Below are 288,358 nucleotides of genomic sequence, written 5' to 3' on the forward strand. Positions count from 1 at the left end.
TATATATATATATATCTATATCTATATCTATATAGATATATAGATATATAGATATATATAGATAGATATGTATATAGATATATACATACAGTATATCTATCTATCTATCTATCATATGGAAAATATGGCATGCATAGTTTTTGTATGTATCATTTATGTACCTGCCTCTTTGTGTTACGAATGCTTAAAGTATATATCTTGAGAAAAACAAATGTATTCATGGTGTGCACTCACAGTGGACCAGTGCAGAAACACCACAGCTCACCTCAGGGAGCCAGAGATCAGCCAAATGGTATCCTGTTGTACATGAAAATGAGCTCAAAGGTCAGTGGTAGTGAAGCAAATTATCTCTGAATGAGTTCAAAGTTGAACTGGAATCGTTTGGGAGGTAATGTACTACTCCTTTAACACGGTTGTGGCAGCCCTTATATGGGTGTATCATGAATACACCTGTGAAAGTGATCATGTTTGATTAATGCATCACTGGAGACTGATGTTTGTCAGGCACAGTTTGACATGTCCCGGGCCAAAAATCAATCAATAAAAGCTGAATTTAAAAGTAATGTGTACATATGTATGTAATATACATATGTATTGAATACTCATAGACACATGTTTCTATTTATTTTTTGTTCTATTGACATTAGGTGTAATTCTTCAGATCTGAACAGTCAAGATACTGCTCAAATGTCTTTGAATGACTTTTGACAAGTCTTTAATTAGTTGTGAACATGGTTGCAAGTTGACAGCCACCAAGAAAGGTACTCTACATGAAGTATAAAGGTGATCCAGACACTATTTATTTTCTTAATGAGGTTATCACATAGGCTAATGCCTGATCACTACAAGCATGTACACGAATCACAGTCATCACTTTCATGGCACTCAAAGTCGCCTTACATCGAGTAAAAAAACAATCAGTAAACAATAAGCATTAATAAAACAGCAACATAGTCAAAAATAAGAAACATTTGATAGAGCAGAGCTAAGTAAAGAGTTTAAGATCAACATTTACAAACAAACATAAGGTGCAGTTAATGCAGTTAGAGTGAGTAGGCTATTTTAAAAAGATGTGTTTTAAGAGCAGTTTTGAATTTGGTAATGGAGTCCAGTAAGCGGATGTGAGACAGGAGGGAGTTCCAGAGTTTGGGTGCAGCATGGGAGAAAGCCCTGGCACCCATTGTGCTGAGTTTGATGACTGGTGGTGCCAGTAAACCTGCTGATGAAGATCGCAGGGAGCGAGAGGGGGACATTGAGGGATATTTGAGGGATATTTTAGATAAGGTTAAAGGATACAAGGTAATTCAGTCATTTTTAAAATCACAGTTGAATTGAATTGAGGAGTCTCACAGCTTGGGGATTGAAGCTACTCCTTAGTCTGGTGGTATGTTAGCAGATACTTCTGTATCTTTTGCCAGATGGCAGGGGATTGAACGGATTATGGCTGAGGTGGGTGCTGTCTTTTAGTATCCTTTTGCTCTGTGCAGACATCTCATTTCACCAATATCACTGATGATCTGTAGATCACTGTAACATCAGTGATGTTCTGGACAGTTTTGATCACTTGCTGTACTGGGCCGTGTTGAACCATGCCAGTCCGGATGCTTTCTATTGCTCTTCTGTCAAAGTTGACCAGAATCTGGTTCTGGAATTAAAGACGGCTGCACTTGAACAGTTTTTAAAGGAATTGTTATTTATTCCTAGATTTCTTTATATGTTCTTTTTCATTCATGACTGACTGTCAAAATAGACGATAAAAGAATATTGTATGAGCCAGGCCAAACAACACTCATAGCAATCATATCACATCCATACAGGGTTAGTAGTATATACAGCTGAAAGAAAGAAAATCTTCTTCTTCTTCTTCTTAACACGCACTGGTATCAGATCGGTACTCTGTATTGGCTGATAACCAAAGCCAAGGTATCGTTATTAGTTTCAGGAAGGAAAAAATTATATTGGAACATCTTAGCAAAATTATTCCTGCCTTCTTGTAAATTTGACATTAAATGCAACATGTTACACAGGGAACAGACCAAGGATGGTCTTAAAATGTTACCACTGAATGAGTATTTGCAAGGCCACTAAAGAACACTAGATACTATCTTTGGCTTCAAATGAACCTGTGTGGAACATTCTGACACAAACTGTTCACATACGTAGTAAACAAAAGTGAACCCAAAACAGAACTTTGGAGGAACCCTGGTGCAGCATGTGAAACCCTGTTTCCCAACAGCACATTTCTAAGTGTTTCAGAGACCTAGTAGTTATATCGTTTATACAGTCATACGTTTCACAATGTTTCAAAAACAAACAATCCGTATCTTGTCCTCCGAAGAGAGGTACGTTTATCCACAATAAGAATGTTCAGGTGACTGACAGGGCTGTGAACACATCGTCACGCCCAGGTTAGTCTGCATCTGCTGCTCTGATACTCTGATTTCAAACGCTTCAGAATTTGAATGTCACTGTTTTTAACTATGTGCTGCCATTTCTCTTTTATGCACCTCAGTTTTTTCTGTGTTTTGTCATGTTCGTTTGCTGCAGTGTCTTATCATTTTCAAGCTCTTTTTAGCCCCTTTATTTTTATTCTGTCATATTGCTTCTTATCTGTTATCATTTTGATGTATACATTCTATCTATTTGCTCTGTGATTATGTTGTTTCCCTTTGTTGTGACATGTTTTCTCCTATTCTGTTTTCACTGAATATGAGGGTTTGCCCTCAATCATTTTTCGAGATTTGAATAAAGGTTGAATGTATGATACAACACAATTCAAGGGCCTGTGATCGATATGAGACAAGATCATATGCACATTTAACCTGATAAGTTACAAAAGAAACTGCCACCTGTTTTCTGCTTTTGGCCATAAAGAAAATGCATAAAAACAATGCATAAATAATTGTAACTGTTAAGTGCAGCAAAATTAACTTTAAACTGCCTCCACTAAGGCACATAAAACATGACAACATTTGACAAAAGTATGAACACATTATACATTGCATAAATTAGCCAATCAGCTAGCAGACTTTTCCTCTACTCATAGCTTAATTATTCACACATATAATTTAGTATACTTTTCTTACTCACTGGAGGTTTAAGTCACCGCAGCTTCGAACAGAATGTCATAGTTGAAATTCAGTCTGCAATTGTTGAGACATAGCAGCCGGTTTTGCCATAGCAAGAGCAAGAAGTTAGCGGACTTCTGAGTCATTTTCATCTCTTGACCCGTCTTTCATCGAAATCGAGAATATTTCCATTGTTTATTGTTTCTGTCGTGTATCTGCTTTCAGTCTTCTGCTCCAGTAAATTGTTTGCCAAACCATTCACTGGTATCCTTAGTACACTGAAATAGAATATGAAACATTACTGGCAGATGAAATATCCGCAGCATTTTTATTTCATTAAATTAACTGTATATTGTAATACATTATATTGAAGGTAAATGTAACAATCTAACAGTCTATTTTCTGCAAAATGACAGGCAGGTGGAGTGCTGTGCTGTGTTGTTAACATTAGCTTCAGGTAAAGTGTGACAGGTGTCAGGCAAGAGTTTTGGACTTCAACCTACCAAGTTCGCCTTATTTGCATCCAGGTCCAGGATTGTTCACACTGAATGAGGGCCTTTGCTCTATGTCCTGTATGTGCACTCAGGCACTATGATAGTTTAACAATTGTTTTCTTTTGGATAATCTTCGGGCCATGAACAAATTTGCACGGGTTTCATGGGCTAATGAGAGAGATCAGTGCAAGTGTGGAGGTAAAGCAGACTGGGAAAGAACTCACTGCACAGGGCTGGGCTAATCAACCAAGAACAAAACAGGTATGGAGGGAAAATCAGGCTGGTGAGGAGCACAAGGAAACAGGAGGGAAGACAGAATACTGGAAAAGAGCAAAAAAAACACCAAAAAAACCCCAACAGAAAATAGATACAAAACACACACATGGCACAGTTATCATGTGTACACCACCTGTGTATGTCAGAATCGGAAAAATAAAAAGGTAAGAAATAGAAATAGACACATTGTATATACATAATGTTTTACACTGAGAACAGTGTAATTGTTAGCAGTGTTACAGTGTGTTGTTGTTAATGAATAATAAATATGGCTATGAAAAATGTCCAGTTAGTGCAAAAAATGGAGAAATGGGTTACCTGTAGAGTTTTTTATGACATAGTGAACATGTGAGGTCTACTGGGAGCAGTGCTGGTTGTACAGTCTGACAGCAGCAGGAAGGAAGGACCTGTGATACCTCTCCTTCACACTTAGGGTGTATCAGACTATCACTGAAGGAGCTGCCCAGTGCTGTGATAGTGACCTGCAGTGGGTGGGACTCCTGCATCAGCAGCGATGACAGCTTGTCCATCATCCTGCTCTCTCCCACCAACTGCACTGGGTAAAGAGGGACTCCCAGGATGGAGCCGGCCTTCATGATAAGTTTATCTCTTGAGGAAGCTCAGGTCCTCAGGAGTGCCTCACCTGAGCTTCCTCAGCAGATGGAGTCTGCTCTGACCTTTCTTGTATGTTGCTGCAGTGTCAGTCCAGTCCAGTTTATTGTTCAGACGAACTCCCAGGACCTTGTAAGATGTCACCATCACAAAGTCCGTTCCCTGGATGTTATCCTGTGTGCAGGGTTGTCTGTGCATGTTTTTGCAGCTGGAGCATGTTACTATGTCCAACCTAGTGACATCACCATTGTGACTTTTATGCAAATGTTACCAGGGTGCTTATCCTCTTCTTCTTACTTGTAAATTGCAACTAGGCTGAGCATTAGTATTTTTAATGGTTCTTTCTACCTTAAAAATCATCCCATTAATAAATCCAATTATCCTCTCTCAACATTTCCTCTCAAATAATTCCCACACTATCCAAAAGCAGCATCAATAATCCTATCTAATCTCTCAGATTCCTTACAAAAAAAATTCTGTTCATGTTTCCTACCTGAATTTTTCTGATGGTGCTTGGGGTCTGCGCTGCACAACTCTTGCAGGTCTTCACCACAATGTTCAACCTCTCCCTGATACAGTCCAAAATCAGACTATCACTGAAGCCTGCTGTGCTGTGGCACTGGGCAGCTGCATCCCAGCTTGTCTGAAGCCTGCCACCATCATCCCAGTACCGAAGAAATCAACCACCATCAGCCACAAGGACTACCGCCCAGTTGCAGTCACACCCATCATCACCAAGTGCCTGGAACGGCTGGTTCTAAACCACATCAGGATCTGCCTCCCTCCCTCCTTCGGTGGTCGGTAAATCTTAAAAGTGCCTCTTTGCTCGTAATTTGATTTTACACAAAGGTTTAACTCATATTCAGTCACAAATAAAGCCTCGCTTACTTTTTAGTGAGAGTTTCACTTTAATTCAACTCTTGGCTTCATGTTTCTCTGACTGAATTTCAAACCTGTCCTTTGGACCTAATCAATTTAATTAAGGCCATGTGGATTTCTATTTCGTTCTCACAATCATCTCTTTCAATGTTTATTCTCTCTCTGGTTGCTTCCTGCTGCTTCTTTCTTATCTATATTCATCTTCCCCCCACTTCCAACAGGGGGCCCAACACGTAAGCCTCTCATCTGTTTAACATACAAGGGTGCATGTCTGAAACAGGTGCATTTACTGCATTCTCAGTTGCCGCGAGACTACGGGCGGCTTGGACGTCTGGTTATCGCGAGAATTGACCAGCTGTTTAGTCTGTGTTTTTTTAGGCTGGTGCTAGTCGGTCAACACGTGGGGAAGAGAGGCTGACTTTCCACAGGGACACATTATATAAACCCACATTGTAGTATTGCTTTCATCGTGGCGGCGCCGAGGACCATAAAATACTGTAAGTAAACTAAAAACTCAGGAGAGAGGGGAGCGCATTTTGCCTCCAAGGGGAAAGACAGTGCAAGCCGCTAGCCATCTACATCATAATCACACAGCGTGACTTAGTTCAAATCAAGGCACAAGGGCGCAGTACGCTCACGATGTACAAAAACCCATTCATTGACATTTCCACGCGCCTCTGCTAACTGTCTACAGTTGACTGTGTCACCATCTACATGTAGTAATCTCGTGTCATTGGACAACTAGCCTACTCATCTTTCTCTAACTTAACTAGCGTCTTTCCCCGTTGTGTAACTTAGATTACCCTAATTCCTCCTCTCATGTGGTCCATGCACTTTCTAACAACGGGCTCATGTGTCTTGAACTGAGAGAAATGCTTGTAGATTTTCAGCATTAAGAATGCAGTTGGCTATCATTTTCGCCAGGCCGGCTAGCAAGCTAACGTGAAGGTCCGGGGCCCATGAGAGGCACTCGTTGGCTTAAAATGTCCTTTAACCCTGCGTCAGTCTTGCACAAGCCCTCTTGGTGCACTTGGTTGCGTTTAAGGCTGTCTAATAAACTGCCTTTATGTTGTGGCCTAACGCGCAGCTTACTCGGTGAAATGAAACTCTGATGTGGCCTTATACACGAGGCTTTAATGATGTAACCATCCCACCTTCATGGTCTTTAGGTAAAAGAAATGAAGGGGAGCTAAGATGTGATTAGCTGCCTCGCCATTGTAGTTACTGTTTAAGTTGTCGATGTTTTAGCATTGTAACCAATGTGCTGGACAAGCCTGCTAAGTCGACTTCATACTGGGTGTCCTGCACTGCGGCCTCCTAACCGGCCATGCTTACTTCCAGCAGTAAGCGATAGGTCACAGCCACCTATGGTACCGGATTTCATTACAGACACTATTACGCCAACCTTCCTGACATCTGTCAGTTCACACGTGCCATTATACTACTGGCAAGACGTTTTGCATTTTTAGTTCAGAACAAGAGTTCTGAGGATGTTTCTGATAGATTCGGCATTCAAAACAGGCACCTAGTGGGACAAAATAACTAAGTTTCAGTTTCTACAACTTGTTCTCGTTGCTTGCTAGCTAACTGAGCTACCGCCCACTAATTTTGTGTTTTTATTTTAACGAATGGTTGTACGGTGTTGGCTAGGGCGTACAGTTTTACAACAGTGAATTTGGGGGAAAACGATTTTAGTCTTGTCGATAAGCATAGCGAACCTTTAGCTAAGTAGCTAACAGAAAGAATGCATAGTGTTGTGTACTTGCTAGCTAACTAACGTTATGATTCGAGTAGTCAGTCCTAAGTCTGTGCTTTGGTGGAATGGTCTAATTTGATTTTCAAGCCGGGACTGAGCTACTCAGGGCACGTCACAACGCCAATGGGACTATTTATTATGGGCTACACTTAGTCACGTTGCATGTGTTATTAGCACGTAGCTAGCTGAAGAGTCCGACATTAGCTAATGTTAAGTCGTCGCTAAAACTTGGCATTATGACCCTCATGGTAACGTTAACGTCAGACCCGGCAAGTCGAGTTGCAACCTCTCATCGTGTCATGGATTTGGAAACGGAAATGGTAAGATTTTCGTTGGGCTTTGAACTACATCGAAGGATTAGCCTGACGTTGTTGTAGCTAATACCAACGCTAGTTTACGCTTGAGTAGTAGCACTGAATCATCGGTGCCTTCCGTCCTTGCTATATTTTGCACTAAACTGCGGGCAAAATTAGACAGCGCTGTGCGTTATTGTCAGACATAGATTTTGTAAGTCTCGGCGGAAATATTACGATAGTTATGCCGGGACGAGGGCTGCTCTGTATCCATTGTGAAAGCTGCTAAGGTTGTCTGTTCTTTGCACGTTGCACGGGTTGTAACATGTAAATACAGCCTGGCCACTCCCCTATCTGAACACCAAGGTCACAGTCTGAATCTTGACTGCAAGGTAAAAAAAGAGAAAAGAAATGCACACCAGTCTGACCTATAACGAGGGCTCTAGATGTGTTTCACTGCTTGTAACTTCTGTTGTAACCTTGTCCAAGGTGATTGTGGTGTGGGCCACCATTTCTAGACACATGGCTTATCTGTTTTAGTTTAGGTGCCCACATGGAAAGCTTTCGTTTTTGATTGAATTAGATAGTTGGCAACTTAGATATTGCAGGTGAAAGCTTAAATCACAAGAGTTCCACAGCACCAAGCGAAACCTCACTTAATTATAGTTGATGGTCAGACTCGAATTTCGATTCTTCATGTAACGCAAATAAGTTGAAAGATAAGCCCAGCTGTACTCTACATGAAAGCAAGTTTAGAATAAAAAAGCCTTGTTTTGGTAACAAGTGTTCATGGCAAAGGTAATTGCATCCAGTAGTTTAGTTAGCCTTAGTTCAACCATAAATCCAACAATGTGCAAAGGTGGCAATAATGTTGTTAAACATGCTGTGATCAGCTTTGAGTTTAGCAGTGTATGCGGCATCTGCACACTCTATGCAGTGCTTATCAAATGTAGGATCAAGATCCTTACACTGTAGAGCCTTTTTCTCACCACATATGTTTTCAGGAACAGCTGTAATATTGGAAAGTTTGCGACCCGACTGCCATGATTAAAATGTACAGGGAAGGAAAAGGAGGGACTCCGATGCAACATACATACTCGCATGCACTTGCATGTATGTGCGTTGTGGACTGCCTTTATACTCAGGCAACATAGAGGCTTGGATTAAAGCAAATGCTGGGGGATTATGATACCATCCCTCCACTCTATCTTTACATGGTAAATGGTTGTAATGTTCAATACTGACCTTTTTTTAAATGAATTATTGTGCAGCCTCAGGTAGGAGCAGCAGCAGCTAAACCATTAATATGATATTAAACAGCATATAATGGAAATTTTAATTATCATAGAATGTGATAAATTTGGCATGCCCTTCTTTTCTACATTGCTGGTGATATTGGGATTGACCTGTGGCTATTCAGTGAGTTTTCAGAATTCCCCTTGTTGATGCCTTCAAGGATGCGCTGACATCAACCGATGACCTTTGTAATAAAACAAATCCATGTTATTCTTGTCACTCAGCCTATGCTTCATTTGATTTAGCTCATGTCCCATGTCCCGTACACATGGAAATTTCTTCATCACAGCAGCTAAAGGACAGTAGTATTGTAATAAAAAATAATAGTAAAAGAATAAACAATACACTAAAAAAGTAAGAAATAGAAATAGACTCATACTCATTACTTTCAGTATTTGCATGTACCACAAAGAGATACTTTGAAGCTTTGACAGAAGAAGGTAATGTAAATTGTGATTGAAGACCTAAAGCTGGAATACATTATGTATTCCAGCTTTGTTATTATATTAATAATATTATTAATGTTTATTTGTTATCTAACAACCGCTAATTTTCATGCCTCTACTCTGTGACTAGTTTTTACTAGTTGAAAAAACAGTTGGGGGTGCACAGGTGGTCGAGTGGTAAGAGCTCACCATAAACGCAGCCGACCCCGGTTCAATTCCAGCCGGAGGTCCTCTGCTGCATGTCACATCCCCCTCTCTCTCCCATGTTTCCTCTCTGTCTACTGCTAATAAAGGTGTCAATGCCAGAAAAAAATCTTTAAAAGAAAAGACAGTTGTAAATCATTGTTTTGTTGGTACTTGTCTTGATGTATTACTAAAGAGATTCCAAGTCCTAACAATCGATATCATAAGCACAAATGACGGAATCTTCACTCCAAAAAAAATGTAATTTTATATTTTTGGTAAAACCTTTCTGACGTGCTGTTGTTGCTGGGTCGAACAATGACGATTGCCCATTCAGTTGCTAACATTTGGCCAGTAATTTCAGTCAGCCTGTTGCCTGTTGGGCAGTGCTTGGAAAAAAGTAAAAACAAACATTTAATTTCAGTTAATGTATACACATTGCTCTAAGAGCAATTGTGGTACATGTGCTGTCCTCCCTTTGACCATGCTTGGCTCTGCCTGTGTCTACCCTCATGTGAATGTGAATAGAGCGCCCATTCACATCACTACATGAAATGGTGGTCAATCTTTAAAAAAAAAAAAAAAAAACTCAAGTGGAAACATAAAAGTATAATGATTTTGTCACTGAGAATAATCATTGGTTGAGAATGATGACTGCTACATACAGTTTCCCATTGTTTATTTCATAGCTCCCCAACAAAGTCAGATAAGTCAGGAGAGTTTCTAAAATGACATAATTATTGTTATTATTAACACTCACACTTGAAAGCCATATAAAATGTGTTGGGTTTTTTGTGATCAAATGTTGGCATTGGCAAGTAAGGAAAACACTGGGGATGAGCAATACCAAACTCTCAATTAATTATGACATCAGTAGTTTTTGTTACAATTTTATAATGATACAGACAATGATGACTTCATGTTAATGTGATTTGTGACTTTTGCCTTGTAATTAGAGTAATTGGATGTAATTTGTCTACAAAATAAAACAGGGATTTTGAACCTGGCTTTATCCAATGTTCAGATTTCTGTTCTGGAAATGTACAGAAGTTATTGCATAGTTAGATAATTAATCTTTTTTGCATATTTAAACATAGCATTTCAGAAAAGTTATTGATGTAATCACCTAGAGAAGATTCATGGTGATTTGTGAAACATTACCCTGTTCATCTATAATAGATGTTGTGAGGAGTTTAGGGAAGATGGAAAGACATAGGAAATACATTGCTTCACCCATTCCATTGCTGGAGATTTGGATGATTGGGTGATTAGGCGTCTTGTTGTTTTTTCCAGCCTCCTAGCTGTCAGGGTGTGTTAAATGTCTGAAGTTAATTATGTTGCTGCTGTTTCTTGTCACTAAAAATGCATCTTGCAGTCATTTTATTGACTGCTGAAAAGTAGCACCACACAAGCAATTATTACGCGTATATTATCTGTCTCTATATAGTTTATTTATTTAAATGAGTCAATGCCGATTGAGTAGTATTTAAGCATTAAATAATGTGTGAGTGAGTGTGTGTGAGAATGAGTGAGTGAGAATGAGTGAGTGAGAATGAGTGAGTGAGAATGAGTGAGTGAGAATGAGTGAGTGAGAATGAGTGAGTGAGTGAAGGAGCAAGGCAGGTTGTGATTGAGTCATACCCAGCCCATGTGATGCATTCCTCCTAGTGCAGGCAGACATGGCCAGGTCTGTTAAGGAAAGGCATGTGCACATGGCCTTTTTTTAACATGGACTCAGAGTCACCTCCTCTTGGAAGGCTCATCAGGAATTGTGTTTCCACAGGGCTATTCTACTGTCTTTGATTTTGGCTAATTTCCAAAAGTAAAAGCTTAACATTTTGTTACTGAAAGACCTTCATGCCAGTCTTTGTTCAGTGTTCTATTTGTGTTACATTCTTTTAGGTCTTTTTTTTTCTTTTCATTTATTTATTCAGCTTTTTTTTGGGGGTTTTTTTTTTTTGATTGTGTATGGTCTTATATGTTATCATTTAGTCACAGCAGAAATCTGTGGTCGTATGTTGCTCTCCTCATGAGTATTTGTTTTGCTGTCTCAAAATAGAAAATAAAGAAAAGGCCCACCCAGCTGTAATTGCCTTAAAGGTCCAATTTGTGAGAAAAGTAGATTTTGAAGTCTCACTTACAACTCGTCAAATGACTTGAACCTTAAGTGTTATCAGTTACAGCTGCCAATAGCAACAGTTACTATCAAGACTCAGAGGAAGGATGTAACAACTCTGAAAAGTTATCATGGAGCAATTATTTTATCTTGTTTGCCCAAAGTAAGCAGTAGAATTCATGTTCAAAAGTTATCCAGCAGAAACGTGTGCATGGCCACAAATGATGAGATTATTATGTTTTCTCATGTAGAGCTGAAGTCAATCTGAACATGGTCTTAGACTGATTCGTAGAAAGTTACTAGCTGTCTTGAATTGATATGTCCCTCATTCTCCCATTACATGTGTTACTTGGAGAGACAAGTCACACCTTTTTGTATATTTCATATTAGTGATGTCCCAAACCAATTGAGTATCAGGATTAGAGTCTAATCTTGGAGTTTAGTTTTGGATTGGGTATCAACTATATAAGACTCAATCTCCTCTCTCATCCTATGTTTTGCCACATATACAGCGTGGTCTATTGTTGTGTGCAAAATAAATAACACATTTGAGAAGTGCATTTGTATGTGTTTTTATCAGAGACAACTGTCGAGAGATGAAAGGAGAGAGAAGAGAAATTACATGAAGGTTCCCAGTTGGACCTGACCCGGGGAATCCTTGCCAATTTTCCCAAAGTGTGTATATATAAATTGTATTTACTATGAAATGTCCTTCAGCTAATACAAATCTGGTTTGTCTTTTGTAACTTTCAGGTGTAGCTGTTAGCGTCCTGAGGAAATGCCTCTGAGGTTTCGCTCTGTTGTCCCCTACACACTGCCTGGAGTCCTGGCCCTTATTGGCTGGTGGTGGTACATTTCGCGGAAGAAAGAGCGGCTCATTAGCCATGATAGCCAAGAGGGGGCTCCAACCACTATGGGCCTTAGAACATCTCCAGCAGATGGGAGCAATGGTTTGCTTGAGAAAGGCACTGTATCCCCCACAAATGACACAGAATGCCCCACCCACATACCTTCAAAGGGCAGTAATCGGCAAAAAGAACATGAAAATATTTCCCAGGTCCATATCCAGGACACTGAAGCAGCACCATCACTGAAACAAAGCTCTGAAGAAGCTGCCCCTCATCTTGCGAGACTAAAACCAGACAAAGTTCCTGAACCCTCAGTCTCTAGCCGACCGTTACCTAGCAAAGAAGACAGCCTGCAGGTGTCACTGGAGGACAATAAAGACAGAGCAAAAAGCTCATCTCCTACCTTGGAGCTGGTGGAACACCAAGTTAACGATCCAGCCACAGTAGAAGAGGCCATCTTGCCCTGCCACTCTACCAAAGTCACAAGCTCCTCCCCCACAACAGCACACCTTTCTGATGCAAAGAGACCTGAGCCAGAGGGAGAAGTTTCAAAGCACCACAGCTCTGTTAATACGGAAGATGAGATGGTTTGTGCAGTCACTCCAGGCAAAGTGCAGAGAGCAATCGCATCAGAAGTCGATTCCTTAGAGACACCCCCTTCAGCGCAAGATTTACACCAACACATTCTAACCAGCACACCCACCTTCCACGCCCAAGCCTCCACAGCCCTGACCTCGGTCCAAGATTCCACCACCACATCAATGACCTCACTGGACATACAGGTACAAAGTGGCGGTGAGGAGCAGGACCTGGAGCTTCTAGCATCTGGAATCATAAATGAGGTCATCTCGGCAGCCACCCAGGAAGTCCTTGGGGTCACCAGCTGCCATGTCACAGACAACAGCCAGCCCAGCTGCAGTAGCAGCACACCGCTGGGTGGTGGCAGACTATGCTCCAATCAGGAACCAATCATAGCATCACAGCAGCATCACCATCCACTGACCACCCTCCCTCAGATAGGCTGTGAGTCTAGAGCGGTAGTAGAGAAAGAAGAGCAAGGGATGCCTAATGGATGCTCCCTGTTCAGTCACAGGGATCACCAGGAAAACAGTGCACAGAGAGGCCATTGGCCAACACCATCACACCAAGCAGCACAAAGTGCCCCATCGCTAATAATGCAGCTGAAAGTTGATGAAGCAGCTGTGGTAGCTGAGGACTCAGCGTGCAGTACATGCCACTCTGAGGATGGCATCAGCAGTGAGGACCTCCAGAACAGCATGTTTGACAACCAAATGAATGTTATCCAGGTTACAGACTTGTCAGCAAGAGAGGCCACACAGTCTCAGTCACTGGTTGAGACAGCGACAGAAGCAATGGTTTTGGCTGAAACTGAAGAAATCTCAGTGGATGCTGTGTGTGACATAAAGAGGCTCAATGGACTGAGCCTGAGGAATGGAGCTCATGGGACATGTGAAGTGGAAACGGACCAGTCTGGAGGTGAGACATCAATCTGTTTAATCTCATTTTAAGTCTAAGTAATTGTGTGATTAAGAAGTGTGCTCAGTGTAGTCAGACGCTTGATTATTTTTTTGTTGGCCAGTATTGATATTTGAGAGTAGGGATGTCCCCGATCCGAGTCCTTTTAATATTTAGTAAATGCTGACACTGAGTCCCGATCTGATACTGAGCCTTACTCATATTTCCCTGGATAATACAGCTGCATTATGAAAAAAAGTACCTGCATCCAAGCTGTGAAAGTATATGCTTTCATATGGCTCTTTCTTATTCTCAGCGCAGCCAACGCTTGGTACCTCCATATCATCCATTGCTTCATTTCATATTCCTTACGTTGTCACGTAAGTGACGTGGACACGTTTGCTTGTCTATTTCCCACACGTTCAGCATCTCTTCGATTGCCTGTTTTACATGCTCTCAGCAGAGCATGTAAAACAGGCAGACACATGAAACCAGTGCACATACCGGCACGTTGTAAAATGTTCAAAATGTCTGATCCCCGATGAGTGAAAAAATACCCATATCGGCCTCGATCCCGATCCTGCAGATCGGATCGGGACATCCCTATTTGAGAGTTAAAAAATCTGGTTATATAGTGGTTCATGATGTTTTTTTTTTTTAAACAACAACACATAACATTTAAACTTTTACAAATACTCAAGTCTAAAAGGCATGACACCAGGTGTCGTTATTCCAGAATAATTTTATTGGTTAGCTCAGATTAAACTTTGATGTTTGCATTTATTTCCTGTTCAAGATCCAGGGGGTTGGACTCCAGATTAGGAAATCACTCTTGATCATTTTGAACCAAATTACAAGTTTTGAAATACTGGCACAAGAGATTTATACTATGAAGTAGGATTTGTGGTTAGGGAAGTAACTGCAAGTTTAACCTTGGGTTTTAAATGGCCACAACTGTGGTTCAGTTCCTTCTGGGGTATATTGCCATAGTAAGTTATGCTATCCAAAGCAGGTCATTTTCAAGAGAACAGATCAAAACATGTAAAAGCACTTCCTTGGGACCAAGAAGATCTCTGCAAAATGACATCATCATTCACAGACGATCCTGTGGAGCTTGGTGTACAGATCGTGATATTTGTACTCCTGTGTTGAAAGGTCCCCCTGTCTTCATTTCATTTTTACCAGTTGGCTGTAAGCAATGTCAAGCATTATTACTGTGCTTTTTTATACTGATATTATTTTACGACAGATAAGGAACCTTGTACTTGTTATAGAAGATGGAAGTACTGCTTTGAATATTTTCCTATTTTATTAAATGGGATGCACAAATATAATTATAGTCAGATCTAGTCTACTCCATTTTTGTCAGCTGTCTTCCCTGCATTTGGTCACTGTAACTGTGTTGCCGTTAGCCTGGTATATGTGTTATAACTTACTGTATTTGTCCAATAGTTTGCTCTTGATTTATAAAATATTCTGCTCAGCTGTCATTAGACAGCTCCTGTTAGACAGCTCTTTTTTATGTGAATGCGCTCGTGTCTACATGTGGGGAAACCCGGTTTCGCTTTTTGAGTTAACAACCACCTTTGTGTGACTGTTAAGTGTGATTTGTATTGGCTAAGCCAGATAACAGACACATATCCAAGGGAAACTGAACTTACTTCGGAGAAGTGGCTTTGGTGCTCAGTTTGCAAAGTCAGCTGAACTACTTTTGGGTCAGGTGCTGTTAAAAGCCCCTCTTTGACCTAATTCTTAATTTATTCCTGTTTCACTATATCTTAATAGTCCAATAGGTTTTTATGGTGGTTACCATATGTCTTGTGTAAGGAACTTTGTGGTTCTTTTCTTGAAAGGTGCTACATCAATATGTTCAAAGTTATGTACAGACTTGGCATCGATGAGTAGAACATTAAAACAACATGGTCAATGTTGGAAATGTTCATCATGCCAAAGTGTGTTTCAGTGTTGAGTTTGTGTTAACAGAAAATTTAGAAAAGCAGTAGCGCAGATCAGAAGACATCAAGACTTCTTACCAAAATCTGAGGAAATATTTGGGTTTTCTTTCCTGACTGTAATAGCAGTAATGCAACTGAGGGTCACATACTCTTTTTCGTTTGGGTTTTTTTGTTTGTTTTTTCCATCAGTTAGCTTAGTTGTCATGTCATCAAAATATGGAAACTACAGTCACTAAAAAACAGATGGTCCTATATGGATTAGTTCCTAGTAAAGTGTTTAAAAGTCAGTGAGGGGCCTGAGAAAGCTCCAGGACATTCTCATCCAAGATCAGAGATTATCTTTGAGAGCAGTTAGTTTACAAGCTTTTTGAAAGAAGTGAGGCAGTGACAAGAATTATTATGTTAACAGCATTTAACTCCAAGTGTCGATGATTTGGAAAACTCAGTTTGCCATAGTCTACATGATTGGAGACCTTGTATTTTGTGATGTACAATACAAGGTAGATGCTGTTCATTCCAGTGTCATGCTAATATCTCACACAACTAAAATTGTGAATTCTGGCACAGAGTTAGTGATGGCTGCACATGAACAAATTGCTGTACATCTCTATTGCTGGTTAAGGTGATGATGATTTTCTGTGTGTTTACCCCTACCTGTCCATCCAGGCTCTGATGTGAACAGTATGGACTCCGTGGACAGCGGCTGCACTATGGGTGCTGGGGAAAGCCAGAGCAACCAAGCTGCCTCCTCGAGCTCTGAGCTCATCATCTGGGAAATTGAGGTGCCAAAGGTGAGTCAGGGTGACTGACACAAGAAATTAAACCATAAATCATTTCAGCTTTAAATGTAACAGAAAAGCTTCCTATGTATGAGTGACAGTGGAATGTTTTAATGTCCTGTGTTTAGAAGTAACATGATGGATTTCTACACTTTCACAAAATGCTAATTTAAAAGCTACTGTAAACATTGTCATCAATTAAGCTAACCAGCTGTCCGTTTTGCAGTTGGCAATCCCCTCCCCTCTCTCTATGTCACCATATGAACATGCAGCAGTAATCATCAGACATGGCCTACATGTTCATGAGCAGACAGGACTTTCTCTTTGACTGCATGAGCAGGGGAAGGACAGACATCGGTTACTGACCGAACACTTTATAACAGTGATTACTGTTGCAGTTTGGAGCCATTGAGCAGCCTCCGGTTAGCAACTACTTTCATAACAATTATATCACTTACAGCAGCTTGACCAAGGTCACGTTTGAGGTAAATGGCTATTGATTGCATTAAAAGGGGCTCTATGGGGAAAGTTGTAGAGTGCAAATTGTAGTCCAAATTGTGGGTAATATCAATTTAGATCCAAAAATTGGTCTCAGTCTTCAGGTAGGAATGGTAGGAATTTACTTTACTTTTGATCTGTTATTGTCTCTTCTGCCTGTCTTTCTTAACAGCATCTTGTAGGGCGATTAATTGGGAAGCAAGGGAGATACGTGAGTTTTCTGAAGCAGAACTCTGGCGCGAAGATCTACATCTCCACCCTGCCTTATACACAGGAGTTTCAGATCTGTCACATAGAGGGTGAGTCGTAGGACCAGGTGCCCATATTCATTCTTTTGAAGGGGTTGGGGGGTAGGGAAGGGTTCTTACTAGATGATACAAATCTGAGCATTTCAAAGAAACTATTGAGCTCTTTGGACCACACCTAAAACATTGACTTGTGTCTGATCTTTCTTCAGGTACACAGCAGCAGGTTGACAAAGCCCTGTCGTTGATTGGGAAGAAGTTTAAAGATCTGGACCTTACCAACCTATATGCACCTCCACCGCCCCCACTCACATTACCATCACTACCCATGACTTCTTGGGTAAGGACAGGCTCTCTAGCTACTCTTTGCCACTGTTTATGTTGAGACTTTTAGCTGCTACAATGTAGCTAGCAATGCCGGCATTTTAATGCTTTTCAGCGTATGTCAACCCAAAAGCAAAAGCTGGGCTTCATGGCTAGGAGATTATAATTCTATACAAATCAGATTGTGCCTTCTGTAGCAGTGCTACCTTCCTTAACAATACCTACAACTGTGTCAGGACAAGATTATTAAATGACACAACAGTGACAAAATATATGATGAAAGCCCCTTCATCCTATACCCTTGTTTTTCTTCATTATTTGACTTACTTCCCCACCAGACAAACTCTGAAATGCTGTTAAACCAAAGAAATTGCAGATAGGTTTATATTTATTTTAGGCAGGACTGCCACAATAATTTCATCTAGATCCATACGTGTAAGGCTAACAGTAACGCTTCCACATCATGTGCTACAACCTTTGAAAGGTATTGTAATTCCTATGTTTGTTTTTTTGACGAGTGCATTATGTTATAGGATATCATTGAATTTCTCTGTGGCAAAAGTTGAGCAGCTATTTTATGTTTGGTTATCTCTGGGGAAAAAAACCAAACAGAAACAAAAGAAACTGTGCATATGGCACTGCACTAGTATAATTGAAATTTATGCAGCTTTTTTAAATTATTTTATTATGCTTTTGAGTTGCCTGTCTGGCTGTACATCTTTATGTATGTCCATCCCATTTTTGTAAATGTAATTTCTTCAGAACGCATTCAGGGAATTTCTTCAAATCTGACACATTGGTCCAATTTGACCAATTTGAACTGGTTAGTTTTCGGTGCTCAGGCACCATAACTTGGAAGCAGAAGGGGAGACCATAACCAGATTTGACATTTGGTCTGATACGAAATAGGTGACACTAACCTTGACTGCTCACCTTGAAACCATGTTTTTTAGAATTTGTAGATTCTCTATGTTCTAAAAGAATCAGCTTTATTTGCCAAACATGTGAACACATACAAGAGATTGACTGCATTTTGTTTCTCTCAGTGAACTTGCACACTTGTAACGTACAGCAGTAGCCGACCGCAAGCTCGTTATTTTTGCTGATGATTTTCATTCCACCATGTAATGAAGCTTTCTATCAAAAACATTTTTACAGAGTGGCAAAGAGGACTAAGTGAAGATAACGAGAACTTCCATTTTAATAAGACCTACACAAATTATTTTATTTATTTTTTTTAAGTATTTTTTTGGCCTTTTAGGCTTTATTGATGGGACAGTTGAAGACTTTGACAGGAAACAGGGTGAGAGAGGGGGAGTGACACACAGCAAAAGGACCCAGACCGGGAGTCGAACCCGGGTCCGCTGCAGCAAGGACAGAGCCTCTGTACATGAGACGCCTCCTCTACCAACTGAGCTAAATGGCGCCCTGACCTACACAATTTATAAAAAATCAGATTTCTCTTTAATACATATTGGGTGTGTGTGTATGTAGATATATTTTTTTTTTAAAGATTTTTTTCTGGCATAGACACCTTAGATAGATAGATAGAGTCTCGACATAAATGCATATAAACTGCAACTGATGCATGGAGATATGTGACCATGACGTGTGTTTTAGATGACGTGTGCTTTAAATGTAGGGTAGTCAGTATGATGGAAGCCATTTACTGTATAAGATAACACTTTTTCTTCTGTAATTTTTCCCCTCAGCTTCTGCTTCCCAGTGGAGTAACGGTTGAAGTGATAGTGGTAAACATTGTGTCAGCTGGTCACGTTTTTGTCCAGCAGCACACCCATCCCACCTACCATGCTCTGAGAAGCCTTGACCAGCAGATGTTCCTCTGCTACTCCCAGCCGGGCACTCCTGCTTTGCCCTCACCTGCTGAAGGTAAATTTGGTCACACTGTGGGTTTAAAGTCAATGTATACCATCAAAATATCTGCAGTTTTAGACATTGTTTGCCCAGTAAATCTTTGACCCTATAGGCAGCCAGAACAGCATCTTAAACAACCATAAAAAATCCCCTAGTTGCATTAATGGACATATGACAACTGGTTGGGGAGCGGAATTTAAAAATTACATTGGCAGATATTTAATTTTTAAATATGAGAAAATGAGTTAATCACAAACCACAGTTTAGAATGTGCTGGAATAATGTTGTTGGCAATGTTATAAAAGATGCTGCACATCTCCAACCAAATGCAATAATGCCATAATAGCTGAAAAATTAAAGTGATAACAATATTATGATAATAGTGTGGCCATAAAAATGGCAAAACTAAAATCTGTAAAAAATGCAACAGTGATATCTGTTGCAACTCAAAAGAGTGATCGCACTATTACAATCTTCTCTTGCTTTCATCTGCTACATATCATACTCCTCACTGATGTCCTCCTTTTACAATGGTTTTACGCACGCTAATATGACAACATTCACCTTGATGTCTTTAAAGTGAAACTCTCACCAAAATTCAACCAAGGCTTTATTTGTGATTGAATATCTGTCAAACCTTCATGTAAAAGCATAATTACGACGAAAGAGGCACTTTTAAGATTTGCTAAAGTTTCGTTTTCAGGCAAGCTAATTTTCAATGGAGTGTGGGGGCACTTGTACACTAGCATCAAAATGGCTATTTTTAAAACACTAAGAAGGCTCGACACAACATGAAACTTTGCTTGCAGTATCACCAGGGTCTCTACACATGAACGCGAGCATTGAGAACATTGTTTGTGTACACAGAGTTTACTAAAAAGAAGGTTTTTGAACAACTCATGTTAGTAGCTGTATCTCTGGCGCGCTGCCGTCATGACAGAAAAAAAGTGTCGATGCCCGAGTGCGACCAAACAGGAAGGCTTGAGGAGCGGTCCACCATTACTCTGCCTGTTAGGTCGCACTCGGGGATCAACACTTTTTGGCCAGCGTTTCACTTTAAACCATGTCTGTGTAGCTTTCACTGTATTCTTACAGCTCATTGTCTCACTGGAAAATAAATCTTCTACCAAGTCGTAGTTATCTTGCACATTGAATCAGGTTGTCTTCCAGGATTTACATATAACATTGCTGGGTTTGGTGTCTGCAAAACAGTGTCTGGTCTGATGAGGCCAAAAATAAGCTTTTTGGCGGTTTAATGAGCTTTCTTCAACAGTGGCTTTCTCTTTGCCCACTCTCCCAAAAAGCTTTGACTGGTTGTATGCAGAGTCTCTTACCTATGACTGCTCTGTGGGAGCTGTTTTTGGTAGCCCTTCCTCACCACTCTCTTTCTTGCAATGTCCTTCAGTTTGTGAGGACGACCTGCTCTAGGGAGATTTTCACATGTGCCATTTACCTTAGTTATTTCTTAATGATGGATTTAACTCATGCTCAGTCACTTGGAAATGTTTTTGTATCCATCCCCTGAATTAAACCTTTCACGGAGTTGCCTCGTCCCATATGACGAAGCAGCTATTACAAATGCGGTCACGTTGCACATCACTAAAGATATGTGTCCATATATATAGTGGAAAAGCTGGGGTTTATCCACATGCTGAAACTTTGGACCCCCGGTATGTGCTACCAAGCCACAAGTAATTTGCTGAAGTTGCCTTGCCTCACCTTTACAAATGTACACATGAAAAGATCGCTAGAGAGCTGGAGGGGGTGTCATTTTACTCCACTGTCGTTTTATAACAGACCTATGGTCCAGCCAAACCATGCAGTCCTACATGAGTTTGACGGTGGGGAAATTATTATTTTTTTTTTTGTAATTTATGTTTACAAAAGCGTTTCATCAAAAAAGGTTAGGGACACATTATTTGTCAAGAGGAGGCACTTTTATTTATTATTTCAAGTGAGTTTGAAGGTGAACGGTTTATAATGGCAGGACCATTTTGTTTACAATAAAAGCATTCAAATAAAAGCAAAGCTTCGAGTAATGTCTTTTGTCATTTGTAGTTTTGTTTTTAAGAGGGGGAAAAAACAATTAAAACTGTAACTTGAGTTTGATGTGAAAAAAACGGAGATTAATTTTTTAGGCCATGTCGCCCATCCCTATATTGAGTGGGTTTTTTTATGTAATTTTTTTATGTTCCTTTAATTTCAATTTGCTTTGGACAAACAAATTGTGGACTGTGTAAACGGGATGTTTTTCTCTGTTCTTGGTAAGAGTGCTCTCAACCATTCTTACAATTTCTCTTACCAGTGTTTTCTTATTTTTACTCTTCTTTGGTGAGTCCCAGAAATCAGTGGGTACTAAGAAAAAAAGAGAATCGTGGATACAGCAAAATATAAGGGAATTTGTACCTATATCGCTTCTTGCATTAGGCCCATTCTTTTCAATTACATTGAAAGCCATAGGCCAATTTTAAAATCAACCTAATAAATGTTGGAAAAGGTTAACACAGGCCTTTACACAGTAACCTATTCACATGCAGATATTTTTCTTGATATAAACAGATTTTTTTCTTGTTTCTGCCCATATTTATTTACCATGCTCGTAATTTCAGTACGCCTACCATATTTACATTTTACATTTTTTTAATTTTCAGGGCATTTATCAGACACTTTTGTCCAAACCGAATTACTGTAAGTGTATGCCGCCCTCCCTAATCTGTTTGATATTTATGAGTGTAAAACCATTTAAAAGTAGAAATATCAGGAGGCAGCCATTGGAGAATGAAGCACAATAGGTATTCATTAGGGTAGAAAAATGTGAGACCACTAGTGAAAATACTCCTTTTTTCATTAGTTTTGGATTTAATAAAAAAAAAGTTAAATATTGTTTATTCATTTTAGAATATCTTATCTGTTATTCTAAAATACCGGCCCAGCAATTTAAAGTGTTTTTAGTGTCTTTCCGCTATTATCCATTTTAGGCAGGGATCATTGACAGTCTGCTCAGACTGACAAAAGAAATCCCACACAATGCTTAATGGGGACAAGAAGGAAACATTACGAACAGTCTTCCAGTATATTGTGGTGTAGTGTGTGTATGTGTGTGTGTGTGTGTGTGTATATATATATGTGTGTGTGTGTGTATATATATATATATGTGTGTGTGTGTGTGTGTGTGTGTGTGTATGTATGTATGTATATATGTGTATATACGTACATACATATACTGAAAAAGCTAAGGAAGGCAAAAGCATCAAAAGTGGGAATGAGCTGCTGATGGCATTGGCCAGTGTTGCTTCAGCACAACACCCTCCAGGATGGCACCACCAACATGAAACAGACCATCCAACAAGCAGTCAGTAGTGGCACTCTCAACTCAAAAGATACAAAAAAAGACTCCTTTAACATAAACGGAACAAACTGTAGACTGAACAGAAGGTGACTATATATGCACATGAGTCATAGAAACTAATGTGCTGCCAAACAATACAAAATCAACTAGTATGCAGTTTGACCTTATGCATGTTGTACATACACATAGCTTATTGATTCAGACTACACTAAATGAAGACAAAATGAATAGACTATAGAGAAAACAACGGTGTGATTGAGTGCAGGAGGCAACACCCACTGTTGCCACCATGACTTGTAAATAATAATGTATGTTTTAATGCTAATGTAATTTTGAAAATGTCTACTTTGTCTACTGGTCACCATCTGCTGTACTGCTATTTTTGGTTTGAATAGTTCTTCTATCCTTGTCTGTGTCCAGTTGGTGTGATCTGTGCAGCTCCAGCAGTGGAAGGAGCTTGGTGGAGAGCTCAGGTCATCACCTTCTATAAAGAAACCAGTGAAGTGGAGATTAGATACGTTGATTATGGGGGCTATGACAGAGTTAAGATCGACTCACTGCGGCAAATAAGGTGAGTGTCAGACGTCGCACATAAAAGGGTGTAGTCCAAAAGAGCACCATATAGAATACATTAGGTCAGGTGGTTCCCTGAGTGTGGTTTCCCTCCTATCCTGATCAACAGCTTTAGAGCATGTGCTGTAGGAAAGCATGTCAAATTCTGCCACCTGGGACAGTTTCCTTGAACTGGATCCGGGAGTAGTCCTGGACTGAAGATGGTTGAAAATACATATGCCTGCTGAATTTTGTTTGAGTGTTGAGCCAAGTGCAATCCCTATAACCATCTATACTCTATGCATATGATCATAGAAATGAATTTCTGAATTTGACTGAGAGGGTTGTTTTCCACTAAAACCAATGTGAGGAGGTTTTGTTCCCTGATTTAAAAAAAAAAAACATTTTTATCTGACTTAATTGTTATTGCGTTATTGTACTGGCAGTCGTTCAGAGACTAAGAGCCCATTAAAAACTAGACAGCATCATCTTTTCCCTGGTGCTGCCCCCTGATCCAGTAAAGAGTGGGGACATGCTGGAGATATGCTGTTAGACGACTGTCTTCCTGTTCCCTCTGGTAGCTGGCTGTAGAGATGGAAGGCTATAGACATGCCCTCCCCCTTACTGTCACTTTCTCAAGCTCCTGCTTCTCTTTTGAATTCTGAACTGTACCGTCCTTCAAGAGGCAGTGAATGAGAAAGAGAATCAGCATTGCACCTTGTCAGACTTGGATTTTAGTGCAATTAAGTTTATTTCCAGAAATTCAATAAAGAGCAGTGACATACTGACAGTTTACTGAAGCACTTGAATGCATACATGTAAAATGTATAAACTGGTTTGTAACTTTCATTTTGGAGTAAATTTATACATTACACATTTACAAACATGGGCAAAGGGTTTAAATTCTAAGTCTAAACAAATGTGTTCTGTTATCTTACCCCATGTATCCATAACATACCTTAACTGTTCTCTGAGGAAGAATCAATTTCTTTCTTCAGTGACACCCTAACCTTTTCTCTCCTACCACAGTAAGGTTAAATGTTACAATTCTGATTCTAAGCTTTACCATGACCTTATCTTACTGACTAAAACACAAAACTGTTGAAAAGGCATTGTTCAGAGAGAGATGTGGCTGGTGGTTGTGATATGTTATGACAAAGCTGGTAAAGGCAGACCCTGTAGGGGTCATAACAGTAACTACTGTTCTGATGGTTCAAGAACATGCTGAAAAAAGGGTTGGCATAAAAAGTATGACTTTCAATTTGTAAAAGCTTTTTAAGTTTGTAATTATGGATTACCATATGTGTAATTGTCATACTGTGTGTGTGTATAAGTGTATCCACAAATTTTCTTTAACAGATTGCTCATTTTTATTTTCCAGGTCTGATTTTGTAACACTACCGTTTCAAGGTGCTGAAGTATTGCTTGATAACATCGCCCCACTTCCAGGTACGACATTGTGTTGACACATAATTTTAAAACCTGGAGCTAAGCAGCCAATACCATTTTGACAATGGCCGTACTAGTTGTTCACTTTGTTGTCCACTTTCAGAATGCATACAAATTTAATTCCAGTTCTTTCAGTGGAACTTCATTTTAAATGGGCTTGTTTTATTTTTCCTATAAAAATTGTGCAGATATTGTATGGAATTATTGTCCATATTAGATTTTTCTTATATGTATGTAAAATGTCCTTAATCAGGAGAGGATCGTTTTTCACCGGAGGCCACATCAGCATTGGAGGAAATGACCAGAGGAGTGGCATTGCTTGCACAGGTAAATCCATCTTCCTAGCCGAACATTCCAGAGTGTCTAAGTCCACTTGAACTAACTGGGCATTTGTCTTTCTCTCTGTAAAGGTCTCAAACTATGATAACAACACAGGCCTCCCACTTGTCCACTTGTGGAACATGGTTGGAGATGAGGTACAGTGCTTGGATACACCTGGTTTGCAAATTACCTTCATAGTTCAACAATCCTTACTGCATGTGGCACATACTTGCAGCCTTAGGGTTGCTTTACAGATCTGACCAAGGAGGACAATTGCACATGATGATTCCACCCACTGTTTTAACTTTATTATTTTTGTAAGAAAATAAGTTGACGTGAATCATCTGCGGGAAATGTTGGATTTTACTTACGTTGGTAAAAAAAAAAAAAGAAAACGCAATTGGGCAAAAAGCGTAGTTGAAACTCACAGCAGTAGATGGGTGAGTAAGACATGATTCTGTAGCTGGAAAGGCCTGAATTTGCCATGTTAGTTGTTGAGTACATCAATATAAGCATCATAACAAAAAAAAATATTGCCTCATTATTTGTTGAATCGTCTGAATCTTTCTCTTCCTCTTTTAGATAATATCAGTGAACCGCACTGTGGCAGAGAGGGGCCTGGGTGTTTGGGTGGATGGATTTTGAACTTCTTTCATGCTCTGACCTCATCTCCCCATTTTGTTGTGATCAGCAAGGAAACCGGTCCTCCTGGGGTCCTAGCCCAAACAGACACACCATCGGATCAAAAGAGATTGTTTTTCCTTTCTTTTTTTTTTTTTGTTGCGCTCCCTGATTCCTTTGAAAATAAATTAAAAATTGTTTGCAGGCATAATCTACAAGAACACAGCACTGCTTCAAAAATAAGACAACTATCTTCTCTGGTTCTTGTACACACAATGAACTTAAAGGAGGAAAGGAAGAGGTACTTGTAAAAACATTTTTAAAAAAAAAATCTATATTGTAACTGAATAAAGGTTCAACCAATATTTTCCCTCCTTCATCCTACCATAACTTTTGCTGTGGGCCTTTTCTCACTGACTGGATCATCATGCCGTGTGAAAGGACACACCTCCATCAGTCTTTGTAGACACTTGGAGGCACATAGTTTTGAGTTTCATTGACACCAACTGGCTATAGTTGTCTCTAGGTCTATACATTTCAAGTTGGTTTTAGGGGATGCTTGACTGGATATAATGTGGGAGACAATTCCTATAGAGAGAGATGGGTGATGGCACAACAAGGAGGAGAGGTCAGAGGATGGCCCCTTATGGAGCACAGAACACCCAGTTGGTCTGCCCCAGCCCTGTGGCCTAAACAGACACCAAGAGCTGCTGCTGCTGCAACTCCTGAATAGGAAAGAGGAGGGATCGGGTTGCCTTGGCGCAACTTTTTCCACCAAGTAGCACTGTTACAGAGGTGCCAGGACTTCCATCCTACCAGAATATATCCAGTTGAAAAGCTTTTCAAATTGAAACTCCAAGTTGGGCAAGATTTTCTTTCACTTTTTTTGACAGCAAGGCAACATGGCTGATGATACAGTTTGTAATCGTCATATACATACATGCATTCTGTTTTAAAAGACTGACATAAATGTAAAGATTCATGCTGAATTTTTTTTCATGGCACTTCCAAATCCCAAAGTTTAGAGTCCCTGAAGTCCTGAAAGATTATTATTTTTGTAAATTGCACAAAAGATTCTGCTTTTAACATTTAGAAGTAATACAAATTCTGGACTTTGGGAACTTAATATGAAATGCATTTTAACGGCATAACTGTCAGTTTGTCTAAATCTATTAAAATACTTGGTAACATTGACATCTGAAAGGAAACAAAGTTGCTAGAGTTCTAGGTTAACTGATTTACCATTACACTGTTTCTGTAACTGAATTATGCGAGCAGAGTCTCACTATTATGGTGGAGAGCTCAACTCTTAATGCAATGAGGGAACCACTAAAAACTCAGACTTCCATGGGGAAAAGAACACTACACGAGATTAAGTTTGCAGTGCTGCTTTTTAGTGTGTATTAACTGTCTAAGATCCAGTTAACTACATCAGTTTGTGTTATTGATGTGCATTGTCAACTGCCAGGAACACCTCTGTTGTACGCTCTTCACTGTGTGGACATTTGTGCTAAACTGAGTGTTGGAAGTGTCTGTGGTCTGTCTCCTATCAGCCTGTGTCTGAACATGCATTGTGATGCTGCACAGAATATGGCCTTTTTCTTCACATGTGAGTTAACTTTGGTTGTTAATGATTTGACACAAGCCTGGACTTCTTCAAAGGCCTAGTAACAACTCAAGTGCAAACCTGAGAAATGTCAATCATATTCTAATTTTAAGGGCCTGTATCATGAAAGTTTTACATAGTCAGGCTCTCTTTTGAATCACAGGCTTCACTGAGCTAAAGAGGGGATCCTGGATAACTGGTTTAGGAAAACTTGTTATCAACTGGCTCCGTTTACTTTGGGTTTCTAGTCTGGCTATTAGCATGTTCATTAGAAAGAGGTAGAGTTTAATTACAAGGTCTGTCTCTTTCTGGTGAACATGCCAATAACCAGACTTGAAACTCAGAGTGGAGTCCTTAATATGGTGTGAGATGAAATGTTTATTCCTTAAAAGAAATTGCTAATTATGGAATCCGCCAAAAAGTATATTCTTTAAGGGAAAACATATGTGATATATGTGCAACTTGAACAGAATATGAAACAGTAGAAAATAATATTACAAGTAAGGCTAAGGACATAAAGAGTAGACATTGTGATGTGTTAGGAATTTTACCTGACATATAGTATAGAGTATTTTCTCCCCATTCTAAAAAAAATCCTAGATCTGTGATATACATAAAGTTTTGTTATGTATTGCTGCTTAAGCAAAGAGGAAAAGAAAAAACTTGACCTTTTTTTGGGGGGGGGGGGGGTCAAATTTTGTCAATTTTCATCACAAAGTTGCCTCACGTTTGGGTGTAAAAGCATCAAAGCTGTCAGGAATTTAAGGATCTTTGTGCAATCAAAATGCCGATAGAATGATCATTCAGTGTATGGGCTATTTATTGTGAAAAATTATCACTTACTTGGTAGAAGCTCTGTCTTCAACCCAGAGTGGAAACCTCGACAACCTAGAACAATAAAATAATTCTACTGATCTATAAACACATTAGTTGTTATCATGGTATTCTCCCATGGTTTAAATTGAGTGAGTTTGTGATGTGGGAAAACTTAAATTGGGCCAAAAGGAAGGCAGCCTACCCTCTAATTTCAGTTTATGGTACACTGCATTAATGTTTTTCCTTAATTCCAAAATAAGAGCGTAATGTCACTCAAGAAAATCCAATCCAAGTATAGCAAATAAAACTGAGTGCTGGATGACAGTTGACAAGATAATTTTAGCTGGCTGCCTGGCATCAGGTCATCCTTAATGGTGTTTCATGAACAAGTAACAGAAGAACAGAATTTATTAATTTGACAAGCTCAGACTCCCATAACCCCATGGTTTAGGAACATGGAAATAAAGCACAGGTGATATCAGTTCTCAGTGAAGTTTACAGATATGTAAAGACAACACAGATGGAGGACCTTTAGGGAAAGCTCAGCCTGACAGTGAACCAGACAAAGATGATGCTCACATGGAGGGCTAAATTTCAAATTGAAATTCAAATTGAAAGTCAGCCTGATTTAATGAAGTAAATCTGTTTTATTTGACAATGTTGCTTTTATGAAACACCCCTCTGGATTAGTTAAACCACATCTGAAGAAAAGGATCCTGCTGAGCAGGAAGAATCACTGTCCTACAACATACTAAATTCTTTTTTGAATGTGTCTTGTCACTGTAGTATAGATTTATTTTTTCAGACGTTGAGTCATGTTTGTCCAACGTCATGAAGTCAGACCTATTAGACCTATGTGTTTGCAATTCTTATATGGCAGTGTAAGATCCAGCCTGAAGGGGCTGAATGAACTGTGTAAGGGTTTGATTTCCATTATGACTGTGCTTCTGAATAACATTAACTTGATGCATTTCTGAGGTCTTCTTTTCTCTCCTTTTTTATTGAGTCTCTTTTCAGTGGAAATGAAATCACTGTTACTCTAGCAATAAGGCAGCTTTATTTTGACAAATTGAAGGAAATAATGGGAAATGGATGGGCTCTAGGTGTTCCATTTTGACAAAGGAAAGTTAACTGCATACTGGTTGTCAATAGGTTAACACTTTTAATGCTCCTTAATAATACAGAACTTTAATAATGTATCTCAGGAATGGGTAATTTGGTGTTTGATTAGTGATTAATAATGCTGGGGGGTAGCTGGTGGAGGAAAAAGGTCATGATTGTGCTTGGGGAAAAAAAATACTGATATTTAAGAAATTAGGCATTTTGTATTACATGACATGTATGAGTTCTTGAAGGTGTCCACTTGTTGGTGCTGGAATTGGAGCAGTAGCCATATTGTCTGTTGTTGGCTTGTGTGCATCCTTCCTCTGTTTTAAATCAACATCTTTTTTAAAATCCAGATTAAAAATGCCATGCAAGTATATGTTCCCCCTCTTTAAGACAACAACCCAGAGATCCTTGCAACACCTGTTTGATCAAACTAGAGTTTTGTTCATTTCTCTGTAAATAAGATATTTGACTGTACTTTTCTATTACACTGGAGAGAGATATAAAGGGAACATGATTATTGTTATTATTTCTTTTGTTTCTGTTTGGTTTGTTCTGGTTCATCCTGCCTCCCCTCTTCCAGCCACTAAACGTTCTCAAGCTATGGGACTGATTTTTAAATGTTTTAAATCATCATTTGATTATTTAAATGGGTGTTAAGCTCTTGTGCCCAAAAGCTTATAACATGTACAGGTCAGTTTTTGCTAGGCTCATCTGAAAAGTGTGATTTGTTGATTGTACAGATCTATTAGGGGGAAAAATAAAAGTTATTGAAAGTGTTTATAGTACTTTCTTTTTCCAAGTCTTCGTTCATGTAGACTTTATGGAAAGTCTTTGTCAATTTGCTTTGTTCATCTATAGACATTTGAACATCAATGATAATTAGCAGATTATAACATTAACACTGGGAGCTGACGGCTTCTGATTCTTTGTACAGACAGAATAGACATCTGAAACATGTTGCATCATTAAAGGAACAATTCACCCGAAAATTCTGTCATTATCCAAATTGATATGGAAAGACAATATTTACAACCTCTGTCTGCAGTCAAGCTCTTGAATCCAATTGAGACAGGATGTGCAATACATTCTTTAGTGTAGCAGCCTCAATGAACAATTTAATCTTTATTACCACTCCTACAATGTGCATCAGAATAATTTACAGTAGTAGCTTTCAAAGTCACAAATTCTGTGAATTCTCTGTGCAAGGTGACATTTACATATCCATCATTGAAATAGTTCTTCCAGCATGGTTACCGTATTAAATTAATAACTCTTAACCATTTTAAAAAGATGCTCTTGGCTTTTAGCCTTTACTTAAATGGAAAAGTCTATAGAGTGTGATAAGAAATGGGGGAGGGAGAGAAGAGATGACATGCAGTGAAGGGGCCATGGGCTGAAATCTCATGCCACTGCAGAGGACCCAAATCTTTCATTTTAAAAATGTAGACTCTCCACTTGTTTTCCCTTTCTTTCAACCAAAATGTTATTCTGTGTAGTATTATTGTAGTTTCTATCACGTCAACAAGTTATATGGTCCTGCCTAAAATAATGAGTGTCACAGATTTTTAAACATATTTTGACGATAGATTTTCCATAGAAACACTATTTTAATTTCCTTTAAATGTTTTTAATTCATAAGATTCACAAAAATGAGAAATTTTTAAAAGATGAAATTTAAATCAGAGGGCCAAACTTTAAAAATGCATAACCTTCAACGAATCTGATGGAAGTTTTTACATGATTTCTTTCATGAAAAATACATGACATGAACTGGGAGGTCCTAAGTAATCGGTATGAAATCACACATATTTTAAAAAACCTTAATTTAAAATCTCAGTTGAACGGCTGATCTGAGTTCAGTAGGGTCTGGCTGGTTTTTGCATCACTCAAATCCTGCTATGAACCGGCGGCAAGTAAAAATCTGTAATCAACAACCACACTGTCCACACTGACAGGATCATCATACAAGATTAATATCTTGCACACGGTCTTAATACGACCATAACTGACACTGAATACTTTCACACATTTTCTCACATTTCAATCACCTTAAATTACCTTCCATCCATCTGACACAGTCTCAATTACAACTGAAAATCAGAAGCTTCGAGTTTATCACAGAGTGGTTGCCTGAGTACACAACGTGGGAGAAATCTAATCTCCCAACAGGAGCAGCTCATCGCTGAAATCCACGTCACTTTTTCCAAGTTGCCCATTTATTTGAAACCTGTGTTGATGCCTATCAAGTGTTCATTCATCTACTGTGCTGTTTCAAGAACCCAAGGGTGAAGCTGCATGAAATAAGACAGGAAGTAAGATAATTTGGCTTTCAAAATAAACTTGTAACACGTGTTTCAAAAGAATATCGAAGTACTGCACACAATCATGTGTGTATTTCCTACTTATTTCAGTGTAAATTCACAATAATATTCAGTGGGGTTGGAAAATGGTTAGTTGGACCACACGAGTTTTTGAACATACCAGAATAAGATTTATATATTTATTTACATTTCATAGTGCTCTGTACATAGGAGCACGTTTTTGTTCTTGTCCTGGATCCATCCAAATAATGAAAATCCGATTTAAAAATGCAAAGCAGTCCTTGTCAAACAACATTATGTAAGAGATGAGTGTTCAGTTTATTCAAGCATTCACTGCTGTATGGCTGATTAAACCAAAACTTAATAATATGACGCAACTTTTTATCAGTGGATGGCTGCGGGTACCTTAATGTTACTTTGATGGTCGTTTGAAAAGCTAGATAGCAGTTTTGTTTTTACAACATACAGTACATTCCCCTCATATATAAACACTTATTATCACTGGACTACTCTAAATACAAAAAACCCTTTCACGCTTAGATTTAGAAAACTGCATATTTTAGCATTTGAGTGTTTGTATTACCACAATGTATCTACAACTTTGATGGGTGTTGATTATTTTGAATACATGATTTAATTGTTGTATCATGTAACCTGTAACATAACATTAACCACTGTGTACACAAAAACACGTATTTTATTTCGAAGCGTTGAATATGTTCCGGCTAATCTGACACATCCGGTTGCCAGCTGAATTTTATGGCATATCTGCTGGTGTGTGAAAGGACAGTATCCATCTGGTTTCCATTACAATGCTAAAATCCGCCGTCCCGCTGCTCAGCTGTACTTCCTCTCGACACTTTGGCACACCGTGTGTATGATCTGTTCAGCTGGACCCTCTGCGCCTCTGACAGTGAGTAACGTTGCAGTTAGCGTTGGTCCGTTGTTTTTTCCAGCCCGAAGGACGTGTTTGACAATGCACAGCTTTATAGACAGGGTCTGGTGTAAATATTGGGTCTGCTTTGCCAGTCTAATTTGTAAACACCAACATCGCGATGGAAAAGGCGGTCATGTCTTCAGTAGTATGCGCTTCTTGCCCAGGAAATGACTAGAATTCGTAACATCCACGTCTTGAATTCGATGACATATTTAGACCAAGATTATTTAGGTTGGATGCTGCGAGTGCGAGTCACTGACCGAGGCCTTGTAGATGACAATCCCCTGTCCGGAAGACCTTAGATAGCTGGTTGGATTAGTTAGCTGGAAAAGCTAACATACCGTCGCTAAAGCTTGTCTAACTAAAGGTCGCTGCTGACATCAGCGATTGTAGTGTCGCCGTTGTAGTATTGTTGAAAAAAAATGCTCGAATAGGCAGGATACTTGGATAAACATTTGTCTGTTCCGAGTTGGCTAGTAGCTGAAAAGTACGGTTAGCTAGTTAGCAGCAATTTATCGGAGAAATTAAACGAGCACACTTGAAGAGAAACACTTTGTGTAACGTCAGTGTATGGAGACGTTAACGTAAAAAAAGAAGAATATATTACACCTTGCTTATCGACAAATACAGGTAACATTAAGGGATAAAACAGGTTAGCTTCTACAGCCACTCATGGTCTAGCCTACTTTTTTATTTTGGAGTACATGTAAACACGAGGCAAAAAACATTTAAGTAAAATCGAATTACTTCCTTTTAATAACTTACCTCTTAAAATGTCTCCTTTTTGCACAGTTTAATTGATTTTAAATAACATACATACAAACTATTGTAGTGAAACTGGCTGTTAGGCGGTTTGCTACAGCTGCTTCTAATGTGAACTAGATCAGAGGCTCCCAAATGTTCCATGCCAATGCCCCCCAAATAGCATCAGCTCACAATGACCAGGGCCCACCATTTACAAGATGACTACAGAAAAAATATATTTCCTTACAATTATTAATGCAATAGTAATTACATTTGCATTTTAAATCTTAAATCATTCAATGAGAGTCCATAGTCGTGAGTGACAGCAAGCTCAAATTGTGGCAGCAGCAGATGGTTCCTACCTGTGGCAGGCTCTGCTGCCACTGACCTGCCACACATGCTGACACTATTTGTAGCGTCTTACTTGTTGTAGCAGTCACAGACCTGCCACTGCCACCTACAGTTGTGTAGGGCAGATGCCACATACCTGCCACGGCAACTTCCATTACCACTGACCTGCTGTTTTGCTGGGTACTGTCTGAAGTTTAGAGCTACAGAAATCACTTTTTAGGGAAGGCTTTAGGGTGTGAAGAAGTGCAGTAGGAGCAGATACATTTAGCTGTAAATAAATGCATAAGGTCTGGAGATGGGTTTAAGATATATTGTTGCTTTGTTATTTTTTCAAACTGGCCGTACTTGTTTTTTCACTAAACCCACTTCCTGGTTGAAACAGAGACTTGTCCCCCTGATTAGCCTCTATCATTGTAAACATATACTTTTAAATGATATAAAATATGCATTTAAAACTTGTAAAATGACTTGAACCTATCAAGTTTTTAAAGATTGGTTCTCCCCTTCAGATGCGTCACAGTGATTTGGTCCACTGCCTACTAACATGCCCCTCTCCACACATTAGTGCTCAGTATAAGTGTCTGTGGAGCTGTCTCTGGGAGTCTGGTGGTGGCTGACCTCTAGTAAGAAGTTCCTGTAAGATAACTCAAAACAAAACAAACACCACAAACACAGTTGCAGATGGCCCAACTTCCCTGCAAAGATATCAGTTTTTATCACCACAAACACAGCTGGAAATTGTCCCATGTACTCCTTAAGAGCGGTGACAAGTTTACAAATGTTGAAATGCTGTGTCCCCCTCTTTAAATATATCCAGTGGTTCACACCTAAAAATGTTGAAATGCAGATGCAAACTGCAACTCCAACTGCAGCTACATCACTGGTCCCTCCGCCTCAAGGCATAAAAGTTGGTTAATACACATGTGAACATGTTTTAAGTAGGGATGTCCCGATCAGGTTTTTTTTTACCCCAATCCGAGTCCTTTAATGTTTAGTAAATGCTGATACCGAGTCCTGATTCGATACGTAGCCTTAACTAATATTTCCCTGGATAATACAGCTGCATGTACGCTTGGTACCTCCATATCATCTATTGTTATTTTCATATTCCTTACGTTGTTACGTAAAATGACGTGGACGTCACGTTAAACTCTGGTGAAGGAAATAACAGTCTGTTTTACCTTCTGCGCAGCGTCTCGTACAATGATAGACTCCCCGGAGCTAACAGTACAGAAGAGAGTCTGCTCTCACTGCTGGACTTTTAACATTAATAACACAGAAAATCGGAAATCAATCCTGTATGGATTCAGACACTCAAGAATCAAAATCGAAATGAATCACAGGATTGCCAAAGACTCACAAACTTGTTATAAACTAGTTGCAGTTTTATTTACTCTAATAAGGTGTAGACTTAGACCAAAGTGTAAGTTTAATCCTTGTGGTAAGATTTCTAAGGCATTTTAGAAGGCATCTCAGTTAAACAGCCTTCTAACATGAAATATAAAAAAAAATAAAAAATAGGGTTTAGGGTTGTAATTGAAGATCTTAATATGCAGGATGCTTATATGACGTTATATGCACAGTAAATGTGTTTATATGTTTCTTGTAGAGACCTCAAATCCAGACACTCGTAATGACAACACATCAGACCAACTGGGAACCCGCATTTTGGACACATTGAAAGGGGTCCCTTACCCAGCTTAGATGGGTGTTTTAAGGTCAGGGAAATAGTCTCTTAAATTAGGTGCTTCATGAGGGATTGGATCATTTTGTGAGTTAGCACTAGCTAGCTAAAACCTTAAATTTCAGCAGAGCTGAACTGTTACCATCAATGACAGTTTGTGTAATGAATGATCACAAAAAAATGTCCGGCAATTTGAAAGAACAGGCACATTATCATTTGGATGTGTTTATATATTATTAGAAAACATGTGCATGTCATTTAGAAATGGATCAAATACTACAATCTGTTCAACTTTGTTCTTTGATTAAGGGGGTTTATGTGCTTTAGAGCCAGACCAATGCTGGGCTTTTGAGATGATGGATAAGGTTTAAAACGACAAACATTTCATTAGAATCTTTTCATATAGACACTATTTTAAATCGCTCCTAGCATCATTGAAAGTTAAGTTTACATATCGCATTTCTGAAAAAATACATATGCTGATACCTATATGTCTGGCCCATTTTAAAATAACTTCCTGTCAACACTGTCCATAGTAATAATGAATCAATTCTTTTCTCTTCTCACTGTGTATGCCATACTGTCTGACTTAACACTGTAGAAATGTGGAGAAACCTACATTCATACACAACATTGATTTACTTGTGCCTGATTTTATATTTTGTATATTAGTGTAATTATAACAACATGACATAGCCTAGCAGTAACTGCAGGAAAACAACAAAACTTAAGGGAACTTGACTGTTGTGTGTGTATATATTGTGTATAATAAATCACCAAAATAACGGAAATTTCATTTTTTGGCTGCCAGGCCACTGAAAATATAGGAGGAGCCAATAAACATCTGATCTACTGGCCAAGTGAGCCAGTGGGGAAAAAGTTTTATGTTCAACCTTGCTGTATGAAATATCACCCTTTTACAGTTAGGGATTCACTCATGTAAAACATTAGTGGTTACAGATAATGGATGGATGAATGACTGTGTTGGCTGTAACGTTACTGTGCGACACTCAGGTGAAGTTGCAGGAAAGTTTTTTTTCCCTTATGTGAGAATGATGATCCTGACTGTGCATTAAGCATTGCTTGCTTCACTGTCGTCTACCCAATGCTTGTCGTTAAAATCGTCGATCTGACACATTCGGGTTCCTTATTTATATGCTTTATGCTTTACTCTCTCTCTGTGTGTGTGTGTGTGTGTGTGTGTGTGTGTGTGTGTGTGTGTGTGTGTGTGAAATGACCTGAATATGAAGCATCAGCAGTGAGATAGGAAATCAACATGAGTTTCTAACGTTGGGGTCCTCTTTTTTGCATCCTCTCTTTTCCGCTTATTGGCTTATACGCAGGTGTGTTAATTGACCTGTATCTGTATGAAGTATCTGTATGAAGCATCTGTAGTGCAAAATACTATAGACTGACAATAGGATAAATGCAGCCCTCTCCACACCTCCTTGCCCCTCCTCTCGTGAAAAAGAAATACAAATTCTGCAGAGCTGTTCAAATTTCATCAGTTGAGGTGCACCGCTGTTGGCTGCATATAGGGGAAACACTGTCCAATCATTCATTACCAAAGACAATTCAAAGACACATTTTGCACATGCTTAGGTCATGGCAGGCTACTTTTATTGTATTATTATTATTATTACTGTTGTATTGTTCAAGGCATCTTTCTCTTTGTTTTTGTTTTTTTTTTATGTATAATTTAGTGTGAAATATCTTTCAATGTGCTTACAATGCGTACAAAACTGGTGCTGCTGATAAAGCTATTAGAGCAGAGAAAGGTTTACAGCAGCGGTTTGGAACATGAAACAGCAACATTTGGTGACACAGTGAGTTTTGAAGGTGAATAAGCCTTCTGATCTCTCGTCAGGGCCCCCACACCTATGCCTTTTGGAATTGGGTCTAATTCAGTTTCGAGTCATTTTATAAATAACCAAAATGTCATCATACCCTTACTGTCTGCCTGGCCCTTATTGTGTGTCTATGCACACAGCTACAGTTGAGGCCAGAATTATTACCCCCCCCCCCCCCCCCCCCCATATATGAAATTAGACAAAACTCTTGATTTCTCCATGGAAATGACCATTAACAACAATTTATAGTGTATTTGTTTCCAAAATAACAAAGACAAAATTTCCACTAAGGTTGATAAACAAGAAAGGGCAAAAAATGATTAGCCCCCTGGCCATTAATAGTCAATAGTGTACCCTTTCTGAGCCACAACTGACAACCACTTCTTAGAGTAGTTCTTTACTAGGTTGGCACAGGTCTCCTCAGGGATTTTGGCCATTGTCCCATTGCAAATTGTTCCAGCTGGTTCAAATTGCATGGTTTCTGAGCATGGACATTCACTTTGAACACCCACCACAGATTCTCAATCGGATTGAGGTCTGGGCTCTGTGCAGGCCATTCCAGGACCTTGGTTTTGGTATCCTTCAGGAACTGTTGAACCAATTTCGATGTATGCTTTGGTCATTGTCTTGTTGGAAGACCCAGGGACGACCTAAGGCTAGACTACGAACAGATTTCTGCATGTTATCCCTCAAAATTCTAACATAATTTTCTTTTTTCATGATGCCATGCACCCGAATAAGGCTCCCTGTGCCTGGGCTGCAAAACAGCCCCACAGCATGATGCTCCCAGCACCATGGTTAACAGTGGGAGCTGTGTTCTTAGGGTTGAAGGCCTCTCCCTTTCTTCGCCAAACATAAGCAGAATCCATGTGCCCAAACAGTTCCAGTTTAGTCTCATCAGACAAAAGCACAGACTTCCAAAACTCATCTTTACCTTTCAAATGTTCAAGGGAAACCTCAGTCTGGCTGTGATGTACCGCTCTTTGAGTAAAAGGGTTCTTCTGGGACGAGGGCCCTGAAGCCCACCACGATGAAGAGCCCTCACAACTGTGTTCTTTGAAACACCAACTCCAGAAGAGTCCAGGTCAGCAACAATCATCTTGGCAGATGTCCGGGGCTTCTTGCTGACATCTCTGACTATTTTCCTCTCCAGAGTTTTTAAAAATCTTGGGCTTACAACCACGCCCAGGTTTGTTTCTTAACAGAATTTGTATTGTTGTACTTGGCAATGATGCACTATGCAGCAGTTCTAGACACTGTGAAATGTTTGGAAATGGCAGTATAGCCTTCCCCCTTATCATGAGCCTCCATTCTCTTCTTTCTGAGCTCAAGACTGATTTCCTTTGTCTTTGGCATGATGAGTAAAAGTAGTCCCTTTTTCAATAATGTGCCCTGTTCTTGGAGCCCTTTTATGTTGATTGAATGATCAGGTGTTGTTAGGAAGCCAGTTGACTGCGCAGGTGTGGTTTGAAAGCTGATTGGTTAATTAGGTGTGTTTTGAAAGTAAACATTCAATATTATTGACCACCCCATCATGGAGGCTGATATTTTTGACCACCCCATTTTTCACATATTTAATATAAAGCAATCCTAAAAATGTATTTTATATTCCAAAATGTACCAAAAGCTACTAAATAGCACTGGTGAATGTTTGATTATATCAAGTTTTATCAATGCTGCAAACTTTGGGAAGAATTTTAGGAAAATGTTCTATAATTCCTGGGGGGCTAATAATTTTGGCCTCAACTGTATGTATCTGATTGTACATCAATGATTGAAGGGATGGTCGATGATTTCTGTCCTCCGTAACTAACTTAATATCAGAACTTGGATGTTTGAAAATACTCTCTACAATCCTTGCCCTGCTATGCATTTTGAGATGTTCTGGTGGAGTAGCAGGTCTTCCCACTTAGTTGTGTTTCTCAGCAAGAGTGACAAGCGCTCTGCGCTTCAAAAGAGTTGTTAACGTTATGGATTCAGAGCTGCTTTGTGCAGGCTCACTTTTTGTTTTAAGTTGAGCTGTTTATAGTTCTAACCATTAATGAGAAGGGTTGACATTGCTGAGACCATGCTGGCCTTTCACTAGTATGCTGTGTGTACCTCCTCCCACTTCCACTGCCCCATGGCCATCAGATCGCCTATTGGCGATCTTCTTTAACCTTGTTTGAAGAATACCAATATGGAAAGATTGCCCAACCCTATGGTATTGGACTGTTTTAACACACTCATTAATTGTCTTTTGTTCTTTGTGCACACACACAGCTTCAGTATTACATAAAGGCAATTGCTATTACGGCAGGAAACTTGTTTACTCCTCGTCTGACTGGGAGGCTAAGAGAGGGGCTCTGTTTATCAGCCGTGGATGGGGCCTGGTACTGCCAAGTGGCACTCAGCAGCCACCAGTTACAATGAACACCCAGTGCAGCGGGAAGGGAAGGTAGGAATTGCTAGATCAGATTAGAAAAGATTCAAAGAAAGCCTCAGTTAGCTTCTATCACCAGAACTCTCCAGAATACCATATTTTAATATGGTTTATTAATACAACAATGTTACAGCTGTTTTCCAATGCATGTATATATATATGTGTGTGTGTGTGTGTGTGTGTGTATGTATGTATGTATGTATGTATGTATGTATGTAGGGTTGTCACAAGAACCGATACTTCGATACCAATTTGATGCTGACACGAAAAAAATTATTCGATACTTGCTTTTTTCTGGTACCGTCGGAACCGAATATACAACTTTTAACTCGGCGTGCCGTATCGATTCTTGGCGGAACTGACGGGGCAGTCTACGCATGTGAGCAGCACAAAGCAGTCAGCGGCGCTGAAGAAGAAAACCTGCTGTCTCAGAAAAAAATGGCTTCAGCAAGTGAGAGTGAAAGCACAACACGTCGGCTCGTCGACAAGACAGGTAATGAGAGTCGCGTGTGGAAATATTTTGCATTCAAAGCAGATAAATACGGAGCAATTCCAGACTCAAACAAGCCGACATTCAAACAGTGCCTCAGAAGTTTTCAAACGAAAGGAGGAAGCAGGTCAAACATGGCCAAACACCTCAAAGAAGGGCACCCTGACTTGTTTAGAGAATTAAATTCGTGGTATCAAATTAGTATCGAGAATCGTGGAAATATGTATGTACAGGTATTGGTATCGACTACTGAAATTCTGGTATTGTGACAACCCTATATGTATGTATGTATGTATGTATGTATGTGTGTATATATATGTATATATAAATACAAATGTATTATATATTATTTATTATATATTATTTATTATATATAATAAATGATGTATGTATATATAAATATATATAATAAATAATTTGTGTGGCATTATTCCGAATTCTTTTTGTCAGTGGTTCACAAACAAGGATGGGACGATTGTTTAAAGAATATTAGTACATGTACTCGGAAACACTGTAAAACTCTTGTCTATACACATGGATTGCCATCTGTTTGTTTTTTTTTACATTTTATACATCGCCTTCACGTTTCAAATCTGGGTTTCAGAACGATATAACGTTTGTATGAGTAGGTCTTACTAACACACTGCCTCTTTTCTTTCTCTCTAGGTGCTGATGACTGTAATGTAGCTATATATGTTGCCTGCTGGATTTTGTCTCTAATCTCTGCCTGGTGACATGACCTTGGCAATTTAATTTCGGTCACCACCTGACTACTCCAGTCCTTGGACACCATACAATACAGTGAGCCATGCTGGATGGATGTTGTTCTGAACTCCCATCAATAGACTGCCATGTCTGTGTAAGAATGAGAAATTGAGCAGGGATAAAGTGAAAAGCAAGTGAGACTGAAGGGGCCAAAGTGATTGTGTTGGTGAGAAATAAAAGGAGCCATCCTGTTGCTAGGTTGGCAGCACCTAAGGTGGCCAGGCCCTGAGGATGACTAGTCTGTTCAGGCGCAGCAGCAGCAATGGAGGCTCTAGAAGCAGTGGAAGTGGTGGTGGGAGTGGGCAGCTTAACAACAGCAGGCCCAACCGGCAGGTCCGACGGCTCGAGTTTAACCAGGCCATGGAGGACTTCAAGACCATGTTTCCCTCTATGGACTATGAGGTGATAGAGTGCGTGCTGCGCTCCAACAATGGAGCTGTGGATGCTACCATTGACCAGCTGCTCCAGATGAGCATTGATGGACAGGGCTCAGATGACAGCTCGGACTCAGATGACAGCATTCCACCAGAGGTCAGTGGAAAGGGTCCATGGGCACAACTGGTGATTTTATTCAGGGATGCACGATACCGATTTTTTTTGTCACCTGACACTGATTACCAATAATTAGCTGTCATGGCCAAGACTGGTAAGATAAACGTTAATTTAGCATTTTTGTATTTTAAAGGTTCCTAACCTGTAGCACAATAGGTACAGGATTAATGCTAAAATTAGGTGAGCCAATATGGATGATTTAATGTTCCATACCTCTTAAAAGATTTGTTTTGTTAAAATGTTTTACCTCCCCTCAAAACCCTTGTAAAGCAAGTCTTACAAATTGCAATAATGTTGTCTTCCTCTGTGTTGAAAGTACACACCGGCAACTACACGTTGTGCTCTCTAGTCTACAGTGTGTAGCAGTTGGACTACATTAACAGGACAACGGCATGCTGCACCTTTCTTCTTGTCTGTGTGTACTGATGGATTGCAAACTAACGTTAGAGGAGCATGCTACCACCTACTTTGTGGGAGTATGTAAATGCTGCACTTGTTGAGTCAATAAAATCAATTTGGCTCCACATCATTAGCTCCATTTATCAGCCATAATTGTTCTGATATAATATTCTGTATAGCCAGTAATATACATTTCCCAGTATTAGGCTGATCATTTATTGGCTGATATTTATCATGCATCACTAATTGTATTGCAGACCTACATCACGAGTAATAGTCCCAAATCCTTAAGGACAGGGATCCTGTATGCCCCGGAAGACTAGACTAGTTTTAATTAGTTATATCCAATGAAACATATAATACTGATCATTGTAAAACTTTTTCAGGGCTTCCTATACATTATTTTATTTGTGGTAATGCCACAATATATTAACTGCAAAATATTGAAAAACAATTTTTGTTTTGTTTTACTATTTTGGAATGGGTAGTGTCTGATGTAATAGCCACAAAGACCGCCTCGACAGGTTAGCAAAACACAGTGTAATTAATTAATTTGTCCCACTCCTCAACTCCACTGTCCCTGAATTTCACCCATTCTCATACTGGTCACCTATTCTTATCTAGTGACAGATAAAAATGTCAAAATAATGTCACCCTTGTATGAGTCACATTCATAATGGCATCATACATTACCCAGACGGGGATAACTAGATGGTCTGCTGGCTCAGGTCAGCCACAGGGCTTTGACCCAGGGCTTAATGACCCTTTAGAGATGCTGCTTACCTCGACACTTATTGATTTTGAATTTGATTGAATTTAATGTACATGGTTTTTGTGCTTGTGTGTGTCGTATTGGTGACAGTGAAATTAAAGGACAGTCTCCTTAGTTTGAGCACAGCTACTCTTCATAGGCCTGGATTTATAAACAGTCAAATGTTCTGAAGTTGAAACCCACTTATATAGACATATAGATTCAGTTAGTACTCAACTGTCGACCAGACATCTAAATTCAGTCACTAGAAGGATTCCACCCCCATATGGAGTGCTGCAGAACATTAACGTTCTGGCTTTCTACCTCAATAACTAAAAGATGATGGCAAGGTCTAAATTCATCTTGTTATATTTGACTGTGGCATAAGCTGCAGATAACTGATTCTTATTGGAGTCAAAGTGGAATGTTCACAAAATTGCAAGCACATTAGGGTCGGTGTGTTTAAAACACTGCTGTCTGTTTCTATCTAGATCCTGGAAAGAACACTGGAACCTGACAGTTCAGATGAGGAACCGCCTCCAGTCTACTCTCCACCAGCATACGATATGCACATTTATGACAGGAAATACCCAGAAGCCCCACCAACACCCCCACCAAGGTAAGGATAGGAACTGGACCACAGTTTTGGTTTGTAATTCACTTATACATAATTTATACAGTTCATATGGAGAGCTGTTCAGGTGCATTGATTTAATGACAATAATTATGATCAAAAACAGAGCACTTTTATTTTATCCAGCTGATTTTGCATTAGCTGCAATGTGCACCAACAACCATCAGATGGCACATTTGAGCAGTCCAGACTACAGTGAACAGACCAGGGAGTTTCTCTCTCTTCCCTCTGGAAATAGACACGCTGTTTTATTTCCAAATTGACTCTATCCGTAACTGTGGAGCCCCTCAAGGGTCACATGGTAGAAAAAAAAAATGGATGTGGAAATCCATGCTTTCGGATTCACAATCAGTGTGCGTGGATTTAGGCCAGAGTTGGCCCTTGTCATAGGCTGTATAGGCGAATGCTAAGGGTGCCGTCGTCCACAAGGGGCGCTGCAAACAGGCGGAGAAATTATTCTTTGAAAAAAAATTAAATGAATAATTACTATTTTTTACTAGTGTTATTACTACTGTTATTTCAAAATATTATACGTATAAGCACCCCAACAACATAACTTTATAGCAAAGCCTATTAGATAGTGGAGAGGCCCTTTTTCTTGGTTCCTGGCTGGCTCGTTGTACTGTACCTTTGTACGTCAGCAGAAAGCGTTTGCAGAAATAAATGTTGCCCTAAAGTCAATGTCGCAGTGTTTTACCTGTTACATAGAGGGCTCAGTATTCATATAGTAAGAAGCACCTTCATAGGCAGGTGCACAACGCATGTACACTGTGCTTTAATGATTAGAGAGGCTGCTTTCAGCCATTTAAAGGTTTCCTTTCCATGCACATAAAAATGTCACTGTAGCAAACATCATGGTTCATTAAGCAGCAAAGATAAAATCTGTAGTTATTAACAGGACAGTACACAGGATGCTATCCAGAGGAAACGGCAATGAGCTACCTTAGCATTGGTGACGGTTGCGTCCGCAAGTATTAAGTTACTTATAGTTCCCTCAAACAATGTAACCAAGATGCGCATCAGAGGGGATTTAGAAGTAGGTAAACGCAATGCCTACTGAAAAATATGTAGTTATATGCCGTATACCTGCGCCACTGGTTAAAGTTATATTTCAAATGAATCTGGGTGTACAGCACTCTGCCACAGCTAACTTACCCGCCTGCTCCACACTGGCTTTGAGCTTGGCATAAACATATACCTCAGATTGTATGTGTCATTTATAGGCTTGTGCAAGTACAAACAGTAACTTAAGGTTACATATCTTTATTTAACTTTGTTCACAGAGGAGCTGTTAGAGTTAAATATCAGCCGATGCAGTCATATCCATTTTCTTTACACTACATACGTACAGACAATTCCACTCTACAATTGCTAATCACATTATAGTCAAATGCAGTATAGAATTAACCTATAAACAGGATTTTACTGTACTCATCAGAACTCAAGCACTCTGCTGCCACCTAGAGTCTACAGTTATCAAGGGCAGCCACCCCTTTTACCACCGCAGCTTCTCCACGGTAATGCAGCACCAAACATATGAAAGGACCTTACTAGCCTCAGCCTCAATGCCCAGCAGGCCACTAGCATTACAGCTCTGTTACAGTATCAGTCTTTTTATTGTGTTAGCAAGCTAACTGCTGGGTGTTAATCAAAGTTACACATAGATACCGAGCAAATGAAATATTTTTCATTCATAGCTACATTACCTTCGTGCACATCTATCAAGTAAATTGACACACAGAAACAACACACACACATACCGGCAAGGGTCCCGAAGCAAAAGGGCTTCGTATAACAACCAAGCTAACAATTGCTGAGCTGGTGCTGCAGTATATGCAGTGTAAACAAACAAAAAGCTGTAGGGCTACACAATGTAGTTAAAACATTATTGTGACATATAATGTAATTGTGAGCTGATTCACAATTGCATTATGTCAAAATAATGTTTCGAGCATATTTTGCATTAAGATTTTAATTTTCATGAAAGATCTATAAAAATCATATGTAACATTTGTTAGGGTCTGTACCAAACAAACACCTGGACCTTTATCAAAAATTGCAGCTTCTGCAAATTGGATATTACTCGGCCATATTGTGATCTCAATAATATTTTGATTATTATTAGCTCTCAAAGCAACATGAAAAAACTGTTAATTAGTCACTACTTAGTACTTAGTAACTCACTTAATCTCGATACTTAGTTGACTTCAAATGAGGCATAACATTGCAAAAGTTTATCTTGAGTCGCCCTCAGTATTATATTATTTGTCCAAATTTACCTTACAAACAAACCTATAAATCAAAATAGTGAAGCAACATAAAACATAGCAAAACTTAAAGCTGTAATGTTTGATGTCAGGTCACAGACAGTTGGTATCAGTCTGTTCTTGAACTTCTAAAGTTACTGAAGCAGTTGAAGAGTAAAATACAGACCAATTCTATTTTTGTTAAGTCGTCAAAATTTGATCAAAAATATTGGCTGTTTGCTTGTATCTTCCACATCCTTGTACAACACTGGCACAGTGCGGTCGCCAGGGTTGTCACCTAGGCGGCGGATGGATCCCCTTGCTAGAAGTGGTGCTGTGTTACATAGTGATGTAGATACGTAGAAGAAGAAAAGGCTGGACTAATGACAAGGTGTTTTAGACAGTTCAGGGAGCAGTCTTATCTGTCTGAGACCATAACTCCCTTTGGTGTGGACTTGGGGCTTTGTTACTTTGCAAAAATATGTATTTGCAAAAAGCAAATCAACAAACTAAAGAAAAGGGAGTACTCTAAAAACCCTCAGTCTGCCTACTTGATTTGTATGACAATGTTACAATCTTTTTTATGTTTGTTTTGTTTATCTGCAAGAAATCATCAGGCATTTCCTCACTCATGATATCTGTTTTCTCTGTTAATGAAGTACGGGAAACAAATAAATATTTCCTTGCCCTGGACATCCTATGCGATTTTAAGTGGGTAATTTAAATGATTTAAATAATTAATAGCTGTTTGAGATTGCTAGAAATGACTTGATTATGAACCTAATGCAGTTGATAGAATTATTGATGTGTCTTGTTACTCCATGGGCTCTCATAGATTTGAAGCAGAGCCACCTCCAGGTCACCAGCAGGTCAGAAGCTACCGGAATTGGAACCCTCCTTTGCTTGGAAATCTCCCAGATGATTTCTTGCGGATCCTGCCACAGCAGTTAGACAGTATAAAGGTAAAAGAAAATGTCAGCATACACATGTGGGTGCATTTGGTTTTAAAGCATTGACGCCTTAAAAAGTTAAACATTGTGGTGTGTTGATAAAGTGGTTACAGGGGTTGTAGTGTAATTACTAGTCAAAATTAGGGTGTCATTTGGTGAGTGCTAAGGAACTACTGGTCCTTGTGTGATGTGCCACTTGTTGCCAAGAGGTTCAAGGTGGCTTCTTTCCTTTGATGTGTATAAACAGGGGGGTCTAGAACTAGAGACCCAATTGAAATTTGCTAATATTGTAACAGACACAAGGAAGTAAAATACCCCTTTCACACACAAAAAAACACTTACGCCCGCTAACATTGAACTTCTGTGTCCAATGTGCAAATTATCGGGATTTACTCCCGGGCCAGTGGACCCTGATGTAGTCATGGATATATATTGCCCCCAGGGAATGCACGTTGGTCAAGATCGTTGGTTCATTAATCTTTCTATCCATCTCTGTCAAGAGTTTGAAAAAGAAACTGAAGTCAAAGATGTTCAAAAAGAAACTGTTGTCTGTGGCTTCTGTGTGGTCTGAGCCTAGTCAGCTGCCTGAAAGGTACTGCACATGAGCAACTCATCAGAGATCAGAAAGAAGCAAGATGTCTTACTCATCAGTAACTTTCGTTATCAGCTCTGGGAAAAACGGTGTGTCCAATTCAGAATAGTATTAAGACATTTTAAAACAAGTTTATCGTCTTCTGGATAAGTGTTCTATAGTCAAACAGCATTGATTGATGTTATAATCAGTAACTTTACTTGTCTTTCCCTCAACAGAGCTCTCAGAGCAGTCTATCCCAGCCCTCATCATCATCCTCCTCTTCAGTTTCTTCAATAAGCCAATGGACAGCCCAATCTGGTTCTCGTTCTGGAGCTGAAGGGACTATTGGAGGTCCAGGTTTGACAACAGGAGCGACAGAGCAAGACACGAAACTGAAGCAGTATCTGGAAGACGAGCGCATTGCCCTCTTCCTGCAGAATGAGGAGTTTATGAGAGAGCTACAGCGCAACCGCGAGTTTCTCATTGCCTTAGAGAGAGGTATGAGTGTGTACATTTGACTCAGTATACACAATGAAATTCTGCTCGTTATGTCAGAATTGTAGGTCACTGTCAACTGTACTGTTTAAAGTGGTTTAGTTTTGTACACAGGATTGAAGTTACTGAAAGTAATGCAGAGAAATTAAAAGCATTCAGATTTGAGGTTGTGAGAAACTTTACAGTTAATACTGAGCTACTGAAAAGACCATTTTAAAGTTTTCGTCATCAAAGGTTCCCTGTGGACTTTTTGACCTTTAGGTAGTGTTTTTCTATGAACAGGTCCCCATTTCGTTTGTCTTGTGCATGTGCATAAGGACACACGTATACATACAAAGCGGTTGACGCAGTACACAGTCCTGCCAACATTCAACAGAAGTACACCCAGAATGCATTTTGGTGTTTAACACTGAATGTAAACATGAGGTTTGTCTGTTTAAAGGAAACACTCCACAGAGCACCTTTTAAAACCTTTGTTTTTGTCCTGTTATTTCCACTATTTGCCTTGATGCTCAGGTCCAATGCTTGTCTATTTGTAATTTTTTTGTCTAAGTAATGAAACTTAAATGTATGTTTACAAACCATTCAGTTATATCAGCAACCCAAAGGTACTAACACTAGAGAATGTTAGAGCTTAATGTGAAAAGCAAAGGCAATAGTTTTCAGAAATTTGGCCTTTGGCAATTTGGCCTTTGTGTTGTGGTGCATGGCCTATGAGTGAACAGTCCCCTTAGTCCAATTTGGTATAAACCATTAATATCAGCAATATCTCTACATTTCCATTTCATATTGCCCTGCTCTGCTAGAACGACTGCTCCACAATGTGGCATGGTGTGCAGTGAATTATGAGACAGGATTGCATGGTGCAACCCTTATTCCCTGTCTCTGTGTAAAACATCGATAAAAACAGAACGCAATCATTTGCCACAGAATTGTGTTCACCAATAACAGTTTACAGAGTGTACCTGAGCCCATGTAGTTATGTCCTTTATACAGTCATGTGTTTGGCAAAGTGGTAAACCTCCCCCATCCTTGCTTGTGATGCCTGAGCCTTTCAAGATGCCCATTTTATAGCCAGTTATGATACCATCACCTGTTACTAATGAACCTGTTTACCCGAGGAATGATCAAATCATTTCCTTTTCGGGCATTCCACAACTTTCCCAGTCTTTTGTTGCCCCTATATCAGCCTCTTTGAAATGTGTTCCTGCTTTCAAATGCAGAAAAAGGATATTTACAAAAGGCAATGCAGTTGTTGAGGTCAAACATTAATACATTGTTATCCAAAAGAGAGAGTGCACAGAAGTGCTTCCCTTCAGGTTGCAGCCAGCAAATTTGACAAAGTTGCGTGCAAAATGCGTAGTTCACCCTTTTTTGTTTTAATGTAACTGATAATAAAATAGTGTCAATCTGTTCTGGAGTACAGCCTACAGTGCTGATGTATATTGTACTCTTAAAACATAAAAGTTCAAATTCAGCCAGTTTAGCTCTGTTTGATGTCCAATCTACTGACAAGAGATTGACATTGTTTCTTTGTTTTTTGTTTTAATCTCCGAATGACATTTTAATCTAATTCAGGAATTTTGTATAAATAATATAAATAATACATTTTTGCAAAATAAGGAAATCAAAGCGTTTTCTTGCCTTTCACATTTTAGCTTTGTCACATTTCACAGTGTTAATAGTTTTGTAATGTTTTTGCTGTTGTATTATTATCATACATTTCTTTGCATTTCTTTACTTGGACAAATTGAATTCCATGTGTCTCCATTTCTCATAGTTTTACATCTCTCAGCTTATGAGCAAGGCACTGTTTTATAGATGATGGACTTCTTTGAGCTCTAAGTTCTTTAATCACATTAATCACTTAATCTCAGCAATATGAATATAATCACTACAAAGAAATTGATATATTTTGGGATTAGGATCCCCGTTCTGAGACAAAGCTGATTTTTACTATCAGAAATGAAATATCTAACTTTCAGCTCAGAACTCAGAACTTAAGATCGAGGTTATTCTTTTTATTTGCACCAAGTTTCCATCTTTAGAATCTTTGACAAGTTGAACAATATATACATGATGATCAATGAAATATTTGGCAAGTAACAGATTTCATATCGCAGCTGATTTTAGATACAGCAAGGCACATCATTTCAGTTAAAAGGACGTAGGGGCAATACTTTCCACCTTTTAAGGGGTTCTGAAACTAAGGCTTTGGTGGGACAGACTACACAAACAAAAGGCTTGCCTCAGCTGTTCTGGTGCAACAATGCAAAGATTAGAAGTGTTCTCCCCTCTCATCAACACTGGTCAAGATTAATTGATGTAGAGGTTTAGAAGTTTGGGCATAATACCATTTTACCAGAGCTCATCACATCTTGGTTCCCCACATCAGTGGTCATAACATCTGCTCTCTGTTTTTAGATCGCTTGAAGTATGAGTCAAAGAAATCAAAGTCCAATCATTCATCTAGCATGGAGAATTCCACAGGTAGATATCACTCATCAAGCTTCCTCTGCCAAGCTATTTGAGACTGTCTTTGCACACTGAATTCTACTAAATACTGTTTTTTGTCTGTAAATGCATTCACTGTGATATTTGTTGGTTTTGTCAAGGATTTGTGCTACTGACATCATACTAAAGCTAATTGTGATGTACAATATAAGTACTCGATGTGCAAGTAAAGAAGTGTCAGTGTGGCAGTGTTTTCTTGTCTGTGTGCAGGAGAGCAGTACTCTGCAGCTTCAATGGAGGCCGTCTCGGACGATGCCCTATTCAGAGACAAACTCAAACACATGGGCAAATGTAAGTCTCCTTATTTATAATTCTGCTGATATTTCACAAAGAATTGCATAAGCCTTAAAGGGCATTGTCTAAAGTAAGTGAATGACCTCTGCTGCTTTCTCACCTGCTTTCTCACCTGCAGCAACGAGAAAGAAACTATTTGAAATTGCCAGAACATTTTCAGAAAAGACAAAGAGGAGAAAGTCAAAGCGGAGGACACTCCTGAAGCACCACTCGTATCTTTTGCTCAACGTTTGTTACATTATCTGGCTAATACTCCTTTATTGCAAGGTAAGGTAGTAAAGTAAATTGCAAATGGACTGTATTTTTATAGCACTTTTCTAGTTTTGACTACTCAGAGCACTTTACAACACAAGTCAGCGTTCACCCATTCGCACACACATCCATACACTTGTGGCAGAGGCTACTATCCAAGGCGCCATGTGCTCATCGGGAGCAACAACCAGTCATACACTTTCACACACAGATGGAAAGCTCTGTCATACTCAGTAAACACAGTTTCTGCTTCTCTCATACATCATCTGCCATGGATCAGCCTCCATAGCTGTGATCTGGTCATGCAAGGCCAGAGTTTTTGTGTTCTTAACTAAGCTCCTTTCCAGATTGGGCACGGCAAACTCTACAGCCAATCTTCTCGACAATGTCGAGGGAAACCCCTGTGGTAAGATATGTATTTCACCCACACAATGTTAAACATTTTGGTTTTGTCACTATGTGACAGAGGAGTGCTTCTTAATTGGTCTAGCTCCACATGTTCCCTCAGGCATCAGGTCCACTCATAACTTAAACACCTTAACACCCTTCCTTTAGTATACTGCCATCCAACCATTCTGCCTATGAATTCTAAAGAAGAAACTTCTTATTGCTGATAAACCTACAATTGAGACAATCTGGATGGATGGCAGACAGTGTGTATGGCATCATGTCGGCAAGCTGTTTGCTCATGTCAGCCTTGTGAAAATTGTTTTCCTGTAAGGATGAGATTTGCTTGTACTGTATGTCCTGGTTAAAAAAAAAAAATCAGGCACTCATACTTGAAACAAGAACAAAAAAACTTCAATTAGCCTAAAAGCCATTATTCAAAACATGGCTACTTAAAGGTAAGTATGTCCCTGGGGTCCAACACACCTGTGTTTTTTTTTTCTTGAGTTTGACAGTATAAAGGCAGTCCTTGAGCACACCACTACGTCTTTTTCATAAACAGGACTTACTAATTAAAGCTGCACAAATAACTGTGTCCATCTTTTTTGTTCCTATGTCCAGAGGAAGCTGGTCAGCCAAGTAGAGCAAACACTCAGGAAAAGGATGAACAACGCAATGAGCCAATATCATGGTAAGATACTCGTCAGACATTCAATCATATTCAGGTCCTGTGTTCTAATCATCCGAGTCAGACTATGAACATGAAGGGTTAATGGCTAATGCAGCATCACTTTTCATGATGGAGATGTAAAATGTAAACAAATGGTCATGCTCAGAGTCTACTTAAAGTTCAACTGTATAACTTTTACCTCATGATCAGATATGGACATTGTGGGTGACTTGACAGAACACAAATTATTTTTGATTATTAAATGGACCTCCTGCATCCATGCATTGCGTGCAACCTTGTTTTTTTTAATAGTGCAATTGGGCCCCACAAGCTATTATTATTATTTTTTACTGTTTTTGTGTCATTCAATGAACTTCCACAGCAATTGGAATTATTAGCTCATTTGCTTTGCTGATGTTGATCTTCAGGTGGTTGTTGTTACAACATATGATGAGGCTCTCTTTCAGTCCTCTGTACTCCTGGAAAAAGAGTCAAATTTCCTGGATTTAGAGGGAACATACGCCAATCAACCACTACATTAACACCACTGACAGCTGAAGTAAATAACATTGATAATCTTGTTAAAATGCATTGTTCTACTGGGAAAAGGGTTCCCTGCATCCATGCAGAAACCACTTGACACATGCTACTCACCCAACACTGCAACAGGTGCAGTCCCTCCTCCTGTCACTGGACTTTTCTGGGAAGTCCCATGGATGCTTGATCAGGTTGTGAACTGGTGAATTTGGAGGCCAGGTTGACATCTTTAGCTCTGTGACACACTCCTTGGGCCATTCAGGTTTCATTGCAGTTTTTGCGGTGGAAGGGCCCATTGTCCTGTTAGAGAGGGGGGCACTGCCATCTGTGAGTGCTGTTGCCATGGGGGGGGTACACTTTTTCTGTGATAATGTTTGGGTAGGTGGTGTGTGTCAAGTGGCATCCATAAGGAATGCCAGAACCCAGGGTTTCCTAGCAGTACATTGCATTGCAACCAGATGATGATCAATGTTTTCCACTTGAACTGTCAGTGGTTTTATGTTGAGGCTGATCAGTGTAATGAGGAGCACTATGGCTATTTAACATATACTGCTACAGTGCCACCTATGGGTCAGATGGCCCAGATTTTTTTAAGGTCCCGCAGATGTCACATCACAATTTGGTGACAGTAGCAGGGGAAAGAACATTCTGTAATGTATATTTTTTTGTGTGAGATAAAGGCAGTATTGAATTGTGAATGAATCCTGATGGCTTGAGGTGACTAACAGACAACAACAGAGGAACAGAGAAGGAGCAAGGTCTTATTAAGTGGGCGGCAGCCTTAAAGCAGCAGACTGAGAGACTCTGCATAGTGTGTCTGCATTTTCTTTTCACCTTGAACTTAACTAAGTGCTGACTACATCCCATTGGAGACATGGCCTTCCATCTACTTAGAATGTGAGGCAATGACATCACATGTTCCAGACTGATATTTTTGTGTGTTAACAGCGCTTACACAAGTCCAAATGTTGGTGAGAAAACTTAAGAAGAACATCAGAAAAGATCACTCTGTTAGTGTCAGGTATATCATCAAATGTTGAGGTGAACACTGAGCAATAAAAAAAATGTTTTGCATACAGTACAAATTACAGCAAGATATTGTATATCATTGTGGACTTGCCACTTGACCAATCTGAACACCAACTTGTAAGAGAATTCAAGTAAGTGACTACAATAAAGTGATCTGTAAGACATTTCAGGGAACACAGAGCAGAAGTGAAACTCTTATGTGCTTTGAAATTTCCATATCAATATTTACAATTGAACTAGCGAATATGTGCCCTGTATGTGATTTTGCCTGTGGCTGAATTAAGTATACATACTAGCATCTTCTTCTGTGCTTCCTTCCTCTCAACAAAGCTAAGAATAAAAATGTCTTTTTCCAGTGTATCAGATACTTGATCACTGTTATTTCTGTGGTACTGCCAGCCTGTCACTTTCAAAAGCTGCTAAGTAAGGCAGAGACAATAAAGGATACAAAACAACTTTATTGTGAGTTTACACAGAATTTCAGTTTGCAGCCTTTGGCAGCTCCCCTCAAGAAGTTCACACACAAATTAGACATACAGTTACACATATGGCACATATTCATAAAAGCACATTGAAGAGTCATGACCATAAACATATCGCATAATATCTTCAGTATGATATAATTAACCAGACTCTCATTCATTTCAGATCTTCCCATGCTGCACCACATCAGGTTTACCATGGCAACGGCAGTATGACCCATGGGTGGTGGCCTTGCAGCTCTCTCTGTCCCCACCTGCTCACCCCATCCTAATCCAAACCAGCCAATGTAAGGCCCAGCATGAGTTGAGACCCACCTCCTTTCCAGGGAGTGGAACTGGACTCTACCCAGCAATGGGCCAACTGTCTGTAAATGCATTCTCTGTATTATAACACTTTGATGATATATAATTTTAAATGTAAAGGAAAATGTATTATTCCTTACCAGTATTTCTTAACTGCTTCCTTTAATCCACCGAGAAGAACACTAGTGCAGTGATGATTCCTTTGTTACTTTTCCAGTCCTGTACAGTAGCAGACTGTATGTTTCTGATTGGGGTCCCTCAGGCTGGGCATTTCAGAGAAGTGTGCACATGCCCCTTTATATACACTAAACCATGTAGAGCTTTTTTACCTTGTTTTCATAATCAAATTGTAATATTTAGCTGTTTTTCGATGTCAGAGGATATGTAACTAAAATTCTTGTGTCACAATATTGTGGCCATTAAAGTTGTGGCTGCCCAATTGGACTGTGTTCTGAGAAACAGTGTTTGGAGCAGTTGAGTTAAATGCTGCAGCATGGAGTGGTTTACTAGTTTGGTTTGTTTGGTTAGGTGAAAACAGTGTCATTCAATCAACTGTAGTAGCACTACCAGCACAGTTGCACAGGTAACGGTTGGGGTGAGCTATGTTATCAGATCATGAGCAAACAAAGGTATCAAGTAAAGGACATCATGAATGGGCTTACCAAGGTTTAGAAGGCAACATAATGAAACTAGATATCTTAAAAGCTAGTTTCTACAAAGTGTTTTTTCTGCCAAGTGATTATGCCTGTCGTGAATGAACACATTCGAATGCATGGGGAAAGGGCTGCTATCATAGAGAGAGGCATGATTCAATAATTGTTCAAAAAATGGCATAACTGCACATTTTCAGACAGCTCTCCCCGAAGGCATTCAATGTTGGACTCAGGCGAGGGTTTTAAACTGTGTTGCTGCATGAGTGACTCCTGTCGGTTGGTTACGGTGCTTGCACCATGGGGAGTGAAACTGGGAGGAAGCTCACAGGTTACACCCCAATCATTTGCCCGCCTGCCAGTTCAGGTTTTGAGAAACGGCAGGAGACACCATCTCTCACACAGGTAGCACATACTTGTCTGCAGCTCTCCCCAGGACAACATGACCTTCTGCAGTAACAAAGAACATATGTACCTGTTCGCACCAAATCCACAATAACATTTTGAAAATAATGCAGTATGCAGGGTGAAAGAAAGAAACACTAAGATGCTGTTTGTGTAGCATCAAATTCAGTACACTCTAGAGTAAAAGCGGACAGATGGCTGGCTGCTAGATGTCGACATCTACCTCCTCTTACCCATAAGCCCTTGCATTATATTAAGGTCATTTCCTGTTGGTTGGGATTATGTCTTCAGTCCTGTCACGTCCGGAGATGACTCAGACCTGCATTTTTGGGCATTACTGGGTTTTTTTTTTTCTTTCTTTTTTTAGAATGGTATTGTTCTCAACTTGCCTACTGAACCAAACTAGGAGTCTGAATCCACTGATGTAGTTGTGCTTGACGTGAGCATACTCTTCATTACAGCATACAGCTTCATTCACTGCTTCACTAAATGCTTGGCTAGTATTTTGGCAGGTTTCCAGAACTCTTGCTTTCAACCTTAAATGGTTACTGTTATGGAACTAAGAAATGTCACTCAGACTTCTTTGCCATGTCACAGATTGTCCCTGTTGTCTTTCACAAAATCATGCCTTTGTCTGTTTTGTCTGCTTGAGAAATAGAGAATACATTTCTAAATGCCAGTGAAAATCCTGTACACAGTAAATTGTTGTGATTTTTTCATGATTGATGGATATTTCTGTTTGGTAGGATAAAGAATCTAAAATGTGAAGACTCACTATAACGGGATGCCATTGAAAGTGAAGTCTCAAGTGGGCGAAACTAAAATAGAAAAAATGCTTTTGAGGTTTTCATCCATCCCTTTGCATTGCTCTTTTCTTTTTTATGTGTTGATGTGAAACTAGCATAGAGTAAAGATGTAGTTAAGGTCTGATGTAGCCTGTGTGAACAGAAGTTGTTAGAAGAGGAACATAAAAAATGTGCGCTGTGGACGTGAGTTTACAATGCAAGGGTTCCAAGAAAACTGCCTGATTTTAAGTTCTAGACAAAATGGATGAATTAACTTTCAATCTGTGAAATCAACTTTTCCTCTCTCTTTGTGAATAAAGTGTTTTTTTTAATCACATCAGCAAATCTTCAGTTAGTCTTTCTTAATTTCTTTGGTCAGTTTTGTAAATGTCATGTATGTCCATTGAATAGAATACTTGAAGGAGAAATTTGCCAGTTTTAATTTGGATATCCTAATCAGTGTTGATAGTAAATGTAGTTAATTGAGCCAATAAAATCCCCAGTGCATGGTGTATTAAAAAGAAAAGGTTGGCTTACTAGCTTTCCTGCTTGCACAGCCTACCTACATATACTAGGATGCATTGCATGCAACCCCCTGATGCTCAACCCCCTAATACTTGGGGGTGGCATTTCAAACAAGGCTGTGTACCAAAAGGCATTTGATATATACCAGTTAGGCATAACATAATGACCACCTGCCTAACTTACGTAGGTCTCCCTTTGCTGCCAAAACAGCGCTGACTCGCCGAGGCATGGACTCCACTAGACACTAGACCCCTGAAGGTGTGCTGCGGTATCAGGCACCAGGATGTTGGCAGCAGATCCTTTAAGTCCTGTAAATTGTGAAGTGGGGCCTCCATGGATCGGACTTCCCATGTCCCAGAGACGCTCTATTGGATTGAGATCTGGGGAATCTGGAGGCCAAGTCAACACCTCAAACTCGTTGTTGGGCTCCTCAAACCATTCCTGAACTGTTTTTTGCTTTGTGGCACGGTGCATTATCCTGCTGAATGAGGCCATAGCCATCAGGGAATACAGTTTTCATGAAAGGGTATACATGGTCTGCAACCATAGATGGTACGTGTCAAAGTAACATCCACACAGACAGATCGTCAGTTTCGAAGGCCCGGGCGGTAGAAGTTGTGACGTAAGGGTAAGGGTGGGAACATCTGGTGAAGAAACCAGGATATGCTCCGAAGGCTAGACTGTCCCATTGGTCCCATTTAACAACGGTTGATGCGGCCCTCGAAGGTCTCTCTGAAGGACTCGTCTTCGAGGACGGCAAAAGCCAGATCCATCAAAGGATGCAGACCCTGAATTGAGACAGAGCAAACATGTTAACTTGCTGGCTAATATATCCCACCCACTAACAGGTGCCATGATGAAGAGATAATCAGTGTTATTCACTTCACCAATCAGTGGTCATAATGTTATGCCTGATCGGTGTAAGAGTTACCTATGTCTTTGCCAGTAAAGAGGAAGAAGAAAAAGAATGTGACGAGATCATAGTAGTTTTCATTGTTATGATACTACATAGACTATATATAAGTTTATATTTGGTCTGTGAAGCAATGTTGTAAAAATTTCAATGAATACAATAGAAACAATAACATGGAGTACCACTCAGCAGTCTAATATGTTATTGTTTCTGTTGTATTCATTGCCATTGTTTCTGCTTAATAACTCATGGCCACGCGTAATATTTTTTTCACCAATGTCACCAGAGAGGCTTTGTATCAAGCAGCCAAAATATCTAGATATTTTTTCTCAGGCATTTGTGGAGACCAAAACACTCCCATTCATCAGTTGGGCACACACGTGACTTCATATGACTGCTAAAGTGGTCTGTGTCTCCTGCATGTTTTAATTGTTAACAGGTTTACCATATCTAACTTAAAAGGTTATTAAACTACAATGTTCTATTGCCAACAGGTGGCCAAAAAAAGTTTTTAAGAATAAGCTGAAACACACGAAAACCAACTCAGCTGGTCCTTAAGGACTGGTAGTCATGTAGCTGGGTTGAAAGGTTATCAAGTTTAGGTTTTGATGTAGGGCAGAGGCACAAATCCCAAGAATGATCCCATCATTGAAATTCTATGAAATGCTGGCTCAATTTGACTGCCAGATGTTGACTTTGAAATCCAGTTCGCACCAGCTTGTTTCAATACAGGAAATTGTGCAAGTTTGACCCTTATGTCATAGTGAAATAATTATTTAAATGATTGACATTCATTGGGCTTTTGGAAAATTGATTTGCAATACAAGCCTTGAAAACATGCACATAATGAAAATCAGATTCTCCCAATAAAAATCAACATTTAATTATTGTTTTAATTATCTTAAATGGAAGGGTAAAAAGTAATATGCTTATAAACAACAATCTCAGACTGTGAAGGAAGCTGGCCATTTGTCGCAAGAGGCATGAACGGATGGCTGGCATTTGTTTGTCTATGACCTTTCACCCACTCACCTATCACTTTTGATTTACAGTCCCCACAAAATCACCATGTTCTCTCTTTGGTAAGTAATACTCTTGGGGGGGGAAATACTATGATATCAGTGTCACATGGTCTTTGATACTTGTATTTTTTTCCACTGTAATGTTCATATTGAGCTGACTTACAGAATGGTTGAGCAGTCTTGTCTGTACATTTTTCGTTTGCATGTCTCCGCCAGCGATAGCCAGGGCCAGAGGCATTATGTTTTCGGGTTACGTCCATTCGTCCGGGCCATTCTTGTGAAGATGATATCTCAAGAATGCTTTGAGGAATTTTCTTCAAATTTTGCACAAATGTCAACTTTGACTCAAGGATAAGCTAATTAGTGGTACACTTTCTGAAGATGATATATATCTAAAAAATGCTGTGAGGGAATTTTGTCACATTTGGCAAAAATGTCTATAAACACCGTGTTGTGAAGACAGTATCTCAAGAACGCCTTAAGGGAGTTTCTTCAAATTTGGCACAAATGCCAATTTCGACTCAAGGATAAACTGATTACATTTTGGTGATCAAAAGTCAAAGTCACTGTGACCTCAAAACTTGTGAGGACAATATTTCAAGAATACACTGAGGGATGTTTTTTTTTTTTAATTAGCACAAACCTACACTTAGACTCCAGGTTAAACTGATTAGATTTTGGAGGTCAAGGCTCACTGCAACCTTATTGTGAGGTGGCAGTACCATATTACCTTATCTATATACCAGTACCATAATGTAGCTTCTTAGGAGCTTTACTTTCTTTAAAGCGGAGGCATATAACCGCCACACTGTAGTTCTAGTTTGATCAGTAAGTAGGTTGATGTTTGATTTAACTTTTATGAGACTTCTTAATGTGTTCTCAAATCCACCCCCGTTATTCTCCTCCATTCAGATTTTTTAGTAAGACCCTTAATGATACAGTGCAGGTCATTTCCCTAAAGTTAAAGCAGCATTGGGACTTTAGCACCATTATTGTTTTTATTGTTCTTTTTACAGTTACACAATTTATTTTTTTTCTAATCATAAAATAATTTGAAGCAACAATCCAGTAAGTTCAGGACTAAGTTAATATTGATCCTGTCATCTCTCTTTGGTCAACAAGCATACTTTCTAAAATGGTGGACTATTCATCATCACTTCACTCCACATTTTGATTTTCTTTGATCTTTGTACTTCCAAACTCACTGAAGGATTAGTCCACAGAACATGCCTGGTAATGAATTGTTTTGGTCTTAACATTTGACACTGCACTGAAGGCCAAGTCTGTTCAAGACTGTAGTAGCTTCTAAACAAACTGATATTGCCAATTATTAGAGGCAATCCTGCAGATCAAACTTGCCCTGCTTTGTAGGTCCATGTATGACATGCTCCCAGTTGCCATCGAAAGAAAGGAGAAGCAGATGTTCACTGATGTGTTTGAAAATTTGATAATATTTTCTCAAAGCAAATTAGGCTCTGTACAGCAGCCCCAAATGTCTTGTTATAATTTGAATTTGTCTGTCCTGTCTGACCTGACGAGTATGACCTGCACCAGGATCCATTAGTCGGGGGGCGTGGTATCATCAGTGATGAGAACAATATACCCGACAACAAAACGTATCTTCTTCTGTACTTACTTGACAGGTTCGCCTTTGCTGATCTCTTCCAAAAAAAAGATCAGCCATATATTGAACCTGCTGCCACCTGCATCTAGGTTAATAGTCCTCCTTTTGGAATACCCCAGACTGTATGCAAGGTTTAGAGATGAGCAGAAGGAATTGGGCTTCCAGAACACCTTAGCAGTGCCACAGGTTGATTGCCTTCATGCATTTGTGCAAAAGGAGCCCCGACCAAGTATTGAGTGCATGAATGAATATACTTTTCAGAAGGTCAGTATTTCTGTTTTATGAATCCTTTTTTTTTTTTTGATGGGCCTCATGTAAAATCCCCAAATTTGCAGATAGGCCTACTGGATTTTGGTTTTCATAAACTATAAGCCATAATGATGCCAATTAAAAATAAGAAAAGCCTTGATATATTTCCCTTTATGTGTAATAAATCTAGAATATATGAAAGTTTGACTTTCTGAATTAAATTACAGAAAAAATGTATGTTCCCATGATATTCTAATTTTTTTAGATGCACCTACACATCTTCTTTATAAGTTTATTTAAACTTTTGGCCATGACTGTATGCGTCTGCCTATATTGGCCTATCGCAGGTAATCAGTATAATTGTTTGTTGTCTGATATGTGCTGATATGAAAAGTTTCTCTAGTAGCTCAGTGGCAGTGGCGTGCGCAGACTTTTTGAAGGGCAGGGGCGAAAAGAAGGGCACTTTAGCGCGCGTTTTGGCTCCCAAGAGGATGCTTTAGTGCGCGTTTTGGCTCCCAAGAGGGCGCTTTAGCGCGCGTTTTGGCTCCCAAGAGGGCAGTTTATCATGTTTTAACCAGCCAAGGGGGCAGTTTAGTGTGTTTTGCCAACCAAGAGGGCACTTTGGCACGCTTTTTTGGCTCTCAGGAGGACACTTTAACATGCGTTTTGGCTCTCAGGAGGGCCCTTTAGCGCACGTTTTGGCTCTCAGGAGGGCACTTTAGCGCACGTTTTTCAACAATTGGGGCCCCCCCTTGTGCACATCACTGCTCAGTGGCATAATGATTAGCAAAAGTAGAGGTAATTTGTAGGAATACACTTTCAAGTTAAAGTTTGTTTATTAAATATGTTTGGTATGCTATTATTAGCAACAGATACATAAGACATAAAGGAGAGAAAAAGAAAATCCACGGTCTGTAACAGTTGTTGGTGGTACTACACCATTTTAGTTTGAGGAAGAGCTGCATTTAGACAAATTGACAGCAGGGGGCGATCTTGGGGGTATTACCATGGCAACTGTGCTGACGTGTTTAATGAAAACCCTCCCCCGGTGTTATGGTCAACCCTCCTTTCGCTGAAATAGCTCGATAACGTTAACACCCAGCTAGAAGCCATTATACACCAAGAGATCGTGCCTAGCGAAATCTACTCAATCAAATACTTTTATTACGTGTTACACTGTTTTTAATCCGAGAGAGTGGTAACATCCGAGCAGCCCAATTAAAGAATCAAACCGTAAAACTAACTCTATTGTCGAGAAAGTAAAGGAGAAGAAGAGATAGAGGCCTAGGGACGACTGTATTTTCACCCGGGCCGTGAAGCTTGGCGGAGGGATTTAACCGACTTCAGCAGACATCGGAAGAGGAAAAGCCGCCCTCTAATTCCGCACCAATTGTTTGGTTGCTCTAGTTGGATATCTTTTACAGTGTGTACTTGGCTTTTCTCTTAGTTCTGTGTCCTTATTTAGATGGCAAGCTTCCCAGACTCTGTAAACGAAAATGATATAGGTAAGTAAAAATCCTACATTTATGTGTCCTGTTTCCAGGTCTTTGGAGCAGCGTGGCATTAAGACGCTAAATACTTCCCATGTCGTTCAAAGTTATTCTCTTAGTAATGTAAGCTAAAAACTGCTTTGTTTCTGTTAGTAGCAGTAACTTAACGTTACTGACTAGCTCCAATGGCCTTTGGCTTGCCACAGTACCGTTGTGGACTGTAGTGAGCGTTGTTTACCTGTTGTAACTGCTCGGTAGCTGGGATGCTATTCGAGTCAATGTAAGCTAACATATTCTGGATCATTATCTTTTACAAACATTGATTACTGTGTATTCTGCGTGTGTACGTTAATAGTACTGAACCTAGAGACTTACAGCCAGCAGTTTAATGCTACTCTTTGTTTCTTCGGAATGTCGGTTAAATTACAACATACTGCACAGCCCCAAGCTAACCGATGGCGCAGCGCTTTTGATTTTTTAAAGTCAAACCTAACATTATACCGTTAAACTCCTGCTGGTAACGTTATTTTACAGTTGAGAATGGCTCGCTGTTTCCACACCCCGTGCGTTAATGGTTGGAAATGGATTTCCTTCTCGTTTGGTTGGTTATTCAAAACTTGGCGAAGACCCTTCCCTCCCCCACACATCAGCAGTGAGGCGGTTCTTAACCTGGATTCTCACAAAACTTTAGGCTACGTGCTTAACCACACGTTCAAGGATGCAGGGCTGTATTTTACTTTTATGCATGTAGCTTATTACTTGCTTATGTGTCTGTAATGTCAAATTGTCGCTTACATTGTATTATATTCTTCCTCTTTTTTCAAATACCAGGCATCACAAATCACAGTTACCACGCCGTAAATGTCAGTATAGGGGATTTCTAGTTGAGATTTTGAGCTAATTCTGTTTATGCTGATGCAAGAATCAATATATTTCTTCTGCAGTAGTATGATTAGCGTTAAACTCTTAACAAGTTCACAGTATAATCTGTACCAAAAAATCTGTTTTTTTCATCACAGATAAAACATTTATGTTACTGAATGATCCAGATTATTTCTTTTATGTAAAAAGCATTGCCTCTAAATTTGTCCACTAATACTCTATTGTATTTTTTACCAAACTTGGTTCATATGTATTTACGTTTGGTTATAGAGAACTGTAAGAATAACCCTGAACCCCCCCTCATGATTTTGTTCAAAGATGAGCAAAATGTTATGATGCTGTTTCTTTGTACTTCATGTTGACAGTAGGTAAAGATGTAAAATTGCCTTCACCTCTATGTAAATTGTCTTTCCAGAACCAATCAAAGTTGTAGGCGAAATGTAAAGTCACTTTCCAAAGTAAATCTGACTATTCTATAAAAATTGTCATGTAGCACATATATGTCAGTACGTCTAGATGTAGAGTATGGGTCAAGAATGTGGACATATAATGTCTTACCTTTGTGGAATATTACCTGCAAATTGCCAGTTTCTTAACCTTTATGATAAATTAACAAGATTTCTGAAATGCACACATACATTTCAGTAATTGTTATAATTCATGTATTGACACAGTATCAAACCAGTTTAGCTCATAAATGTCCCCTCCCACTGTTAATATTGTGCTTAGCACAATTCGCCAATCAGATGCTTGCATCTTTGACAAGCCCACAATTATCTTTGGGTCAGTAAAGAGGTTAGTTCGATATTCCTGTGGGAAGGTCTGGATAAGCAGAGAGGTTGTAACTTGTTAGTTAATGATTATTTTGCCGTGTGTAGCTACAATAACGGTGTTGTTGTTTATACAGGTAAGGCTAAGTTCATTGGTGAACTCTTGGTGCCTGTTGCTCCCTTCGACCAGAAGTCTGGACGCGAGGCTTGGACGGTAGCCTTTGCACCCAATGGTTCCTACTTTGCTTGGTCTCAGGGACATCGCATTGTCAGGCTAATTCCCTGGACAAAATGCCTAAAGAAATTGTAAGTGTCATTTTTCTCAGTAACAGAACATGCATATTTATGGTTTTCTAAGAATCTAAAAACCCTTAACCCTTAATTGACCTCATAGTTGTTTTATAACTTTTTCCTTGTTGCCAAAATTATCTAAATCACACAAGCTAGAGACAAAATGCATTCTGTGGGTGATTTTACATCTTTTGCATAGCATAACAACCAGGTTTTTCTTTTATTAATAATAATAATGATAATAATAATAATGCATTTTATTTGAAGGCGCCTTTCAAAGCACTCAAGGACACCACACATAACAAAGTACAACAAAAGACAGCACAAGTACAGGAAAATTTAGTGCAAATAATAGATAAGTATGAGGATGCAATTACATGGTGCCGTCTCGGCACAGAATTCAGACTCTGCAGTCCTCACTAAACAGGAAGTCAACCGGGCCGGGTTAGGCAGGACTGAGCTTCCTTTTGTCAAAACCTTAAGAAGGTCTCATAGCGTTTTAGTCACCAAGCGAAAAGTATGGTTGCTGATGGGTGCAAACTAGGGGTGGGACGAAACGGGTAACTCACGATTTGATACTGTGACGATAATTTGGCCCATGATAATGATAATATCACGATACACGATATCTGCAATATTCGATATATTGCAAGAAATTTCATCAACAATATATCACAATATGTGACTGAAAAAGAAAAAATACCCATAAAAAGGAAAACGTCTTATGCATTTATTCAATTTATTTTCTTTTCTTTCCTATGAATTTAATAAGCCTTGATGTGTCCAGGTTGACCCAAAGCACTTTAATGTTCCCACTTCCCAGGTACTGGATGGGTGAACATAACTCTGCACATAATTGGTGGCATACTGAAATGTGCCCAATTTTTTATTTAATTTTTATGTTATTCTTATCCTGTTTAGCTATTGTTAAACTAAAACAAGCCCAAGTTTACATAAAACAAGTTGCTACTGACTTTTAAGTATCAGAAAGCACTGTCCTGGTTTACATAAGACATGGCAGGGTTCTCCCTAGACGGTGGAACAGTGGCGCTGCGCCGCTATACTGCTAGCTCAGCGCCACTATACTCATTTTCAATGTTAGCTGCTTTACAGTGGGTGTTTGTGGGCTGCCGCGTTCTTCTCATTAAAGAAGCGCCCACCGGCTGATGGTGACGAGCGTCCGTCCGTCCATCCCCCGGCTGACGGTGATGAGCGTCTGTCCGCCCCCCCCTTCGCAAAACAGTTCTTGCATATTGCATATTCTTTATCTAGTGTTCTCCCGTCATCTGTCTCGTAAAAGCCAAAGTGGGTCCACACATTAGAGTGGAAACTTGCGGGTGGGTCTTTGATTTGTTTTTCGTTGTTCGTATTTTCCACCATTCTTGCATCTGTTCTTCTTCTGTTGTTAACTCGTCTTCTTCACCGGCCGCTGCTTACGCCTACTTTACCCTCATTTACGGGATTAGCGCCCCCACAAACAGGACAGGAGCGATTAAGTACTGACGGTGACAGCGGGGTAAATCCATAATGTGTGTTGTAATAAAATATCGATATTTGCCGCCAGTGTATTGATTATTTATTGCGACAGAGAGCACAACAATATATTGCAATATCGATTTTTTTCCACCTCTAGTGCAAACCCCAATAGCAAATCCGAAATCACAACGTCAAGTTAAAAAAAAACAGCAAGTCGGGAAACACAGTAGCAGGTTTGTAACCACGATTACAAATTCCAAAAACACAACAGGATTAACCAGAAATCACATCAGAATTTTGTCAACTGGAAAGGGTGGGACTTTTACTTGTTGAATCTGATTGGGCAGATCAGTGTCAATAACCATGGGAAATAAGGGTCTGACCACTGACTGGAAATGATACAGAAGGAGAAGCATACCATAAGAAGCCTTGCCACCATGCATCCTCACTGGTAAGTGTGTGTTTGTTGTTGATTTGTGTAAATGTACTTAGTGGACAGGCACTTGAAGTATCGATATAGCTTTGTATGAAAGAAGAACTGTCGAACTGCAGGATTTATTAACTTGATAATGTTGTCTAACTATGATTGACACCCACTGGCTTGAAGCTAGGGCTGATACAACTACTCCATAGATAGCAGTACATTCAAAGTTAATTTGATACTAATACTGAATACTTTTGCAGTTCCAGTGTAATATCTGCTGGTCATATATTGTAGTCACGCATTGTATTCAGTGTGCACAAATTGTGGTTTTTGCACAGTAATATACTGTATTTACATGCTATTGGTATGTCACAAGTTAAAATACAGTCAAACGTCGGGGCGCCGTTTAGCTCAGTTGGTAGAGCGCGCGTCCCATGTGCCGAGGCTCTGCAGCGGACCTGGGTTTGACTCCCGGCCCGGGTCCCTTTGCTGGGTGTCACTCCCCCTCTCTCTCCCCCTGTTTCCTGTCATATGTTCAGCTGTACTATCAATAAAGCCATAAAAGGCCAAAATAAAATAATACAGTCAAACGTCAGGTGTTCTTTGAAGTTGATATTAGTACGCTGTGTGTAGATTCTGCCATTACTACACATTTCAGATGATATTGGTGTAATTTCGGTTTCTGCACATCACTACAGTTACCAGCAGCAAGGCATATTGTCTGACAGTGACCCACCGCAGACACTCACTGCTTGACTCTTCAGCCTCACAGCAAAAGTGCAGGTATTTTGTCTGATAGGATTACATTGAGCTACAGTGAACTATTGCAGCCTTTAGTCGATATACTAATGGTAATGTTGTTTATTTATTTGTCTTCAAGTTATCCCTAAACCTGTCCTGTTTTACAGATTATCTGAGTGATCACACGTAGCTCAGGTGTTCCTGCTGGACCCAAGAAAGAAGGAAGTTATTATTTGGCAGGTTCGGGCCTCAGTCAAATGAAAACCATATCTACAGAAAGATGCATCAGGACAAGCACTTTGACCTGAGAGCTGCCGCTTCATTGTACAAAAACCCTTCACCTCAATGGAGGACATGATCTGGACAGTTGACATTAAAGTTGTGGCTTTGATACATTGTGCGTTTTATATACATTATTTCCATTTCATTGGCTATTAATAAAGTGTTTATTTTCAAGAATCACTATGATCTGGCTTCTGAATATCCCCTTGCTTACACTAAACTAGAAGAACAAGCACATTTGCAATTGAACCAGGAAACGGGGCCCTCTTGCTTCTTCTTTGTTATAATTTCCGGTCAGCGTGGACATCTGCACATTTCCCACTGTTATTGACACTGATCTGCCCAATCAGATTCAACAAGTAAAAATTCCACCCATTCCAGTTGACAAAATTCTGATGTGATTCCTGCTTAATGTTGTTGTGTTTTTTGTATTTGCAGTTGTGCTTTCCAACTTGCTATTGTGTTTTCTCTCTTGCAATTGTGTTTTTGTCACTTACTGTTGGGGTTTTCTGTACTTGGCATAAATATATTAATACAAAATAATTGCAGTTTTTTTTCGATATCTTCCATGTCATGTCCCAGTGACTCCAATCCAGCAGCAAATTGTATTAGTAAACTGGACGAATGAGACACATTGTTATTGTATTTTATTTTGTCATGTGGCCCAAAAGACACAGCTCCTTTTATTGTATTTTAGTGCTTCCTCTATTTTATATGAATATTAATATGCAGAAATTATTATTTTTTTCTCAATAGCTTCCATGTCATGTGGCCCACTGACTTCTGAAACAGATTCTGTTTCCATAAAAAATATATAATGATAAAGAAAATAATGGTAAAAAAGTTCTCTAATGCTCAAGAGGTTAACATATTTTCAAGCGGTAATGTCATCTTCTACACTATTTTGTCTCATGTCTTAGATTCTGAAAATGATTTTTTTTTTTTCTCCAAAAATCTCACCAGTAGTCACCATTTAAAGGTTTTGTTTTTTTTTTTTTCAAAATTGCCTCCCCGGACCAGCCCTGGAGAAGTGGTGTGTGCTCTTCCTACACATAACAATGAAATAATTTTTTGTCGTGGGTTAGGATTAAATAACAAATAATTGTATTTTATTTAGGCAAAAAAGTAACAAAGTATCCAGTAATAATAGGTACTTGATTTGAATTGTAAGCATTACTAAACTTATTCACTCAGAAAGTTAAGTAACAAAATGACAGTAATTTGTTACCTTATAATTAGTTACCCCCAACACTGAAGTTCGAAAGGTTAGCACTACAGCTGCAGCTCGAAGTCATGTTGGTATTAAAAAATATTATGAAGGTATTAAAAAAGGTATTAAAAGGTATTACATTCAGCAACTAATATAATTATTATTATGATTTTATTTTTATTATTGTGATTATCATTATTTGCAATGATGACATTCGTTTGTTATCTACATAGATCTACATGGTGTTGGTGCTTGGCAGATCTAGGTGCTGGTAGAATCTTCCAGCTGTTTTTTGACCCTTCTTATACCTCCCCGCCTAATGCACAAAGCAGAATGAGCAGAAATAGGTTGCTCAAGGACACATGCCTTGTATTATCAGCTCCCTTTCTGCTTAATAGGCTCTTTTTCCACTCAATAGGGCCTTGTGACTCTCAAAGCCACACTTTGATATTGACTGTGAAGCAAGTGCTTGTTGTTCCCAAACAGCAGGCAGCTTCTACATGGATTTCCATGGTTATGGAGTTCAGTGTCACTCCTGTGTTCTTGTTTATACTTTCACACACTTTACCACAGCTGTATTGGATCTGTGTTAAGTTACTGCTGTAATTAACCAAAGCTTTCTTGCTGATGCAGCCTTCGTTAAAAGCTTGCCATTGGCAAACCAGCAGTGTTGCTTTTATTTTGAGGAAGATTTATGAAATACACACTCTGCTATATTTGCTCAGCAGTTCAGTTCAAAATAGGGCTGGGACGACGCGTTGACTTGAATTCGCTGACATGAATAATTTGCGTCGAGTCGTCGTCCTACACAACCAAGGGGGCAGGCGAATATCCAAAAGTGGTAGGACCCGTGGAGGCTTAGACTATCAACCCTTCTCTAGCCATATTGAATGCCCAATCATTTGGGACTTTTTTGAAATCCCATAACTTAACTTAACATGTAACCTGTGCCAACATGTAGCTTCTATATTTTCTACATAAACAATACTAGGAAAAACCAGGCTCAGCTACCTCGTACTTAAAGGCATAGTTTGTGTTTTTTGAAGTGGGGACATTTAAGTAAATATCTATAGTCGATCTGTTCCCTACCATAATCACCGATCAGCGCAGCCTCGGTTTGGAGAAGTAGAGAGCTGCTCCAGCCCAGACGCTCAGCTTTGTACTGCAGTGAACGGAGTCCAGAGAAAAAGCAAATTTAACCACCTAAAACAAGGCTCACCTAAGAAAAAATCTATAACAGTTCAAGTGTACGTTGTATAGAGAAAATTCACACCGCTCTACATTGCAGTCAGACCGCCCTTTCTTTTGGCGCTACATTTTCTCAACCGTAGAACCTCCGTATCCCTACGCAGTTGCTCTAATGCGTAGGGATACGGAGGTTCTATGGACTGTTAAGTTTAGTTTTTATCGAAAGTAAACCTCTCGTCCAGCAACTGAGCCTCGCATTGTATTTCGCCGCTCGCAGATCATCTGTTGCCCAGTTGCGCTAATGTGTAGCTCTCTACTCCTCCAAACTGAGGCTGCGCTGATCAGTGATTACGGTAGGGAACAGATCGACTACAGATATGTACTTTATATGACTCTACTTCAAAAAACACGAACTATCCCTTTAACGTTCGGCTCCTGTAAGAACAATTTCTAGCATGTCCGGTTGTAGGGAAGCTAACACTGACATAATTATGCCTACGTCTTTCGGTCGCACAGTAGGGAAATAACTTCTGTTCTGAATTCTGAAGAGAAAGCTGACGTACGTACATAGCCGAAGGTATGTTGAGCAAACTTGCCAGAAATGCTTCTGTGAGGTTACTGATCATTTATGTTGGAATGCAGATCTGTCTGCATTTATTTCATTTTGAATAATCTGCAGGGCAACGTTTAAGTAGCCGTTTTTAGACAGCGCACCAAGCCACCAATTTGCCCGTCCTTTTGGCAGCTCGGTCCGCGGTTTTAGACAGAGGGCAGCAAATTGGGTGTCTGTTATGGTCTGCCGATTTTCCGCCTCGAAGGGTACACTTATTTCCGCCTCGACTGCTATCTAAAAACGAGGTGGAAATGTGCCAGCCTCTGCGTGAGGTGGGCGGAGGTGTCAATGACCTGCACTGTTGTGCGACCCACAGCCGGGGAGTTTTAAAACCAGGAAACAGCTGATCACAGCAGTCGGTCCTTCATTTCACCTGCGGACATTAAGATGAACAACTGGACAGCCGCTGAGATCCAGGAGATGCTAGCATCTCCTCGGTCTCTGTAGCTGTTTTGTTTTGTTAGCTTGTTGTTGTGTCGGAAAGCTAAGGATGGTCACTACTTTCAAATTAAAAGCCCCCCACTAAGAACCCAGTTCTAAACTCCAATGGGGTGCAATGTAAAGCTCTTCTTTTGAAGACAAATTCGTTGTCATTTGTTTATAGCACAACTTCGAGCTTCACGTCACGTCACATGCTTACGCCTACCTCAGAGGCGGCTTTTGGAAAAGGAGGAATATTACGCCTCCATTTTAGAAAGACAGGCCGGCACATTGCTGCCCTTACCTTGGAGCAAATGTGCCGCCTTTTTTCTAAAAAGGGCTAGTGTTTAAATATAGAAATGGTTAGGCAATACTCTAAGTGGCATGTTAAAGAAATGTTTAATAAATATTGAAATGTTAACAAGAAATGTTTTGATATCCATATTGTGCGAATAGTTACATTGATCAAGTAATGTGAAATAATCGGTAACTGAAAAATGTATCGTTAGATTAATAGAAAAATTAATCATTAGATTAGTCGACTAATCGAAAAAATAATCGCTAGAATAATCGTTTGAAAAATAATAGTTTGGGACAGTTCTAGTTCAAAATATTACAGACAGGAATAGTGATAGACCGATACATCTGCCGGCCGATATTATCAGCCGATTTTTGCGTTTTTTACGTGTATCGGCATAGGCCGATGCGGGCTGCTGCGTTCGCCGATCCGGCATTATTTACATACAGCTGTCCACAGGCAGCTCCTTGTTGCTGGAGATGCTGCAAGAAATGGCAGAGCAGAAAACCAATCCAGTGTGGCAGCATTTCACAGAGCACTGTTCTACCTCACCTGTTTTTAATATTTGTTAAATATTGTTTACTAATACTTGTTCTACCTTACCTTTTTTAATTTCAATAAATGTTCCTTTTTTTAAAATTGAGACTCATAACATTTGTTATCATCATTGTGTAATTTTTATGATGTAAATTGAGGGAGCAAAAGTAGTATCGGCTCAAGAAAATCGGCAGTCCGTATCGGTCATCGGCTAAGGCTGATGAAAAAAAATTCGGTATCGGCATCGGCCCTAAAAAATCCATATCGGTCGATCCCTAGACAGGAATAGTACAAACAGCCCCAGTGTTTGTCTGAAAAGGGGTTTAAGCAACAGGCTCTTACTGTGGCCTGTGACAAACACACCTCCGTCATGTGTCTCTGGTTGACCTCTTCTAACTTTCTCCTCCTCTGTTGCTTTAGTTCAATGGGTGGAGAGGTCACCGATGCCAGTCAGAACAGCTATGGAGGCCAAGTAATCCCAGCTGCAGGTGACCCCTGTGAACACACCATTGACTGCGGTGACATCGTCTGGGGTTTGGCCTTTGGCTCCTCAGTGCCAGAAAAGCAGAGCCGCTGTGTTAACATTGAGTGGCACCGCTTCAGATTTGGCCAGGACCAACTGCTACTGGCAACAGGCCTCAACAATGGTCGCATCAAGATCTGGGATGTTTACACTGGTGAGAAACATTGTCCTTGATTATAATTAGTTTTTCCCTCTTAAACTTAATTAGTTAGTAAAAGGATAAGGCAATAAATAGTTAGGAAATTTATTTAGATAGCATGCTCTGAAGTAACAATGGTATTGCAATGATTTGTAGGAACAAAATCTGACATAACTCCTCTCTTGAAACAAATAATGAAAATAGTATTTCTGTACAATAGTAGAAGAATCTTCATTCCAAGCCCATGTAGGGGAGTTCATGATGGCTGTGTGAAAGCATTATAACCAGAGAAAAAAAATGAAATACCTGAAGTAGCCTATGACACAAGTATAAATATTCCAGTATGATGACCCAAACTGCACCCTCCCCCCCCAGCGCCATAGTCTCAGAAAATACTGTGGGAACCGGTGTTTTTATCTCTTGCATTTCCCTGTTAGGTAAGCTGACCAAGGTTACCCTGGGCATGCTTAATCGCCCAGGGTAATTTTTCAGTTTTTTTTGTTCTTTAGCCAATTCTTGCCCCAGTATAAGCCACAACCACAAAACATCTACAACCATAACCACAAAATATGTTGCCTAAGGAAAAATCTCACGTACTACTAACGGTGAAACTTTGCCTGGTAATATGTAAACATGGGTTCTTCAGTCCTGTGTGCTGTAAATTGTTTAGTGTAGAATTCATGGGACATTGGCCAAGCAATAAGAAACTATATAACAATAGACAATCTTGCTGACGATCTCGTATCCCTTTGTAAGGCATATAGAGGCTGGTGTTAAATTGTGACCATCATACCCAATTTAAAAACTCCTTGTTGCTGCTTTAATCCTCTGTTCCATTTGATGACTTGTTGCAGGAAAACTGTTGCTGAATCTGATGGACCATACCGATGTAGTGCGAGACCTGACCTTTGCTCCTGATGGCAGCCTCATGCTGGTCTCTGCATCCAGAGATAAGACCCTCCGGGTATGGGACCTCAAAGATGATGGTATGTAGAATACCTTAATGGTCTTGTCTTAATAGACATAAAAATGCAGCCTTTGGGAAAACCAAAAACTCCCCAGCAAGCTTTCAGAGATCATGTGAGCCCTAGCATTTACGTCATAGCTAGTGAAATGTCATCATGGTATTTTATTGGCTGTGAGGTGACCCCACTAAATTGATCTTGCTAGGTATGCGTCCTGTGTCTCTGACAAATGGAACAGACACAGTGAAGTCACTATCCATGCATCCATGAGACACCATATTTTATCCCTGATAGTGCTTCATTGTGAACAACAAATCCGTATTGATATAATTATAATAAGAAAGAATCTACTGGTTGCTGTTTCCATCAATCTACATACTGTGTGCATATATTATCCTGATACTTTGTAGCTTTGATTTTTAAAATCTGTGTGTCAAGGATTGGTCTTTGTTGCAGCACAAACCTGGTATTGGTTAATAAACTCACTGGGTCACTGTCAAGAATAAGCTAAATTCTGTTCGCTCTCATGACAGTAATGACGAATGATGCTTTGCCACTGCCACTGAAAATGGTCCTCCTGTTAGTAATATCTCAGAACCGTCATGTAGTGTTCAGTAAACATTACTCTGAGGCCTGTTTAAACCATTTAAAGGGCCACTTTGTAGTTTTGAGTTAGGAATTAAAACTTGATATTTTAATAATGACAATATTCATGAAGTAATGATACAGTCTGAGAAACATTACGGTAATTTTTTTCCATAACTGAATAAACAAGTTGTTCTCATAGTAAAATAAGGTCATCAGATCACTGTCTAAGCTAGACAGGTGGCAGGGTCCAGCAAGTATAAAGACAATAAAACGTATGATATTGTGTTGCCCTTCAAAGTCAGTTTGTTTAGTCAGCTTGTTCAGTCATGAAAAAAAATTGTCTGTTTATTTAGTTTGTTTAGGCATAGAAAAAATCTATCCCTTCTGAGAAAAGTTTCTTCCACAAAACTACATAATGCTACTTTAACAGGGTGTCTGCGGGGTTGTAAAAGGTATTAAAAGGTAGTAAATGAAATTAGCAAAAATTAAGGCCATTAAAAAGTATTAAAAAGTAATAAACGTCATCTGACGAGGTATTACATTTTCGAACCACTATCCAACTATGAGTTGCAGGCCTGTGTCCTAAAAATCGTTTGAATTTAGTTATATAAATTATATGTGCGAGTAGGACCTGAGAGGTATCGATGATGTGACGTCAGACAGTGTGCGACACGGTAAAATTATTAGCTCCTCAGTCCATGCTCCAACTGGATAGGACACAGCTGGCTTGCTGCCAAAAGTTTGCAAAAGTTCGCTACTATTGACAAAGTCATGGGGAAATGTAATTTTTCGGACCTCTGGTTAGAGGACTCTAGATTCTAAGACTTACTTAGGCCAGTAGCTGGTGACAGGCGAGAGGCTTATTGCCACGTCTGTAAAAAGACAATGAATATCACCTGGATGGGAGTGCGCAAGGCACGGGTCGGGTATTGGTAAACATGATGACCGGCCACCGCTGTCAACGTTTTTTGTGCCTGTCTTCATGTCACTCCGCAAGTCGTCCATTCATTTGTCACGATGGAACTTCATTCAAAGAAGAGCTTCTACAAGTCACCGTTTAAGTTGAGTGACTGAAATCCTCGTCATCCTATTCAAAGTCTGCAGCAGGTGACTCATCGAACTGGGGTGAAGTTAGTTTCAGGTTGGATATTCGGCGGATATTCACTCAGGTCCAGCCGCGACTTTACTGAGGTTCACCCAGTGTCAGCAGCAGGAGGACGGTTAGCTCACCTCCCAGAGCCTTGCACTGAATCACTGGAAACTGATTTAGGGACCGTCATTAAATTACTTGTCATGAATATATTAATACAAAATAATTGCAGTTTTTTTAACATCTTCCATGTCATGTGACACAGTGACTCCAATCCAGCAGCAAATTGTATTAGTAAACTGGACGAATGAGACACACGTATTGTTGTTGTATTTTATTTTGTCATGTGGCCCACTGACTTCTGAAATAGATTCTGTTTCCATAAAGAATAATAAAGAAAATAATGGTAAAAAAGTTCTCTAATGCTCAAGAGGTTAACATATTTTCAAGCAATAATGTCAGCTTCTACACTATTTTGTCTCATGTCTTAGATTCTGATTCTGAAATTCTGAAAATGAATCTATTATTATTATTATTTTTTTTTTTTCAAAAATCTCACCAGTAGTCACCATTTAAAGGGTTATTTTTCAAAATTGCCTCCCCGGACCGTCCCCAGAGAAGTGGTGTGTGCTCTTCCTACACGTAACAATGTGTATTTTTTGTTGTGGGTTAGGATTAAATAACAAATATTTGTGTATAGGTCAGTATCGAGTAATAATAGGTACTTGATTTTAATTGTAAGCATTACTACACTTATTCACTCAGAAAGGTAAGTTAAGTCAAGTTAAAGTTAAAGTTATTGTCATAACAATATGACAGTAATCTGTTACCTTATAATTAGTTACCCCCAACACTGAAGTTCGAAAGGTTGCCACTACAGTTGCAGCTCAAAGTTGTGTTGGTATTAAAAAATATTATGAAGGTATTAAAAAAGGTATTAAAAGGTATTTAATTCAACTTGAGAATTGCTGTATATACACTGTTTAAGGTATTTAGCGGTACATCAACACATTGTTAGTTTGGGTAATTTTGTTAAAATTGTTTACAGAAAAAGAAAAATAATCTCCAGCCTAGTCATTTGTGATACCGACCAAAAACATGTAATGGTGGTCAAATATTTAAGTGGGAAATGTAATAAATCAAAATAAGTGACTCATTATGTGGGCATCCATGTGGCTTATTGATTTAGGTGTATATCACATTGCCTTGACATTACTTGTTTGATTGCGACTGGGGACTTTCATTGCATGTCCTATCCAGGGTGGGAATTTCACGGCCGCCATGGCCTCAGTGGCCGCCATTGCCCCGCACTTTGGCCTCAGTGCCCTGTGAAAAAAAATCATTGTACGGCTACAGTGGCCTTTGTGCCTCTGGCCCAGTCAGGGTAGTGAGCTTGCCTTGAATTACAGCCACCTGAGAGCACAGTAGTCACTCACAGTAACTTCAGTGAGTTTGCGGTTAGCACAGGTGGAGTCTCATCATCATCACGATGAACTAACGTGAAAGCCTCTCAAAACAGCAGCAGCATCTCAAAACGGTAGAACGAAACTTACAGCACAGCAAGCGAGCTCAGCCGGTTTTGATATGATATGTAACTGACTTATGTGGTTGGAATTATTTCGGTAAAGTTGGAAATATATTCACAGATTCAAACCTCCCAGATCAATAACTAAGCGAAACATTGTTTAAACACAACAACAACTCTTAACTACCATAGTGGTAAGGTAGACAACGAGCTACAACCGTATTTTCATCAAAATGAGCGGCTGGACATTAACACTGGTCTCTATGGTCTGCCGTCTGTGAGACAAGGGCGAACACTGAAAATAGATACTGCAAAGAATATTCAATAACTTCACTATTATTCAGTGTAGTGTCACCAAAATCATTCCACACATCAGTGGTCTCCTGCTGTTATTCTACAATTTTTTGTTTGGAAAAAATGTGCTTTGCCATAACTTTGGGGAAGGTCTATTGGGAGAAATATTCAATAACACTAATATTGATATTGGTATTAAAAAGTGTTTTAATACATAATCCATGTCTTATTATAAATTAGGATGTTATGATATCAGTCTGAAAGGTAAATCATCGATTTTTACTTACTGACCTTTGTGCCCTGTCATGTGGCCTTGGTGCCCCTAAAAAAAAAAAAAAAAAGTGAAGGCCAAATGGCCTTGCCCCTAAAATGACAAAATTCCCACCCTGGTGCTATCCCCCCTTTTGTCCCTCTATTGTCATCAAAGACAAAGAGACAAAGGAGTGTTGTTTGTGACAGCAGTATGGCTTTAACATTAAAGAACATAGTGTACTGTTTTTTGTTATCTTGTAGGTAATATGGTGAAAGTTTTGCGGGGGCATCAAAACTGGGTGTACTGCAGCGCCTTCTCCCCTGACTCCTCCATCCTGTGCTCGGTCGGCGCTGGCAAAGCAGTATGTATACGAGTTCCTCTTTTGTTATTTCCTTGGGTTTGCTAGCCAATCTGTGTGCAATTGTTTGTGACCAGTTATGCTCAATCAGCCTACAAATGGACAAAAACTCCCCATCTGCCTTGCCCTCCCATTTTCACCTTATAACAAATTGTGCTCTGTGTCATAAGTTGAGCTTCCTGCACACACTTTGTTTGGTTTTTGTTTGCAGTGAGAAAAAGGGCTTTTGGTGTTATAAAGTTTGCATGCAGAGTAGACTGTTTTTACTAATTTTATATTAGTAAATTTGTTTTACCATATAATTCATTACCGCTGAAAAGTCTTAATGTTGATGTGGGGTTGACCAAACAACAACTTTAAAACATTACAGCAGGGTAGTCCTGGAAGAAAACAAGTAACTTCCAATAAATGCAGTTTTGTTAAATTCTGACCCCATGAAAGCCTTGCATATTATCAAAGTTCACAAGAAACTATTTCCACATTTTATTACATGTTGAATATACTTCCCATATTTCTGCAAGTTTCTGGATATCTTTCCATAAACTGGACACCATTAATTGACGATTAAATTAACAATGTTGCAGCTGTAGATCAATCTGAACATGGTGGTAGTGGTAGACATGGTTGTAGCTTTATTCGGCTGTGTGTGTCCCTACAGTGTGTGTCTTGCTCTCCCTGTCACAGGTGGTGGCAGAGCTCAATGTGTGATTGGTTTTGAACGGAGCGCCGCGCTGACATTTTGAGCAGCCGGTGTAAACCGGGGACGCACAGTGCACAATGCCCAAGGGCCGGGCCAGGGGCAGTCTGGCACCTGACCCGCAAGGTCAATCTGTACGTAGGTGCTGCTCCGTGTCTGTCTACCTCTGCTGTTGCAGTTCCTCTATTTATTTTAATTTCAGTTTAAAACTATCATTAAACTGGTTATTAAACACCCCCCCCCACCACCTCTCTTTCAAACACACTTCTACACGTCTGCCCTTGTCTTTAAATAGCTCTATCGACTGTCTGTATATGTAAGCTTTTTTTATGTTACTAGAATATCTGTCCCTATTAGGTTAAATGTATCTCATGTAGCATTATGTAACAGTGTAATGCTGTCAGATTTAAGATTTGGAAAACTATTCAGCTAGCTATAACAGTTTAACAGCCAACCTGCCCCCTCCCATCACTGTCACTGTTAACAGCAGATGCCAATGAATTTGCAAATGTTAAACCCACCCCCTTAATCATGGAATTATTATGAAGGTTGCAGATTATTGTGATATATATATATATATATATATATATATATATATATTTATATTTATATTTATATTTATATTTATTTATTTGTGCCTTTGCAGGGCACAGTTCTTTTGCCTGAAACTGTTGAGAAAACAGTCAACAGATTGGCCAGTTATGTGGTAATCTTTCAATCTGCAGTTTTGTGGCTTTGCATTTATAAAGACTATTATAGGTGTTTCTGCTGTTGGCAGCAACTGCAACAATGAATTAGACTGGCTTCATCCACATTTTTCCACCAGCATACTTTACATGAAAACCTCAGCTAAGAAATCCCAAAATGAAAATGATGCCGATGTTTTCAACATAGATGGTGGAAACTACAAAATCCAGAAGCTAGCTAGTGCAGAGGAAGAAACTGCTCAAGAAACATAACCATTAGCCTGCATGTTTTATGTAATGTTTCTTTAATGTAGTTTATTAACTGAAGTTGTTCACAAGCAGAGTTTGTACCACTTTTAAGCCTTTTCGCATTCTCCCAAAGAGTGAGAAGAAGCAGAAGTTATATAACTGCATAGTTCTCAGATGATGCATTAGTACTCAAAATTCAGGCCATGTCTGAATGTTCAAAGCAAAAGGCTTTCACAGATGATCACTTTTCTACCAGTATGTATGTGAGTGTACAGTATGTGCGTATGTGTGTATGTAAGCAATGTATACTTTGCCAGAGGTATCAACCCTTTGGCCATAAAATATTCTTTTCTCTTGCAGTATCTGTCTCTCTTCGTAGGCTTCTGCCGGAGGTGCGAGCCTATTGTAAACACAGTGAACTAAAACTCTGAAAGGGGAAACCAGTGGAGTAACATTATGTTACCTTAAGTTACTACTTGTTTTATTTTCTCTTTTTTTGTGTAGACTTTTTATGTTAAAACAATGGAAGTATTAATATAGTAATAATGTATTTAAAATTATTAATGTTTCATATAAATTATTCATATAAATTAGTGTCGAATTTTAACCTTTCTAGTATTAAAATGAAATTGAATGTTAATTGTAATTGTCAATGTAGGTGAAGTGTTGCAATTTCACATAGCCTTGCTGTTTGTGTAGCATGTGCTCTTTTGTTTGTTTGGCCTGTTTAAAGGTTACAAAGATTTACAATGACCTAACTTGAGCATAACTCTGTTTAATTCTGTTTTAATTCATGCTTCCTAATTTAATTTCTAAATGTGTTTTGTGCATATATTAATGATTAGTGTAAGATAGCACATGTATACTACAACATATCATTCCATGGGCTATAATTATACTCTCTTTACATTGCAGGTGTTCCTATGGAACATGGATAAGTACAAGTTGATCCAGAAGCTGGAGGGGCACCACAATGATGTGGTGTCTTGTGAGTTTTCACCAGATGGTGCACTGTTGGCCACTGCCTCTTATGACACCCGGGTCATTGTGTGGGACCACCACAAGTCCACCATCCTACTGGAACTGGGGTAAGAAATTCACACAACATGGGGGCCATTGGTTTGCTACCCTGGAACGCGCTCAATGAATACTAAGGCTATAATTGCTAAACCCTCGAGTATCCTAAGTGCAACACCGTTTTGTTGCCTATGATGTTAAAGTTTTATTTTCAAAAGACTAGATGGAGTATTTTTTACTGTAAAAAGATATTCAAATTAATTTACTTTATCAGGGTTCTGCCTGAATGTTAATTTTTAACCTGAAATAATTTCCTGTGACACTTTTACCAGTATTGAAGTCGTTTCTCATCTTTTTACAGACATCTCTTCCCTCCTCCATCACCCATTTTTGCTGGAGGGGCAAATGACCGCTGGGTTCGCTCTGTGAGCTTCTGCCCTGACGGCCGACACATTGCTAGCATTACTGATGACAGGTAAGACACTGGATGAAATGAGCATTTAAGTTATATTCCCCTACTTTATATGTGTTTTCTTATAGCAACATTATGTGAAAAGTGGCATTTTGTGTGATTCTGTACCCCCAGACAGTTTCTGAGTGCAATACCACTGTTATAAATCCAAATCTGTAACAATATGTCAGACCTATTGTGGGTGCCAACTACAAGTAAAACACAGTACGTCACAACAGTGTTATGTCAAGGAAACTTTTATCTAACTCTGTGATCTAACCCTCTCACTGAAGTTGCATAGTGCACAAACAAGTTATAGGGGCTGGAATGGCTGTGATAGAGACACCAATCATCTCCTTACAAGACACTGATAACATCAAAATGATTTTAAAGTGGATATTTTGAGGTAAAATTGTTACATAATATGGCTTTGACTTGTCTCTTTTTATTAACATGTATGCCAGTGTCCAGGTATTTTTTTTATTTTGAACATGCTGACCGTCAGTATAAATTCTTGTGGTGTTTGTTCTTGGTGGTCAACCATATCAGTCAGTACGTTTACATGCACAGCTTAGTTGGATTACAGCCATAGTTCGACTATGCTACTCAATCAGACAACTGCAATTGTGGGAGTATACATGCCGGTGAGAAAATCGGCATGTTTTTCTGATGCCTATTTGTGCACATGGGCTGATATGTAAACAGCACAGTGCAGCAGAGAAGCATCACTGTTTGCACCAGCTTGTTTTTAAATGTTGCAGGGAGTCATGTGTCTTAATGGAGCTTGAGAGCACATTACTTCTTTCTACTACTAAGGGTCACATGGTAGTCACAAGGTAGCTATTAATTACTCGGATTGCTGTCTGGCCAAGCAGAGAACTTGTGTTGAAAACAGAAGCAAAAACAAAACTCTGTCTGTTTGTCTATGTGTATTTTGTAAAAGTGAGGAATCAGCAAAAGGTTTCTGACACCAAACTCAGTTTTTTAACTGTATCTCCACACTGTACTACTCAGCTGCAGTACTTCAGTACATTTATTTTTTATAAACTTGTTGTGTTTTCATATTAAACTGCAGTTCACTATTTAATGCTTCATGGTCCTCTGAACAGAAATCGGCAGTGTGTTCAGCTTGGCTTAGCTCAGTGTGTTTTGAACGCTGACATTTTGAGCAGCTGACATAAACCGGGGACGCACAGTGCTCAATGCCCAAAGGCCGGGCCACGGTCAGTCCGGCACCTGACCCACATGGTCAATCTGTACGTAGGTGCTGCTCCATGTCTGTCTACCTCTGCTGTTCAAGTCCTCGATTTATTTTAATTTCAGTTTAAAACTGTCACTAAACTGGTTGTTAAACACCCCACTCACCCCACTCACTCCCCCCTCTCTTCCAAACCCACTTCTACACGTGCGCCCTTATCTTTAAATAGCTCCATCGACTGTCTGCACATGCTAGCTTCATTTATGTTACTAGAATATCTGTCCCTGTCAGGTTAAATGTATCTCATGTAGCATTATGTAACAGTGTAATGCTGCCAGATGCAAGTTTTAGAAAACTATTTAGCTAGCTACAACAGTTTTAACAGCCAACCTGCCCCCTCCCATCACTGTCACTGTTAACAGTAGATGCTAATGATTTGCAAATGTTAAAGCGACCTTCTGCCTTTAGCTGTTAACTCTGTATGCTGTCAGATCCCTGAGCCAAACACGCTGCAGGACTCTCCTGTGCACTGACTGAAAGCAGAATAGGAGATATTTCAGAATCTTCATGTTTCTTAGGCCTCGTGCTGACTGCAACTAGTACTGACACAATGCTGTGGACGGAGAAATAACTATCAGAGGTGCAGCATTGGCGAACCGAACCAGTGTGAATAGGAATAATAATAAGCCAGCTGTGCGTATTGAGGGTGTGTCGGTTTGACAGCCTGGTAACTACACAGGTTCTTCACTCAACTAAATACAGAGAAATGTCCCAAAAAGCAACGTTACATGACCAAATAAATGCATCGTAGTAACTATAACTGTCTTTGGCAACACCGATAATGCGGCATCTCTGTGTGAAAAGGGCTACTGTCGCATGTGGATATCGATTGCGCTAGCCGGCTGCACCGTCTTCCGAACGCACAGAACCACTAACTCCGGTAACAGCAGAGGAAGAGGACTTTTACAGTGCAGACCTTTCTACTTGCCCAGGGAGTTTACATTGGTCACTATCACATCTGTTTATATACCACCGTATTCTAACGCTAGTTTAGCCATGGAGAAGCTACACCACACCACACCATCAGACAACACCAGTCGGCCCACCCAGATAGCATTGAGATAAGGGCAAGGGACTTTAATCATGCCAACTTGAAGTTTGTCCTGCAGAAACTCCTAGCAAATAACATAATAACACTCTGGATCCGGTCTACTGTAACATCTCCAAAGGATTCAAAGCCAGCCCTCTTCCATATCTGGGACTCTCAGACCATCTATCTCTGTCTCTGATCCCAGCAAACAAAACTCTTAGCTGTAGACAAAGACCAACTAGTCAAAAGTATGGACTGAGGAAGCCACCCCGGCCCTGCAGGACTGCTTCAAGGACACAGACTGGGTTGTTTTTGCTGAGAGGACAGACCTGGAGGGACACACGTCAGCTGTCCTTTCATACATGCACTTCTGTGCTACTTCCATTTCCACCCCCCTACCCAATGCGACTCGCGACGTCGTGGACTACAAACGCACATTCAACAGATAATTTACTGTGGTTTAGTAACAGAAAATAAAATTGACTTTATTTGTTGACTAAAATGAATCAAGGCAGGTGCAACAAAACCCAAGTAAATCTGAGACCGGCAAAGATGGGAACATGGCCGCTGCTAATGTGTCAACAGGTTCGTCTAGTAACCTAATGGCTGAAGTTCTGACCGAGATGAAAGAAATGAGAAAGGACTCGTCTGAAAGATTAGTCAAAATTGAAGACTCTCTGAAAGGCATGACCGAGCAATTACGAGGTTGTGAAACGACTGGACAAGGCTGAGCAGAGAGTAAATGACGTGGAGGACCGCGTTGCACAGGCGGACCAGCTCCTGGCTTACGTGATGCGTACACAATGGCAACTAGAAACACAATGGCAACTAGAAGCACATTGTGAGGACAAGGAAAACTGTTCAAGGAGGTCTAACCTGCAGATATACAAAGTTAAGGAAGGGTCAGAGGGCCAGGAGGACGATGTGTGAATTTTTAACAAAACCACTGAAAATGGCTCTCAAACCCAGCTGCGACTTCACTAAGGTTCGCCCAGTGTCAGCAGCAGGAGGACGGTCAGCTCACCTCCCAGAGCCTCGGGCTGAATTGCTGCAACTGATTTAGGGACCGTCATTAAATTACTTGGCATAAATATATTAATGCAAAATAATTGCAGTTTATTCGATATCTTCCATGTCATGTGACCCAGTGACTCCAAACCAGCAGCAGATTGTATTAGTAAACTGGAGAAATGAGACACAGCTCCTTTTATTGTATTTTAGTGCTTCCTCTATTTTATATGAATATTAATATGCAGAAATTATTATTTTTTTCTCAATAGCTTCCATGTCATGTGGCCCACTGACTTCTGAAACAGATTCTGTTTCCATAGAAAATCTATAATAATAAAGAAAATAATGGTAAAAAAGTTCTCTAATGCTCAAGAGGTTAACATGTTTTCAAGCAGCAATGTCAACTTCTACACTATTTTGTCTCATATCATAGACTCTGATTCTGAAACTCTGAAATTGAAATTTTTTTTTTCTTCAAAAATCTCACTAGTAGTCACCATTTAAAGGGTTATTTATCAAAATTTTCTTCTGGGGTGGCATGTCCCCGGACCCCCCTAGTGTTGCTAGGTTTCCGACTCAGAGCACCGCTGCTATAAACAAATCTAGGGGAAACAGACACGATGCGTGTCAAGTGGAATTCACATGAATGCCAGCACCCAAGGTTTCCCAGCAGAACATTGCATTGTGATGAGATGATCAATGTTATTCATGTCACATATCAGTGATTTTAATGTTGTGGCTGATGGGTGTTCATAGAGTGTTATCTAGCATGATGGAGGAAAACACCCTTTATGTCAAACAGAAATGGGAGAATGACTGGATTTATGAAAAGAAAATGTTGGAAAAACTGAATTGTGGCACTACCAGGAAAGGTCAACACCATTCAGCTGGACCAACATGAGGTCTGATCCACCCTGCATAGAGTCAACGCAAGGAAAGCAGCTGGTCCAGATGGAGTCACCAGCAGGATTCTCAAGGCCTGCGCAGAACAGCTAGCAGAGGTATTTACCACCATCTTCAACCTCTCGCTACTACAGTCTGCAGTCTCCACCTGCCTGAAGTAAGCAACCATCATCCCAGTCCCAAAGAAAGGTACAGTGAGCTGCCTTAATGACTATCGCCCAGTTGCTCTGATCCCATGCTCACCAAATTTTTCAAGAGATTCATCCTCTCTCATATCAAATCTGACATCCCTGCTGACCTGGACCAATACCAGTTTACCTACCGAGTGAACAGGTTGACAGAGGACTGTCAACACAGCACTCAACACAGCCCTTAAACACCTGGACCAGCCCAACACGTATGTAAGAGTGCTGTTTCTGGACTTCAGTTCAGCATTTAACACAGTCATCCCCCACAAACTGAGCAACCTGGGCATAGGCAGTTCACTGTGCACATGGATACTGGATTTTCTCAGCAACAGACCACAAAACATCAGGATTGGAAGCTGCACATCATCCACTCTCATCCTGAACACTGGCACACCAAAGGGGTGTGTCCTCAGTTCCCTCCTATACTCCCTCTTCACCCATGACTCCTCCTCCATCCTCCCTTCCAACAACATAGTCAAATTTGCTGACGACCATAATAACACTACACACGACTAATAACAAATAACAGCGTGTCAACCTACAGGGAGGAGATTCAGCATCTGAGAGAATGGTGTTTGAACAATAACCTTGACAAAGACCTCTAAAACCAAGGAACTGATTGTGGATTTCCGGAAATCCAAACGCACAGAGTTCTCTTCCCTCTACATGCATGGGGAGGAGGTAGAGAGGGTAGAGAGCTTGAAGTTCCTTGGGGTTCACATCTCGGCCGACCTCACCTGGACCACACACAACTCTCATCAGTTGGGGAAGTGTTAAAGCATGCTCACCTCCCTCATCACCTGCTGACCAACTTCTATCGGTCAGCGATAGAAAGCCTCCTGACCTACTGCTGCACGGTGTGGTTCTCCAGCTGCACAACAGAGGACAGGAAGGACCTTGCATTCCTGCAATTGTTTTTGAAACGATGACCAAAAACATCTATTAATCTAAAAGAAGTGACCAACTGAAGTCTTGCATGCAGTTTGGATTCTGACAGCAGTGTTCTTTTTTTCTGTCTCTGCTCAGGCTGGTTCGTTTCTGGAGCATAGAGGAAAGGGCTCCTCAGGCCATTGCCTCGCTCTCTAATGGCCTCTGCTGTGCCTTCTCTGCCGAAGGAAGTGTCCTTGCTGCTGGGTAAGACGCTAGCAAGTGTTCGGACACACACCATCCTGAACACACAAATTAGCATTCTGGCTAACATTGGCACATTAACAGTGATGTTGATTAATTTGTCCCTGCAAAATAAATACACTTAAACTTAAAACACAGATCACCTTACATAACCTCAGTCACACCTCATCGACTCCTGCCTTATGATAGGCCAGTAAAAGAAACCGATTCTTTTTGTTATATCTCAGCTGGCTTTCTCCATATACAGTCTGCAAGCAAGCTTTTCCCACTGTAGTCAATTACAATTTACCATTGAAGTCTTGTGAGTTGTTCCAAGTTATACCTCCTCTTGTTTGAATTGTCATCAATTGCCTCCCCCCCAGGACTCGTGATGGTAGTGTGCATTTCTGGGAGTGTCCTCGTAGCATTGCCAGTCTGCAGCACATGTGCAGGATGGCCCTTCGCCGGGTGATGACCACCCAGAAGGTGGAGGACCTGGCTATTCCCACACCGCTCCGTGACTACCTGACCTACAAAGTTATCTAATCATCCCTTTCACCCCACCAGCCTAAGCTAACACCACTGCACCTGCTGCAGCAGCATGCTGGAAAACCAACAAATCCCTTTTTTTCTGAAAAATAAACAGTGTTTCATTGAACTTTATTGAACAAACAAAAGTGATCAGGACAGGAGGAAAAGAGTTAAGCTTTACCGAAACCCAGAGCCACCGTGTGGTCTCAACCCCCCACCACACCTCTTACAGCAGGATATTGCGTTGTTTTGTACATATTTATTTTTGTAAGTGCTTTAGTAAATGAGTGTGCTGGAGCAAGTGCACCATCTATACCTGTCAGGTCAAGTTATTTTTGGGGCCTCATGTCCCCTCCATCAGATCAGTGTGGTACCTGTAAGTGTTGAGTTCCTCTTCTAGCTGGCTTCATCTTTTCACCAGGTTCAGTAAACCCTTCATCTTTTCTTCTGACTTGTAATGGCTGTTGTAATTCATGTGAGAGCTTTGCAGCTTGGTACAGCCTGGCTCTGCTTGACTGGATATGCTTGTGGTACCAGGTGCTTTTCTCAATTTCATCTTTTCCACTGCAGATTGTAACCCCCCAATGTAGGTGAGGTTTCATCGTGACACCTCATGAAACTGCCATGACATCATCTTCAACACAAACTCGGCAACAGTGGATATCAAAGAGATGGCTTTTTGTCTCAACAAGGACTCAATTGTTTCAGAGAAGGATGAATGTAGCAAGACCAAATGACCCCTTAAAAAAAGAAGAAGAGAAAACACTGGGAAAGTTTGAGAAATCGTTCATCACAGCACAGCAAGAGCACTTAGGTGGCTTGTGATACATTAGTGACAAATCTGACCAAGCTGTACCATGTTGTGGAAACAAAGCATCTCACTGTTAAGTTGCTGTTTGAGCAGGCTTCATCTCTCACCTGGTCCTTTTCTCCTGAGTTTAAATGGCTGTTGTGCATATATATATATATATATATATATATATATATATATATATACCTGAAATATCCTGTATTGTTATACCATCTACTTTATTAGTTTACCAGAGAAACACCAGAGGGACCTGCTTGTGTGTGTACATAAAGCCTTGAAACCAGTGTGATTTCACACTAAATCATCGCTTAACTGCTATCTTTATTTGAACTTGTACAAAAATCTGTATACAGGAGTTCCATGTGATTTGTATGTGTATATATAAAATTGTATCATGTCTAACAACATATCAAAGTTTAAGCCTTTTTTCACATTATTTTATCATTTATATCCAGTTCTTCTATTGTTTTTTTTTTTTGTATTTTGTTCTCCTTTAAATGTGAAAATCTCTACCAATAACTACACGTCTTACTGCTAAAGGCCAGAATAAAAAATGTATGACATATCTTTATTAGCCATTGGCAGTGATAATGTGCCCTGTCACATAATTTTGCTGTATGCATAAATTACAGTAAGCAGTTCCCGCAAACCTGAAAGTTATCCAAAGCAACCAGCTCTTGATAGAAATGTACGCACATATTGATCAAAATTGACACATTTTCAGAATCCGCAATTTCTTTAGCGTCAGTTTTTCTGTCAGTAAGAATAGATGTGAAGAAGGGACATTGAGCTTTTAGTGTTGTCCTGCTTCTGGTTCTTCAGAAAGGTTGGTGCAAAGCGGGTATCAATCATTCTTGGCAATATGTTTTTGACAATGTCAATGCCAAAGGTATTCCTTTTCAGAAGTTTGTAGAAATGGTTTGGTTCTCATACTTTTCTGCTGAGAGGGTGTCTCATGAATGGGCTGCAATTTGTAGATCTAAACAAAACCTTAAAAGGGGTTTGAATTACATGTTTATTTACCTTGAACCATTGTGATTGGAAAAACACAGTCCTGCCTCAGTGAAATGCAGTAAAAGCGGTAAATATATAACATATATATGAATGTACAAAATTCCTGCAATTTTCTTATAACTGTGTTTGTAGATTCAATAAAGCCTTTTTGAAAAAAAGAGTGTTATTAATTTGAGAGAAATATTGCAATGGACCCTATATATAGATATAGAAATATGAGATACAGAGAGAGACATCTATCTATCTATCTATCTATCTATCACAATAACTTAGAGATATTGTGAGAGACTCAGTGGATTTCATACATACGACTCCACCGCTTTGGCTTGAAAGCCAGACAACCATTGCAGGTGACTCCACTGACACCAAGACACCGCCGTGAACGTTTGCAGTGGGCACATGCCCATGTGACCTGGACAATGCAGCAGTGGTCTACTGTCCTGTTCACTGATGAGTGTCGGGTCACCTTGCACAGAAATGATGGTCGTCAGCGTTGCTGGAGAAGGCGAGGTGAGCGATACGCCAAGGTCAACATGGTCCCCAGGGTTCCCTTTCGGGAGGGAGGTGCAACAGGCTGGGCAGGCATCACCAGTCAGCGCAAAACAGATTTGGTTATTGTAGATGGCTCAGTCACTGCACGTTCTTACCTCAGAGACATCATAGAACCCATCATCATCCCCCAATTCTGCCAGCACACCCCCAACTTTCTGTTCATGGATGATAATGCTCCACCACATCGTGCCAGAATTGTCACAGCTCGACTTCAGGAAGTCAGAGTGCCTCATATGGTATGGCCAGCAATGTCCCCTGATCTGAACCCCATAGAGCACGTCTGGGACCAGCTGAAGCAGAGACTGGATGATCGTACCCCACCCCCACGTGACCAGAAGGTCACTTGTGGAGGAGTGGAACGCATTGCCTCAGAGCAACATCATGAGGCTAGTGAGGAGCATGAGACGTCGCTGTCAAGCTGTCATTGCGGCAAATGGTGGAAACACCCGCTACTGACATTGTCAATTTTTGTTATTTGGGGCTATCCTTGTTATTGTCTAAATTTTTGGGGTAATAAATATTAAACTAATGGAAATGGTGTTTCTCCTCATTCATTATTAGTAATATCAAAGGGAACTTTTACTTATTTCATTAAAATTCAGACTAACTTATTGTGAGTAGTGTGTACATATATATATATATATATATATATATATATATATATATACATATATATACATATATATATATATATATATACATATATATATATATATATATATATACATATATATAAATACAAGGAATCTCTGTCTGTGTGTGTGTGTGTGTGTGTGTGTGTGTGTGGTGTATGTGTCTGTTGGTCAAATATCTCTGCGGATAAGGATCACACTGACCCGAGACTTTCAACATGGCTGCTGCGTGGTTCAGTGGTGTGCATCTAAGCATTTGTTTGGACTGCAATGATACCGTGAATAAATTATTTCATAAATGCTTTACAAATTCCGCCGAGCATTGTTCACCAGAGCAACCACAGTCACGTGCGCACCAGAGCCAATCACTGCACACCGTGGCCACATGCGCACCAGAGCCAATCACTGCAGAGCTCAAGCCCACGACATACCTGAAGAAACAAGCGGATTTATACCTGCAGCGGCGCGAGCTGGACCGGGATTTTGTTCTGTTCTGTTCTGTTCTGTTCTGTGCATCTAAACTGACTGTTGTGGATTAATGAGATTAAACGAGTCTGGACCGAGTCTGTTCGGGTCTGAGGAGATCCGGAGACGCGCGGACAACAAACTGGAATCGGAATCTGTGGATGTTCATGTGTAGCTAGCGGCTAGCTACACGGCCCACCTCCCGAGGCGACAGACCGGATGCATCGACATGTCCAAAACCGGACCCAGGGTAAATAATGTCCGCCACGCTTTTTCGCGAACATTGCTGTCACGTTTGCTTTGTGTCTGGTGCAGGAAGAAACGGTAAAAACGGGCTTTTGTCACGAAAGTGTCCAAGCAGCAAGTTTGGTTGTTGAGGAACAGGAAGTTGTGGGAGGGACCTAGGCGGATGATTGACAGGCAACGACGGTCGGTGTGTAGACAGCGATATTGAGAGTTCAGAGATTTGTGACATTTAGCGTGTTTGGAGTGTATAGTTAGTGTGTTATGTAGTGTTTGGTGTAGTGTGTTTAGTGTGTAGTGGAGTCGGTTTTTTGTTTGAGTCAGAATAATGAGGAGAAGCTGAATGTGGAGCAGGCAGTCCAGCTATTTATTCAGCTGGAAAGAGCACAGGCAGACCTGAGCATTGCCTGCATTTAAATGTAAATAGTTACATATAACTTTGTACATTTTTTAAATGTATGCACAAATTTAGCAAACAACAATTTATATTTGCATTATAAGTAAAAAAAAAAAAAAATGGTTTGTTAAACATATTTGTGGTTTTCACAGTAAAAAAATCTAACTTTTTCTACTCGGATTTTATGTTTTTTTTGTGATTTTAGGTCCATTGTGTTAATACAGTATGTCAAAATGAAAAAAGAACTGTACAGTCACACGTGCTGAAAATAATGACACCAAGTAAATAGCTTTTAAGGTGAAATATAATGGCAAAATCAAAAATAGTCAAAAACAGCCAATTATACCCTGGAATATGGGATTTCACAACAAACCTAAATATCCCTGACGTCCCACCTTCAAACACAGCCTCATTTGGCCATCCATGAAAAAGCTGCTTAACCTCCCACTTTTTTTATAGGAATACACTTTTCTTACGGGCACTGCACTAGTATATATAAATACAAGGAATCTCTGTCTGTCTCTGTGTGTGTGTGTGTATGTGTCTGTTGGTCAAATCTCTCTGCGGATAAGGATCACACTGACCCGAGACTTTCAACATTGCTGCTGCGTGGTTCAGTAATGTGCATCTAAGCATTAGTTTGGACTGCAATGATACCGTGAATAAATTATTTCATAAATGCTTTACAAATTCCGCCGAGCATTGTCCACCAGAGCCACCACAGTCACGTGCGCACCAGAGCCAATCACTGCACACCGTGGCCACGTGTGCACCAGAGCCAATCACTGCAGAGCTCAAGCCCACGACATACCTGAAGAAACAAGCGGATTTATACCTGCAGCGGCGCGAGCTGGACCGGGATTTTGTTCTGTTCTGTTCTGTTCTGTTCTGTGCATCTAAACTGACCGTTGTGGATTAATGAGTTTAAACGAGTCCGGACCGAGTCTGTTCGGGTCTGAGGAGATCCGGAGACGCGCGGACAACAAAGTGGAATCGTAATCTGTGGATGTTCATGTGTAGCTAGCCGCTAGCTAGCTGCTAGCCGCTAGCCGCTAGCTACACGGCCCACCTCCCGAGGCGACGGACCGGACGCATCGGCATGTCCAATACCGGACCTAGGGTAAATAATGTCCGCCACGCTTTTCGCGAACATTGCCGTAACGTTTGCTTTGTGTCTGGTGCAGGAAGAAACGGTAAAAACGGGCTTTTGTCATGAAAGTGTCCAAGCCGCAAGTTTGGTTGTTGAGGAACAGGAAGTTGTGGGAGGGACCTAGGCGGATGATTGACAGGCAACGACAGTCGGTGTGTAGACAGCAATATTGAGAGTTGAGAGATTTGTGACATTTAGCGTGTTTGGAGTGTGTAGTTAGTGTGTTATATAGTGTTTGGTGTAGTGTGTTTAGTGTGTAGTGGAGTCGGTTTTTTGTTTAATGAGTCAGAATAATGAGGAGAAGCTGAATGTGGAGCAGGCAGTCCACCTATTTATTCAGCCTGAAGGAGCTCAGGCAGACCTGAGCATTGCCTGCATTTAAATGTAAATAGTTACATATAACTTTGTACATTTTTTAAATGTATGCACAAATTTAGCAAACAACAATTTATATTTGCATTATAAGTAAAAAAAAAAAATGGTTTGTTAAACATATTTGTGGTTTTCACAGTAAAAAAATCTAACTTTTTCTACTCAGATTTTATGTTTTTTTTTGTGTGATTTTAGGTCCATTGTGTTAATACAGTATGTCAAAATAAAAAAAATAACTGTACAGTCACACATGTGAGGTTGTGCTGAAAATAATAACACCAAGTAAATAGTTTTTAAGGTGAAATATAATGGCAAAATCAAAAATAGTCAAAAACAGCCAATTATACCCTGGAATATGGGATTTCACAACAAAACTTCAAACACAGCCTCATTTGGCCATCCATGAAAAAGCTGCTTAACCTCCCACTTTTTTTTATAGGAATACACTTTTCTTACGGGCACTGCACTAGTGTACATATATATGTATGTATGTATGTATATATATATATATATATATATATATATATATATATATATATATATATATATATATATATATATGGTATTAGCTGTCATGCTCGCTCTAAAAACCGGCTTTTAACACAAAGAAAGCGACAGAATGGATAAAAATCGGAGGTGGATACACAGTATGGATGTTTTATTAAGCCGTGAGGACAGTTCTCACAGTGCCTCACCCGTCAGTTCTCACAGAGTGGGCAGATGACATGAAGCATTATCCCGACGTTAGCTACATTGACGTTGTTAATTACCTTATATTTTCTGAAGGTGTTGACGGCGGTTGACAGTAACAAAATAGGGAAAGGACTGTTGAAGAAACACAGCAAGTTTATATTTCTGAAGCAGTAGCGCCCAGCCACAGCGTCAATCAAGCTAAACATTCAGTGTGAATAATGCTGAAGGAAAGTGGAGTCGTGGAGACAGGTGGCTGCTCGTGCATTGCCGGGTTAGGGAAGTCATGTAGTCATACAGCAGCTATTCTGTGGAAGAAATTCATAAACCCAAATATTTATTTTAGTGTCAAAGCCGCGAGCCACGCTAGTCTCCGTTCCTCCTTCCTCAGCATGGCGTGTGCGGCGCAGGGCACGGACATGTTTGTCTAAGTTGTTGATGTACTACACGAGACGTTTCTGAAAAAAAACTTCAATTTTCATTAATTGTTGTGGCAACCAACAACGGCACATGTTGCACCTGAGCTAATTTTAAAAACAATTTGGCATTTATGACATAACGCTAGCTGTTTAGGGCTAGCTTAGCGGCAGTGGTCAGTCATGCAGTTGCAAGGCAACCGGAAACAGAAAACCGCCGGCGCAAGTAGTTATCTGTCATGGCAGCCCCCATAGGCTTCCGAGGAAATGGGTGGATTCCAACATGACTGTGCACCAGTTCAATAGAACACCTTTGGGATGAATTAGAGCGGAGACTGAGAGCCAGGCCTTCCCGTCCAACATCAGTGTGTGACCTCACAAATGCATTTCTGGAAGAATGGTCAAAACTTTCCATAAACACACTCCTAAACCTTGTGGAAAGCCTTCCCAGAAGAGTTGAAGCTATTATAGCTGCAAAGGGTGGACCGACGTCATATGAACGCCTATGGATTAAGAATGGGATGTCAAGACTGTGTGTGCAACGTAGCAGGGTGTACTGGCATACTGGTATTTTTGATATTGTTGAATAAAGAATTATTGTTGGATGGAACTACATCTCTTGCCTCTTAGTATAGCAAACCTGTATGCCTTTGAGTTATCAGTCTTGATCTTAGGTAAACACCATTCCTTTGGTGAAATTCCCAGGCTGGTGTTGTCAACTCCTCCTTGATTATACCAGTTTGCTGATTGTCCTCCTACCCACCCGCCACAGTAAGTTATTGATATATTCTGTGTTATCAGTTATGTATTAAAGGGAATGAGTATGCACGATGAGTCTCTCCAGATCATGGAAGAGATTTTTCTGCCAGTCTCATGTGCTAATGTAATTATTACAGAGAAACTGAAAATAAGAATACCTATTTCCTATTTCTTTTCTAAAACCCCCTTTTAATGTAGTGTTTTTTAAATAATGAATTCATGTGTTGATAAATGAATTTAAGGAAGGAAGAACATAGAAAATGTAAATTTCAATATGCGATTGAACTGTTTTTAAATATTAAAATGAACATTGTTTTTGTCAACTTATAAATGTGCACAATGACAATATGTATTTAGACAAACATTCTAAAGCATGAACTAACTGTTGCACCTGTGACAGTAGCACTTAGGAATCACGTTGTAGTCTTTAGGGATCCTATCAGCTGAATGGAAATCTACCAGCAGTTAAAACACACGAGAGCTCTGTGTTCACATGAGTTGTGATCAGGTTTATTATTGACCTGGACTGTTAATACCTGCAGTTACACATTAAGGAGGGGGAAGACGAATAACAAAGTGACGAACACAGCAAATGAGATCAAAGAGCACAGGCTTTGTCCAAGTATAGCAAGAGGTAACTTTTCATCTATGGACTACTGTGCATTGAATACACCATCTGCTAAACCTCAATTCTAGTTTTTCAAAGGCTAGCTTTACAAGCTGCTTCAAACCTTTTATGTAATCAGAATAGGTCCTGTTGAGCCTAAAAATCAATTTTGCAAGGGAGTCCTGGCCAAGAATAGCAGCAAAAACACACACAGACACACAGACACACACACAGCAAAGCAAAGCAAAGCAAAGAGATTATCACAATCTGTTAAATCTCAAAGAACAAAGTACAGTACAAACCCTGCACCTAAACATAATATTTTAAACAAACATACCCCAACTTTTCAGTCTACAGGTCTGAAAATGATTTTAAAGGCACTACAAGAAATCAAATCACAGAGTTTTAAAATATTATGAAATTCTGCCACTAAATTCACTTGGGATTCGTGTTTGTGCCATCTAGGCCAGTTACTGTTGTCTGTGTTCCTGTCCTTACGTGGATTGTTTTTCTGGCCTATCAGTGTCTCTGTTATTGATTGACAGCAGCTGGCAGGCTGAGGCCCAACAGGGTACAGGATAAAGAGAGAAAAATAAAAGTGTGTTGTAACCTACATGTATTAGCAGAGACTTTGCAGTATTGAACAGTCAGGACCACACCAGCATCTCATATGACCAAAGTGACATTTGCAGGTAAATTTACAGGCTGGTGAATGTACTGTAGATGAGCAGCAAATTGGATAACTAGCCTGTAAATGGATGTCAGGAGTAGACCTTTCCCGATGGTTGGTTTGGTTACTTAAAGGAAAGAAGACAAATGATTTGCAGAGCAGCTTTGTATGCTGTAGGAGACAAAAATGCTACTTACTTTCAGATGGACTTTAAATATTCACAGTGTAATTAGATGTTATTTATCTTTATTTTTATATTTTTAATTTATATTCATATACTCTTGACTTCTGTTGTCACTTTCAACCGTGTCCGTGCTCCTGTGACAGTTCCCCTCAGTTTTTGTCTTACTTTTGTATTTGTCTTCTTGTTGCCTGCAATTTTATCATCTCATTAAACTAGCTAGTTTTCTTATTTTTGCCTGCCTCTATGTGCCTGCCCTTTTAATTTTAAAGGTTGATTTATTTTAACAGTGAGAGACACTGGCACCAGAGCGTTTTATAGTGGATCCTCTGGTTCCTGTATGTTGGGGGGTGGGGCCTCCATGTATCAGACCTGCTCAGCACGTCTTACAGGTGCTCGATCAGATTGGGATCTGGGGAATTTGGAGGCCCGGTCAACACCTTTTCAAAATGGACTTTGAACTCAATTTCCCCATAATTCCCTGGTCTTCAAACCAAGGTGCAAAGAATGCCAAGAGACCCAGCTTTGAGCTACTGCTGATCAGGGTGACAGACCCCCCACTGACCAGATAGTCAAAACTCAAGCCTCTTCATATTTTATCTCTCCTCTCCACCGCTCTTCTCCACCTCTCACCACACAGGGCTACTTGCCCTCTTAACTCTCCACAACTCCTGCTCAACTCCCACTTGGCCTTGCCCCAGCTCTTCTCCTGAGAGCTGCCAGCTGCAGTTTCAGCAGCTACTGCAGTGACACAAGGTCCTTTAGTATTCCAGCTCAGTTAGCACCAGTAGCTGCAGCGCAAAGCTTTCCAGCGAACTCCACAATAAGAAGAACATGGAGCAAATTAGCACCAAGCTGCTATCCCTGAAAACGATAGGAGTGACCAGTTCCCCCCATCAGGCAATGCAAAGCAAGGACAGTACTGTTCAACACTGGTATTACAACACTATCCTGCTTGGCTCATCAGCTAAGGAACCACTAGCATCTTTTCTTCAAAGACTGGTAATGTTGAACTGGGCCTAGATAGCACACAGCACTGCATAGCACAGCTAAGCACAGGACTGGACTATAACCTGACATCATGTCACACACACACACACACACACACACACACACACACACACACACACACACACTCCTTCAGCCTTAACCATATCACACCTACATGTGATATCAGGGAGCACATGGTGCTCCTATCAATGAAACACGTGGTGATCCACCATCTTGGACCTGACTCTTGTCAGCCATGTTGTAGTCCCCATTCGTCAGCCGTTTTGTTTCTAGTTCCTTTGTCCATGTTCCTTTGTCCATGCCGTGCGGGATGGCACTTTAAACCCTAGCCATCGTTTTGCTTGTCACACTGTCAAAGCTCCAAAATCCTGCGACCATTACTGGCTGTTAAGGTAATCTTGGTTGTATTTTTTAAGTTCATTATTAATCAGAATCACCAAGTGACAGTTTAGTACCTTTTTAGGAGACTGATTTGGTGAATTTGCTATGTTTTCCCTTCTTCAAAGGTGGTGCCCCGAGGGGATCTAATGTCAATTGGATCTTATGATTTATCATAATCAATAATTATCCCTGGTATTCATTAATTATCATAATAGCCACATTTAACCCAAATTTCCTTTTAATGTTTTGTAAAAGAACTACAGAGTAAATAGGAGGTTTGGGAGCCTCAGGCCTCGGCTGAGATGTGGGGCTGCATGACATTTACTGTTTTTAACTTTGTTCAAAGTAGTAAATGAAATAACCCAGTTGAATCTGTGATATGTATTTCAGATCTCTGTGTCATCATCATGTGGCTGCTTCGGGATCTCAGTGAAAGAAAGATTTCAACAAACACAGGACGTGAGTCATCGCTGTGTTATGGGCTCTCAAGGATAGGAGGGTGGAGCAGTCTGCAGAGAAGAAAAAGCAACTATGGAATTCAATTCTTCTCTCTTTCAGTTATTTTGCTCTTAATATTCGCGCATGGATCCGCTGAGTTAACAGAGTTAAACTTGCTGCTGTGGTGGAGGAATGTGTCACATGTCAGGCTGCATGCAGAACCTGTTTTATCCTCAGAGAAGACTGGAGAAGCTGTGGTTCCTCCCAGGCAGCTGCTGTGACTTGCTCACATACACACAGTCTGGCTCACAAAGTCTTAAAACACACAACCATCTGCTGGAATTTCAAACAAACATAACAACTGTTGAATGTTATGAATCTAAAAATGCACAGCCCAACATCATGAGAGTTTAAACATGTGACAGTACAAACCTTTTTAAGTATTTTTATTTCTCTGATATACAAAACAAGTAACTTGAAGCTGTTCTGCAGAGGTGTGTGTGTGTGTGTGTGCGTGTGTGTGTCTGGGTGGAGCCATCCAGATCAAGCTGAGCCCCAGGAAGCAGCTCTCCTCACACAAACAACAGTATCAAATATGTGCTGGAAGAAATATCTTCATCAACTGGAGGACACATATGTCAGCAGGTGTTTGTCAGTAATATACCGATGACATCACTTATACAAATATTAATAATTTATATTTGAAAATGCTGTTAACTTCAGGAAATATGTAAACTGCTCTGGCTGAACGTATTTAGCAAACGCATATCCATGTCTATCAATGCATTTATCTGCATAAGTAAGTTTATCTATATGTTAAGAATGAGTGAAGAATCATGATGATGTCATAATGTCAATGTCAAAAATTGTATCAAACTGTATGCAGAGTTTGAAAGATATGGGCTTTCAACAGAAAGTGAGGGAGTAATGAGGATGCGCTCTGGTTGAAGAATGGTAAATGTATGATCCAGTGGTTTTGGAGCTTGACTGAGGAATCTAGGGATTACAAATCAGGATGTCTTGGCCTCTGCTACTTTGGTCCCTGTACTTGAAGGAAGTGCAATACTAAACTAATATTACAAAATTAGTTGTAAGAAGTAATGTTACTCCCTATCAAAAGATTCTGTATTTTATGAGTTGTATTCAAACCTTTCATGCATGGTGTCCACTACAGTAGACAGATATTTGGAGTACATTTTTTCAACATTTTAAGCCCTGTCCACAATCCATTTAACAGCAATATTGCTGTTTCAGGAAATTAAAAAATACCACAAAAGCTATTAAATTCCCCCTACCCACTCTGCATAACCACACAAAGGGTTCAGCTGTGCTGTATGATTCATCTCCATCTACTTCAGACCATGAATTTATGAATCACCCCTCTATAGATTAAACCCCTTTCCCACTGGTCCAAAATCCCACTTAAACCTGCTACGATCAGTCTCTTGTGTGCAGCTGGAATGTGTAAACTCTGCATGTACACCCGGCTCAATTGACTCTGCAGTAGACACAGGTTTTTATCACTTTGGCTCGGCTTTGATCTAAATTAAGACCCAAGTGAATACGCCAAATACCTCCGCGTGTGATGGCACGTTATCAACATCCAGTGGTGGCACATACATAAGGAAGGAATTCAGGATGCAGTACATTAGAAGCCTAAAAGCATGACTTCCTGGGTATGAAAATACCTGGATCACCTGATGAGCCGGCCACCTTGAAGTGGGATGAGATGATGTTGCTGGATGACTGAATGGCTCTAATGATGACGGTGAAACGAGTGATGTCGCGTCGGGTTGTGATGCTCAAAAGAATGAATCCACCGTTTTACAGACGTTTCTTTCACAATTCATCTGTTGTTGTCTTCTCTTCTGTTATGGCTGTTTCTGGCACATTTGTGACGTGAAACCTGACGTCAGTGACTTACAACATAATGCTTCAGCTTAAAAGTCACAGGCGCCTTGTCCGTTGGAAGTGAGAATGGAGTCAAAAGGTTTTTTTTAGCAGGTGTACCTACCCACATTTAAAAAAACTATGTAGATCCGCTAATTTTGATGAAAAGCTGTATCAGAGGTCCACTTGCTCTACTTTGTATGATTTTACTTGGCAAAGTGCACTATGTTAGCTGCCCACTGGGATCAATGCAGAGAACAAGTTTCACACCTCAGTTTCTACATTGTACATTGTATTGTATGTGATAAAATATAGATTCTTTTCCTTGTCAGGGTCTGACCCCTGGTGCACTGGATGGACAGTCCTCTATCTGTATGGTCATGTACCATTTCACCTACACCGAGTCTTCATTGACACAGCTTTTGCAGCAGATGGCAGTGTATTCTAACTTATCACAAAGACTATGCAAAGTGTCTGTCAGTGACAAATTTTAATGAAACAGCTTGACATTTACAAAAGCCTATTTTATAGTTATTTCTTATATGCTGGAAATGTAATACTTAACCGTGTGAATATGTGACAAACATGAAGGGTACCAGAGGTGGATAGAAGAGACATCACAGGCAGCAGATGTTTGAGCAGGTGGTTGATAAGGTCAAACTGCCAGGCTGTGTCAGCTCACTTGTGTTAGATGCAATGAAAAAGGAAATCAAAATATAATTTTATCAAAATAAAAGCATAAAAAGGCGCCACAATTGTAGAAATAACCTCTTTCTATAAAATAAACAATACATCAGAAGATAGATAGATTATTACTTTACTTTATCCTTAATAATTCTAACACTAACATCTTTATTATCCATTAGGCCTCTGTGTAATGCCTATTCTTTGTATGCTATCATTGAATTAATATTTCCTTTTCTTTAATGTGGATATTCATTTTTTTTCCCGATGCATTCAGTTGATTGTATGTAAATATCTCTGTAAAGCACGTCTGTTCATGTGTTGTTTTTAAATGTGCTCTATAAATCAATTCACTTTTATCCTCAGATTTTAGCCTGCCCGAGTGTTCAAGTCTTGTTTTAATTTGAAGGTGACATTTGGAGGAAGGCGACTTGAACTTGTGCTGCCATGTCTTTATTACGGGTAGCTTTGTAAAGGAGACTTGCGGTAGCTTAATGGAAACACAAACACGGAAACCTCTATGAAACTATGTATTGTTTAGAGGAAGCACCAGCGAGCGACACGTCTTTGGGTCGCTGTCTGTGACACAATCACAACCAATGTGGATATATGGACAGAGAATCGGACAGAACGGTCCACAGCGAAACAGAGCAATGCTGAAGAGCCTCTGCATCAGTGTGAACTCATCCAGAAGCTGAAGACTAATCCATGTGCAGCAGCGCAGACCCTCAGGACCAGACCCTCAGGACCAGGCTGTCAGGACCAGACCGTCAGGACCAGGCCCGCTCTGGAGGTACTGTACAGGATGTTTGGACCCTCACTGACTTGTATGAGGGTGGCAGCTGAAGTCTGCCAGCTTCTTGTTTGTTACAGGGACTTTTTGAGACAGGTGCTGCGCCAGGTTCTGTACCCATCACATTCTGTGACCTGATCAGGAATGTTCACGAGGCCTACATTGCCATTATCAACGTTCATAATGCATAGTCCCGATGTGATATTGTATTAATATTATTATTTTTTTGTTGCTGTTACAGAAAAAGGTGACTCTACGTGGTAACTCTTATAATGTAACGCCCAAAAAGAGGTCACAGACATTTTGAATTTAGTTCGATGAAGTTGAGATTATTACCCGTAGGCTACTACTATCCGCAACAAGGAAATATTTCCTAAAATCTGTAGGTCTTAAATTTAAAAGACCTTTTTGTCACAGTAGGAAAAGGTGTAAAAACCCCAAAAGAATGATGGCTGAATTCCATTTTACTGCTCCAGTTTCAGGGTGGTGGTAACGACCATGCTGGCTGCTGGCTCGCTGCCTCACTGTCTTAGACTAGTGGGGGACACTTCCATTTAACGGAGTCATTGCTAAAGTTATTGGTCACCTACCTCATGTGATTTTTTTTTCTAGAATGACAAAACAAAATGTCTGCCATGAAACAGTAATGTTGTAGCTTTTAAAAGAGATATTATTCACCGTCCCAGAGGTGATACTGCAGCAGATTCCTGTGGCCCAACGCTGTTTGTTCATAGATGACTCCTGTAAAACAGTCAGTATTTCCATTTTATGCTACTTGATACTTTCACTCCACTTCATTTACCTGATAACCTTTAGCAGGCAAGTTGAAATTATTGCTCTGCTATTACTCATGACATCAGATAGTGTTGTGAAAACTGAGACCACAGAGTGGTGACCACAAACAGAAAAAGCATGCAGCATCACAGGCAAAGTACTGCACTTAAATGTATTTTATTTTATTTTATTTTAGTGGCAGTCAAACCCAAAAAACACTGATATGACAGTAAAAATGTTATTTGCTAATTTCAATCGGGCAGACTGATAATCAGTAAATGGGTAAATGAGGTCTTCAGTCTGACGCTGGCAAGAGTGTTTTCATTAATGAGATATGAAAGCATCAAACATTCATCATTTAGATGATGGATAGATGGACACACTTTATGATAACATGATGAAAAGATGGTAAGTTATGAAGGGGTTCTACTTGGAAGTTACTGTCAATAAATATTGTGATTGGTCCTATTATTTGGTTTGGCTACAGCATCTAATATCAACAAGGTAATGTGCTTTCGGCAATTATTATATCAAACTGATGGTGTGTCTATTTCAGTCGTAAATCTCGCATGTATCTGACAGAAGAGATGGACTTCTGTTTTACAATCCAGCGGTCTATACACAGGCTGCATAGCGACTTGCTTTTCACTCACACTATATGCATGTAAGCTCTACCTGAAGTGCCACTAAGGGCGCATCCACACATAATTAAACGGCATCATTTTAAGAATATTTGCGTCCATACGGATCCACTGAAAATGACCGAAAACGCTGTAGTTTATATTCCAGGCCTATAGGTGGCGTTTGAAATTCACCAAAAACGGAGAAGAAGAGACGGAGCATGCACATAAAGCTTGCATGCTGTAAACAGACAGTAGAAGGACAAGCAGGCGCCGTTTAGTTCAGTTGGTAGAGCAGGTGTCCCATGTGCAGAGGCTTTGTCCTCGCTGCAGCGGACCTGGTTTTGACTCCTGTCCTGGGTCCCTTTGCTACGTGTCACTCCCCCTGTCTCTCTCCCTGTTTCCTGTCACCTCTTCAACTGTACTATCAATAAATCCATGAAAGACGAAAAGACGAAAATGGCTAGTGCAAGGAAATCAGAATCGTTCGTGTGGACTGTTAATGAGGTCGAACTGCTGCTGCGACACACACTCAAGTCCAATGCGAGTGAGTTGCGAGAAAGGCTCAATATCTTCTGCAGCACAATCACGAGCATGTAGTCCGGCATTGTTGTTATGAGACATTGCGGGCTTCAGAGGTTGGAGGCTAGAGATCGAGGGGTGGGGCGATGGTGCCATCGTTTCGGGAAAGAATGCGGATTCGCTGTCCACGCGGGGGGGGGGGGGGGATTTTCTCCACCCTGAGAGGCCATCCACGCAAAAACGACATATTTGGCGGCTGTGGCTCAGTGGGTAGAGCAGGTCGTCTAGTGATCAGAAGGTCACCAGTTCGAATCCCGGCTCCCCCTAGTTGCATGTCGAAGTGTCCTTGAGCAAGATACTGAACCCCAAATTGCTCCTGATGAGCAGTTGGCGCCTTGCATGGCAGCCTCCGTCATCAGTGTATGAATGGGTGAATGTGGCATGTATTGTACAGCGCTTTGAGCTGTCATTAGACTGGAAAAGCGCTATAAAAATGCAGAACATTTACCATTGTTTTGGCCGACCAGCCACACGGATCCTGAAAACGCACTTTTTTGAAAACGGGTCTCAGGGTGGAAAAAGCAAAAGAAGTTGCTTAAAAACAAATAAAGAAAATGTAAGGTTGGTCATAAGCAAGAGAATAGAGATGGGTTTTAAACCTGGATTTAAAAATCTCAACAGAGCTTGCCTCCCTAACCAAGGCTGGGAGTTTGTTACCTAAATGGGGGCACGGTCAGAAAAGCCTCTGTTTCCTGCAGATTTCTTAGTAGCCCGAGGAGTTTTTAGAAGGTCAGCATGTGATTGAAGACTGCTTCCTGGCAAATTAATTTTGATGAGGTCAGTTAAATAAGATGGTGCTAACCATGCAGTGTTTTGTATATTAGCAGTAGCACTTTGAAATCAGATCTAACCTGGATTGGAAGCCAATTTTAGAAATATTGCGAAGATGAAATAAGACAGTTCCAGTCATAAATTTAATATGCAAGTCGAATGCAAGGGAGGAATCAAAAGTGACCAAAGGTTTTTGATGGAGGGGCTATGGGAAATGATAAAGTTTTCAAAATATAATTTAATCCAGTTCAGTTCAAAAAATGTATTTGTACACAGACAGCACATAAAGTACAAATAAGGGATGAGTCCTTAATCAGAAGACTCTTGCTAGGAGGACCAACTATTAGCAGTTCAGTTTTATCTGCATTGAGGAGCAGGAAGTTTGATGACATCCAGTCCTTTATAGTGCATAGACACTCTTCCAGATTCGATATTTGAGACTGGTCTTTTGACAAAAATGGTACATATAGTTATGTGTCATCTGCATAACGGTGGAAATTAATATTAAACTTGCAAATGATAGCACTGATGGGCAGGATGTATAGAGAAAATAGCAGTGGACCCAGGACAGACTCCTGTGGTCACACATATGCACATATTGCATTCTTGAGTAGTCCAAAATCATCTTGGTGTTGACTACACAGTGTGACTTTTCAGTCAAATATGAATTGAACCAAAACATAGAAAGGCCTCAAACACCAATAAGGATCTTGAGTCGATACAGGTGGGTATTGTGATCAATGGTATCAAAAGCTGCACTAAGGTGGAGAAGTAAAAACAAAGTGGTTTGGTTTGAGTCAATGGAAAGGAGAGGATCACTGGTCTCTAGGGGTGGGAATCTCTAGGCACTTTTCGATTCGATTATACATCTTTTTTTTCTATACAGGCTCTCACTGTGCGACTACTTGGTACTTTCAAAGCAAAGTATTTGGAAATAAAAGTTGCAATAGAGTTTGTAATTCGCTTCACCCTTTTCTGAGTTGGGAGGAAAATTTGATATCGCTCGCTCGATGGTCCTCTGGTTGGAAGCAACTACAACCGACTGTTTTTTCTTCCTCCTCTGGATGGAAACATTTAATGCGGTTTTTCATGTTTGTCGTGTTGCCAAAATATTTTTGTTAACTATTTGAATATTTTGTTAAAATAGTTCGACACAACTTCCATCTGGTGTGGCTTTTTGTCCAGGTCCTTTTTCCCTTCAACTTCATAGAAGCCAAAATGCTTCCACATGCTTGCTTTTAAAGCAGAGGTTGCCGGTTGAATTTTACCCTAAGCCATCTAATGTTTTTTTTTCTTTGCACGCTGTCTGGGCGCTGCACTTCCGCACTTCTGAGTTCCGCCTCTTGCGTTTACATTTACAAAGTCGATTTTTGCCAATTGTGAATCGATTCAGAATCGTCCACATCCGCATCGCGATGCATCTAAGAATCGATAATTTCTCCAACCCCTACTGGTCACTTTAGTAAGTGCCGAGTGGAATGATCTAAATCCGGATTGGAAGGGGTCATGCAGGTTATTGCTAGATAGATGATCAGTTAGTTGGGATGCAACGGTTCTTTCATTGATTTTGGAATGGAAAGATGGGTCTGCCAATTTTTAAGGATTTCTGAGTCGAGGTTTGTTTTTCTGAGTAGAGGTTTAATAACAGCAGATTTAAAGGCTAAGGGCACTACGGCAGTGGAGAGTGAAGTGTTGATGATGTTGAGCAGTTGTTGAGCAGATTAAATGTTTTGAGAAGTGGTGCAGAGAAAGGATCGTGCTGACAGGTTGAAGGTTTGGCAGAGTGAACCAATTTGGTGAAGGCACTGAGACAGACCGTTTCAAACTCAGAGAGTTTACAATTCAACGAGAGGATGAGGACCTTCCAAAGGCACTGCCCCACAACAATGAAGAGGTGTGTCAGCCCAGACAGCCCAATAATGTCCTTAGCCTTCAGCATCTCAGGGTGGATTTCATCCACCCCAGTGTCTGTTGCTGATGAGCTTTTTAACCACTTTAGCGACACCTGCCAGGATTATCGACGAGTCTTCCCGCGACAGACTGAAGCTGAGATCCGACTACAGGATTGTGAAAATACTAATCCATCCATCCATCCATCCATCCATTTTCTTCCGCTTATCCGGGGCCGGGTCGCGGGGGCAGCTGCCTGAGCAGGGACACCCAGACTTCCCTCTCCCCGGATACTGCCTCCAGCTCTTCCGGGAGGACCCCAAGGCGTTCCCAGGCCAGCTGAGTGACATAGTCACACCAGCGTGTCCTGGGTCTTCCTCGGGGTCTCCTCCCGGAGGGACATGCCAGGAACACCTCCCGAGGGAGGCGTCCCGGGGGCATCCGAAACAGATGCCCGAGCCACCTCAGCTGGCTCCTCTCGATGTGGAGGAGCAGCGGCTCTACTCTGAGCTCCTCCCGGGTGACAGAGCTCTTCACCCTATCTCTAAGGGAGCGCCCTGCCACCCTGCGGAGGAAACTCATTTCGGCCGCTTGTATCCGGGATCTTATTCTTTCGGTCATGACCCAGAGTTCATGGCCATAGGTGAGGGTCGGAACGTAGATTGACTGGTAAATCGAGAGCTTCGCCTTTCGGCTCAGCTCTCTCTTCACCACGACAGACCGATACAAAGACCGCATTACTGCGGCCGCTGCACCGATCCGTCTGTCAATCTCACGCTCCGTCCTTCCCTCACTCGTGAACAAGACCCCAAGATACTTAAACTCCTCCACTTGAGGCAGGAACTCTCCTCCCACCTGGAGGGAGCAGGCCACCTTTTTCCGGTCGAGAACCATGGCCTCGGATTTGGAGGTGCTGATTCTCATCCCAGCCGCTTCACACTCGGCTGCAAACCGCCCCAGGGCATGCTGGAGGTCCCGGCTCGAAGGAGCCAACAAGACCACGTCATCCGCGAAAAGCAGAGACGAGATCCATTGGCTCCCGAACCAGATCCCCTCCGGCCCGTGGCTGCGCCTAGAAATTCTGTCCATAAAAGTAATGAACAGAACCGGTGACAAAGGGCAGCCCTGCCGGAGTCCAACATGCACCGGGAACAGGTCTGACTTACTGCCGGCAATGCGAACCAGGCTCCTGCTCCGGCAGTACAGAGACCGCACAGCCCTTAACAGAGGGCCCCCGACCCCGTACTCCCGGAGCACCCCCCACAGTATGCCACGAGGGACACGGTCGAATGCCTTCTCCAAGTCCACAAAACACATGTGGACTGGTTGGGCAAACTCCCATGAACCCTCGAGCACCCTGCGGAGGGTATAGAGCTGGTCCAGTGTTCCACGGCCAGGACGAAAACCGCATTGTTCCTCCTGGATCCGAGGTTCGACTATCGGCCGAATTCTCCTCTCCAGTACCCTGGAATAGACTTTCCCGGGGAGGCTGAGGAGTGTGATCCCCCGATAGTTGGAGCACACCCTCCGGTCCCCCTTTTTAAATATGGGGACCACCACCCCGGTCTGCCAGTCCAGAGGCACTGTCCCCGACTGCCACGCGATGCTGTAGAGACGTGTCAGCCAAGACAGCCCCACAACATCCAGAGACTTGAGGTACTCAGGGCGGATCTCATCCACCCTCGGTGCTTTGCCACTGAGGAGCTTACGGACTACCTCAGTGACTTCGGCTTGGGTGATGGATGGGTCAACCTCTGAGTCCCCAGCCTCTGCTTCCTCAATGGAAGGCGTGTCAGTGGGATTGAGGAGATCCTCGAAGTATTCCTTCCACCGCCCGACGATGTCCCCAGTCGAGGTCAACAGCCCCCCACCTCCACTGTAAACAGTGTTGGTGGAGGACTGTTTCCCCCTCCTGAGGCGCCGGATGGTTTGCCAGAATTTCTTCGAGGCCGACCGGTAGTCCTTCTCCATGGCCTCCCCGAACTCTTCCCAGACCCGAGTTTTTGCTTCCGAGACTGCCCGTGCTGCCGCACGCTTGGCCTGCCGGTACCCGTCAGCTGCCTCAGGAGTCCCCCGGGCCAGCCAGGCCCGGTAGGACTCCTTCTTCAGCTTGACGGCAACCCTTATTTCCGGGGTCCACCACCGGGTTCGGGGATTGCCGCCGCGACAGGCACCGGAGACCTTACGGCCACAGCTCCGGACAGCCGCGTCAACAATGGAGGTGGAGAACATGGTCCATTCGGACTCTATGTCCCCAGCCTCCCTCAGGATCTGGTCAAAGCTCTCCCGGAGGTGGGAGTTAAAGATCTCCCTGGCAGAGGGTTCTGCCAAACGTTCCCAGCAGACCCTCACGATACGTTTGGGCCTGCCAGGTCTGTCCAGCTTCCTCCCCCGCCAGCGGATCCAACTCACCACCAGGTGGTGATCAGTTGACAGCTCAGCCCCTCTCTTCACCCGAGTGTCCAAGACATACGGCCGGAGGTCAGATGACACGACCACAAAGTCGATCATTGATCTCCGGCCTAGGGTGTCCTGGTGCCACGTGCACATATGGACACCCTTATGCTTGAACATGGTGTTAGTTATGGACAAACTGTGACTAGCACAGAAGTCCAGTAACAAAACACCACTCGGGTTCAGATCGGGGAGGCCGTTCCTCCCAATCACACCCCTCCAGGTAACACTGTCATCGCCCACGTGGGCGTTGAAGTCCCCCAGGAGAACGACGGAGTCCCCGGTTGGAGCACTCTCCAGTACCCCTCCCAGGGACTCCAAGAAGGCCGGGTACTCTGCACCGCTGTTCGGCCCATAAGCCGAGACAACGGTGAGAGCCCTATCCCCGACCCGAAGGCGCAGGGAAACGACCCTCTCGTTCACCGGGGAGAACTCCAACACATGGCGGCTGAGCTGGGGGGCTATAAGCAAGCCTACACCAGCTCGCCGCCTCTCGCCGCGGGCAACTCCAGAGTGGAAGAGAGTCCAGCCTCTCTCAAGGTGTTGGGTTCCAGAGCCCAGGCTGTGCGTGGAGGTGAGACCGACTATTTCTAGTCGGTACCGCTCAACCTCCCGCACCAGCTCAGGCTCTTTCCCCCCCAGTGAGGTGACATTCCATGTCCCCATGGCTAGAGTCACCATCCGGGGATCGGGCCGCCGGGGCCCCCGCCCACGACCGCCACCCATATCCCTCTGCACCGGCCCCTTCTGAACCCTCCCGCGAGTGGTGAGCCCACGGGAGGGCGGGCCCACGTTGCTCGTTCGGGCTGCGCCCGGCCGGGTCCCGTGGGCAGAGACCCGGCCACCAGGCGCTCGCCTGCGAGCCCCAACCCCGGGCCTGGCTCCAGGGTGGGGCCCCGGTGACGCCGATCCGGGCGACGTGCACGTCCTTGGTAGTATGACTTTCATCAGGGGCGAGTGAACCGATCTTAGTCTGACCCGTCACCTAGGACCTGTTTGCCTTGGGAGACCCTACCAGGGGCATTAAGCCCCGGACAACATAGCTCCTCGGATCATTCAGGTGCTCAAACCCCTCCACCACGATAAGGTGCCGGTTCAAGGAGGAGGAAAATACTAATCAATTTTGAAATCAATTTCAAACATGCACACACTAAAGGATTCTGAAATAATAATTTTAGGAGCTGCAGGTCCTGTTCTCACACACTCAAGACAGCGCACCCATCAGGGAATAGCATGTTATATATTCCAATAAAGTGGATGCTGCTACGGTTTTTAGTCCACCGGTAAAACCAACGAAGAAGAGGAGGAGGACTATTTAACGCAGCTGGCCTCCTTGTCAAGGTCAAGCCGCCACAAAGAGCCTTGAAGACATTTTTTGTCATGGCCAAGACTTTTTCCCTAAAGCTAATATTGTGAAGACAGTCTGTAAAACGGTAATAAAAGCCTCCCAACCCCTGCAAAATGAGTAATTTTAACGTCAGAATTTCGGTCCAATATAATTTGGCACAAATGGGTGCAACAGAGATTGTGGATCATCAACCCATAGATTTAGATCACCATGATACACCACAGACATTCTGATGTATGGCAATCATACACCTGAGCAGCAAGTCCATAGTTAACAAACAGGAACAAAGTACCACACAGGCCAGGTGCAACACAATGAAACAGCATTGTACAAGCTGGAACCACCGGAAAGATGTCTCAAAAAATCCTAAATGCACAAGGCTACGCATTTTTCATTAGAGCCACTCCTGGCAGTGGCAACCTATTAATAGAAATGATAGCCTGTGAATTTAACAACTTGTGTTATATTATTTAATGATATTTGTCATTGGTAAGTTGCAAGGCAGAAATGTGAATCCCTGCGCCTTTTTAACTGTGCACTGTGTCGGCACATTGCTGAAATCCTCTGCTAGTGTATTGTCTAGTTCGTTTGGTTCAGCTCTAAGTCCTCCACAAGATTCTTGCAGCTGTCTTTTGATCTTTACCACAGAATTATCAAATAGGCTTTTCTATGTTTTCTAAAGTTTTCTTTTTGATTTTGTACATAATGTGTGATGTAGCAGGAGCAAGGAGTGGCTGTTGATATCCAACCCCTTAGGGGCTGCGAGAAGCACAGAGCCCTAGTTGTGTACATGTATGTAGCAAGAGGCTAAATTTAGCTCTGGTTCCCTCCCACGCATTCTGAGCATGTCCTGTTTGGCAAGAAAATCAAATGACGTGTTAGACAGTGGGAGCAAAAGACAAGTTTGTTCTTGTGCGGGGGCTTATGTTACAGATGGAAGAGCAAGGAGTGTGTGTCCAATCTATGATGCACTTGCTGTGGTTCAAAGATTTGACAGTTCTCCTTTTCATTTTCCTCTCCTTGTATTGCCCGCTTACACTGCCTGACCAACAGACCATTTCATCTTTATGATTTCATGTTGTCATAGGTTTGGGCGGCAATAGCTCAGTCCATAGGGACTTGACCAATAAAAGTACGATGTGGACTGGCAGTTGGAGAATGCTAGTTGACATCCTGGGCATTGCCGAGGTGCCCTTGAGCAAGGCACAGACCCCTAACACTGTTCGTTTGGCGCCGTGGCATGTGTGGCAGCCCCTTTACTCATCTACTCTACATCCCAATTTGGGATTAAAATGGTATATAGAATAAAAAAAATAATGAATTTTTTTTAAAAAAGTTGCCGAAATTACAAGAAGTTAGAAAAGGAAAACATTATGTGATGGTGTATGGCATCTATTGAGAAAATATATCTGGAACTGTCTGGATTTTTTTGATAAAAAAGATCAAAAAAAAAAAAAACATATCTAAAGGAGGGGACAGTCAATGGTTTGTCAGTATGTTTGAAAGTTGAGTCAAAAAATACACCTCCCAGCAGCAAACATAATGTATGAACAAAACAATTGAGCGATACCAAATGTGCTCATACAGAATTACATACATATGTAAACACCCAGTTCATGTGCATACACACATGCACATCGCACACCCTGTGCTCTCACCCAGGTTAGTCTTTCACACTTGTCCAAAACTCAACCAAAAATGAATGTAGCAGGTGCGCCCTTGTAGCTCACCTTGTAAAGCCTTTGCCCCATATATGGAAGCTCAGTCCTGAGCAGGGGTGGTCTGTCAATAAAGGGTGATATGGCTCTAACCCTAACCCTGTAAATTGTGACTGATTTGAGTAGTATTCAGACGCTGGACACATTGTCTTGTAAAAAAAATCATAACTCTGTTCTCGATTAAAGGATGGTGCCTGATTCCTGACCTGGCCCGCAGTCCGCCTATGCCTACGCCTATCTGTTCTTCAGGCATGCTCTGAGTTGTTAGTGTGCAGTTAAGATCTGGCTGGGATGGGGTTGTCAGCAGTGGTGTGTTTTGGGTGGAGCCCAGAAGTGGAGAGAGAAGTAACATCATTGAGAGAGAGCATCATCCTTTATTTAATGGAATCTTAAGACTGGGAGGTGACATGTGAGGTCATCAGAGGTGACACTCCTCTCCGGTGTCCCCCTCACATATTAAGACATGTGTGATAAACATTACAGTTTTTCTCGATTGTTTACACACATTTTCTGAAAGCATGCCTCATGCTCTCAGAACTCTACACACAAATCAAAAATCACACACACAATGGGCAAAACCCCTCAATTCTCCTGCAAAATGAAACTTTACATTCAAAACAATATTATTTCTTCTCAAAATGGTGTTTTGTTTTCAAATGACACATACAAACCATCAAATGAATAGCTATGATGAATGGAAAACACTTCTTCTTCATTCATCATAATGACTAAGGTCTTTTTTGTTCAGTTACACTTACTACAGTCAGTACATACATAAGAGTGATTGTAAAATATTTGAGAATATTGTTTTTATACTCAGAACACACAAATACACGGTAACAGATATATTTTATTTTTCCCACAAACACAATGTACACAGTGTACATCCCAACCAACACAAAGTGCATATACAACAATATACGGTCTACATACAAAACAACAGAAGAATTTACTGTACACAGTTGCAGTAAAAAAAAACTAAAAAAAAACTGTGCAGCATGATCTCCTCTGTTTTGGTCTGGCCACAGCAGCTCATCCACATCACAAGCAATGTTTTCCCTGGCCGAGCAGCAAGAGAAATATCACCTAGCATGGTGAATCCAGCCATGAAAAGCACCAACTGCTATATATCTACATGCGTCTTCCATAGCTTGGAGAAGGGGTATATGCATTTGTGGATTTCGGTCATACACTTTCCATCTCCAAAAAATTCTCAATAGGATTGAGGAATGGAGAATATGGAGGGAGATAAACAACCATAAAGCGTGGGTGGGCAGTGAACCAGTTACGAACCAGAGCAGCCCAGTGGAAACTTACGTTGTCCCAAACGAGTGTGTTGTCGTGTAGGGTGTCCAGGTGTCAGTACACATAGTAGGGCAATTGACATAGAATTTTGAATGACAGTGTGTTCCTTGTGAAAACAAGAGATTGTCTTTATGAAAATTGTGCCAAATGCAGAGAATTGTGTGTAGTGTTTTGAAAAAAGTGGGTTTTAGAACTGCAATTTGAGTGTAAAGCAGGAATTGTGCTTGTAGTTTAGCAGAATTGGTCCAGGGGGTTGGTGCATGAGTTACATGTTGTGGTCATTGTGTCTCAAGTACCAATTTTTGTGTGTAAACAATTGAGAAAAACTGTAATACTAGAGGTTTGAAAGGTTAGGAGTGGCAGTCATATCAGAAGCAATACGTATATCCATGCATTGGGGCACTGATATCTTTAACAGTTGCGGTGAAATGAAACATGGATTTATGAAACTATTTGTCCAAGAGTCGGACTTGGGGGGTTGGGTGCTGTAGTCATGTCAAAACAGGTCACTCTTCTTTGTGAAATCTGAGCTAGTGTAAATGGTAATTGGTCTGCATTTTTATAGCGCTTTTCCAGTCTAACGACAGCTCAAAGCGCTGTACAATACATGCCACATTCACCCATTCACACACACATTCATACACTGATGACGGAGGCTGCCATGCAAGGCGCCAACTGCTCATCAGGAGCAATTTGGGGTTCAGTATCTTGCTCAAGGACACTTTGACATGCAACTAGGGGGAGCCAGGATTCGAACTGGTGACCTTCCGATCACTAGACGACCCGCTCTACCCACTGAGCCACAGCCGGCCAAGCCGCCCGTGTGTTTGGAGTCGTTTTATGACTGTTGGTGGGGTGGTGTCATGAAGATTCCGGGCTGGCTGGGACGTTTCCCAGTCAAAATCAAATACTAGGGATGTCCGATATGGGCATTTTTTCACTGATTGGGGATCGGCAATTTTGAACGTGGACCCAAGACTTTTTAATTTTTTTTACATCAGAACACAATTTGTGGCAGAACTCAGACGTACGCCACATTACTTTGGCAAACCTGTGGAAAAAACGTCTGCAGTGTGTAAATATTTTAAAGTAGAAAGCAAAAGCAGTCCAACAGGAACGTGTTACATCTGCAATACGACCGTTTCACAAGGGGGTAACAAATGAGCTGCATTTAATACTACACATTTGGTATGATCAAATATTACAGAGAAGGTAATTAAATTAATCGCTCTGGATAACCAGCTCATGTCCGTGGTAGAGGATCAGGTTTTTCTTTGTCACCTGGAGATTTTGAATCCCTGATATGTCCTGCCATCTCTGCATTACATTACATTTATTCCACTTTAGAGTTACAACGTGCTGGTATGCGCACTCGTTTCGTGGGTCTCATATAGCAGAGCATGTAAAACAGGCAATCGAGGGGATGCTGAACGCGTGTGAACTAGACAAGTAAGCGTCCACGTCATTTTACATGACAACGTAAGGAATATGAAAATAACAATGGATGATATGAAGGTACCAAGCGTGGGCTACGTCTCACACACACTTCAGCTGGCTGTACACGAGGGTCTGCTGTCACAGTGCAGCATCACAGACTCATCTGCTAACGCAAGGAAGGTGGTAGGCCAATGTTGCAACAGCATATGCAGAACAAGAAAGAGCCATATGAAAGTATATACTTTGCTTCAACAAAATAAAAAAAACAATTAAGGAACAGCTTGGATGCAGGTACTTTATTTCTTAATGCGGCTGTATTATCCAGGGAAATATTAGTTAAGGCTTAGTATCAGATTGGGACTCGGTATCAGCATTTACTAAATATTAAAGGACTCTTAAAGGATCGGGGTAAAAAAAACCTGATCGGGACATCCCTACCGTGGTTGATGACCCGACAGTACTGACTGCACCCATGTTTTCATCTAACTGACAAGCTAATTTGAAGCTAACTTCCTTGAAGTGTTTTCATTTGAGTTGAGCAGACGATGCCATCGTCATCAACTTCTGAGACCTGCACCATTGTAACTGTGTGATTTAATAGCTGCTAAGAGCTGCTCTTCACTGAAAAAGTAGCCCAGAGACACAGCCTGCTGTGGGTCTGCCATGCCACTGCTCCACTGCACCCCCACTTGACTTGTTTATGAGCCCACAGAAACTGCAGTTGGGACAGCTGAAGTGGTCGGTGTGTCTACCAGTGTGGTAAAGGCCCACAAACTGCTGTATTAGCTCTGCTGCAGGCTGTTTGTTTTTACACTGCCTAGTGCCTGTTCTCAGCTGTCCTCCTGTGTCCACACCTCCCAGGGTGATCTGGTTGTCCAGCTGTACAACCAGAGAGGTGGCGGGAGCTCAGTGGGCCACAATGAATAATTGTTAAATCCGACCTATAAAACAATTGGCCAGTCACTCAACAGGCTTCGTTCCGCTCACCTAGGCTCCACACATGCTCTCCAACACTTTGCCCGCATTCAAATTAGCATGTAATTAGACAGAGTTGGGCTCTGTCAAGATGGCCATAGCTGAAGCCACCACACTGAGCTTCTCCTCCGACATCCTCAGTTGATGTCAAGGAGACAATGTCCATGATGTATGCAGTCTGTGTTGGAGCTGCAGAGACAGGTGGTACTTGCAACACTTCATATGTATAAAACTCAGATAGTAGAGAAAGTAGACATTTCTTAAAAGGGCACTTTGTAGTTTTGGAGAAGAAATTCAAAGTCAGAATGATAATATTTACAATATAACTGTAATAAAGGTAATAATACAAACTCTGAAATATATTTTTTCCCATAAGTGAATAAACAAGCCATTTTTAGAGTGAAATAGGGTCCCCAGAACTGTCACCTATAAAGGTGACGCAATCTGGCAAATAAAAACAAAATAAAACGGTTTGAAATTGTGTTTCAGTTTGCTTATTCAGTTTATTCAGTCATGAAAGCAAAGAAAAGTCTTTCCCAAGACTACATAGTGCACCTTTAATGTACTATACTACTATATTTTCAGTTTTGCTGCTTAAATAAGATATTTGCTGGCATTGCTGAATAAACTGAAGCCTGGGCACCGGGCACATCCTCTCTAATGTTTCAATAAATAACACCAAAATAAGACAACTGATGATAATAGTAAAAACACATTTTCTACTTAAATGTTATTGTTTGTAGATGTTGGAGATAGGGCTTTCAAGGGTTTGCTGAAACATGAAATCAACTCAACGTAGCCATGCTTCTCTGCTTGCTAGCTTCACAGCTCTAGGTGCCAACACTGCACTGTGCACTCATTAAAACTTTCAGTAAGATTCTGCTTTTTGTTTCCATGCCCTAACAAATCAAGAAATAACGTTGCTAGTTCTGAACTGCTGATGATACCAAGTCAGTGTAGTGAGGAATTGTAACATTACAGTAATTGAGGTTCCAAATTCTGCATAGATTCATGAAACTATTTGAATTGGACTATGAGCAAACAGTTGAAACCAACAGTTTCAGCCATAGTCACTCTAGTGTGTGAGGCTGCTCATATGAGAAAGCAGTCTATGCAAAGTGTTGATGATGGTCAGGAAAGCCCCATGTGGTTTCCAACTGTCTGCACTTGTTTTTCTCTTTTCATTTTCTTTCCTCCCCCTCTTTCTCATCTGTATTATTGTATCATTGTTCTTTATTTTCTTTTTTATGTAGAGCCATAGATTTTAGTTGTCTGCACCAATTTTTTGCACATCATTGAGATCATTAGTTAGGACAACTGCTGGTGGATTTGATACATTCTGAAAGAAATACTGATTACATAAATTAGACATGTCCTTAAAGCTGCTATAAGCATGATCTACATTTTAGCAAACTTCCTGTCCTGTTCCCTGTCCTGTCCCTCATCTCTATGTCAGAGGTAATTGCAAGACATAACAGCAAACAGGAGGCGTCTGCTCTCTATGGGTTCCCAAGCACACAAGACCGCGTCTTTATCTTTGTCCTGATTGGATAAAATGAGCACAGCATTTGTTTTCTCTTTTACAGCATGAGCGGTTTTAATTAATACTTTTAATTGATTAATGACCACATACCTGTAAAACTCTGACCAGCCTCAACTGCTCTTCAGGTTAAGTGCTAAATTTCAAATGTTAGCATGTTAGCACACTAAACTCCGAAAATAAACAAAACATTACGTATCAACTTACTTACATACTGGTAGCATTGAGTTTAGGTGCATCAACCCGTAACAATTATCACCCACACTTACAAAATACATCACATACCATTTCCCAATGGATGTGTGTTATCTCTGCAAATATATTATTCCCTCCCTAGACTTTCTGGACATGTAATTGTTGTATACTGTGTTGTGGCACATGATACAACAGTACATGATACAGAATGAGCCAATTTAAGCAGCAATTTTAAATGAATTTCGATAGTTGATTTAGATCTGACACAATAAGTTAATGAATAGCAAGACATAAGCATAAAGTAGATCAATCAAGAGACTCTAGTTCTAGCTAACTGGAGGTGAGTGTCTGTACAGCGTTGTTTGGACACGTGTGAGCTCTGAGTTTCAGAGTCGTTGGCGCCGACCGGCCTTAATGTGGGTGGGTTTTCTCTCTCTCTATATCTATCTATGGCCTGGTCCATCCTGATTTCAACTCCCTTTATTGCCAACTGACCTGAATCCAGTGATGGTCCTTATTCTTCTCCGGATCTCTCTTGTGTTGTTATGCTTAAGTTTCCGCTCCAGCTTCCTCCTGTAGTTTTCTTTAGTCTCCCTGATCTTCACCTTAGGGTGTCCCTGTATTGCTCTCACTAGGCCTGCACGATATGAGGAAAATCTATGTACATTCCTTCTAAGCACAGCTATGTTGAAACTTCTGTAGGTTCAATTTTAGAACATGAAACACTCTCCCAACCCTCACCTCTGATGGCCTTACCTGCTTCAGCCCTCTCTCCTCTGAAGATGTTCGCACACTACATGTTACATCTAACTGTGCCACCACCTGTTCCCTTGACCTGATTTCCTCCTCCCTTCTCCAAGACATCCCACACAATATCATTCTTGCCATTCCTCACCACCCTGATCAACTCCTCCCTCACTTCAGGCCTTCAGACTTGTATTTCCACTTTCATTACTCTCTGAAACCCTGGAATGTGCCACCTACAACTACTGTCAGTGACACTGACAATGAGTCCCTCCGTGCAACCAGATCCTTGTCCCACTCATCTGTCCCCATTCTCTTCAACTTATCTTCTGTGTTTGACACCAAATCCTCCTCTCCACTCTAGCTGAACTTGGCATTGCTGACTCTGCTCTAACCTGGTTCACATCATACCTGACAAATTGCAAACTGCTTCCTGGAAACCGGTGTCCCTCAAGGCTCAGTATAAGGACCACTTCTGTTATTACTATACACTAGATCACTAGGCTCTGCAATCACATCATATGGATTCTCTTACCACTGTTACCACTGTGCAGACGACATCCAACTGTTCTTCTCTTTTCCCCATCCTCCACTGACACAAACGTTGCAACTAGCATCTCAGAATGTCTGGCAGACATCTCCGCTTGGACAACTGCACACCACCTCAAGCTCAACCTTAATTAAACTCCTCTTCATCGCCTTCATCGGGGAAAGACTGCCCTCGCATGGACCTGTCAGTCACTGTCGAGGACATCACAGTATTGCTTTCACTGCAAGGAACCTGGGCGTAATCTTCGTCAACAGTCTATCCTACATACACAAATCCGTTGCAGCATATCCGGAATACTGCAACGCGCCTTGCTTTCAATATGCCCCATTCTCCCTTGTGATCCCCCCTCTGTGCCTTCGACTAGCTTCCTGTAGCAGCCCCCCTCGATTCAAGACGATCGTGCTGTCCTTCAAGGCTGTCAATGGTACTATACCCATCTACCTCTAAACACTGGGCAGACCACACACCCCAGCGCAAGCACCTAACTCCACTCCATCCGCTGGTCGGCTGATACCACCATCGCTGAGAGCAAACAAAGGTTTCTCAGCGAAGTCACGACTCTTTGTCTCTTTCTGTTCTGGCGCCTCAGTAATGGAATGAACTCCCGACTATTGTCAGGACAGCAGAGTCACTCGCCACCTTAAGCAAAAGACTCATGGCTCTTTTATTCAGACTTCACCTTGACCCCGCATACCATTATGCTTACTGTAAATGTACTTATTGTTACTGGCTTTGGAAAAAAGGGTCTGCTAAATGTTCTAAATGTAAATGTCTTGTTCACACAAGCACAGATAGAAATGTTCTGACATCAGTGGTTTCAGACTAACAAATGTTTGAAAACCATTTTGAACAGTGGTCTGTCTGATCTCATCCAGCTGTAATGCTTCCACCATCCTACCCACCTCACGACATGAAAGTCAGCTCTGTTACATGACACTGTGTTTTCTGAAGTCCACAGTCAACGCAACTGTCTACCAGGAAATTTTAGAGCACTTCATGCTTCTTTCTGCTGACAAGCTTTATGGAGATACTGATTTCATTTTCCAGCAGGACTTGGCACCTGCCCACACTGCCAAAGGTACCAAAAGCTGGTTCAATGACCATGGTGTTACTGTGCTTGATTTGCCAGCAAACGTGCCTGACCTGAACCTCAAAGAGAATCTATGGGGTATTGTCAAAAGAAAGATGAGAGACACAAGACCCAGCAATGCAGATGAACCGAAAGGCTGTTATCAAATCAACCTAGGCTTCCATTGCACCTGAGCAGTGCCACAGACTGATCGCCTCCATGCCACGCTGCATTGATGCAGTAAATTAGGCAAAAGGAGGCCCAACCAAGTATTTAGTGCATAGAAATGAACACACTGTCAGAAGCCTGACATTTCTGTTTAGAATATCCTTTTTTTATTGATCTCATGTTATATTCGAAATTTTTGAGACACTGAATTTTAGGTTTTCATTATCTGTAAGCCATAATCATAAAAATTGCAAGGAATAAAGGCTTGAAATATTTCACTCTGTGTAATAAATCTATATAATGTGTGGTTTTCACTTTCTGAAATGAGTGACAAAAAATATTGAACTTTTTCATGATATTCTAATTTTTTGAGATGTACCTGTAGTGTGTTCAACTAATTTGACCTTAACTTAATGTCACATACGTTTCACAACATAAGTCAGCATTCACACATTCATATACTGGTGGTAAAGGCTACCATGCAAGATGCTACCTGTTCATCACGAGCCATAACCATTCATACACTCACCCACTGATGGAAGAGCCACTGGGAGCAAATGTGGGCTCAGTATAATTTAAATATTAAATAAAATAGTGAGGGCAGAGTATTTTAAGTATGTGCTAGAAAGTGTCTCTTTAACAGATTTGCAAAAGTTATGCTCATTCTGCCTCAACCCTTGCAGCTTGCAGCCCTGACATGTTTTATCCAGACTTGCACTGACAGAACCAAGGTAGCTATTGTATTTTTGTTATCATGGAGACAACATGTTCAGCCATGACCAGTTGAACATGGTCCAAGTTTGGGGAATGTTGCCATCTTAGGTCAGCTACTGCCCATTTTCCTGATGAGAACTAAAGACCGAGGGACACTTTTCTATGTTCAGGCCATGATGTCTAAGCAGGATAACCCAGACAAATTTTACCCCAGCATGGCTAAAATGGGATCACTAAATGGCACGTGTAATATTTCCACCGTGTTCTGGGGCCTTTTAAGATTTGAATGTAGCCCAGAAATTCTCCACAGTCTTCAGAGGCGCTTGATCAGGATTTGGAACCTTAACTGACTCTTTTCAATGGGAAGGAGCAGAAGTTCAGAGCTCCTTCCAGATATCTCAGATCCTTCTCTTGTCCGTAAACGTAATGGATTAACTTTAGGAAGAGGCTGGATTAGAGATTGGCTGACTGATAATTTAGAGCTTCACCTTCAGGCTCATCTCTTGTGTCAACACTAGGGTATGGTGCAAATGCTTGCTTTACAGCTGATAGCAAACTAATCAAGCAGTGGACCCAAACAGACAGTATTAGAGGTAGAGCCCCAATACTGTCAGCGGAAGTCACAGATGGATAGAACAGCATTTGCATGTAATTTTTTACTACACTTCCCAGGTCACACTGGCCTCAAAAACACCAATTTTCCCCTGTGATGATTATGATAAGTGATCATACCTGAAAGCAGGTCCACTGGTATCCATTTGGGTATTACAGATATTGATCTTGGCTTGGGGCAGCAACTTTTTCCTAACTTAGATGGAGTTGTCCACCATTCTCTGACAGAGTGCTTTGATCTCTTTGAGATGCATGTACTTAAGAATATTAAAATCAAATTGAGATTAAAGGATAGCTAACTTAAAGACTGGCTACCTCTCCAGAAAGCAGTGGATTGCATTGGCTCTGTCATTAGATGACATCTAAGGTTTTTTGATGGGCACATGCTTGTTTTGGTTGTGGCCTTGAGATGTCACAAAATTGAAATAAATTCACATATAGTCACAGTCAAGTGTTGTGTTATACACAACCTGCAAGTGAATTTAATGACTGTTGAATGGTCAAGGTTAAATGTACCTTATTCCATTTGTGCAGCTAGGGGTATCTCAATCAAAACAGCACCACTCTGTCATGGCCATCCATACCACTGTCTGAGAAGGGTCTTGCTGCACGGAGTATTATTATGTTGTTGGGGAAAACTTATTTATATTTCATTGAAACAATCACACTTGATATTGATTTGCATGTGGGAAGGTGAGCCCTGGCATTAAAATGGCTAAATCCTTGCAAGAGAAAAGGTAAGAGTCACTAACTTGTTTATGTTCTTACTGGTAGCGACCAGGTCAGTATTGGAGTAAATTGCTAGCTTGGAAGTTGTTCTTGTTGTTTCCTGCAGCAACAGGGATTTTGAAAACAATAACACAGATAGCATTAGGGAGTGTATTCATATTATGTCACATTTGCTGACTTCCTTCCTCACTCTAGTGATAGTGTGCAGCTAGTGATAGGTTAAATGCAGAGGACAAATTTCGGGTGTGTTTACATGTCTGACAAATAAAGATTCTTCTTCTTCTTCTTTTTCTTCTCTACAGAAAGTTATAGTGACAGGTGACCAAACGAAATGCACTGTTACCTTGAGTAATTGAATAGATTTCTTTTGGTTTAAATACAGTTGAACAAATGTGTGATAATCTAAATGCACAACTCAACAAATATAACACAACTCAAGTTTTTTTTAGGCCATTTCAGTGTTTAAATGTTACACATTATATTTTTAAAGAAAAGTGATCAGACTTTCTAAAATCCATAAACATTCACCATTGTGATATCTTAAGCTTCAGCTCCTCGCTCTCACTCTGTTTTGTCTTAATAAATGTTCAAATCCAGGTGCCTTTAACTGAAATCAGTACTTATTCGGACCAAAACATTTTGAATTAATAATTTCAGAATTCTCTATTGGTGATTAATACAGTTATCAGCAATCCTGCCTTTCTTTGGTACCAGGAATCCTTTTGGATTTGTGTTGTTTTGGCCATGTCCCACCTGTCCGCTTCCCTGATTGATGTCAAACTTCCATCCACAAAGATAACTAAAACATTAACCACAATGATCCCATACCCCATGAAAATCATTGATGAGAAACCGGTCTAGTAAATGATTCCACTTTACTATTTAAATAATAGTGTGTGTGTGTGTGTGTGTGTGTGTGTGTGTGTGTGTGTCTGTGTGTGTCTGTGTGTCTGTGTGTGTCTGTGTGTGTTTCTGGTATGACTGATTCTCTAATTACTGTGTGCTGCCAACCAGTCAAACTGGTCTGAACACAGCCTATCACAAATAAAAGGTATCAGGGGATAAAACCTTTCAAGTTGTATGTTCCGTGGATATATGCAGCATCATTCATTACAATCATGGAATGAATTAACATGGAGGGTACAATCCTGCTTATACCATGGCCTGTTAAGTTGACAAATATATAATATGTAGTCTTAACGTCCAATTCCGATTGGTACAAATGTCAGAAAACCCCCTTCAGCATTCTGTGCTTTTGTGTCAGCGTCATTGTCAGTCATTATGAATCCAAGTGTAATAATTTCAGGATTGTATATTCTCACCACATTGGAGCTATGGTCACAGGTTTTCCTCCCACATCACTGATCTGTGCTGTGGGCTGATGCATCAAATCTTTTACAGTGTTAAGTGGATGACTGATAACATATCAGGGCTGTGTGTTGTGGAGGTTTGTCATGCCCAAGTGGCCAAAGAACATCTATGGGTGCAGCAAAGTATTTTTCCCCAAACTTCATCTATTAGTGTATTATAATGACTTATACAGAAATCTTCGAATTTGTATGTCCTACGAACCAGGATAGAATGTGTGAAACATGGAAATGTTTCACACACACAAATTAGTTCAGGTGACCAAGATTTTTTTAAGTACACTTGACACTTTGTATACTAATTTGAAAGATGATATTGTGTATTAGGGAAATTCTTTCCTCTGCAATTGCTGGGGGGGATCCAACTTGAAATTCAGTGGTAGTCAAATTAATTTTCCAAAGCAGAAATTGCCCTAATGTTAGCAAGACACTAGTGAGGGCATGTAGTGTGTGTTGGTTGGACAGTCCTCCAGTGTTTTGAATAGCATCAGCCATACTGCTGTGTGTGAGGAGCACTCACCCAAACTAGAATGTGTTGAGTCAGCTGCTCTGCAAGCCTCTGTCCCTCCCAACTGCGCTATTTATACACACCCTAACCAGCACACATACATGTTGTGTGATCTACAGACACACGCACACACAGGCATGCACACACACATACATACACACACACAGCTCGGCAGACTTGAAAGCGCCTTGTAAACAATAGTGAAGACAAACATTGAAGGCAGGGTTCGAGCAGTGCCTCGGGGTGACTCAGTTTTTTTCTTGACGCTGAGTTGAGGAGGAATAACCAGGTGGGTTGAGAGACGCAGAGCGCAGGAGACACTCAGGCTGACAGTCAGGCCAAATGGGAGCAGCTGGACTTTACCAAATCTCAAAGGATCACATGTAGCATGCTGAGGTAGGATACTAAGTCAACACTGAATTAAACATTAGGAGGTTGCATTTTTCGTTGGATGTTTTTCCCTGAGACTGAGTGAAATCTTTAATCAGAAAGATGGGAGTGTGTGGAGAGTAGTGCCTTCATTTTGTGCAATCTTCTGTTAATTACACAATATACTTGGAATTTACTTCCAATTCGAAGCAGTGTGATTCTGTGATTAGTCAGTTGCTCTCTTCTGTTGCCGCCATACAAACCTCAACCATCTTTGTACTGTAGTGTGTTATTGACTTTATCTACACTTACATGTGTGTCCTCCATAGTGTTCAGTGTGATTTATATGTTGTTTTGCATGAATATGACTCTTGCTTTTGGTATCATAAACTTCTGAGTTGCATGCAGTATGTTAGATTGTTCGCTTGAAGAACAAGGGCCCATAGGACAGCAGATGAAAACCTTACCTTTGAATAAATCCAGCACACACAGTCGAGTCAAAAATCTTTGAAAAAAATCTATGAATTCAGTATTTGGTATGCTTTAATAATTACATGCAATTCTGGCATGGAGGAAGGTCCATGACAGCCAGGTCTTCTTTTGTCTTTTTTGGTCTGCAAGTAGCTCTTGCAAAACTTAGAGGTGTGTTTGCTCTAATTATCCTGCTGCAGTATGAAGTCAAGTCAAAATACGGCTAGACTAAAGGCAGGAACACACCGGCCCAACCGTTGGATGTCTGAAGAGTTTGGGGAGACTCAGACGAGGTCGGGAACAAATCTGTTCGGTGTGTTCAGCTGCGTTGGAAGCTTTCGGCGCCGCGTGGACGTTGTCTGCTCCGATTCAACATGTAAAGGTTTAAAGAGGAGCAGTGCAGGGAACCCTCAGAAGCTTTTCAGCTGAATCTGTTGTATGAAAAGTGTGTCCACACAAAGAAGCAACAGTGTAATGTACTGTGGAACCTGCTTGTCCCTGCCCTTCCTGTCCTGTAATAACCACTTTGTACCTCAATTTGTGTTTTACAGTAGCTGGAGATGTAAGCAAGCTTGCTACTTAGTCAAACAAGTAAACAAAATGTCAAGAAAGGAAATATTTTTGTACCTATTCCTTACTAAACAGAAAGCTTCAACCATACATTGTCTGAATTCAAGTTCTCCCCATTACCAAACTAGGACGAGCGTAATCGCCTTGTTAAATCACCATTATAAACACTCTATTTAAACTCAACATAAAACTAAACACAAAGACAACAAAAAAAACAAAAAACTATTTGGTTCGTCTTTCCACGGTCAGCTTTGATTTGGTCAAAATAAATCCTCAATTAACAGAGTGAGATGTGAAAATATTACGGCTCTGTATGCCTTTTTTAGCTGCTACTAATGTCCGACTCTGTCCTTTTTGGCTCCATTCCTCTCCTGTCCCCGCCTGCCATGTCACCTCATCACTGTGGTTATACAGTAAGTCCCAATTCTCTTAAATGGCACCCATGTTTCCCTCACTTGCGTCTTTTCCTTGTATCTTAGTCCTTTACACTGAGGGCTTGTTGAGAGGCATGAGGAAAAATAAAACATGTTTTGAGTTATTTCACACTTGTTTGTTTACTACATGATTCCATATGTGTTCAGTCATAGTTTTGAATCCTTCAGTGAGAATCTACAATGTAAATAGTCATGAAAACAAAGAAAAACCATTAAATGAGTGTGTCCAAACTTTTGACTGGTAGATATATATTTTATAATACAGAACTACAACAAATAAACAAACAAACTCTCTCCTTTCCAACACAATTTCATGTTCTACTTTGTTTATGTGGCGGGCCTTGACACCTTTCTAGCTTCACAGTTTTCTGGGGACCTTAATTTCCTTCCGAGAACTGCTTGTTTATATAGTTAGTTCTGAGTTTGTACTGTTACCTTATTAATATTGTAAATAGTGAAATTCTCAGTTTGAATTGCTTTCTTTCTACGACACCGATTAATAAAGTTCAACTGACATGTCTCGTGCATAGCTGTACGCTAATGTCTTAATGGGGAGACATATAGCGTTATTGCCGCTGGTTGTGCAAGAAGTGTAATGTTTTTTCTCATTAATAAGATGTATTGCATCGCCCACCAGCAAACCATCTGATATTAACCAGAATGTTTATATTTATTATTATTTACTTGGACCACCCAATCCATGGTGTTCATGCATATGTGATCCGTGCATTACTACCGTGGTAAAAGCAAACATGTGTTTGCAGTTTGTAGTGTTGACAGTGTAGACATTTACAGTATGTGATTAAAGTTACAGGCAATACAGTTTAGGTCTAAACTTGTATCCTCATGACTCTGTAATGGTTCAGCTGCTGTCTGTGCCCTAGAGTATAACCAATCCTGTGCTTTTTACAAATATAAAGCGGCAGCAAACAGTTTTGCCAGACAATCCCTTTTTTTGGTTCAAACAGCTGGTATCTCCATCTGCATTGCTGCCTAGTTTTGCGATTTGTGTCAGCTCAGTTCCTATTTCATTTTCACAATTGTCTTCACTCATTGGACATATTATTTGGAATATGATGCACATGTTGGTATCCTGATTATACATTTTCATGCAAATTAAGCTTATGTCATTTACATTTAAGGGTTAGGGTTTTTTTTTTTGTGAACCCACAACCTTAAGGTTCCAACTGCACCTGTGATTTTGATTAACTACAGTGATGTGTGTTGAGCTCTGAGCATTACCAAAACAATAACTACCGAACACATGGAAGTTGCTGCATGGAAACAGCTGCTGCTGTTCTGCTTACAAGCTTCTAATGCTACACCTCCTTTGTAGACACTATCGGAAGACACCACAGTTCTCTATCTGGTTCGGCTAATTTGATATACAATATCCAAGACTATGATGCAACTACACTGAAGATGTTTGCATTTAGTTCTGTGTACTAAGAGGTTTTGGTTTATTTGTTTTTTGTGCCAGTGGTGCCAATGGTTGGAGGCAGTAATCTGTAATATGTCCTAGTCCCTGGCAGCCCTCTGTGTCCTGACCAGTAGCAGTAGTCATTCTATGAACTGTGGCTCACTTCACACGGTGAGTCACTCTGCAGGAATGTTTGGTCACTCAGCAGAACAAGTTTATAATAGGTGACATCAGTTGCTGTCAGTTTCTGTTTACCATGCTGACCTAGTCTGTATTTGTCATCATCTTTATATTATTTTGACTGAGTTTATACAAATCAAACATATGCCTTTGCACTGCTTGTGGGGAGACCTAGGGATAGCAATCCTCTCCTCCCCATATCAGGATATTTTTGGCCTCCCAAATATGCTTTTTGAGCCAATGACCTTTACTCTAGCATCACCATGAAGCCAGATTTCAACTTTTACACAAGATTGACCACAGTAAAATAGTCTGAGGTCTGACATTACTTATGTTATTGATAGTTCTTCTAACATTTCAACTTTATATAACCCCATAGCCAAGAGGTGTGCAGTTGAGTCGCCTGAGTTGGACTCGAGTCAGACTTGAGTCATAAATCTGACGATTATGGACCTGACAAAATCAGGTCTTGATATGCACATACAAAAGTTTGCTATTTTCATGACAACAAAGGGGAAAATGTTTTTGGCATCGCAAACCAGCAAACAGACAACATATAATACCTCTAATTTTTCTCTACCTCTGAGTATGCTTTATGCAGTGATGTTGCACATAATATTTCACTTGTTTGTTGGTTGATTGATTGTTAGCAGGATTATCAATTGGATTTCCACAAAATGTGGATGGAGGGTCTCAGCCCAAAACAAAGCCCATTAACTTTTGAAATGAAAACTTGAAATGCTAGAAAACGGTAGTATATATAGTCCAGTTCTGGCTACAAAAAAAAGTGTCCTTGGGCATGATAATAAACCTTAATTGCACCCAGTGGCTGTTCAAGAGAGGTTGAGTGAATGGCTGAGCATAGAAATATCATAGGGAGCTTTGGTTAGGAAGCACTGCATCACTCCTTATTAGAACGTTGGCACCTTGTATGGCATCATTGTGAGTGGTCAGACCAGAAAAGTGCTATATAAATGCAAGTCCATTTATGACTGCAAGAATCCTGAAGTGATTTAGTGATACATAAACTACATGCTTAAACTTACTGAAAAAGGTTAAGGTGTCCTCAGTAATTTTTTCCAGTTTGTTGTTTACGAAGGCTTGGTATTGTAACATGACCTGTCATCTGACCACATTGGAAATCAAAAGTGTTTTTTTATTGTCGGTGTCATTTACATATAATGGTGCATGTTTTCAAACAGTCTCTCCTGGAAGACATTCATAGTGTTTCAATTAGTTGGGTTAACAATGAACAAAGATGCTTGAGAGAAAAGCTCAAAGCCTTGGCTCTTGTCTCACCTCTGCACAACTGGCCAACACCAGCATGAAGTGGATATAGATGACATATTGTCTGTTCTGGGAAGTTTTAATGGGTTTAACGGACATTGCATTGTGAGTGGGCCAGCAGCAGGGAACTCATCATCTATATATACAACTTTTGAAGGTTGCAGCAACAGTATTATTTAGCTTCAATTGTCTTTTAACTACCTTTCTTGTACAGTATCTTTACATAACTATCAAAAGGATCAGAAGCTAAGAAAACAGTTTTGTTTTTTCCCATATAATTCATTAGTATGCACACTTTCCTCGTTTGAGATTATACTTGTACATTCCTGTCAGAGCTAAGCAAGGCCCTTAGGGGTAGAGCTGCAATCAGACATGTTCCCACAGCATCACATGACTTTGACGGATCAGTAAAAAGCATGAAGAGACAGAGATAAAAGGAGTGGGGCAGCTGGCATGGAGTAAGACTCCTCCTTTTTTCCAGTAAACTACAGCAAAGACATGGTAGCCCTTTTCACACAGAGACTCTGCATTAACGCTGCAACGAAGGCTTGCCTTTTCTCCACCTTTGTTCACACTGAACCAAGAAGCTGTGGAAACAAAACAGGCGTGACGGTACACATCATGACTTTTACACCTGTGTCTCCACGTGTTTCCCGGTGTCCTCCTGTTGATCTAAACCTGCTCACAGTTGGATATCACATATGGATGCTGATATAATGTGTTGTGATGGAGATCTTGACCCACTAAACATCCTGGAAAGTGACAAAGTTATGTTTTTTTTAATCTAAATTACATAATTACATAATCACCATCAGTAAACTGGCCCTGTCAGACTCTCTCGGGGAGGGAGACTGTTTTGTGGGGGAAAGTTCACTGAAGTCTCGGTTGGGAGGGCTGACCGTCGCAGTGATTTTTTTCAGTACAAGTTGCCAGAGATAGTTACTATATTAACCCAACAATGGAAGGTGACAAAAACGTGGTCAGTTAAATTTTTTTGCTCTAAATTGCATCAGATAATCACCACCATTCAACTTCAGGAGCTGCCTGGCTCTGCTGCTGGGGACAGATGCTGTTTCGCAGGCAGAAATGTGACAAAGAGTCAGTAGGACAGACAGGAGGACAGACAGGATGTCAGACAGGATGACAGAGGTTTGGGTTTTAGGGCACATTCATCTCTCTATAAAAGCAAGTAACCTCTGTCTGTGTGTGTGTGTGTGTGTGTGTGTGTGTGTGTGTGGGTGTGTGTGTGTGTGTGTGTGTGTATTCCTCAAATATCTCTGCGGATCAGGATCAGACTGACCTGAGAGTTTCAACATGGCTGCTGCGTGGTTCAAGGGTGTGCTATTTCGCATTTGTTTGGACTGCAATGATACCGTTAATAAATTATTTCATAAATGCTTTACAAATTCCACGAGCATTGTCCACCGGAGCCACTACAGTCACATGCGCACCAGAGCCAATCACTGCGGCTAGCTGCTAGCTACACGGCCCACCTCCCGAAGCGACAGACCGGAAGCATCGGCACGTCCAAAACCGGACCTAGGGTAAATAATGTCCACCACGCTTTTTCGCGAACATTGCCGTCACGTTTGCTTTGTGTCTGGTGCAGGAAGAAACGGTAAAAACAGGCTTTTTTTTTTTTTTTTTTTTTAGATTTTTTGGCATAGACACCTTTATTAAGCAGTAGACAGATAGGAAACATGGGAGAGAGAGGGGGAGGTGACATGCAGCAAAGGACCTCCGGCCGGAATCGAACCGGGGTCGGCTGCATTTATGGCATGCGCTTTAACCACTCGACCACCTGCGCGCCAAAAAAAACGGGCTTTTGTCACGAAAGTGTCCAAGCAGCAAGTTTGGTTGTTGAGGAAAAGGAAGTTGTGGGAGGGACCTAGGCGGATGATTGACATGCAACGACGGTCGGCGTGTGTGAGAGTTGAGAGATTTGTGACATTTAGCGTGTTTGGAGTGTGTAGTTAGTGTGTTATGTAGTGTTTGGTGTAGTGTGTCGGTTTTTTATTTAATGAGTCAGAATAATGAGGAGAAGCTGAATGTGGAACAGGCAGTGCAGCTCTTCATTCAGCTGGAAGGAGCACAGGCAGACCTGAGCATTGCCTGCATTTAAATGTAAATAGTTACATAGGCCTATAACTTTGTAATTTTTTTAAATGTATGCACAAATTTAGATAAACAACAATTTATATTTGCATTATACGTAAAAAAAAAAAAAGAAAAAAAAAAGGTTTGTTAAACATATTTGTGGTTTTCACAGTAAAAAAATCTAACTTTTTCTACTCGGATTTCATGTTTTTTTGTGATTTTAGGTCCATTGTGTTAATACAGTATGTCAAAATAAAAAAAATAACTGTACAGTCACACATGTGAGGTTGTGCTGAAAATAATGACATCAAGTAGATAGCTTTTAAGATGAAATATAATGGCAAAATCAAAAATAGTCAAAAACAGCCAATTATACCCTGGAATATCGGATTTCACAACAAACCTAAATATCCCTGACGTCCCACCTTCAAACACAGCCTCATTTGGCCATCCATGAAAAAGCTCCTTAAACTCCCACTTTTTCATAGGAATACACTTTTCTTACGGGCACTGCACTAGTAGTAGAAAATGCTCAAAACAGTCCTATTTATTAAAATGGTGTGTGGATGAATTAAACAGTCCCAAAGTCTGATGAATGTAGCTGGTCCATAGTCTGGTGGTGTTGCAGCGGATATTTCTGTATCTTTTTCCAGATAGCAGCAGAGTGAACAGACGTGGCTGGGGGGATTTTGCCTTTAAATATCCTTTGGGCTCTGTGCAGGCATCTCACTTCACTGATTTCACTGATGCTCCATGGATGGGTGCCAATTGGGGCTGGCTAATATATGTGAATCATACTGTTGTGGTCCGAGATTTCGAAACTTGTGATAAAATCCAAAGTTACAACAACTTCCTGTTTCACAGCGAATCATCAACCTAAATTGTGCTGCCACCTCCGTGGCGATAAACAAAAACTTGCAACCTTCACAAAACAGCATCATCAAGGTATTAAGTGTTTTGTCATCCTGTCAACAGTAGATCAGTTAATCCCATGAGGATATAAGTGTATCATTGTTTTAAAAAAGAAAATGTAATTACATGCTGCCAATGGGAGCTGCTAGGGCCGCCAGGGCTCTTATCAAATGTGTAATGTTTGGGGCAGATTCAGCCATATATAGTAAAGTTAAAGCAACTTCCTGTTTAATGGCCAATCAATGGAATTCGTCACACTCAAAATTTTAATAACTTGTCATTGCAGAAGTGTCATGGTTGCCCAGATAAAATTTGAAGTCAATCAGGTTAAAGCTCTAGGAGAAGGAGAGGAGAGATGGATGGGAAATGTTTATGACCTGTAAGAACCTGGATTAGATGTTTAAAGATGCGCTAGGCACTGATCATCTCAAAGTATGCTACTCTTCTTCTAAGGACCTGCCCTTTCTTCTCCAATGTTGTAAAGTTGCGACTGATGTTATAAGCCTTTACAATTGCTTAATAAATGGCTCATAAAGTATTTCATTGTTTCTTAAGTAAAAGAACAACTATTAACTTTAAGTTTAAGTTGAATAACTAACATTTATCATTTCTTTAATGTTGGTTATTATTAAGTGTTACCCAATTAGCCTGTACTGGAAGACTGTACTCACAGCCTGGTTATCTAAATTAAAATCATGTTCAGTTTTTTTCTTTTTCTTTTTTCTTTCATGTTCTATTGAAGAAAAGTTTGAATATGCAGGACATGAAAATGGAAAATACCAAAAATGATACAACATATACACTACCCGTCAAAGGTTTGGACACACCTTCTTATTTAATGTTTTTTCTTTATTTTCATGACTATTTACATTGAAGATTCTCACTGAATGCATCAAAACTATGAATGAACACATATGGAATTATGTAGTGAACAAAAAAGTGTGAAATAACTCTAAATATGTTTCATATTTTAGATTCTTCCAAGTAGCCACCCTTTGCTTTGTTGGCAGTGCTGCAAACCCTTGGCCTTCTCTCAGTGAGCTTCATGATGTAGTCACCTGAAATGGTTTTCAATTCACAGGTGTGCCTTGTCAGGGTTCATTGTGGAATTTCTTGCCTTCTAATGGGGTTGGGACCATCAGTTGTGTTGTGCAGAAGTCAGGTTGGTACACAGCTGACAGCCCTGACAGAACCAATCAGCTAAGTAAAGAGAAACGACAGTCCATCATTACTTTAAAGGAGTCATCACCCGGAAATCGCAATTTCTCTCGTTAAATCATGCATATTGGTGTTGGACTTCTGTTGAAACTTGCCTGAAAAGCTGGAGTTTGAAAGTGGCTTATTTTTTTCGCTTTGGCTCTTTTTCTGAACAGGAATAGCGCACAATAGTGCGCGTTCCTAAAGCACGAGATTTTGACTCTGCTCCGGTGGTGACGTTACCACAGGAGGCTACTTGCATATTAAGCATCGGCTCACAGCCGTCCTCAGCCAGAGTGAGCACGCCGAATCTGCTTATTTCTCTGTCATTTTCACGCCATACATCGTCACCGCCAGCATTAAAACTCAGGTCTTACATGTAAAACACGAGTGTGAAAAGTAAGAAGGAAAAAAAAAGAATTTACCATTCAGAGACATCCTGCTGTAAACGTGTCTCTTCCACCGTCTCTGCCTCTTCACTCTCCCGTTCGGGTTCCGACTCCGGCTCGTACATAAATGCCTGAATTCCGTAAGGTCCGTCATTTAGTGTGTGCGCCATGACAGGGGGCTGTTTATGTTTTGGAGTCTGTGTGCATGCAGGCTCGCCCCCCATTCCGACTCTGTCCTTCCTGCGGCCAATCAACGCGCGCCTCATTACATATTAATACAATGCACATCCGGACCGGTCAAAACCTCGCGCATAATCTCGCGTGAGAAAGTCGTGGTATGAAAAAGTGTCAGAACAAGCTCTATGTTTGATTTTTTAAAAAAAAAAAAATTCTAATAAGTTTTAAGAATTGATCCAAAGCGATCCAAGAGGGACTGGATATATAAAAAACCAGGTGATGACTCCTTTAAGAATTGAAGGTCAGTCAGTCCGGAAAATTGCAAAAACTTTGAATGTGTCCCCAATTGCAGTCGCAAAAACCATCAAGTGTTACGACGAAACTGACTCACAGGAGGACCGCACCAGGAAAGGAAGACCTCACATCTGAGGTGAAGAGTCACCTCTGCTGTTGAGGATAAGTTCATCTGAGTCACCAGCCTCAGAAATCGCAAGTTGACAGCACCTCAGATTAGAGCCCAGGTGAATGCCACACAGGGTTCTAGTAGCAGACACATCTCTACATCAACTGTTCAGAGGAGACTGCGCGAATCAGGCCTTAATGGTCAAATAGCTGCTAAAAAAACACTACTTAGGAAAAGCAACAAGCAGAAGAGATTTGTTTGGGCAAAGAAACACAAGGAATGGACATTAGAATAGTGGAAATCTGTGCTTTGGTCAAGTCCAAATTTGCGATCTTTGGTTCCTCCTGCTGTGTCTTTGTGAGAAGCAGAAAAGGTGAACGGATCGTCTCTACATGCATGGATCCCACCGTGAAGCATGGAGGAGGAGGTGTGATGGTGTAGGGCTGCTTTGCTGGTGACACTGTTTGGGATTTATTCACTAACCAGCATGACCACCACAGCATCCTGCAGCGACATGCCATCCCATTCCATCCGGTTTGCGTTTAGTTGGAACATCATTTATTTTTCAACAGGACAATGGCCCCAAACACAGTGCTCAGCATCTCTGGGAACTCCTTCAAGACTTTTGGAAAACCATTTCAGGTGACAACCTCATGAAGCTCATCGAGAGAAAGCCAAGAGTGTGCAAAGCAGTAATCAAAGCAAAGGGTGGCTACTATTGAAAGGTTTAGTGCTAATCAAATGCAGCAATGACACTTAGAATGTGTGTCTGTTTTTTAATACATATGTTGGCTATAACGATTAAATCTCGCTCTGCCTCCGTCCATAGTTTTTTATTTTGACAGAAAAATACTGGAAAAGTGCCTGGGAGTGCTGGAATGAAGTGCTAGTTCAGTGATACAAACAAATGCTGAACCTGGGCTTTGATTGGCATTAGCTCGGTAGCTTAACAGTGTTGCCTTAGCAGCTAACAACAACCCTCCTCACACTTCCTATCTGTCCTCTCCCTCCTTGCCCTCTCACTGCATCTATGTCTTATAAGACATGGCTTTGGGAAGTACAGGGGAATGGTACCGAGGAAAAAAAAGGCATGCAGGCATGCAGAGGAAGTGGAGGATTTCTTGCAAGCTAGGGTGGGGTGCACAGATTAGACATGTGCACTGAGAAACTTTAGCTTCCGGAAATGTGAAGAGGGTAACTACAGCAACAGTTTCAAAGCTTATCACTGTGATAATTCCAAGTGGCTCGGATAATAAAACAAAATCAGGAAGGAAATCGGTTTGCTCAAGGGGCCCTGCTCATAAAACAAAGCACTCTTCACTGTCAGTATGAAAACAACTCATTAGAAACGAACTAAATGAAAATGAAACTGGAATGAACATGATTTTGCCCAGAGGGAGTGAGGTGTCCCGCAGACAGTGGCCACTGGTGAGCTGATGCACAGCTTTGGCATGACAGGAAAACAGACTAGCTGACTGGCTATCTGGAAAGTCCTGCTGAAAGGAGGGGGGGAGGGAGGAGAAAACCAGGGAGTGTGATAACAGCTCGGGGAAGATTTGTTGGCTCTCTGTCAGTGTGTTTCCCAGCAGCCTGCCGTGCTCACGGATTATTCCATATCATTGCCTAGATTAGAAGAACAGGGGATTCAATGTGCAGTGGATACTGTCAACCACATGGTAATGTACAGCACAAAACCGCTACTTTATCTGTCTGCCAGCTTTAAGCATATGTAACTTGTAATAGAAGGGTTACAAAGGTGTTTCCTTCATTAGCTTCTCTGGCAGTTGTGCTGTTGGAGAACAGCTCATTTGTGAAATACGTGTTGCCAGTTTTGGTGTGTCTGTGTGTGTGTGTATTCTGTTTGTTCAGCTGTTTACGTCTTGTGTGTGATTGTTGGCAGTGGTCAGCGTCGAGACAGATTTTTATTTGCCTGTTAGGTGGAGGCATATATTCAAACCCACGTGCCTGTTTGTGTGGACTCTACCCCTCTCCTCCAGTCTATGTGCTTTACCGTTTACTCAGAAGTTTGTTTCTGTGTGTTGACGTATGGTATGAGAAACCAGTAATTAGTTTCAGAGTTTGGCATGATTTACCTTTATGAGGTTATAAGACCGTCTTTCTTTCCTACTCAGGCTTTTTCAGTCACTGTCCTGTCTTTCTGTCATGTTTCCTCCTCTTTCCCTTTTTTCTTCTTGGGCTTTCGTCACTTGTAAACACAGGCAGCTGAGGCATGCCCAGGCACTGCCCAGGTATCGGTATGTGTCAGCTTTGTGAAGTGTAAAGTCTTACTCTAAAACTTGTCTTTGCAACCTTTTAAACTTTTGTGGAAGTGGAGTAAATGGTAAACCATTTTCATTACCAGAAAACAAAATTACGTTGGTTGTATATGAAATGAAGGCTCTCAAATAAAGTAAGGGTGCTCCAATCATAACCAGAATGCTGGAAACAGTATTAGCCCATTCTGATCACCTATTTTATAGCAGTAAAATTGCCATTAATTGCTGCTGTAATTGATTTTTTTTTTTTTTATTAGAACAAGTTATAAATAGCTTTTATTCCAGTAGTAATCACTGTTCCACTGACAAGCCCACTGACACGGGGTCAGAAACCCATGGAACCTCTTTCCCCCCGATCATGCAGAAAAACAGTTCTGGTATCCCTACCCACTTTATCCTATCAGGACAGAGAAATGGTTGGAGAATATGCAGAGAACAGGATCCTCCTGTTCTGATACCTACTGATGAGAAACGCTTGAAGAAAATCAAGAGGCAAAGAGAGCTGCCTGGAAAAAAGAGGAAGATAAGATAACAATAATAATGTTTATTTAACATGGATTTAGAGAAAAGGGTTTTAAACTAAATGAGAAGTTATCTGTTAACCATAAAAGGAGCAATAAGAAAAGGATAGCGAACAGAATTTAGTAACATAGAATTTAGGAGTCACTGCTTGTATCAGGTTAATTTAATCTCTGACAGATTGATAAGTATACATTGATATGAAGTGTCTATAACTCCAAACTAAAAGTATTTTTTACTTCCAAAATGTACTCAGCTGAAGTACTTTAGCACATGTATTTACTGTGAGCTCGATGTGTTTTCACATTAAACTACAGTTCACTGTATAACACTTCCCATTCCTCTAAACAGAAAATCTCAGCCCTGCTGTGTGGTTAGCTCAGCTTTAAGCTATTTGCTCCATCAGCTGTTAGATCAGTCAGCTGTTTGCTCCATTAGTTGTTAGCTGTCATGCTGTAGGACTTGAAACAAATAGTGCTGCATCATCCCCTCCATTGGAATGACAGAAAATGTACTTGTTACGAACAGACAATCCAAAAAGGATCAATCAAACTGACTTCTGACTACAGTGACCACGACGGAGTGCTACCTCTCACGCCGTTGCCTCTCTCCACAGCACTGTGTCAGTCCTAGTTACAATCACTGGCTGGCTTCTCAGCCTGAGACCTAACATTATGATAACTGTCCCATGCTACTGGTCCACTGTACTGTACTGGTTAAACCAAAAGGGCACTGAAAATCCATGTTGACATTGGCAGGAGGAGAGCTAGTTAACTGTATCTGTTAGCAGCTACTGAGCAGCAAAGTCCTGTGGTGTGTCTGAGTATAGCAAAGAGAAACTGTCTTGTGTGTTTATCCGATCTGCTCTTCTGATCATGCTTTAAAGAGAATGCTTATTGGCCAATAATGATCAGTGTCCAATCAGTCGTACTACCCTTGATTAATAGGAACAGCAACTTGACTGGTGCAGAGAGGCATAATGCCACAATGTGGTAATTTTATTGTATTTGAAATGTCCCTGGAATTTGTCCTTGCAGCTTCAACTTCAAGTATGGCTCAAGTATAGTTTTTCTTAATGCCTGTCATGGGTCTGATTTCCCCAGCAAAGTTTTTACATTGTGTAGTTCATTAAGAGAAGCAGGAGATTTTGCTTAGGAGAAGCAAAATGGGAACACAACTCTCCCTCTCTCAAACTAACATTTTTAGCCAATCAGAAGTAAAATGGGGCGGAAATATGTGCTTCAACCGAGTCTCATGCTGAATTGATTCCTGTGCAGAGACGTCACGTAGGAGATTAGGATGGAGAGTAAATTCATGAAGCCTGGGGAAGATGCCCTCTAAATTGATAATGGATTAACAAATAAATGGCGCTGGGCGTGAATAGAAGAAATAGGGAAAGACTGTAAGCCTTTTGGTCGCTCGTGCAAGAAGTTAAGAGTAGCAGGCGCTTGCTCCTGCCCTTTGTGTTAGAGAAAGCTAATCTATGCAACTAGCGGTGAAAAAATGCTACCACATCACGAATCAGAGCCCACTCATAGAGAAGCTGTTTGCACTCTCCAACACACAACACGATTACCAGGAGCAACAACCACAGATGACGTACCGGCATCAATGACTGACTGTGTGTGTGAAAATACGACTTGAAAATACACACGTGCACGTTCATCACAGAACAAAATTGCTCTGACAAAACTGTCAATGGTACGGAAGCCCTAAACAGCCATGCATTCATGAACTTTTTTTCCTCCGTTTTCCCGTGATAACGAGTTAATTTCCTGTTATCCCGAGATAACGAGATAATTTTCTCGAGATCTCGAGATAACGAAACTTTGTTTTCCCGAGATAACGATATAATAAGGTGTGTGTGTGTGTGTGTGTGTGTGTGTGTGTGAATGAGTCAGTCAGTTAGTGTAACGACTGTAAATGACCTTTAATGTGAATTGTTAATAAGAACATCTTGTTTTCATTTAGTTAACTGATATTCTTTGAAGCCAGGTAATTATTTCAATAATTATATTAGACACTAAATGCGGTACTTTTATTTTGAAAGTGTCTCGCTGTGAACCGAGAACATCTGTGTTCCTGTGAATCGTGTGTGTGCGTGTTTGAAGTGTGCCTGCATGATTTTTGCTGAACGTGATGAAATGATTTACTGTGCACCTGGCTGATAAAGGGTACAAGCTCTTATGGTGTGTCCGAAGGTGTGTTATCTCGGGGATACAAAGTTTCGTTATCACGAGATCTCGAGAAAATTATCCCGTTATCTCGGGAACACGGAGGAAATTAACTCGTTATCACGGGAAAACGGAGGAAATAAAATATATGAATGCATGGCCGTTTAGGGCTTCCGTACAATGGAGTAAAAACTCAACACAGTAAAGTGATTATAGCAATGCCTCAGTACTTAAGCTGGAATTGAAAGATGTCTTCTAGTATCTTCCAGTGATCTAAAAATCATGATAATTTTAGATATTTTTGATAATAAATATTTAATAATCCCCCCCACGAGATACTGACAGACTGCACGCCAGTTTAATAATGATTCACCCCCCCAGCTGCACACACACACCCCAAAAGTTCAGGCTCAGGATTTTTCTTTGCTTTAACCCCTGCTAACCCCTTAACAAAAGTAATGAAGATTCTCCATATACTTTCAAATACTTGCCGTTTGGCCTTAAGTATATACATTATCCCTTTTAATGGCATGCCTGATGACATCTGTCTTATCCGTTGAGTAGTGCTTAAGTCTATGAATGGATTTCCAATGCTTTTCTTGGCGCAAAGCAAGCAAAGATCTATAAATGTTTGTTCCCTTTTGATGAAATTATGTGTCTCTTGATATAAGACCAAGAGAAAAAGCTTAGGGTGTAGTAAGATTTGTTTTGAAATGATCTTCTCTATTATAGCTCTTACCTCCTCCAAAAAGGTTTAAATCCTTCTGAATTGACAAATACAGTGAAACAATGTTCCTGTAGTCTCCATACGTTTTGTGCATCTGTCTGGTATGTTTTCATTGTATTGATTTGAATTCACTGGTGTCACATAGGTCTGCATTAACCATTTATACTGTATTAGTTTAAGATGTGTATTTTGTGACATTTAATGAGCATTACCACATCAGTGTGGGGAAAGTTCACTTTTTACACGAACTAGTTCAAAGTTCAGTTCACAAATTTTAAAATGAACTAGTTCAGTTCATAGTTCATAATTCAAAATTTTGAACTAAGTTCACAGTTCCAAAAATGAACTAGTTTATAGTTCTTTTTTTTTTTTTCAATATGTTGATGCGAGCTATTATTTCTCAAAATTATTGCCACAGCCCATATAGAACCACAGACGGTCAGTTTTAACATTGAAACTGCAGCTCTCCCACAATATTCTGCAGAACCAGGTTGTCCAGCTGCGGCTGGGAGATGAAGACAACGGAGCCGCTACTGTACACCGTTAATGCAATTTGGGTGGTAGAGGATCTTATTTGGCTCGCCGTTGCCGTGTCTTTTGATTTTTTATTCACTTGCACATACCTTGAAAGGCTCGCCGGGTACTTTAGAGTTCAAATTGAAAATAAAATACATAAATAAGTAAATAAGTAAATAATTTTAAAAAAAGAAGAAGAAGAAAGGGAAAAATAAAATGACAAATAAATAGATACTTCAGACAGTGGCTTCAGGGAAAAACTTTTCATAATGACTCAGTAAGGTATTACTTTTTTTGTTACTTAACAAAATCAGAGATTTAAGCAAAGAGCTCAGTTCCAGGAGAAAACGAGCAAATTTAGGTAGTGATTTTGCTCATTTTTGTTTGTGAATAAAACATTTTGCATAGGATAACAAAGTTCGTCGTGTGTTCAAGAGCATTATCTTCTGGGTTAACATAGCAAATAACATGTTTAAGGGTAAGAGAATGGACAGAGAGCAGCAAAAAAAAAATTTAAATTCAACATCACTCCAAAACTTTTGAGATATATCACAATAAAAAAACAGATGTGAAGCCTTTATTTGTTTTTGCCTCCATGCTTAGCACATTGATGACGCATGCAGCGGTGCGACTCTGTGGTGGCTGGTGTTGCCAGTGTTGTGTCCGTTCAGGACGAATTAATCTGTGTTCGTTTGGTAATGCCTCACTGCATGTTTGGTATGCAGCTGTTTCTGTCTGAAATAGTTAAGTTTCGTTTTGATTGAAAGTAAAGCGAGTTACACAAACCTCTCGTCCAGCGTCCTTTCTAGACACAACAGCCAGATGGGGTGTTTTTCCGCTACATCAAAGCCTGTTCACGGTGTGTTTTAGCCGGTTTTCGCCTGGAAGGCTTGATGGAAATCTGGCACTCTCTTGAACGAAGTTAAACTGTGAGAACGCGCCGTTCACAAACGCCAGAAAGAACGCGTTCACAATAACGTTCATCAGGCAGAAATACAGTGCGTTCAGTTCACGTTCGCCCAAAAAATTAACGAGTTCATGAACGATCGTTCATAGTAGGGGCCATATATCAGGGATTAATGGACACCCTGCAGCCAATCAAAATTTGAGTATTCCCCCAGACCATGGTATAACTTCCTTATAAACCTTTTCCTGGTGAATTTTAATGTTACATTCCAATTGTTGTCTCTCCTAATGCACGTTTTTTGAGCCTGTATAGCTAATAATATCCCCTGAGAAACTCTACATGATTCCCACCTTGTATATGCTGTATTTGTGTAGTATTCATTTTCAAAGAAGTCATCTATGTCATGTATCTTGTAACCATTTTTGCTGAAAATGCCATCTAGGTGGGTCTTTAGTCAGATTTTCATCTACACATGATCGAGAGATGACAATATTGTCATAGAAACAGTCATGAATTTTGGACAGTAATTCTGCAGAAATTTAAAAGATTGTAAATTCTAGAAAAAGTCTTAAATGTGTTAACACGAGTAGGCTGTATCATGAGTGTTCAATTCTCTCCATATATCCAGCAGACTCAATTCTTTAATGACACGGTGTATAACTACGCTACATTTATTATGCGACTGATCAAGTCCTGTGGATCTACCTATATTAGGGTTTAATGCACAGTTAAAATCCTCCGCTATTATGTATTTTCCTGTAAATGTTGCGAGTGAAAACACAAGACCTTGGACAATTGAATGTCTTCCCTTTTCTGTCTTATATTTTTTACTTGAAAAGGGACTGATTTATGAATGGGAGTCATTACACCGCTTGTCCTGGATGAGAATGAATTGATTCAAATAACTTTACAGTCCTCTTCTAAAAAGGAGTTTCTTGGAAATGAAACCCCTGGCATATTAAAAATTCAAGCCCCGCCCCTACATGCACATACATGAATGACATTCGGTATGCATATTTATCGTGACAAGATGCACAAAAAACATCCACAGTACCAAACTGTCACTTCAACAGGAAGTCGGCCATTTTTATTCAAAGTTGCCATTTCACCCCCATTTTGATCCATTTCCATGCCTCGTACTTTAACGAACTCATCTTACAGATTTAACACCACAGACCTCCAATTTACTCAGTATCATCCTCAAACCTTAAATATGAAAAGTTATCAAATGCTTTCGCCTACGTCAAACATGGTGGGTGTCATGGTGCGGTCCATTTTCATGCATTTTCAACACTGAAGAAATTATACTTTGCTACAATGTAAAGTAGTCAGTGTACAGCTTGTATAACAATGTAAATTTACTGTCCCCTCAAAATAACTCAAAACACAGCCATTAATGTCTGAACCGCTGGCAACAAAAGTGAGTACGCCCCTAAATGAAAATGTCCAAATTGTGATCCAATATAATGAAGTATTTGCAGAAACATGAGGGTTGTACTGACTTTTGTGAGGTACTGTATATCCCTGTTTCCAGAACAATATAACCAAGTGTGGGCGAAATATTTCTTTCTTAGCTGAAGCCAACAACGGGACAAATTAAATGTAAAGAGAGACATAGTAGAGCTGTATATTTTCCTGCTTTTTTGTCCTTCGCCAATCACACTTATGATAAGTGTTACATGATAAAGTAAGGTGAATAAAATGGAAAATAAGGGACATCGTGGATCTGTTTCTTCGCTCTTCATTTGTTTAATGTATTAAAGAAGTATCTGATCGGGACGTGGTATCGGCAGATACTCAAAATCAAATCACCAGGACTCAGGACATCCCTACTGACTACCCTACAAGCAAAACAAGCAAATATTACACACAAACACCTATTTTATTGTGTTCAGCTTGGGATTGTATGTTGTGTGTCTCTTGTGTTGCACAGTTGTACAGTTGGGATAAAAGCAGTTAGATTCCCTTCTGCTGGGCAGTGAGGAATAGCTTTCCTTTTCGGTTGAAACGTACCTACTGCTCTATTTTACTAGAGTGCAACAAGTGCAAAAACCAGTGTCCAGCAATCGTTCTTGGGTGAATGGACTGTGTGGGTGTCTCCAAGCGCACCTCCTACTTTGATTCATATAGGTGCAGCAGCGCAAAGTGCAAAAGAGATGGGTGAAGAGTAATATAATTCAGAAGGTGTGGTGATGAATCAATACACTTTAAACTAGTGACATTACTGGTCTCAGTAAAGCATGACAATTACAGCTGAAAAAGAAGGATTACAAAGCAACATGTTGTAGCAATGTATTACTTGTAGCCGTAACAGAGTGATATAATGCGTTACTAGGGTTAATTCCGTAATATATTACTACAGTCGCGTAACAAGTTACAATCCACATTACTGACCAAAGTGAGGAGTTTATTGTTGTTTTTTTAAGAATCCATCCACATCAACATGACCATATTAATATTGGCTCTGTGTGTTTAATATGGCTGAGCTTATAAGTTCTTTGTTCAGTCTCTGTTCCAAGTGCACCCTAATTCACATTCTTGAACCACATAGGCTTTTTATGTCCCATTCCTCCAATGCACGTTTCAACAGCTCGGTGATGTTACTGCTAGTATGGCTCTTAGGCATTTGCCCTTGTCTGCAAAACGTGAGAAATCAGTTTCCTCATCGATGTGGTGCGATGTGATCCTTAACACAAGACTCAGTGGCTCTCTATGTCCAACCATCACTCTTTCTGCTGAGCAAAGAGATGTTTTTACTATTTGCTTCACCTCTTCATACATCCTGGGCACAGCTACCTCAGTAATTTGTTTGCAAGTTGGGATCACATAGCACGGCTTCATGGTGTGTATCATGTACCTGAAGCCAGTGTTTTCAACCACATTATAGAGGCGCAAATTGTGACAAATAAAATACACCACCGACTCCATAATCTTTAGACCTCGAGATGAGGTAGATGAAAGTCTGTTTCTGTTCAGCATAGTTTGCCTCGCGTCGTCAGGTTTTGGTTGCTGCGGTAACGCTATTGTATCTGCATGGTGTCTCACAAGGTGAGTTCACAAGTTGGTTGTGTTACCTGAAAAAATTATGGCAGTGTGACATAACTTGCAAATTGCATTTGCTTTATTCAAGTCCATGTTCCCTGGTTTGTTTTTGAAACCCAATTGCACCCACACATCGGCTTTGTATTTTGAAGGCGCCGCTCTAATACCATCAATCGACACGCTGCTTCCATTTCTCACTCTGCCAGAAATGGCACCCGCCAATTCGAGGCAACAAGTCGTGCTGCGACACCTATAGGAGCAGAGTTTGTAGTTCACAACCTGTTTAAAACATGATTTTTTTTCCTTCAAAATATCTATGTTTGGAGCTGGAAATCGATGCAGTATATCACAAAAATAAATATCACGATATATTGCTGTGTTGCCGAATCAAGAACCTTTTTGTTGTTTAAGATTGTACAGTGATATAGAAGATGTCAAAAACAAGTGAGACGTGAAGATTTTTAAAATAAAGTGTTAAGTTAATTGTTGGTCAGTCGTATTAGGGCTAACAACTAATGAATAATAACATATGATCTGTATAGATGAGATCATCCACAGGTCACAGTCTTTTTTTTTTCTTCAGAAGGACCACGCCCCCTTTTGGGTGCAAACAAAGAGTGGAGACAGATTGAGAACTGCTGGTAGTGTCATGCCTAAAAGTCACTGTATTGTATTTTTTACGTCAAACAATAAAACATCCCAAAGGTTGTGATTTAATAACTTCCCCAAGGAATCACTCTCCATCTTCTGCAAACGACTCAAGACTAATTTTTTCAGACCTCACCTCGACGCTGCATAACAAGAGTCCCTCCCACCCCCCAACAAAAACCAAAACCAAAAAATGGATATACACTTGTTTATTCTTATCCTTAATTAGCACTTTCATCATAGCACTTTTACACTTAAGGTATCCTTGATAAATAGCAGCTTGACAATTGTTTCTGTTCTTTATTTTTTACTCTATCGACAGTGATATGTTGTGGTTTCTTTCTTATGACAAAGTCGCTTTGGACAAAAGTTTCTGCTCAATGTCCTAAATTTAAATGTAATGAAGGGCAGTGAAAAAACAGATCTGTGGCTTTAGGTCATCCACAGAGAGGATGGAAATGGTAAACTGTGAGACCCAGCCATTCAATACGCATCTGTCTGTGTCCAACACATTCTCACAAGTTAGGTAATGATGTTACTGAGAAATGGCATGTGTGCTGATTGTATCTGCGCCTTTATAGGGTTTGGTTTACCGGTCAGTCCACTTTACACACCGCCAGGAGCGGTGAATAATGCACATAAACTGAGCTGATCTGCCTTCTTATAATGAACCCTGTTAAAGCGAAACTCTCGCCAAAATGCAACCTAGGCTTTTTTTGTGAATGTATATGAGTCAAACCTTCGTGTTAAAGCATAATTACGATGAAAGAGGCAATTCTAAGATTTAATGTATTTTCGTTTTCGGATCAAACTGATTTTCAATGGGAGTGCATGGGGCATTTTTATGCTAGCATCAAAATTGCTATATTTAAAACACTAAGAAGGCTCGACACAACATGAAACTTTGCTCGTAGTGTCACCAGGGTCTCTACACATGAACACGACTATTGAGAGCATTGTTTGTATACACAGCCCAGATGTGTCGAACCCCGAGTACGTCTGGGCTGCCATGACCGCGGCTAGCAAAACAAGCTACTGCTAAGGTGAGTTGTTCAAAAACCTTCTTTTTAGTAAACTCTGTGTACACAAACAATGTTGTCAATGCTTGTGTTCATGTGTAGAGACCCTGGCGATACTACGAGCAAAGTTTCATGTTCCGTCAAGCCTTCTTAGTGTTTTAAAAATAGCGTAAAAAGTGCCCCAAGCACTCCCGTTGAGAATGAGTTTGAGCCGAAAAGGAAACTTCGGTGAATCTTAAAAGTAGCCCTTTCGTTCTAATTATGCTTATACACAAAGGTTTGACTCATATACAGTCACAAAAAATGCCTAGCTTGCATTTTGGCGAGAGTTTCGCTTTAACAGCATAAAGTAATGTGGGAGCTAAACCAACCTGTTTTTACTACCTCTCAGCTCGGAGTCAGCGGTCACATAAAATTAATCACAAGCAGCTTTCAAAACAGAGACAGTGGTTCCACTTCACTACAGTAATCTGATTAGTTTACAATAACAATAAAGTCACATTGGACAGATGATAAAATAGCAACATAAAGAAAAGATGAAAGGTGACTGAAAAATGACATGGACATTTAATACGGTAGTTGTGTGTCAGGTTCATCCACTTTAATAGAGAGTGTGACTGGAAACACACTCATCATCCAGTATTTCCAAATTTTTTCTATCAATTGTTGATTGGCAACGACATAATTTAATTGCTTTGGCCATAGAATTCCAGATCCTAATACCTAAAAGACATACATTTTTCTTATTTTATGCTGCTAATTTAGCAGAGTTGTTAGAGGGGGCGGGGATGTGATGCAAGTACCCGGGTAGGGTATCTCAACTATGCCTTGTTTTCATAACCTTTTCTCTTCCTGTTTATCAATAAAAGGTATGTAATTGTGAGGAGGTTTTGTGTTTGTATGCATGCTATGTATTCATTCATGTATTTTAAGTACTCCTGTCTTGTAATACTCTTTCTCGTCCGTTAATCTTTTTATGTTTGTTGGCTAGCACTTTAGTACAAACCTTGTTTAAAGTGCTCTATAAATAAATTTGATTTTGATTTTTACCTTGACATGTGACCCGAGCTGCACCCCCTGTTGTACCCCCTTAAGCTTTGACAAACCAAGCTTTCCTGGCTGTGAAATGCAGGATGGGAAAGTTGCACAGGCTCCAGCAACTCAGCAACTTAACTTAAAAACTCCAGTATACTGTGAAATACAGTGAGATTTATGTGGAAAGGCTTCATTCATTTGACTCAAACTGCTGAAGAAATTGGATTCAGCTAACTTAAAGTTTACATTTTTGTGCAGAATGCTAACATTAGCTGGAAAAAGCCTCAAATTCAGTCCCAGCATTGCCTCCTACATATATCACATCCCAATTCTGAGCCGTTTGTTATCCCAGCTTGTCTATTCTACTTAGCATGGACACAATGCCAGGAGATTAAGCCAGTCCATTGTCCCAGCAGTGTAGAATCAACCCTGTTTTCACAGTTTGCCAGCAGATTCCAGGAACCAGTCTGGCATCAGTTCTGCCATTTTACAGCCATTGAGGAAAGAACTGACTGTGGACCTTTTTTTTTTTTTTCAAACAACTGTCTGGACCAGTAATTCTCAAACTTTTTAGGGCCAGAGCCCCCCATCCATTATCCAGGTCCCTTACTGCACCCCTTAAAATAAAATGTTGGTTGATTGCCATCCCTGAATATAATTATGATTATATATAGATTAATTAAAGTTAATAAACAACGTACTTTTAGAAAGCTAACTACTTAGCTGTGTATCCTGTGTAGCTGTGAGTGATATGCAATTGCCATTTCTTTTGTGTCAACAAGTTATTGTCAACATAATTCTATTCACATTATCATAATACTGAGGTTTGGAAGACATGCAATGCAGCTGCAATTCTTAAAAAGCAATAAAACACTGGTTTATTATTAGGCTATTTATTGGAGGCCATGTGCAAACTACAAATACAGGCTACACATCTAAAAATGTGACAAAACCAAGAAATGACTACTGTGACTGTTATAACTCACAAAGATTCAAGTCACTCCACTCCTTTTCCCATTTCCTTGTTTTTTGTGAGAATGTAGTATTAACCTGAGCTTTTTGATTGCCATGATAATGTTATTTTGGTTATGGTACCACACAATTCCATCATATTCAACACCAAATTGAAACTAAAAAATCAAGACAAGACTTCATCCACTTAAAGTGTCAAACTCCCTCCCTTTTCTAAAACTGTAAAGAATTTTAAACCACTTTTAGCCTTTTTGATTTTTGATTGGCAAATTAAACAAATGATGAGATTAACAAGTAACAGAAAGATGCTGAGTCTGTAATGACTAATGTAATGAGTTTATGAATGAAATGTGGCTGATAATGAAATTGCAGGCAGGGTGAAAGAATTTCAATGTTAAGAGAATGATTTAATGCTAACAGAGCCCTAACCAAACTTCTCTTAAAGTCCAGGATATTAATTCAGAGCCAAAGGACACCAACTCATATTTCATAATGTGAATCCAGTAGGATGAAGAAATAGATACTTGTCTGTATGGTCAGCAGGCTGCACAAAGTCTTCCTTGGCGGCCTTTGCTGTCCTTTAACTGCAGGGTGGCAGTCTTGATCTAATACCCAGCTGGTGGCACATTGCAGGTTCGTTGGCAGCAGAGCTGGTTCGACCTGTCTTTCATTGGAAAATACTCACACAGTTTCTGACACAGCAAGTCTTCCCAGGGCTCACCACTGGAGAGCGCTGTGGCTCACAAGACTTTTTCACACATTTAACTTATCTCAGTCAATTTTTATCACAGAGAAATGAAATTTTATCAAATATATGAATTTTGTACAGCACAGGTATTTTCGTTTGTGTACCTGCCGATACCTTATGACACTGATATTTCTACCACAAAAATAACTATTAGATTACAGATGCACTGAATTGGAAGACAGGATTTATTTTCCTCTCTGCTTGTTACAACAAATGATAATGAATTAAATATAAATGATCATAATTTCCTGTGTCAACAAAAAGCCTCCACATTGGCAGTGTCTTCACATTTGACACGAACTTGAAACAAGAAACTTTACAAAACAACAATGAAATCTGACAATTTAAACAATTAAACTTATTACACAGTTAACACAGTCAACTTAATATCTCAATTAAACTATTGCATTGTGCTGCCGTCTTGGCAGAGTCACTCTTGGAAAAGAGGTTTTAAATCTCAATGAGTTTTTTACCTGGTTGAATAAAGGACATATATGTATACATTTGAATCAGTGTGATATATGATAAAGTAGTAGTTTCAACTGCATGTAATCAAGAACTGGCTGACAAATCAAAGAAAGAAGGAACAATTCAAAAACATTTCAACAATATTTATTGTCACTTAACATTTAATTATACAGATATATAATACAGTAGATATGTACTATTTCCTTCTCTCTTTAAGGAAAAGAATGGCTTCATTTAAAAAAAATAGTGAAAATAGATAAAATAGCTTAAAATAAAGAACTTAATTTCTGAAAAATACCATTTCTGTTATACCCTGAAGTTAGGTTTCACTCATGCACTCCTGGACAACCCTCCATCAGTCAATGGCTTTTTTATGGACCAAAAAACCAAGTGACTCATTCAGCTATTAACATTAGCCTTTAGCTCTGAGAGACGAAATGTGGAGTTATTTTTCTCTGTCTCCGGGTCACTCGTCTCTCTGTCTTCTCTCCCTGTATCGCTCACTCGTCTCTCTGTCCGTCACTCGCTTTTCACCTCTTTCAACTGTCTGTATTCAAAGTTGCAATGTTTATTTCCTGCAATGCACAGATTTTATTGGCTGAGTGGCATCACATGGGATGGCTTAACCTGCAAGCAATTGGTCAGTGGATTTCCTGATCAACTAAACCAGTACCGTAAAGTCTAGAAAAGCAGCACTGGTCAAAATACTTTAAATTGCTTCAATAATTATTGACTGTAGATCTAGGTCCATATAGGAAGGCATCTGGGTCCGGATTCAGACAGCGGTTCGCCTGTCTGAAATGACAAGAAAGTACAAGCCACCCTCAGATCACGGTCTTCAGCATCATGCAATGTACTGCCTAATGCAATAAAGTGGAATTGGTTCGTGGTATCTGTGAATTTTTGCGAGTACGAGTTATGAGGGCAGTATTGACCTGATAACCGATCCCAGTATTGGTATCATTTAACATTCTACATTTCCGTTTTAAATTTCCTTTTTTCTTTTAAAGTTCACTGATGACTCTGTTCTTTCTCATCATGTCATAAAATATGAATCTTTTACTTTAATCTTTTTTTTTAAATTTTATTTGGACATTTTGATTTTAACTACAAAATGTCTTTCCTGCTGAAAATGCAGTGTGAACGATGAATGGCCCATTGCTAGAAATGCAGAAATTTCCTCACAATGCCTTAACAGCCAGAGTTTGAACTAGTAATCTTAAAGTCCTGTGCATTGACATGAGCAAAGTCATAACGTATGAAGGATGGGGAATAGTTATTTGTGTATTTGTTATAAACCCACAATCTCTTGAATCATAAAAGCTATCCTTTGCATCAGCTGTCTTATCCTTTGAGTCACCTGTGGAAATCTTAACATTTCCACATCTTCCTGATGAAAAAGTGCATTTGCCTTGAGAATAAACTTTTTCAGCTTTGGTTTTGGTAAGTTTTGTTAAAGCTTGAGTAGCTGAAAATGAGAATATATGAACTACAAGTTACAGGCAGTCTGTGTATTTCTCAGCCTGCATGTATGTGATGATCCCTCACTAGATGTTTGGGCAGTTTTGCCTGTGTTTCTGCCCATAGACGACATGCAAAACACTTGGAGCAGGGAGAAGGCTCCTTTGCCCCTTATTCATTCCCTCCTATTTCCACCATTGAATTATTATATTGCTTTCAAGATGCTTGATTGCTTAATTTTGTTGAGACAGAGGTCCTGGTTTAACTCTGATGATGGTTATTGAGGATGTAGATGTTAACTTATTGTAGTTATAAAGCAGACATAAATGTCTTTGTCTTGGCAGACTGAAAAAGCTAACTGTACTTTCTTTTGCTGATGCTGTTTCTATGCCTGATGCATCAGACAATCAGAAAACATTCAGTTTGAAGGAAGAAAAGCAGGGCTACAAAAACATATAAGACGGACAAACACACACAAAGTAATACATTGTATATCCTGCTGATTATTTTCATAACAGATTTGCTTGTAGCAGCTTTGTCTTGACCTTGAATCACTTATTGACGGAGATGTCTGTCTTTTCCCCTGCAGGCTGCAGCAGGGAAACTTTCAGAGGACGGGTTGCTACAGATGTCCAGCTCTGAGCTTCAGGACACAATGAGACGCCTCGGCTCCAACTTGGATGATCGCTCTCGCCTCACTACTGCTCTCTCCTGTCTGAAGAGTGCTAATGAAACAGGTGAACAGGACCCTACTCTTAGGAACTGCATCAAATATATAAGACCTTTTTTATAAATTACAAGAAATTATACTGATTTTTTTCAAGATTCAGTCTTAATTTGCTTAACAGCCATGCTGGTTTTACATTAAATGTATATAATGTTAAAAAAAGGGCATATTGCAAATGTTTTTTTATCCCTAAAAAAACAGAAGCCTTACAGCAGGATTACCAACACAGTACAGTCATTATCTGGCCCCTAAAAGCCTATGATTTACTGACCAACTTGAAAAATGTGTACCTATCCTTTAAGTTCATTCTTTGACTTGGAAATATATTGGTCTTATTAGCTAAAAGGGTAAATTGATGAAGTGTGAAGAATAATAGGGTTGAAAACTGTTTTTTTACACTGCTTTTTCTACGTTTTCAAGGTCATGAACTACATTTCATGTTGAATTCTTTATTATTTTGTTATTGTGCCACATGGTGCATATCCCCACATAAATGAAGAAAACATCCTCATCAATTTGACAAAAAAAAATGAATGTGAAAAATGTGAAAAAAGACACCCAAGTACCGTCACTTACTGCAAAAATGGAAAACACAACCAAATCGTAACTGATTTCCTCTCATATATACAGTATGGTCAGAAAGTCTGAGACTATTGAAAATTCTTTGATTTTGTGTTTTTAAACGTAATACAATTTTTTCATTACAAATGATAATGCAAACTTAACAAAACAAGTCAAATTTTGTTAAATGTTTGAAAACTGTTGATGAATTTGTTAAATATCTTGGTATTTCCCTCATTGATTTTAATGTTAACATGCACTTAAGCTGAGATGGGGCAAGTCTATGACTGTCTTGAAGGAGTTCTCTAACTTGAATTCATCAGTAAATTAGGCTTTTTTCATGTATTAACTTTAAACTTCTGGTATTGATTGAAGTCTGTTGAGACACCCCTCGCTTAATCCGAGAGAGAGCGGCTCTGACTACACACTGTGTAGCTCACAAAATGCAGAACAACGATATGTTTTGAAGAGGCTCTGGGAGCATTTTTAATTTGCATATCCTACCAACACTTTAGTGATAAAAAGCTGCTTGAAATGGTTCCTGTTCAAGCACTTTGAGACTCTGATAGTGAAAGTGTAAATTAAGATGTTTTATTATTATTGTTAGATTAGATAACATGAATTTAATAAACTGACATCACAAGTATAGTAGTAACAAGTAGTAATCTATCTGTAATCTGCGATGACATGTGCTCTACCTGCTAATTTGTGATCTTTACTCTCTGACCTAGGAGATGACCTGGGGCCTGACTCAGACTCCTGTAGCTATGAGCCCCAACAGGACAGTGATGCCTTCTCTCCCATTAGCCCCTCCTCCAACTCTGGCAGCCCTCACACTCCACTGCAGCCCACAAGCACCCATGGCCGCTCCATCTCCATATCAGTGGTACCTTGTTCAAATGATTACAGACCTTTCATAACAGCTGATGAAATGACGGACGCCTTCACTGTGGAGCCAAGCACCCCTCCAACCACCCGAACCTCAAAGACATGCACTGTCAAGCCCTCCCACACACCACCACTGTCTTCCCGTAGATTTCTGCAGCTCCTGCCCAACATCACAATGACCAGATGCAAGAGTCATGAGTCACAGCTGGCCAACCGCATTGAAGAGCCAGCTACACACAAGTAGGTTTTAGAATTGGTACTACAGTCATGTCTCTTTACCTTTCAGCAGCTAAATATCAAACAGGAATACAACTATAGAGATGTAAGTAATTGTATTCAGTCATAGCCTAAAATCATAACTTTAATAATCATGTAATATCACTGCTTATTCAAGAGTCATGGCTGGAGACAATGTGGTCCTTTACCAGCCTCTCAAAGCACTTCATCATGATGGGGGTGAGTGCTATGGGGCGGTAGTCATTGAGGGAAAAGATAGTGGGTTTTTTAGGCACCGGTATAATTGTGGCAGTCTTTAGGCATGATGGTACCACAGCCTGGATCAGCAAGGTGTTGAAGATGTTTGTGAGAACCTCTGTCAGCTGGTCAGCACATTCCTTGAGCACCCATCCTGGTATGTCGTTAGGCCCGCTGCTTTCTGGGTATTCACTTTTCTCAGGATTCTCCTGACATCAGCTGAGCCCAGACTGAGTGGTCTCCTATCCGCGTGTGGAACAGATTTCCTCTCAGGAGTGGTGTTGGATGCCTCAAACCTCCCAAAGTGGTTATTTGGCTCATTTAGAAAGTTGATGTTATCGCAGGGGGGAGGAGTAGGTTTATAGTCTGTGATGACTTGGATACCCTGCCACATTCATCTGGTACTATACTTTTTGAACATGAGCATGCTTTGCAATTATTATGGCACGGTTTAGGTTGGCTCTAGATGTTCAAAGTGCCACCATGTCACCAGATTTAAAAGCAACATTTCGTGCTTTCAGCGTTGCACGTACCTCACTGTTCATCCAGGGTTTCTCATTGGCCTGTGTGAGGATGTTTTTCATCACACTAACATCCTCTTTGCAATTTGGAACTAGTGCAGTGCCCGTAAGAAAAGTGTATTCCTATAAAAAAGTGGGAGGTTAAGGAGCTTTTTCATGGATGGCCAAATGAGGCTGTGTTTGAAGGTGGGACGTCAGGGATATTTAGGTTTGTTGTGAAATCCCATATTCCAGGGTATAATTGGCTGTTTTTGACTATTTTTGATTTTGCCATTATATTTAATCTTAAAAACTATTTACTTGGTGTCATTATTTTCAGCACAACCTCACATGTGTGACTGTACAGTTATTTTTTTTATTTTGACATACTGTATTAACACAATGGACCTAAAATCACAAAAAAAAACATGAAATCCGTGTAGAAAAAGTTAGATTTTTTACTGTGAAAACCACAAATATGTTTAACAAACAATTTTTTTTTTTTTACTTATAATGCAAATATAAATTGTTGTTTATCTAAATGTGTGCATACATTTAAAAAAAATTACAAAGTTATATGTAACTATTTACATTTAAATGCAGGCAATGCTCAGGTCTGCCTGTGCTCCTTCCAAGTGAATGAAGAGCTGCACTGCCTGCTCCACATTCAGCTTCTCCTCATTATTCTGACTCATTAAACAAAAAACCGACTCCACTACTCACTAAACACACTACACCAAACACTACATAACACACTAACTACACACTCCAAACACGCTAAATGTCACAAATCTCTCAACTCTCACACACGCTGACCGTCGTTGCATGTCAATCATCCGCCTAGGTCCCTCCCACAACTTCCTGTTCCTCAACAACCAAACTTGCTGCTTGGACACTTTCATGACAAAAGCCCGTTTTTACCGTTTCTTCCTGCACCAGACACAAAGCAAACGTGACGGCGATGTTCGCGAAAAAGCGTGGCGGACATTATTTACCCTAGGTCCGGTTTTGGACGTGCCGATGCTTCTGGTCCGTCGCTTCGGGAGGTGGGCCGTGTAGCTAGCGGCTAGCTACACACGAACATCCACAGATTCCGATTCCACTTTGTTGTCCGCGCGTCTCCGGATCTTCTCAGACCCGAACAGATTCGGTCCGGACTCGTTTAATCTCATTAATCCACAACAGTCAGTTTAGATGCACAGAACAGAACGGGACCGAACCGCCGGCAAAATCCCGGTCCAGCTCGCGCCGCTGCAAGTGTAAATCTGCTTGTTTCTTAAGGTGGGGGGTCGCAGTGGGCTCTGCAGTGATTGGCTCTGGTGCGCGCGTGGCCACGGTGTGCAGTGATTGGCTCTGGTGCGCACGTGACTGTAGTGGCTCCGGTGGACAATGCTTGTGGAACTTGTAAAGCATTTATGAAATAATTTATTAACGGTATCATTGCAGTCCAAACAAACGCGAAATAGCACACCCTTGAACCACGCAGCAGCCATGTTGAAACTCTCAGGTTAGTCTGATCCTGATCCGCAGAGATATTTGAGGAATACACACACACACACACACACACACACACACACACACACACACACACATACACACACACACACACATACACACACATACACACAGACATACACACACACACACACACACACACACACACAGACAGACAGAGGTTATTTGCTTTTATAGAGAGATGTATGCAGACACAGACTCAACATACTCCTCCATCCGCGTGTGATGATTGTCAGTAGCAAATGCTTTGAACATGTCCCAGTCAGTACACTCGAAGCTGTGCCATAATGCTTCCATGGCTCCTTATGTGCATCACTGTGTAACAGGTGTTATATAAATATATAGTTTGATATATTTCTAATAAAATATATACACTCCAGTCAGTCAGCAGACATATAGTTGCTGTTGCTGTAGTGTTGTTATTTTGGATCACACTACCTTGCGCAGCATGACCTGCCCTACTCTGCCTCTGATTGGCTACATCCTACTGGTTAAGTAACGCATATGTGCAGCTCTCACCAAAGATTGAACCGAGGCGGATGTCTCACTCTGTATCTGAAACGGAATATCAAGACACAGTGGGAAAAGTAGTTCTGTAGCAATGCATCATATGAGAAAAATTATGTGTTTTTTTTTTAAAATTAAAGTATGTAAACCTATTCTAATAGGACCCCCAATAAAAGGATACTGGATTCTGCCAGAGAATTGATCCCCCCTACCAGATACATGAACATTGGATCTTCTTTAAATTCACAATACCATGTTCAGATGCTAACAATGAACTGTTATGAATTGTCCCGATTTAAGTCCAGCTGGAGAACTTTGTTGTTTTCCCTAATTCATGTCCTGTCATTTTAAAACTATAATAACAAATATTTAAATAATGTGTAATGCGCCTGATGCCAATCAGCAAGAGCGACACAGTCAGGGTTCCTACACATTTTTTATTCCAAAATTACAGCCAGATGTTTATGTCAGTAAATCGAAATCAAGTTGTTGACCCCTATGTTACCAAACCATGGAAACAATAATGAAAGCCGACAATATGTATGGTGTCCCAAACCATTATCATTATCACATGTATCATAACTCATACATGTTCAGACAAGCTTAATATTTTGTTATTTGTGGTTATATGTATATATTCATTTTAAAGATAGTGCTGCATTTTCTTTCTAACTAATTTGGTCACTGATGGATTTGGTACAGTAGGAGGCATCTGGGGCAGAGCTGTTTTGCAGGCTGGGATGTGCAGGTGTAGACTTTGCTTTTAGTCACACACCATACTTCTTGTACTTTAAGACATCAGGCTCACTCTGACCCACCCTCTCTCACACATTGGTCAACATTTTGGCTAAAGTGGTAGTCTGCTCCAAATGCAAAAAAAAAAATAAAAATATGCTATGATTTACCTTCTTTCAATAACATGACATGTCTTTTTTCAGCTAGTTCTGATGTTCTTATTTGTCACTGTGTCACAGAATGAAGTGGATTTTAAGTAGCTGTCATGTGCTCACTGTCCTTGCAGAACCTGTAAGAAAAACAAAGTGTTGGCTGCTATTCATTTAAATGGCAGTGGGAACAGTACTGAGGACTCAGCACTGCGGTCACCGCTCCTGTCTGCCCGAACACCAGGCCCTATCCCAGCTTCAGCCCCATACATGATGCCTGCCAACCCTACCCTGCTGGACAGTGAGTCGTCAACACATACCCAACTGCATTTCTGCTCTAATGGTCTCTCTTTGTTTTTTCACATAATACATTCTGATGTTCTTCACAGATGTGACCATGCACAGGAGTTCCCCTCAGACACTGAGGAGAGACATTGGCCTGGCTGTAACACACAGGTACGTTACCACCAACCTCCTGCCTTGTTTAGAATAAAAGACCGGGGGACAATGTGAAAGTTACACTATAATTGTAGTTGCGCTATACATTACGGACCTTGTGGATGACATGTCACATAATTTTGAGTGATTGTGGGCTGTGAGGGAAGGTTACACTTGATTTATGTAGTTAAAAGTTACTGAGGGACTTAAACCTATACAAATTAAGTTTTAGCATGAAGTTCTTCCATGAAGTTGGAGAGGATCTAAAAAACAATGATTTTTTTGAGGATGCAAAAGGAGAGCTATTCTGAGTTTGAGTGCCAAGTGTGGGTCAAGCTCACTGGATATGCTAGAGGCCATTACTGCTTTCTCTTGTAAATCTGTCTTCTGCAACCCCTAGTATAGCTGAGCTGGACTAACTACATTTCCCCTAATATGTAGAATCTGTAGATTTAGCTTATAATGCTTTCCCACAGATCTAGAATGACCATAATTTGTATAGTCTAGGTGAGTGGCAGCAGTGACTGATTGGCTGCTGTTGGTGGTTAAACAAACATGCATGTCTTCATACTATTTGGGATTTTCTTTGGCTGACTGATACTCCATTGTCATTCCTGTGAACTGCTTATGAGTCCATCTCGGGAAAACAGTGTGACTTAGGGTTAAGTTTGGGATAAGACACTTCAGTCCAAATTCAGACCAAGCCTGCTGTGGAGTCAGTTCATCTGTCTGGAAAGAATGGCTTGTTGTAAAAATCCAGGAATCTAAAGAATGCAGAGTGCTCAGTTTAACCCACTGTTTATCTTGGCAGACAGTCAATATGTAACTGTTGCTTTAGCCTCAGCAACTGGCTGAAAAGGTTTGGATTGCACTTTGTAACCCATTTTTTTCAAGCCAATATTGATTTTCTGGTAAGTCTCTGATTGGCCTCATTTGGCCTAAATTTCAGTTTTATGTAAAACCTTGTGACCACAATTTGTCAAAAAGACAACAATTACAATATTTGGCCCACTATTAGCAGAGCTGCCGGGTGCTGGTATCGGTTGGCCTATGTGTCTCAACAACTTCTGTCTAACAGCATCTTGTCATTGAATTTAGTATGTATGTAATCTACTTTAATTGATTTTTGGCCATTGGGGGAGCAGAAACAATCTCTAAGCCAGGGGTCACCAACCTTTTTGAAGCTGAGAGCTACTTCATGAGTACTGAGTCATACGATGGGCTACCAGTTTGATACACTGAAATAACAAATTTGCTCAGTTTGCCTTTAGTTATATATGATTATTAATGATTAATGATACTCATCTATGTGAAGACACTAATCACGTTAATGATTTCTCACAATAATTATCAACAATGACTTAACAAGGTGGGAAACAGATAATATCAATATTCAATTTTCATTTTTAGAACAGGCCTGAGGGCTACTCATGTGGTCCTTGGGGGTCACCTGGTGCCCGTGGGCACCATGTTGGTGACCCCTGCTCTAAACACAACACTGACATCATCACCATCTAAGGTGATATGGAGAACAGTTGCTTATTTACACATTGAGCAGTTACATGACCATTATCTCTACTTTTAGCTCTGTTTTCAAAAATATGCTCTCATCATCTTAAAGGGATTGTCACACTGCTTTGCAGCTAATTTCCACAATACCTGATACCTAACATCTCTGGAGCAACATCTTTGAGAAAATTTAGGCAAATTGCACTCACACCACTTCAAGCTACAGGAAGTGTATGGAGAGTAGTAAGAACCCATCTTCAGGCCTCTGTCAGGAAACAACTTGATCTCCTAAAATTTGCCTACAAATCTCACAGGGGCATAGAGAACATAACACTAACTATAGTGGACAAATACGCTCAGCAAATCACTTGCTTGTGTTCTTTTCATTGATTTTAGCTCTGCTAGCATAGCATTGTGCAAACTGTTATGCCCATGGCCTGTCATCTACCATCTACCTTTCTGTCCTGCATTGCATTTAAGGTGCAATATGTAAGAGTAAGTCACCTGTCAAATTCATACTTAAAACAAATAGGGGGCAGTATATCACCTACCTCACTGCTACCTGCTGCTAACTGTAGCTGCCATTAGCTAGTTAGCTCAGTTAGCTGTGTGCCTAGCTATATGGACGGGAGCTCAGGGACCAGGGAAGTGTTTACACCACTAGCTAATGAGCTTTGGACCAGGACAAGCCATGGCCAACTGGTTATCATGCTTACTTCAGTAGATGTCTCTGTATACAATACATAGACACTATAACGTCAAGTTGGTTATCTCTTTAAATTCTGTTGATCATTTTAGTTGTTTATTCAATGTTTTAAATTAATATCACAATCTATGTAGTCCACTTGTGGGCTTTTAGACTAACACTTAAAAAATGTTGCTTAGATACCACATTATATTCAAAGTCATCGAATTCAGGTTAAAATCTACACATAAGCAAATAAAGATGGCTCATTGGGTCTTGGTGAATTTATGGTTCCTGAGATTTCTGGTCTTTTTTACGCGTTGACTTTGTTTCTCAGGTTGATCTCATCTGCATGAACTGAAGAAGACCGTGTCACTATGAAATTATGAAAAGTTTTCTGTGCTGGTATTTGAAGGTTTTCAACCAAGTCCTGGCTATCCCAGACGTGCCAAGTGTGTCGCAAGAGTATGATGTTTGGTGTCAAGTGCAAACACTGCAAGTAAGAAGAAGTAAATATAAAGTTCCCCACTGTGTAGTACTGCTTGGTATGATCTCATTAGGATGTGTCGTATCCATCTCTTTGCAGGTTAAAGTGCCACAACAAATGTACCAAAGATGCTCCGTCATGTCGGATATCATTTCTCACGTGTAAGCTCTTACATTTTTCTTTTTTCAAAATTTAGTTTTCAGGAAAATACCTAAATATTTTTTCCAAATGCTCTAGTGTACACTGTGTGTGTAAACTCATTTCAAAGAAATAACTGGTGCATAAGGCATGTCAGTTATGTCTGCCCTCAGATGACGTCGCCATTACTGTGGTGTAGGACTCTAGCATTTCCATTCATGAAAATTCATTTTTTACATTCATACATTTACAAAGTGGAATTTTAGCTAGGAAGCATAAGGAGCGTGGTTATAGATGGAACATGAGGAAAGGATGGAGATTGAATGAAACTAAAATGACAGAATAGCTCTGAGACTTGTGGGCACCTGCACTGTTTTAATTGAGGCTTGAAAAATTGTGAACCTATCCTTTGATAGTTAAGGTAATGTAAAATTAATGTTTTAATCGGCTTTTAGTGCCAAGGATGCGTCGGGCGGAATCAGTGCCATCAGATATCAACAATCGGATTGACCACACAGTAGAGATCCCATTGCAGTTTGGAACTCTGCCAAAGACAGTAACCAAAAAGGTAAGTAAGAGTCTTTTCTTTTCTTATAATATGGTGTTTTCATGCTCGAGGTGTGTAGGCAAAGACAAGAAATGTTGAAAATAGTATCAGGGTTAGTAGTCTGCAGGAGACCCATTCTGTCAAAGGAAGGTTCTAACTATTACAATAATGGACTCGCACGCGTGTGTGTGTGTGTGTGTGTGTGTGGGTGTGTGTGCGCGTGTGTGTGTGTGTGCGCGTCTGTGTCTGTGTTAGCAGGAACCTACCTCCAGTTTAAACCAGTTGGACTCCAGCAGCAACCCATCATCAGCCACCTCTTCCGCTCCTTCCTCCCCAGCACATTTCCAACAGAGTAACCCCTCCAGTGTCAGTGCCACCCCCCCACCCAACACGTCACCACAGGGCTCCCGGGACAACCGCTTCCGCTTCCCAGGTCAACACCTTGTCACTTGTTTCACTCGCATACACACAAGCCCTGTGTAATGGAAGCAGGTTTCCAGCAATGCACGTTCTTCACAGCAGAATGTTAAAGCTGAGATATGTTTTCTAATATTTAGTCTCCTTGAACCGGTGTATGTATGTATACATATGCATATATATAGCCACAACATTAAAAGCATGGACAGGTGAAGTGAATAAATGTTGAGACAATGCATTGTTCTGCTGGGAAATGGGTCCACATTCATGTGGAAACCGCTTGACATGCACCACCCACTTAATTATTGCTGCATATCGTGTGTAATACAGGGTAAACATGAAGCAGGTTTGTTCTGAAGTCCTATGGGATTCATTTGTGGCAGTTTGAGAGATGTAAAGTACACATTTTTGAATAATGACATTTACTCTGCAGTAGTCTAGTATTCTGAAGTTGTATTTTCCAACAGATGTTCCTGCTTCCGCATATGCTGCTGTGCAACATTCTGGCAGCTACCATAATCCTGGGTAAGAGACAGCAACATAGGTGCTATGCTGATTATCTTATCCCATGTCAGCTGATGATTAAGAAGCACATGTTTGAGGTCATACAGACACACGGTCTCTACCTCATAGTCTGCCCACCAGAGAGCACTGACACGGGTCCTGCTCACTACATATCTTACCTACAGTTCTGAAGCACACATTTAAAGAAGTCTGACCACTATGTTTTTTTATGTTATGTGTTGATGGTAAGAAACCAGTATATCCCGACAGATTTTTGAACACTTAAATATCCAAACCCCTGTGTCTATCAGGCTATTTTGTTATTTACTAATGTGTTTTTTCTCTCAGGGTGTCCCAGGTTTGTGTCACTGAGACACAGCTGACAGCAGTGGAACAAGGAGCGGTGAGTACTAGCAGTCACATACACTAGCCCCATTCACACTGCCGTTTGGATGCGGCGATCCTGCACCAATTTTCCGCCTCCTCCTCTGTGTGAAAGTCTCAGTGGTGGCGAGGGGTGAAATTTTGCGCCGGCGCTAATCTGCCTCTGGAGGTAATATCAGAGGAGCAGTACTGGAGAACCAAACCAGTGTCGGTCTGACAGTTTGGTAACTGCACAGGTCCCTCACTCAACTAAATACAGAGATATGTCCCACAAAACAATGTTACAGGACCAAACAAAAGTAATGTAGTAACTGTGGCGTTATGCGGCGTCTCTGTGTGAAAGGGGCTACTGAGTTACACCACCACAAATGTGAAGTGAAATTCTGTGTTATTTCCTTGTTTTGTAATGGGAATCTTATCTGTCTGTGTTATTTATTGGACTGGTGTGCTTATGTGCTGTAAACACTTGCTAATGTACTGTTGTTAAGCGGTTTTTTTTCTATGACTGACATATTTGTTGTCACCGAAAGTTGGAAGAGCTCTTGGGGAGCCAGCTCGAGAGACATCTTCTATAGACATGAAACAATGATGAATACAATGCATTTAGAAATGTATTATAAAATGTGTTAAACAAGGAATAAAACAAATTCTGGTAGTTGTATGACTGAACTCTGGACTCTTACATTGTGCCCTATGAGCCTAATTCTGCTGAATATGAACCTTAAAGGAACAGTTCACCCAATAATGAAAATTCTACCTTTATCTACACACCCCCATGCCAGTGAATAGTCAGGTGAGTTTTCATAGACCACAAAACATTCCTGGAGCTTTGCAGCAGCACAGCATTGCAGCATTGTCTTTAACATCTGAAGTAGCATTTTACTTGTTTTAAACATAAAAAATGACCTAAAAAACACAAAAAATTTATTTGAAAAGATGTACAGCGTCCACATGTGGTTGAACTTGTGCACCCAGGTTAGGCGAGGTGCTCACTTATTCTTTTAGCTTAGCAGCCACTGTGCTGTCTTTGAAAAGTGTGTAAATAATGTCTCCATCTACTTCAGTTGTTTGGGAGAGTGTTGCAACACTGTTTTGCTGCAAACTCATTAATGTTTTGTGGATTAGGAAACTTTATCCGACTGTCCATCAACATGGGGGTGAGTAGATAATTTTATTGATTTGGGTGAACATATAATTTAAATAATGCTTTTCCAACTTAAGTTTTTATTTTCATTGTTACTTTGTTCTCACATGTCTGGGGATTTAAACATGTTTGTAAAGTGCTTTGAACTAAACCAGTCATTAATTATCCATTCAGTGTCCATGCTCATTTCCCTTATTCTAAAATTTGTTTCAGGAGGAGGTGGAAGGAGCGTATGCAACTGAGGATGAGGAAGCAGCTGACCAGTTCAGCAGAAAGAAGAGCACTGAGGAGTGTGATGAGGACGGGCTGGAGGACCTGCCTTCTTCCATATGTCGTCGTGGGGCCGTTGGCCGGTGGAGGGACCCCATCTCTCGTAAGGCCAGCCAAACCAGTGTGTACCTGCAGGAGTGGGACATTCCATATGAGCAACTGCAACTGGGGGAGCTTATTGGAAAGGTGAACAGACATTTAACACAGACACACTCAATCCTCGTGCAAAAATATATATCAATATTTGGTTCCAGCATACTCGAAACATTTGACTTTGTCACTGTCCAGGGTCGTTGGGGGAAGGTGCATAAGGGTCGCTGGCATGGTGAAGTGGCTATTCGTCTCATGGAAATTGACGGCAACAACCAGGATCACCTGAAGCTGTTCAAGAAGGAGGTGATGAACTACAGGCAGACCAGACATGAGAACGTTGTCCTTTTCATGGGCGCCTGCATGGCTCCACCCCACCTTGCCATCATCACCAGGTGCATAACTCGCCAGAAAAAACTGAGACCTCAATTTGTTGCTGTTCCCTAGTTTCCTGACCAGTTCCAGTCACAAATGCAAATGTTATACTTTGGGATTTTATATTATAACATGTGAATTGTTGTTTTGGTGAATATTTATGTTCTGATTTTATTTGTGAATTCATTTTTTGTAACAATTTTGCATTTGTTTTCTCTGCAGTTTCTGTAAAGGTTTGACTCTATACTCTGTTGTAAGAGAAAGAGTTCAAATGCTAGACATCAATAAAACAAGACAGATTGCACAGGATATTGTAAAGGTAAGCAGTACCTGATTTGTGTCAGAAATTAGATTAATGTTTTGATAGGACAGCTTCGATCATTTGAAAGTAAATGGGGCAGAGAGGGAGGGGATGACATGCCAGCCACAGGCTGCTATCGGACCTGGACGGCTGCTGAGGACTCAGCCTCTGTAAATATACAGTCTACAAAGTGGGCAACGATCAAATGATGCCAACAATGATGCCAGCTTTTAGTCCAATAAATGAACAAAATTAAGTAAGGAAAGCAAATATTGTTACACCTATTCTTCCACTAAACTGAAAAATACAATCCTACAATGTCTGACTTCAAGTTTTTCTCTTTTTTCAATAAAAGACGAGCTTTATTGCCTAGTTAACGAATCATAAAACACACTACAATCTCAACATGAAAGTCAAAGCCAGGATTCATGGAGCCAGAAAGTTATCTGGGTTAGTTGGGTCAAAAACTTAACTATACAAAAAAAAGTAAAATTATAAAATTAAAGATTATTCATATTGCAGATGGCAGGCTGGTTAGGTGCCTTTTAGGAGTCAATATTTGGCTCTCAGTAAAAGTAAAAAAGCCAATTCCCAAACATTCTTGTTGGCCGATGGGCCCCTGGCTTTCAAAAAACAGGAGCCCAGAAGGTGTTGAGTTAAAAGCCAGAGCTAAGAGTCATGAACTGGAGGACAAGAGACCAGAACCAGCATGTTGTAAGGTTTTATAGTTATTGAATTATACTTGCTTGCAATTGGAAACTTGCTCATTATATTATGAGAACCAATGGAAGCGCTAGGAGCTTATTATATGAACTAATCAAATAACAAGTGTGTCTCTCAGTCTTATCCAAATGAATAAAAATGTTTGGTTGTGTTGATGTTAAAAAACACATAAATCTTAATTTTCTCATCATTCAAAATCCAGTATCTTTCTTTAATGTAGAAAACATTTACACCTAAATGGTAATACATAGTAATGACTGTTTTTAGACAAGAGAATGATGTATCACTATACCTGACACCTGGTACTTACATTCATCTTTATTTCAGAATCACATTATTCTTTTTTTGATACAAGAAATCAACCCATAGTGTCATAAACATGTCAGCTACCCCTCATGTCCAGTTTCTAATTATAGTAATGTTTTGTCATTTCCTTGACAGGGAATGGGTTATCTGCATGCCAAAGGCATCATTCACAAGGATCTGAAGTCAAAGAATGTGTTCTATGACACCAACAAGGTAGTCATTACAGACTTTGGCCTGTTTGGGATGTCTGGAGTGGTACAAGAAGGCAGGTAGGAGAGAAATCAATGGTTCTTTAAATATGGATCTGTATCTCCAATAATGGTTGTTGTCTTTGTAAGCTGTGTATGCATTCATGTGAGTGTGTGTGTGTCTGTGTGTGTGTGTCTTTAGAAGAAATAACGTTTTGCGGATACCTCGAGGCTGGATCTACTACCTGGCTCCAGAGATTGTTCAAAAAATTAGCCCAGAGGTTGATGAGGACCAGCTACCTTTCTCCAAAGCTGCGGATGTTTATGCATTTGGGTATTGATTCATGTTGATTAAACAGTCTGCTCACATCAATCAGTATTTATTTATGTTGTTTGTTTCGGGCATGTCAATTCATAAGCATCACATTTCATCATTGTTCAAATAATACAACACACATGGCCGAAAGGGAAAAGCGGGAGAAGCCAAAGCTTATCAAGTCCCGCCCCCATTACCCACAGTATAAAATCTTCATTCTGATCTTTTCTTGTCTTTTGCAAATTACTTTTTTCTTTTCTTCTCTTTTTTTCTTTTGTTATGACCTTTGACAAAACAAACCTTAACAACCTGGCCTCCAGTATTCATTTTTCTTGCTAAATAATAAAGTATAGTAAATTAAAGTTATTTTAAAGTATTAACAAGATTAAAGCAGAGTCTTTTTGGGTCTGTAGTTGTCAATTATTATCACACATTTCCCATATAAAGTTTAATTACCTCAGAGTCAAATTGATTTTGGTGTAACCTCACAGGTTCAGCTCACAAATTTAATCAGACATGTTCTACAACTGTACATATTATTTGAAAACCTCATTTCCATGAGACTGGTATACCACTAGGGTTATTTGTTTAGACTCACTGGATATGGACTGAGATAGAATGTGAAAGAATCTAACAAGTGAGGTGGTTTCACTGTCCTGATTTTTGTGTTGTGACATTTTTCAGCACTATCTGGTATGAGCTTCAGGTTGGAGACTGGCCTATCACTGACCACCCTGTGGAAGCTAAAATCTGGCTATTGGGCAGCAGTGGAGGCATTAAGAGGGTGCTGGCAGAAGCCAACCTGGGCAAGGAGGTCACAGTGAGTCTGTTTACCTTTGAATTTGAACCCTTTCTTTCAAATTACACCTTTGAGCTGTTTGTTATTAGAAACAAGCAATAAGCAATTAGTACACACAAAGTGGCCCTGCTGGGCTATGAATGCTTAAGAACAGTCTAAAGTGTTTTGAAGCATTATTAGAAAAACTGGAGCTTCAGGTGCCTATGCAATAGATCTATCTTTTACATCAAAGTCAAGGTGGATGCATGCTGGTGATGCCAACAGTCACACTTGAAATATAAGCAGTACACAATATTGATCAATGGCAACTGTTGTTGAAGTGTTTTGCGTGATGCATTAATTTTCCTCCTGTCATCCGAACAGGAGATACTGTCTGCCTGCTGGTCCCCTGAAGCAGACGACAGGCCCACTTTCACTCAGCTAGCAGACATGCTGGAGAGACTCCCCAAACTGAACCGCAGGCTGTCCCACCCTGGACACTTTTGGAAGACAAATGAGTAGGTAGAGAAAGGGGACCTGTATTCCAGGGCGAACCAGCCTACGATATCATTTACACCATTATTCAGAAAGGCAGTTTATATATAATTTGTTTAGTTGATAAACTTCTGCTAAAATCTACATTTTCATGTGACATGAACAGAAATGAGATGGAGCTAAATTGAACAAATACGCCACCAATCCAATGAAAATGTTCATCCTTGTAAATAGGATTTTGTAAAGAAAAGTGTATATTATGAAGCTGTCTTGCAGAGTACCAACATATATAAATTATCTTGTCCAATGAGACTACTATGTTCTATTTTGAGGAAAGATCTAATAAGACTCAGATTTTGCTATACTAACCATGGTGTTTTAGTTGCTGCTGCCTCTGTGCTTCCTGTATCCTTCTTTTCAGACTTGAATAGTGTCCCTCACATTCAGCAGAAATATTCTGTTTCATATTTCCCAGTTTCATCCCTCCTTTCTCCTCTCTCTTTTATTTCCCCTACTCTGGTTGCTGACTGATTCACCTCTGCCTGTTCCTGCTGTGTCTGAACTCCATGGTCTCCCTCCTTACATCTCCTCTTCTGTTTCTGTGCCTCTTTTTTTGCACACTTGTTTTCCAACACTCCTGGTGTCTGTCCTCTCACTCCACTATTCTCCTTTTGAAGGCTGTGGGATCACCATCACTGTCTGAGACATCACTTTCATCAGGGCCTTCATGCACACTGTCTAGACATGTACAAATACAGCAGCTGAGAGACATATGTGATCGTTCTTTATATTTGATTCAGCTATTTTTTTTCCCCAATATTCTTGTCAGACTTGTTACATATCCAGCCTGTTTTCACCTGGTGTTAACATGTGATCTGTATGTGTTGTTAATAAGCATTCTTCATGTGACAGAGGGATACAGCTGAGACAGTCTAACTTTGGGTACTCTAAGTAAGAAAAAACGTGTAACACACATCAGACATAGATATTGCCATTTGTGTTAATTGATGCCCAAAGCATACACCATATGCACCATACATACAGAGGAAGTAATTGGTATACAGTCATAAGGATGTATAAATCATAAATCATGATATTAATACCTGACATGCTGTCAGTCAAAGCCCAGTCAGCAGATGAGACAATAACATTCATTTAACAATACCGGCTACATATAATTTGTCTTTCCTGATCAGAGTTTAATGTAAAAACAGAGAATGGAGACAATTCTCTTTTGTTATCCTTTGTGCCAGCTGGTTCTTACCACTAGCTGTTATAGCTCCCTGTGAATATAAAGCTTTATATCTATCTGTATGTCAGGGACACAGTACCTAATAACAGTTTTATAGATGGAAGGCTGCTGGTTTCAGCTTTTGCTTAGCTATGACCCTAATTATTGTAAAATAGCTTCATTCCAAGTTTGCCAACACAAAATGTCAGCTCACTCAAATGGCAAATAACCACTATATTGTACATACCTGTAATGCTATCTTTCTATGCAGGTTTGTTTGTTTCACTCTCCCAGGGTTTGGGGTTACTGTATGTTTTTAGTCTGAGATTTCTGTCGCCAGTCCAATATTTTTGGGGCGAATGGAATTTGAAGTTGGTGAAAAAGGAACATCTCTATGCAGAAACAGTGTCCTGGTCCACAAAACACATTGTGGAACTGATTCCCATGAAAACTACTGTCTCTGGATCAGTTCTCCCCAAAGTTGGGCCTAAAGGCCAAGTTGGCTGGCCATAATTTTCAAATTACCCAGCCAGAAAAACCAAAAAACGTATAACATTTATGCTGTCTTATCATTTGTGAGGTAAAAATTCTCTATCTGTAGGATCACTAAATGTTAATTATCTCTCATAATCTGAGTTTGTTGGGCATGTTGACTCGTTGTGCAGGAAGTCACTCAATTAAGGGAACTTCACATCATTCGACCATTTCACATCCCAACAATACAGTACAACACAATGGCTGTTTGCTTTTGTCAGGTGGTAGTTTCATCCAAGGGAAAGGTTAAGGCACCCCTGCTCTAGATGATCTAGAGCAACACGGACACTGTTGCTTTTAATTGTTAGCAATACTAGCGGCATGGTTCTAGGATTGGCAAAATTACGTGGTTGAGTCCACCACTTTGGTCCATACCTAATTCAGAAATGTATTGCAATGACTTTGGTGATGATCTGACTTTTCATCTCATGCCATCATGTCAAATTCAGTTTCTCCAGTTCTTTGGATTATGACCAAATACAAACTGCCACACTAAGGACATTTCCACCAGCCTCTGCTGTGATTTGATGTTTAGTGCTAATTAGAAAAGGTTGTTAATTTGTTAGCTTGCTGACACACTAAACTAAGATGATGGACATGGAACAACGCTGTGCATAAGTACAGCCTTGAAGAGACGCTTGGTTTGTAAACTGTAATTATCAATGTTGTGAACACCAAAAAAGAGCATCCCTTACCCCTCCATTGTATTGAAATCTCAGAGACCGATATCTCCAAACCTGAACAAAGAAAACCAGTATGGACAGATACCACAGGAGGAAATATGTATGAAAGTTATTTGAGTGAATTGATCCTTTGAAAATCTGAATAATCAATAATATATTATGATTGCCATGATATAAGCAAGATAATTCAAATCGACCCCTGCACCCTGTAAAAATTAGTTGTCACTCTGCAGAAATACTTGACATGATGTTTGAAATAGCACTTTTTAAGTTCAGGAATATATGAAAAGCTGGTCCTAAATTACTGTATATTATAGCAGCATTGGCTTTGTGTTGCTGTAACAAATAGAACCGTTAAATGACATCCTGTTTTAATCAATCAGATGATCATCATCACTAAAGGATCATGAACCTTCTATTTGTTCAGTCTTACTGTGACTCCTGTAGGAGAACAATTAACTGGAAGAGATACTGGAAACAATGGTTTCAATAGTAAAGAGAACGTGTGCTATTGCCACAGATACAAGTTTTTTCATGTGGGCATGTGTACACCACATCACGTAAGAAGAACTGTGTGTGTGTGTGTGTGTGTGTGCTTGTGTGTGCGCGCGCGTGCGTGTGTGTATACTCACTGAATGTAATGGGTTTTACCAGTACAGTGGAACCAAGTAAAACATAGTCACACAATGACCTTGTACATGTATGTAAATACAGTGCTGGAGATTGTATTTAATTAACAGTGTTTGTGTTTGTTCAAGGGTTCCATTTTAGAGCATTTTGATTGGTACTTCAGTCTTATTTATACATAGATTTAGGACAAAACTGTTAGAATTGGATTGGTGTTTTTCTTTACTTCCTTTTTGAGAGTAGGGGGAAGGATTCATCTGTAAAGTATTTTTGTACAGAATGTGATGATATTTTGTATGCTTCTGGTCTGAACAATTGAAGATATTAAAGCTGATCTCCAGTGACTGTTTGCTCATTTTGTAAAAGAATCAGTGTACTGAATAAAAAATTATAAAAATCATGATTATAAATCCTAAATGTACGCTCAATGTGCATACAGATCTAGTACAATTAATGTTTATATTAGATTGTGGGTTGATTGAGGCAAGTCAACAATTCAATTTCTTATATCCAAGAACAAAATAAGAAATAAGCAGCTTGCATGTCAAAATTAAACCCTAAGCCTAACCCTCTCTCTAAATCCTACATACATAATATAGTCAAGTGCTCCAACTAACAATGAGTTTCTATAAGTCTAACGATTTCAGTTGTATAAGTCAATTAACCAATTCATAATTTATTGATTAGTAGAACATAATTTACCAAAAAATATGGAACATTTGAACAATGAAAATTAACATTTTTAAAGAAAGAAGACACATGATTGACTGCTGTTTGCTGGAGCTATGGGACTGTGCAGTTACCACATTGGAGGTCAGGAGCTACTAGTACGTAAATGCTGCACAAGTGTTTACGCTGGTACTTCAGGCCCACCTACCGGAGAGGTTAAGAACTTGCAGATAGTGGGTTCCATTTATTTCTGGACTGACCAAACATTTTATCCCTCAAATTCTGTTCATCCCAGTTATACAGTACAAAACACCAAAAGGTCATGATGTTCTTGGTATTTGTTTCCCCATTTGTTCCATATCCAGCCCTGAATAAGTGTGCAACTTCCAGTAATTCTTCCACATCCGTGTGTGTATGTGTGTGTATTTACGTGTGCATGTGTGTGTGTATGTGTGCTCTCCTATTTTGCCAGAACTGTGTGTCATGATGCAGTTTGGTGTTTCGTCACATTTCCCCGTCTACGCCATTTTGGAGAGACTTGACATCCCCACATGGCTATGTGTGTGTGCTTGTTTAATATGATATCGTTACTATTTCTAAATGTTCTGTTTGTCCCAGTAACTAGGGTAGCACATTCATATTCAAAGGTCAGTACAGGTCACATAGTCAGGCCAGATATCCCAATATTAGTATAGTTAGTTATAGTTACTTGACCGTTATGCAGCCGTCCTCCGTACTAAACAATCGTTACAGCCCCATATAAGTCACCCCTCCCTAATTGTGAGGTTAGATAGAACTCATTAAGAGGAATAAGTGAACTTGATCTGCAAGCAGAAGTGAATCAGAAAGTCCCACATGATGCATGTAATGGTGTGCAATAGAGCCAGTTCAACTCCAGACTCAGATTGTCTGAGTCTGATTTTAACGGTTGTACTGATCTACAAATGCTCCCTGAGCTGAAGTATGAGTGAACCCCTTTGCAGTGACAGGCTCGAGTTCAGCAGCTAATCTGGTAGGTCAGGACACACAGCAAGGAGAGTCAGCTAATACGACCACCAACCAGAATTCGAGTTTGAGTTATAATCTGATCTATGTGGGGGTCTCCAGCTAACATCAGGGGTGGAGACTGTCACACACACACCAAGAAACAGAAACCCACAACTTTAAACTAGGGGTTTGGCGATACTGCAAATTTTGGTATCGATCCGATACCAAGTGGTTACAGGGTCAGTATTGCCGATACCAATACTTTTTACTTTTTACTTCCCTTTTTACTTCCCGATCATTTAATGATTTTGTACTTCATGTACTTCTACTACATCATGACTTGATCCTGATTATGACAATAATAAAACACAGGATTTAAATCAAATAAAAAAATAATATTTAACATAATTAAATCTATGACCTATCTGCATGTAGCCTTAATAGGAATACTAATGTTCCTTCAACAGATATACAAAAGGGTTATTATATTGTGCCATATTCATACTTCAGGTTTGAGGTAGGCTAACCTATATATCCTAAAATAAGTATATATTTTTGAGTTCCAGCAAAACAATTAAGGGGCACCCAGTGAACCTGAGTGAGCAGAGTGAGAGAGGTGGAGAGGAGCGCTGCGCATAAGAGACGCTGCAATTACACAAACTCTGTGGAGAAATACAAGTGATTTGCTGAACTTATAGAAGAGAAACTACAACAAAAATATCGATCACATCACGCTAGTATCGATCCGATACCAATACTCACCTTGGTATCGATATTATCGATATGTGGATCGATCTGCCCAACCCTACTTTAAACAGTTGTACGAAGAACATTGCAACAACAATGATTATAAATAAAAAATAGAAAGTTATGATGGCTCACATCATCATCCATCCATACTGTCTTCTGAATATGTGGGGTTGGGTTGTGATGGCAGCAGGCTCAGTATGGTATTTCGGACGTCCTTTTCAGCTCTTCGTGGGTTATCCCAACGTGATCCCAATAAGATACATAATCCCTCCAGCAGGTTCTGGCATTTAAAACAGAACTTTCTGACACAAAAATAAGGTGAGCTGTGCTTTACTATTGGTTAGCGCTTTGGCTGTTTCACTTTTTTACTTTTTCATGTCACTTGTCATTTACTCTGGACACATGCAAATGAAAGTTCTGCACTGAGATCATGTGGAATGTAAAGTTTAAATGAGTACTCAATCCTTGTGTTTAACCTTTGATACTATGGCTGTATCTTATCTGCAGGCACAACACTGTGCACTCACATGAGGCACATGACTGGTTATTTATCAACTTCTTTAATAGACTGTAACTGAGGAGCGATGATACAGCCAAAGTCTTGCATTCTAAAGTTGACATAAGTATTAGCATTGATTTTTGTGGAATTGTATTGAAAGAAAGTAAAGAATATCTCCTGGTGTTACAAAGTGCACTTTGATTTCTCATTTTATAAAAGCCATAAAGTCTGCATTTGCAAATTTCCGTAAGTTATTGATAACTTGAACTTTGCCTAGCTACCTTGTAGCTTTTTTCCCCCCAGACTTTGGTATATCCATTGGAGGGTCATCCTGGTGAATGAGATAGCTACAGTAGTTAACAAGACAAAGCATGATGTGTGGCCAAAGGGACTTGTAACAACCTGGCAACCCAAAGGTTGTCCATATTAAGATTTTATGATTAAACCATGATTAATCATTATATCATCAACATTCCTGCTAGTTACAACTCAGAAATACTCCAAAGTATTCGAAAGATGTACCAAATATTGATACTTTTGGGTAGTTTTTACTTTATAACAATTCATCCAATTCGACTAAACCTAAAAAGTTAATTGTGAAGTCAAATTCTATAGTATTATAAAGCAAAGGAGGTTACAAGCAAGGTTGCCCTGATTGGATGGATGGATGGATGGAGGGGCAAATGAAGAAACAATGGAACAATAAAGTACTATATACAATCAAATTCTTAAGCAGTCATAAAATAAAATAAAATGTTGAGCTATGTGGAACTTAAGGTGCAAGAGAATAAGGTGCAGTTTTATTTACAGATATAATCATTTAAAGCACAAATATTATTTGTATGTTATGGATTGAGATTTGTAAAGCCTGATGCCACCAGGGGCCCTTTGCACAAAAGTAGGATTAAGACATCCAGGATAAGTGACTGAGCTGAGCTCAATGAATCCAAAACAAGAGCGTCCAGGCTTAATTGGTTGCACAAAGACCAAGCCAGGATGAGCAGACACGGATTCATTAAGCCAGGTGAAAACAATCCTGGATAAGTGCGCGCTCACAGCTCCCTCAAATAGACCCCGCCACCGATCACAGATTCACTGATTCACCATGGCAAGTAGAGCGCCTTACTTTTCCTCGCCGGAGGCAGAAATCCTCATGGAGGCATACGAGGAGGTAAAAGACATAATTAAAAAGAAAGGCAACACCGCCACAGTGATAAAGCAAAGAGAAAAAGCGTGGCAAAGTATTGCTGACCGCCTGAATGCGTAAGTAGTGCACAATTATACACTCAACACTCCGCTGAAACATCACAATTATAATCCAAATAGTTAATTCACATCTCCAAAAACGCAGTTGTACTCTGATTATGAATCAGTTGAATTTTTATTGAAATGGACTGCAGATATGAGTGAAACTGTGTAAATGTAACTCCATCAGACTGTATAACTCTTTGATAAATAGATGAGCTAACAATAATAATAATAATAATAACGAACTCCGGCGGCAAATACAACTGGTAGATATAGATATGCAGTACAAGAAGAAAAAGATGGAAAACCTTGCACTGGAGTCCGAAATAAAAAAAAGACAATTAGAAAATTGGACCTTGAAATAAAAAAAACTTGAGCGGGAGGTGAGTTATGCCTTCAATGCACACTGTATGCTGACTGTAACACAAATGTATTAATCATTATTCTCCTTTCCTCCCCCAGCTCCAAGAAGATGACACATCTTAAATAAAAAAATAAAAGGTCAATCCACGTAAAGTCAAATGAGCCAATAGCCTATATGCAGGCCCAAAATGGTGTGTTCCTTTCTGCTCTGACAATGGCGAGTAAGGGACCAATATGTGTTAAATTATTTTAGTTACTATGCATGCATTAAATTTCAGTTAAATATGTCCTGCAGTGGCAGAGGAATTTGTGTGTTTTTTTGTGTTTTTTAAAAAAAATTTTTTATTTAATTTAAATTGATTTGGCTTCTTATGATGTTTGTGCTGTATACTGAAGCGTGCAGGGAGGCTACTGCATCCATTCATTTGTCTGTTCATTTGATGTGTATGGATTTGTCCTGCATTTATTTCAGTGTGCAGACATGCGGGGTGTATTATATACAGACCTTTGAATGTGTATTTATCCTTGTGTTGTATAATATGCTTTGATTCTGTGCTTTCCATCTTGTAGAGTCACTGTGTGACTTCGGTTTTGAAAGGAGCTGATGGTTTACCTGTTTTGCTTTGTCCTTATTCAATAAAGGAATATAATGTTACACTTTGATGTGTATTTATATTTATATGGGATGTGTATTTCATACGACGCAGTATTAGGGCCACACTGAGGAAGAAAGAAAAAGTCATACATTTATGAGACTCGTTCTCTCTGCGTAAAAGATGCATTTTCTTGCATATTCTTTTTAAAGTCCTGATACTTATGACAATGTGATGCTGATGTGCCAGAAGATTAAGTATCTCCTTGTTTGTGAAACCTATACTGAAGTACAATTCCACAAAATGCTCCACAGCCCTCATTTTAACAACTCTCCTCCTCTAAAACAACGGGTTACAATATTATGACTTTATTCTCGTAAATTTATGACTTTATTCTCGAAGTCTGTGAATTTTTTTTTTCTTTCTCTGTGGCCCTAATATTCCGTCATTTTATATATAGCCTTATAGTCTATGGGAAACTGTAAATTATCTAATGATAGAAACATCATCTAAAATCATTATTTATTCAAAATGATTCAAATTAATGATCACAAACGTTTAAATAATGACAGTGGGTCTAGTTATATGTGATAACAATGTGTAGTGGGCAGTGGAATAACTATTGGTTTCCATTTGTGGTGACTGCTGACTGAGATAAGGGATTAGATTAAATAGATCCTGGAACTTAGCCTGGTCTGGAGCAGGCTAGCTTCACAGAATAAATCTCCATGGTAACTTATACCATAACATATCCTACTGCCCCCTATTCCACTTTTGTGCAACCAGATCACGGATAAGTTGAGCCAGGATAACCAAGATATCCCGGCTTAATCCCTTATCCTAGTTTTGTGCAACGGGCCCCAGGTAGGAACGATCTCCTGTGCCATTCCCCTAGGCAGCCTTTAAGATCCTTGTATTAGTTTTTAAAGCTCTTAATGGCCTTGGCCCAACCTATTTATCAGATTTGCTTTTATCGCATGAACCCTCCAGAACCTCAGGTCCTCTGGTCACAGCCTGGAACAGCCTCCCAGAGGACCTGAGGGCACTGGAGAATGTTGATACTTTTAAGAACAACCTTAAGACCTTCCTTTCTAGGCTGGATTTTAGCTGAATTCTATTTATTTATTGGCTTGTATTCTGCTTAAACCTGGCTTTATTCTATTTATCTATTCACTTACTATTCATTTATTTATTTTGATTATTTTGTTTTATCCTGTTTTACTTTATTCATAATTTACTTATTTATTTTATCAACTAAAAAGCCGTTTTAGACTCCAAACCTCCTTTAGTATTTTATCATTCTTATTTTTAGAGTTTTATTATTTTATCTTTATTTTACTGCCTCTAGTGTCTCCTCAGTGAAATACATCGATGATAGCGTTTCCTCAGTTCCGCAATACCTGTTGTTACTGCCCTGTTTTATTATTACCATTTATTTATTATTTATTACTCACTGATTTATTTTACTTAATTGCTGCTGTTTTAACTCTGTAAAGCAGTTTGTGCTACATAACAATGTATTAATAAAGTCTGATTGATTGATTGATGATTGCCAGCAGTTTTGCCAGCATCCTGTCCTCTGCCAACTCCTGCAGGGGGACAAGTTTAGAGTCAAAAACAGACCCTGCCTTTTTAATAAGTTTGTTCAGTCTGTTTGCTGTGGATATTCATGATCTTCAAAGGATGAAATCTTATAGTGACATCCTGACTTTTCCAATTTTTTTACTTGTCCAGAAAAGCATCAAATCCATTACATATCCTTTAAACGTATGCTCTCTGAATGTGTCCCACTTTAGATATTTCCCAGGCTTTTAAATGCTACAGTAAAGCTAGATCGATATAGGATGTTTAGAAGAGTGCTGTTTTGCTTTGAAGCTTCAGAAATGTTTTGTGGACTATGGAAAATTCATCTGACTTTACATCAGCATGGGGGTGAATAGATAATCATATTTTCAATTTAGAGTTAACTAATCCATTCTGAATGTTTTCTAGAGCTTTGCTGCATAGAAGAGAAGAGACATTGTTTTATTTGTGTCCAAGCTCCATAGTTAAGTAGAGAGTCTCTCACATTGAATCACATGACTCATTTCCTTTTCTGACATCCTGTGTTCTCATCGTCAGAAACCTCTGTACCAAATAACTTCCCCCAGGACCCCAGCAGGAAGTAAGTTGAAGGTTAAGGCACCTTTTTTGTATTAGTCCCCACATAAGAGATTGAGAATCTCATTTTATTGGTCAGTTGTAACTCTTATGAAGAAAATTGACAGGGGTCCAAAAGTTCAAATCAGTGGAAAACTCAGTGTATAAACAAGATGGTATTTCTCATATCAGATGGTTCCATACCCTGTGGACAAGACTGTCAAGACTGTGGTGCACATTCCGTGTTTGGTGAATAAAGAATCAAGGACAAGAAGACTTCTATCTGTATTTTAACACACATATTTAGACCAACATGCAAATTTATGATAGCTTCAACCATCATCTACATATGTTAGCGGGCTCTTTGAACACAAATGGTCACTAATTGGTCTCAAATCAATCACTTCGGTCAGTTTCAGCTGCTTCTCTTTTCTATTCATACACAGATTTTCTTTTTCTTTTTTGCCCAGCGTCATGGAAGTATATTCTCAATCATTCCAAGATGTCAGTAGAAAATATGAGGGCTTTTCCCCAGCAGTGTGTAAATTGTGCAGTGAACTTTTCTACCCTCTAAGTAATCATGGATTTGACTGATTTCCAAGAAGTTTTCTAAAACTTGTTTTGCATATTTTGCAGACCACAAACCTCAGACCAACACAAATACAAATCCACTAGGCTGAGACATTGTGCAAAGGGAGCAAAGAAATCCAGCAGCTATTAACTGTATGTTTGAATGATTTGAACCAAAAGGCAGTAATTAACGCCATCCCACAGCAAAAGCTACAGAAAATAATTGCTTCACCCATGAATGGAGCGTATCTGTCTGTCCATCCAGAGTTGCAGTCACTCACACCTGAATTTAATTCAGTAAACATCATAGCTCGCTCACTTCAGAGTATCACAGAGCAAAAGGCAGCACATCCAGCTCAACAAGAAACCAAATTAAACATCTAATTGGTTGAATGCAGACAGAGTATCCTTACACGTGAGGAAGGACACCTATGCATCACAAACATGGATAACAAGATCTTTATTCCACTGTATCTGTTTATTTCAGGCAGAGAGGGGGAGCAGTGCAAGATTACCAACCGTGCAACACAAATGTCAGCTCCAGGCTCCACATCGCCAGGGGCCCTTGATGCTCTGGCACTACTGTGTCAAAGGGTTTGTGCTTATTTAAGTGGGAATATGCACTGCAATTATTATTTCACCATGTTCCAAATTCCAAAGGCCACTTATTCTGCAAAGTATTTCAGTTTTTGACTTGTGTTCAGTTGCAAGAAACCCTACTGTGCTGTGGGTGTACTCATAAGTCCAGGAGGCAGGGAAACTATTGAATAAAGATTTATTTCAAGATCACAGCAGGTGATTCTTATCTGACAGTAACACCTTAGACCTATCCATTACTGAAATGATATTATGATCCTATTTACACAATAATGTACTCCATAACATGCCATAACACTCACATGTTCAAAAGCTTGTTTTGATCCAATGCACTTTTGCAATATGTTTTTTTTGGTGGTTCCTGCTCCACTTTCCTACTCCTCCTCTTTCTCCTCCTTCTTCTCCTCCTCCTCCTTCTCCTGTCCCTCATCTGTCTCTTCCTCCTCCTCACTCCTATGACTGGCATTACCCTGTCCCTCTGCATCAACTCCACGACTGACACTGGCCTTGTCAGCTAATAATAACAACAACAGCAACAATGATAAATGAGTTAGGATGTAAAAGACAGGATGTATAGCCTATAAATTCAAATAATATCTTTTTAACTTTGAACACAGACTCTCTCCTGAAATATGTTTGCTTTTGCAATAAGGAAATGTGACCCTGCTGGGTCGTGTCTTCACTGGCCTGGCTGACTGTAGCCGGGCTGACCTTCACCCCTCCACCACCAAAAGCTCTGTTAATTTGGAGCATTTGACTGCATCCCCTATTAACCGTTTTTTCTTTTTTGCCCTTAATGTTTCTGCTCCACCCTCCGGCTTCTTTTTTTTTTTAGCATGTTTGCTCATTTGAATTTATCCCGCTCCTCTTTCTTTATTTAAACAGGAAAATAACGTTTAATGACTGACTGAGCCAAACATATTTTAATAGAAACAAGGATCAGCTGATGCTGGGAGGGGCCGCTCGTATCCCCCCTTAATATGCTAAATATTAGTTTGACCCAGTCTGACGTTCCACTCTGTGCCACCTGCGGCCGTTTTATGGGGTAAAGGCTCCGACCACCGGCCGGTTAAGCCTGGAACAGACAGTCTGTTCGGGAATACTCCCGAACCTCCCTATGGCCAGCTCGCCTCTGGACACAGACCATTGTCTTCAGTTTGTCACGTCCAGTGGACGTGGGCACTCATCTCCGTGCTTGTGGCGCTGCTGCTTCTTCTAAATCTTCCCGCTCCGTGGCCGTGGTGAAACCTGACACTACACTGTCTTAGGCTACGTCTTGGCTCCTTCGCATACTGCAACAGTGATTGGATATTTACTGAGGGTTCAGGGGAGGGGAGGGGTGTGTGTGTGTGTGTGTGTGTGTGTGTGTGTGCTGCGCAACCTGTGAATACACGCACAGCGCAGGTAAGGGACAGAGAGAGGAGAGGGAAGCAGTTACTGTGTTTGTCCCTTTTCCAGCAGATTTTTCTGCGACTGCAGATAATTTTGTGAACTTGCAATATATTAATTTTGTGACTATATTAAAATGTGCTTTCTCAACTTCTAAAATTTTGATTTGAGGGGGCGCTGCCCCTTCTTGCCCCTGCGTAGAGCCGGCCCGCTCTAAAGCCATGACAAATACCGGGGAAACCTAGCTCAAGGCAAATAAATAAGTTATTTAGTTAAGCAGCTAAAGTGAAGTTTGTGTCTTTGATAAAGGAGTAATAGGAATAGAATTATAGTCTTTTTAAATCTACTCCAAATCTCTTGGCTTCTCCAGAAATGCTGAACGAGCTGTTTTAAGCCATTTTATAATTTTTTTCTTTTAATCTTTTATGTTTTAAAACAAGTAAAATGCTTCTTCAGATGTTAAAGACAATGCTGCAATGCTGTGCTGCTGCAAAGCTCCAGAAATGTTTTGTGGTCTAGGAAACTTCACCTGACTATTCACTGGCATGGGGGTGTGTAGATAATGTCAGAATTTTCATTATTGGGTGAACTGTTCCCATAAGGTTCATATTCAGCAGAATTAGGCTCATAGGGCACAATGTAAGAGTCCAGAGTTCAGTCAGTCAACTACCAGAATTTGATTGTTTTATTCCTTGTTTAATACATTTTGAATACATTTCTAAATGCATTGTATTCATCATTGTTTCATGTCTATAGAAGATGTCTCTCGAGCTGGCTCCCCAAGAGCTCTTCCAACTCTCAGTGACAACAAATATGTCAGTCATAGAGAAAAAACTGCTTAACAACAGTACATTAGCAAGTGTTTACAGCACATAAGCACACCAGTCCAATAAATAACACAGGCAGATAAGATTCCCATTACAAACCTGGGACACCCTGAGAGAAAAAACACATTAGCAACTAACAAAATGATTTTTTTTTTAAGGTCACAGCTCATATACTTTTTATCCTGACAAATACTCTACTGGATGTTTGAGGCAGATAAACATAGGCCTTTGAGAGTTTACTAAATATTCTCAGGTACTGTGTATGCTAACAAAAATTAGCAAATGAATGTGGTGCAGTAGAGCTGAGGACTAGTGACCGGAAGGTCGCTGGTTCGAATCCCTGGCTCCCCGGGGCAAGACTGAGCTACATGCCAAAGCATCCTTGAGCAAGATGCTGAACCCCAACACTGCTCCTGATGTGCAGTTGGCACCTTCGTGGCAGCCACTGCCATCAGTAAGGGCCCTGCGATGAGCTGGCCACTCATCCAGGGAGTACCCTGGCCTTCACCCATAGAGTCACTGGATTTGGCCCCAGTAACCCCCGCTCCACCTTGAATAAGGTGGTATAAAAGCGGTAACATCACCCGCAACCCGCATGGATAAAGCGGAAGAAAACGAACGAACAAAGGTCAGACATCATACAGTGGACAACGTAGTGAAATTGGTACTTTGCACTCTACCCACCCCGAGGGAGCAGTGGGCAAAAGCTGTGCCATGTTGCATTTATTCCCCCACATGTTTTTCGGTGCTGGGGTTTCTGTTTTCTTTTGTTAATATATTTGTAGATTTGTTTGGAGATCACCAGCAATCTAGTTTTCGGTTTTCTTTAGATAATTTAAGATTACATTAAGCTGGGTGTGACAGCCGACTGCGTGGCTGGGCCAGTGATTTCCCCTTCTTTTGTTTATTTCAGCTGGGATCTTTAACCTTTCTTTTGATATGTACTTTTGATTTCTAAATAAAAATGTAATCCTTCATTTTGATGTCTGATGTCTAAATATGTTACACCCTCTCTGCGAGCCTTTCCATCAGAGGGTGCGTAACAGCACTGACTGAAGAATTAACCTGGTGTGCACATTTGATGGTGGGGGAAAGTGGAGGAAACCTAACACTGAGAGAATGCAAACTGTGCACAGAAAGTTCCTGCTTCAGTGGGATTCAAACTCATTACCTTCTAACTGCAAGGCAACAGTGCTAACAATTGTGCTACTGTACTAAAGACGTTAATTGCCTCCAAAATGTAGTGGAGGGGAAGTAAATGTACAAAAGCAGAAGAAATCATTCAAGTCCTGTTGAGTAGTTTGCTGTGGTGATGTGTTTAATCAAATACCAGTAAACTGGTGCTCTTTGGTTCCTCTGGAAGCTGGTGTACCACTTCTTCTGGGCCTCCGGTGCCAGTGTTCTCCTTCAGGGGGTAGGGTCATCCCAGGGATTCACCCAACACTTTATGGCTCCATAGGTGATGAGGAAGATGGCCCACTGGATGTAGAGGGACCCTTCTGATTTCTTTTGCATGGTGGAGGTGTCTTTTTACAGTGGGATGCATGATCTAAGTGGAACAACCCTCACACTTGACTGCTGTGTTAGTGGTAAGCAGGACGTTTTGTGGTTTCGACCAGCGGGGTTTCAGGGCGTTTTTCTGCCGAACTCTCTGATGCAGACCTAGTCTCCTGGTTGAAGGGCGTGGTACAGCTGGTCACTAGGAAGGGGCTGGACAGCTTTTGCTTATCTGTGGATAAACTGTACAGCAGAGGTTAATGTAGAGCAGAATGTTTGCATAGACCCATGCATGGCATGGAGGTTCATCATCTTCATCCTTCTGGGCAAGCATTTTGCTAAAGAAACAAAATCAGCTGTCTTACAGGCCCAGGCTTCGGGCCGGTTGGAGAACATCTCTATCCATACAAGCACACTGTCATATCCATTACCTTTTCAAGGTACAAGGAAGTGGGTGCCACAGCGCAGCCATCAATGTGGACTGAAGCCACATGTTATTTACATTTTACATCCATGGGAAATCCTCACTTTATGCCTTCTTCAAATAAGCAGTTTCTTGAACTGGATTCTTGGATTTGGTTTTACCTTTTGCTAGATGACAGGCTCTCATCAGTGGAACAACTCAGCTACTTGGGCGAAAGTAGAACAGGGAAAGTAGAACAGCCTGCTTAAATATGAGTCATATTTCAGAAGAGTGTCCATTTGTGTTTGTTAAGCTAACTGCTTGTTAATGAGAGTTAAGAAAAATAAGACAGCTGTCTGTGTCGGCTGTTTATCTTGCCACAATTCCTAAACTTCTTCCAGATATTGAGTTTACTGCGATGTTTCTGTTGCAAACATTGTTGTTCCTACTAACAGTCACAGTAGTCATTTCTTGGTTTTGTCACATGTTTAGATGTGTAGCCTGTATTTCTAGTTTGCATTTGTCCTCCAATAAATCGCCTAATAATAAACCAGTGTTGTATTGCTTTTTAAGAATTGCAGCTGAATTGCATGTCTTCCAATCCTCAGTATTATGATAATGTGAATAAACTCATGTTGACAATAACTTGTTGACACAAAAGAAATGGCAATTGCAAATCACTCACAGCTACACAGGATACACAGCTAAGTAGTTAGCTTTCTATAAGTACTTTCTTTATTCATTTTACATTGATTAATCTACATGTTGTGTTATTAAGGCCTGATGCAGTACTGCGTGCACGTACTGCCCTATTCTGACTTTAAGCCCCTGCCCCTCTGTAATCATGTGCACGTCCCTGCTATCGTCCCTGGGATAATGAATTATCCCCGCAACTCCCTACCAGTCCTGCATAGGCATATTTTCTCATTGTTCCAAACACCTGTTCCCCAAAACAGAATCACAGAATCATAGACCTGATCTTTTCTATTGTGTGTATTTGATGTTAAGTAGAATGTCCCAAGATCCTTGGCCTTTAGGAAAGTAAAACCTCCTAAGACTAGGAAAACACAAGCAATTCCGCAACCAAATCAAAAGTTATGACAACAAGCATTCTTATACAAACTAACCTCCTGATAACATTGGTTTTGAAAACCAGAAATAAAAAACTTCACAAAACACACATCAAACGTCTTAACAACTACATTTAACATAGTGATCAACCCGGGTCTAGACGTCCTTTGATTGATCTGGAGGTCAAAGGGCTCTTCCCAGGCGTCACTCCAAATGTGTATTTTCTTCCTTAAGTTGCACTTTGTAGTTTTGGGAAATACATTCTAATCAGAAGAGAAAAAAGTTAATGCTTAAACTAACTAAATAAACAAATTGTCTTCATTTATAAGACCGAAAAAACAAACTGAGCTAAAAGGACAACACCATTTCATACTATGATATTTTGTTTTTACATGCGGCAGACCCTGACACCTTTTCAGCTTTAAACAGTGTTCTACAGAGCTTATTTTCCTGAGGAAGACTTATTTATTCACTATATGGTATACATACTTCCGAGTTTGTATTACTACCTCTTAAATACTGTGAATATAACCTTTCTGAGTATCTACTTTTCTTCTCCAAAGCTACATAGTGCAACTGTAAGAACCCTCCCTAAAAACAAGAGGCTGTACTGGAGAAAAGACGGACATCTTGGAACAACTGGACCAATGTGTGGCTGGGGCTGAGGCGGTTATTTGAATTTAGCCAACAAGACAGTAATGCTGTTTTTCACGTTGATGGAACAAAATAAACCCAGCTCGCTGTGTTCATGTCCATTCATAGGTTTTAATATGATGTTAAATACTTGCTAATGTTGGCTCTATGGGCTATGCACAAAGGCAGGCACAGACAGTGGAATTAACCCTGAACACCAGCTTTGTTCTTTCTAAATGTGGACAGATGATTGAGCAGAAAAAGAGTATTTCAGATCTGCTGGTGACAAGTTTGAACACCGACATGAACGTTAGTGAAAATCTTCCATGTCAGTGGACAGAAACGTCCTCAGTGTCTCTCTGGGACCTTGTGTAAACTTTATTGACAGGGCTGACGGTATTCAGGCTTAACACCGCCTTCTGTATGGAAATCGAAACCTATCTGCGTGATAAACGCTTCACTAAGTCTTCCATTTTGAGTCCAGAGCACACATCTCGCAATTCAGAAAACCTGCACGCTTCCAGTTTGGACAATGGCTTTCAACCAGCAGTCACCGTTTTATAGCCCAGTGAGTAACTCTACTCTACTCTACTCCTCAACTCTTTTCAAGTCTTCATTTCTCTCAATTCACATGTTAGCAGAGCGGTGAAGAGAGCTGTTCCTGGCCGGATCTCAGGTCCGTCCCGTTACCTTCAGCGGCTGCTTTAGCACAAGTTCTACCGAAGTGCCTGTGAACCTTCAGAAGCGTCTTCTCAGTACAGACTTTGTAGCATCTTAAACGCATCATCATCATTTGCTCTAAAATCAGCAGAGCGCTTAATTTCGGCAGCAGCGTTATGAATCCCTCGGCTGAGGGGGGGAGACGTGATGCGGGCTGGTCGTGATGGGAAATAAATGATATGATATGAAATGAAATGATAAAATGACAGCCTAAGCACAATCTGATACCATAATCAAATACACATTTGAATTGACTGTAAAAATGTTTTATAAAAGTGTTTTCAAACAGAATGAGAACTTTGAGAACTTTACCCGTCGAAGATTACAGTTTACACAAAGGCTTGTTTAAACAGATGGGATTATTAATCATACACTGACAGACTTCACACTCCTTATATGGAAACTTGCGTTATTAATCTTTGTCAGCTTGAGAGTGATGACTGTAGTATACTTCTATAATACCACCATCGTCACATGATTGGATCTGGTCTCTTCCGGGTTTTAAAGGCTGCACTACAGTAAAAAAAGGGTCCCAACTTCCTCTTCTGCTCATAGGCCGCTTGTCTTTACCCACTTAGTGCATAAAGTGCCTTTGAGGATATAAATGTATCCAAAATATCCATGTACACTTTACTGTATTGTATTGCATTGTATGTGTATTGTATATGGTGGGACAGCCTAAATTACTGCAATTATTTTGTAAGGCCATATCACCCAGTTTTACTGTGTAGACTTTAAGGAGAAGGTGTAAAACTTAACTCATACATTGGCCACAGTAATGTATATTGAAAAGCCAGGAAATATAATGATATGGGGGGAAATAAAGTGTTTCACCATGTGTACATAAAAACACAAATGCTTTTATTTTTGACTGAAGGAATGAACACAGGAACCCCAAGAGACATTACATTACAAGAGTATTGCAGGAGAATCGTGAAACTAATTATGAATACTGATAAGTATAATGATATTAAAACACACAAATTAAAACAAAATACACATATGTGCAAAATGTTAAAGAGATGGAAAAGTTACTCCAAAATGTTAAGGGAGCATGAGAGATTTAGGAACAAGGTTGTTACATGGGCAAAGAGCAGCAGCTTAGCCGGCTAGCAATGTTTGTATGTGTTGCTGCAAGAGCAGATCTGTACCCAGTAATACCATTTGATTAAATGTAATTAGCTTTTTTGTTTTAGTACATGTTTGCTGTAGTTCCTGGTAGTGTTGTCAAGATACCAATATTTTGGTATTGGTACCGCTACCAACATGTATTTCGATACTTATGATACTTTTCGATACTTTTTCAAATAAAAAGAGAATGCAAAAAATGTCATTACTGACTTTATTTTAATAGAAAATCTTAGAACAATAACATATTAATCAGTAAATAAAATAAAATACCACAAAGACAAGCTTTTGAAATAAAAACAATTTAATTAAATTAATTTAATTTAATTAATTTAAATAATTTTAAAATAAATAAAATAAAAAACAATTCAAAACACTAACATTTTCTTAGTAGGACCAATGTCTTTAAATGGTATGTTACTAGTCTTTATAACATGTTAAATGGCTAAATGTGTATGTAAAAGTTTACTTTATAAAAATCATGCATGTATGCATTTTACAGCTCTGGAAAAAGGGACCACTTCAGATTTATTGTAAATCAGCATGTCTACATGTATGGCAAAAAGTTTAAAAATCACTGTGAAAATATAATATAAATATAATATAAATAAACCAGCTCTATTTTTTTTTCTTCCAGAGCTACTTTTGTTAAGAGTGAAGGGGGGTGGCGCTTGCTTTTAGCACTGAATGTGGCTTTTTTTCATGAGTAAATTACCTGTCGTTCCCTGAACTCAGTGTGCAGGGCTGGGTGCTTGTCCTTTAGGTGTTTGGCTAAGTTGGAGGTGTTTCCGCCTTTAGCCATGTTTTAAAACACCGTTTACACAGTGGTGCATCAGCGTTAACTGCCTCGCCTTGCTCATTTGTTTTTAAGCCAAAGTACTGCCATATCGCACTTCGCGCCCCTGGTTTGTCCACAAGTTGCGGCGTGGTGACGGTTGCTGCAGCCATTCTCCTCTCCGTGCTCTCTCTCTCTCTCTCTCTCTCTCCCTCTCTCCCTCGCCCTCTCTTTCTCTCTGTCCCTCTCCAAGCTTTCCTCCTGCTCCGTTTGTTGCTCCAGTCCACGCTGCTCGCTCGCTTGCTAGCTGTTTCCTCCGGCTTGCTTGCTTTTTCTTTTTTTTCCCCCTAGCTCCGGCTTGCTCCTCGTCCTCTCAGCTGTAGTTACAACGCGGTGACGTCACGTGGCGAGGTCGCCGCGCTGCAAGTACCGGTCCCATCCAAATGCAATATAGTACCGTTTTAAATGCCTCAGTACCCCGGTATACCGAACAACCCTAGTTCCTGGATTCAAATGAGTGAGTTCAAAAATTCTTCACTAACAGTGACATGTCTTTATTAGACAACAGTAGTTGTAGTAGTAGTAGTTTTAGCCGTAATAGTAGTAGAAGTAACATGATTGAGGCTTAGGCCTCTATATGTATAATAATGTTGTCGTTCCATTTCCATCCTTGAGGATACCTTTCCCCATTGCTGGTCTACTAGTAATGAAAATCAGTTCTTTACTAATTTATTAATTAATTGTCCTTTCTAGAGAATCCCCTTCACTGGCTCAATCCATGGTGGTCTGCAGGAGGGGAAGTCCATCAGCATCAGTGGACGAGTCCTGCCTGGAGCTGATAGGTCAGACTGCTCTGCTCCTCATCATTTAAGTAGTAGAAGCACCAAATATAATGTTTCATGAAACCATCTTACTAAGTTTTCTTCTATTGAATAATTAACAAGACAGTGTTTCCCACGGAATGAGATTTAATTGTGGCTTTGGCTGTCCAGCTGGTGTGCCATAGAGCATGCACATCGAGACTTCCGCCGACCGAGTTGCCTAACTTCTAGTTTAGCGCCGATTCTGGCAGTAACACATGTCATTTTGCGGGGGTGTCAATGAACCCTTACGGACGCGTCTTTCACAATTTTAACACTGCAAGATAAATATTATAATGTAATAGTTTTAGTTTCCTGTGTTTCTGGTTCTCGCTCTTTGCCTTGGTCAGATGATCCTGTTCTAAGATTCTTTTCTGCACTTCTGCTTTCACTCTTACTATGATTATTGTCTCTTTGTGTGTTTTTGTATGTAGATAGTTTCAGTGTGTCACACAGTGTAATGATGCCTAACATTCTCATTGACTCCTGAGTGTATGCACTACCAACTGAGCTCGCAGGGCTATATATATATGTACATATATGTTTGGCTATATCAAATGGACTTTATCAGCACATAGTGTTTGCTTAGTTGTGAACAACCACATGAATTGTACTGATATGTGCCATAATTGTGTCGGCCATGAGATACAAAAATAAAGGGGATAAAAACATTATGTTTTTATCCCCGATCTGGACTACCTGTCGTGGTCAAAAACATCACAGGGTATCAAAAGGTCTCGTGCTGCAATTCATTGTTTGGGTTCCATTGCTCACAACATAGAAAACAACGATGTAGGTTTAACAAGAAAAAAAAGACAATTAAAACACATTGTGGCCATTTTTACACACATTTTGATAAAAAGCAAAATGATGACAGTTTCTTTTTTACCGTGTACATTTACATTTAGAGCATTCATCAGACGCTTTTGTCCAAAGTGACTTACAGTATTTCATACAAACATTCATACACCAATGGTGGTGGCTGCCATGCAAGCTGCTGACGAGCACATCAGGAGCAGTTTGGGGTTCAGTATCTTGCCCAAGGTAACTTCGAAATGCAGACCAGGGGAATCTAACCAGCGACCTTCTGATAACACGATGCTGTCTCTACCCCTGAGCCACAACCGCCATTAAATGGTGACTTATGTTTTTCTCCAGGTTCCATGTGAATTTACAGTGTGGTTCCGGGCACAATGCAGATGTTGCTCTCCATATTAACCCGCGGTATGACAGTCACCCCGGTTATGTGGTTGCCAACACCTTCCAGTATGGTAGCTGGGGCACTGAAGAGAGGAACCGCAACTCTCCATTTCCTGCCGGCTCCACCTTCAGCCTACTTATCACAGTCACTCGAGATTCCTATCAGGTGTGTAGTGCCAGTGACGGATTTTGTGAGAGTTGTGACATTGTGACAAGGTATAGCATATTTTTTTCACTACATCGACATATCCTGTTTCGTTATGAATGTACAGTACCAGTCAAAAGTTTGGACACACCTTTTCATTCATGGTTTTTCTTTATTTTTATCATCTTTTACACTCATAGGGTAATTGGTTTCGAGCATAGTAAGGAGAATGGTAACTGGGTGGAGTTGAACTATTTAAGTTTATGAAAAATAATTCAAAATGTTTTTTAGATGCTTTCTCTGCATGGCAACAATTTCTCTAAAAGATCAGATTTATGTGCATCCAAAAATATGTTTCTATGCTCAGAAATGTGACATTCCATGTTTCTCTCTCCAGCTGAGCGTCAATGGCTGTCACTTTATGGAGTACAGACATCGCATCCCGTTTCACCAGGTGGACACCATCTCTGTAGTCGGGAAAGTAGAAATTGCCTCCATTGGCTTCCAGAATGCAATGGTGAGAATCCTAGCAGAATAAATGCAATGCATAAATGCCGTTTAGCTGCGTTTCCTGTACTCTATGTGAGTGCACTCAATGAAAAGAATCAGAAGGTCAGAAATATTTAACATGTACAGCATATAAACAGTATTGTAATTACGTTCATGAGATTTAAGGGTTTTCCCTTTGTTTTGGTCCGTTGGCATTTCCTGGTCAGCCTGCGTTTTCTTCACATGTTGCCTATCCCACCCAGGCTGCCTTTCCTGCTTGTCCAGCTTTTCCACCACAGCCTGGATTTCCCTCTCAGCCTGGATTTCCCTCGCAGCCTGGGTTCCCTTCGCAGCCTGGGTTCCCTTCGCAGCCTGGGTTCCCCTCGCAGCCTGGGTTCCCCTCACAGCCTGGGTTCCCCTTGCAGCCTGGATTCCCCTCGCAGCCTGGATTTCCTCCTGCAATGCCTGTAAGTATCAAGCAGTGTGAAGTTACATTTCTACAGACATTTTACAATGCTGATCTGGGATCAGCTCAAAAAAATTGCAAGAAAAACCAACACTCACAATCAGAATCTGAATCAGAATCAGCAATACTGTATCGATCCTGAGGGGAAATAGCTTGCGTTACAGCTGCTCCCATTTAAAGTCCATAACAGGCAGAAAGTGGTGATAATAATAATGATGTTTATAATAATAATAATAATGATTTAAAAAATAGTAGTAATAATGATCATGATAATAATAATAATAATAATAATAATAATAATAATAATAGTAAAAATAATGATTATTATGATGGTGATGATAATAATAATAATCATAATAATGATAATAATAATAGTAGTAGTAGTAGTAATAATAATATTAGTAGTAATGATAATAATAAACTATATATACGCAAGAGCAACATAAACGAAACAAAAATACAAGAAATGTACATTCTAGTAGAATAGATTCATATATACAGAGTATAATATCAACTGCCATTTGTTGTGGCAGGTTTGATATCATCTTCTTTTGGGTTTTGTTGACCCTGCATTGGTGGCATGCCAATGCCACTTCCCCCCTCTGTTTTCACCCATCTTGGTTGGTTAATTGGTTGGTTTGTCAACAGGATAATACAAAAACTACTGAACCAATTTCCACAAAACTTGGAAAGAGGATGGATCTTAGCCCAGAATAGAGCATACCAATTCATTTTCTATTACAGGGTTTGTAGAAAATCTTGGGTTTAAAAGTGGCAACATGTCTCTGCAGATTTGAATTGTGAAGCATTGAGCTGTTCTGGCTATATCCTACTCAGTGATTCAATGGCAAACAGTGTTACTCTTTAAAGTGAGAGCAAACCAGCAGTAGTTTTATCATGTTGATACTCTTGTATTAAAACAGGAAGGGCTTGTGAGTGCATTTCTATAATGTTCCTACTGTCTCTCTGTACAGGCCGTTCCATACAAGAGCATCATCAGTGGTGGACTTCAACCTGGCAGGACCATCACTGTGCAGGGGACTGTTCACCCTAGTGCCACAAGGTCTGACTTCATCAACTGTTGCTGGATTTCACTTTGAAACCAACTTTATTGAAATTAACATAACTTTACACCTCAAGACTGAGGACTGTGTACGAAGAGCAGTCTATGAATTTCTGTGTGACAGGCTGAACACACTGGATGATTGTATAGTGGTGGCTGCGTTGTCGAGTGGCTGCTGCAACTTGACTCCTGCCAGCCCCGTCTGTTTTACATGGCGTTTGCCTTTAATAATTATCAATAAATGTGATGCCGCAATATTCCTTTACCCCAGTAGAAAGAGTGAGAATGCAGGAGGTGGAAAGAGAGGGAGGGTGGGAGAGAAAGTAAAAAGAGGTACAGACATTAAAACTGTAGTTAAACACTGGTATGATGTTAACATGACCCGTCTACAAGTCTATTTTTGTAGACATCTCCAGATACACGCACGTGAGAAGCAAGTCTCATGCAGCCAGTGTGTCTGCTCTAACCTGTTGATACGTACACCGAAATGAAATGCAAGACATCACACCACACATACATGCTGGTCCACCAGCCTCTTAAGGGGCTAGTCACATGAGGTGTGACTTTTTCACTCAGTTGCAGGAGGAATCATGAGACTGGATGTTGAGCCTGTAGACTAAAGGTCCTGATACAGGAAAACCTCTCTGCAGTTGGCCTGTTGTACACGAGGTCGTGTAGCTAAAGTCTCAGATTAAGCTTGTTTATTGAGAGCTCAATATCTACAGTCAACATGGCTCCTACTTTCTCAACATCTGCAGACATGATAATGCTACGGTGGCCCAGAGGTGTCAGGCCAAATACAAAAGCCACAACACGAATACAAAAGCCACAACACAAATACAAAAGCCACAACACGAATACAAATGCCACAATTCGTGTTGTGGCATTTGTATTTGTGTTGTGACTTTTGTATTCGTGTTGTGGCATTTGTATTTGTGTTGTGGCTTTTGTATTCGTGTTGTGGCTTTTGTATTTGGCCTGACACCTCTGGGCCACCGTATAATGCAGACATAAACTGTTAAACTGTTAAAGCGTTGAGGAAATACATATGGTAGAATCTCACATTGTGATGGTCTATATTTTTCTGCATAATCATCAGAAGGTGGTGCATCTGGTTTACCTTTCTCATGGCATGTGCCACTGAGTAAATATCATCATGTGTGGTGCTTTTTGTCCCGTTTTTCATTGTCAGGGTTTGTTCTGGTGAATTTCCCCATTGTTGGATAAATAATGTCTGATCTAATCTAATCTAATCTAATATAATCTAATTCTCTGAACGGAATATAACCTGTTTCCTATTTTAAAATATAGTTGAAACTGAAACAGGAACTTTGCTTCTGTTCAGCCAGCTTTGTATCATCACAAATACCCTTCTCCCCATTTTGTCTGCCCCCCACTCTTTCTGCCAGTAATCCACCAAATGAAGCATGAAAGTGTGTACTGTGCACTCTCATAGTTTTGTATGCCCGCAACTGTCTCATTTGTATCAAGTGAGGGCCGTCAGACTGTTGTGTTACTACTCCAACTGTTTCTGTCTAAAATGTTTTCAGAAACATATTTTAGTGGACTGTTTGGCTGTAATACAATATTGTTTGTTACCATCTGCAAGACTACTTACTCTTTCATGTTTCAAAACAGACGACTAGTTAAAACCAAGCATCGATCGGCAGGAGTGTTTATTGGTCCAGTGTGGGGCAGTGCATTGTGGTTGTTGTAGGTGTTCTACCTTTTAGGCACGAGGGAATACCACTGCTATTGTTCTGTTTCCTTTGGTCTTGTAGCACCAATTTCAAAAATATCTCTTTCTACTGCAGAGACGGGCCACTTTGATGCAAGGGCCATCTCTCCAGCAGTAAAATAACTAATTAAACAGCCTGATGACCTGTCATAGTCAAAGTTGCTGCCCAGAGAAGGTGGTTGAAGAACTCTGACTCCTAAACCATTCGGAAACACCAAATGTGGGCCCAGCAATAAAGTTTTATTTCCTCAGAGAATCATTTATATAGAGAATCTACAATGACTCTTCAGAGTTAGTTAGTTAGTGAGTTAGTTGGTGTTGGCCACTATTTGTAGAAGATAAAATGACTTACTTTGGCAACTCCTGCTATTATTATTATTATTCTTATTATTATTACTATTATAACACTGTGGTTTAATGTATTTCAGATGATTTACCAAACCCAGAGTTATATTTCATAACATTCCTGTGATTCCATTCCATTTGGTACTACCTCTATATATGCATTTTATGACACAAAGTGTGTCCAGTTAGTTGACCAAAATGACAGTGAATATTACGAGAGGCTAGGTAGTTCCTGTGACTAATAAACTGACTTTAATCTGTGACATATGAGCAGTTCCTCTTTGCAGACTTAAAAATCCATATAGCATTTCCTTATGGACCAGGAGGTCCAAGCTCATGTTGTGCTCACTCTTTCTTCTGTCTTCTCAGGTTCAGTGTGAATCTTTGCCATCACTCTGGCATTGCTCTGCATTACAATCCACGGTTTGATGAGAACATTGTGGTTCGGAATGCCAAGCAAGGGGTACAGTGGGGCACTGAGGAACGCGGTGGAGGGATGCCCTTCCGCAGGGGACAGCCTTTCACGGTACCCTTCTATTTACTTTACATACTGCACACACTGACCTAGTCGAGGTGGAGCGTCACTAGTAATAGAATAGAATATGTCATTGGAACCACATGCCCAAGCACTTTTACGGGCCAAGTACACCCCCTCATGACACCAGCACTTGATACTCCAATAGGCTGTCCATACATGGTATCAACATCAGGTTTGGGTTTGATATGTAACATCATTTCAATTGTCCCTGAAACATTTAGCTTAAAAATTCCAGCATTCAAAAGACACCATAATTACATCCAGGGATATTAAGTGATTATTTCTCAATTATTATTAAGTACAGAGACAAATAATGAATGACAAATATAAATGCTGTTGATATCAATGGGGAATATTATTTGATTATTGACTCCTAATTAAGTAATTAATGTTAATCAATATAATTATGAATAATTACCTGAGCACCACCTTGGAATCAGGGATCAATAATCAAATTATATGCATTTAGTTGCAAGGTCCTGAAGTTGACTAAAAACTGATAATATTCAAGAAATATCAATAATTAGATGAACTCAACCAGCTATTATGATATTAGATGTGCAAAATACACAGAGAACTGCCCAGTAAAAATGACCAGTGTTTATTAAAGCTTGTCATTGATCCATAAACCAACTCCCTTAACAAACAGCAGTCGCTAACTACAACTGCTGCGTCTGTGTGTGTGCGTGTGTGTTCGTGGGCACGTCAGGCCAAAGTAAGTCAATGCACTGAGCGGAGCGGTGACACGCTGTTTCAAAAGGTAGTGGTGCTGCCACGAGACACACTAGCTCCATTCACACTGCCGTTTGGATGCGGGGATCCTGCGCCAATTCGTAAACGTCTTGGAGGCAGCGAGGGGTGAAATTTTGCTCCATTGCTGATCTGCCTCTGGAGGTAGTATCAGAGGTGCAGTATTGGTGAACCAAACCAGTGTGACAGATAAGCCGGCGGCGCGTATCGAGGGCGTGTTGGTCTGACAGTCTAATAATAACACGGATCGTTCACTCAACTAAATACAGAGAAATGTCCCACAAAGCAACGTTACAGGACCAAACAACAGTAATGTAGTAACTGTAAATGTCTTTGGCAACTTTTATGCGGAAAAAAATACTGCATATATACGTGGAGAAGCATCTGTCCTCCCGCATGTCCTACTGACTCTTCATCACATTTTTGCCCAAAAAACAGCATCTGTCACCGGCAAAAAACTTTGACTCACCAGGTGTTTGTGTTGGAAATAAATCTCTGCGACAGTCAGCCCTCCAGACCGAGACTTCAGTGAACTTTCCCCCAGAAACAGTCTCCCTCCCTGCCAGTGAAAGAGTCAGACAGCTTCCAGTTTACTGATGGTGATTATGTAATTTAGAGCGGACTTTGTCCCTTTCCAGGATGTTTGGTGGGACAGCATCTCAATCACGACACATTATAACTGCATCCATATGATTAGAAACTGTCGGCGGTTTTAGATAAACAGGAAGACGCCGGGGAAACACCTTGAAAACACACAGACATCCTCATCATGACATGTACCGTCAAGTCTCTTTAGGAGCCACAGCGCCGGCTTTCTGTGTGACTTACACTGCAGTTCCTCTTTACGGCGGCACTGATTGGCTCTGTGTGAACAAACAACAGCAGAGAATTGGCGAAACGTCACTGCATGATAATGTAGCATCTCTGTGTGAAAGGGGCTACTGTTTCTAAAAGGTAGCATCGCTACTATGGGACACATGGATCTAATGTTATTAACCATTAGTCTCCAACAATTCCCTCATAAGATTATGTGTGCGCATCACTCCGAACGTGTGTGTGTGTAGGTTAGTAAAAAGAGATGAAGGTGAGCAGGCACTCAGCAAAGCACCAAAATAATAACACAGCAGCCATGAGATGCACAATAGTTGCCTTTCTATCAGTCAGAGGTCGACAAGCAAACTAAAGTTTTTTTACCGTCCGTTGATCAGACAGGAACCTGAGGTATTGTGGTCACACACAGCAGCACGACTACGCAGGTTATCCACTGAGTGGATCAGTGCAAGTCAGCTCCTACAGAGCGTAAACATAAATAGACATCATATAGCACCTAGGTGCAATTTAAGCTTGTCCAGCTTGTTAGTGACTGGCAGGTGTTTGTTAAACTGATGAAAGAGAAGATCACAGATGCACTTTGAACTTGAAGATTGAAGGTTTATTGAAAAAAATCTGTAGGAAAAAAGGATTTCAGCAGGTGCCTCATATCCTGACATTTCCAATATGGGATTAAAATGATGAAATGAAATGAATGATTGATATTGAACTTGCCAAACTAGACAGCAAAGCATATGCAGATGGGAGAGACTAAGACACAAGGAAAAGACCTAAGGGATAGCAATGTGGATCTAAATCATTTGTGGCTCATTTAAATATGGCATTAAATTCAATACATTAAGTTGTTGATAATGCTACGTGTGAACTGACGGACTCAAAACTGTGATTGTATCACACAGAGCTCATGTTGATACCAAATGTGAACAGCCTCCCAAGTTTGAGTAGAAGATATCATTTTCTTTTGTGTGTGTGTGCTTCACATTTGAGCATGACATGTCTGCAGTTTCTCAAAATATGGGACCTTGGCAACTTTGAGTGGTAGTATTAAAAAAAATACACTGTCAGAAGTTGTTTAGTTTGACTATTTTCAGGAAGGGTCTTTAAAAAGTTTGATTTTAAGATGCCCCTTCTGTCTTTCAGCTGACTGTCTGTTGTGAGAGTCATTCCTTCAGGATCGTGGCCAATGGGATGCAAACACACACCTTTAAACATCGTTTCAATTCCCTCCAACACATTAACACCCTGGAGATCAACGGTGACATCAGTCTGACATCTGTGATGGTGTAGAGATCCAGGACCTGTGGCTGGTCTGGACACCTTACACATAAAATGGTTTCCCTTATCACAAACATTGCATATAATTAAAAATCATGCTTATTGATTACTTTTGTAATTTACTGGATATTGTACTCCTGTGTTCTAAAACCTATAATTCTAATTATATTCTTTTATACCATTATAAACCATACTTTTCCTTAAAACATTGATTTCTGAGGGATGGAAATTGCGCCAATGATTATCAGTTCCACTAAGTTCATAAGTTAGGTGTGGTTGAATTCAGTAGTCTTGAGTCCCTAAGGGGGGAGGGGAAAAAGTAAAACTGATAAAACCTTGGTACACTTACACAACAAATCACAACACTTTGAGTGAAGTCATAATAACTCCTGGATTTCACTCAGCAGATTGGAAGCATCTAACAAAGTAAAAGTATCCAACGCCGATTTGTCCTCTGAGCTCCTCTGATATTTGAAAATAATGAGTTTCTAACAAATGACTAATGTTGTTCAATGCCATCGCCTCTTAGGTGTGTAATCATGAATGATTGAAACACTGATATTAAACTACAACATGAGTGTGTGTTCAGTTGTGATGAATTCTTCACTGCCGGAACTTGATTTGGCAAGAGTAGGAACAACTACAACAACTGTAGCTACCTACATTTTAAACCAACCTTATGATTCCTACCAACAACTCCAGAAATACATTAATTTTCCTTTATTTTTCTCTCTGCCTGCTTTTTTCCTTTTTTTCAGATTAAATGTATTGACATTTCTTTGTGTACTTCCATAAGAAAATAAATGAAATGCTGTTCCTCACATTAAGTATCAGTGCAACAGAATAAAGACACGTCGATAAATGTCAAAATATTCACATATACAAATGGTAACACGGGTCACATAAAAACAGAACAATACTGTATGTTGGAGGAGAGAAGAGAAAGTGCATTTTTAGTCATATCGAGTCAGAGTTCCTATGTGCGAACTCGACAATACATCTGTTAGGGGAAACATGGATGCCCAAAAATTGATGTTTGTAAGGCACTTGCCTTACTTGTCTAAACTTCAAGCAACAAAGTTGTTACAGCATGATTCTCAGTTTTCCCCTAGAATTCTTTTGTGTTTGTATAAATTGTATTTGTCATATCATGTATTCTATGGAAGAAAATGTGTTTCATAATTCAAATTAAAAAGATTAACAGAAATGCTTTTTCATTTTCAGAATATAGCTGCATTTTTTGACTCATAAATAAAATGAGTAATAAATCATCCAAATTGCATTTTCATTTTCTTCTTCAAGATTGCTCATTTTTTACCTTAATTAAAATGATAAAGAAAATTACATTTAAAGTCTGTGTAAAGCAGAAATAGATTTGTGTTATGAGTTTGTCACACCACAGAAACATGTGTCACTGACCACTGAGCCAAATTTTAAAGATTTAAAAAAATTGCCAAGCATATAAAATTAGGTCTCAAAATCATGGAAAAACAAGCACTTCTCTCTGCTGTGAAATGTGGGGGCGTGCCAGTTAGAGGCGCTGGAACCACGCCCACGCGTGGGAGGGGAGCCACATCCGTGTTCTGTACAAGGATGTAACCTACAGTAACAATGGAAGCTAGCAGCATCATCGGACAGACCCAGCCCGACCTGTGTGAGCCATCAGAGCCAGAAACTGACTCTGAGTCAGACACTGATAGTGCTCAGCCTCGCTCCTCACGGTCCATGTTTTACATTACACACAAACGTAAAACCGCAGTAGCTACACTCGTTCTTGAAAAAGGCCACGAATCATACTGATGTCAAGATTCATCTTTTTATCTCCTCCTCATTCACCTCCAACAACGACACGACAAACAATCTTGAGACACCGTGAAAACTGAAACATAAAAATCTAAGTGAGGCCAATGCAGCGCAAAATAATAAACAGAATACAGTCCCATTAGAAATAACCAAAATAATACACAGGCAGACAAAAGTATATTTACCGTGTGCGCCTTTAGAACATAGTGTAGTCTGTTTTCTTTTCTGACCAGGCGTCTGCCATGTAACCGGACTCTCTTTGCTGTAAGCGCGCGGTCTCCTTCTACCCACAATTCCTCATACAACAAGGTCAAGTGACCGTACCTTTCAAAATAAAATAGACCTCACATTGAAACTCTTTCTTTCTCTTTACGCTCTCATTTTTAATACTCTAAATTATTTATGAATTTATACTCATTTATTAACTTTTTAAACCACTTCATTAACTCATGAAATACTGTCTCCAACAGTTACACCAGTCTACATATAATTCCTTGTCATAGCTATATTGGTGCACTCAAAATATTACCTGTTGATATCACTGTGTCAGATGGACTCCGCTCAGGGAATGAGGCCAAATCATGTCATGATTAGATGCAATAACATTTGCTAACATTACATGGGCATGACAGGATGCACGATGTAAAATCACTTTCAGGATTTGCACCTTCAGCAAAATGCATTTAATTGCCCAAATGTACAATATTTATAACATACATAAGCACACACTTACACTTGGAGTTAGATCTGCCCGAGCCGAGCCGAGCCTGTGCAGTGATGCCGGCAACGCGTTACTCTAATCTGACCACTTTTTTCAGTAATGAGTAATCTAACGTGGTAATATTTCCAAACCACTAATCAAATTAAAGTTACTTATTCAAATCACTGTGCGTTACAATTATTTTTTGTCATTTTCCTTAGTAAAAATATATATATTTGCTTTCTTCTTGCGTCTCGGGGAGTGACGTCACGTGCGCAAGAAGTCACGTTTTCAGCACAAGGACATCTCACTTACGTGTAAAACCACGCAGCGGCACAAACAACATGGAGGGAGGAGAGAGATACGCCTTTTGTAGCTGGAAATACAGTAATTATTTTGAGTTATTAAAAAAAAACACACACACACACAAATGCTTGATCAAGGGCCGGCACGACCCGGCCCGAGGATATTGACCGGAAATGTCGGCCCAACCCGGCCCGCGGCCCTGGTCGGGTCATGGTCAGGCTCGGGCAGAGAATCTAAACTCTACTTACACTCTCTGGCGGCACGTAATGCTGGATGAGAGACCTGTTGTCGGCGGGATGGTCGCAGGCGGGCACATAATGCCGGTGGCGGAGATGAGAGCATGTGCTGACGGCGAGATGGGAGGAGGCTAATGCGCTGAATGTATTTATACCGCTTCCGCAGCAGGGCCAGGTTTATATAAATCATGACCGCGTTATGATTTCTGGCCCGCTCATTAAATTCTGAACACAGACATTTTGAAACACAGTTTGTGAGCCTAGCTCCAAAATAAATTCTAAATGATTGAATGGCTTTTTACATGTTTTAAGGAAATACATTTATGACCTTTTTAATGTGTTTAGAAGAAAATGGCTGAATTTGCTTCACATGGACTTTTAAGATTTAATTTTCAAAAAATTAAAATGCATTAGCAGAAATGCTTTTTTCATTTCAAGGTCATAAAATGAGTAATAAATCATTCGAATTGCATTTTCATTTTCTTCTTCAAGACTGCTCATTTTGTCACACGACTATCAAGAAACCTAGGAGGAAATTGCTTTTTCGTTTTCAAGCCCGCCCCCTGCAAAAAATGTTACAAAATCCTATTTGAATTTGCAATCCCAAATGGTGCAGGAGAGTGACGTCAGCGGCCTCTGTTCTTCTTCAGCCCCCAGTCTGACCGACCGTGCTACGCATCTAATACGTTGAGGGGGCGGTGTGCAAACTCGACGCTGGAGCAAGAGAAGGGACAAGAGGAGAGTGTGAAGGCTGTGTTGGTAGCCTAAGCTGTGTCTCAATTCAGGGGCAGCATCCTTCGGAGTGCGTATTTGAAGTGCAATTACGTCACTAAGCCGCGCAAAGCCTATCCCAATTCAAAGTGTCCTCCGAATGCTCCCCACAAATGCCTCCTTCTTTTGCCTGTTCCTGGAAAACACACCATAGACATAATATACGTAGAGTCCTCATGTCGTGCTGGAACATAACCCAGCGTCGCCGCCATCTTGGTTGGGTCTCCTCACTCTGGGCTAGCACCAGAGTCAATCGGAATCAATGGAGAGCGAGCAACTGTGCCCATATTTTGTACAGTTTATGGTTGCAATAACCGGCGCAGTATTGTTACCAGATAGCGGGGGATTACCTTTCACAAGTAAGATTTTTAAAAACATTTTTTTTTATAATTTTTGTGACAGCGCCCTGTAACCATGTGAAAATCCTGTAAAAATGTGGGGAGTTATGATTATTGTAGTTGGGGATACACCTTCCTTAGTAGAAATAAATGCAGGCGGGGCGCATTGGGGACCCATCCAAGATGGTGGCCGCGCCGATACGTCAGCTCCAATAGGCAGCGACAGTCTTTGAGGCGTCTACATATATTCCAGCTTTGTCTCAATTCAGGGGCAGCATCCTTCAAGGACCCATCCTTTGCCGCCAGCAAAGGCAGAGTCCTTCAGAGAGACCGGCAGGCCGCATCAGCCTGTTGTGAAATGGGACAGTCTACTACCCGTACGTCACTATTTATGCAGCTAAGGTACGCGAAAGTGACAAGAAGAGAAAAGTTTGACTGTTATATATGTTTGAGCTTCAGAAATTCATGATTTCCTCTGGCTCTGGTTTATCTCCGGCTGAGAGGACCGTGGAGAGGTAAACCTGTTATTGAACCCACAGTAATATTATCAATATTATCATTATTAGCTAGCTAACAGTTTGGGGTAATTAACATGCCGATACGTCACGTTAATGCTGACATTTAAACTGCTGATCGCCACATATGGTTTTATTTGAATTTTAAAGGCCTTATTCCTATTTAAAGTGTTTGGTAGATAGTTTTGTTTTTTGTAATTTATTATGATTATTATTATTATAATTAGAGTATGAAATTATAATTCTTGCCTCTTTCTTAAAACATTCTTAATGACATGGCAGCTGTGGATCGAGTCAGAACTGCAGACCCAGTTGATGGACGATGTGGTGGACAGAGGAGACTGGAGCCCCAAACAATACAACAATATTTTATTTCATGAATTATATAAAATGAACAATTATGAACAAATAATTTTAAAATAACTCATACATTCACTAAATAACAACAGAAATAATGTAAGGAATGTCCTCTGGAGCAGAGAAGAGCCTCTCCATCCTCTCTGCAGCCTCATTTCCTCCTTCATCCTCGAAGCAAGAGAAAAGGTCAACACAAGATCACATTAACACAGGGATGCAAAGATTTACAAAAAGTGACATCAGGACTGACAAATTGGCTATTTATTATTTATTATTTTATATGATAAACCTTACTCCCATCTAGCTGGCAGAATGTTTCGCCCCGTGAACAAATGTTGCTCTGACCTCGGACAATGATGAAGCTCTCTGTTTGCTCCCTAAAACACAATGAAATGTAAAAGATGTTTGTGTTACGTCAAAAGACAAAAGAGTTTTAATACAGCAAAAAAATATATATAATCATTATAAGGATAATCATAAACTTAGCTATTTATTCCAACTAGACTTTACCCGGATCACACCTTGAATCTGTTCATATTGGTCAATTTATGTACATGAAGTAAAACAAGACTATAACATCTCCACAGTCACAATACGATATAAGATATAAGTCAACCTCTGAACGTCTAATGGTTGAAAGTAAAAGGCATCCAGTTGAGCATTACCAATGTATTTTAACTGATATTTGAGGTTTTAAGGTCCCTTGAAGTTTAACATATCTGGCGTTTGACGCTCAAATGAGTAAAAACTGAGTATAGACCCAATACTTACATTTAAATGTGAGATCTGCGCCACTTGAGGTCGGCATTATTTATTTATTTATTTCTACTCTTTGGGCGAGCAATGAATCTTGGGCAATTTGTAGCCGCGAAGGATAGTAGTGGTGTGTCCTCCGGGAACAGGCAAAAAAAGGAGGCATTTGTGTGGAGCATTTGGAGCACACTTTGAATTGGGACAGGCTTCGCACGGCTTTGTGCCGTAATTGCACTTCAAATACGCACTCCGAAGGATGCTGCCCCTGAATTGGGACACAGCCTAGATAAGTCTGTCACTTTGCCATTTTGCTCCAATCTAATACAGTTTTTATTGATCGCTTTCATGCAGCAGTCAACTCAAACTCCACATTTTCAAAACAGTTAACACACAGGCCGAAACAGTGGCACTCATGGTCAAAATGACTCATTTTGTTTGCAAAAGGCTCTAACCGTGCCAAAACATTTAAAATATGCAACAAAAGCTAATTTTGCCTTCAAACAACACAACTTGCAAACAAGTGTATGAGCTCTTCCAATCAACCATTACACAGTGGACAACAAAATACAAAATACAGCACTCAGTGCAAATCAGTGCACCACTGCTTGTCATTGTAGCCTGTCGCAGCTTTCATGCCAGTGCCATTTGTTGTCAAATTTACCTTATTGCAAAGAATTTGATCAAGACTCAGAAATGCTTTGATGCAAATTTTATTGATTCCATTGATTCTTTTGTTCAAGCTGTGGCAGAAAACTGAAATACTGTAAATATTACCCAAAATACATGTATACCAAAATGAAATCTATTAGAGTATAAGAAATTAAGAAAATAATATCAAATCTATTACAGTAAAGTATCAAAATCTATTACTGTAGAGTAAAAGAAATTGCCACTTGATACTCAGTCTCTTCTGTTTTGACGATGGGGCCACATGGCCTCATCCACATCACATTCATTATCCTCCCTTGCAATGAATCAAGTCAATCAAAATCTTCTTGCATGCCATCCAACCTTGACATTCCTCTGCACCTATTATTAGACCTCGTCAATCCATGCTGGCAAAGAACAACACAGCCGGTGCACTTTTTAAGGCCTGCAGACTGATTGCTCATTGAAGATTTGTGTTTAGGCGTGTCAAACAGGTGCTTTAGTGATTTCATACTGATGTAGGTAGTTTCTAATAGTTAGGAACAGATGGTTTCTGTTTGGTTACCATAGCTAAAACAATGGAGTTTGGACTGCTTGAATGACATCTGTGTTTAAAAGGGTGAGGAAAATGGGTGAGGAAAATGTGTCAATCCAATGAGAAAGGGTTAACACATTTGCAAGAGGTGTCTTGTGCGCTGCTGAGACAGTGATGATGAAAACCGAGTGGATTCCAGTTTGTTTAAACAGGTCAAAGCAATCAATAAAAACTGTAAGACTTACAGGCAGTGTTGAGCCCAGGGGCCTCATTTATAAACGTTGCGTACACACAAAAGAATGTATACGCCATTCTCTACGCACACTGTGGGATTTATAAAAAGAGAACTTGACGGGCAAATGTGCGGTCCTCCACGCAAACTCTGACCCATGTGCAGTGTTGGGAAAGTTCACTTTCTACACGAACTAGTTCAAAGTTCAGTTCACAAATTTTAAAATGAACTAGTTCAGTTCATAGTTCCAAAAATGAACTAGTTCATAGTTCTTTTTTTTTTTCCAATATGTTGATGCGAGCTATTATTTTTCAAAATTATTGCCACAGCCCATATAGAACCACAGACGGCTATTATTCTATCAGTTTTAACATTGAAACTGCAGCTCTCCCACAATATTCTGCAAAACCAGGTTGTCCAGCTGCGGCTGGGAGATGAAGACAACGGAGTCACTCGGAGACTTCCAGTGAATGGAGCGGAGCAGCACACTGCTCAGGTGAGGGAGCGGCTCTCTGAGAGCACGGGAGCAGGGAGGGGGGAGAGAGCGAGTGAGCTGAGCTGCCTGTGAACTGTGAGTCTGAGATGCTGAGTCCTGAATGGTGTGGAGCAGCGAGTTTCTCAGGTAAGGGAGGGGCTCTACGAGCTGGAGGGAGAGCGAGTGAGCTGTAAGCTACTGGGTCAGTCAATCGTTCTTTTTCTGTATCAGCCTGTGATACAGCTCAGCTCGGGGCAGAAAGGAGAGGAGACAGGGGAGTTGTGTTGAAATGATGACCAGAACTGTTGCTTCAGCCACGGAGCTAATACAGCAATTAGCTTGATTCATCTACACAAGTGCAGTTAGAATAAGTTGTGTGGCATGTCTCCACTTTGCTGTTAGCTGGCGGTAGCAGCTGCCAGTTGGTGAACGAGTCAATGGAGACAACGACTCGTAACTCCCGAGTCAGTAAAACAAATCTCGAGTTTTGAACGATTCTTTCATGACTCGCACATCACTACTGCGTGAGCCATGCTGATGAGAGGGTGGCACATTGGTCCGCACTTTACCTTTTAAATAAATATGCCAAGAGGCTGAAGATACATTTGAGTACAACTACATTTAACAAATATGCATAACTATAGACACATAAGATGATGCATTTTCTTATAGCAACATTATTCACAATGAATGAAATATATTTCACTGAATGAATGAAATACAGTAATCCGAACAAATTACTGAGTCAGATGCCTTGTCTGCTGCACTGTCTCATCACACGCAAAATAGCTCACCATAATTCTTTGTATTGTTAATGTGACGGGAACAAAAAAGGTTAATAAGAGTGGATAGTACAGATAACTGTCACGGGGGGTTTAAGGGTAAAACTAAAAGGTGAACCCAAATGCAGACCGGACAGGAGGCAGGATCAATTCGAACAAAAAGCGAGCTTTAATTAAATCCCAAGCTGAAATCCGACAGAAAAACCAAGGAGTACAAAAGAGGAAATAACTCCAGAGTAGTCTACTACTACAAAGTAGTCAAAATAACTCAGAACAAGAAAAAACAGGAATCAAAATCCAAATAACACATACCATGGAGAACAGGAATAAACAAGGAACTCGGAGGAGAAATCAAACAACATGGGAACATCAGGCAGAAGAAAACAATGAACCGACCAGGAGAACTAGGAAAGCAGAAACTAAATACAGACACTAATCACGAGACAAGGAACAGGTGAGGTGAGAGGAGGGAGGAGGACAGGTGAGTTAATGAGGGGAAGAAGGCATGAAGGGAACAATGCTGACAGACAGGGGGAGACAGACAAGAAAGGAGGACTGGGAAAATACAGAGGAGAGAACATAATGGAAAGAGCACAGAGGTGAACACTAAAAACACAAGGAAATAAATCAAAACATCCAACAGAGACATAACACACAGAATACATGAAACACAACACAAAAGACACAGAGTACAAAATCATGACAGATTACACTGGACACAGCAGTTAACCACTTCTCCATTATCACCAGGGGTGGATTGGCCATCGGGAGTACCGGGACTTTTCCCGGTGGGCCGATGTTTGCTGCAGGTGCCGGCCTGGCCGGGGCTAGCAGCACCGACGCTGCAGCTTCAGCAGCGGGCCCTTCACATGAGTCTGACAGTGAGTCTGAAGAGAGTGAGGCTTCCATTACCATTGATCTTATGGTGCAGGAGGAGGCTGAAAAAATAAGTGTTGAGGAAAACTCTCCACCAAGGAGGTAGTGATACCGTGGTTAGCAGGTATGTGCCTTCTAGAATGGTGTGGATAAACATTCATTAAAATAAATGGTTCAGAACTTTACTTGACATGATAAATAGCAAACTATGGATGGTGTGGCGTGTTACAACTAAATCTAGTTATCTAAAGTATTGGAAAACAATAACCATGTTCATATACTATCCTGATTAATTGATTAGTTGCTTTTATTAACCACTTAAGCCCTATTTCATACTTTCATCAAAGGATGCCACACGAAATTGCAGATCTACAAGCTTACAACTCAGGTGAACATCTCCTCCAGCTCTGACTACAGCTGGGATCGACTGCTGAGAAAGGACTGGGTCGCCTGTGAGTGCTTTGGGATGGGAGAGGGGCCACGGCAGCACCCGCTGCTTGCTGAGAAGAGAAGGAACGATATGTGCTTTTACATCAGTGTCACTAAAATAAGTCGCTAGATTTGTTGCTAGTCGCTTTTTTGAAAAAGAGTCGCTAGAGGGGTCTGATAACTCGCTAATTACAGCAACGAAGTCGCTAAGTTGGCAACACTGACCCCCACCGGTGTGTTTGAGTCTGGCACGGCGCAGCCCTGAAAGCAGCTGGAGTTGCTAGACCAAGGAGTTCCCGCAACAATTACATAATCACGTGCGAGCACAGTTATAGGTATGTACAGAGCCCTGGAGGTGACATGGATGCAAGAACAAGAAGTTGAAAATGAACACGCCCATGAGTCAGCATGTATAAAGTGTGTACAAAATGCAATTTACTATAACAACTGACTGCATGCTGAAGTCAAACTCAGGAAGTTCAGTTACTCGTTATTCCAGTGGTTAAGAGCACTGTTACGACCCCAGCTTGTTGGGGAAGGGGAAATAACATAAAGAACCGGATGGAATTGGTTAAGCGAAAATTAAATAGTTTTATTAATAGGGAAGGTAAATTTAACATGAATCAAACACAATAAACTAAGGGAGGAGGGGGCTATTCCCAAATGAAAATACAAAAACAAACTAAAATACAGAACGGGAATAGCACCCTTAAGTCCTGTGTAGGACGAACAATGTTTTACAGAAATGGATTCAAATACTGGCTCAGGGCCGTCACGTGTCACACGTATCAAAACAAAGGGGATAACTCAAACGTCCGGCGCGCAGGCCGAGGCCAAAATCCCTAACAAACAGTGGCTAGCGATCACGCTCACAAGACCGTCAACAACCTCCAAACAAATGCTCAACTCAGCAACAAACAGGGAGACAAAGGGGCCAACTGCTCACATCAAATCACAGTGGCCTCGAGTGACTCTCTGCTGCTGATTTTTAACAGGTGTTACTGGCAACGAGCTGAGGCAGGATTGGGCAGTTGAACTGGAGCAACGCGACCCAATCACAGCGCAGGAGGGCAAGCAGACTGAGGCAGGCAGATGAGTAGGTAGAGGGAGGAAGACCAGGCAGGAACCAGAGACACCAATCAGGAGCCAGGGCTGGCACACACCATCTGCATAATAGAACTTGAGGACAGACACCGGAGCAGGGCATAACAGCCAAGGGCCGTGACACCCCCCCCCCCCTTAAAACACAAACTAGCAAGTTTGTTGACACTAATCAAAATATGCATACAAAATACTTACACTCTGGACAGGGCATCTGCAAACATGTTTTCAGACCCCTTTTTATGCTGTATATCTAGGGGGAAATCTTGCACCAGGAGAGCCCACCACATTAGGCGCTGATTATGATTATACATGCGCGACAAAAACACAAGTGGGTTATGATCAGTGTAGACGAGATCTGGCAAAGGACTGGACCCAACATATACCTCGAAATGTTGCAGCGCGAGTAGCAGAGCGAGAGTTTCTTTTTCGATGGTGGAATAGTTAGCTTGATATTTATTGAACTTGCGCGAATAATAGCTGACAGGGTGATCTATTCCTTGCGCATCTTCTTGGAGTAGCACAGCACCGGCCACGACAGCGCTGGCGTCTACTTCTAGTTTAAAAGGTTGTGAGAGATCAGGAGCGGCGAGGACAGGAGCATGGCAGAGCAGCTACATAACACTGTCAAACGCATTTTGACACTCGGGAGTCCATTCAAAATCGACCTTTGGGCTGAGCATCCACAGGTCGTACCTGGCCCTGACCCACGTGATGTCCTAAATAGATCACTGTAGCTTTCCCAAACTCACACTTTGCTAGATTGAGGGTGAGAGAAGCTTGGGCCAGACGTGTGAATACTTGTCTTAACACTTTCATATGTTCATCCCAAGTGGAAGTGTACACAACAAGATCATCCAAATACGCACTGCAAGTTAGGGATGTCACCCAGGACCTGGTTTACTAGGCGCTGGAAGGTGGCTGGAGCATTACATAGGCCGAATGCCATGACATTGTACTGCAAGAACTGATCGGGTGTCACAAAAGCAGATATTTCAGAAGCGCGTTCGGTGAGAGGGACTTGCCAATACCCCTTCAATAAATCCAACTTACTGACATAATTTGCGTTCCCTACATTATCCACACAGTCCTCCATCCTAGGTAAAGGATATGAGTCGGGGACTGTCACAGAATTAACTTTGCGAAAATCTGTCACAAAGCGAGACAAACCATCAGATTTAGCCTCTAACAGGCAGGGCGAGCTCCATGCGCTGGAACTGGATTTTGCCAAACCGTGCTGTAAAAGGTAATCAGTTTCCTTTTTCATTAGAGCACGTTTTACGGGGTTGATGTGGTATGGGTGCTGCTTTATGGGTTTCGCATCCTTCACATCTATGTCATGCCGTATGAGAGTGGTCTGCATGGGATCATTACTAAGCAGACATCTAAACTCTGTCACAAAATTAACCACATCATCCTGCTGGTCGAGAGACAGGTAAGGCAGTTTTGCCGGCAAGACTTCTAACATTTCTGTGTTGGGCAGGCGAGCACTTTGCCCAGCAGGGTGAGGTGGACGTAGCCCGTCCGCATTAACGGTGGCATCATCAGACTCTGGTGGGCCTCTCACTACCGCTGATGCACAGGAAACAACTGGAGGTGACTGTTTAACAGACTCAAGCGGTGCGGTCTCTCGGGAATGGTACCGTTTTAGCATATTAATGTGACAGACCCGGGATTTACACCGTCTGTCCGGTGTGCCGATGACATAGTCGTACTCGTTAAGACGCTTGAGGACATCATAGGGACCTGAAAACTTTGCCGAGAGAGCTGAGCCTAATACAGGGAGTAAAACGAGGACTTTATCCCCGATTTGAAACTCTCGCTTTGTGGCGATCTGATCATAGCATTTTTTTAGGACCACTTGAGAACGAGTCAGACATTGTTTGGCAACAGCATTAGCTCGAAACAAACGTTCACGGAAATGACTGACATACTGCGCCACCGTTTTATCAGCTGACTCTGCAGGCAGCAACAGGAATCGCTCCTTTAGCGCTCTGAGCGGTCCACGTGGAGTGTGACCAAAAACGAGCTCAGCAGGGCTAAAACCGAGTGATTCCTGCACAGCCTCTCTGGCAGCGAACAACACAAATGGGACCCCCTCATCCCAGCTCTTACCTGTCTCTAAGCAATACTTGCGCAGCATGGACTTTAATGTCTGATGCCACCGCTCCAACGCACCCTGAGACTCTGGATGATAAGCGCTTGACACAACGTGTTGGACATTTAGCGTTTTAACCACCAAGAGTCGTGACTGAAAATTTGTGCCCTGATCAGTCTGAATGACTTTCGGGAGTCCGAAAGTAGAAAAAAACTTAGTTAGTGCCTTGATAACATTGTTAGTGGTTATTTGGCGAAATGGAACAGCTTCGGGAAATCTGGTGGCAGCACACAAATATTGATTACCAGACTTTGACTTGGGGAGAGGGCCAACACAGTCAACGATGACGCGGTCAAAGGGTTCGGTTACCGGAATAGGATGCAATGGGGCAGGTGGTATGGTCTGATTAGGTTTTCCGGTGACTTGACAGATGTGGCAACTACGACAGAAGCGAGAGACATCCTGTTTTAATCCTGGCCAGAAGAAATGTTGTAACAGGAGCCGGACCACTGGCTCTCATGTGCTAATGACAAGACTTGCTGTCGGTAACAAACTGGAATTACGATTTGGTTTACGGCGTTCCAGTCTGAAATATCATCACTGGAAGGTGACCACTAACGCATTAGTATGCCTTGATCCACAAAATAAGCTACTTTATCCCTGTTAACCTGCTCTGTACGTACCACACTAGCAAAACACTTCTGCAATGTTGGGTCAGTCTTCTGCGCAGCACACAACCGATCACAGGTGACAGGAAAAACAGTACCGTCAGCGGTTGGAGGTTGAGGAGCAGGGGGCTTTAACGCTTCCTCCTGCAGAGCGCAAGGTGCGTCAACATCCACCCGTTGAGTCATCTGGGCGTCATCTGAAAGAGCTGACATCATTACAGTGTCATTCAGAGAAATTTCAGGACATTTTTGCAATTGTGCACGAGTGACTACACAGGCGGGATACAGACCAGAGGATGAAGTTGGCTGCTCGACTAGCTCAGGGATATCCAGCACCTCCAAGGCAGGTGTCACTTTACCCCCAGCCACATCATTTCCCATTAACATGACAATGCCTTTTATGGGCAAAGCAGGACAAACAGCAACAGGAAAGGTACCTGTTATCAAAAGTGACTCAATGTATATACGATGCATTGGCCTAGGGATATAACCCATTTCTATGCCACGCAATGCAATACTGTATCCACATGAGGATTGCTCTGAGAACGGCAACGCACTGGCCAAAATCACCGACTGTGAAGCACCAGTGTCACGCAAGATGGATATTTGGCTCTTGTCAGTTGACTCTCCTGTCAGGGACACATACCCTTTAAAAATGAAAGGTTTGAAGCACAGATCAGGTTTTTCAGCGGCGCAGGGAGGGAGGACATTGCGAGGGGTCTCTGCCTGGATTAAACCACTCCCTTTAGGTGGTGCAGAACTTTCCTGGTTTTTACGTTTTAGGGTCAAACAGTCTGCAATGACATGTCCAGTGCGGTGACAATAATAACACTCTCTACTTTCCTTCTTGGGACTGGAGTTTTTAACCGTCAACTGAGGCTCAGCTGATAGAGCTTTGGGTCTTTCACTGGCTGCAGTGGAAGATGATTTGTGGATTAACACATATTCATCAGCTAGAACCGCTGCTGGGGTAAGTGATGTGACTTTTTGTTCATTTAGATACACCACAATGCGCTCAGGTAGACAGGTTTTAAACTCTTCCAACAGAAGGAGCTCACGTAATGAATCAAATGTATCTGCTTTACAGGCTGTACACCACTTGTCTAATAGAGTAGATTTCTCTCGAGCAAACTCAACATAAGTCTGGGAGGCTATTTTCCTTTTCTGTCTAAACCTTTGGCGGTATGCCTCGGGAACCAGTTCATAGGCTTGCAAAATGGCAACTTTTACTTTTTCATAATTTAGACTCTGTTCAAGGGGAAGTGCAGCCACAATCTCTTGAGCTTTTCCCTGCAGTCTACATTGAATTAACAGAGTCCAAACTTAAGGCGGCCACCGTAACGCCTTAGCAATACGTTCGAATGCTGCAAAGTATGAATCAACCTCACTTTCCCGAAATGTTGGCACTAAGGATACATGCTTAGTGATGTCAAAACTATCAGTGGACGACCAGGGAGAAGATGGAGGCGCTGCTTCACGAACAGCAGCTGTGACCTGAGCCTGAGATTGTAACTCTAGCTGACGCAACCGTATGGCTTTGTCGGCTTCAATCTCTAGCTTTCTAATTTCCAGCTGTCTGTCATGAGCTTCCTTCCTTTCCTGGGCTTCGATCTATAGGCGGGCGAGGCGTACTTTTAGCCGCGCTTCATCACGAGAGCTAGAACTCCCACTGAGGGTAAGAGCATCGAAACGAGGAAGTGTGAACGGAGTTTTCACCCGTGCACCTTCGTCATCACTTCGTCCAGCCTCAGGAGTAGGTGGTACTTTTCCCACCTTAAGGCTACCCACACTGACTGATTGGGCGCCATCACCAAGCTCAGCTAACACAGGTAACGCACCAGAGCTGTCGGATAAGCTGATCACATCCAGCTTCACCAGTTGATCCACTACACGAGCTTTAAGCTCATTTTTAACAATTTGCTTCGGGAGGTCGAGGTTATAATGATTCGCAATTTGCACCAAATCACACTTACGACATTTATTAATTTGATCCAGAGAGGGACCAACCACAAAACTCTCTAAACTGAAACTATATTTGGTCTCAGTCGCCATTGTTACCCACACACTGTTTAATCCACTATAAATTTACCTACCAATTAATTAATTGAAGTTTTGCTTCCAGGATTACTTTTGCATATCCCGGACGAGCCCCCACTTATGTTACGACCCCAGCTCGTTGGGGAAGGGGAAATAACAAAGAACCGGATGGAATTGGTTAAACCAGTGGTTCTCAACCGGTGGGGCCCGCCCCCCTGGGGTGGCGCGGACACTCTCCCGGGGTGGTGCGAGGAGGCTACAGGATGGGAGGGGGAAAAAAAATCTGAAAAAAATAAAAAATCACGAAAATTCCCCCCATGTCGAAATGCAAGTGGTTGGACTATTATAACACACAAACAAATCATCCTTCCGACAACTTTTTTGTCAAAAGCGACTACTGACAAATCTAGCGACTTTTACTGGTGTTATCGGAGACTTTTGTGGTGTTTGGAGACTCTGACTTGACAGCACGTATCACCCTGCAGTTACTGTGCTCAACGAGCAGCGGGTGCTGCCGTGAGTCCCTCACCCGTCCAAAAGCACTCACAGGCGGTCAGACTCTCAGTAGCCTCGCGCAGCAGTCCAGCCTGCAGTCAGAGCAGAGAGGAGACACACACCACTCCGTGTCCAGGCTGCAATTGAATTGCGGATGCGCATGGCCGCCGCCGTTCCGGCGTACAGAGGTGTAAATGTGCCGTATATTACCAAATAATAGCCGGGTTTCAATTAACCGCAGGGTCCCCTTTAAACGCCGGGTGCAGGTGTATATTTTGATAAATAACCGCAGGGGAAACACCTGGAAAACACCCGACGTCATCATCATGACGTCTACCGTCACGTCTCTTTAGGAGTGGCAGCGCAGCTTTCTGTGTGAATTAGGCTACATGAATTAATCAATTACTGCGCTGCCTCTCCTAAATAAATGCCGAGTCTAATTCATTTATTTTTTTTAAATCAAGGAAGAAGACGTGACCACTGACACTTTCTGTCAGTCAGTATCACATTGATGATCGCCATGGCTCCGGTGCAGCAAAACAATAAAAAGTACGACTTGAAATTCAAAGTTTCTGTCGTAAAATATGCAGAGGAAAACTCGGGAGAAGCAGCCTCTAAACGTTTCTCTGTCGACCCCAAGAGAGTGAGAGATGGGCGAAAAAATCAAACTGAGCTTCAGCGTCTGTCCGAGGAGGACAGCAACAGGACCAGGCTGCCTGGAGGAAGTCAAGCGAGGAGGTTGACATAAACATGCGGGAATGAGTTATCTGCAAACGGGCACGCCACGAGAGAGTGTCCCGCAAAATGATCAGGGCGAAACAAATGTACACCACCGTGAGTGACAGCAGAGATGAGGAGTTTGCAGCGAGTGCTGGTTAGCTGAATCGTTTCCTCCGCCGCAACAACTTCACTTGCCGAAGGATGCCAGAGAATTCACAGAGAAGCTGGCGAAGTTTGTGACATTTTCATCACGGATCTTTGAGAGGAAGGAATTAAACGCCTGTCCCAAATTTGCTGCCTGGTCCCAAATAAATGCCTGTTTTGTTAAGTGATTGAAACAAATAAACAGCCCGACTATTATTTGGTATTTTACGGTATGATAGCTCGCCCGGCCGGGGAGAGGGACATGCATCACAGTGCTCAGCTGCAGACACAGCAGAGAGGTGAAGAGACGTGACTCATCATGACTGACAGGCATCAAGGCCACTCAGTGTTACCTTACCGACCCGCCCCCAGATATTTCATTCACAAAAAACAGGGCCTGTGGCAATTCTGGACAGAGAGAGAGGAGGGGCCCCAACTGCAATGAACCAGCTTTGGGGGGGCCCAGCTTGCAAAAGGTTGAGAACCCCTGGGTTAAGCGAAAATTAAATAGTTTTATTAATAGGGAAGGTAAATTTAACATGAATCAAACACAATAAACTAAAGGAGGAGGGGGCTATTCCCAAATGAAAATACAAAAACAAACTAAAATACAGAACGGGAATAGCACCCTTAAGTCCTGTGTAGGATGAACAATGTTTTACAGAAATGGATTCAAATACTGGCTCAGGGCCGTCACGTGTCACACGTATCAAAACAAAGGGGATAACTCAAACGTCCGGCGCGCAGGCCGAGCCAAAATCCCTAACAAACAGTGGCTAGCGATCACGCTCACAAGACCGTCAACAACCTCCAAACAAATGCTCAACTCAGCAACAAACAGGGAGACAAAGGGGCCAACTGCTCACATCAAATCACAGTGGCCTCGAGTGACTCGCTGCTGCTGATTTTTAACAGGTGTTACTGGCAACGAGCTGAGGCAGGATTGGGCAGTTGAACTGGAGCAACGCGACCCAATCACAGCGCAGGAGGGCAAGCAGACTGAGGCAGGCAGATGAGTAGGTAGAGGGAGGAAGACCAGGCAGGAACCAGAGACACCAATCAGGAGCCAGGGCTGGCACACACCATCTGCATAATAGAACTTGAGGACAGACACCGGAGCAGGGCATAACAGCCAAGGGCCGTGACAAGCACATACGACATACACAGCGGACCCTGGTTTGAATCCCGGCCAGAGGACCTTTGCTGCATGTCACACCCCCATCTTTCTCCCATTTCCTGTCTATCCACTGTCAAATAAAGGTGTCTATGCCTGAAAAAAGTCTTTAAAAAAAAGAAAAGAGAATTTCATATTCATATATATTGCTCAGCGGGTAGAGCAGGTCGGCTGGTTCAAATCCCAGCTCTGGGCTGAGCTGAGCTGCATGTCGAAGTGTCCTTGAGCAAGATACTGAACCCCAAATTGCTCCTGATGTGTAATTGGGACCTTGCATGCCGACCTCTGCCATCAGTGAGGGCCCTGCGATGAGCTGGCAACTTGTCCAGAGTGTACCCTGCCCTCACCCAGAGACAGCTGGGATTGGCTCCAGCAAAAACCCTGCGACCCCATAAGGGAAGAATGAAGGGATCAATTTGTCCTGCTAAGAGAAAATGAAATCGACCGTCTCCAATAAGAATGCAAATTTAAATTCTGTTGCTGATTGACAAACCTGCAAACTACCCTTAATTAATAAATTGAAACAGCGTGTCTTATCAGCATGGTCGAGAATGTCTCAATATGGCAAAGCATTGAAATAGACTGCACCATGACACCCACCATGTTTGATGTTATACAGTCATTTTGTAATGGGGGGGGCCTCAAACTAAAATTCTTTGTCCAGGGGCGGCCCTGTGCATGTGCTTGTCTTAACCTATATTCTGTGGGCATAACTAACAGTCATATATACTATAGTTTACTTTAAATTTACTTTAATTTGTGTTACTATGATTCTTTTGAATAAAACAAAGTAATACATCAAAAACTAAACTGTTGGAATGTGGGCAATGTGTGTTTTCAAATTTCATTGTCACAATAAATATTCTAATAAATGTGGTAAAGAAAGATGCAACTAACTCAGTAGAGTTAATAATAATCCACTCAAAGCAATAATCCACTGCCACAATAGTCCATTATAATCCACAATAGGCCTAATATATATTAGTGTTGTTTAGCACAGGGGTTCCCACACTTTTCCATGCCAAGGCCCCCCAAACAGAATTAACTTCTGGCCGGGGATCCCCAAACCCACAGACAATGCTAAAAAATATGTAGAGAAACATCAACCTTTAGAATGTATTTTCTTACTTTTATTCACTATTCAATGATTATTACATTTGTTTAGCATAAGAAAATTATTACAAACATCTAAACACTCGTTTGAGAGGGTCTCCAGATAGAGAACGCATTTCGGGCAATCAAGGCAATCTTTCTGTATGGCTGTAAAGCCATACTTAATGTATGCTACCTCATATTTTCACATGCATCTGAACATGAGAATCCGACGATTACGGCAGTTTACGCGTTGTACCGTTCAGGACAAATCTTTATTAAATGTATATATATATATATATATTTTTTTAATCTTCCCTCCAATTTTCTGGGCCCCCCTAGCGCCCCCTGGCTGCCCCCCGTGGCCCTCACTTTGAAAACCACTGGTTTAGCACACCTCACATTAGAGACCTATAAACTGAAGCACCACTTTGAGGCCTATCATATTTAACTGGTGTTTCCGATGTTAAAAGACCAATCTGCTAATGACATTCTGAGACACAGAGTTCAATGGCAACATGAATTTGCCTACTCCCTGTCTGGATATAGGCCAAAGCCAGGTGGTTCTCCTGCTTAGTCAACTTACATCGGTTGACCATGAGTATTTCAAATGACCACAATGGACACTCACTTATTATACAGTGCCTTTTATAGCCCCCAGACAAACATCTTGGCTCAATAACAGCTTCCACTGTATTGTGTTTGTTTAGAATTTTGTACCTTCATTCAAGTTATAGCCCCATAACTGAGCTGCAACGGTTCCACAAACAAACAAAACCAATGTTCATTACTCAGACACAGATGACTCTCCATGACTAAAACCACTGAAGCAATAGATATACTGTTGGGCAATATATATGCACCCATATCCCAAAATCCCTCACTAATTTTGAGTAGTGTAATCATTGTAATCATTAATGTACAATAAAACATGTATTACATTAAGAAATGCATTATGTGTCATTGAAATAATGTTTATTTGTAAAGTAATTGTAATACAATTTAACTGCTTTCATGGGAGCTCATACACTACCTTATGTGAGCTCAGCTCCCATTGACTCCAAAGTAACTCAAACCATAAGTAACCCTACATCCTGGGAGTGTAGTGATCTACTGGTTCATTGAAATTATATGGAGCTGATTGGAAAACTAAACACTCTTGAGCACAACACAAGCAGTACACAGAAAGTATGGATTATGATATAATAATACAAATAATAAAATTGATTTATATAGCATTTTTTAAAAACGCACTTTACAAAGTGCTTTGACAAAACAAAGCAGAAGTAGAATAATATGTATTAGTAACTAGAGTTGGAACTTCTTTAATTGAGTAGTGGTCAAAGAATTGCCACTAACAAAGCTCTGCTAGAAACATTTCCTATAAATCCTGCAATAAAAGTCCCCCAGTATCTAGTCATTTAAAAGCATTTATTATGGAGCAGCAAAGTAGGAAACACTGGGTTTTCACTAGCAGTAACTTAACACGAAGTCTGAGCTTGTTGTGATATATTTCATTATCTGTGTTACACATTGTTCTTGTCCATAGAAGTTTATTGTTGTTATTTAATAAACGTATTTTATATTCCTAACATTCAGTAGAGGCTCATAATAACGATGCTTCATGGATGTTGTTTGAACCCAGTTGAACTAAGAAATATAAATCATGTATTTTTGTATTGTACTTTTTGGGGGTTTTATGGGAATTAAGACATTCTGATCTCCTCTTATCTGTTGCTAAGCAATTGATGGTATACATGGAAAACTGTGCAGATAGTACAGAACTGAAATAGTACATAATGGTGGAGATTAGACTGGAGTAGCTGATGTATAGTCAGAAACAGCTGTCTCAACATGTCACTCATCCACATAACACACAAATGGGAGGCTCTCGGGGCTGAAATACAGCCTACATTCCTTTCAACATTTCAACCCTAACATGAAACTGTCAAAAGAGAATTTATAGTTAAAATGCTCACTACAGCTTCTGGTGCTGCTATGAAATCAGGGTTAAATCATTGTAAATCAGTACACCTTCCTTAAAAAGCCTGTCTCAGTGTTATGCCATTAAATGTTTATCAATTCTGTTTTGGTTTATTCTCAAAAAACATGAAATCAACAAGGAAGCATGCTCCTAACATCACAGCTTTTATCTTCACATCAAGGTCCATTGGAAATGAGATCCCAAAGTTATCTGCATCTGTGAAGCCTTCCTGCATGAACCCACCCCACTGCTTACTGATCTGTCCCACCACAGCTGACTCATCCAAAGACATCACCTCAAAAATGACATCAGACATGCAAGTACAGTCACAGCATGGCCCCTTGATCTTCAGTTGGGGCTTCTTCATCTCATTCAGGATGGTAAACTTGGGAAAAACGGGATGCCAGTCCTGCTCCACGAAACCAATGGGGTTACCAGGAGGGCTCTGCACCTCCAACTCCTGAAGGCAGCAAGGGAAGCAGCACAAGGTGCACCTTAGAGGGCGAGTCAGGGTCAAGACTTCCTGTCCCGCGTTATCATTAAGGTGAATGGTAAAAGGTCGAGCAGGGCCACACTGCAAGGTGAAGATGTCATTTTCCTCTGTAGCCACAAACACCTGTTGGCCCATACTATTCTTTACTGTGTAAACATTGTGCATCTCCCAGCCAATGACAATTTCAGCCACATTGACCCTCTGATACACCAGGAGCTGGTCAATCTGAGTCAAGTACTCCAGTCCAGGTGGGCAGCTTGCAGGTCGGCCAGGTGTGGGAGGCAGTGTATATGGTAGTGGAGGGGCTGCTGCTCCATAGTTCACTGGAGCTGGATATACTGCATTATGACCAGGCTGCATCCCAACATAGTACACTGGTACCTGAGGCAGAGGTTGAATATGTTCCTGATGTTCCATGATGCAGGTCTATCTGTTGAAGGTTCCAAACATACATTACATTATACATTACACTGTATCTTTTTTTTTAGAAATGTTGCTCAGCTAAGGACTAAATTGTTGAGCTGTTGAATATATCAACCTAATATTCAAAATAAACCCTGCAAACCATGGATATGTCAATTCTTTCCATTTCTTTAGGTTCAGTATTCAATTTTATCTAGTGCTTAGCATTGTGCATATGCTCTCGTTAGGTTTAGGAAGAAAAACAACTTGGTTAGGGTTAGGAAAAATATAATGTTTTGCCTTAAAATACCTGCTTTGGTTGCACAAGCCCTTGTGATTTCACACTTGCAAATTTTGAAAGAGCCTCAAACTATAGGCACCACCATGACCTCTACCTCCTGATATAAAAGTCAGGTCATAAACAGAACATAAAATGTGACTTAATATACCACATGGTATGGTATCTATGACATCTGCAAATGTGAACGTATCAGTGGTTTGCAGAACCAATAACTGCTAACCTTTTATTCTAGTGACTGCGTTGGATACATCAACCAAATGTAAATCACATTATTACATCTTTTGTCTTGCTTTTGTAATTTGGACATCACTCCTATCGCTTAGCATTTACACGTTGTGGCACCAATGTTAAATACTTATAAGCTACTATGTGTACATCAGTGTACATTAAGTTCTTTAAAGTCACCCAGATTATTGAACCATTTGTTTTTGAGCTTATTCAGGAAGTCACCACATGAACCCCTCGTTAAACAGAAGAACTGTGCTTGCATTTGTAAAATGTGATGGCTGTTCACAGCAGACCATTTGGGTAGGTTGACGATTTCCCAATTATGGACCTACAGAAATACTTTTACATTCAGGGACATATACTTATTAACTCTCTTTCCAAGAGTTAAATAAGAAGATCGATACCACTAGCCTAGCTTTGCATGAAGACTAAAGGCAGAAGGAACCAGGTTTGTTTTCTCCACCTGCCAGGTTGTTAGGAGAGGTTCTAAAAGTCTGAACGAACAGCAATCAGTACACATTGCATTCTATCCTACTGAATAGCTTGTTCTGATAGCATGTAGATTCTAATGCTTTAGGTATAAAACTGTACAATTCTTACACAGCTTGTTCTTTCTCTGTCATGATATTGCCACATTATACGACATGTTAGTATTGACAGGTTCAAAATGAGTCATTCCCATCACTCACTGATGACTAAAACATATTAAAGATTTGTACATAAAAAGTAAATACACTTGCATTCTTATCAAGTAAAACTAATTGTGTTACACTTTGTAACTGTGTAAGAGAGCTATACATTGTTAGTTATGAATAGTTACCCACCACGTTATTTTCATTAGACGATGTCTCCTAAGCAGCTTGCCAGACAACAGATGTGTGATACATGAGATGTGTTGTAGTGATGCTTTAGCACCTCCTTAGTAACAGGTGGTTGTTTTTAGCAGAGGATGAGTGGAGTCAGGTTGCCCCTGTTGTCTTGTGAGATGTGAGGATCCTCCCTCACTGTAATGACTCAACAGACCATTTGCGCATAAGACATCATGCCATTTATTCATGCCACAGCAGTGAAAGCATGGGTATAAATAACAAATAAAACAATTACAAATATCAGTGGTGAGCTGACTCTCCACACAGGTCTGGGGTGTAGAAAATATAGACCGTGACTAATTAGTAGAGGCCTACAGACATTGTTTCCCATGATAAGCTTGTGCTTAATGTACATTTTTTTCATCAATTCTCGTCTTCATACATTGGTCCAATATTTAGGGTTCAGGTTCATTCAGTTCATGCTGTGTTTTGACTGTTCAGTCCCTACCGACTGCCATTCTATAGTCAGGAGTTTTCAAAATATAAATTGCTCAGAAATGAGTTCTCTGGTCAGAGTAATGTTGGTCAATCCACCACTTCAGTCTGTCTGACTGAAGAATACAAAATTCACAGAATTTGACATGATCTGAGATAAAACCATGGGTTATGGCACATGGTTTCATCACAGAACATGTCAAATTTAGTGAATTTTGGATTATTTTTATCACACACACACACACACACACACACACACACACACACACACACACACACACCTGAACTGACAGAAAGACAGTTCTCAAACAGTTCTGGGGTTGAAATGTTTCAAGATTCAAAGATTCAAAGTGTTAATGTCATAATGTCACATGTCCAGAAGCATGTTTCCCTGTACAATGAAATTCTTCCATTGCTGTACAGAATGACAATAATGTCAAAAATGTTTGTAATAATGCTGGCTGAAGTCCTATTACCAATCCTGACAGAGTGGGACCTGCCAGTCAGAAAGCCTAGGAGCCAGCCACAGATGGTGGGGTGCAGACCGAGTGTAAACAGTTTGTGGTGAGACTGTGGGGGGTGACCGTATTGAAGGTGGAGCTGTCGACAAAGTCCTGATGTGGGAGTCTTTATTTTCCAGGTGTGGGGGGGAATAGTGGTGAACAGCAGCCATAGCATCTGAGGTGGACCTGTTGGGCCTGTAGGCATATTGCAGTGGGTCCATGTTGTCTAGTATGCTGCTCTGAATGTGGGCCAGCAACACTCTCTCAAAACATGGTGATTGCAGTGAGTGCTTCTGGTCTGTAATAATTCAGGCAGATGGGTAGGCTCTTCTTGGGGAGGGGCTATAGTGTCATATATAGTGTCATATATATATATATATATATATATATATATATATATATATATATATATATATATATATATATATATGTATATATATATATATATATATATATATATATATATAAGGGGTTGCACAATTCTGGAAAAAATGTGAATCATGATTTTATATATATATATATATATATAAATATCTATATACATACATATACATACACTCTCACAGCAACACTGATGGTATTGAATCCAACAGTTGTCCTTTTTTGCATGTTATTGCATATCTCTGTCACCACACGAATAAAGGCATAAAATATCTCCAAAATAATGTGAATAAACTTACAGTAGTCCGTTCATTTAACAAAAGGGTTTCTAAGTCAGAAGACTTGACAAAATTTTATTTAACATGTTTTGAATGTATTTATGTTTTGGACCACTTCTACACTGGAGAGCTGGAAGGTGAGATTTAGAAGGGGTAGTGCAGTGTAAAAAGTGGCCATGCTGTAAGAGATTGGTGCCCTGTTCTTTTCACAGATATAGTGTGGAGGGAATACTTCCGTATTATTTTGCCACACATGCTTGAGTTGCAGTAAAAATATCAACACACACCTGTCCACACCAGATACCCTGAGGACCGTGCAGCAGTCAGACTGTAGCTCCAGTGTCTGTCCAGCAGGGGTGGCTGTTTGACCGTCTATGGCTGTTTGTCCCGAACCTTCAGAGCTGGGCTGGAGGCAGCAGCTTTGATAACGTTAGCTAAAATCCAGCCGCGGCTTCTGTTCCCTACGAGCCGTGCTGCGCCCACTAACCAGCTGTGCACCATTTGCTGTACTGGATAACAGTGAGTATTTTTTTCTTGTAATTAACACATGTGCTTAGAGTGAGGGAACACTTTTTGTCTGAGGACAGCAGTGTTGAGGCAAGCAGTCAGTCGGGCCGACTGGATCATTTTTACAGGGTCCCAATGTGTTGTTCAGGATTTGCTTCACCAAATATGAAGGGAAGGAACTGAGGCTGTGACTTGAGCCAATTAGGCTAGTTAGCTAGCTACACTGTTCACCTTAAAGTTAAGGAAAACCGCAATGAATGAGCGTTTGCTTGTCCACTGGGATATTTTTCTTTTGCCGTCAATAGAAACGCAGATATGTGTCATTGGATCCCACTAACACTAACCTTACTCCCACCTACGAAACAGTATGTTAGCCCAGCTAGCTAATGTAACGTTAGCCAAAAAGCTACAATTATTTTAGCTCTGTCATGCGTTTTGTCCAGATTTGAACTACACTGAATGCGGATTCGGGCTAATGCTGCTTTTAGTACGTTAGTGAGCCAGGTGTTGGTGTCGTTTTAACCTCGGCAGACAAACAGCCAAACAGAAAAGAGTTTAAAACTGTTGGCAGATCCGTATTATTCCGCCGCTTAGCGCTCCAGTGTTCCCTAGCCCCGGTTGTTGTAGACGGAATGTGGAAAGCCGTCAATTCACTATGGCCCTGCTCATGGTTGCTAATGACTGAGAAACGCCTATCAGGAAAGTTTTTGGAGATACTCCAACGGGCACTATCCATACAGAAATTTAAAAAATATTAATGAGTTGGAGCCATTAAGTCATTCTGAGTGCTCGTAGTACGTGATGTTATAATTCGGTGTGTTGTGATCCCTTTGTGAACTGTGACACCTTTCTGCACTACTGACAGCCGAGATGCTTGCTAGTCACAAATAAGACTTTGAGATGAATGAGATTTCTACCTGGTAGTATTCCGAATAGGAGAGGCCGGTGCCCAATATTGGGCTGCCGTAATTACAGCGGGAGATGGCCGTTTGTTTGGGATTCCAGCCTGCCCTGCCCTGTGGAAAGAGGAGACTGTATGTGTCACATAGACGCTAATGAGAAGCAGGCTGATGGATGGATCTGCCTGTCTGTTTGAGGCAGGAAGAGACCCTGATTTGAGAGGGTTTGGAGAGACTCAGTTAAAAATTAAGCCAGGAATGTGTTTTGATCATGCCAAGCGTCTTTATTATGTGCTATTTAATGCCTTAGCCCATTTTAACAATTGGGGAAACTATGTGTGTAAAAATGTAATCACTGAAATTGACATAAACTTGATTGCGATCCCAGTTCGAGATAAATTAATCACCGAGCCCTAGGTCACATTTTCAGAATACCTATAATAAATGCATTATTGAACCAAGCTTTGCTTCACTTTTTGTGACAAAGAAGTTTGTATCACAGAAAAGTGAGAGTTGTAGAAATCATAAAAACTCAAGACTGCCATGATATACATGTTCTTTACAAGTGTATGTAAATCTTTCATCATTTAATATGTCAATGCTGTCCTGCTTTGAAAGAAAATGAAAGGCACATTTTAGCTAAATATTTAGCATTTTGTGAGTTTTGAAAGCGTTTGCTCTCCCTGTCTCTTTCCTCAGGGGCTTCTTCCCTGTTGGTCACAACAAAAGCAACTGACTAGTGAACTGGACCTCCAACTCTGTAAGGAAAATAGAGCCCCATTGGACAGAAAAACTTTTGGTTTTTCAAAATGTTTAACCTGATGAAAAAGGATAAGGAGAGGGAAGGGAGTAGAAAGGAGAAAAAGGATAAGAAAGAGAGGATGTCTGCAGCAGAGTTGCGCAGCCTGGAGGAGATGAGCATGCGGCGTGGTTTCTTCAATCTCAAGAGGGAGGCCAAGCGTGAGTCCAAGAACAAACTGGAGATCTCTAACCCCATTCCCATCAAAGTGGCCAGCAGCAACGAGCTCACCCTCACTGATATTGAATCGGATGGCTTGAGCAACCGAAGCAGTATGGTTCTGGATGGCCAGCTGAGTGCTGCCAGCTCCACTGATGACCTGAAGGGTGAGGGCGGTGGAGGACAGGATGGTCACCGCGGCTCAGTACGTGATCGTGTGGCACACTTTGGGTCACTTGCTAAGCAGAACTCGTCACAGGTGGGTCAGATGATGAAAAGATTCTCGTTTTCCCAGAGGAGCAAAGAGGAGAGCCCTTCGGAGGGTTCCACCCCCTCAGGCCAGAACTCTGCTGCCCCGTCTCCGCAGGTGGAGAGCAAAGTGTTCAGCATGCTCCGCAAGCACAGCCTCATGCAGCCGCCTGGAGCACTGTTCACCAAAAAAGTCTGCATCCCTGAAGTGGTTGACAAGACCTTTCCGGCACAGCTGCAGCTACCAGCTGTGGTTGCGCCGAGTGCACCAGAAACGCGTGAGCTGGAGCTCCAACGCCGCAACACTGGTGACTTTGGATTTTCTTTGCGTCGCACTACTATGTTGGACCGCAGCCCTGATGGAGGCGTGTACAGGCGCGTGGTCCACTTTGCAGAACCTGGTGCCGGCACCAAGGACCTGGCGCTGGGGCTGGTGCCAGGGGACAGGCTGGTGGAGATAAATGGACGGAATGTCGAGAACAAGAGCCGTGATGAGATAGTGGAGATGATCCGTCAGTCGGGAGACACAGTGAGGCTAAAGGTGCAACCTATCCTGGAGCTGAGTGAGCTGAGCCGCTGCTGGCTGAGGAATACCGAAGGTCAGCGCAGGGAGGCCAGACATGTGAGTATCCTGTCCACTCACTGTGTACAGACTGTTAACACTGACTATTCCACTCTCTTTGCCGCCCTATTTATGTAGTCGTTGACTACAGCAGAACCACAGCAGTGGTCCACACATTCAGGGGTACAATATTTGGGTTTCTGCTTCATTGACATTTTTAAGTGTCTGATCATGATGTGGGAGGGGATGTTTGCCGGAGGTATCTTGCTACGTGTCCTGCTAATAAATGTGTGGCTTTTTGTGATGTGAGAAGAAGCTTCAAGAATTAATGAACTAAAAGAATTACATGGTTTTAAGAGTTTCCACTCACAACTTGGCTTTTCAAAGCAGTTATTGAAATTGCCCTTTCCTTGCTGCATCAGTATGACTTCTGTGATAATTGAGCTGACAGACTTGGTGCTAGATACATAAAATCGCAACTTTTTTAAAATTTGATTATTCGATACTGGAATCAATTTAGAAAAGAAAAAAAAACTTTTTCACCTAGATTATCAATTAACACAAATACAGGAAGTAGCACTTACTTATAGTGTTTTTGTGAAAGAACCTCTGACTTCATTATACCCCAACCCTGACATCCCTGCTGAAAAATACAGCAGAGACCAGCACCAAAACACAACATATGCTGGTCTTGCTAGTGGCTTTTCACCAGCAAGACCAGCAAATGTTGTGTTTTCATGCTGGTCTATGTTGGTTTTTTCAGCAGGAATTAGCATGTTGGTGTTATCCCTGGAGCAAGCTATCAGGGCTGAGTGGGCTGCGTACAGTACTCTGTCATCAGACCATGGTTTGCATCCCATTTGGAACATTTTATTGCACTGTCTGCTTATTATTTAACACTAAATTGACTTATTATTTTCAGTTTGTTTTATTTTATTTTTTTGTTAGGTTCAGGCAACAACAATAGTTCGTTAGGTTGTGGAAAACATAGTCTGGGTTACAATAGACTCATTTACAACATTTAACATATGTTTGTAAGAAGCAACAATAATTATGATCCGGGAACAGTCCCAACACACCTATATCAGATTGTGCACTCCACCTCACAATCCATTAAAGGCTCATTGTGTTCTATTTAAAGTTTCACACATCTGACCACACCTACGTCATTCTTGTCACAATTATTAACCATCAGATGTCAAAGACTGTCACTGATAAGGGTGTTGCCACATAACATGTGTGCAAGTTTTAGTCTATACAGAGTACTGCAGCAGTAGAGAGAGAGCGCAAGGCCTTAATTTCACATTTTGTTCATGTTATACCACACCACTGCTCTTTTTTCCCAATAAGACTGTTTTCATTCACTTAATTTTTCCTGTTGCATCTATCATGTTTTTGATCACTGTTAAGATACAGTACAAAACTTAACATTACCTGCGCAGATGTTACACAAACATTGTATATCCGTGGCTCAATGGGCATAATCCTCCACTTTTATTCTGAAAATCTGCATATAGTGTTGAGTTTCAATGACAGTAGTTTAACAGCAATTTAGTAAAAAATGTAAAGTATAAGTGATTGAACTTCATGACATTTATATCAAAAAATGGCTTGACATTATTTATTTCAATCTGACAGACAGATTGGCTGCAGATAGACTAGGTGTTTTGAATTTTGCAGGTAAAATTATCCTTTTTCTGAGTTTGAATAGTGAAACATGCAGAGCAGTGATGAAATAATGTGATAATGTATATGAGGATTTGCTCCTTTTGTCTGCTTATGTCATTGTTTGCTGACTATCTTTGTGTTTTGTTTGAATGATTTGATTAAACATGTAAAGCGTATCCTCATTTAGATATTTTTTTGCAGATGCCCTGCATTAACAGTAGCTGAGTGTCTTCTAGTAGGCCGAGCTTGGCAGCATTAGAGGGCTTTGTTTGCCTCTGTTGGCTTTGGTTCAAGGGTCCTTGTGACACAGTAAGACTGAAAGAGACTCTAGTTCCCCCCTCCTACCACAATTTAATTCATCTGCTCTGGGAGGCAGGGAGTGACTCTATGTAGTCCATGTTGTCCTTTTCCTTATGGGAGACGAGCACTGACAGACTGTAAGGGCCCTTTCTCCACAGTGGCTGTTTGTTGAAAAAATCCCTCTCTGCCTATGACTGGATAAGAGACTTACTTTGTGTCATGTGAGGAGTCGCTATAATGATTTCTGTGGAGCAAACAGGAAGTGCACACCGGAGGGAGCTTTGTTTTTAGTATAAAGAGACACACACACACACACACACACACACACACTTTACTTCATGAGCTGATTTTTGCAGCTGATTTGTGTGCATGTTAAACAGCAGGCCTGTCTGTGTCTCTTTGTCCACTCTAATGGATATCACAAGTTTGACCATTGGTTTAAAATCAAGGCAAGCTGAGAGAAGGCCCATCATTCAGTCCTGACAAGGACACTGCAGCTTCAGATGTGTGAAACAAAGGGGCCGTCCACACGGAAGAAAACTATCTTTTTTTCCTCCGTCTGCGAAGAACAATGGCATGAAGAAAACAAACGGGACATGAAAATCAGTGGCTGGCCCAGTAACCCTTTAGATAATCGATCTGGTTAGAGATCAAGTTGACCAATAAAGGATAAAAAGAACTCTAGGTGTCCGATTGCACTTATAATGCTTTACCAAGGCTGGAGTGACTCACTACTGAATGAATGAACCCAGACTTGTTTTACATAATTTGGGCGTTTATTTGGTAGATTAACAGTTTGGTGGACCAGGAAACACAGGGCGAAAGGTAGGGACTAATGACATGCCACAACGCTTTCTTGCTGGTGTTGAACTGGGAACAACTGTCATATAACATGCATCCAAATTTCACCCAGTGAGGACCCATATTGAGCGTGTTAGACTAACTAGGCGCTCACACCAAAAGCGACTTGAGCGACCGAGGCGACCAACTGCCATTCATTTTCAATGTACGCTGGCGACGAGGAGCGACCGGCGGCTAGAGCGACGCGATTTCAGCGACGCGACGCGATGCGAGTGACGAAAGTTGACAGACGCTCAACTTTATGCAAATGAGCAGCGACGACAGGGGGCTGATCTGGATTCCGAAGGCGGAAAAAGGCGGAAATGCCTGCTGGTTGAAAGACCCATCCTTCAGTCGCTTTGGTCGCCTGTGTGGCAGCGACTGAAGCGATGCAATGTGAGCGACCAGAGCAACCACAGGTGATTTTATCGCTTTTGGTGTGAGCGCCCTGTCAGACTGCAGTCAGTTGTCATTCTTTATTTGTAATTGTCCCACCTAAGATTTACATTGAAAATTCAGATGACATACTGGAAATGATGATTTATTCAGCCTGAAGCTGGAAAAATGCAACAAGGTGAACACAGGGTAGAAGAAAATATGCAAATGCATTGTGGAAAGCAACAATAATGGGACAGGTGTATGGACTGTAAACTTGTTTGATATGGAATTGAGGATTTAAGAAGTGCTAAGATCAGGATTCAAGCAAAGACCAGCAGAAGATTCAGTGTTTTACTCAGCAACTTTGTCCAAATCACTTATTGAATCTGCTTGTTGAGACTGTGCCCTGCGGTCAGTCAATAGTAGGAGCAACACTTATTAATAAGCCTGTGCTTTTCTTTTGTTGGTTCTCTGTCTTTGTCCTCTAGGCCCTGGTCATTAACAGGAGTAGAAACAGTCCACACAATAAAAACTAGAAGTCATAGTCATACCTGATTTCTTAGACACACATATTAAAGCACACAGTAGCCAGAAATCATGTCTGGTTTAATTTAGTAAAAAATATGTGATAATGTCACTGACAGCACAGATTTAGTACTGCTAAACAGTATTCCCTTTAAAATTTTCAAAGTTATAAAAAACTCAAAAATTAGATCAGAATAACATTTTCAGTATTTTCATGGTCTTAAAAAGTACTTGGAGGAGGCTTTCCAGGTTAGCTGCTTGTTGAAGACACATAACAGCATCCTGAGTTTTAATTTGGACCTGTTCCTTTGTTGTATGTTGCCCTTTCTATTTAAATTTCCTCTCAAATCTATATTTCCAAAAAACTCACATTGATGGTAGAGGTAGTCATGATGTTAACATGTATTCAAAGGAGGCAGTGTGTACACAGGTCATGTAACTTGAAAAATGTGTATACTTCCCATGTTAAAAAGACAGGTGCTGTGTGAATTAGTGCGCAGGAAGCTGGCATCCTCCTTGTGTGACATAGCTTAAAGAGAGAGACATTTGTCCAAAACTATCTGACATTTTGAGCAGGAATCCAGACTAAAGGGGCCTGGATAAAGAGGGGAGGCTGGAGCGTGAGAGAAATTGGAGGTTAAAGTAGAAGCCATAAGAAGCAATCTTTACTTGTCTTAACAGGCTGCCTGGAAACAACAGGAAGCAGGCCTCTCCCTTTAGGTCTAACTCTGGTATTTGTGGAATCTGCTTTGGAACAAATAGACCACTTCCTGACCCTTTCCCCCTGGGATTTTCTTAAGGAGGAAGAGGAATGAGTTTTGAGTCTGAGGGCAGATGGAAGAGGGAGTGAACTTAATGTCTTTGAGTAAATTTGCTAAACAGAATTGTCTTCATAAAAGTAATTTGGCTGTGATGCACAGTTTCAACAGTATTCATCAATTATTTGTATATAAAAAGTTTCATTTTTGGGTCAATCAAATTATATTAGATCTGCCTTGAAATTAATATTTGTTTTTGTTTTTTCAGAGACATCAGAGTATCTTTACAAGTGTGGTCATATGGTTGACACCACATGTCAGATGTAGCATAATATTAGTGCAGTTTTTAGTGGTGTTTGTGTTTGCTCAAAGTGTTGTGAACCAGATAACGGTGCAGTTACAGTCGAGACGTTTCTGTGCATGAATATTTCCACAACGGTGTTAGGCTGTTGTTGTCTCCTCATGGCTCCAAATGTTAAGTTCCAACTTTGATTCATCTGTAAACAAGCTTTCTACCAGTCTTCCATGATGAATAGGGGTACACTGACATTTTATGGAGCCAAGTCAGGACCAAAAGGTTTGTTAATTAGAAAAAAATAACCCTCAAAAAACGTATAGGTGTGATCCACTTTACCTGACCGCAATGTGATTGAGGAAGCCCCTTGGCCTTCTTGGTTATGCTGTCACTCATGATTCCATGCCACTCTTCATTAATGCCATGCCCGTCATGCCACATCAGGGCCAAAAGATATGAAAAAAAGTGAAAAAAATGGTCTGAAAGTAAAGAAAAATCTACTCAAAACCTGACTAGAAAGACCTGAAAGATGGAAATATGTATAAAACATAAATATTAAAAAAAATCCTACACAACATTTGGTTTGAATACATTGTACATTGTATTTTGTTTTTTAATTTCAAGATCAAAACCTGAAATTAATTACTTTCAGCCCAGATTTGGTTCCATAACATTGAAGTCCTCACTTTATACCAATGTTTTGAAAAACAATGTGGGCAGTAGCCTATTGGGATGTTTTTTAGTTGATGTTCAAGTAGATTTGTTGTTATTTATCCCCCTTCTGTGCCAGTAAAATGATATGAAGTGATAGGTTGCGAAGGTCAGGTTTCAAATCGGGTTTACAGCAAAATACTACTACTACATTAATGATGTGTCCTGCCTGCCCTTTTTGTTTAGCATATTTGCTTTGTAAATGAGCAGTGCTGGTTTCAATGCAAATGCATTGCAGTGCAGCTGAACAGGCGTTTAAAGGCCCTGTTTAGCTCCATAGTGTCTCCTGTAACCCTTAGTGTGTGAGGGTTCAGAGAGCAGTCAGGTCAGGACAGACGAGGCAGGAGACAGGAATGCTATAGAACAAGTTGTGAGCTATGCAGTGAATGACGCTAGTAACATGCACTGAGGAAACAGTGTGCCAATTTGGGATAGCATTTAATGTGAGACAGAACAGTGATCCTCAAAGTGGATGTCTAAAATGATCTTGCATCGAGACAGCTCTATCTTTTCTTTGTTTCCTCTCTTTCATACACACACCAAGCCAGAAATAGAAAACTGAAATGTGTTACATCTTTGAGGTGCAGTTTCATGTATGTGAAAAAACAATAGCAGAGTTTATTAGAGTAGGATTGACTCTACAAAAGGTTACACAATATTATGTAAAACTGTGACTATACAGTCTGTATTTAATCAAATATTATCTTTGTGAAGCTGCACTAAGGCTATATTTGGCCTACAGGCTAATCTGATTTATTTCAGAAATGAGTGGGCCTGTCCACACAATACTTGCAAGTGATGGGTAGAGTTGGTCATTGTCCACAGTTAAACATTCTGATGGACAATGAGGTAGTGTGTCCCTTTAGTATTGACATAACACCACTTTTTGCATGGCTGTTTCCCAATGTCACTTTGACCCAGAGATCTCACCCAGCCAAGAGTGTTCTCCCATGATGACTTACATACATCTTTGTGCTGGGTTCAGAAGTATCTATCTATGCACGACATAATCAGCTCAAAAGCTTCAAGCAAAGATAACTAGCTAATTGATACTGAGGAAGCTAACCTAAGAAAAAGAAAATAACAGGCAAATAACGTCCAAGTCCAGTTGCCTAAGACCCTGCCTTTTCTGCATTCAACTATATAACTGCTCCAGGGACCGCAGAGGATGATGAGGAGAACATAACATTTAGGATACGGCGTACATTTATGAAAGAATGGTGGTTCTTGATAAATTCAAATTTGGTCCTCCAATATAATGCTGGCATAAGTGTCTCCAGCCTGCAGGCCAGGATTTCGCATTCAGCATTCTCAGTGACGAATATGGTTTTAAGTTGACCAAAAATATAAATAGGTTAAAACTGAGATCAATGTAGTTTTTACCTTTTATGAGGATGTTATGTACTCAGTTTTAAAATTTCATTTTCAAAAAATGTATGGATAACGTTAATGAATTTTCAAAATATTATTATATTAGAACTTTTAAAGTCAATAATGCTTCATAAATATGTAAAGTAAGACAGTTACCAATATTTAAAGCTCAGAAAATGAAACTTAGACAATTCCTTTTTTTCATTATAATGTGTTTGCTATATACATGACCCTACTTGCTCAAGTTCTCACCTACATTTTAATGCTGCAAAGTGATTCAATCTGCAAAATGTCTGAAAATCCTTAACAGTACTTGACATCATACTATTATTGTTTTCTCAACTCCATAAAATGAAATTATGCATTTTAAGGCATTTTAATCAGCGTTATCCCACCTGACTGAAATCGTTACTCGGTATGACACCTAATGTTTCCACTTGAATTGTCATCTTTACACAACCTAAATATTATTGATGTTCATCAATAATCCATTTTTACATCAGAGTAACAGTGGGACAGTCGACTCAGGGACACATGACATATTTTAAAAACTTTAAGCAATTAAAAGTGTTCAAATACTAAAAAGTGCTTAAAAATACCATTATTAAAATATAATATGCCAGCAATAAATTTAAATGTGCATAATAATGTGTTAATATCACAATAAGAATGGAAATTATACAAATAAAAGCATAAAACAGTACTACTGTCAAATATGTGTCATTCTGTATAACAGATGACACTGTGGGGTAACAGAAAATAACTGTTATCCTATATGACAAAATCGTTATCCAGTATGCGTTTGAAACTCAATCAGGCAGTTGTTGTGGCTACCTGTAGAAATCTGCAAACTTGACCCTCAACATCAAAGTATATAATTTCACATAAAACACATTTGCATAAAATCAACATTATATATGTTTTTTAGCGTTATCCCATATGACACAGGATTTTACAACATAATGTACCGGTGACTGAAAAGAGTAAATAAAGCACATTTTAAGAGAGACTTATTGACCTTTCACCATTGTTTGGGGGTCCTTTCGGGTCTTCCTGATGGCCTAACTTCCTGTCTGATAATTTGTGCCCCATAATGCCCCATAAATTTGCTCCAGATTGCTTGTTATCCCGGATGAAATTGGCTGACATACCAGTTTTTGGACGAGCTGCTCAAAAGCATAACAATCCACTGGATGTCTAATTTTTTGTAACATTTTCATATATCAAAGGTAGCACTCATACAATAATGCCTGGGGCAGAGATTTTTTAACTTATTTTCTTTTCAACTATTTTGTAGCTTTTTTGCATTTCACCATGAGGTCCAGACAGTTATCCGGTATGACATTTTGTGACCATTGTGTCTAATAACTCTTAAACTTTGTAAAACCCTCAATACATGTTCCTATCATTAGATAAGCAGAGATTAATAGATTGAATTAATGTGTTTTTTATTAAAATTTTTTGTGTTTTTACACCATAAATGTGCTTTGGACATCAAAATTGCACGTCACGTCATAAACGCCTGAGTAAGGGTGGGGGGCAAATCAATTTTTTGAAAGGAATAATTAAACATGTCTAAAATTAAAGGGTTTAGTTGTTCAAAGAAATTCTTGAATAATTTAACTGGGAAGCCATCTGGCCTCGGTGATTTGTCGCTTTGCAGCGACTTGATGGCTTCTGTGATTTCTACTATCTGCAATGGGGCCTCCAAGCTATTTCTATGTTCAATGGATATTTTAGGAATGTCAAGCTCTGAGAAAAAAATATGCAGCACAGAGGGGTCTTTTGGTTGTTCTGAACTATAGGATTTGGAGTAAAAGGAAGCAAAGATCTCACTGATTCCTGATGGGTCAGTAACAACTTATGAGCTGTATTGTATTTGGGGTATCACATGTGATGCTATCCTGCTCTTAAACTGGCTTGCTACAAAATGGCCTGCTCTATTACCATGTTCATAAATCACGCCTCGCGGTTTCAATAGCTATTTCTCTGCCTTGCTGGTTGAGAGAAGACTGAACTCTTAGTAACTCAATTTTCTTCTTAAACAACTCTGGTGATGGTGAAAGGGCATAGCGTTTGTCAAGGTCAGAAATAGATTTTAGTAGTTAAATATGCCGCATTTTCTGTACCCTTCTAATGTGTGTGCCAGAAGAGATGATCTTCCTGCTCTGTTAGACCTAAAGGGTCTCCAATAGTAGGCTAGGGCAGACACCTCCAGTTAAATTAGTTTCAAATAAATAGATAATTAATTCACTAACAATAGTACAAAATTCTGGGTCAGATTGGAGTGTGGGATCTAGTCTCCAACTCTGAAATTCCTTTTTCCATTATGAAGGTGAAGTTGAGGCTGACAGGAGAGTGATCTGGATTAACCCAGATATTCAACCGAGGTGACTGATGGAAGAAGGCTCTTATCAATGAAAAAATAGTCAATACGTGAGTGGGAGTTGTAACCGTGTGAGAATAAGGAGAATTCTTTGTTGACTTGATTTAAAGCCCTCCAGGTGCCAGTACAGCCACATTGGTTCATAAAGGAAAGTAAGGTCTGAGCTCGAGCTAGAACAACTGGAAATTGACAGTTCCCTTTCAGTCAATTCACTCGGTACAACATATATAGTAAAGACACCTCTATTCACGCCTTTACCACAAATGACCTGTGGTGACTATGCACCGCCATAGTCAGCCTTCAGTTCTTATGCTCTTCACCTCGCTAAGAACACCGCTACCAAGTCAGGCTAACTAGCAGCTGCCAGTTAGCTTGGTCTTGTTGTGGCTACTGACGGCTCAAAATTAGCTTAAATGCCCCTGCTGGTGTTAGTCACTGGCTACACGCGGAGCGCTATTTTCATCTGCTTTCTCTGGTTTTTGTGTCTTGATATGAGCACGCAGCTCTCCCTCGGAAGAGGAATGGCTTCCACGGTGGTGGCACAGAAGCACCTGTGACTGACTCTCTCCGACGTTCCGGACAGGGACAGAGCTGTCAAACAAACCCAGGTTCTGAGCAGCATCATCCCCAGACGTGATGCTAACATACATGCTTTTGACTTTAGAATGATACATTTGACTGATCCACGGCCGACGAACAAACTGAACATCCCACATTTAGAATATAAAAAAGAGTGACAGCCAGCCCACCCACCCAATGTCTGCTACATACAGGGAAGACTTCTTCCTCACAATCGTCAGTACAAGCTCTCTCTGTTGAAAGCGAAGAAAGCGAATGATGATCAGCCGTGATCTCTCTCCATCTGTTGGCTTGGCCCTCAGAGTATGGTGTATGGTACGGAGTTGTCCTTCAGCAGGTCATCTAGAATCTTTGACATAAATGCTGAGATCTCTCCACCTTCACAGTCCCTTGGAAGCACGACCACACATAGATTCTTGCTGCGGGAATGATTTTCGAAGTCATCTGTCTTTTTGGTCAGCTCTATATTTTCTTGCTGTTTTTTATGGAGTGCATCCATTTCCACCCATTGCTTGCATTTCGGAGGAAATGGCCACGCAGGTCTTCTCGAGCACGAACTGAAGTGCAGAAATAGACAAGACATCCGTCTCTGCCATGGGTTCATCCACGCTGTTAGCTAGCATGCTAGCTCAAGGAAGCCTCAAATAGAGTAGGTATTAAGGAAGAAGCAAATCGGACATTAGTGCATTGGCGTAGATGTTCACAATTTTTTTAAGCATGTCTATCCACAGACTGTTATTTTCTGTGTTTTCCTCCATACACAGGGTCCCTGCCGATCCTTTAAAAGTCGTAAATACATCTCTCTATAAAAGCAAGGAATCTCTGTCTGTGTGTGTGTGTGTGTGTGTGTGTGTGCCTCAAATATCTCTGCGGATCAGGATCAGACTGACCTGAGAGTTTCAACATGGCTGCTGCTTGGTTCAAGGGTGTTACTGTGAATAAATTATTTCAGAAATGCTTTACCAATTCAGCGAGCATTGTCCACTGGAGCCCCCACAGTCACGTGCGCACCAGAGCCAATCACTGCAGAGCCCACCGCAAGAAACAAGCAGATTTGTACCTGCAGCTGCGCGAGCTGGACCGGGATTTGCCGGCGGAACGGTACCGTTCTGTTCGGTGCATCTAAACTGACTGTTGTGTATTAATGAGACTAAAAGAGTCCGGACCGAGTCTGTTCGGGTCTGAGGAGATCCGGAGATGCGCAGACAACAAAGTGGAATCAGAATCTGTGGATGTTCGTGTGTAGCTAGCTGCTAGCCGCTCGCCAACCCACACGGCCCACCTCCTTAGGCGACGGACCGTACGCACCGGCACGTCCAAAACCGGACTTAAGGTAAATAATGTCCGCCACGCTTTTTCGCGAACATTGCCGTCACCTTTGCTTTGTGTCTGGTGCAGAAAGAAATGGTAAAAACAGGCTTTTGTCATGACAGTGTCCAAGCAACAAGTTTGGTTGTTGAGGAACAGGAAGTTGTGGGAGGGACGTAGGCGGATGAATAACAGGCAATGACGGTTGGTGTAGAGACAGCGATATTGAGCGTTGAGAGATTTGTTACATTAGCGTGTTTGGAGTGTATAGTTAGTGTGTTGTGTAGTGTTTGGTGTAGTGTGTTTAGTGTGTAGTGGAGTCGTTTTTTTGTTCAATGAGCCAAAAGAATGAGGAGACTGCTGAATGAGCATTGCCTGCATTTGAATGTAAATAGTTACATATAACTTTGTAATTTTTTAAAGTGTATGCACATATTTAGCAAACAATTATTTATATTTGCATTATAAGTAATACAAATGGTTTGTTAAACATATTTGTGGTTTTCACAGTAAAAAAATCAAACTTTTTCTACTCAGATTTTATGTTTTTTTGTGATTTTAGGTCCATTGTGTTAATACAGTATGTCAAAATAAAAAAATAACTGTACAGTCACACATGTGAGGTTGGGCTGAAAATAATGACACCAAGTAAATAGTTTTTTAAGGTGAAATATAATAGCAAAATCAAAAATAGTCAAAAGCAGCCAATTATACCCTGGAATATCGGATTTCAAAACAAACCTAAATATCCCTGACGTCCCACCTTCAAACACAGCCTCATTTGGCCATCCACGATAAAAGCTACTTAACCTCCCACTTTTCTATAGGAATACATTCTTACGGGCACTGCACTAGTTTATCTAAATGAAAGACCTTGAAAAGTCTTAAATTCACTGAAATTGTCTTAAAAATTAGCCTAAGTTAGCCTAGTAAAGACATTCATTTCAAAGGTTTAAAAAAGTCTTAAATGTAAGTTGTGCTTAAATCTGCAGATACCCCTCATACAGTTCTTCTCCATACTATCCATGCTGCCATACTACATGGATTCTTCTCAGCCACTTTTACACTCTTCTGTCAGTCTGGATTTCAAGTTCTCACAAACAACACTTTAAAATGCATCAAGAGGGCCCAGAGTGTCTGGACTGAGAAACATCAGATTGATTATAGTGGTTGATTTCATTTATGGATTGAACAAACATGAACATGAATGTGTGTACCAGCTTTTTATGTGAATCTAACAGTCGTAAAATGTGACAAAAAAAAGAATCCACAATACTTGCTTAAAAACATATTTGGCCATTACTTCCTGGCTGGATGATAGTAATTTAAGAGGCTGATTACACTTCCCTGACAGTTGTGTTAGTACTTAAGTAGGTTGGTTGATTTGTAGTGATTTGTTGTGTATTGTAGCTGCACCTTAATTAGACATGTAGACTAGTGGATGACCTTTATGCTTTAGGTATGATTGGAAAGATGGGGTGTGATACTCATTAGTCACCCATCACTCTATGTTGTCTGTCAGAGGATTATGTGTGCCTGAGGCTTCTGAGTTACCGAATAAGAAGGTTAACCCAACACTATTGGGCTCTTAATCCTCTTTGCTACTTAGTCACCTCTCACTTGCTACTTCTCAGCCTCTCTGGACCAAGTAGTCAGATTAGGATGCCCTACGTGATTTTACAGTGAGGTTGAGCTGGGAGTTTATCCTCATGCCTTCCAGTGACAGGGATTAACCAGCAATGCTGCTATAAGAGGGTGGCATTATTAAATGAATTACCAGTCTAAACAGAGCCTTTGCTGCCCCTGATGAGCAGTTGAGTTTAACCAAGTAGAGGTTAACCAAGTGAGCAAGGCACCTGTAAATTACAACACAGTAGCCCTTTTTAGATAGAAAAGGCAGTGAACAGTGACAACGAATTTGTCTTCAAAATAAGAGCTTTACATTGCACCCCTTGGAGTTTAGAATTGGGTTCTTAGCGGGGGGCTTTTAATTTGAAAGTAGCGACTGTTCGTAGGTTGCTGCTATACCAATCTGCGACATCACACGTCTTGTAAATAAAAACAGAAATAGCTTCATACTTTACAGAAACAAATGACTACCCCTTGCCTGCAGCTGACATCACAATCAGTGGAGTCATCAATTTTGTGCTTGACCCACAAATTACAGTTACAAGTCGCCAAAATTGTGGAAATTTGCTTTTTATTCTATGTTACTAGGGGTTTAATTGTTAAAATCTTGTGTTATATTCTTCAGCTGTGCCAGAATTACACACAGTGCAGTACACATGTCCATGTCAATTTAACCTTTCCTACTGCCTCCAAATAAGTTTGTCTCTGCTGCTGGGGTGTAGGGTGCCTCCTTCTTTTTTTTTTGCTAACTGAATTATTTACAGAGACGCTGCAGGCCAGATGAATAATAGAGAAGACTGCTGAAAGAAAGACTTGTCAGAGCAAAGAAGGGAGGTCTGGAGAGATAAACAGCTGTTGTCGGGGAAATTACAACGAGGTGTTTCTGAAGGTGGTTTCAGTGTTCTAGGGAGATATAAGGAGGAAAGTTACATAATGATTAGTAGCCCTCTCCTCTTACCCTGTTGTTAATGCTAATGTTAGTGTTAAAATGAAGAAAACATTTGCCACAAACCCAGTTACTTCCTTTCCCTGCCTCCTTTCAGAAGGCGATTACAATTTGAGTCAGTGGTGCGGTAGCAATATATCATTGTCTGTCTTGGTCAGATGCCACAACTTGTTTTGCCTCTCTCATTGCTGACTGATGTTGACTGAAAACCACACTGTCAGCAGTCTCTTTTTCTGTGCACAGAGAGCACAGTGACACAGCAGTACAGTCAAAGCATACTGCTTTACCTGGCTGCCTCCATGGTAACAGACCACACTTTGCTCTCCCAGCTTGTTTGCTAGGTGATTTGAGGTGCAAGCTGTCAGTTTAAACAGATTCTGATAAGTCAAGTTGTTTGATGTCACTGTGGAGAGGACCTGGTTATTGTAAATGTTGGTTATTTTGTGTAATAGTTTCGAAAAGGAAAATCATATTTATACCCCCCAAAAATAAACAAAAGGTTTGGCCTTTGCTCCAAAACAAGATATTTTAGACCAGTTGCAGATTCATAGCAGGCTAACAGTGGGTGAAGAATTTGGCTTGGGCAGCAAATTAAGTGCTTTTTGTTCTCCACAAGTGGCTTGTTTTGTTCTCACCAACCTGCTAACATTCCTTGAAACTCTAGCTATATGGGCATGGGGATGGGCAAGTCTTAGTCACTCAGTCAACACACATAACCACTCAGAGTAAGTTAAGGATATACAGGAATATATGTGCATATATGCGAGTGTATGATAATGAAATGAATGAATGAAATGTGTCACATAATTATTATACCAAAAATATCGAGAAACAGAAAATACAATTTCAAATATGTCACAGAATAGACAATGAATGAATGCGATTTTGAGTAATGTACACATTCAACTCAAAGCCCAAACTTCAGCAGATGTGCCACTGAGCTTTTCAGTTTTTGTTGGAGCAAACATGGCAGTGGATGGCTTAGTGTTTTATCTCTCTATCCAGAGCTGACCTAAGCCCCGAGGGCTCTTTCCATGTGCCCGGCGCATTGTCACATTAGTATCCCATCATTGTTGCATGTGGCAGTGTTTTTAAACAACTGTAGGCTGTCATATGGCATTTTAGTTGACTTATCATCATTTAGTTTATAGACCAAATGCCTGCAAAACTCAACAACTGAATGATGTCCATGCTGCTTGAACAGAGGCGGATGGGAAAGTATTAACATCCAGCATCCTTAACTCAGTGTCTCATAGCATCATTCAAGAAAACTGAACAACTCAGTAGTCTTTTGTTAACCCAAGCCATTACTGATGACATCAATCCCATTAAGGAGTTTGATGTATGCAGAGCGATATCTGTTTGCATGCATTGTCCCTAAGCATCAATACAGTCAATGAATCCATACATGCTTTTGGCCACTCTAGTGTCACTCTGAACTTTTGCCCTCAGGGAAACACTACCAATGTCTAAAATCAAGGAGTAGTAGATTCAGGAACAGCTTCTTTCCTAATACAATAACAGTTTTAAATGAAGCCAAATTTATTTTTAATGATGCTGTTTGCACTGACTGACACTCAGCACTTAACATTTTATTATTTTTATGTTTATGATTGCTATCAGGGATACATCTCTGTGTAGATGTTGGTGTGGGTGTGTGTATTGTGTGAATGTTTTGCATTGAATGAAGTGTGGAATGAGTTTTTATGATTAATGATGTGCCTTACTGGAGCAGCTCTCCAATTTCGTTGTACTTAAATGCAATGAAAACAAAAGCATTCTATTCTATTCTATTCTGTTCTCTCATATTAGTTGATGATATGCTTCCAAATGTCAGTGCCTTTTTGGTTTTTGAGGCTGTCCCTGACCTGCAGACTGTAGCCCTGACACCCTGCCCTTTGACATTGTCTTTTATGTTAGAGAAGCTGGATTCTTAGGAGCTGTGTGAAAAGCATCGTCAATCTTTTGTCCAGCCCACACATACCACAGAGATTACTGTAGCCAGACAGAATCAGCATGCTTGGAGAACACACATGACTGTGAGGCTGATAGCCATTAAGTTCGCTTATCATGCTGCAAGATGACTGTGTTCATGTTCACAGTTCTTATCCAGCAGCTCTAAAGGGTTTTGGAACTCAGCAAACCATTCACCATAGTGCCTTATTAAAGCTTTAATGGCTGCCTCAATGAATACTTATGTATTTAATCACCTCACATGGGAATTATTGTTCAAACAACATAGCACTACAATGTGTAGACACAAAGGGTAGCCACACAGGACCAGTGATGCCATGTGGTTTGGTTATACTTTGGTGTCACTTGTTGCACATGCATGTGGGCTGCACAAAAGGAGAATGTTGCCCTCTTAACTTCACTGATTCTTTCATTTTAATAAGTGTTATCGAACCAAAAGTTGTAAAACTTGCACTATTAATTAACAAGAAAGATCTCACTGGAGAAATGTCTGTTAAAATCTGTGATGACTGTTTTACTCAGATTAATCTTGGAAAACCTTGGTTGCAGAATTTTGAGGATTAGTCAGGTCTTTCACCACCATGACTGTCTGTGCTTGCTGTAACATGCACGCAACAGAAGAAACAGAAACAGGAGTCCAAAGACATACTGTATGTTCACATGACCATATAAACTGTCAATTGGTTAAGCACAGAGAATATTTTGGACCAGTTATGCAGATTGGTTTCTAGGTTGATTTTTATACAGCTAGCTGTTGGCTAACTGCTGCGGTAGAGCAAGTGTAGCTATAAGATAATGCCACTTTTACACTGAGATTAGCATGTGTACACAGGTTTTAAAACACAGGTTAACCCTTTAATAATCTGCAATCACCTCCTTTAATAATCCCAGTTCTGTTCTGTAGGAAGGACAGTAGAAAGCAGCAGATCATATACTTCATCAGAACACATCCAGGAGACGTTGTTTTAAAAAGTCTTTATCAGTGATATTCTGAATTAGACACAGCATTTTTTCCAGAGCTGATAACTGAAGTTGCTAAGGGCATCATATTCTTTCTGCTCCCTGATGAGAGCTGCACATGCGCAGTACCTATAAGGCAACAGACTAGGCTCGGACAACATGGAAGACACTGGCGATGGTTACTTTTTCGTCATCTTTTACTTCAGTTGCTCTTTCAAACGCAGCAGCCTTAATTTTAATACTCACCATAGCATCACACCTAAAAAGTACTGTAAATTAGCTTGCTCACTAGGGGTGGGAAAATATTTGATTCTTCAATGCACCGTAATTCTCTCTAGAATGATTATCTCTCGATGCAGATAAGTTAATAATCGTAATTTTGAAACTGAATTAGTTTGCCCGCTGCAACATTCAGTTCACCCACTGTAACATTCAATTCGCCTGCTGAAACATTCAGTTCACCTGCTGCAGAGCGCTACAGAGAGCGCCTGCTGACTCTCTGCTGTACGCCCATGCACACCGAACACACATGTGCGAGTTGTTTATGTTTGAGTGGCGACAGAATGGCTGCAATGGCTAGTACCAAGCCTAGTTGGCACCGACTTCTTTGAAAGCTACTGTATGGCAGCATTTTGAGTTCCATGAAGTTGAGGGGAGAATTGACAAGACCTACACAGTTTGTTAGGTGTGTGGACCTCAACTTAAACACTTCGGCAGCACAACTAATTTGAGAAACCACCTTGCGTGATACCACCCAGAGTTGAGAGAGAAGCAGCGACCTGTTGCAGATGCCAGCCAGAGAACGATTGAGCAGGTGGTGGCACACCTTCAACCTAACTCTGAGAGAGCAAAGTGGGTTATCAAATATATTGCAAGTTTTATTGTATTGGATTTAAGACCATATTCAGTTGTGGAGAACGTGGGTTTTCAGACGATGGTGTTCACTCTAGGGCCAAGATACAAAATACAATCTTGGCATTACTTCACTGACACAGCCATACAGGCGCTCTACAGTGACACTAAAACAGAAGTTTTAGACACTTTGATGAAAGCGGGCAGGTAAGTAGCCATGTTTTAGTATGAGAGTTGATACATAGGTCCATAATGTGTTGAAATGCTAGCTGCATTGATTATTCCATTGGAAGCTTTTTTTATTTTTTATATAGGCTACAGTATACTGTTTTTCTCAAGGATATGCTCATTGTCTGTAACAGAAGGATTCTGTGTTCAAAGAAGGTCATATCTATTTGTGACAGAGAAAAGCCTTTTTTATGGGCTGAAATATGTGCCACTAGGAACGGAATTTGAATCATCAGTATTTGAATTTGAATTGCTAAACTTGAAGTTTAGCAATTCTTCATGTTGGGTATCAACCCTGTCTCAGTGAAAAAAATATACCAAAAATGGTTTAGGTTAAAGGAGCCACTGGTAGCTGCATGTATATGTATAATGTGAGATATTGGGTTTTTTCTGTGTGATTTACACAGTCCTGAGTAGGCTACCTTATGTTAATGGGTTATTATCAAAGACCCATAAGCCTAAATTAAACAAAGCAAAAATAACTGACTTTGCAGTGCAGAACTTAGAAAGAAAATATGATATTTAAGTATCAATTCTGTTGTAGCCACAAAAGATATGTCTGTGTGGGCTGTTAACCCCCTCCTCTTCTCTCAGGGTCAGAGAAAAGCAGGCATTCCTTTAAAAGATCCTTGATGTTAGGGGTGTAACAATACCACAAACTCACAGTACAATATCCTCATGATAAACAGTCCACAATCTGATATAAATCATAAAATAAAAAAACAAAAACAAAGAAAGGATGACTTGAACAATGTCCTTTTATATTGTGTAGACCACTTAGATTTTTTTTTTTTTTACTTTTTACTTGAGGTATTTACCCTAAGCCTGCTTAACTTCCATTTTAAATTAAAAGTAGCCTGCCATGACCTAAGCATGTGCAAAAAGTAGCCATAAACTATGACTGGACGATGAACAAATGTAAAGCAATACAGCAGCCAGTGGCAGTCCGTCCCTGTACCTCGGCGCTACCAGGGCACCAAGGGGGGTGTGACGCGGGAGAATCAGCAGACACACACTCGGTCGCAGGCTTGCCCATTTTCTCCCTTTCCTCTCACTCTTTCTTTTCCTATCACAAATAAGCGATTAAAGAATGAATTAAATAAATATTCCACATCCTTTCTACATTATGACTTATATTCAACTCGTTCACATGCACACTGTCATACACATACACTGCTGTCCAGCTCAGTGGCCAAGAGGGTTGAAAATTGAGCTCATGTCCAAATACAGGACAAAAAGATCACTAGTTGGAATCTTGGCTGTTGGTGAGGCAGTGTGAGCCAATTTCTGCATTTCTAGCCATTGTCATTTCAGCACTCACGCTGCATTTTCAGCTGGAAGTGTATTTTTGAAGTTTCTCTTAAAGATTTAATTTTGAAAATTCTAGCAGTGTGTTCACTACTTGATGCGTCTGATCTGGCCTGGTGATCTTGGTTGCCATTCATTCTTTATGATGTTTTCGTAGTGAGTGTAAATCCACTACTTCCTCTTACCAGAATAAAGTTATTCACTGCATATTTAAATATCCTTTTAAGGCATAGTCTGCTACACCAAAAAAAATGGTTTTGAGCATTAAAAATGCATTGTTTCTGTCTGTGTTTTTCCCTCAGTCCCTCCTGTTAAAAGCAGAATAGTTTATGGAAAGCTCAAAACTTACATTTGTGCCTTCATCTCAGCTGACTTTTCACCAGCCCTTGTGACTGACATATTTCTTTGCCATTCATAATACTTGTTGTCACTATTGAATGCAGTGTTACATCACTGCATTTCTCTATGTGCGCTTCTTACCCCACCCTCTTCTGTAACCTACCCTCCATTTCCCAGCCTGTACAAGATACTCCCCTCCCTGCTCACACTCCTACTTCCCTCTGTCAGCTGTACTAAAGCTGTCACTCCATTCATTTCACAGCAAGATTTTTGCACCTTATCAATATCATTTTGCTGTTCTCTACCTAGCATATCATGGCATTAGTTGGGAAAAAATGGAGGCTTTGTGTGGTTGAAACATTTCAACAACATGTGGAGCTTTTCCCAGTCCTCTGGCTCCATCTTGTGGTCCAGAAGCAAAGGTGATGGGAAAGGAATAGAGTTGCTGCAGATCTTGCAGTGGTTGATATCTGCTGCAACTGGGATATATGATATATACTGAGGATATATGTCTTTTATGTATGCAGACAGACTATTTTGACAGACTGAGAAAACATCACTGCGCTGTTTGTTTGGTAATCACTCATGTCAGAATTTTTCATGGCTCAAAATGAGGCAGAGGTAGTACCACTCTGATCATGTGCATGTGTACCATGCCTTCAACTGGCTCAAGCAAACACTTTTTACAATGTATCGATATTTTGTCCCAACACTAGGTATAAAGCTATTTCATTAAGACTGCTAGTCCTGTTGCTTGAAGCCAGGCAGAACAAGATAATCGTTCCAACAATCCTGGCATGTTAAATGAAACTTCAGTATGGTATTCCCCCTTGGTCCCTTATTGCAGTGTTGCATAGATACAGACACCTCACATTGCTGTGTTTTCAGGCCAGGGAATAAGTCCTGGAGTCTCTTTCCAGCTCCATTTTTATTTCCTAAAATAACTAAAAATCATCAGTATGGCAGCCTCAATAAAGACCTAAACTTAAGGTCAAAGTAAAATATATATAACTCACCAAACATTACTATGCTTGTTGTTTGGTAGAAATTTGCCATCGCTGATAACACAAAGACACACACACACACACACACACACACACACACACACACACACACACACACACACTACTGATGATATGCTGTAATACATAGTTGCAGCATACCCAGACACTTAAACCAAAGCACTTTGTTTTTATAACAGTTCCCACTTTATCTGGTGCTGAAAAACTGGACTGTGTAAAAAACCTATTAAGTCTCAGAAAGTCTTTTCAGAATATGCACATATACTGTACATTTGATGGTAAATCTTCTTTCAGAAAAAAAATAATAAGAAACATTACAAAAGAAACTATGGAGCCAGAACATGTGACTTTAAAATTTGGCATCCAAAAAAAAAATTGGCATTGAAAACAAAACCAGTACTGAAAAAAGAAACATTGTCATTGAAACATCTGTATTGAAAACAGTTGTATTGGCATTGAAACAAGTATTGGCACTGAAAAAAGAAAGTAATTCAAATAATTCAAATCCGAAAATCTTATCATTTTATTTTATTGGGATTTTTTTGTATTTTTCAATGACAATCTTCAGATTTTTTCTTCATGTCACTTTTTTTTCAGTGACAGATTTTTTTACAATGTCCGTTTTTTTTCAGTGTCACTGATTTTCAGTTTCAACTTTCTGTCACTGTTTTGGCGTCGAGAGGGAGGGGCCTGAGGGGAGGGGCAAGTAGAGCGTGGTTTGCATATCATTTGAGAAGGTAATGGCAGCAGCCTGCGGGAAGGCGGGGCTGGACAGTCCAGCCACAATACACCATGTTAGGGCCCGTGTGCCGGCCGTCTCTGGGCAACACAGAGTCCAGCTACCTCGCGGCCTTTTCTTCAAGCTCTCTCCTGATGTGTCCAAGTCTCTGTGTATCTGGTTCTGTCCCGGAGCTCCCGAGCTCCGGTCTCTATGCGTATAGAGTGTGGTAGTAGTACCAGGGCGCCGAGCACGGAGCATTAGCCACAGTTAGCACAACAGTAGAACAGCCTGTTTCTCTGAGCCGGGGCTGCAGCGCCGACAGCAGCGCTCCGTCTGCTCCCCGAGCTCTGTGCCACTGCACCGCTACCGGAGACCAGAGCTCCCCTATAAACTCATGAGGAAAAAATCTGAAGATTGTCATTGAAAAATAAAAAAAATCCCAATAAAATGATAAGATTTTCGGATTTGAATTATTTGAATTACTTTCTTTTTTCAGTGCCAATACTTGTTTCAATGCCAATACAACTGTTTTCAATACAAATGTTTCAATGACAATGTTTCTTTTTTCAGTACTGGTTTTGTTTTCAATGCCAATTTTTTTTTTGGATGCCAAATTTTAAAGTCAAAGTTCTGGCTCCATAAGAAACCCTGACAAATTTTATTCAGCAATAAGATAAGTTTAATTTGGATTCATGAATATTGAACATGTATACAGTAGATGGACGCACACATGCTAATTTTCTATGGGGTGCAGGGGCACTCGTACAATAGCATCAAAATAGCTATTTTTAAAACACTAAGAAGGCTCGACACAACATGAAACTTTGCTCGTAGTATCACCAGGGTCTCTACACATAAACATGAGCACTAAGAACATTGTTTGTGTACGCAGAATTTACTAAAAAGAGGGTTTTTGAACTGCTCACCGTCGGAGCTGGATCTCCAACGCGCCGCCGTAATGGCAGCAAAAAGTGTCAATCCCCGAGTACGACCTAACAGGCAGGAGAGTAATGGTGGACCTCCTACCTGTTAGGTCTCACTCGGGGATCAACACTTTTTGTCTTCCATGACGGCGGCACGCCAGAGGTGCTACTGCTAACGTGAGTTGTCCAAAAACCTTCTTTTTAGTAAACTCTGTGTACACAAAGAATGTTTTCAATGATCATGTTCATGTGTGATACGACGAGCAAAGTTTCATGTTGTGTCGTACCTTCTTTGTGTTTTAAAAATAGTGATTTTGATGCTAGCGTATGAGTGCCCCTGCATCCTATTAAAATTGGCTTGCCCGTAAATCTTAAAAGTGCCTCTTTCGTCGTAATTATGCTTTTACACGAAGGTTTGACTCATATTCAATCACAAATAAAGCCTTGGTTGCTTTCTGGAGAGAGTTTCACTTCAACAGTGGCCTACAAACCAAACTAAATCTTTTTTAAAAATGTTTTCCCCAAGTTGGACAAGCTGTCCAGCTCCCAATTAACAGGTCCTTAGTCTACTTTCAAGATGCAGCAGCATCTAAAGAAAATGATGAGCAGTTTTTCATTCATCACCAGCAGTGAGGGAAGCCTGTGTATTCTTCTATGCTTCTGCTTCTGCTTTTTTTTGAGCTGCCCTTTTTGAATGCTCACACTTCCTGTTCACTACTTCACAGCAATTTCACACAGGAAGACAATGAATCTTACAACACATGCGAATCTAGATGTATAGTTTGTTTTAGTTCCGTGTATGTACTGATGTACGGATAGTAGGAAAAGCAGAACGGCAGAGCTGATGAAACAGGGGGAGAAGGCTTTTGGTCGGATATGGTTCAGACAGCAGCAGCACTGGACGTCAGATTGTACTGCCAAATGATGTTTGGACGAAATTTAAAGGTATGTTACTAGGATGTAGCCTCACAACCCTACTGTCTTTAGATATACTAGAACTAGCAAGGCACAAAGACCATCTCAACTTAGATCTTTTTAGGAAGAACAATCAACAAGAGCTAAAATCACTCCTTGCTGTTGAATAGTGAAACCAGAGGAAATGTTTTCCACAGTTAGCCAACAATGCTGTAATCCTCAGTCTATAATAAATCTGATAGAAATTCATTGTCAACATCTTAACTGTAACACATAAATTAGTTCTAAGAGTGCAGCCAGTTGATGGGGCTGCAGATGGTGAGTATGAATTCTGGATGTCTGCAAGAAATCTTGGAATCTTGGCAAGAAGATTCTGTAGAGACCTGTTTCATGATGACATGAGTATATATTGGCAGGCTGCCCAAGGTCTTCCCAGATTACACCTTTCTTGATATTAAATAACATGCAGTCTGTGAGAATTAAATAAAACATTGTCTGCAGTTTATTGTTACAATATAGTGTATCTGTGGCTTTAGGTGAGGCATGTTAGTAATGTGTTCCATACTGAAATGTCCCAACTACTGGATGGCGTGCTGTTAAAATGAGGTTAAAATTAGGATAAATTATAATCCTCTGATTTGATCCTGTGACTTTCGTCTAGTGCCTTTGGTTTATGATGAAATACGTGCATAACAAATGTTTATAACAATAATGGCAGCTTCATTACACCGGCTGCTGCTGTCTGTATCAGTGTAGTTAAGGTAGAACCGGTTAAGAGTTTAAAGGGATAGTTCGGGTTTTTTGAAGTGGGGTCATATAAAGTACATATCTATAGTCAATCTGTTTCCTACCGTAATCACCGATCAGCGCAGCCTCAGTTTGGAGAAGTAGAGAGCCGCTCCAGCCCAGACGCCCAGCTTTGTACTGCATTGAACGGGGTTCAGCAAAAAAGCGAAATTAACCACCTAAAACAAGGCTCACCTAAAAAAATCTATATCAGGTCAAGTGTACGTTGTATAGGTAAAATTCACACCGCTTTGCATCGCCGTCAGACCGCGCTTCCTTTTGGCACTACATTTTCTCAACCGCAGAACCCCCGTATCCCTACGCATGAGCGCTAATGCGGAAGGATATGGAGAGTTAAGTTTCGTTTTTATCGAAAGTAAACCTCTCGTCCAGCCGCCGCTCGCAGATCAGCTGTTGCCCAGTTACGCTAATGCGTAGGGATACGAAGGTTCTGTGGTTGAGAAAATGTAGTGCCAAAAGAAAGCGTGGTCTGACAGTGATGTAAAGCGGTGTGAATTTTACCTATACAACGTACACTTGAACTGGTGTAAAAAAATTTACGTGAGCCTTGTTTTAGGTGGTTAATTTCGCTTTTTTGCTGAACCCCGTTCACTGCAGTACAAAGCTGGGCGTCTGGGCTGGAGCGGCTCTCTATTTCTCCAAACTGAGGCTGCGCTGATCGGTGATTACGGTAGGAAACAGATCGACTATAGATATGTACTTTAAATGACCCCACTTCAAAAAACCCGAAATATCCCTTTAAGGTTCCAGAAAATCAACGTTGAAGGAGAATCTGCTGACAACTAGGGCTGGGCGAAAAATCGGCAAAATCGGTTGATTCGAGTTTTTGGTTAAGGACGATTTTTAAAAAAGAAAATTGATTTTTTTTTTTTTTTATTTAACTTGCTCCGCCGCTGCTCCTCGTGGGCTCCCGTAGTTCATAGTCACCTCCGTCCTCCTCCCCGCATAGACTTTCCACAGAGAAACAAACACAACATGCAGCGAGCATGAGTTCGTTCATAAAAAGGCACTGTTTCGTTATAGTAGCTTGGTTTTGTGGCGTTAGACCTCGAACAAACCTACGTCCGAACCATTTATTTCAGCATCTCAAACAGACGCCTGGATCACAGTGGGACACTTGTTGTTCACTACAAGATGTACAGACCGCGGCAGCCCACACGTATCCGCTAGAAAGCAGCCAACATTTAATCATTGTGTCCCGTATGAGAAGAAACGGTCCCGGTGGACAGTTGTTACAGATGCAGTCACGTTGCATATCGCCAAAGATATGCTGCTCGTATTTACAGTGGAAACGCCGGAGGTTCATCCACATGCTGAAAATGTCCGACCCCAGACTTGTGTTACGATGCCACAACGGGGCATGATGTCTCAAGCCAGAGGAAACAGACAGGCTTGTCTTCCTGGCCAAAAATTAGTAAAATCTACCAACATGTCATGTTTACTATTTAATGCATGCAGATGTTTAATTTAGATAACATATCTTAAGGGATATAAATACTTTTTTGAAAACAAAGGCACCTTTTGCAAAATAAAGGATTTAATGAAAGTTATATTAACACTTTATCAATACCAATATGGAAACTTATCTGTTTTTATAATAGCATGCAATCTGACATGTTAAATTTATGTTTACAAAAGCATTTTATCAAAAAGGGACACAGTCTTTTCAAAAGGATGCACTTTTTTATGTGAGTTTGAAGCTGCACTGTTTACGATGGCAGGGCAACTTTGTTGTAAATCATAGCATTAAAATAAAAGCAATGCCTTTAATCATTTCTTTGTAATTTTAAGTTTGTTCTTGAGAAGAGAAAAAAGATATCGATTAAAATCGTAAATCAAGTTTGGTGTGAAAAAATCGGAGATTCAATTTTTAGGCCATATCGCCCAGCCCTACTAACAACACATCGCCACCCTCTGTACAAAACAATGTTTGACAACGCTCTGCTTCTTTGGGAAATGCATGAAGGCTCGATTCCATTGGCAAATTCTTGTTAACTGAGGACCAAAAGAAGGCATTCTGACTGGAAACATCACTATCTGGCAGGACAGGAAAGCTCTGCATTGAGTGATTAAACCCACCCAGAAAATCATTGGTACTAGGGCTGCACAAAAAATCGTTAAAAAATCGCGATCTCGATTCACACATACACGTGATCTCATTTCTACACACGGCGATTCTGAAGCATTTTATATCTCGAGCTGAATCACAAACAAATGCTCCTATTTTCCTCCCGGATTTTTTGAAGCGCCCCCCAACGCAGCACTGCCGCTGGCTCCTCCCTCAACCTGTGGTAAAGCGTCTTTACAACACGTGATTCAGTGGAGGAAGCCCGCCTGCAGTTAAGTGTATGGAAGGAGTGAGTGAGAGGCCGTTTTTAGACGGGGCAGCAAGCCGCCAATCTGCCCGTCCTTTGGGGGCTAGGTCCGCGGTTTTAGACAGAGGGCGGCAAATTGAGGGTCTTTTTTGGTCCGCCGATTTGCCACCTCGGAGGGTACACTTATTTCCGCCTCGCCTGCTAGATGGGCAACTGGACAGCCCCTGAGGTCCGTGAGATGCTAGAGTCTCCTGGATCTCTAGATGTATGGTTGTGTTAGCTTGCTGTTGTAGCAACAAGCTAGGAACGGTAGCTACTTTCAAATTAAAAGCCCCCAGCTAAGCACCCAGTTCTAAACTCCAATGGGGTGCAATGTAAAGCTCTTATTTTGAAGACAAATTCGTTGTCAGCTGTTCACTGCCCAACTTCGGGGTTCACGTCACGTCACATGTTTACGCCTACCTCAGAGGCAGCTTTTGGAAAAGGAGGAATATTATGCCTCCGTTTTAGAAAGCCGATCACAGCAGCTATCACATATCACCTAGCCAAGGATACGGCCCCAATAAACACTGTACAACATGAGGTATTAAAGGATGCCCTCTCATCTTGGAGACAAATTTTTTTTTTTACTCTTGTAAAAATAATTTTTCATCCAATAATAGAACTTGAACAAAACAAAAAAAACATTGCTTTGGCAGAGGCATAGTAGTATGCCTCTGCCATACTACTATGTTTTTTGTTTTGTTCAAGTTCATCAGTGCAATAAGCATTTTGTGAAAAAAATCGTGCCAGAGAATCGTGATCTCAATTCTAAGCAAAAAAATCGTGATTCACATTTTTTCCAGAATCGTGCAGCCCTAATTGGTACCCATCTACAGAGCATAAATGATATTAGTGAGGTGAAATGTCTGCACAGAGGCTGAAAAGATACTAAAAGACAACATCCATCCCACACCAGTGTGTCAGAGTGGCCACTGATATCCACTCCGATGTCAACTTCCAAGTCCTATATTTTAGTATTACTGACATACAAGACAAATAGTTGGACCCAATTTGTTTTCAATCACAATCGCAGACCCTTAGCTGCATTTGCTTTCACATAGATAGACACATGGAAACACGTAGGAGCACACAGAAACAGCTGAGATGACAGCAACTGCAAACAGCATGTGTGGTTGAACAGTGTGGCCTCTGATTGGACTGTGAAGATGGTGAGGGCTGCTCACAGCAGAACTCTCCAGGCTGGAAAGCAGAGGCTACTATTTTTACTGCTCCTCAGCACCCTCATATCACAACAGCTGTCCCCACATCTCTTGTCTGTCCGCTGTCAGGAATAGCCAGCCTATCAGCATACTCCCCCTCTCAGCTCTGCTGTTTCACTCTCCACTCTGTGTCTCCTGCCGTTTGCTCAGATCTCCTCGACTCTGACCAGTTTTTGATTTGATCGGTGACTTGTGAGGATTATTTGGATACAGGAGTTGTGGAATTACTTCATTGACAGGTAGAGCAATTTTAGCTAACTTTTTACACAAAGCGGGATCTTTAATTGAAAATCCTTGACAGACATGGGGCCTTGCGGCTCCACAGACGGTGGCACTATTTTTAGATTACAGTTAGCTGAGGGGGGCAGCTTGAGTGGTTTCACCACAGAAAGTAGCATTTACATGTCATTAGTCGGGGCACTCTGATAAGGTCTTAACTCTATAGTGCCATTGAAAAGTTAGGAATAATCTTCCACACAGGCTTGATCAATTCAGTCAGATGGCTGCTCTATATTTTGCATGGTCTTTCATACATTTAGGTTGTAGAAAGTCCTCACAATAAACATGTTATTTTGTATGACGAGTTCGACCAAAATATTTTCTACATGAAGTACAACATGCTGTACAGTGGTTTGGTTCAAGCGGACTGGAAAGGGCAGAAAGAGACAAAGATACCTCTCAGCAGTTGAATAAGAATACACACAATGCTGGCCAAAGAAACATTAAACTTGGCTTCAAAATCTGTTCAGATTTAAATGGGAAAAATGTTTCAGTGCACAATGATGCCTATAACAAGCTGACATTAACAAGCATGTCACTTTAGTAATACAATAAAAACTTTAGAATAGAAATAAAGGGTTAATCAAGGGTTTGCACTATTGGAAGTGAATTACTGAATATCAGTTAAAAATTGTATGGACTGACAAATGTCAAATCAAACACCGAGTAGACAGCAGAGGGCTCAAAGGAAAACATTCAAATATTTAGAACACATCTTGGATGAGGTCTTATTATCCCTGGGTATATTAGGATTGAGTTGGATAGTCCTCAATCCCAGATATTACCAATCCACTACAAATAAGGTTTTAGCATCTTGACCGTTAACAATAGCAGAAGGGAACTGCTTTATTCTAGTTGGGTGCCATGTGTAAGTTTTCTTTTTTGCTTTGTAGACATGAAAACTATCACTTCCATTCCCCTCAGCCAGCCATATAATATACCCAGGGATAGACTTACATCTAATTGTTTATCAGGTATGTCCAATTGTAGACCTCATGTGAACCAAGTAATACCTGTCCAAAAAGGCATTTATTGCACATGATGGCAAGTATGGCAGGATGTATCTTGTTTTTGAATAACAATTGCCTTCAATAGTAGCTGTGAACATAAGCCACATTGTAGACGAGTATGGTTTGGTCATGTAATTTGATGATATACCAGTGCTCTATGAATATGTGCGTAACCAGAGATATAGAATGTATGTATATACATTTTGTATTTCTTATCCTTGTGTGTAGAAAAATGCACTCTCATGGTCTTCTACACTGAATATGTCAGAAATCAGGGTTAACTGGAAAGCTGTAACCATGGTAACAACACCTGTCATGCTCAGGTCGATTCAGACAGAAAAAGTGTGGCCCAAATTGCACTGAATTGTAGAGCCTTTTTAGAGAGAAGAACAGTCTACTGCAAAGAGTTAAAGGCTTTCAGTGAAGGTTTACAATGAAGTCTTAGTTTATCCTCGTATAGCATCTAATACTGAAAAAAACATGAAATCCTCAAAACTGGAAACTAAATGTTTCCTTGGCTGTTCCATAAGTAATGAGTAAAAGACACAGGGTGATATTGAGGTTATAGAAGTTTATTGATTGACTTTAAGAAATCATGAATTCTTTTAAGTAGGTCATAATGTATTATCTGTAGAGACACCAGACAATGCCTTTGGAGGTTTTGAGCTTTTGTAGATTTTATTGTTGAATATTGACCCAGCTTTCATAAATACTGTTGATGTGTGAAGTTGCTTTGCTCTTTCTTTTAAGGTGATGTCATAAATGAGTCAGTGCTCTCATTTGACCCAGCAACTTCCTAAATTAGTGGCTGTGTATCATACAGTACATTGTCACTGTGCAATAAAAGTATACACTGTCTCTTCAGTGGTTTTTTGTTAGGGTTCATGTGTGAACTGTGGTAAAATACCATGGCTGTATATGATAATTGACCATCTTGTTACAGTTCATTATATTGCTGGGATACCAGGGCTACTCCCCAGCAGGACAGAGCACCCTACCAGACCGCAAACAATATTTAGGAATGGCTCAAGGAGCATGACAAAATGTTTGCAAATTTTTACTGCTTAGTATTAATAACAAGATGTTTGTGATGTTTGATTTATGACGTAGCTCGTACCTATGCCTGTTTTATTTTCCTTGTCGGTCTTTCTGCAGCTCACAATCCTACAGTACGAGTGTCATATCCAAAAATAAACCCGTTAGTCAGTGTGCTAATTCAGTGACCACTGATAAAGTCCACTAACCCTGAGCCAGACCTGGACACTGTCCCATACCCCGTAAAGGTTGGCCTGGAGGGGCTTATCAAGCCAAAGACCTCCAGCCAAAGTTACATTTTTGAAGGACAGCTTTGTTCTGCTTTGTGTACAGAATAATTATACTAGTTCAATGCAGAGACCCTTGACTACAGGCAGGGCCTTACACTAATTTTGTGTGTGACTGCTATTGCAAAAAAAAATATCCCATTTCAGACTGTGGTAGAATTGTTTTTCTAATGCAGTTAGGTATGAACAAAGGACTGATCGCCTGACAATAGCATGAAGTCACATTTACAGTACCTATAGGTGGGAGCAATTGGCAGATACAATTATACTGTAGCTTTTGAACATTAAAGATTCTCCTTCTTAAGTTTGTTGGTTGCTTCTTAGAATGTTCATATGGAAAACATCACCAGAGCATGCAACTTTATCCATCTATATTCTCATATTGATGGTGATATACTGTACCTTGAAGTATACAGTAAACTGTTTATGGATCCATCTTAAATAATGAAGCGATCATTTCAGGCTATATTTTGATACATGATATACCGATACTGTAGGGCTGGGCGATATGGCCTCAAATCAATATCACGATATATTGAGCAACTCACCTCGATAACGATAAATGAACGATAAGTAACCCCCCCCCCCCCCCCCCCAAAAAAAAGGAAAAAAAATCTTGTGTATTTACAGAAATGCCACTTTAAAGGACTGTTAAACTACATTGTAGTTAAGATTTATATTATTTATTTATTAGTTAAGAACAACTGATAAGCACACGATTGAACAGCTGAAAAGCACAGATTACTTGAAATGACAACAACTGAATAAGTTGAAAAGTATAAAATATACAGTCCCTTATAAACAATTCTAAGCTTCTCGCGTTTTTTATTTCTTCGAATTGAATCACGTGGTTGTACTGCAGGTGGTGGAAGAGGCTGGATGTAAATAAATAAATATTTTGAGGACTTCAGAATCAGAATCTAAGACATGAGACAAAATAGTAGAGAAGTTGACATTGCTGCTTAATAATATGTTAACCTCTTAGAGAACTTTTTTTACCATTATTTTCTTTATCATTATATATTTTTGATAGACACAGAATCTGTTTCAGAAGTCATCGGGTCACATGACATGGAAGCTATTGAGAAAAAAAATCAAGATTTCTGCATATTAATATTCATATAAAATAGAGGAAGCACTAAAGTACAATAAACATAGCTGTGTCTCATTCGTCCAGTTTACTAATACAATCTGCTGCTGGAGTCACTGGGCCCCATGACATGGAAGATATTGAAAGAACTGCAATTATTTTGTATTAATATATATATGCTAAGTTATTTGATGACAGTCCCTAAATCAGTTTCCAGCGATTCAGTGCCATGTTCTGGGAGGTGAGCTAACCGTCCTCCTGCTGCTCACACTGGGTGAACCTCAGTAAAGTCGCGGCTGGACCCGAGTAGAGCTTATAATCAAGCCCGACCCGAGCCCGGCCCGACACATTGAATGTAATTACGAGACCGATTTAAACCCGACAACTGTTTAATACGTGGGCTGTTATAACTGACGTTCTCGACTACAATTGCGAGTTGTTTGAACTACAGAAATCTTAATGAATAATGCAAAAAGTGCCGCACTTAATGCACTCGACAAAGCCGACAAATGTTATTATCACGGCCCACGACTTGTTTAAAATGGGTCCACACCTCCGACTTTCCTCCTACCTGCTTAAAGTTAATTCTACTGTTTTTATTTTTTTCTTTACATCTTCATGCTCCATGTTGCACTTAAGCTACACAATCAGTGATGCCGGTAACGCGTTACTAGTTTTGTCATTCTCCTTAGTAAAAAATAAAATGTTTTGCTTTCTTCTTGCGTCTCGGGGAGTGACGTCACGTACGCGAGAAGTCACGTTTTCCAGCATGAGGACACTCACGTGTCAGACCACGCAGACACACAAATGCAAACAACAATGGAGGGAGGAGAGAGATGCGCGTTTTCTAGCTGGAAATACAGTCATTATTTTGAGTGAATAAAAAACAAAACACAAATGTTTGAGCAATGGACCGGCCCGGCCGAAGACAGTGGCCTGTTGCAGCCTTTGAACGCAGCATCATTACACAAACTGTCCGCGACTCACAGCGAGGGTGGGTTCACTTGATTACTAACCTGGCATAGCTGGTGTTGCATCAGCGGGCCGAGTTTGCCATCAAATTAATGTCAAATAAGCACATCGGTATACGCCGGGGTAGATTAATCAAGTGGACCTAACATGTCCCCTGTCCCTAGTGGATGTTATGCCTATGACACCGAATATACCGACATGGCCAAAATGACGTCGGTTATTGTCGTAAATTTCGGTATCGGTAAGTTTTCGGTTTATCGCCCAGGCCTACGATACTGCACATCATAAATGCTAGGACTGGGCGAAAGAATGAAATACCACAGTATTTTTGCCCAATACTATACAATACTGTACCTCAATTCAATATTGCAACACTATTGTAGTAATGTTGGTTCTTTGACGAAATATTAACACAATAAGATATTTAATAAATAATCATCAGTTATTTGGGTATAATGTCTGAGTGGGCCTTAAAAAAAGGATCGCCATCAAGCTATCCAACAATGTCAGTCTCGCCAGCATTCTGCAGACATGATAAACTAGCTTTACTGCTTCATCTACTAGTGAATATACAATGTGAATAAAATGTGATGGGTTAATTCACCTGTCACTTTCTAAACAGTCACATTCTGCTGTAGCCTTCTGTCCTGGTAATGACGGCCTAACCAATGAGTGGGCCAGCACTAACCTTTTCTCTGCCAAGAGAGGACAAAAAAAAAATCAGTTAAAAAGAAACTCATTTTTAATTTTTTCAGGACAGTTACTATTTGATTTCTCAAGCAAACTGAATAAAAATGAGGCCAAATTAGAAAAGAATAATTATTAAATGAAATGAATGAAGTATAACATTTGAAATGCTGAAATGTTTGGGCCTTCCCCCTCTGGTCTCATTGTACATAACAGCGTATTGCCTGACTGTCAAGTTCAAATCTTGACAGGATTTTTATTGTAGAAAATGTATCAAACTGGCTATAAACTAGCAGGGGTTGGTTTGTTTGCTCCTGCTCTTCTGTTGGTCAGAACTCTTTGATCCTACCTCTTTCGTCTGGTCTGATGATGAGGTTCACGGCTGAGTAGACATGTGATGCAAGTTTGCTAGACTGTATGAATGAAAATAAACAAATGAATAAAAAGTAACTGTTTGATGTTCTGGGCAGAGGTAGAGATAATAAACTTAACATGATCATGAAAATGTCTCAAAGCAGTAATCCTGTACATTAGGGTTAGGGTTAGTTTACTGGCATACTAGTGAGCTTTTGGCATTTCTTTCTTGCACTTTTAATGATACCAGGATCAAGATAAGCTCACTAGTATGCCTTTATTTTTGTTAACCATTCAAAAGTGTTCCTAAGATCCTTTTGCTCTAGGTATTACTGGGGATGATTTTTGATTGCTTTGCAAAACTTTTTTTGATTTTGTTAGTCTGAGGTACTTTGCAATTTCTGTTTTCATTTCTCTAAACCTGCTCTAATTTCCTGCTCATCCTCTACTTCTCTGAGACCCTATCCATTGCCTGGCCATCAACATGTGGCTCTGCTTTCACTTTTGCGAGTGTTACGATCTGTTGCCTTAAGATCCTCGTTCCTAGTCATCATCTGCATTCTCACCATTCTTCCTAGCTCCCCTCCACCTCCTCCTGCTCTCGTCTCATTCATCACAGCCCATGACAGCAGATCAGTCAACATGGCATTCTCATCTCGCTTTTCCTTCTGGGAACAAAAGGGAAGTCTCATTTGGACATTTCATAACGCTTTCACACTGCATGGTGTTCCAATGTTTTAAACTTTCTATTGATGTCTTTAGATACACGGGGCTTGCATCACATTAAGAATTTGATGGCTTTCACTCATATGTTACCATAGTTGCCCCATGTGCTGCCTTGTTGTACCACTTGTGCACTTAGAATGCAGCAGTTGCATTATTTTCTTCCAATAGTAGGAATGAGTGCACTGCTAATGAAAGAGATGTTTGTAGTGCAAAAATCATTTCTGTGCAAAAGATGGCTGTCAAATTTTTAATATTTTTTGAGGTCTGCATGGTGTGTGGTAGACAACAGCTTCGTTTGGTATCAAGGTTTTGATCTTTTTTGTCTTTATATCAACACGTTTAGATCAAGGAAGAAAACAAGCCAGAAAGCAGTGTGAGTAAATTCTGTCCTTTGTTAGTCAGTGGAGTACATGTTGTATTTTTCTGGCAGTCACTGTCATGTCATTAATAAAGCATTTTTAGTCAGATAAAATTAACCAGTCCTCCATAAGGCTATGTGCTGTCTGAATAAATATGACTGAAGACCCTCCAGCTAGTCATGTAGGGTTCTAGAGAAATGTGTCAACTATTACTTGTGTATAAGACTATTTTCTGCAGTTTATTGCATACTGTAAGCAGCAGGTCATTCTCCTAGACACTGGGGCTTCTTCATAACATATGAAGTGGCCTGCAAACCTTACTAGTATAGAATACTATTGTGGGATTTCAGGGTTCTTCCTCCAGGAGTCAATGAGGGATGTAATAAGCAACTGGCTGCTCTTCTAAACAGTAGAGGTGTGAATTTTAACCGTCCTCACATTTTGATAACAATTCACCTATCAACAAAGGGATGAAGAGTACAACATTATTGCTATCTTTATCCATATTTGTTTAACCAACCAAAAAATCTGTATCCGTATCTATACTTGGAAGGGGTGGGGCTTAAACTGAAAGTTGTTGATTTACAGCCCGAAATTGATAGGGATTGATCATGAGTTGCTTTAACTAAAAAAAAACAAATGAATTAAAAAAAATGAAAGAAAGAAAAAATATATATATTAACAGAAAAGCCCCAATATTTAGCTGAGTAAAAGAATGTTTCAAGTTAATTATTATTAAGAATATTTACAGATTTTAAGATTTTGTTTTTAGCCTGTTGGTGATAACAAAAAAGGATTTGTACAGGAAGTCAGGACATTTCCTGTTTTATTTTTATGCATCGTACAATCGAGAAATGTCCACGCCTCTACTACACAGTCAGAAATGATTTGTAGTTCTGGTTTAGAATAAAAAATAAAAATCAAGTCAAGTCAAATTGATCTGTGATGTAAATTGAACAGCAGTGGAAGCATGATTTTATAAAGGTTAAAGATTCTGTTTTATCATCAAAGGGTTTGAGGGGGTAAGAGTTAGTCTTAACCTATTTTCTATTTCTTGTCTTAAATAACTGTTGTCCACAATGACGGCAGGCAATTTCAGCCCAATGTAGCATATAAATACTACAATAATGTTCTTACCATAAAGACATGATGCTTGGATATTTTTTCATCGTTACCATTCTTATACCTCCTCTCTTTCCTTTCTATGAGTAGCCAGACAGTAATGGACAGCTCAACCAGGCCAAGTCAGTGCCAGCTCTAGACCCCAGCAGTCGGTTATTCCGGGCAAAAAGTCCCCAACCAGTTTCCTCTGCTGAATCGTCAGCCGGGGTCAGGAGTCCTTCCCCATCTAAAGTCAGGGCACCTGTTAAGGTAGCACAGCGCTTCAAAAGCCCTGAGCCGCCATCAAAGCAGTTGAAGAGTCCTGAACCACAACAAGCTGCTCTGAGCCCAGAGCCAGTTATGAACAGGGAACGAGAACAAAATGGCCTAATGGGCAAAAGCGTGATCAATGGTACCGACACCAATAACATCAAACTTCCAGGCACCAGCACACACCAGATCGATACCACAGATGACCAGGGTTTGACTCGTAAAAAAGTAGTGAAGGTGGTTCGTCGAGTTGTCAGGAAGGTACTTCCCACAGAAGAGGATGAGGTGTCAACACATCAATCAGAAGCAGCAAAGCCTGTTGCTGAACCAGTTGGAGCAGTGCCAGCACAAGCTTCAGTGTCTAAGCCCCCTGTGATGTCAGGATTCTCTTTTAAACATGATGTCATCAAAACAGAAGACAAAGATGACTTTTCACGAGGATTGACACACTTAATGGTCAGAGGCAGGACAAGAGAGCCCCGCCCACGACTATGCAAGAATGAGCGACCTGAAAACATAGATTCAGAGAAGAAAAGTGAGAAGAAAGAGGAAAAAGTTGAGCTGAAGGAGACAAAAGAGGAAAAGGAAGGAGATAAATCACCCCTGAATCTACAAGAGGTCAATCACAAAGCTATAAGCTCTGGTCCAGTCATACAGGAAGTCAAATCTCCTGCGGTTGCTGTAAACCCTGGCAGCATGACTTCAGAGCGCTCAGCTCCAACTTCTTCTAAATTGACTCATTCTAGACCTTTATCTCTCCCACCGCTTGTTGGCTTTATCCCAGCTCCCAGACCCTCACCCTTGTCTCCACCTCCGGGCTTCATACCTGCACCCAAAACTGTCTCTGTCACAAAACCCAATCAAACAAATCTTCCTTCCACTGCCTCAGTGGCCCACAAACCTTTCTCGCCCTCTCCTCCATCATGTTTCATCCCAGCTCATAAACCTTCTCCACTTCTAACTCCTGAGAGCCTTCAGCCTCCCCTCGCCAGTCCTGGTCTAGTGTCTCCCCCTCCAGGCATCATTCCCATTCAACGACCTGGTGTCAGTAAGCAAGAGGTAGAGTGTCCACACTTAGCATGTCTGGTCACATTTGAGACTTTAGTGTGGAAAGTGCATGGCCGTTTGAAATGCATGTTTGAAAAAAAAGAGTACTGTGGTGCTTGCTTCCAGACAACACATATACATAACCTCAGTCTATTCAACTGTCTAACTTTTTGGTGTTTATTATTCTGCCAGTGGGGCTTTATACTGGCAGACTGCAAGACTTCTATTGTTCTTTTTGTCCTTTATTAATGAGAACATACCTAGTCCTCTGTTGTTAAGTGCCTGCTACTAGGCACCTCTACAGTAGTTGGTGAGGGAGTAGGAAGTACTTGTGTACGTCCAGACCATAATTTCGTGGTGACCTTTCTGTCACAAACCTTTGATTTCCCACTCAACTTGCTTATTTCCTTAAAGCTTGATTTTGCTGACAAATTAGCAAGTCAAAAACAGCAACTTTGTAAATTTTTGTGGTTTTGAAGATTTTAGGAGCTGCTTTTCTCAATGAGATGTATGAGTTTTAAACACGTGCGTGTGGAAGTGTTTACTATCAAAACAGGGAGGACAGTTGTTAATTTTTCATTTTACTCATGAGACATGAGAACAAACAGCTGATTGAAGCCTGTTTGCCTTGTTTACAAAGGCACCAGTCCCATCAGAGGCCAATCCAAACCAGGGACCTCAGTAAACTAGATTGTTTAAGGCTCGTCCACACACACAAAAACGATCTTTTTTTCCTCCATGTGCCTCGGCATCATTTCAAGAATATTTGCGTCCATACGGATCCACTGAAAACGTCCGAAAACTTTGTAGTTCATATTCCAGGCCTATAGGCGGCGCTTGAAATTCACCACAAACGGAGAAAAAGAGACGAAGCATGCACATAAAGCTTGCACGCTGTAAACAAACAGACAGTAAACGGAGAAACCGAACACAACAAGAAGAAGACATAAATGCCCAGTGCAAGGAAATCAGAATCGTCAATTACTCGCCTTGTAGTTGAGTGTGAGTCGCAGCAGCAGTTCAACCTCATTAACGGTCCACACTGAAAATTCTGGTTTCCTTGCACTGGCCATTTTCATCTTCTTCTTGTTATGTTCCTTTTCTCCGTCTACTGTCTGTTTGTTTACAGCGCGCAAGCTTTATGCACATGCATCTTGTCTTGTTCTCCGTTTTTGGTGAATTTCAAGTGCCACCTATAGGCCTGGAATATGAACTACAGCTCTTTTGGTCTTTTTTAGTGGATTCGTCTGGATGCAAATATTCTTGAAATGATGCCGAGGAAGACAGAGGAAAAAGCGATTGTTTTCGTCTGTGGCATACATAAGCAGTGGGATTTCCCCACTCACCAAGGCACTAAGAAATATTCTGGCTCACAGTACTCATCCACTTGCTTGGCTTTGTTCACTTCAATTGTCTTGCAATTATTCTTTTACCAGACAGTTGCATTATTGTGCGTGGGAATTGTTTTCACTTGTGCATGCTGTTTCTAGCACTTTTTCGACATTCGGTCCTTATTTGGGATTACTGCAAATATGGTCTCACATAGCATGTTATTCAACAATTTCCCATTTGTAATGTTGATGACTGAAGTGTGTTTGTGGACAGGGCAGTTGTGGCTGACATGCTGAGGGTCTTTAATTTGTAAGAGATAAATCACATCTCCATATTTGTCCCGTCAAAAATATCTGAATTTTGAAAAGTATCAATTCTGAATATTTTAAATGGTTTCAGTTCTCATTTTCCACAGTATCAGTACTGATACCAGCGAGTACACACACACACACACACACACACACACACACACACACACACACACACACACACACACTGCTGCATCGACATAGGCCTGCATCCTCCCACTCTCCTGACCATGATCAGAAGTATAATATGCTAAAGTGCTGAACACACAGAACACAAACCTTGTTATTTTTATCTTTTAATAAGAATCGTATGCCGTCAATGTTATGTCAGTGTCTTCCCATGGTATCAAGGATTGTATTGAATATCGATCATTTTAAGGTATTGAATCGGAGGAAGAAATTTTAGTAACATGAGAATACTACTCCACATTTTTCTAACTTTTTGTCAGTGTGTAGTCATGGGCTTTGCTGCATGTTTGTCAGTGGGCTGAGTGTAAAAATGTTGCTGCTTTGACCTGTAGGAGGCACCACTCAGTCCCACCGAGGAGGCTCAGAGACGCCTGATGAGGATCTTCAGTGCCCCTGTAAATGCTGCTAGCATCTGCATACTGCATACATGCACGCGCACACACACACACACACACACACACACACCGGCTTTACTGCTCTAACTGCTACTTTTATAATCTGTTTACTTTTATCTTTTTACTATATATTACATATGTATATTCTATCATTAGAAAGATTCCTATTCACAGCAGGGATATCCCTATTAAGTAGTTATTGGCTCCTGACCAAGTCTTCTCAATATTGAGTATCTACCCCATAGAGAGTCCAAATACATCCAATACTTATGTCTAAATGTTGATTAAATATATATCTGACATAAGTCAGTTTAATATAAGTTTAGATGGAGAAAAACTCCTGGAATTTGCCTTTGGTCAGTCAGCTTTAATCAGCTTGTTTAGCTAGAGAAGAAATTTCACTCTGTTAGGGTTGTAACTACAGAGAAGCCCAACAGTGGTATTACAGAGTGGGGGTTCCAATCTTACAAATGATCTTTGGTTGAGCAGGAATATTGACTCCAGAGAGCTTACAAACTTGACAACAGACAAGAATGTTGGGCTTGTCATTAAGTCATTTACAGAATTAGCATTAATTATTAACAGTTGGTATGATCCGCTGCCAGCAACATTTGTCATTGTAACTGGTAAAATCAAAGCTCATCACCAGCTTAAAGTTAAGAAATGCCCTCTGGTGAGGCTTTTGTTTTCTGATTGTGTTCTCTTCTCTCAGGCCAGAATTTATGGAATCCATGTTTTTTGCCAAGCTGCATGTTATAGTGACTTGCATCCGCATGCCCAAATAATTTGCAATGCTTTGTCGCCAGTCCCCAGACTCCCTTAAAATCGCTCCATTTTGTGAGTTGTAGGAGAGCCATCATAACCTTTTTGAAATGCTGTCTACAACACATTGTCAACTATTTGAGTAGAATTTGGCATTATATTATGCAACAGGTGGACTTCAGCTAGTCATCTTCATCAGTCAAGTCTTGGACTGCTGTTCTATCACTGTCCAGTAGCAGTGGACTGTCATAAATAACAAAAGAAGCCACTGGTTTAGAGTTTAAAGTCATTTTGGTCCCTGTGATTGAAGGGTTCTTGCTGAAATGCTCACTGAAATTCATAGCTGACTTCTCCTCTTTATTAAGGCCAAGCATTTGTACCTTTTGTGTTGTTATCAAATAACCCTTTTCCACCATTCACAAACCACACCAGTACATCTCCACATAGTGATCATTTGTTCTATCCTATTTACAGCACTCTACTTTGGATCCATGTTCAGCTTCATAGTACATTCTTCATCTAGTCAAATCTTACTATGTTTCACTCAGACAGTTAACAATTACTGTACTTGATTAAAAAACTCATCTGCACTTCCAAAAAACATCGTCATTTATCTGTATTCCAATATGCTGTCAAGTTTCCATGCTCTGTTTTTTTTCTTTTATGCAATGCATTTTCTTTGACCAAAGTACCACATTGATCTTGTCTTCCGCTGTCTTTATTTCATTCTTCCCCACACTGTCTTCCCTTCTCTCCATGTATTACTCACTCTGGCTGTCGTTGTCATTATGTGGCTTCCTTGTGGCTAAGCTGGAGCTGGCAGTCAGTGTTTCATCTTCTGTCAAAGCCCCCATCCCTGCCGCCCCACAGCCCCATGGCTCCCTTCAGGTACTGCAGTCCTCCAGCCCTCCTATGGGCCTCCTAGCTGGAATTTGTACTCGTGTGGCTTGTTGGAGTGTAAGGCCCAAAATTCCCTCAAACTTTCTCCTCTTTTTCTCAATTTTTCTTTTCCTGCAGTATTGTGTTTTTTTTTTTTTTTTTGATAGCCTTGCTGTGATAATAATTTACTTGTCATTAGTAGAGAGTTTTGTCTCATGGTCCTCAAGACATGCTAAGAATTAAATAGGGCAAAACAGTGACTTTTTTTCATCGTTTTGCATAAATGGAACTAAATTTTAAAGAGGTTACCTCTAAATGGTTTGGGATTATTGATATTAATTCAGTCTGTGTTCATTCAATACAGAGAGATGTAGGACATGCTTATCTTAGATCTTTCATTTGAATATTGTAACCTTACATGCTTGAGGAAAGAAAATCTATACCTTGTAGGCTGAAGTGCAGACAAAATTCGAGCAACATTTTCATCACCGCCTGCAGAGTGGAATGACTGCAAAATAAAGCAACAACTCTTAGCTTATGCATTGATACATTGGTGATAACCATCTTAAGCAACAAGGCTAACTTTTGCTTAATTTCATTGCTTAAAAGAAACACCTTTAGAGACTTTTTACAAAGCTAGACAAGAGACCCTTTTGCTTCAGCTCTTTAAACTGAACAGGGTTAAACATGTCCTGAACTAATGCCTGTATTGAAAGAGATGAAAGACAGGAAAATGACTGTCCATATTATTATTTTTTTAAATAATATTTTTATTACATTTTCTGACATAAACACAGACAACAAACAACAAAACAACAAGGCCACAAAAAACAAATCCTCGACTACTTGTTATCTGATATTTAGAATATTTAGAACACTTTTCAGACAAACTTGAGTTCATCCTGTGTCTGAGCTGTGGTGTAATCTGCAAGCGATGTAATATTCAAAACTGGGTCTCTCTGGTTCTATTACAAGCTATCATGTATTTGTAAAATGAATAGTATTGTCCATCACCAATTTTACCATATTGAAATGAATCAGTCTATCCATTCTGTGCTCTTTTCAGCTATTTGTGTCAGTGCTTCATTATCAAATCCATTCCACTTGCATATTGAGAGAATGTCCAAATCAATGAAATTCCTCACCATGTCCTCACTGCAGCCTTACACCCAGGCAGATTGACACTTAATATACACACACACAAGCGCTGAAAATGTTATCTAGTCATCGATGCCTTGATGCCAAGCAGTTAAGTAAAGGTTGGTCACTCACCGTTGCCCCAAAAAGCGCTGAGCACAAAGAGTATACTCCGTAGGAGAAAGAAGAAACATGACAGGAAAGCCGAAAGTAAAATGGCAAATGAGATTAAAAGAGAGGGACAGAAAGAAAGGGATAAAATAAAGAAGTAAAGAAGGTACAAGGTTTGGGGGGAGACTGAAATCTTTTGTTTTTTATTATCTTTGAATCTTTTAATTGTTCTTGCAGTTCCACCTTTACACTAGTTGATATAACTGGGCACCTGATAATTGTGTAAGGTCATTCAAATGTTCGAAATAATAAAGTCACTGTTGGTGATTAATTGTTTCACATTGATTAAGATATTTCACAAGATGTTTTCGCTCTATATGTTGAATTTTTTGGTAATTTCAGATATCAGCAAATATGTATTTTAAGCCCAAAAATTATACAGTATATTAGGCCTGTGCCACAAAGCTGTTAATTAGTCATTGAATACATTTTTTTACTTTAGTTTTTTAATCTTTAAATATGTGATATGGGGCCAAAACATCTCTGGATTAAATAAAATGGCGCCCATTATTTTGCTCATGCTAGTATAACCAGATAAAGGCATCCAACCACCTGATAAAAGGCACCACAATACATGAAATGACATCTACCATTAAAATGTTCTGAGGGAGGCATTGGTAAGCACACATCCAAATTCTAAATGCTTCATATGGCCATGCATCTGCTGGTTTGACAGCAAACAGCACTGCTGACTCCTAAAGTTTACTTCCTGAAAAGTCACTGGGTTTTTTGTCTCTTGATATTGGAGAGTGAATTATTCAGTCAAAAGATTTTTGGCAGGTCTTTTCTTGCAATGTCATTGACATGAGCTACAGTTTATAACATAGTGGCATGAGGTAACATACATCAGGCTGACAGAAGCTACCTGCATAGACATTATATTAAAGATTGGCATGGCGATGGAGTGGTACATTTTGAGACATGCATGTGTGACATTTCCACTCTTGTGAGTCTGGTATGACGATTTTTTGTATTCAGATACTTCTTTTTGTTTTTATTACTCAAACTCTCTGTTGTTGTAATGCAACAATTTTATTTCATGAAAAAACTTCAACAGTGCAAGTGTAAAATTAATATTAAGTCGATTATAACAGGTAATTTCATAGATAATCATGCTTGTAGCAAAAAGCTGATTTCTCCCTCACAGGTGTGCTGGATTCTGTTCGGATGCATCAGCACAGTATACAGCTACGCAGATGACCTTCTATTTATCTGTTTGCTTATGTTATCTATTTGTATTTGTCTGTATACACTGATCAGCCACAACATTAAAATCACTGATAGGTGACATGAATAACATTGATCATCTCATCACTATGCAATGTTCTGCTGGGAAACCCTGGGTGCTGGTATTCATGTGAATGCCACTTGACACGCACCACCCATCCAAACACTGTTGTGTACAAAGTACACCCCCCTCATCACAACAACACTACCTGATGGCAATGGCCCCCCGTCAGGACAATGTGCCCTGACACACCGCAAACACTGCTCAGGAACAGCTCGAGGAACACAATAAAGGGCCCAAGGTGTTGACCGGACTCCAAAGTCCCCAGATCCCAATCTGATAGAGCATCTAGAAGACTTGCTGAGCAGGTCCAATCCATCGAGGCCCCACCCCAAACATACAAGACCCAGAGAATCCACTATTAAACGCCCTGTTGCCACACACCACAGGACACACTCAGAGGTCTTAATTCCATGTTTTGACAGGTCAGAGCTGTTTTTGCTGCACAAGGGGAAGCTTCACAATATTAGGCAGGTGGTCATAATGTTATGCCTGATCAGTGTATGTGTATGTATAACATTTGTTGCTTAAATATAACTGTGGCCTTTGACCTTTTCATGCTGGCCAAATCACCAGGGATCAGTGGAAGAGGACCCTGTGGTCCTCCTTCAGGCATCTCATGCTGCAGCTAAGCAGTCCCAGGTCTGGCCTGCACTGTGCCCGAGTGTTCATGCACCACCAGCTTATCCCATGATCACCCTGTGCTCTGAAATGTTGTGCTGTGTTGTGCTCTCTCACTTTGCTTGTGAAGTGCAGTGTGTCTTGTTCACTTTTCCCATTAAATTTATGTGAATATAAGCAGTCACCAACAGCCCTAACTGAACAAATATGTGACATTTCTTCACTGTTAATTTGTGTATTATTTTTATTTATCATTGTTGTGTTCCTCACTTTATCCCCTTTGTGTTAACCAAACGGAAGTAATCCCTGGTATAACCAGGGTTGCTGTTGAACCCCCTTCACATACCCCTGAGCCTTGATATTTTGAAATGTGTTTAGTTTGAAATTTGTCACACACCACCCTGAAGGAGCATGCAGTGCACAGTGGACTGTGAGATCTTTCAGTCCACTTTCCCTTGCTGCATGGTCATCATTTTGACAGGCTTTTTCCTTCATAAACTTTCAGCATGTACTGGTACCTGACTGTGAATACTGGAAAAGAGTCAGTAGTTAGTATTATTATGATTGGGCCAGTTATAATTTCCCTTTCCCTGCTGTCCAGTAATTTTACAGTATTTTAATACAGTATTTTTCCTTGTCCTTTCTATCCACCAGGTGAAGACAGAGGAGCAGATTGCAGCAGAGCAGGCCTGGTATGGATCGGAGAAAGTTTGGCTAATCCACAAAGATGGCTTCTCCCTGGGTGAGATTTCAAGCCATTTTTGAAGATATTTGAATTTTTAAAAAAACGTAAATGATAAAAACAAACAGAAACAATTCTTTAAACATATCCCATTTGAACTACTTGCAAGAATTTGCCATGACAAAATTCTCCAAAAATAATACACTTTCAAACCATACATATTACGCCATAGCTAGTGAATAGCAGTAGAGAAGAAGATAAAGAAGCGATAAGAATGATTATGTTCGCCAAATTCCTCTCTGTACATATTTTTTGTCACCTCAATATTACAATAAAAGACAATATCTTAAAGGATTACTCGATTATATCTGTGTCCATCAAAAAATGTGTGACAGCTGTCCCACAGTAAGTCGGTATTGATACTGTAGCATGTGAAACTCCTCCTTTTCATTTTGTCCCTACCTGTTGATCATATTTAGCATTATACATTTTACTACCTCTACTGAATTTTAACATGTATGGCATTTATTCTACCAAGGCCTACTTACCTACCTCGCAATGTTCACAATAGTGGAAAATAATTCTATATCTGCCCCTGATTTGGATCTACTTCAAATTTGAATGCATTCTTCTTTGGCTCATGCTACACACTTCAATTACCTGTAATGTTTATCTGAGAAACAGACAAACAAATTAACAAACAAACTGGACCAAGTAACCGTAGTAACAGAACAGACAGGTATAGTCTATAGATCCTCATATTGTATGGTGTGTACATTACAAGGCTGTAATAGTACATGCAATTCACAGTTCAGTAGGAACTTAGGTGTTGGGTCACAGTTAGGCATGTTTTTGATACACCAGGAAATGAAAGCTCGAAATAACATTTTTGCCCCCCCTTTTTTTGTTTGTTTGTTTAAGAAAACAGTGGGTAATTGGCCATAACTCTGACTCTTACTGTTAAGGCTCTCAAATTGAGAGACCTGCCTGACCTGTCCCTAAATCCTGAACAAATCCAGCCTCTGCTCATCTATACAGAACAGCACAACTTGAGTGGCCAACAAGCAGCATGGTGCCACATTCTAGCAGAGCTCAAGCACTTACACCAATCAGGCATAACATTATGACCACTGAAAGGTGAAGTAAATAACACTGATTATGTCTTCATCATGGCACCTGTTAGTGGGTGGGATACATTAAGCAGCAAGTGGACATTTTATCCTCAAAGTTGATGTGTTAGAAGCAGGAAAAATGGGCAAGCGTTAGGATTTGACAAGGGCCAAATTGTGATGGCTGACTGGGTCAGAGCATCTCCAGAGCTGCATCTCCAGAACTGCAGCTCTTGTGGGGTGTTCCTGGTCTGCAGTGGTCAGTATCTATCAAAAGTGGTCCAAGAAAGGAACAGCGGTGAATTGGGGACAGGGTCGTGGGTGGCCAAGGCTCAGTGATGCATGTGGGGAGCGAAGGCTAGCCCATTTGGTCCAATCTAACAGATGGGCTCCCGTTGCTCAATTTGCGTCCGTCCGTCCCCCGGCTGACGGTGACACCCTGTGTGAGGTGTTGACTTGGCCTCCAGATTCCCCAGATTGCGTCTGTGTGATGTGCTGTACAAACAAGTCCGATCCGTGGAGGCCCCACCTTTAGAACTTACAGGACTTTAAGGATCTGCTTCTTACATCTTGGTACCAGAAAACACAGCACACCTTCAGGGGTCTAGTGGGGTCCATGCCTTAATGGGTCAGGGCTGTTTTGGCAGCAAAAGTGAGAGCAACACAATATTAGGCAGATGGTCATGATGTTATACCTGATCTGTGTATTTATATATATTTACTATATGTTAAATCTGTATTCTTTAGACTGAATATGGTCACATATCTGCGGTGATAAACACTAAATCTGCAGTGAAAAACTCAACAATATGGAGAGAAGAACTCGACTATCAGTTGGTTCTTGTTTTTCTAATTGACACATTCAGCTGATAAATGATATGTTTAAAGTATTTTCGCAGGCATACCTGACTTCATCTTAACAGCATTGTTGTGCAGTTTGACACTAATCTTTACCTGTTTCTAGGCCTGCCACGATGATTTGCTGTACGATAAATTGTCCTAGAAATTATTGCGATAAACAATAATATTGTCGTTTTGAGGCAAAAGACAAAAAAGACGACAAAAGACAATTTTCACCACGGCCATTTGGTTTGAATTCGAGGTGCTCCCACACTGCAGCTGTTGCATTCGGCTGACATGAGGCTTCACGTGAAAGACACAAGCAAAACAAACATTGTTATTGTACGATAAACAATTATTTATCATACGATTAATTGATTTATTGATTATCACTACAGGCCTACCTGTTTTCTCTGATGCTATACTGAACAGCCATAATGTCCCATACAGTGGATCTAAAAGACATGGTCTTAAATTTGTGTTCAGAGGCAGCAACAATAATTTCGATTTTCTACACCGGCTTAGTCAACTAGCATGCTACAGCTGGTGCACTGCCAACATTTTCTGGGTAATACTTAACTCTTTCTGTTCTGTTTGTGGGAGTATGTAGACATATAGTAAATAGACTATTTTGGGTCAGCGGGCTTAACAAACCTTTCATGGTTCCATGCAGGCTATAAGATTCAAAATGTTTCTGTTGCCAGAAAGAGAAGGTTATTAGGGCTTCTCCCATTGTAAGAGGCCTGAAAAGCTCTGGTGATTTGATTGTTTGTAGTCTAAGGGTTTAAAAAATGAACATCCTAGAATTTTCCTGCTTTGGTTTTGCCTTTTGAAGTAGTTGAGATAAAAAACAGATGAGTATGAGAACTGATAGCTATCCTGTATTGGTTACCTTTTTCTCCCCAGCCACTGTGTTGAAGACAGAGGAAGGCTCTCTACCAGAGGGCAAGGTGAAAATCAAACTTGAACATGATGGGACAACACTGGATGTAGACGAAGACGATGTAGAGAAGGTAAACAGGATATGGTGAAAGATGGTTAATGGATTTTTGCTGATGGACATTATAAATGATATAATTTGGAAGACTGAATCATGTCTATTGAGGATGTGCAGTACCCATCCTCAGATTTCTATAGGTTGGCGTTTTCATGAATTGTCTGTCTGTGCATCATGCATGTGTTTGTATGTAAATGTATGATTGGATGTATGATAGTGTGTCTGTTTGTATCTGGGAATTTGACCTGTGAAGCACTTTTTAACTGTGTTTTAAGAGGTGCTGTGTGTTGTTGTTGTTGTTGTTGTTATTATTATTGTTATTATTGTTATTATTATCAATGGTAAGATAAACATTATATTCTCTCATACTGCTGTTTACTGATGACACATGCACCTTGAAGTCTAACAAGAAGACCTCTATCTTACTGTGTGAGTTGTGCTGAGCCCAATAATTAATTGATCCTAATTACAATTATTGTGTGCGTATCCAGAGCCTTACCGGCAGATTCCACTTGGCATGTCTGCTTATGGCGTAAGCCAACCGCAGCAGTTTTAGACCTTGTGCCAAAGTGCGTTTCATCAGCATTCTGGAACAGCTGCACAGAGTTGATAGAGCCAGGCTGGAAGTTAGACAGCAGAATAGCATAGTGCATCTGGTCAGTTTTTAGGTTACAACATCCTGGGCAGATGTGGGATACACGGCACAACAAGAAAATCAGATAAACTCACTTAAAACACACTAACAATGAAACAATTTAATTTCATAGCCTAGTCAACTAAAGTAGAAGCATAAAACTCAGGGAAAATGACAAAACACACATAATCTTAGCAAGTCAACAATATCAGGCAGGGATTACACTCAGCGCCAGAATAACAGCTGGTGGGATATGAGGCCGAATTGAGGATGGAGCAAAACCGCATTGCACACGGCAGGTAATAGAGACATGCCCAGTGGAATCAAGGAGTGCTGCCTCAACATTCCTCCAATGGATGCTCTTTGCTTGACCCAAGTACCTGAACCCAGACCTCACTTCCCCAGATCATCTTTTGTTACCACTAGACCTGAGACTAGCTGTCCATTGGTCCCAAGCTTAAACATTCTGTATCTGGTATACATCTTTTGCTATTTGAATGCCATCCTAGTCATCTCTGTTTGTGCAGGCCAACCCGCCATCATACGGCCGATCAGAGGACCTAGCGTCATTGCTCTATCTGAATGAATCCAGTGTGATGCACTGCCTGAGGCAGCGCTACGGAGGCAACCTCATCCACACCTATGCTGGACCCAACATGGTCGTCATCAACCCCCTCAGCACACCCTCCATGTACTCTGAGAAGGTAAACTGTAAGACCCGATGACTGCAGCAAGCTAGTATTTTATTTATGCCCATAGTTTTGGAATGATATTTTCAAATTTCAGTTTCAGTCCATGTTGAATAACACAAGCATTATTTCGCCGAAATTGTGAAGCCAACAAATGTAACCTTCGCAATCTAAACTGGGTCTTGTGGATTCATTAGACAATTTTCTCTCAGCAATTGAAAACATATAAAAATTGGTAAAACATTTGATAAAGTTAAATATTGTTCAAGCAATTTTACAGTGTATCCAATTCTACCTGAAATTGAGCTCTGAAGAAATGTGAAATATAGAATGTATTAATCATGTTGATAAAGCTTGCAGACCACCTGTCAAACATTGTGCTCTGTGGTTGTGGCTGATATTTAATTGCCTCTTTGTGGATGTGCTTCTTTTGTGTTCCTCCCTTGCTTCAAGTATCTTTCCCTCGTCTCTAGGTGATGCACATGTTCAAAGGATGTCGGCGTGAGGACTCTGCTCCTCATATATACTCTGTAGCTCAGTCGGCATACCGCAACCTACTTACCACCCGGCAGGATCAGTCCATCGTGCTGCTTGGCAAATCTGGCAGCGGCAAGACCACAAACTGTCAGCACCTGGTCCAGTATTTGGTATCCATAGCTGGGAGCACGGGAAAAATCTTCTCTGGTGAGACTGCAAACAGTGAAAAGGGGAACAGAGTCGAAATACATAAATGTATATGATGCACGCCACTTCATAAGATGCACATAGTGCTGTACTGTATCACTGCTGTGGGAACTGATGTAGAGTTTGTTAGACGAAAAGAGGTAACAGAACTGCAATATGTAAATAGTTTCCTTAGATATAAAATGGAGTCATTTTTCTAAACCTAACTTCCACAAAAACAAATTATCATATTTCTCTGATGGGAATGATCATTTTTGTATCACAGTTTAAATTTTTGGATCTGTACCAAACAAGCATGTTTTCTTAGGTTATTATGAAGATGTGTTTGCCAGATTAGATCATCTCTGCAGCACTACAGTTCTTGATAACGTTGATTCTCACATATTTTACCCTTAACAAAAAATTGCAGATTCTTGCGATTTTGATATTCTTCTTGATTTTGTGATTTCAGTTAATTTCAATTAATAGTGCAGCCCTATTTCCAATATGATAAACAAACCAACAGCTTATCTAAACCACCTTATTTGTAGGTAAACTTGAAAACTGTCAAAGCTGAAGCAGCAAATGGGTCTATAAAGTGATGGATGTTTACAGCAGACTGTTGAAAATAAAAATAGGTGGATGTTCTTGTGAGCAATGGTCTTTTCAGTCCGTGATCAGTTTTGTGCATAAGTACCGGTTGCAGACCTACTAGCATCATGGGTGAGTTATCTCTGATGTGACTGATAACTATAGGTTCTGTCTACTTGCTGGAACATTTTGAATTTGTCATCTACTCAAAGATGTCATAAGTTGCAAGTAGACAAACTGCTCAAGTATTAATTGATAAACAACAGCAGGCATAACAGAGTTCCATAAACCAACAAAATGTTGATAACCACTTTGAAAGAGTTTTCACTGATCCCTCCGAGGAAATTATGAGTTACAGTGTTGAATGTCTTTGCTGACACAGCTGAGAAGTGGCAGGCCGTGTACACCATCCTGGAGGCTTTTGGCAACAGCTCCACTTCCATGAACACCAACGCTAGCCGCTTCTCCCATGTAGTGTCCCTCGATTTTGACCAGGCTGGCCAGGTGGCCTTTGCCTCAATCCAGGTAACACACACACACACACACACACACACACACACACACACACACACACACACACACACACACACACACACACACACAAACACAAACACACACACCAGTTCTTCCAGGATGGCACATCCGTACCTGCAGTCGCAAGAAGGTTTGCTGTGTCTCCCAGCGGCGTCTCGGGAGCATGGAGGAGATACCAGGAGACTGGCTGTTACACAGGGAGTGCTGGACAGGGCTGTAGAAAGGCATCAAACAAGCAGCAGTACCTGTTTTAGTCATGGACCGGTATACCATAAAAAATCAAGCTAGCTGAGATAGGAGACACGGTGGGGGACATTGTGTTACCTGTAACCTCATCCAGCATGACCGGTTTGGCAGTTGGTCTGTGATGGTCTTTAAAGGGTCGCATAGACCTCCATGTCAGAGCCAACGGTAGGATGAAATCCTCAGAGCGATAGTCAGACCTTATACTGCCGCAGTGGGCCCTAGGTTCCTCCTGGTGCAGGACTATGCCTGGCCTCATGTGGCCAGATTCTGTAGGCAGTTCCTGGATGATGAAGGCGTTGATGCCATTGACTGACCCTCTTATTCCCCTGACCTAAATCCAATTGAGCAGCTATGGGATGTTATGTATCGGTGCATCCAACACTGCCAAGTACATCCACAGACTGTCCCTGATCCAGGTCTGGTAGAAGATCCTCCAGGACACCATCAGCCGACTCATCAGGAATATGCCCAGACATTGTCGGGAGTGCTTACAGGTTCTCGAGGGCCACACACACCACTGAGTCATTTTTAACTTGGATTTTCAATGTGATTTTGATCCAGCCCCTAGTGGGTTGATGATTTTGGTTTCCATTGACTGTTGTTACGTCATTTTGTTCTCAACAATTTATACAAGTACATCAGTAAATATTTTCAACTTGAGTAATTAGTTCATCAAGATCTGATGTATTTTTAAAGTGTTCCCTTGATTTTTTTGAGCAGTGTAGTTTCATAGTTTAACTATGAATCAAACATAACCAAAGTGTTTCAGATATTACACTCAAATCCACCCACATTTCAACAAACTGTACTGTGTTTATCCATAGAATATGCTTGCTTCTGACTCACAGTGTTTCTTCGTGTTTAGACAATGCTGCTGGAGAAACTGCGTGTGAGCAGACGACCTGAAGCAGAATCCACATTCAACGTCTTTTACTACTTGATGGCCGGAGCTGACAGCAGTCTAAAGTGATTCTTCTAGCAATTTTTTATCAATAGTTTTTAGATAGCATAATTATGGAGTATTTAAAATGTTAAATGTTTTCCAAGTTATACACATCTGTTGTATTTATTTATGACTTGTACCTGGCCAGTTAGTGTTTACAGATAGGAGATGAAATCATGCAGTGTGTTGTGGTTCCTCCTTATCTTTCTTGTTCACATTATTTTAAACATTTTATAATTTGATAGAATTAGCAGGAGAAATAATCATAAAAATGATCAAATGGATCAGCAAACATAACATTGTGTAATATTGGTCAGGCACAGCACAGCACAGTGTTCTGAGAGTTTCTTATAATAATTTAAGCTGAGTCTGAAATCCCTCCCTGGTTCCCTCCATTTACTCTTCTCTATAAAATAATCACTCAGTAGTTCACTCGAACTGCCTTGACTTTTGAATCCTTATAATTTTTCAGTTAGCGGTTGATAAACTATATTAATAAAACAGTGAAATTCATGTGATATTGAAAAGGTTAACAACATCCAGAGGCGTCAGCATTTGACTGACACCCAGGAACTTCCTGACCTCAGCAGCTTGCCTCTCTCCTCCTCTCCTCCAGAACGGAGCTGCACTTAAACCACCTGGCTGAGAACAGTGCTTTTGGGATCCTACCTCAGTCTAAGGTGACTACATTAAAATTATTTAACCGACATGTGTCTGTTTGAAGGGATTCATTTCACATTTTCATTGTGTGATCTATGTGGCCTACTATGAATACTGAAGTTTGATCTGATCTTATCTCGCCCAGCCTGAAGACAAGCAGCGAGCCTCACAGCAGTTCACCAAGCTGCAGGCAGCCATGAAGGTGCTGGGCATCTCTGGTGAAGAGCAGAAGGCCCTCTGGCTCATCTTGGGAGCTATTTATCACTTGGGGGCCGCTGGAGCCACTAAAGGTACAGGCTGCAAATACATCAAATTTCGTGAATGGTGAATGTGAGTCAGCTTTCAGTGCTTTTCAGCAGCAACATAGCGTTAAGACATTTTGAAAGGAGAAACAGGGTCATTGAGATGGGGGCTAAATATACCGGGAAGGAGCCGTGAATTTTGTGTACACAGATGTATGATGGGCATGGTCAAGGAAAAATATGAAGGCCTGGCTAGATGTTTGATTTTGATTTGTGTGTTCACATCTTGTAATGGCAGATAAGTCCAGAACAGAATCTCTAAGACGCTTTGTTTATTCCTTTTACAAAACTGACAACTAAGACAAATCTTGATTTATTATTTGAACGTGGATAAAGATAAGCTAACTAAGATATGCATATTTAACAAATACATGCATGACATCTCTTCTGTCTGTCTCTTAAGACAGCAGTGAAACATTTCTCGTCCTGTTATTATCCTCTGTACTGGGCCAAGTTCAGTGTGACTTGAAGAATGTGATGTCACTCACAGAATCACAGTCCTTTTCATCAAATGACACGGAGGACAATGGAAGGGGAAACCAAAAGCACTGTATAATGTAAATTCCACAATACTTCCTGGCTTTGATTTGATAAACAATTCAAAGATGAGTCTCACTTAACCATTTATTCACCATTTCACCATTAGATCAACTGAGGTTTAAAAAGTTTGATTTCAGCATTTGTAAAGGTTTATTAATATCAGTTACAACTTTTTTTATTGGCATACAAATAGTGTTGATAAATGAACTACACAATATCTATTAACTATTTACATGTTTTTATGTACATAGGCTGCAACTTTACAATAAACAATTGCTTTGTTTATAAATGCTGGTTTATAAACAGGGATTTAGAGTGTAGTTTTTAAAAATGTATTCTGATACAGTTACACTTGGATTACCTCAAGAATACCAAACATTTGGAAAAAAAGACTGGAGAAAAGACCAGCGTGAAGAGACTACTGAGGTGTTACCATATGGACACATGTGCATGGTTACAGACTAGTATATCATTCTTTATTGTCAAATTTGAATCCTGTTAGTAATCCCTCTTTTTGCTAAATCTATAAGTAATCCAATTACAATTTGTGTTCATTTCTTTACAACTGGATTACAGTTACCTTTCTTGTGTATCCTAATTACGCAACCCCGTCACATGTATGCTGTTACTTTCCAAGCCTGTTTGCATTTCATTGTTTTTAACAGTGAAATAACTACTTACATAAGTTCAATTGCCTATAAATGTACCGTTTATTATTGTAAATTTATTATAGTTTGTTTAAAATCAATTAATAAAATGGAGTCAGATAATCGAATACTGTGACAGAACAACTGGATGTTATAGCAGTCACCAAAAATGTTATACCTGGTGGTCAAATTTACATTGAGCAGTGGAACCAACTTGAGACATTTGACTTGTTGCCTCAACCAACCATTCTCTTTTATGTTCTAAATACAATGTAGCATATCTTCTATTCTGGAAGGCAACATTTAGTTATTCCTCTGTCTTTGTTTTTCTCATATCGCTGTCTCTGAACACTCTGTCCTGCCAACCATATGGAATTACTTAAATCACCCTATTACTTGAACATTAATGACGACATGGCCCTGCTCAAATTTCCATAAATGGAACAGAATTACATGCAAATCCTTTTCACTCAAGTGAAATATTCAGACTGGAGTTGACTTTTTACCATGGCCACCAGGTGTCAGGCTTGACATTTGAATTCAGACACTCAGCAGGCAGAATACTGTTTTGATATTTCTATTAGCCACTGCTTGACGTCACACTGATTGTTCGGTCTTCAGTCATTTGCTCACATTCTGCCCCAAGAGCATGAGGCCCAACGCACAATCTGCTCTGCAGTTTTGGCTGGTGTTAAAGTCTGAGCTCTGTGCAGGCCAGTAAAGTAGAAATACACCCAAATCAGGAAAATATATTTTTTTTATATAGCTGGCCTATAGCTTGGGCACAGGGGCATTGTTTGTCGAATCAGGAGAAGGCCTTCAAAGTACCACAAAGTTGGAAACCCATTGCTATCTAAAATATGACAACATTGTCTGATCAAGATCAAACCAGATTAAAAAGGCCCAATGTATGTCCTCAAACAAGAATCTGAAGAACATGTAAAAGTATGTTGAGATTGTTATACTTCTGACCAGACAGTGTACCTGCAGGGCTAGATTCTATGACAAGTAATTGTGACAAAAAGTTCCTTGTATAAGGATTCTGTTTGCCCCCTAGTTTGCAAAACCTGATACCACGTGATTGTAGTTTACAGATAAAGTCCTCCGAGTTAAGCACTATCGTATACAGACCATGTCTGCCTAATAATTGTATTAAAGGCTCTCACTATTTAAGTTCTCTCACCTGTTCATAAAGTATGACAGTGCTTTAATTGATTTATAATATAGTTAATAGTATGTAGTCAGTTTAAAAAAACATTTTATAAATTATTTTATATCTTAACGGCTTCTCAATCATAATGACAGTGACAAATCATTCAAGTCATCATGACTCAAGTCAGGTATGAGGTCATTTCTCTTGTGTCAAGTCAAGTCGCAGGTCATCAAAACAGCGACTGGAATTGACTCAAGTCCACATCTCTGCCAAATACAGTGGCTTTCGCTGTGTAACATGGTGCGTTTGTTTTTTTCCCCCTAAAGGTTTATGTTCAGTTGGTTAGTGTATTAATGTTTTATGATGTTAGCTGAGGTGCTAGTCGATAGAGTATCATTAACAATCCCCTTACATATGACGGGGCTTTGTGCTTTCAACAGTTACGTGTCTGACCTCTCAGCTTGCTCTTTTAAAGCATGATGCTGGGTTGTCAGTGTTGTTTCATGTTCATATTTTCCTGTGACTGAATTGATAAATCCATGAGCTGTGTTGTCTCAAACCCCTTCTCTCTACTTGCATGTTTGCATGCTGCGCCCTATCAAATGCAGACGGAGATGAAGGTAATGGAAAAACAACACACAGGTTGTTGACTGTTTTCACTTAAACTTTGTTTCCGAGGCCTCCCTTGTTTTTGTTTTCTGTCTTAATGCCTTTATCATTCCTTCCAGGCCTTTTAGTCATTAGCATTTTTATTGTTTCTGCTCCTCCTCCTCCCCCTCCTCTCTTCACCGCCTCCTCTCTCGTATGTGCCTGTTTCCTCTTGAAGCTCTCTCTCACCCTTTTCTGTTTCATGAGATGAAAATCACAGGGATCAGAAGTTTGCTGACCCTTTACGCTGCTCTTTCTGATGCTTCACATGTCAGCCAAATTCAACTCCCAAACCACTGTCACACTACAACACATTCTCAAAAGCAGAGAAAAGCTTGTTCACTTCGATTTCTCTAGTTAATGTTTTGACTTTCTACCACATAATTTGTATTTCCCAGCTCACCCTGCGTACCCCCCTGAAGTTTCTTCTTGGTGGGGGCTCCTGTTGATTCTTTGGCTCTGTGTCTAAGCTTTTGATTGGCTGGCTGTGCAGGCTGTCATGTTGCTTTGGTTCATTCTTGCAAATGGACTTTGAATCAGACGTGGCGAGGGGTGAAATTTTACTGTGGCACTCATGCTCCTCCGGAGGTAGAATCAGAGGTGCAACATTGGCTGACCATACCTGTGTGAATGCATAAGCCGGCGGGCGGAGCAGGGTCGTGTCGATCTGATGGTGTTCACAGTGTGATAACTAAACAGATCCTTCACTCTTGTTTTCACTTTTATAGATGTTTTTATTTTTCTGCTAATCTTCTCATTCATCTATATTACTTTGTTATAAACACAATCCTTGAAGTTTTCCGTATCAGTCATAGTGGTGGCTGGGCATCCCTACAGGCAGTTAGTGAAACACAGGGATACACTGTCATAGTTTGATGAGTTGGGTATTACTGCATACACAACAGAAGTACACATTTCAAAACAAGGCTGTTTTGTACAAAAACATGTCTTAGGCTTTATTTGTCTCAATTTAATCAACATGACTTTGTTTAAAAGAATAACCAATACAGGTTAATGACAAATGCTGCACTGTATGGTTGCACAGAGATCACAGATATGTCAGTCTTGATCATCAGTGTGTGCATCATGAGCACTTTCTTTCTTTTACTTGTCTAGTGCCACTTTCAAGTGGTGTAGTCTCATCAATGTGCCATAACACATGCCTTTATGGGTTATCTAGGGTTGATACTGTTTTTGTACTTTTACAGTGTGTTGTCAGTTCATGTAAGCTGCAGCTCGGACAAAAGCAATAGCACTCTGCACCTGAACAGAAATGATAGATGTTTTCTGATAAATCTCAATGTAGCACCCTTTTTACCCCATTCATCCTCCATTATCCTCTTTGTTTTATACCTGTTGTCTTTTTTGCTTTCTATATAGCTGGACGTCGGCAGTTCGCCCATCATGAATGGGCTCAGAAGGCCGCCTACCTGCTGGGCTGTACCTTGGAGGAACTGTCCTCTTCGATCTTTAAGAACCAAGCCAAAGGACTGCAGCATTCCACCTCCTTCAGAGGAGGATCGGATGAGGCCAGCCAAGGTGACAGCTCAGGTAAAAATCCAAACTGTAGAGTCTTGAATCGCTTTTGTAAGATCACATGCAGGGTTCAGAGCAGCACGTATGGAAAGGCAACATACGGCCATATGCTAGGACTGCAACCTAGCATTTCTTTCATTATCAATTATTTATTTTCCCAATTAATCAGTTGTAAGGTCTATAAAATGTCGAATGTTGTAGAATTGTGATCAGTGTTCCCCAAGTGTCGAGATGAGGTCCTTGTTTTGTCCACAACCCAAAATCATTCCATTTGCTGTCATGGTAAGAATAAAACCTGAAAATATTTACATACAGTCTAGAGAAGTAAAATGTAATTGAGATCCTTTTTACAGTTGTGTTGAAAAAAACTGTAATGCTTGTATGTGGTGTGCCTTGTCCTAATAAAGTATAGTTTAAAAATGATGATAGAAATCTGGGAATGTCCTGTTAAAAAACAAATGCTAAGAATGCGACCCAAACGCGGATGCCAGCTTTAGGTAACTGACGGTTTCTGTACTGGTGAAGGTCATTGGGAGGGTAGTTGTAGCACACCTCAGACCCCTAGTGTGTCCATCACAGGACCCCCTAAAGTTTCCATATCAGCCCCATGTTGGGGTCGATGACGCAATCATTTACCTGCTGCAGGAAGCCCACTCCTCCTTGGATAAACCCAACTCCACTGTCCACGTCATGTTCTTCCACTTGTACAGCACCTTCAACACCATCCAGCCCAGGCTGCTGAAGGCCAAACTGGAGAACATGCAGGTGGATTCTCCCTTCGTCACTTTGGTGGATGATTATCTGACAGGCAGACTGCAGTTTGTGAGATTACAGAACTGTGTCTGACCATCTGATCAGCAACATTGGCACCCCTCAGGGAACTGTGCTGTCTCCTTTCCTCTCCACCACCTACACTGCAGACTTCAAGTACCACTGTGAGTCATGTCATCTGCAGAAATTCTCTGATGACACGGCCATTGGGGGGGGTGTAGAGGGTGGGAGGGAGGATGAGTACAGAGACCTGGTCAACAGTTTTGTTAAGCGGTGTGGGGAGAACCACCTGCAGCTGAATGAAGTAAAGACTGCTATTGTACTGCTAAAAATACCTAATTTCCCCTCGGGGATCAGTAAAGTTGGCTGTCTGTCTGTCCGTCCATCCGTCCGTCCATCCATCCGTCTGCGACAAAGTGGGTGAGACCACACCATTTGTCCCTTTACATTTCATTTCTATTTGATTTGTATGTTTGTGTAGTTTGTTTAACCAGTAGTCCATCTTTGTTCAATATTATGCAGACGCATCCTATCCCGGGTTTGGTTTGAGTTTGCAGTATATATTTAAGTACAGATCATTTACATCAACATGTACGGATAAATCAAACACAGACAAGTAATGTTAAGTTAAATAAGTGTATTGGTTTAATTCAGTTTATGTGCAGTTAAGTAACTTTTACAGATGCATTGTTTTGTTGCTTTTGTTTCATACTCACCATGTGGTCCATTGGTAAAAGGAGGAAAGGGACATTAATTCATGCTTTTATAACCTGGATGACATCATCAGTGAGGTCATCGGGCGGTACCATCTATGGGGGGATGCAGATTGTGTGGGAGTGTGAAATGTGCATAGTTTGATATTATGTGACATATGTGAGCACAGATGTGTGTGTGATAAAAGCCTATGTGAATTCCCATTGTGTGATGAAATGAAGATTAATAATATGGATGCTTACCGGTTTTTAGAAGGGAGAGGAGGCTTCCCTGCTGCTTGGGTGAGTCCAGGTGGATTCCTGTCTTTGGCTCTCAGCATGCAGGGGAAGTCAGACGAGTGTGTGGTGTCAAAGAGAGAGGACACCAGGTGTGCAGGAGAGTGCACAGTGTGTTTCACTGTAACATTGAGTTGAGTTATTTTCAGTTAAGCTGAGTTAACTGTTTTTTCTTTGATACTTTTTGTAAATATCTTTTTTTTTTGTTTGGTTCACTGTGCATTTTGGTGGCACTCTTTGTAAAAATTAAAACTCTATTTTGATACTTGAACCCTGCTTTGAGAGTCTGCCTCCTACACTCCGTTCACTGAGGCCAGCCCTACCACACCGTCATTTCTGTAAATACTGTCTCAAAGAGCTTAGTGTTTGGAGAAAAAACACTATCCTCAGGTTTTGCTTGAAAAGAGTACACGCGTAATCCCTACACACCCATGCTGGCCCTGAAAAATGCATATCAGTTGTAGACTGGGTGTCTTTGATAAGAAGTGAATTGATTTCAAAATAAATTTGACATTCTTCATGTGGTTCTTGTTGACTCTGACTCTGATCTGTTGTCTTTGGACTCTGTCGATCAGGCTCTAAGGTCATAGCTCTGGAGTGTTTGGAGGCCATGGCATCTGGACTGTACTCTGAGATCTTCACTCTTGTCGTTTCCTTCATCAACAGGTTAGACCTCATGTTTAACATTAAATGTGTTACTTTATTATTGGATCAGAGCCATTCAGATGTCATTTTACCTTTCATAGTCTTTAGCAACTTCTCCTAACCTGTAATTTATGCACAAAAATTACATATCTAGATCTACAGCAGAGTTTTGTAAGACCTGGTAAAAGAATTTCAATGAAACAGCTCATAGTTTTGGTTTGAGGGTAGCACTGTGGCATTTTGCAAAACGATGACTCAACATTTTGTCCAGCATTGTCCCCTTCTTTCTTTTTTTTTAAACACTTGTGACACCTCAGCTTCCCTTTCATTTTACTTCACTCCCACCAATTCTTACATTACAAAACAAATAAAATAAAAAATTTATAAGTAAAATGGAGAGCCTATCCTTCCACCATAATAAGTTACATTCAACATATCAAAAAGAGGCATACATCCAAAGGCAAATACATTTCTCCAAAATATAATGCAAGGCTCCTATGACACGTGTCAGCATTACTAGCTTAAGATTCTCACAATTGCCATACATTGCATTTGTAATTATCTTAATTACAAAATGTGGAAGCTGTTTAATTTTATGTAATTTAAAGTAGGATTGTACCATATCATCTTCCCCAGGTAACTGCTTAATTACACTCCCCAAGCTACTTCATATTTGCAGATTTCCAGACATCTGATCCATCTTTTAGGGTAAACTGTGTACTGAGTTCTTGAAAAGATTTTATTAACTACGTCATTAACAATGTTTACATTAACGAGGTTCAATATATTACTTATACAACTCCACAACCAGAAATGCCAATAAAACACTTTTTTCCCAACTTTAACTGCAGGGTTACTCCAGGGTGAGGAAAGTAATGAACCCACCAAGCAGAAAATAAAACAAATTAAGAAAAGGGTAGAAGAAGTAAAACAGCAACAGATGGAATAGTTAAGCCAAAAGTAAGAAGACAGAACATAACTATATCATAAAAGTGTTAAGATATATTTATGTCCCCCAGGGCTCTGAAGTCCAGTCAACACTCTCTGTGCTCCCTGCTGATTGTGGACACTCCGGGTTTCCAGAACCCGCGACTGGCTCAGCAGCAACGGGGAGCCACATTTGAGGAGCTCTGCCACAACTACACCCAGGAGAGGCTGCAGACGCTGTTCCATGAACGTACCTTCGTCCAGGAGCTGGAGAGATACAAGGAGGTGCTGCTTGTCCTACAGAACATTTCTCTAAGCAGTGGCATACTTGGAAATATATAACAAATATTAGCAAAACTATCGTAAGATTCTCTGTGGTGACCAAAAATATCTTCAGATATTGTCAAATATACCTTTATAGATAGTTGGTTTGGTCCGAAAACAATATAATTATATATTTCCTTTGTATTCACTTGCTCACCTAGTGGCCACTACCTAGTGGCATCCATTATAACTTGGTCAAATCTTAAGTTCCTTCTTTTACTGCAATAGAGTGGAGGCCAATAGAAAACATTTGATGCTCTTAGCATTCAAATCTTCAATTTTCTTATCAGTTACCACAGATGAAGTAGTTCCAATGACCACGCCAAATTTGACTGCACTAATTAAGACCAGATCTATTCCCAAGAACCCAGTCTACAGTCTGGTAATGGCTAATTGCATAATGTAACTGAATAGCTATGTTGCTGATTTATTTATGATCTCATCTTTTGCTGGCAAATCTACTCTAGGTTACTAACCTACACCTTTATCCCCTCCTGCTTCTAGGAAAACATAGAGCTTGCTTTAGATGACATAGAGTCCAGTACCTCAATGTCTGTAGCAACTATTGACCAAGCCTCAACCCAAGCTCTGGTAAGCACAATAAACCTCACACACTATCTCTGTTTCAATCATCTCTGTACATGTGATATCTTTCTGTTCTGCACTTGTCCTGAGAAATGTTTCATAAAGACACATCTGAAGGTGGTATTTGTGTTCAGCGAAGCCTTGAGGTATTCAGGTCCAGATTCAGGGCGATTTGGCCTGAGATTTTACCTTATTCAGTAAGACATTAATGCAAATCAAGTTCTGGAATACCAAAATACCACTGAGCCAGTAAATCAAAATAGGTCCATTCATCACTACTGGCAAGTGTATAAAATTGTAGCTTTAAGCTAATTGAGCAATGCTGGCATCACTGGGTCTGAAAGCCATCTGATGTGAGAGTTAGGAAGGACAACACTGTTTGTTTGATTTTGGGATAACTATGGTGCATTGTGTAGTAATAAACCATCTGGTTAAAAAGGCATATTTATAGTACCTATTTCATATATTATATATATACTTAAAACCACCATGAATCAGCTTGTCCTGTTGTTAAGTGCGCAAGCCGACATAATGATATACTTATTATTGATTATTTTAAATATTCCTAATGGAAGTGTTATCCCTGTGCAGTTTTGCAAACTTCTATCTTTTATTATGTTATTGTAATTCACCAAAACAAAAAAGCTCAATTTGATGAATCTCAGTTGACAGAGGGGTCTCTGACAGCAGCAAAATGCAGAGTAGTGTACATATGTTTAGAGACAGACAGGTCTTTGTTAAAACAGGCAGGCGTATACACCAATCAGGCATAACATTATGACCACCGACAGGTGAAGTGAACATTATTATGTCTTCATCATGGCACCTGTTAGTCGGTGGGATACATCGAGCAGCAAGTGAACATGTTGTCTCAAAGTTGATGTGTTTAGAAGCAGGAAAAATGGGCAAGCGTTAGGATTTGAGCGAGTTTGACATAGGCCAAATTGTGATGGCTGGACGACTGGGTCAGAGCATCTCAAGCTGGTTCTGATAGAAAGGTGTCAGATTGCACAGTGCATCGCAGTTTGTTGCATATGGGGCTGTATAGCTGCAGACCAGTCAAGGTCCCCAGATCTCAATCCAATAGAGCGTCTGTGGGTCAAATAAGTCCAATCCATGGAGGCCCCACCTCACAATTTACAGGACTTGAAGGATCTGCTGCTAACATCTGAGCAGTCCATGCTAGTGGAGTCCATGCCTCAATGGGTCAGGGCTGTTTTGACAGCAAAAGGGGGACCAACACAATATTAGGCAGGTGTTATGCCTGATCGGTGTATAAAAAGACACTAAGATATACAGTTTACAGCTACAGCAGTTACAGTAGACTATAGAAAGGGTATATATGAATTATATGAAGGATACATATGAAAATGCTAAGATAACAGTATCCTGTTTACCTGTCTACATATGTATAACTGCAGAGACAATCATCCACACATGGTCAGAAGTTAGCAATAGAAATGCAATAAAAACCTTACATGAATAACTCAGGCTTGGATTCCAGAAAATGTGATTTCCTTTACCTTGAACAATAATTTTAACTGAATGTGATCAGCATAATGACGAGTGAATAACACCGTCACATCAGCTTTTAACATTCAAATGAGTTTGGAATGCAGGCAGATTTATGATCTTTGTTGTCTTCCCTGTGAAGGAAAGAAGGGACTTCATGTGTTTTGTGTCAGGGCTTTTGCAGACAGAGATTCACACTGAAGCATTAATTACAACCCATTTGATGTTTTAAGCCATTTAACAAACAGTCAATCCAAGTTGAGGTCTGATTCCTTCAACTGGAGAACAGACCTTATCCCCGTCCAGGTGTCCCTCCATGCCCCTATTGTAAATCCGTCTGAAATGTTAAAAGCTGTTCTTTTTTAGAAGTGAGAACAACACATGACCTTAACGACTCTGTAAGAACACTTCCACACAGACTTTAAAAGCCTGCAACTCCCCGCCAGTTAGGTGGAACTGAAGAAGCCTCTTGGATGAGAGGTGACGTCTGGTTGCCTATGATGTAGCACTTACATCATTACAGTAATTACAGTACTTTGATAATGCAGTTGGATCATACTGTATGATAAGGGTTAGGTTACTTTTCGGCCTTGCTAGCAGCATGGCTATACGGATCCCAGAGACTGAGACCTGTTGACTTCCATTAACTTTGACTTAAATAGTCAATATATAACATATTCATAGTTCTCAAATAATCCATCCGAAAAGACTTCTATAGTCCCACAGAAGGGTTCACATTTTACACATAAAGTGAAATGTGTCAACAACTATTGTATATATTGCTGTGACATTCATGTCCCCCATAGGATGATAATTTTGCTTGATTGTTCATCTAGCACCATCATTAGGTTATCCTTTTAGTTTAGTTCTGTGTTTTTAGTGTTAATCAGGTTTTCTAATTTAGATTTAAATTTAATTTGTTTTTGTATGTAAAGCTACGTCATTGATTAAGGTTTTTAAGTTTTTTCCTGCAACAACAGAGGCATAGAATACTTGTAATGTCCTTTAAAAGGCAACAAGTAACACCGTATTTTGTTTTAATTGATTGTTTAGCAGCAAAGGATTGACACAAAGATTTGTGACATTAAAAGGACAACCAGAAGACCCATAGAAATGAAAATAAACTTTATCTGACAGGCAGCAGCATGTGGCCGGTGATTTCCGGTCAGATGACAGCAAGCTTATTAGGAATTTATCGCTGTAAAGGATCCAGATTGCACCTCGCTGCTAATTAGGTTTCAGCAGCACAATACAGCATCTCTTCTTTGACTTTGAAAGACCTTGAGACTCAGATAACCTTCTGCTTTGATCAAAGGCTGCCTATTTGCAGTAGTTCCACCTCTTTATTTGGAGTCTGATCTCTGGCAAGCATGCGCACTTGAGAATCCAATGGCAGTGGGTCAAATAGTTTCTGATCATGCTCTTTCTGTATAATCTGTCCTATTCTTACTGTTTATTTAGAAGTGAGCCTGTGTGTTTTTGCGCACACTGATTAGATGTTTTATTGTCTACAAAAAATGTTAAAGCAGGATTCACTTAATGCAGGATATAGCCTTGGATAGTAAGGTCAAGTTTAAGCCGGCTGTGGTTTTTGGGGAGAATTTAGGAAAGGAAAATAAGTTAAAGCCACCAGATATTCAGAGCGCTGAATATGCAGTAGTCCTCTAAGAACGTATGTGCTCCAAAATGCTGTTTGCCCAAGAAAATGAACAAAAGTACAATCTTGCCATTCCAAGCAAGACTGTTTATTACTTGGTATTGGCCCAAATCAGGTCTTTTTTTCTGTAAACCCAGATAACCTGTGAAGACCTTTATTCATGACTTTGCGTCCACTGCAGTACCTTAAATCTCAGTACAGTGATGAAAATACAGTATGAGTAATACGGCGTCAGAGAGAGAAACTGGGCAACTTTTCTTGTAAACACTGGAAGAAGAATTACTACCAATAAATGTAAGTTCGTCACACCAGCTAATGAACATTTATTTACCATACTGGAGAGTTGCCCTATACTTGCTGACGCTGATGTCAGGATTTCACAAAACTTGGCTAACTTAACAAGCCAGCAAAAATGTTTTACAGTTACTAGCCATTACATGGAGCCACAATTATTGTGCATTATTTCCTGGTCTTCATCTGAAAGAGCAGTCATATTGACTTCCTGGTATGTTAAATCTAACATTAACATTACCTTGTGTTAGGTCTGCTCTATGGAGTGGATGTGTAGACCGGAAGCTTTTGCAGAAATGCTGTAGCATTGCTGTTGTACTATTTTGGTTGGCTATTTTGATTTAACTTTAGACAGACTGTAGAGTGTTTCAGCTTTAAAATGATTAAAACTTTTGACACTAAATTCATCCACTAATTTAATGTGGCCTGTCTCTAACCTTCGCCCATAGCTATTTTTTTTTTATCTTTTCCTCCATTTTGCACTCCACGTCATGAAATGTATTTCTTCTGTCCAAAGTGAATGTGCGTTGTGTGTCAGTAATAATCTTCTGTGCAAACTGTGCATAGGTATATAAATAAAATGAAGATGTTCAGTCGTTGATTCTTTTTGGTGCCACTAATGCAAAATGGCAGGTGCTATTCTTGTAGTTTTCATTAACAATGAAAGTTATAAAAAAGCATAAAACAACAACATAATGTTTAATTAATTTATTGAAATGATGTCAAATAATGTCAGTGGTGCTGTCGGGTACAACAGTGAAGTCAGTCACTTAAATCTTACCCATCATCATAAATTGTGAAAGATTGCAAGCTGTGATTGGTAATCTAATTTTACCGCCGTAAAGGGAAAAAGTTGAATGAACTGTTAAATATAATGTTGCCCTCTGATGTTTGTCTTTTTGCATATTTGCATTGTTCATTTCCTTTAACACGACCCAACGTATTTAACTTTTTAATGATTACAATGTGTTTGATATTTGGATATATAAATAAACATCTGTGACATTCAAGCCCTTGCCCAATGAGTTCACACAGCACTGATTAAGCCTAGGTCCACCAGATAAATTAACTTTAATGGGTGAGCTAGCAAGTAGGCCACAGTAGCTAGGAGTTTTTTGGAGCCAATGACATCATAAGTACATTGACAGTGTTTGTGTAATTCCTCTCACAGCCAGAAAGGGGACCATTAAGTTCTGATCTGCAGGCTTAAGTGCTGAAAAAATATTTATATGCACATCTTACCTTGACATCAGTGTTTATTAATGATTGTGAATGCAAAAGCAGGTGAGGAAGTAATTGTGGCTGTTGGTTTCCATCACAGGTGC

At 40.5% G+C, this 288,358-nt stretch overlaps 7 protein-coding genes and 1 pseudogene across 11 annotated transcripts in view; 7 read left to right on the plus strand and 1 right to left on the minus strand.

Annotated features, from left to right (window-relative positions):
- The first annotated feature begins 5,645 nt into the window (after window positions 1-5,645).
- akap1b (A kinase (PRKA) anchor protein 1b) lies at window positions 5,646-30,019 on the plus strand. Of its 2 annotated transcripts, none has more exons than XM_030393228.1 (11): window positions 5,646-5,826; window positions 12,173-13,764; window positions 16,365-16,489; window positions 17,148-17,274; window positions 17,433-17,560; window positions 19,257-19,434; window positions 23,189-23,339; window positions 24,702-24,769; window positions 25,023-25,096; window positions 25,180-25,245; window positions 25,673-30,019. In XM_030393228.1, exons 2-11 carry the CDS (start codon window positions 12,198-12,200, stop codon window positions 25,733-25,735), a joined length of 2,547 nt encoding a protein of 848 aa, XP_030249088.1. In that variant the 5' UTR covers window positions 5,646-5,826; window positions 12,173-12,197; the 3' UTR covers window positions 25,736-30,019. The 2 variants fall into 2 exon arrangements, with proteins under 2 accessions (XP_030249088.1, XP_030249097.1); XM_030393237.1 differs by lacking the exon at window positions 5,646-5,826 and adding an exon at window positions 6,874-7,405.
- A 2,268-nt stretch (window positions 30,020-32,287) lies between these two features.
- On the plus strand, window positions 32,288-56,056 carry cuedc1b (CUE domain containing 1b). 2 transcript variants are annotated; one of them, XM_030395582.1, is made up of 12 exons: window positions 32,294-32,477; window positions 39,393-39,567; window positions 40,709-41,338; window positions 43,001-43,128; window positions 46,225-46,351; window positions 47,150-47,411; window positions 49,833-49,898; window positions 50,133-50,213; window positions 50,335-50,428; window positions 50,816-50,874; window positions 51,477-51,546; window positions 53,740-56,056. In XM_030395582.1, coding segments are annotated over exons 3-12 (1,188 nt in total). In that variant the 5' UTR covers window positions 32,294-32,477; window positions 39,393-39,567; window positions 40,709-41,038; the 3' UTR covers window positions 53,741-56,056. The 2 variants fall into 2 exon arrangements, with proteins under 2 accessions (XP_030251432.1, XP_030251442.1); XM_030395572.1 differs by lacking the exon at window positions 39,393-39,567 and having other exon boundaries at window positions 32,288-32,477.
- Window positions 56,057-61,101: 5,045 nt separating this feature from the next.
- On the plus strand, window positions 61,102-86,280 carry wsb1 (WD repeat and SOCS box containing 1). Of its 2 annotated transcripts, XM_030395553.1 has the most exons (9): window positions 61,102-61,554; window positions 63,329-63,497; window positions 71,092-71,348; window positions 72,188-72,319; window positions 76,309-76,409; window positions 78,954-79,126; window positions 79,417-79,530; window positions 84,923-85,030; window positions 85,390-86,280. In XM_030395553.1, exons 1-9 carry the CDS (start codon window positions 61,515-61,517, stop codon window positions 85,550-85,552), a joined length of 1,257 nt encoding a protein of 418 aa, XP_030251413.1. In that variant the 5' UTR covers window positions 61,102-61,514; the 3' UTR covers window positions 85,553-86,280. The 2 variants fall into 2 exon arrangements, with proteins under 2 accessions (XP_030251413.1, XP_030251420.1); XM_030395560.1 differs by lacking the exon at window positions 63,329-63,497 and having other exon boundaries at window positions 61,424-61,554.
- Window positions 86,281-97,990: 11,710 nt separating this feature from the next.
- Window positions 97,991-167,751, plus strand: LOC115596658 (kinase suppressor of Ras 1-like). Its single transcript, XM_030441936.1, has 20 exons — window positions 97,991-98,002; window positions 99,442-99,693; window positions 148,771-148,918; window positions 150,201-150,597; window positions 154,375-154,538; window positions 154,627-154,693; window positions 157,285-157,368; window positions 157,456-157,517; window positions 157,950-158,062; window positions 158,297-158,474; window positions 158,926-158,983; window positions 159,311-159,365; window positions 160,704-160,946; window positions 161,049-161,245; window positions 161,448-161,544; window positions 162,691-162,824; window positions 162,946-163,077; window positions 163,744-163,879; window positions 164,222-164,355; window positions 165,010-167,751. Exons 1-20 carry the CDS (start codon window positions 97,991-97,993, stop codon window positions 165,095-165,097), a joined length of 2,751 nt encoding a protein of 916 aa, XP_030297796.1. The 3' UTR covers window positions 165,098-167,751.
- A 14,305-nt stretch (window positions 167,752-182,056) lies between these two features.
- On the plus strand, window positions 182,057-194,549 carry LOC115574269 (galectin-9-like). 2 transcript variants are annotated; one of them, XM_030405697.1, is made up of 8 exons: window positions 182,057-182,210; window positions 185,019-185,107; window positions 186,284-186,491; window positions 186,868-186,987; window positions 187,187-187,426; window positions 188,400-188,488; window positions 190,941-191,097; window positions 193,831-194,549. In XM_030405697.1, the coding sequence occupies exons 1-8, from the start codon at window positions 182,175-182,177 to the stop codon at window positions 193,975-193,977; spliced, it is 1,086 nt and encodes a 361-aa protein (XP_030261557.1). In that variant the 5' UTR covers window positions 182,057-182,174; the 3' UTR covers window positions 193,978-194,549. The 2 variants fall into 2 exon arrangements, with proteins under 2 accessions (XP_030261557.1, XP_030261567.1); XM_030405707.1 differs by having other exon boundaries at window positions 187,223-187,426.
- Window positions 194,550-214,537: 19,988 nt separating this feature from the next.
- On the minus strand, window positions 214,538-220,745 carry LOC115594643 (phospholipid scramblase 1 pseudogene; annotated as a pseudogene).
- Window positions 219,519-288,358, plus strand: part of LOC115596666 (unconventional myosin-XVIIIa) — a 142,714-nt gene continuing 73,874 nt past the window's right edge. The window contains exons 1-16 of the mRNA XM_030441942.1: window positions 219,519-219,643; window positions 221,230-222,359; window positions 266,573-266,660; window positions 269,456-269,562; window positions 270,708-270,884; window positions 271,343-271,553; window positions 272,506-272,648; window positions 273,769-273,869; window positions 274,463-274,526; window positions 274,652-274,796; window positions 277,757-277,768; window positions 279,177-279,347; window positions 281,668-281,758; window positions 282,757-282,949; window positions 283,493-283,579; window positions 288,355-288,358. The exon at window positions 288,355-288,358 is cut by the window's right edge and continues 138 nt beyond it. Of these exons, the coding sequence (XP_030297802.1) occupies window positions 221,340-222,359; window positions 266,573-266,660; window positions 269,456-269,562; window positions 270,708-270,884; window positions 271,343-271,553; window positions 272,506-272,648; window positions 273,769-273,869; window positions 274,463-274,526; window positions 274,652-274,796; window positions 277,757-277,768; window positions 279,177-279,347; window positions 281,668-281,758; window positions 282,757-282,949; window positions 283,493-283,579; window positions 288,355-288,358 (2,614 nt within the window). The 5' untranslated portion in view covers window positions 219,519-219,643; window positions 221,230-221,339. The remainder of the gene's footprint in view (window positions 219,644-221,229; window positions 222,360-266,572; window positions 266,661-269,455; window positions 269,563-270,707; window positions 270,885-271,342; window positions 271,554-272,505; window positions 272,649-273,768; window positions 273,870-274,462; window positions 274,527-274,651; window positions 274,797-277,756; window positions 277,769-279,176; window positions 279,348-281,667; window positions 281,759-282,756; window positions 282,950-283,492; window positions 283,580-288,354) is intronic.
- On the plus strand, window positions 249,608-261,306 carry LOC115594633 (RE1-silencing transcription factor-like). Its single transcript, XM_030438840.1, has 5 exons — window positions 249,608-249,858; window positions 255,912-256,014; window positions 256,403-256,432; window positions 257,631-258,848; window positions 260,998-261,306. Exons 2-5 carry the CDS (start codon window positions 255,976-255,978, stop codon window positions 261,145-261,147), a joined length of 1,437 nt encoding a protein of 478 aa, XP_030294700.1. The 5' UTR covers window positions 249,608-249,858; window positions 255,912-255,975; the 3' UTR covers window positions 261,148-261,306.

Source organism: Sparus aurata, chromosome 2 (genome assembly GCF_900880675.1).
Source record: "Sparus aurata chromosome 2, fSpaAur1.1, whole genome shotgun sequence".
NCBI lineage: Eukaryota > Metazoa > Chordata > Actinopteri > Spariformes > Sparidae > Sparus > Sparus aurata.

Bases quoted from the DNA above. Each gene is read 5' to 3' on its own strand.
- wsb1 (XM_030395553.1), top strand. From the start codon at position 61,515: ATGGCAAGCTTCCCAGACTCTGTAAACGAAAATGATATAG. The intron at 76,410-78,953 runs GTATGTATACGA...TTTACATTGCAG, and splicing joins CGGTCGGCGCTGGCAAAGCA to GTGTTCCTATGGAACATGGA. The intron at 79,127-79,416 runs GTAAGAAATTCA...ATCTTTTTACAG, and splicing joins ACCATCCTACTGGAACTGGG to ACATCTCTTCCCTCCTCCAT.
- LOC115574269 (XM_030405697.1), top strand. From the start codon at position 182,175: ATGGCTTTCAACCAGCAGTCACCGTTTTATAGCCCA. The intron at 187,427-188,399 runs GTAAGTATCAAG...CTCTCTGTACAG, and splicing joins GATTTCCTCCTGCAATGCCT to GCCGTTCCATACAAGAGCAT. The intron at 191,098-193,830 runs GTACCCTTCTAT...TCTGTCTTTCAG, and splicing joins GCAGGGGACAGCCTTTCACG to CTGACTGTCTGTTGTGAGAG.
- akap1b (XM_030393228.1), top strand. From the start codon at position 12,198: ATGCCTCTGAGGTTTCGCTCTGTTGTCCCCTACACACTGCCTGGAGTC. The intron at 17,275-17,432 runs GTGAGTCGTAGG...ATCTTTCTTCAG, and splicing joins TCAGATCTGTCACATAGAGG to GTACACAGCAGCAGGTTGAC. The intron at 25,097-25,179 runs GTAAATCCATCT...CTCTCTGTAAAG, and splicing joins GAGTGGCATTGCTTGCACAG to GTCTCAAACTATGATAACAA.
- LOC115596658 (XM_030441936.1), top strand. The intron at 154,539-154,626 runs GTGAGTCGTCAA...TGTTCTTCACAG, and splicing joins CAACCCTACCCTGCTGGACA to ATGTGACCATGCACAGGAGT. The intron at 159,366-160,703 runs GTGAGTACTAGC...AATTTGTTTCAG, and splicing joins CAGCAGTGGAACAAGGAGCG to GAGGAGGTGGAAGGAGCGTA.
- cuedc1b (XM_030395572.1), top strand. From the start codon at position 41,039: ATGACTAGTCTGTTCAGGCGCAGCAGCAGCAATGGAGGCTCTAGAAGC. The intron at 49,899-50,132 runs GTAGATATCACT...GTCTGTGTGCAG, and splicing joins TAGCATGGAGAATTCCACAG to GAGAGCAGTACTCTGCAGCT. The intron at 50,214-50,334 runs GTAAGTCTCCTT...TCTCACCTGCAG, and splicing joins ACTCAAACACATGGGCAAAT to CAACGAGAAAGAAACTATTT.
- LOC115594633 (XM_030438840.1), top strand. From the start codon at position 255,976: ATGGCATTCTCATCTCGCTTTTCCTTCTGGGAACAAAAG. The intron at 256,015-256,402 runs GGAAGTCTCATT...CAACACGTTTAG, and splicing joins TTTCCTTCTGGGAACAAAAG to ATCAAGGAAGAAAACAAGCC. The intron at 258,849-260,997 runs GTAGAGTGTCCA...TTTGACCTGTAG, and splicing joins CTGGTGTCAGTAAGCAAGAG to GAGGCACCACTCAGTCCCAC.